Raw genomic sequence first — 288,358 nt, 5'->3', positions numbered from 1 at the left:
TAATATAAAAGGTGTCACAAATCCTTGTGAAGGATTAAATTCGAATTCAAAGGCCCTTGACAAGCTGGAGAAATAGTTTAAAATCTGAAGGCAACTCATGGTGGATTCTGGATTTAATGTGAGACAGCAATGAGAGGCTACTGCAAACTGAAAAAAGTCATTCAACATATGGGACATGATTATTGTAGTGTCTTCTCTGCTGGTCAGACCTGAGCTGCTGCTTTTGGCACTCCAGTCAAAGGAGGTGGAAATAGCTTTCCCTCTTGGGTGGTTTGTAGGGGAACTTACCCCAATCTGGGGTAAGGACCCCTATGAGAACAGCAATATAGGGAGGGTTTAATGTACATGTAAATGAGATGGAAAAGCTGAAGGCTCCCTACCATGTCTCTTCTAAAAGAGGAAACTGAAAGGTTGTAAACTGACAACTTTCTAGTGAGGAGTACAACATGCTCAGCTGTTTCTCCTGACCACAGTGAGGGGAAAAAAATCTTAATTTAATCAGAATCCATTCAAATTAACTATTAGAAAAAGCTTGTCTGTCTGCAAAAAATACTGAAGAGCATGAGAGGACACAGATTTTTCCATTTAAAAATGTTTTCAATAGATACTAAACTATCACTGACAGATCTCTGCACTTGAAAGTTTGAATTTATCCTTCTGCAGCAGTATAGACAAGATGACCTCTAGAGATCCCTTCCAGTTCTTCACCTCTGTGAAGCTACGGGGAGCTCTGAGCTAGCAGGCTAGGAAACTGCAAAAGCTACTGAGTAACAGCTCTTGGTTGAGATTTTTTTTTCGTTCCTGTCACTGGCACACATCCATATTTTGAATTTATTTGATGCTGAATTGCATCCAAAGAAGTGTCTACACATAGCTACAAATATGTCCTGCAAGCCAAAATAATTGTTTCTTTAATATGAATCATCTTGAAGAGCATTTTATTATTATAAATGAGAAAGTTTCTAAAAATATATTATGCCCTATTTGGCATGGTATTATAAAAATACCATTGTATTAGATTTGAAAATGTCCCCTCCTTGCCAAGTCTTACCCCAGTTGACTGGTGTATCTGAGGGTAGAATTTGACCTACTGTAATTAAATCCAAATGTTGCATCAGAGTTTAGCAAGTACAAGACTTGGCTTTTTGGTGTAAAGACAGTTGTAATTTTTTTTGTCTTTTTTTTTTTCCAGTGTCTTTGGACTGCAACAGGCCTTCCATAGGTTTTAATCAGGCGATGAACATAATTCAAAGAAATGTGTCTGCCCAGCATAAAAGAATAATCATGGTTTAGTGGGATTATAAAGGTGGACTTTATGGCTAGAAGTGAGCTTTCCCTTTCTACTTCGTGCCCTCTGTGTTTATAAGGACCAGACCCTGATGCCAGCTGATAGAGAAATACACCTGAAATGTGTTAATAATGCTTAACATGAATTATGAATTATTAGACACATCTTGTCTGTCACTCTAAGGGGAACTGCTGACCTTAAAGTAGCCCACTGTCAGTGGAACATACAAGGCTGAACTCTCCATCTCCTAAATTAATTTCGTGAATCTTACAGATTGAAATGGAATCTTCTATGGGAAGTTTATCCCTTGCTGTTGCAAACCTTACTGGTGCAAAACTGGCAGAAAGCTGGCATGGCATATCATTCCATCTTAGCCAGAAAGAGATTTTTTTATTCAGCATTACAAGAAAGGAAAGAGGTGAAGTAAGAAAATGAGGGCAAGGAAGAGATAAAGATATGCAAAGGTAATGATAGGTAGGTATCATAGGCAAGAAAAAGAAAATTTGAGAGTGAAGCTCTACTGTGTTACACTTCCCACTTTCAACTAGTTTGAAATGCCTCAAATCTTTGCCATTTTAAGTTAAAGCATAGCACAGTAATTTAGAATAAGGGATGTCTTTTCCCTTGAGTGTCTTTTGCCTGAAAAAGAGCTTCTTCTTAGGGATTTAATAGGGCGAACTTGCACTGAGTACAAAGAAAAGGGCAGACCCCTTCCATTGTACTGTATTTGCTTTTTCCATCAGTAGGGTTGAATCTGATGACTGAATGAGGAAATGATCCCTGGGGACCATTAAGGCTTCTCATCAGAAATGATATGTGCACATCTGCTTGGCACAGTTTGCCCATGGGGCTTTGTTATTGCCCTTATTGGGGAGTTTTCCACAACCCTGTGGAGAACAAGAATAGGCTTGGTGCTGGTTGTCTAAAAAGTATACGCCCAGCAACGCCATGGTTTGGGCTTGCCTCAAAAGAATAAGTTTTAATGGGGCTGACTTTTGAGAGCTGCATATTTATGGCTGGAAAAGTATCTGGAGGCATTACTTTTTTCATGGGGTACAGCTGTTGGAAACCATTTGGCCCAGGACAGAGATCTCTTTTGTTTGCTTTAAAAAAACACTTTTCTCATTACCTAGGATGGGTGGCACATTAGGTACAAGACTGTGGGATAAAAGCTGTTACATTTATACCACCTTGTCCACTGTGAGATAGAATTTTATGAAGGAATACTACAGGAATTGTTCTTTAGGGCAAAAAATAGATTCTGCTTTCAAAATAGGTATCAATTTATCATTCAAGTGAGAAGCAAAATCACTGTGAATATACTGTAACTGTGCAAACAATTGAACTCACATGCTAAGTGATAGAGATTATCTACAACATTTGCTATACTACATGCCACTTTTCAAAACTGAACTAAAACTTTACCATAATTTGATTTCATAACTTGGGAAAAAAAGCTTCACAAGTTAATTAGAATGGAGTGGAATAGAATAGAATAGAATAGAATAGAATAGAATAGAATAGAATAGAATAGAATAGAATAGAATAGAATAGAATAGAATAGTTCAGCTGGAAGGAACTTCAAATGATCACCTCTGAAAAATATTTTAAAAAATTAAAAAATATTAAAAAATATAAAAAAATCCAGATGACAAACATTCAAAATCCAGAATAAAACATTCAAAATGTTTGCCTTTTCATGGATCACTTCTGTGTTTCAGAAACAGCCCAGATAATAAAATTTAATTAATTTTTTCCTGTTTTGATCACTCCCCTATTAAAAATATTTAAATAAACATAGCAAAACTAAGATAGCTGGCCTGAGATATTTTTAGATGCACCTATTAATAAGAGAGTGAAGTAAAAAATTTAAACTACATTTATGTATTTATGAAAAGATCAAGTCCTCAGTCAAAAGAATTCTTCCAAAAGAACTAATGGGCAAAATTTGACAGGTAAAAAACCAGTTGTGTGGGAAAGAAATGAGCCACTCACACTAACAGGCTATTAAATCCTAAAGATAAACAGAGACTGATATCAGAAACTGATAAGAGACTCTGACAAATATAGCAGCACACAAGCAATTCAAAAGAATTCCTGAGTTCCCTGGATGTATGTAAAAGGATATGCTAGGCTATGTAGGGTGTCTATATCCCATACATTGAAACAGGAGTGCTGCAATATTGAAGGGGAGGGGAACTAGAGGAGGATGAGAAGGTTCAGCAGTAGATTATATTAAGACTTGGAAGACTTGGAAAGATGCCTCTTCTGACCCATATTAAATACAGAAAAGGTCAACATTTTTGGCATTCAGGCCAAATCTAAATGAGAAGGGTTCAGCACTGCACAACCCCTGTAATATGCTGTCGGCTCTTTAGCAGCTAGAAAAGATGTTATCTGTAGAGGCAAGAATGCAGAGGAATGTTCTTGGAGGCTTAAGGCAGATAAAAGAAAGGAATAAGATACCACTTTATATTTTTCTTTTCTGAGGTCAAAAAGGTCTATAAATACACAAATTTTATATAATAGGTGCCTGAACAGAAAATTTTGTTCTGAAGGGAATGAAAAACAAAAGATAGCCCTTGAAACAGCTCACCAGTCCATCAAAGCTATTTCTCTCTTGACCTTTTAGTCAGGATGCCAGCAATGTGCAGCATTAGTTGGTATAAATACAAGACTGGCCACATGATATTCAGATATGATAATCTAGTTCTAGTAAATGGAGAAGTGAAAAGAACACACAGAAGAGTAGGACAGAATTAACCAAGCTGCCCAGAGTTACCCTTCTGTGTATCCTTAAATGAAAATCTTATCTTTCAATGGCTCCTTTTTGCAAATCTGGAGATATAAGGCAAAGGTGATGTTGTCAGCCTGTACCCTTTAGCAGGACACATGGAAATGTCTTGATTCAAAATAACCGGCTAAGGCTCACTGAAAGAAGCAGCAATCATTAGATGTGCTTTACTAAGATAATAATCATCCTAATTAGAAGGGGAGAAAAAGGTGTTTTTATATTTTCTAGTTAACACAAAAGTGGCCCAGAGTCTGGAATTCTATTTCAGCCACTGCCCTTAATGGACTGCATAGTAGGTTACAACAGCTAAACCTTTGCTTCTATTTTATTGCCTCAGTCACAAGGTTTTAAGCTCTATTTATACAAGTGGTTTGAGTTATAAAACACACATTATTACTTAAAAGTAATTGAAAATAGCCTCCCAGACAAACAGAGATCTGGCCACCTGAACTGTACGTTTGCCTAGGAAAACTATAATTTGATAGGTGTGCGACAAATGTTAGATATCCGGCACTAATTCTTCTGCTTGTCATTCGATACAAAGATGTAAGGAAAACAGTAGCAGAAGTATACACAGTTATTTCGAGTTTAAGTCACTAGGAAAATTATTGGGAAATTGCAAATGTCTCCCATTAACTTTTTAACTTTATTAGTATGTTTTCAATTTAGCTGACAAGCTCCTCCTTTGCAGGTCCCTCCAGGAATGTGTAGAAAAATAAGGTACTTGATAAAATGTTTCCATGCAGAATTTGGTTTCAGCTATGCAGTACAATGTACAGACTTAGGCTTTTACCTCCTTAGGCTGGTGGAAACTGGAAATGTTAATGCTTTGCTCGTGACAAGATAGGCATTTTTAGTCATGCACCTTACATGTCTAAAGAGAAGCAAGTATGGAAACTAAAAGTTGCAAAAAGAAAGAAAAATAATTATATTAAAAGAGGTAAAGAATTTTCTGAGTCTTCTACTGACAAAAGACTCAGGACGTAATCCTGCTGCGGTTGAAGTCAAAGTAAATTATTTAAATCTAATTGGACCTCCTTCTAACACAGGAGTAGGGCAAGTACATCTGGAGTTACTCGAATAAAACCTATTCCAAAAGGAATTTTCTGCGGCTACAGGGGATCATGGCCAATTTTAAGTTGTTTCTGGTAAGCCTGGGTAAAACTTTCAAAATCAACTGAGTGTCCTTGAAGTCTCACTCCTTGAAGAGACTTAGGCACTTCAGAAACTTGTACTCCATGCCTCTTTCCAAACCACTTTTGCGTGTTTGCCTCCAACATATGCCCTTTAAATTGATGCCATGAGTGCACTTTGTACTGGAATGCAGCTGACAGTATAAATAGCTGCTCTGCTTAATTACAAAAGGAACATTGTTTTCTTCTAGAGTCCTTGCATCATCAGTATAAAAATCTTGTTTCATTAAATTTCAAATTCTGAACTTTAACTGTTCATTTAAATACTTCCAGATATCTATTCTAGCAGAAGTAGTATGAATTTAAGATAAGCATCAAAAGAACAGTATTTGTGTTTTCTTTGCTTCAGGAAGTGGTTTTCAGTAAAAACTGAGATAATAGATCTAAATCCCCATAGCCAGCACAGTTGCATGTTGTGCTAGCAATTGTTTGAAGTGGAACTTCCCTTCAACTCCAAAGGAAAAGCCTGCTTTCAGATTTTAGTCACTGTATTGCCCTCTGCCAGTTAGTATTGCAGGCTGTAGGTACTGCAAGCTGTGCTGTAGAAGGCAACCAGCAGCTCAGAGCAGCTTGGAAGGGAAAGGCAGTTGTTGCTCCTGTGCAGAGAGCTGAAGAGAGTCAGAGAATGAGCTATATCCTTTTATGCTCTCCATCAGATCATACTGAACACCACAGAGTTGACTTTTCTTATTTCCTTAACTCATTCTCTGCGTAATAGACTTTTGTGTGTGTGTGTGCACAGCCCACAAGCCCTTAAAACCTAATTAAGATGCTTTCACTGATAAAAATAAACATTTTAAGTTTTGACCATTCTAAGCATTTTTCATTCTACAAGATGAGTGAAACTTGAGCAGGGTTTGGCTAAGCAACTACACTTGGCACTGACATCAACTTTATTCTGCCCTGTGGAAGCAGATTAACACACTATGCTCATCCCAGTAATATCAAGTAGACCTGGCAGCTGACAGCCTGTTGCACAGAGCTTTCCCTGGGTTGAAGCATCTGTCCTGTTTGGAAGTGCTCAGGCACGGCTCCAGCTGGCTGAAGTGACAGCATTGCCTGAATCAGGGCTGCCAGAGTGTCCTTGTTCATGGGACTGCAGCCACCAGCCCTGGCCAGCCCATGCCCACAGCAGGCAAATGCCTGTGGTCTTCAGGACCACCAAGGGGGGCTTGGCAAAAACAGCACTGCCGCAACGCGTGCCACACGCTGCTTTTAATTAGTCACAGGCAGACTTCTTCAAACAGAACGGGGTGAAAGTTTCCCTCCTGGAAAAAATGCTGAAAAGTTTAACATTTCAAAAACTCTTTGGAGCCTCACTGAACTTCAGCAGATCAGACGTTTAAAAGGTGTGGTTTTCCCCCAACATTGCAAACGTCTGAGACAAGGAGGCACTGAAGTTTGATTTCCAGACCAATTATTTCCCAATAAGGATCTGAATGTGCTATTTGAACAAACTCTTTAAGGTTTTTAAAGTTTTCCCAGCCATCCCTCAGCAGCTCTACTCTTCAAAGCTCCGTGGTTATTTAATCCAGTGGCATTCTGAAATCATGCTGGCAAAGCAGGGCAGTTATGGATTAGTCACCACATGGTGATCAAAACCTTACTGAGCACGAAAGAACACACACCAGAACCACATTTTCTGTTTGGAGTATTCAGTTTCTGGAATCTGACTGCGTCATGGTACTCAGTCTCCTATCAGCAGTACCTAATCTTTAAGAAGACTGAAATGGTCTGGACAGCTCTGAGCAGCACAGTTGCGTTCACACCACGCCATGCAGCTGGCACCTGGGGCAGGGGCAGCCAGGGTGAGTGCAACTGCACCTCTGGGGCTGAAGTTCTTCCACAAGTTCTAGGTCTTTGCTGCTGAAAAGAGACCACAATTTGGATCCTCTGGAAATTAGGACTCTTCAGATATTGTAGTTGAAATATCATTATGTATTCATTTTAGAATGAATGTATTCATATAGAGAAAAAGATTTATTTTACACTACTACTTCATGGGGGTATTAACCATGCCCTCTGAGTGCCTTTTCTTCTGTATTGTCTATGCAGTTCATGATTAGTTCACGTGCTGGCAAGAAAAGGATTTTCTTTCAAAATTAGTGTTTTTCTAAATGATTTTTTTTTCTTTTAGAAGAGACTAGAAAAAGAAACAGGAAGCAGTAATGTGGAGCTATGAGTGAGGAATATTCCCTTTCTGAGTGATCCATTGAAAATGCCTCATTGAGGAGGCTGGGATGGTCCGCTCAGATGTTGACACCTATAGTGAAGATGTTATATTTAGCTAAATTACCTTGCCCTATTTTGGCCACATTCTCCACTTTTCCTCATCAACCACCATCCTCACAGCTCCTCCTTCCAGCTTTTATTCCCCAGCTCAAAACTCTTCCTCCTGCTTAGGAAGCACAGATTATATATGCATGTTATACACCTGCTATTATTGTCAAAACCTCTTCCCTTCCTCCTCTGTTAGATTTATATCTCTGGTGAGCTCTGAATTTCACAAAAGCTCTCCAAGACTTCATCTCTTGTGAGTCTCTTCCCCATGGAGTGCCATTTCATATGACACTTTGAACCAGTTTGGACTGTCATTACTGAGAATTTTCAGCTATTCAAAATCTTACTCACACAGTCACTGAGACAATTCAATTCTGTCTATACTTTTTTTGTTATCACCTCTCAAAGTATTGAACCACAGTTTTACCTGAACAGATGCTTTTGCAAGGCTGCTGCCAAGAATTGTGCCATTTAAGTTCGGGTGCCTATGGAAGGTTATTCAGATAGGAAAAAGTCTAATTTCTAGGCTTATGACTAGAAGCATTTTTGTTGCTACCTGTGGTGCATGGAGCTAGAAGAGATGTATTTGAGCCTTTGAGTCCTCCTAAATTGAATGTTCTGTGCATAAATGTACAATAGGACAGGAAAAAATGAGCTCTGACAGAAAAAATGCAAGTAATATAAGAGAAGTCTCCTTCTTGGAAATAAGAGCTTGAGACACCTTCAATTACAATATCAAGCCAAAGTATTTGAGACATTTTAGAAAGCCCAGATAAAACAATTACACTTACTAATTTGCCTTATTTACATTTTTAAATTCTGGAGTGTGCAAGAAGTAACAAAATACCACAAAAGAGCTTACGTCTTAATTCTTCTGGATGACTGTGACTGGGGAAATACCAGAATTTTTTCTTACATCTGCAAGTAAAAAAAGTAAAAGGTAAAAAAACCCCAAACAAAACCACAGCTCAACTTCTGCAATTAGTGCTGAGTTAATATCCATGATCTGAGGTTTCCTAGAGTTGAGTAGACAATTTCCTGATATTATTAATGAACCAAATCAGGATGAGAAATGGAAGAGAACTGTAAAACAGAAAGTCTGGACTACTCTTCTTTTCCATCTTTGTATCTCTCTCTGACTTTGTGAAAGGATGCATTCCCTCCTCAACTGGCATTCCCCTTGTGAAATGGGGGAAAATAACATTCTCCCATTCCACAGAGGGAGAATGATTGTGTGTAATGTGCATTCTTTTCATTAAATATGAGAGTATGTGCAAATATTTTGATGAGTAAAAAATACTTCTTCTTCTTGACCCAACCCTTGGGTCATCTTATTTGATTTTATGGCATTTTTTGTGTAAGAAATGCTACTTTTCAAGTTAAACAGTTTTAGCTATGCTTTATGTTTATTGCTTCTGTAGCTGCTTATCCCTGAATTTAATTATTGATGTTGTCTAAAATACAAAATTTCAACAACGGATGATAAAAAAAAATAAAAGAACAACTGATTTAAATCTAAATTATGTAAATCTATGTATTTTTTAATACAATAATCTCTTAGCTAGAGCTCCTCAATGTATGAAATGTGTGTTCAGCGAACCTGGAGTCCCTGACCCGAAATACTCATGATGCGAGATGTGGCAGCCTAAACTCATCTCTCAGACGAACCACAAGGTGGAGATGTTACAAGCTCTAACGGGCAATTACGAAGCTTTGTGCCTAATAGTGATTTTTCTAGTTTTTGTCTGGGTAAATAGGATCGTATTTTAAATTAAAATTGTCTCCAGTTAACAATTACAGTGCAATAAAAGTAAAGGAAGTCTGTAATAGCAAGATAATTAAAAGGAAGGCCATTTGTATCTTGACCTTGAAATTAGTTCCTTATATTTTATAAAATTTAATGACACTAACTTGATTATTTCTCTCTATAAAGGACCATGATTTATGTTCATGAAATAAATTGTGTATTTGGTAATTATTTATCTAGACTGCAAGTCAGCTTTGCACAGTCATCCACATATCCCTTAAAGCCTTTGCACAGGCATGCAGAAACTCTTTAACTGTAGAAGGGAGAGTAGCAGAGAGAGAGAGCTCAAGCTGGGGTGAGTTGTATTTTAGTTCTGATGTACATATCTGTATGAGGGAATGCCACCAGCTCTTGCCATATCCTCACCAGAGGAACTGTATTTCAAAAGAAGTAAAAGACAAGTTTCACAACTGGTGACATTTGGTATGATAAGGAAGAGAAATAAATAATCCTGGCTTTTTAATATTCTGTACCCAGTAGTCAGAATACTGTGCTGGCAAGGAAAATGTGCATTCAGTTCCTTTCTTGAAATCTTAAAAATAGAAATTTGACTACAACATCCTGATCATCCAACACTTGGGAAACATCCTTTTAAAATGGAATCTACAGATTCCAAATTCTGCTTTAAATAAAAGAGCAAGATGGTCTAATTATTCTATATCCCAACTTTTATATGATTCAGAGGCTCATTTTCAAAAACTCTAATCTTTCATTGCCCACATTTTTGGTAGCATATACGAGCAAATACCAGAAAAAGTTTTTAAGATTGCTCTAATGCACTAGAGCTTATAGAAATTACCAATTTCTTTCCCCTTTTAGTCCATTTTCTATATCTCTGCTTTTTGCATAGGCTATGGAGATATGCCCTGCCAGACTTGCCAAAATGCAACATACTACTGTTGCCAACAATCCTCAAGGTCTGTGAAAGCAATAAATGCTTTCTGTAGAAGTGGAACTTAATTGTGTTGGAAAAAGTATAGACCATCATCCTGAAAAGTTTTTACATCACTATCTTGAGATAATTAAGTCATTCAAGGTATTTTGAGACATGAAAAACATCTTTGGGGAGTAGTACTGGTGTTATCTACATCTGTTAAATTTATAACTTCAGAATCATTTAAACTTAGGCATAAGTAATATGTGCTTTTCCTGGAGATACAACCTAATACAGAAGGCACTAAAAAGTTCAAGAACCATAACAGCTTTATGTCTCCATAAAACACGTTACAATGCTATATAACTGTTGGCTAAAAGCTGTGTACATGTTACATATTCATTTGAATTTATGTATAGCTGTAACTTCTGGAACCAACTTCTATCAAGGGCATCCTTCAAACCAGCAAAAATTACTGTGGAATTCTCATATTACAGAAATATTATAGCTCTGTTATGGGAAGTAAAAAATAGAGATTAAAAGAAATTTGCTCCTGTGTTTCACATATACTACTTGTGTAGCTCTGTGTCCTTCCTCAGTAGTAATTATGTTATCCAGAATTAGGAAAATATGGATGTGTGGTTTATATTTTATGTATATCATTATCTATATAAAAAGTTACTTCCCTGATTCATCTTTTAAAACATCATTATCATTCCTAGGATGTAAGAATCTTTATGCTGCAAGTATGTTGTACAGCTTGCTGTTACCCTGGCAGCAGTAGAATGTTACCATTGCTAGTACTAAAGCTTAGAAATCCCCCACACTCACTAATGTCCAGTGTAAAGTGCTGGAGTTCTGCTGGCCTTTATCATATTACTGTGCACATTGGTTTGACATTAAAAACTGAATAATGAAGATAGAAGAACTACATAATACCAAAACCAAACTCTGAAATATTAACTTCAGATGAAACACGCTCCCTTGCAAAACCCAGAAGATGACTGCTTCAGCTGGCACTCCACACAAATTCTCCATCAAGCCTCAGAATGAAGTACTTTAGGCTGATCCAGACAAGTAAGGGATGGAAATAAGAAAAGCCTTACTGTGGGAGGAAGAAGCCTATTTGCTTTATTTTCTTTATTGTTTTTTCAGTTGGTCTCCATATCCAGAGCATTTGCAAACACAAAGGCCCTAGTGGTGTCAATTTTTTCTTATTATCAGTACATAAACCCACAATTACACATTCATTATGAGTCACTATGCACTTCTTCATGAACAAATGTAGTTAGACATTGTTCTCTGAAAAGAGAAAAATGAACCCACAGCTATTTCTAGCCAGTTAAGGAGGCCCACTGAATGAATGTCTATGTGTATTTAGATCAGCAAAGACCCTTACAAGGCAGCAAATCCTTAAAGTCAACAAAAGTGTGAGTTGGTAGCTACTGTAATTGCAAGCAGTGAGTCATGTTAACTGAGAAATAGTGAAATATGGTCTGTTTTATTATTATTATGAGGGGCTATAGCTAGATTCAACTGAATAATATAGTACTCATGGGAAGCCTCATAAACACTGACATAATCAAGTATTGGTTTTAATACAAATTCATAAATTTTTATAGGTGTCGAGTTGTCAGGCAGATAATATATGACCAAAATTTGAATAAAGTATATAGAAAGAAAGCATTCCAGAAGGACAGCAAATATAACATGATATAGTGTAATGCCACTGAGGACTGCAGCTTTGTTGGGACCAGAGCTGGGTGAGCAAAGGGGCACACAAAGAATTCCAGGCACTGCCTTTGAGGGGCTGGCCTGCCCCCTGAAAGCCTTCTGTCTTTAGAAAAAGTTTCCTTGAAATGGTTAACTAAAGCTAGCAGAGGAACGTGAGCCATGAACATACCGAGTGTATTTTCCACAAGATTTCTTCTTCTCCCTATGATGAAATAAAGATAACTAGGTTGGAAGATTTGCTGAAGGAAGAGGTTGCTCCAGTAAGTTGGAAGGTTGGGCTTTGTCCAGAGAAGTAGTTTTTTGTGCAGCTATTAGCTCTGTGTTTCCCCAGTCACCAGCAAAGCATCACATATTGTATGGAACACCCCTTGTAAAAGATGGCAGCAGAAGGAGCACAGATCATCTCACTCTCAGCTTTAGGAGTGGCTCTCTAGCTCTATAGTCAACACATGCAATGAGTGGGCTGGAGGAAAATTCAAACAGTGGCAGCCCTTGTTGGATAATGACTGGGGGAAAAAAAAGCCTGAATGACCCCTGCAGCAGCCATTTTTACATTGCAGATTACATAAAGGAAGCATCGAGGAGTACAGATGGCTGCAGCTTCTTCCTGGCTCTCACAGAGAAGAATGCAAGGCAGGGGCCCCTTTCCTTCTCTGCTCCATGGCTGCTCTGCTTCCCTTGAAACCCCTCCTCGATACTGCAGTGTGCTGGCCCTGAGCCACTCACTGCTTCACCACAGGCAGCTACAACTGCAGTTGCAGGATGGAGGTTGTCTTGCCGATTGTGAAATATTATATTCTGACTTTATCCAACCTCTCCATGTAAAATAAAAATGCATGCAATCAGCAAGCAGAATGGCTAATAAAGTGAGAAGAAATGGAGGAAGTCTAAAAGGAGAGAAATTCTAGTCTTGTTGAGATCAATGGCAGATTTCCCACTCTTTTCAGTGAGCCAAAATTTCACCCTAGGTATTCATAACCCATTCAAGCTACATTTTAGACAGTTTGGCAAATTCTATAGCACTTCATACCATGTGTATAACTTCAGGATTTTTATTCAACTAATTATGTTTGAGCCACTTTTACTTTGGTTACATATAAATTCCAGTCCAAAAATTATCAGTGCATGGCACAAATTACAGTTTTTTTCTTGGAAGTACTGTTTTCTTGGTGCTTGGAAGATGGAACATAGGTTTCAGGATGCTTCTAAAGGATCTAAGATGTTGGTACCCCAGACTCATCATTACACAACCAAGGGCTTCTGTCTAGTCCCATGGAGTCTGTTGCCCTTTGCCTGTCCCAGAGTAACTGCTGTTGTCCCTGACAAACTGAGATCCTATTTGCCACATGGCAGCTTCACTCCAGTCTTCAGCCTTTGCTGCCTCCTTCTGAAGGCACTGTAAAGACTCAGAAGTGATGCTGCAACTTCCCTTCAACAGAAACTTTTTTCTATTTTAATCAATTTCAAAGATAGATCTGGCACAGTGACCTGTCCACACACAAACCTTGTCATACACTGTGACTGTTTGGTGCATCCATTGTATGCTCTGCTGATGCTCAAGGACATTAAGAGATAAGTTTCAGGACAGAAGAGAGAGATTTCTGGAAGTTATCTATACCTATACTAATCCCACAGCATATTAAATCAAAAGGAACTCAACTTTTATAGAAAATGATGCTTCCCAGCCTCAGAAAGCTTGGCTGGAAACAGCATCAAGGAGAAAAACTGAGTCAAGTTACCTGATCCATTCTACAATCCATCATGTGTCATGGTGCTTGTCTTCAGGACAAAATTACCCTTCATCTCAGACTGGGAATGGCTAGCAGCCTTTGTTCAAACTGAGCAGGAGCAAATAATTCATACACAAGTTTGTGTTCTTTTAATAACTGGGTTGGTTTGATGAATTTATCTATTTTGGACAGTACTTTGATCATTTTTTCATTTCAGATTCTCTCTGAAACAACCTTATATGTTATACTTTAAAGGAGAGACAACCTTATAATTTATACCAGTTAAATATATATTACAGTACCTTATAGCTAACATAAGCCTTTTGTTTTCCCTCAGAACACTAGAGCAAGCCATATTATGAGTCAATAAAATCTGGTGCCTTTTCCCCTTTCAACTGCATACACTTGGGGCCTGGGGCAGTGCCAAAAAAAATCAACACATACCAGTGGAGGTCATAAAGAAAAAAAAATCTTGACATCTTCTCCTGCCACTCATTTTAACATAGTTAGTCTGGCTGGACACATAATTTACTTTTTCAGATAATGTGCTAGTTGATTACTGTTGCTCACCTCTTAGCAAATATTTTGGTCAAATTTCTGAATTTTCTGAGCCAATAATTCTATTGTATGAATACTTGCTGGGCTACAAAATATCTGTAATAAAAAAGGGAACTTTTTCCTTTCTTTAATTTGGCTGGAAGTGAGAATTAGGCACTCTGAAGCTCATTCTTCAGGAAAAATGGAGGGGGAAAAAGATAGCAAACAGTAGAAAGTTTTAATCCTGCAGGGATTTCTTATTGAAAGTCCACAAGAAATAGCATCATTTAGTTTAGAACTAAAGGAAAATCTTTCACACAAAACATATGTTCCTTGCCTAAACCGCAGCATTTATTAAATGTTGCCAACCACAGTTCATAGTGTATGTGCTTACTTTTATGGAACACCACTGCTTCACACAAGGTTGTGTTGTTGTAAGCAGACTGTCAACACAAAAAGAATATTCACTTCTGAATTTAATTTTCCAGACTGTTCATACTACAACTACTCAGAAATTAGCCAACTCTGTCCATGTTGGTGATGGTAGCAAACCTTGTATGTTCAACAGAAGCTGTTCAAAGGCTTAGCCAAGGATGAAAAACAGTCAGGAGAACTGGATCTGATCTGGGACTGATTCCTTCATTTCAACACTTCACAAGAAAACACCGACATTTCAGCGTTTGGCCAAATCAACTCATTTAACATCCCCTGAAGTCAAAGTCTTGCGCTTGAACTCAAAAGCATTGGACAGAGCCCATACGCCCTAATTTGTAGCTGCATCTTTAATTAGCAAAAAAACTCATTGAAAACTAAGTCTAAATAACACTCTGGAAAGGCAAGGCACAAAAGTACATCTTCCAAATGCTCCTTCATGTCATGGCTACGATAAGAAACCATGAGAAGAACTACAGGAAATATGATAATACCTCTACATAAATATGATAATAACTCTAAAATAATATAATTCACAATTTTACAGTTTGGGGAAATAATGCACAACCATTTTAAGGGTTATAAATTATCAAATCCAGAAAGTTCAAAACCCTCTTCTCCCAGCAGTGGCCTAACAGCACACTATATTTATAATGTCTGGTTTATAGATCTGATTCTGCAACAGAGCTACTGCACAGCTGCCCACATCATGGAGTGGTTACAAATGACCTTATTAAGCACAGCTCCCCTGTCAGCTTGCCAGCATTTGCTGGATTTTCCTGTGGGTCCAGACCCGTCCTGTCACTGTGATACTCCTCCCACTTACTTTAACTGTGTTGGAACACATCCATACTCACAGAAAAAGTTTAAGCAGAAGCAGGCCTTATGTTTGCAATACATTTCATTAATATTTCCTTTAAAAAACAAACCCTCATGAAAACACAGGAAAAGTTCTTTTGATATGGTTTGAATGTCAATAGAATAACTCCATTGCTTCCTTTTGAAAATGTGGCTCGGTGAGGTTTTTTAGGCCGTGCTTACACAAACAGCCTAGGTAGAAGGAAGTGAGCAGTTTGTTACAGTATTTTCCTGGGTTTCCTTTCCTTCTCACTTTCCTTTTGTTAATACTCCCAGTTGTATCCATTACTCTGAAGCAGTTAGAAGTGGGTGAAACCCTCCTCTGCTTCTTTAGGAAGTGGACTCAAGCCCTTGAAGAACAAACCAACAAAGACACCAAAAGCCCCAAACACACAAATTAACTGTTTCCTGATTGAGGGATAGTTGCTCAATTTGACAACTCTAGAGGTCATTTTGGAAACTTTGTGTTTTGTACCACTTGTACACAAGAACATACAAGAAGCCACAGATGTGGTGCAGTCCTTTTCCAGCCAAGCAGCAGGGACCACACAAAGGGATGTTTTCACCACACCAGACATAGGGAGTGACAACTCCAAGGTGATGAATGCAGTGCGCTTGTCATGTTGCAGCCTCTGTGAGGTTGAAAATCTGTTCCAAGAAGGCTCTTCCATAATTAAAGTCTGCAAAACCAATACCATTGAGAGAGGGGGTAAATTACTTCTTTTTTGTCCAGAAGAGCTGAGTGTAAAACAAAACACAAGTTTTTAGCAGCTAGAGCAACTGCTGCTGGTGTGTATAACCACGTGAAGGACACCACACTGATTTGCAAGACCATCTTGAATTAATTTGTACCTCAGGACATTCATTGCTCATAGCACTGTGATTACTTTGAAGGTGGCAGCACACTATTCAATTCACACACACTTATCTTAGAGTGTCCATTGACTGGTCCTCAGACCATGAAACTCCCTTGAGGATATTGCTGGTTCCACAGAAGACATCTGCTAAGAGGGCAGTGGGAGGTATGAACCCGGCCAGTGTCCTTCTGTGCCAAGAACACCTGCAGGTGCCAAAACCATCTTGAGTTGTCTGAATAAACCAGAACCTAAATGATTGCACGGGATAATTTTCTCTAAATAAATTATGATTTTCCCATTAACTAGTCAATGTAGGCTTTTGAATAGCAAGTCTCTACACGCATTTGCAGTTCTAAATTTGCTGCACTTAATTAAAAATGTTGAGGAAGCATCATCCTTTTCTTCCTCTCCCAGTTTTCTCTTCGGTTGCTGTCAATCCTTACAGATTCTTGGCAGCTGGCTCCTACCAGTACAAGTACCAAGTACAGTTAGGCTAACTGAAACATTGCCTTCAAATGAGAGAACATAGGATGTTGTAGAAAAACCTATTTTGACTTTTCTGTGTTTCAAAGAGCTTCGGCTTAATTTGAAAGAGATGTAAATTCTCGGTTTATTTTAAAAGTAACAATGTTTTAATCTGTTTTTCTCCCAAGCATGTGGCCAAACAATTACCATTTGTCCCACCAGGATCCCTGTGGCTGTTCCATGAACTGAGGAATATTTGGTACACTCCTTGAGGAATGGGATCTCATGGCTTTTTTATCACAAGATTTTCCTACAGCTTTACTGCTATAGGTAGCAATGAGAAAAGTTAACCTTATCCAAGGATGGGTTTTGTGCAGTGTCCTGCTGAGAGCTGCCATTGCTGAAGGAAGCCGAGGACAGTCCTGGGAAGAGATCACTCTGGGCTCGAGTCAGCATGTCCAGACCTCCCACTGCCCACCATTCCCTCATTTCCTCTCTGCCTCCAAGTGCCCAGGAGTGCTGCTGCTTCCCATCCTTGCTCTTAGCCTGGTGTGCTGCTACTTGCTGTATTTCTGCAACTGCAGCATTTTGGAGCTGCTACAAAAGTCCAAGGGGCTTAATGCCTGATATTGGTAAAACTTCTTCAAAACATTTCCATCTGTCAGATATCCAAATATTATTGGTTCTAGGAAAGTGTTGGTATGTCTGTCCTCAGGCAGGCAAGTGAAAAGTACCTAATCAACATTAGCCCACTTCCATTCTGGTCTAGTAGCAGCTGGAGAAGTCTGCAGAAATCTCTCTCCATGTGATCCTGTGCAACTTGAAGAAAATTTGGGTATTGCCTTTTGCTATACGGAAAAACTGGAACATTCAACCTTATTAATCATTCAATAAAGTTTTAGTGCCAGTTGTCTTATGGTGGAAAGCAAGAATTCATATTCAATAAAATTGACGTTTCTAAGAAGAATGAAAACAGTTTCAAACAGGACAAGAAATGTTTGGACAGGATGAGACCACCTTGATTTTTACTCACCCTAACAAATAATTCTATAAAAACCACTGAGAAAACTCTTTAGATGTATGTGCAACTTTTATACCACTGTAACTAATTGCTACATCAGGAAACAGAGTTTCTGGGTGCAGGATACCACTGTGATAGAAAATAAACTCTGTTTTTCACTACTAATCAGTATAGGATTTTTTGGGCCGTGTTTCAGTTATTCATTCTCCCTGAACAGTATCATTATGGTTAATTTTTTTTACCCAGTTTGTCTTTTTTCCTGTGTTCCTGAAATCTCCTGTGTTTTAGAATAAGAGTTATCCACCAGATTTGGATACTGGTTGTTTATAGGATTAGATTAATTGTGGAAGAAAAAACTCTTTACTCAAAATGTCAACATTTGAAGAAGGCCCTGGAAAAACATGAACTGCTGCTATTCTTCTGGATCAATATGGACCTTTCCTTTCCCAGTAATTTTCTTGCCATTTTCAGTAAGGGTGCAACTTAGTACACCTTATCACAGGAGACCTTCTGAGGAAGAGGACTGCTATGTCCTATGAAGCATGTGGCTGCAAGGATGACCTTGCCGGATCTTGGTAGACATTAGTCAGACATCTGAAGGCTGGAAACTGCCTTGGCCTTCAGCAGCTGCTCTGGGTTACCTGGAACTGCAAAAGGAGAGATCCTTCCTTGCTCTCTTCTGTCAGAGCAAGTTCATATATAGAGATGAGAATTTGACTGTAACATTTCAGAAATCCTTGACAGTGCTTGATCCTTCATTTTCTCATCTAGTGCCACAATTATTCTTGAACAAATGGGCCAGTCCTACTGTAAATGTTAACTCTTAAAAATTGACCATTTTACTTCAGCAAATTCTTTGTATAGACAGCTTATTTTAATAATACTGGTGCTATTCTTATAACTTGACCATGGCCACACACCCTGAACAAAACATTGTGATGCTGTTTTCATAAGCTCTCCTTTTCACAGCCAAAAACATCAGCCCTGGTTTGCACTCATAGTTACGTAGGGCAGAGTGAAGAAAAACCCTGCCAGGAATCTGCCTGTATCAGCTCCAAATTTATTTTTATGCCTTGTAAAGCTAAGGATCATTTGAAGACTATCTCCAAACTCTCAGGAGAGACGAAAGTGCCTGGTGGCCTGTAAATATAGCCTCACTAAAATGCTAGGATTTTTTTTTGAATACTTCCTAAACACATGCACATTGTGCTCAGTTTTCAAACATGCAGCTGCATACTGTGTTTTTTTGAACTGTGATGTTGGTTTAGAATACCAATGGAATAAATCTAAGCAAAATTTTCTATGTGGGCTAAAGGTTCTCACAGAATCTGCCTTAAACCACACAATACAATTCCAGTGTGTCTGGCAGAATGATAGGGGCCTTGTTGGCTGCAACACTGTGGGAATAGGAAAAAATTAATTCAGCAACATCCTGATGATAGCAAGGATAAAACTTTATAACAATAACCAGAAGAGCCACTGCATAAAGTGTAACTGTCTGGAACCTCAGCCCATGTCATATTACTACCACCAGAAAATAAAGATCATTTTTTTCCCAGTTCTTCTGTGTGTCATAACATTATTAAAAACACATTGCTTACTTTGAAAGCACAGGATCCCTAAAAACTGAGCAAAAGTCAAGTCTTTCACAGTAGGATATTTACCACTCACATCAGCATTGTTTCTGCCTTCCAGTGGAAAGCTCTGGGGCAGAGTTGTCCTTGCCAGGCAATCACAAAACGATTGCTTCAGGGACTAAATACTTTCATTAAAAACATTTCTTGTCCTACAGCAATCTTGTTGCTCATAAACACCATGTACTGCCAACATAATTGGAACTAACATAAAAGCCACCTCTGTCTCAGGAGAACTTTTTGGACAAAGTGCTGCACATGTCCTGTGCCCAGTTTGGTTGATGAAGAATGGAAAATCTTCACCCCTTGAAAAACTCAGTGCTGAAGACTATTTGTGTTCAAACTCTGCTTTTTCTATTAGATCTTCACCACCCTGCCCTTCTACTGTCACAGCAGCTCTTAGGTTAGGGACAGTAATGTCACCAGGAACAAGATCTCCTGGATTACATGTGGAGGGCTTTATTTCCTTCCCACTCTCTACAGGGTTATATCACATTAACTGTGTCAGAAAACTAAGTTTCTTTAAAAACCTGCACCAACTGCATGCACAATGACCTTCCTAAGCTGCTTTATGTTCCTCCTGTAGGAATATTACTATATTGCTATAGATTAGAGTCTCCAAACTCTGCATGTGACATTTTGCTATAAATAGGACACACTGATATCCCCAGTTAAGACAATTTCGTCTAATCTTAATGCAACAAATAGCCCAGATTTGAATGCTAACATTCCTACTTCATTCATGCCTTCTTATCAGTTCATGTCATTATGTTTTGCTTGGGACTTGAGAAGCTTTAAAGAGCAGAATCAGAGTTGACTCTTTTAACCTTATACACTTTCTACCTCTCCCTGAACTGCCAAAATGGAGGTCTGGAAAGCGAATTTTTATTTCTATGCATTTAAAAACAAAGCACACAAAGGAAACAATTTCTGGGGAATTGGTAATAGGCAAAAAGTATTTGAAAGAATGCTCTGGAACCTTTCTTGTTTTAAATTTTTCCACTCACCAAGTGTCCTTACCCATACATCACTGAGTGGAATAAAGCTCGATCCTGCATATTAGATAACAAATCACTTGCAGATATCCTTTATTTCATGCAGTGCTTCAACATCCACCTGGACATTCCTCTCAGGAATATATCTGAGCATTGCTCACATCAAGTCCACACCAGGTTCTCACCCTTTTGTCTTTCATCACTTTGTCTTCTCTTTAAAAAATACTTCATGAATATTGTGAAGGAATTTCCAAATGTGTGTTTTCATTTCTGTCTCTCCCCTCCTCCAGAAGTTATGCCTTTTGTCCTCAGAGAAGATTCAAATTGAAAAACGGGAGGAAAAAATACTGCCAACACCTTCAAAAGGGGAATTGGCCTCACTGGCATTGGAAATGGCATAAGGATAAAGCAGAGCAGAGCAATGCTGCACAGAAGTCAAGGCTTCCTTGCACTTCTTCTGCCTTTTGCCATCATTTTCAGCACCTACACTGGGAGCACTGCAGCTCCAGGAAGAAAAATGGGGCATTTGCAGGAAGGGTTTCAACACTTTGCAGTGGTCTCTGCTTTTAGAGTTTGTTTCCTTATTTGTTCAAATCTCTCCAATAGCAGATGATTGTGAACAGGCATCAAACCAACTTCACCAGAGCTCACCCATAAGCACCAGGTCACTGCTTATCTTTGCCCCTTGTCTTGAATTTGGCAGCTTGCTGCAGCCACTGTTCCACCTGGTTGAGTCTGAGTGCTGCTGAAACCTCCCTAATATCTGTTTGATTTTGTATCTCCACACTCACAAAAACTGTTGCCTTGCTATTTTTATCTCCAGATTTGAATTAGCTGGTTCACCATTTGCTGTTCTGCAAATGAAGGACATTCTGCAAGTGTCCTACAGCAGAATGCATGTCGCTGAAACAGAATTGAAGGACAAAAGGATCAAAAACCTGTCATGACTGCAATTTCACCTTTTGCCAAAACTTGGATGGTGAGCTGTGAAAAGGGGCTTTTCTGCCTAAGAAGAGAGTACAGCTGGAGACAGCGTGGAAAGGAACTGCCTTCAATGAAGTAAGGTTAATTGAGGGAAAGTGGAACATAATTGCTGATGAACAGCTAAGGGCAAAACCAGAGATGGATTGATTTAAAGAGCATTTTTTTAATGACTTGATTGTAAGGACGAAATGCCACAAAAACTCTGGAATTAGCTGTTTTTCACAGATAGGCCACGTACCTATGAAATACATGAATTTCTGTTTTAGTCATTATTATGAAACTCTCAGACTTTTCAGATGGGTTCTTTCACCTTAGGTCATTATAGGGTAAGGTGTGGGTGCTCTACAATGTGTTATAAGAAATACATGACAATTGTTTGGCTTCATTTGCAAGACAAAAAAAAAAGGTGCAAAAATATTTGCTCACTGAAGTTAAAATCCAGAAAGCTACTGATTTCTTCAGGCACAAAGAACCATTGTGTGCTTTTACTCAAACAACTTATTTCAGATAAAATGGAAGCATGTGAGGAAGAGCAAACCTCAGAGGCCCCAAGAGGGAATTTGTTTCACACATTTCTTTTGGAACAGGCTGTCTCAGCTCTTTGCACAGCACACCAAACTAGCAGACCCCCTGTTTCATTAAAATGCTCAATGTAGACAAAGCAAAAGATGAACAATGATGAACAAAGCCCCACTGTGAAAGGTATATGTTCTATACTGAAGGAGATGAGACATTGCCCCAAAGAGGTCACAGTCATAAAAGATATATAGCTACAGAAGTCTTCTTGCAACATTAGGCATCAGATGTTTTTTCCAACAAAAATAAGCATTTTTTTTCAAAAAAAATCCTGTCTATGCAGATGTGATTTAAAAAAAAAAAAAAAAAAAAAAAAAAAAAAAAAAAAAAGAGAGAGAGAAAAGTAAAAATGAATGCAATCCACATCTTATGGAAGAAAATTTTGCAGTGTTCATCAGGCAAAAAAAAAATCCATTACAGATTACAGCAGAGTTCTGGTATCTGTACAACATCTCTGGCATGTGCTCCTCCTCATTTTTATGTTGATTCTGCAGTAATGCCCTTATTCTATCATTTTGTGAGATATGTGATCCTTTTAACAGCTTTGAAGAATATGTTCTCATGTGAAAGGTTCTTACGGCTGTACTGAATAAGCCATGAAATATTTAGGTATTCTCTTATCAGATCAAGGGTTTGCATACTTGATTTACCAATTATGATAGGTAGGTATAGATAGATCGATAGATGTAAACACTAGATAGATATCACTAAAAAGCAATTCTAAAACACTAACTTTGAAGTGGAGAAATGAAAAGCTAAGGCTTGGAGAGCAACATACTTTAATCCATGTTTTCATTATTATTTATTCTCTTATGCTCTGGGACATATTTCAAGGGGCTTCTCAATAAGGAAGCAGTAATTCAAAATGTCACCATAGGAGAACACTGTAAAAGTAACGGACGTTTTGTTCTCTGGGTTAGAATTCAAAGGAAATATCCAATATCTGTAGATTGCAGAGGAATTGGCTAAGGCTTAAGCTCTTTCAGGTAAAAAAGCTTGCTTAAAAAAAAAGTAGTTTGCATGAATCTAGACTTTATAAAAATATCCATCCAGTATTTAAGGCAAGAATTCCATGTGAATTCACTTTCAGATAATGGAAAAATTTCTAAAAAGTCCAAGGTACCTGAAAATCAGTCCTATGTACACCATGCCCTAAAAATGTCCAAAGTGGCCTATATTTCCTTGGAGTTTTATGTCTTGGAAGAGTCCAGAATAATTTTAGAAATTTTGAGACATTCTTGACTCCATGTCCTGAGAACCACCCTGCCAATGTTTTTGTGGTTTTTATTTAGTCTGTCTAAAGGAACCCCAGGTGAAGCCTGCCAATTTCTGTGGTGACACACATAGGAGAACTCCTCAAGACAACACAAAAATATCTCATCTTGTTGAATAACTAGGAAGAATACAATGCTCAGAATACAACAGCCCATTTGAAAATTTGGATATTACAATAAAGAAAGCAATGCTGCAGTGGAATTTCTTCATTAAATTAATTTAAAATTAATTGATCCAAGTGGATAAAACCTGGAGGTGTTGGTACTTCCTTTGCTGAGTGTACAGGCTGGAAGCCTGATGTGATACTGTTGAGGTGGCTTTTAGGTCCCTGTCCAACATTTCAGAGCCTTGGTAGAGTAGCATATTCGAGTCAGCTAAAAACCAACACCCAAAGAAGCTGCCAATCAGTACAAACAGTTGAAGCTGTGATACAGCCAGCTGCAAATGCTGGATGCAAAGATTCCATGTGGGACTATTAACTAAGAACTTGACCGTATTTTCATTAAGTCAGAAAAAAAATATTAACTTTGATTTTCTGAAAATGTTTCTTGGAGAAGCTGTCATTTTGAGCATAGTTTAGAGATAATTAGACCACGGAAATTATTTTGAATGACAGCAGTATTACATCCACCAATATTCAAAAGTAGTCAATAATTGCATTGGTCATGAGACAGTTCACTCTGAAAATAACCCAAATCACAACCTGAACCTGATTAAATTTGAGAATGTAGAACATCAATTTGAAATTTTGCACAGCAGCAGATGTGATTGCCCTTAGATGACAACTGACAATAGAACCTGATGTAAACCTCGTTCTTCTGTGCTCTCAAACAGGAATAGTTGAAAAAAAAAAAAGTCAAACTCAGCTGGAGATTTGGTTTTCCATTTTGAGAAGTTTCCAGAGTAGTATTCCCAAGGCTAGCGCCGGCCATTCTGAATCACAGCCTCAAGCCTAAGGCTGCATTAGGCTCTGGCTACAAAATGCCTTGGAAACTGCTTCTCTTCAAGATCAAGTAGACACAGTGCTATGAAGGCCAGGCCTCCTTCCCCCTCATAAGCCCCTTTTCTGTCTCTTTCTAACTCTGTTCATTAGAGATTTCATGTGTTTAACCATCTGATGAATCATAGCTTTATTCCACTATCAGATTCAGAGGTTACTGGGATCCTGCCTGCAACTAATGACTAAAAGGGTATTTTGTAAAACTGAAGAGGGCCTCATGTGGAGAGTCTGGAGCCTTAGCAGGTACTGAGCACAAGGGGTATCTTTTTCTCTAGAGAAGGTCCTGGCTCATGCATATGCACACCAGTACAACAGATATTATTTTGTTTCTTCTCATTTTTATTTTTTGGAAACTCCTTCCACTTTACAGCCATGCAAGCTGCAACAAAGCTCTGCTCACATAATAATCCAGCTGCATCCTACTATGACAGTAATCCAAAAATCTAAGATCTCAAAACTTCAAGAGCCCTTGCCAGATTTTCCCTCACCCTTCCTGGGTTAGCACTGCAGCCAGTTAAAACCACACTGAAATTACCTTTTAAAACATGCCCTTAGGCAAAGAGCTAAAGCAAAGGTTTGGCAAAGCTCATCCTGTTCTTAATGCTCTAATGCCATACTATTACTACTCACTGAAAAGCTTAATGCATTTAAACTCAGCCCTCATGCCAAAATACACTGACGCTATTTAAGAGTTTGCTATATAATTTGAACTGATTGCATATTTATTGTTGGAGCAATCTCAGACCATAAAGCCTCCTGGTTTCCTCAGAAGCACTTACCCCTCTCATGCTCTGATAGTCTCTTCCTACACAATTGTTATTCACAGCAGACTTCAGGGAATTATTTATTTAATAGAGAATATTTATATTCCTTCTACCTTCCATTAATAAAGTTTTAAATCTGCCGTTCGGAGATTTTTCTGCTAAAAAAGAAACAACAATCTGCTGCAGCAAAAGATCTCAGATTCTCCTGTATCAACACACTTCATCCTGGCATCCCCTGAGGAGTAAAAGTGCCTGAAGAACTGCAGTTTAGATGTGTCTGTACATGCACCGGGAAAAGATGATCCCCTTTCCTTGTGGAAGCTATTAAAACCAGTGTGAGCTGCAACACATATGTTCTAGGGATATTTCTTTAATTCCTGATGTCATTTAAATTTGAAAGGTAGATACTGAGAAACTGGGAAACTATCAATGACCAGCCATTCTTTAAAAAAGAAATCCACAACCCAGACAGGAAGATGCATATGCAAGATAAGAACATACAATAGAAGTCTTGGTATCTGTGTGAATAATTTTTTTTACCGTATCACATAAATTCCTCTGCGTCCTCGTTTAGATACATGCTTTTTACTTCTGAGGGAAATTCACAGTTGGCAGCAGGGTGCATTCACAGAAAGATCCACTTCTTGCAGCAATTGTAATACATTAAATCCCAAAAAATACCAGCTATACCCTCAAATTACACTTGAGTAATTCATCCAGTGACAGTAGCTTCTGCCAAACCATTTAGCAGCATCTTCCCAGTTGACCCAGTCTCTCACAAAAGTGCTCCTCTCTTGTCCCTCAGTTTTTACTTTTACTTTCTGATATCCCTGCATATACCCCACAACATCCAAGAATTGTTAACTACTGGATGGCTTTCCCCATCTGCTTTCAGGAAATGCTTCCTTTTACTAAATTACGAGCTATCTACTTTAAATACCCAAAAGTAACCTGACCTGTGATAGCATCAAAACCCACCAGTGCCTTTTATCATGGAGATGAAGATAACTCTGCTATGGCACAGACAGACCTGTTCAATACCAGATCTTGTGCCTGCGTGGAAAAGCCCACTTTGGCTGGGCTGCAGTCAGTGAGAGCAGAGCAGGTCCCAAGTGCCCCCAGGGAGTTCCTGCAGAGGTAAATGGCAGCAGGCAGAGGAGTGCTTTGTTACACCACAGCTCTCCAGCTGGCCTCCATGCAGGAAGGCCAAAACAAGCATTTGACCCTCTGTGTATTTAACAGGATCTGTGCCAGGAAAAGAAGAAAAGAGCCCACACACAGTCAGCAAATTTATCAAGTAAGTGTCTTTCCAGAAGTTAGAAACAGTGAGTCTTTCTTGGGTGACAACTGTGTCTATATTGCAAATTATCCCTTCCACAGCTAAAGATTGTAGAGTTTCCATTTCTTTTTATTTTTCCTTTCAGGCTTGCAGTTCTGTACCCTGCAAATGGCCAGTTCACAAGCAGCTGCAGAGTCACCAAAACAGGCCTTGCTAACTGAGATTATTTTTCTGTAATATTATCCATCAAGCATCATGTCCCCTGTGCAAAAGTAAGATTATGTAAGAGTTAAACACTGAGGCCTTGAATTTCTCTGGATATCCCACAGATGGCAAAGTAAAATACATCTGCAGGCTAAATGGGAGGTAGTTCTATATTTGAAGAGGATAGTGCTACTGAGGATATGGGAGGCAGGAAAAGAAACAAGACAGAAAACAAAATACACTGAATCATGCTAGTCAATTAAAGATTACAGCACTGTCACCCAAACAGAGGGCAGTAGGAATCCATGAAATTCTCAGCTTTCACCACATCCAGACAGGGGTATTTCACAATGAAGGCTTCTGTAGGGGTCTGCAGTGAATCTGGAGCCACCCACAGATCAAGTATTTTGTTTGTTTGAAACTGACATGCTCTTTTCCTGGACTGATAAATGAACGGGAGATGGAAGTGAAAAGGAATAAATAAATCTCACTTGTAGAAATAAATACAGTTTCATCTTCATAACATAAAGAAAAGAATTCTTGGCAAACTGAAAAGTAGGATGGCAACTGTGTGTCATTTTATCATCTGAAGCTCATGGAGATGACTTTCATTGGTAAAATAAATCAGCTTTGTCACAAAGTCTCTTTCAGCTTGATTTCTTGGCACTATACCAGCCAATGCAAATTCTCTTATGGTATCAGTGCTCAAAAGTCAGAGGCCAAGAGCTATAAGAACAGCCAAAAGATAGTATTTCTTTAACATCTGGAAGTAAGAAACTACACATTCTCTTAAATTACTTTTATCAAACAGAGCTGTGAAGAGGGATTTGTGCCCCTCTTTGAACCCAGACACCCCACTCTGCTGAATGTCTCTAGTATTTTATGGCTTTTTAATCTGCTTCTTCACATGCTGTGAATCTCAGCATTTCCATTGCCTGGAAGAGATTTTTACTAACTCCTTAGTAAGGCAGCTTTGAGAGTAGTGGAAGGATGTCATCCAAACAACAACAACACTCTGTGAATGAATCCTTACACATCTCTCTGGATCTTAAGCAGAAGCTGCTGCTGCCTGGCGTGGCTAACTCAGCCTGGTAAATGTTTTGCTGTGACCTCAAAAAATCCACTATGTTCCCTAAAAGAGAGAGAAAATTACATTGAACAAGTATGTTAATAGATCTGATTTTAAATGGTCAAAGTCTGAAGAAAAGACCTAGTCCGTTTTCATGAGATTGTGATGATGACCTTATTTTCACATGGTTTACTAGTCCATTTTCTGCATTCATTGTGACTAATAAATTCCTCCCTTAGTGATTACCAATTCAGATCCTATTTTTTAAGTTTCTTTCTCCTTTGACAGATTTGACATCATGAAAAGCAAGTCATACCAACCTTTCCCTGAGGAGATTTTCATTCCTATTTCTTTACCTCCATACCACTCCATACAGTGTTTTGAGTTTCAGTGTATCATAAGAAAATGAGGGATGGGATCTGCCATCTGGAAATGATTATAAAACCTATTGTACTGCATAAATATGCTTCTTTTTTTTTCCTTGCTAATTCTAACACAAATCAGTGATGCTGAAACAAATGCCAGACCAAACAGCGGAGAAAACAATGCAAACATGAACTTTGCCACCAGCGACTTAAGTATTCAGCTTGGTCATAAAGAAAAGCACAAGCTGGAGTGCATGAATATTCTGAAATGGGTGAAATGGTCTGCTAAGGAAAGTAAAGAGAAGTTTAGGTAGGGTTTTGGGGTTTTTTTAATGTTAACATTAGCAAAATTTGATCTCATTGAGAACTAGCTGGATTTAAGAGGCTGAAGTGTGAAATCACAGCAGAAAGGTTTCATTTCATAAAAAGATCTAGGAAAATATGCATCTCTAGCACAGAGGAAGCCAGGAGGAAATCAGCTACAAAGAATGTCTGCTGTATTTCCTCTGAGACAAAGGTATTTCTATCTCCAGAAAAGGCAAAACAATCGCAGCTTGCCTTGGGCCCCAGCTCCCTCAGCCAGCTCTTTTTTGGGTTTTGGAATATACTTCTTCTTGTTGTTGTTGGGATTTGAGTGGTCTGGCACTAGTATCAGTCTCCTTTTAAAAGGATTTAATTTTTGTTCCAAAAAATCACTGATTTGACACTTAGCTGGGAATATGGCATTGGATTGCTTGACCTTATTGAAGAATTCATTTATGTCCTACAAATTCAAATAACATTTTGCATTATTTGTCTGGCTCATTTATTCTTGATTCAATCAAAACCAAGTCACCAAAATTATCAACAGCCTTCTAAAGCTGATGACACAGCAGCCCGAAGCACAGACCAGGGCTCACAGTGTTCAGTACAAAGAGGTCCCCCCACCTGTAAGACTTTATAGCCATTGCATGCAAACGGGGGTGCATGGAGAGGGTGGTGAGAGAAAAGATAGAGATCTGCTCTAGGCACAATCAGTTCACCAAATAGGCAGGTGAAAGCACAAGGCTCTTAAGCACTCCTTCCCTTTGACACCTGATTTTTGTTCATGCTGAGTAAACCTTCACCTTGCTCTGTGGATCTTAGTGGTACAGAGGTGTAGGCACAGCCAGCAGGCAGAAGGCTGCATCTCCACTTCTAATTTTTCCTTCATCTCTTTTCCTCTGCCTCCCTCTCCATCTCCAGACTCCTGCCACTGTTCTTACCCTTCTCAGCCCTGTAACCGCATGGGACCTGATGATGCCCTAAAACCGTGGTGTGCCTTTGTAAAATATGTTTACCATTATTTATTAACTGGGTCTGCACTTCTAGCTGTGACACACCTCACCTGTTATGCTGGCAATACTTCCATCACAACACCTTTGTCTCCTTAGTGACAGAGCAGGGAAAAAGGAAGACCAAGCAACAGGCTCCTGTCCTGTTCCATATCTGGTCCCCAGTGGGAGGATGCACTGTAAGCAGCAAACACAAGTCCCTCTCCTACCCATCTCTGCATGGCTGCTGCACAGCAACCCTCTAGAATGTCTTCTGCCTGTGCCTCATGAAAGACCCCATATACACAAGATCTTTAGGTTTTCTCCATGCTTTTCACATAATCAGAAGCTGGACTTGCAATTCTATTCATTACATTTACTTTTATAGAGAGACTGATGAGACATTAATGACTGGTAGGGTACTGCAAGTCAGACATAACAGCAATCTACAGATCATATATATTAGGGTATAGGCTATCTAGATATTTAAATATTGATGCTAATCACATGCACATTGCAAGTATCAGGGGGCTGCAGACCCTGTAAATCACAAAAACTGTGCCTCAGTTTATTAAACACTCGAAATCACTAGGATGTGATGGTATTCAATTTGATCTTCTATGTTTCACTGAAATGTCAAAACGAGACAATTCTCTGAAAGGGTATAAAAAAGTAGTAGTTATGAAAGCACAAAAAGGCTATGAAAGTACAACTTTTCTGTATTGCTCCACTGCCTTTTATCAGTGCAGAAGGAAGCATTTAAAGTTTGGAAATTCTTATGGAAAGAGATAACTCTGGTAAGTAGACGAGAAACAGCTCAGGAAATTGGTTAGCAGGGAGTGGCCACACACTGGAGCTGCACAAGCTGTATCCCGGAGTGTCTTTGTTAGCCATGGTCAAACGTGGCCTCAAGTCACCAGCCCCAACTGCCTGGAGGTCTGAGCACTTGGCAGGGTACAGTTCAGGGTCAGGCTTGTCCCCATGTGGGGTTTGATTTTTCCTGCCTGAGAAAACACAGTCAATTTGCCTGCGGCCAAGCTGAAACATGAGTCAATAACAGGAAGTGAGGACGGTGGGAAGCCTGGACTCAAGCCATGAGCCAAGGTACAATTAGGCACAAATAGCATCGTGTCAGAAAGCACTGCTGAAACCAACCAAGTCAGCTCTGGCTGGAACCACCAGCAATTTTGTGTTATCAGGCAGTTATCTGGGCAGGTATTTAACTGGAATCACTTTATCATCTGATTTCTGTGCTGCAGAAGGAAGGGGGTTGATTGCCCTTTTTTTGCAAATTGTCAGAAATGACTGAATAAGACTCAGAGATGAGCAGATTCTCAAACATTTCAACCTTAAAATACAGACCCAAACCACCAGGAACAGCTTGGAGACCAGTCACTCAGTCTGGTCTGTCAAATACCCCCATGTGCTGCTTCCATTGATTTGACCACAGAGAGGACATCAAATGGGAATTTTCAACAGTAGAGTGCTTGAAAAATATGTTTTGAAATTGCTACTCAGCCTCTTAAGATTTTCAGGAAAGTCCTGCAACAGGTCAACTGCCCAAACTTTTGCATACGTGCCTTTCTATTCCTGATGGCTTGTGGCTATCAATTCTGCTATTGGCATCCTGGTGCCTGAACCTCTGTCTGGTTAAAGTCTTGGAGCTAGGGAATATCTGGAAGTTTTGCCTCAAAGGAATGAGCAAAATTTCAAACAAGAGAAAGCTAAGTATACAACTTTGAATAAGAAGGCTTGGACAGAAATCTCAAGTTCAGCCAAGTAAGTGGCACAGGTAAATGGGAAACAGTGAGGAGAAAGAACAACATACACTGAACAATGTGTGAAACAAGAGGAAGACACATGGATGAGTAAAGAGAGCAAAACAGAAAGAACAACATACATAAGGAAATGGAATCTGGACAAGAAGTGGCCAATATGTTCCCAGAACACCATTGACAAGACAAAACCTAACCCCAGAAAGGGCAGGGGAAATCTGCAGGAAAAGTGTGTTCAGCAGGAGTGGAGTAAAACAAGCAAATTAAAACTTTAAAGCTTATACAGCAAATTATGGTCTTGTACTCCTATGAACTGTAAGACAAACCTTGTACCTGAACACTGCTGACACTTGAATGCTATCCCACAAAACCAAACAGAGCAGCTCTGCTAGATCAGACAGCAATGGAAATCTCCTCCTGACTCTGAGACCACAGTTGGTTGGTTCTGTTTAGTCCTAAAAAGTTGTTGCTGAGCATGTCAAACATCTGCACCGAGCTATTTCAGGCACTGAAGCATAATCCAAAGTCTCTGCTCCCTTACAACTCCCTGAACAACTCTTCATCTGCAATCCTCTCCATCAGACACCTGCAGGGCTCTCTGACATAGCAGTCCAAGCCTAGGCAGGAAGCTTTTATCCTACACAGAGGCTTTTAAACGTGCAAAGTTTATAATTCAAGGCCAAAAAACTACTACCAACCTAGTTGTAGCCAATTCTACTACAAAGTGCAGCATCTGATAAGCAAATTCCAGCTTCTTAATGGTATTTGATAATTCCAGTGGCACCACACATTCCTCTCTGTATACTCACTGCTCAGCAGAGTAATTTCAAAAGTAGGTTGATGAATTTGAGAGGCTGCAAATGTGATTTGAGTGCTGGAGAAAGCACAACATGGTGAGAGCTGGCAAGTTCAATCTGTACATGTTATCAAAAAGGTGAAAGATGAGCTGATTTTCACAAAAACTTTCAGAAAAGGCAAAAAAGGGATTCAAGGGCTCTTCACTTTAAGGACAGAATGATTGAGACCTGTGCAGCCACAGGAGCCAGATAAAAAAATCAAATTATATTGCAGGAGCACATTTTAATTGTGACAGTGATAAACTACTGTGGCAAAACTTCAAAGGATGTGATGAGTTCTCCAACCCCTGATGCTTGTCATATCAAAGGTAGATGCTTTTCTGGGAAAGATGATTTCGGTAAGCAAATTAGAAGCTCAGTGCAGATCTGAGCCAAACTCTGCAGCCTTCGCTATGCAAAAAATGAGGCAAGATTGTCTGATGGGCCCTTTTGGCCTCAAAAATCTGTCTGCGGATTTATGAACCCCGTTGCTCGGACAGGAGGAGGATTCCGGCGCTGCTGCCGAGAGCTCCAGCTCCCAAACCCCAGTTTGTCCCTGTCGCTGCACCAGGGCAGTGTCCTGCCCGCAGCCCTGCCCGCGCACACGGCTCCCTGAGGACACACGGCTCCCTGAGGACACACGGCTCCCTGAGGACACACGGCTGCCCAGCCGCTCTCCGGCCGCTAATCCTCGGCCCCGAGGGTGAAACATCTGGCGCACACACACGTAAAGGCCCCTAACCTGAGCCCAAGACGCGGCGCACGGCGGGGCGGTGGCCGTGGGCGCTGGTCCCCGGCTCTGTCCCGCTTCTCCAGACGCGGCTTCGCCCCTCGGCTCCCTCAGGGCGGCCGCCAGGGGGCGGGCTCGCGCCGCCTGAGGCGCCGGGCAGCGGGAGCGCCGGAAGCCGCGGCTTTTCACCCAAAACAGCAGCGGCCCGGCGGAGAGCCGCGGCGAGGCGAGGTGGCTCCGGTCACACCCCAGCCCTGGCATTTGGAAGGGATGTCACGAAGCTCAGGGAGCGCTCGCCGTGGCCTTGTGTCAGCCCGCAGAGCCGAGGAAAGTCTCCCACGAGCGGAGCAGCTGTGACGCACGCGCGGGTTTATGTTCGCAGGGAATATCCGTGGGGAAACACAAGTTGTAAATGTCTAATTCTTCGGCTTAGTAACTGGTATGTTTTAGGAATTTATTGTCCTTGTAAAGTGGGAGGATTCTGAGCTTTCGTAAAACAGCTGTGCGGTGAGCCAGACCTGCTGTCTGTGTCACGGCGGATTTATGTGCGGAGCGTCATTTCTGGTCCCATAAATGCCAGCTCCAAGGGGTTTGCTACACGACAGCGGATTTGCTCCGCTCGCTCTGAACCCAGAAAACGTGCAACTTTACCATAACATCAAATTTGGCCTTTATGTTTAGTGCATGCTGATAATTGTGGCAGAAACACAGTGGCAATGGAAGCTTGCAGCAGAAATATCCATCATCTTCCAAAGCGCTCAGCGGATTTCCAGAATTTGTACTTGATACATGGCAACACACAGTGGCGTGACACGGTAGGAGTGGAAACATCCTAGTTGCTCAGAACACGAAGTTTGGCCTCTCTTTCCTCCCATGCTGTGACCTTTGTATTTATTAAGAACAAACTACCAGGAAATTAATTTTAAATTTAAAATTACTATGCACTCAATGCTTGTTACAGAAAAGCTCAATCATTAGGACTTCTCACTGTTCCCAGTGAGCCAAAGTGAGCTGTCTTTGCCATTGCCACTTTTCCTGAGTAGTCCATATCCACACCTTCCTCCCTAAATCCTGCCTGCCTCTTTTTCCTTCACTGATAAAAAGCAGCAGGAAAATTGACTAAATTCTTTTATCTCAGGCTTGGTTGTTTTTTTTTTTTTTTTAAATATATCTTTTTTCACAAAATTTGGACCCAGATCCTGAGGGGATGAGGAACAAGAAGAGATTTTGCTTCTTACTTCATTTTCTTGTATTATGTCATTAAAGTTTAGTATCTTTTCTTGCAAGTTTATTATCACCAAAATAGTTCCCTTTAATACATAGTTTCTGATAGATGGTGAGTTACATTCCCTGTGCTTGAAAGGGAAATGACAAAAAATAATTACTTTTAGAAGGTAAATCAATGGGAAAGAGTTATACTTCAATATCACGTGCAATTTAATAACCAACAAACAAAAAAAAAATCCAGTTTATCGGGAATGAAGGGCTACATGCAACCTTTTCTAAATGAGAGTCTTTATTAGTTTTTCTGGTATTGTTTGTAGATCTAATGTCACAAACAAATGACAAGTCGAAAATCTCACTCATTTCAAACAATTTGAAGGTTCCTTCAGACACCGGCTATTGCTGCCGCCTACTCACTGCCCCTTTGATACTGAAACAGTTAAAAATGTCTGCAATTTTTTGACTGGGCCAAATTGCTCCCTGGTGCAATTCCACAGAGTATATCAGGGATGAATTTAGCAGCATTTCGTCAGCATTATAAAAGCTGTATTCGGTCATTAGCCGGCTGATAAATTATTCAGGAGATTTTCTTCCATGTGGCTCATTAGGGATAAAGAAATTCCTTTTCCAATCAGTCATTGTCTCGTCTTTATTTTTGGTACTAGTTTATGCACACGCACCACATTAACAAGTGATTAATGACATTGGCAGGCAGTGGCCGATGGACCATCTCTCTCTGTGTCCATGAGGAGGGGCAGCTGGAGCCCATCCCACATCCCATTCCTAACACAGGCGGCTTGGGGCTGGCAGTGGCAGCCTGGTGTGGGCTCCTGCTCCCAGGAAAGTTCCATCTCACATCAGCTATGGGACAGCCCCACGGTGCCCAGCTGCAAGTGCCTCTGGCTGTTCACTCTACACTGGCGTCCTCTGCGGAGCTGCCAAAGCGCTGATTAATGCTGCTGCTGATGGGGAGCTCTGGTGAGCACACAGGTCCGCAGCAGCAAATCCTCACGTGCCAAAAGGAATAACTTTCTGTTACTACTGACAGATGCCAAGGCTAAAGCTGTGCAGTGAAAATAAAAGCGAAGCTTTTGTTTCTAGTATGGGGACTATTTTGTTTCTAGGATGTGGACACTGAGCACGGCACACGCAGTTTTGTTAATGGTGAGGAGTGTGTGTGTCATTGGCACAGACAGGTGGCTTTGAGCTCAGGTGCCAAGGCCCCACAGTGCTGATTCTCCTGCTTCCCAAACCCTACAAAGATCCATATTGTCTCAGCATCAGCTTCTGCCTGCAGTGTCCAACACAAGCACACAAGACCTGAGCCCATAGCTCAATTGAAACATCCAAATGCTTTGCAGCTTTCACAGCTGGATGATTATGTCCATTTCCTTGCTATTCATGTTCTAATAACAGTCAGTGATCACAGGGAGAAGTAGAGGATGTTTTGCCCATTCCTCCCTCTCCAACTATCAGTTCTCAAATGACAACAACAACCAGCTAAATAGTGGGGAATTTCAGCTGAAATCTCTCTCCCACCAGCTCTTAAGGACAGGATATCAATCTTGCCTCTCCTTCTTATCATCAAGTCTGTGGTGACCCGGTGCTGGATTCTTTGCTGATTGTTTTTCGTTTGTTTCTTTTGTTTGTTTGTAGAAGTTTTAAAGATACAAACCGGAAAATGGGGAGGGATTGAGGTCTCCCAGTTGAATGTCCTGGATTTGGGGCTATGTGCTCATTGCCCTTCAATGTCAGTAGTTAATTGTACTGAGGATCTACCATCAGGCACTACCATGAATATCTGAGATAAGCAAGCAGCCAAGAGGGAGTGAATTTTTCATAATAGCCCAAGAACAATGCAATTAAGGTGATTAAAGGCATTTTTCAATTTAATATTAAAATAAACCCAGACATGCAGAGCTACACATAACTGTAAACACAGAGTTTTATTTGGATCATTTAAAGCAAGTTTGCCACGTAAATTCATGTTGAATTTGTAAAATAGAATAATACAATTTATCTTTTTCTGAGTTCTATTGCTTCATGATGTCTAAAAAGGAATGGAAAGTTTTCCATCTGTCCAGCAGGGATGTCGAGAAACTGATCTGCAGAAAATGAAAAAAAAAAAAAAAAAACCAACCCAAACTATTTCTGAGTTCAGAAGTTCAGCAGCTTGTAGGTGAAACATTCATATCCACCTGGTATTTCAGAATTGTTTAAAATGTGGGGACGAATTACAGAAGTTTCTAGCAGGCACAGAGGGAATTATGAATAGTACTAAAATTGTCTCCACAGGATGTCACTAGTTTTATCCCCACCTAAGTTGTGTAATTCTTTTCATATATTCACATCACGTCATAAATGGCTGGCCCATTCTCTCTTCTAGGGAAAGAACAAGCAAACCCAGCAGTCAGGATATGTCTGTCACACCAGTTTAGGCTCATTGCACCAGGGCCCAAAAGATAATGCCCAGCTCTGCAGCACAATACTCTCTGCTCTGTCACGAGGGTGAAATTAATTCACATTAGGAGATAGAGTTGCACATTCATAAAGCCAATAACCCTGCCAAAGCTTTGATGCATTATATAAAAACTCTGTATCAGTTTTCACTCTCCTTCACTTTTGCCTCACTTAAAAAATTCCCCACTCAGATCTGCTATTTCCAATCCAATCCAACACAAATTCTTTGCAATATAAGCACAGAGCTCCGTCCTCTCGAAAACCAGATGATATTTAAATTAGCTTCATCTATTTGCTTATTTAAAGCAGCATGACAGCAGGGATAGCTGAGCTCCACCTTGATGGTATAATAAACTTGAACTCAGTGTTATGTGCAGGGGATTGATTTATACTGTTGACAGATTCTAGGCTTCAACAATGAATGTGTTAGAGGGGATGTAAATGCAAATGGCCACATGGTTTCCTGAAGACTTGAGGGCTCCTCATGGTTTTATACTAATCACTTCCACATTTAGCTCTTATTTTTCTCTCTATAAGCTCCCTGGTTTTCCCAGAAAGGTTTTGACCATCCACACTGAATGCATTTATTCAACAAATCAAAGGTTTTGGAATTACAGGCATTGATTCTAAAAAAACCAAACACACAAACCACCACCACCACCCCCTCAAAAAAAAAAAGAAAAAAGGAAAAAGAAAGGAAAAAAATTCACTTTCAGAAGTATCCCTTGAAGGTACCTTCTAACTACCTTGTAATATGTGTTAGACCACAACCCTGACTAAATGAAAATTGACATAGGGTAAAAATCAGTATAAGAAATGTCAACCTGCATTTCCTACGTTGATACAGATAAATTTATACCCTTCTTTTCACCATCTCCAAGAACTTCAATCAGAAATACACATCTGTGATGACAATCTCAATTTTTGCCAAAAGGTAAGTGTTGGTTTCCCTAGTTTTAGCAGCTTTTGTTCTGCTCCCATTCTTGAGAATGATGGAACAGACTTCAGTGCCTCCGCTCAGACTGACTTTCAGCGTGTTTATATTTTACTGGTGGCTTGCAACAAGACAAAAGGTCTCTGAGGAGTTGTTACCTTTCCCCAGAATTTTTACCTTGCTCAAATCAAGACATAAATTTTGAGCTACAGAAAACCTGCTAAAAGAAGTAGGAAAAGGAGAAATCCTGACATCTTAGCACTATATGTGCCCACTGAAAAATGACTCAGTTCTTATCAAGATAATGCAGCTTTGGCCATGCTGCCAGCTTGGTAGGAAACACTCTGCACCACGATCTCCTGAGCAGAGCCTCTGCAGCCCTGTCCCAGAGCACTGCCCAGCACAGCACCCAGCTCCTTCCCAAAGCCCATGTGCTGTGCAGGCGTTGGCGTGCTCGGCCTTTGGGGGAAGGAAATGACCTTGCCTCAGAGGGGGCACAGTCGCAGCCAAAACCGCAGCTGTGCTTCTGCAGAGGAACCACCAAGACCTCAGCTGGTGTTACCTTTTCTCTTCCTGATTCTTGCACTGAAGGAAACAGAAGCCACACAAATTTAGAGGAATATCTTGACTGGCAGTGAAGTAATTCTTGGAGTTCAAGCCTCTGACACAGCTCCCAATGACCTAAAGAAAATGATAAACACAAAGGCCTTGACCTTGTATGAAACTGATATATTGCTTTGTGAGGGAAAAGAAGTAATGGAAGGACAGACAGAGCTGACAGACAGAGACAGAGCTGTCCATTCAATTCCAGCCTGGCTGGCAGCAAGTACACACACCTGGTAGCTGATACTAGCCAGCAAGAAGTGCCCACAATTTCCAGCATAAACTTATTTTCTTGGTTATTTGTATAATGGCAACCTAACAGTTCAACCCATCCTCTTCCCTTGTACTCTGAAGGAAGAAAATACAAGTGAAAGACTTCTCTCAGTTTCTCTGTGGAATCAAAAGTCAAATCAGTATTACAAACTCATGGTTTGTCTAGGCTCTGCTCAGTAGCATTTTGTCAAAGTAAAAACGTCCTGGGCTCTGTTTGCCCTTGATCTTGAAATTATTTGGTTTATTTTCATTTTTAAAGAGATTTACTGCCAGAATTCCAGAAAATGGAGCCTTAAGCTAAAACCAAAAAGGTCACAACATTCACAATACCCTTGATTACGCTGAGAGCACTGCATATCTTGCAATAGCCTTGCAATCTCTGCTGAGTTATCGTGTAAAAGCTCACAGAAGAAAAGATTTGGTTTAGCAACACCCAGATTACAAAAAGCCAACCTTTCAAAAAACAGGAAGCCAGATCTCTGTGCCAGCTACCTGACTCATGGCTATGGAACCATTGGTAAAATGCTGTTCAGCACCAAGTCAGTGAAGGCCTTCTCACCAAACAAACAAACAAACAAACAAACAAAAACAAAAACAAAAACAAAAAACAACCAACAAAAAAAAAAAAAAACCACCACAAAAAAACCAACAACAACAAAAAAACCCAACCAAAAAAAAAAAACAAACCAAAAAACAATGACCCATAAGGTCACTAAAAAACTCATTCGTTTTTTATTCTTTTTCATTATATCTTGTTTTTTTTATTATTTGGCACAGATTTACTTTCAAAGACTTTTATATACTATGAGGAAGTCTATTAAATCATGTACACTGCACTTCCTTGTTCTTACGTTTAACCTTTTGTAAACTTGAAATCTCATGGTGTTCTAAAAGCAGGCTTTATCCTTCTGTTTTAGAGAAAGGGAAAGAAAGCAGGTCACTGCAATCAAGGCTAGGAGTTGATGTTTGAGTCATGATTAGAACCCGGGACCTCAGCCTGTCATTCAGCCGTAGTCAGGGATGGTGTTTTGTGGACAGGGGTCCATCATGGCAGGGCAGCATTTTGAGCTTCAGCCTGAGGTTGCAGGGAAGGTGCAATTCTCTACACAATTTGCAGAAGGGTTTTAGAAAACCAACAGTTAAAGTAAAGTCCAAGTTATATCCAAAATAGAGAGTAAAACTGCAGTGTCATTATTCTCAGCTGTTTCTAAAAAGAAACATCAACCTGGTGCTGGTGTGTAACACAAGTTTAATCACCTTAATAACGTCCAAAGAATTAATAACTTGGCCAAGTTTAGAATTTAAGGGACTGTTGCTCGTGTAAACTCTTCTCAGAAATGTTTTGCTGTCAAAAGTTGGAAATCATCCCACAGACAGAAACCTCAGAAAGTGTGTTCATTTACCCAGAGCACAGACTTGGATACTCTTTGTGTGACCCACCTTTTTGAAGCAGCATATGCATCATTCTGCCTGGAAAGCAAGGCAGAGTCACAGAGGGCTCAGAGCTGGACAGTATCAAAAGGGCAAGAGGTCAGTATCTGAACAATTGAGTCACATTCACTGTACTGGGGTAATTAGGTTGAAATAGCCAGTGGTGCTGCTGTCCTGCTGGGAGTTCTTCATAACAGATGAAAGATGAAAAAAATACTTTACTCTAAGTTTCTTTTAGCTCTAGTATTGCCTATTGCCACAACCTGATTAACACTCAAAATTGTGCCTTCAGCTACTGTCAGTACTGCAGAGTATCTCAAGGTAGTGAATGCTTTGTATTGAGACATTTTGCATAGTCTAATAACACTTTGGCTAGAAAAAAATATGAACTTCCATTTCTAGCATAGTGCATTCAGTTTAAATCACAATCCTCTGAACTCTCTGAATTTTAGCATAATGATGGAAAAGGCTGTAAAGCACCTCTCACTAAATCAACTTCCCACCATCCTTGCTGTAAATTTTAACGTAGACAGCCTGGATGCCAGCACACTGACATTTTAAAAAAAGTGTTTTAAAAAATATCATATAGGCTCATGGAAGAATTTGCATATGCCCTTGAAGAAAGAAATGAGTTGAATGCCCATGCCTACAGGACAATCACTTTCTAAAGTTTTTAGTTTTGTTTATAGCAGTATCACCCAGCTTCAGCAGCTAATTACCTTGCTTGGTATTGCTGTGATTTATTAAATGTTCTTTTGTGTTTTGATCACAGTGTAGAAACCCAAAACAGGTAACCTGGGAGAGACCAAGATTCCTGTCCTTAACTGTAGGTGGCATTCTTCATCTGCTCATCTGAGTTATTGCTGAAGGAATTTCAATATTGCTGAGACAAATTAGTTATTTTCATGTTCCCTTGATTAATGTTATCAGTCTTCTCCTATGTTTAATTAAATAGTACTTTTAATAAGAATGAATACAGGTTCATAAAATCTAAAGTTGCGTAACTATGTTACTTGAAAAGATTAAGACAACTTTCTGCTGTTCTTGCCCTAGAAACTGAGGAAATGACACGTCTTGGAGTGATCTGGACAGTTTCCAGATTAATTCTTCCACTGTGTGCTATGAAGAAGAAAAAGCTGTAAGGCCTAAAGGCCTAGGGACCATTTTCAATTACCTTGCAGTAATAGTAAGTAAATCCAACCACATTTTGAATTTTCAGTGTTATCTCTAGAGAAATCTCAAATAATTTCCTCTAGTAGGTGGATTTTGGCTTATCCAAAATTTCTCATGTGCACTTGGTTATCTGAGACAACATGCACTCTTCTAAGAGCTTTAGAAAAGTTACAAGTGAAAAAAAGAAAGACATTATTTTTTTCTTAAAATTACGAAAAAAATGTAGTGAGCTTAAAAAAGAGAACTAATCATACTTGGCTAGAACCAGACTGAACTACAAGGAAGCAAGTTATCTATGAGTATCCCATACAGCTCTGAGTACATTTTGCTCTCTAAGCTTTTCCAGCTCTGATCCTTCTTCTGATGTAATTGCATCAGTGGTATCAGATTATGTACATTCTTCATGATGCAGGAAAACATCCACAGAGGAGTATACTTAAGGACACAGGGTTCATACGCTCTTGTGACCTGGGAGAGGAGACAGCTTCTAATCCTGGGAATAAATCTTCCAAATAGAAATGAAATTCAATTTAATTATTCATTTCCCTTCTCAGCTTAATCAAAGATTAAGCTACGAGAAAGTCGTACTTGTGCCAGATAACTGAAAACAGATGGCTGAAATTTGTTTAGTTCACCAGAGAAATTGGCAGGTCAAAGACATCAAGTCCCTTATATAGTGGGCTTTCTTTTATAAAAAAGAACTTAGTTTGAGGATGACTCTTTTGGTGTTTACATTTTTATTTCTGCTGTGACAGCGAGATGCAGTCAAAATTGTTAAATTATCTGTTGTCCACATGGATGAGGGGATTGCAGGAAACATTTCACAGGGGTGTATTAATTTTTTCCACTTTTTTCTGTGTGAATAGTGTTATCAAAATATTAATTTCAGCCTTCTTTATGAATGAGTCAAACCCAGGTATTTCAATCTTATTGGAGGGGAAACATACACATAAACCTAAGTAAAATATTCTGGAAAGCTTAATTTTTTTGATGGCTGTTTTAGGCCAAATTCAAACAAATAAAACACTGAATTCAGCTACAAAACTAATATTAGTTTTGATCAATTCTAAATATTATCACTATTTCTACAGCAGTTATCAGCAACAAACTTGAAGGAATATGAATTCTTTGGCTCTTATGAAAGTTCAACTGGATGATAGTGCTGCTGAATTTCTTTTGTAGAAAAATTAGTGATTGAAAGATAAAAATGATTTAGCAAAGCCCTCTCCAGGACCTGTGCCTAGATTTCACTTTGCCTTGTATGGATTTTCTTAAGACAGTGAAGGGAGACTAAGTAAACTGTAATTAACCTCTTTCCTCTGTCTCCCATTTTCAGAGCTTTGGTCAATGTGCCTTCACTGGTAAGAGACAGTGAAGAAACTGGGATGGGTCTTGTCTCTCCCATTCACAGTGTTGCTGGGTTCAGCCTTTAGCTTGTAGGAGCAGAAACACAGATCAGTCACCACAAGAAAAGCAGGAAAATCCTGTATTATTCCTGAATATAACAATTAGATACACATTTTTCTTCATAACTGAAAAGGTAACACTGTTCTTGTTTATGGTCTATTATTATTATTAGACATGCACAGAATGCTGTATGATAATTGAGGGAAAAGGCATTAATTAATTGTTTTTTGTGTTGGTTCATCTGCTAAGTAACTGTATGAAAACTTCAGACATCTGCCCATCGGGGTCCAGCCTCAGTGGATGTCACACAAAGAACTGCATCCCCAGGCACCAGCTGAAGGCTGGACTGCAGCCTGTGGGAAATACTGTGGGAGTGTGGTGTATGTGTAATGACTAATGAAGGCAGGCTTATATATGCTGCTGATTATCCCAAAATGGCAAAATATTTCACAGAGTTCACTAACATCAAGAGGATCTTAGAATATTTAGCTCTGATTTGTGGATAGAAAATGCATTACTAAAGCTGGTTCTGTACACTGGTGAATCCATTACAGCGCAAAATCTTGACCTTGTTCAAAGCTCCAAATTGCAACATGGTCCCTAAAGAAGTCAAATAAAAAATAGAATTGTGCAGCCCAATCTGTCTAAGCTCATGGATGATTAAAATCTCAGTCTTTCTTATCTGGGTTTTGTAAAGGGACATCAAAACAAGTTCTTGAGTGAGGGGCTTTTCTTTTTCAAATTGGACCAATGTAAATGAGGTCTTTAGAAACATGGCTGATAAAGATGAACAGCCATATTCTGTGAGGAAACGGACCACAGTTATATAAAGTCATCCTCTTGTATGTTTTACAGTTCCCTGTATGCTCTCAGATCTGGAAAATGTGCTTCACAGTGACAGTTTAACTAGAGTACTGTAAGCTGAAGCATGCAACAAGTTTCTAGGTTACATTTCAGGCAGAGAAAAAAAAATCCCAGGTTTATTTTTTGTAAACACGAGCCATTTTGGTATTAGCTCAATCTTACAACTCAAGTCTGTTTCAGATAGCTGTGGCTTTGCACAGGTCTTTAGAGTAAAGCAGCATGTCAGTGAGTCCCTCAGCAGCACACCACCATGCAGAGACAGCATATTTAGAATGTGCATTCATAAAGTCACATTCTATAGTGCAATGTTTTTCTCACTTCAGTGACGATACACTGATCTGGTGGTCCAGATGATGTTATCTACACTACAATTCCACAGCAAATCTGAGGTTAGTGGCACTGCAGCCATGTTGGCTGCTTGGGATCATAAACATAAGCATCTTTAATTAATAGGCAACTTTGCAGCTATTTGGAGTCTACTTTGGTTTATTTAAAACTGTACCAGTGTCTTTCCTGTGAACTGTTACAAGGAAACATGAACAAGACCAAGGCAAAATCCATCCTTACTAGGCATAGTTAAATCCCACCTCAGTCACATCCTTTCACTGTGGTGATAGGTTATTCATGTAAAATCTCTCCATTTTGCACTCAGTAAAATGGAGAAGGGATGGTCATGGATCCTCTACAACAGCCTGGGGACTGAGCCAACACATCAGGGCAGCACAGAACCTCATGGTCGGTGCCATGACATGTGATCCTTACAGGTGACTGTAGGAATTAGTTCACAAATCCCTTTTCTCAAGTTTAGTAAAGAGATTTGGCTAAAGTAAAGATCACCATTTAATCTGGAGACAAACATTCAAAGGAGTATTAGTCATGACATTGTGGATTGAATAATGTGAAGTTTTAGGTGACCCACCTGGACCATATCTGTGCAAATCTTGCTGTGATTTTTCCACATCAAATCCATTCAGTGTTTTGAAAGAGTGCCTTGGAAAAGGAAGTTCATGATTCTTCTTGTATCATGTGAACTCTATGCAGGCATATTTTCTAATACCATAAGAACAGATAGTGCACTTTCCCACTCCCCTAGAAACTGAGTTAATGCAGAATGACTAATATATCTGTCTGGACTGTCAAAATACTCATTGTAAGCTTGATGCATAATTTAGCCTAAGTACATCACGGCAAAGGATACAGTCCAAGGAACACAGTTTCTTTTCCCTTGATTAATAAAGGCTTGGAAATCAGACTTAAGAGCATTCTGTGCTCCCTCAAGGTCAAGAAAAAGATGCAATACTTAGAAGGATTTCATTCTGAGGCATTAATCAGCACTTTAACTCACCCCACATTGCTCAATAATTTATTTTAAAAACTTCCATGTGGCTTCACCTACCCTTCCCCTCTCTCTCTCCAATGTTTTGTTCCCCTATCAGGGTGGACAGTGCAGACCCAAGGGGTACCCAGGCAGTTTTCGTGCCATGGCCAGTGGTAGTTTGACAGAGCTGTTGGAAAAAATCCTGCATTTCAGTCTTCTATAACGTGTCTGCTTCATGGGAAATATTGTACAGACCACTGACAGAGACTAGAGCAAACCCCCAAATTTATTTTGCTTTTTATGTATGATTTCTTGAGTTTGGAATTTGCCACCAGATAATGCAAGATGACTTTATAAGGGTGATATAAAACATAGGGAAAGGTCAGGTTTTGCAGGAACTACAGGGTCAGGTTCTTTAGGAGCTATGTGCAGCATCAGCAAACATTTTCCTTACAGCTTTCTTCCCAGCAATTTATTTCCAAAATAAACTGCAGTGATTATGCCAGTACTAAAACAATCATTCCCCTGACTCACCAATGCTAATAAACTTTGTGACACACAAAGAACAGGGGATGTTCAAACAACACCGGCTCTTTTTCTGTCATAACACTGGTGAATAGCAATAAAGAGAAAGAAAATATTTCTGAAGAAAAATTACCAGACCAATGAGCATCACTTTGAGACCAACCCAGCTGATGTGGGAGAAAAAAGCTGGATCAAGGAACAGTATGAACAGTGTGGCTCATGGGGACACAGTGCTGTACCCAACAGCCCTGGCTGGATGGCAAAAGCTCGGTTGGCACCCTTGAAAACTTACCCCTGTGACACAGCTCAATGGTGAACAGGACACCTGCAAAATTCAGAATTTTATACCTTCCTAATGCTGTTTTGGGCTTTTAGCCATTTCACAGAAAAACAGTGATACCACCGTTCAACAAGGTCGCCTGTATGTTTGTTTTCCATAGCATCTTATATAAAATTTATTAGTAAGTCAGAAGAATTTGGCTATAAATAATTTAAAATTGTATCTTCAAATGACAGCACACTGAAACTATATTTTCTCTCCTATGGGAAGAAAAAAAGAAAAGTCTTTGAGTGGCTTCTATAATAGGCAGCACTGAATGTCTTGATTAATGAAACCTCAAGGGATATAGAAGAGACCCCATATCACAGGAAAAATAGGAACGCCCAGAAGCCTATTATTTTGTGATAATTATTGTGGAATTACAAGCATTCATTGCAGCATGTTCATTAGGAGCATTTCTATTTTATCACCATTGAAATGAATATATGCTGGTCAGCTCAGAGATGTGAGCTTGATACAGGAGGGAAACTGTACTTTTAGAGGCTGGAAGGTGCTCATTGATCTATCTTAGGAACCAGTCTGAGCACATCAGGGTAATACTGCTGTTTAGAAAGAAAGAAGCTTGGACCCCAATGAAAAACATGAATGTCAGCATCAGGTTTGTCAACATGGTATCATAAAATCAAGTATTTTAAGTACTCTCAATGACCTGTGTATTTCAGGTGCCTTCTGTTCATCAATAAAAAGATAAAAGAGCCAAAAATGGAGGAATTGTTTTCACTGCATTTATGAATTTGAAATTCCAAATGACAACAGCTTCAGTATCTTTTTTACTGTTCCTTCAGAATTTATCAGTCAGCATAAAAAGAAATTAGAGCCACAGATTTGTGGTTACAGTAACAAATGGCTGTAAATAAGAAATAGTAAGAAAAAGAAATGTGCATAAAACCCCATTAATTTCACATTGTAATGCTTCACTCTTATTTCCAATATCCCTCTATTCAATTCCATAGTTATCTAATTATGTACAATTAGCTAAAAAAATGAACTAGAGGCAGATAGTCATGTGAACAAAAGATATAATTTATTTGATGCAAAAATTATAAGGATTGACAACAGCAAAATACTATGACCAAGGTAAGAAGAGAAAATGAAAATGCTCAAAAGTAAATGAAACTTTAGTGAAAGTATGCACTGGAAAAGAATATGGGAAAGAAAAATTCAGGAAAAATGCAGTAAAGGGATATGGATAAAACAAATGGGAAAGAAAAAAATAAACAAGGAAAATGCTGTTTAAAAAAACAGAGCTTGAAATATCATATTCCCCCTTCATTGAAAACAAATCTAGTGTCTATGTCTTTTATGTGCAGAAGGGTAAACACTGGCTGAAACACGCTGGCTTCCAAAAGCGTTGCCAACATAAATACTGCCAGGAAACACAAGCTGTCCCTTGCATTTGCCCTGCAGTTAATTCTGTTGTTCTGACTTCCACAGGCACAAAACTCTGCACAGGTTGTTGGTTAATGCTACACCTGAACAACGGGCATTAACCCAAATTCTGCTGGGGCAGGCTTAGGCTGTGTGCAGGGCTGCTCACCAAAGAGAGGGGTATGGGAGCTCTGAGGTCTCCCTGGTGCCCTGTGGGGCAGTGGCCACAAAGCCACAGGCTCCTTCTTGTCTGCTCATTAAGCTGTTCAAACAGGGTATCTTTCAAACTTGGCATTTCACCTCAGAAATGCAGAAAACCTACAACTGCAACGTATTTTACATCAGTGTCTCCACAGCTAAGGAAAGTCTCATAGCTGCACATTCGAGAGCTGGAAACTTCTCTCAAATCTTCAAGGCTGCCTGCCTTGTTTCCCCAAAATCTACCCATGGCTAAAATAAATTGTCTATGATCAAGCTTCCCTATTGATAAGTGTGTGATAAAATTCTAGAGTATGAGAATCCCAGAAAAATCTCAGGACTTAAAGCAGGTTTTTCTCAGGTCAGTTAGAAGTGACAGGGTTGCCAGATGTGATATACTTGGAGAACCTGCCCACTGAGGCACAGCTGCCAGCATCTGCCAAGGGTGGACATAGAATCATAGAACTGATAAGGTTGGACAAGATCTTTAAGACCATCGAGTCAAACCCTTAACCCAGCACTGCCAAGTCCATAACTAGACCATGTCCCTAGATGCCACATCTACATGTCATTTAAATAACTCCAGGGATGGTTACTCATCTTCTCCCTTGGGTAGCCTTTTCCAAAGCCTCACTACTCTTTTGGTGAAGAATTATTTTCCCAATATCCAATCTGAACCTACCCCAGTGCAACTTGAGCATGTTTCCTCTTGTCTTGTCACTTGGGAATAGGAACCATGTCAGCCTTTCTGAAGGCTTTTCTGATTCTGTCAATATCTTTTTGCTTGGTGACTTCAGTTCCTTGCTAAAGGAGGAGGCAGAGTGGTGACCAAGCAGTTCTTACAGTTCAGAGGTTCTGCATAGGCTCCACAGCATATGCCTGGCATTCCACATACCTGTTCTTCCTGGGGCTGGAATTATTTGTTGTTCAAATCAGTTTATTTCCCCTCACCTTGATGTATGAATGAGATCATGCCTTTGTAGCAAAAGAAGATCCCTCCTGAGGCTGGGATGTGCTCAGTGCCAACAGTCTGTCCAGCAGCACCCATGAGCCAGTCCATGCTTATTAGTACTATTGGGACAAAATTAGGCAAATACAAGGTTGTTTTAAGTTTAGACTATTTCTGAGACTGGATAAAAGCCACATTTCTTTTCCTTTTCTGCAAACTTGCTATGGGTTCTTTATACCCTTGAGACAATCAGTAAGAATTCTAGTTATTTGGGGAGGAAAATATGAAATGCTTTTATATCATATTTCCATTTATTTAATGAAAACTTTACATGTCTTTGCCTTGAATATTCTTTCTTTGATGTAGGAAAAAAAGTTAACATCATACTTGAAATCTTTTCAAGAATGAATGTAATATATACTGAATCTGTGTCAGGAGCAAACACTCCTATCCTTCTTTCTTGCCTCACCAATTAATTTTGCATGAAATGACAACATTTGCCTTATTAAAATTTCTGTGCTTGTGGCACAACTAAAAGTGTGAGTAACTTTTACAACTGAAAGTGTGAGCTAAAAATAAACAAATCTTGACTTGATTGCTGTCTCTCATATATTTGAAAAGGTAATGCAGGAGGTAGTCACTGAACCAAAAATATGCAATGATCCATGGATCACTCAAACCTATTTCTCCCATAGTCTAGAATCTGGAAATTAGTCCAAACTAGAAAACACTTAGATACAGCACGTACATGGGTACCAAGCAGAGCTCTGTAACTACTTGTTAAGGTTCACGTACTGCTCAGTATTTTCTCGAGAAGCAATGTTCAGCCATCTCAGCTCTTGAAGCGAGGTAGGAAATTTCTGTTGACAACTGTGAATGCACTTGAAACTCAGATTTCTCTGAAGTCCAGGTCTTGACTCCACAAGACTGATTTCCTATGTCATGAGAAAATTAAGTCATTATTTGATATTAAAATTATAAAGGCAAAATGCAAAAAAAAAAAAAAAAAAAAAAAACAAAGCAATTAAGTACCATAAATGTATCAATAAAACCCAGAAAACCTGTCTTAAGAGAGGACTGGCCAGGCTGTTACTAAGCAAAAATATTGACAGTGTTTCCCAGAGTGGTAGAATCACTTTATTGTTTTTCCCATATCCTAGCTTGAGAATGAACAACAGACAAAAAGGATGGCATTTTTAAAACTATCCAGTGCTAATGTTTTGAACATACTGGACTTCTGAATATTGGAATTAAAATGCATTATGCACACATTATAGGTTTTAAGTAAAAAATTAGAGTGCAAAATTGATGTATGACACACTGTATGCCACTTCTGAGCAATTTTAAAAGTGAGAAAACTGATTTTTTTCCATTTACTCTAAAATACACAAACAAGATTTCATGAAATGTATTCTGTTTACTTGTTTATTATTGTTTTCTCTTATTACTTTTTCCTTTTACTACATTTTAATTTAATTTGTTAATAGGTAAGCATTCTACATTTATTTTTTTTTTTTTAAAGCTAGGCAAGATCATCATAAAAATAAGATTAATGGAAAAGAAATATAGGCTGTTTTAAATCAGAAACTCAAGAAAGTTAGAGTAATGGTCCCAAGGTAGCAAACTCCAATTCTTTCTCCCCCCTGTGAAAAGGGGCTGCTTCTTTCTCCTTTCCAAGTAGTCTGACAACAGGAATTTACAACAGTGAAAATGAAGAGTAAATACAACTGTGAGTGCTTGACAAAAAAAAATCTCCAAGCTGTGTCTCAAATGGAAAGCTTAAAAAGATATTTTTAATGGCAAAGATTTTGCAAAAAAAAGTTTGCTCTTATAAGCCAATGATTCAGTAGCATTTTTGAGATCAGGAAATCCTTTCTCTACAATGGATACTTTGTCATGCCAAAAGACAGATCTAAATTTGCATTGTGACTCATTCATAAGGCATTGAAACATTTTTATTTTCCTCAAATGTCTGGAGTTTGAATCATCCAAATCTCCATAAGAAAAAAAAAATGCAGTAAGCAAGCACTCTCTCCTTTCAGATGGGATGTTTTGAGGAGAGGCTATGCCTTTCTCCAGCCAGTGTGGCCATGTGTGACACCCAAAGTTTCGTAGCAGGACTCAGTGGTGTTTGCAGTATCCTGGGGGCTCAGGGGTTGCTCACCAACTTGTCTCTACAGATTTTTACCTCTAATAGAGCTTTTCAAAGAACAAAAGTACTTTGGCTGGAGTAAGGTATGTATACATCATTATGACTTTGCACAAGCTATGTACCATTGAAATTAATCTGTTTAGACAAGTTCCTCATCTGATTCACAGCTTAAGTAACATACCCTGAAAATATTTTCATGGGGTTTTATTAATTTCCTGTTTTGCTTCTATTCAAGTATTGCTGATGTAAAATTTTTTAGATTAACACAGGAACAGCAAAGATCTTAATCACTGACATTCATGAAACTCCACAAATTGCTCTCAAAAGAGATTTTATCATGAAAGTGCTAATAATGACTTCAAAGGGGGCTGAAAAGAATAAGTGCACAAATATTTTAAGTCAATCAATGTTTACTTGTGAAATCTTAGTAGTAATCTGTGAGAATTTTTTGTTTTAATTCCTGAAAAAACCTATCCTGGTTGTTTTGTTCCTCCTTTTGGTCACCTGCTGCTCTGTTCATTGCTGAATATTTGTCACTTGTCTGAAACAGAAAAGGAGTCATACATGGAGAAAGTTTGTTTTGGTATATTCTACTTTTTTCTTCTATGTGAGAGTGATCAGGTTTTGATAATAAATTTAATAATTACTAGATACAATTAATTTAAACTCTATATAACAAGTACTACAGTGTAAAGGATCAAAACCCTTGCTTTTTCCATCAAGTGCAAACCACACCATGCCATTTGTTGATCAAGAACAAGTGCATCACATCACATGGAACAACTAGTCAGCTCACACAATTTAAACCAAATCAGTATTAAAATGGTTGGTAGAGTTACTAATGGCCCAAGGTTAACCTGTGATCACAGATCCAGGATCAATATACTGTTAATACAACAGATACATCCCAGTATCAGAAATTTAGGAAATGTTAATAAACACCTAAATATTTCTAAACACATTTCTAGCAAGGTTGTGGCTACTGCTGTTTCCATCCCAAGGTCTCACCACCAGATGCAAATCTTCTTAGAACATCCACCTCTCACAAAACTTATAGCAACTATTAGTAATAAAGAACTGTGAAATATCTAGGTTCTTGCTTACCAGCCAAGCAAAATAATTAAGTTCTTACAATTTATCCACTTAGGTGTCACTGAAACGAAACAAAACATCTCACATTTAAGACAGTGATCTTACAGACTCCTAGAAGCCCCTGTAGGACTGCCTAACTTTACCACAAGGAGTAGTTCTATTACAGCATGAACACATAGAGAATAATGAGAATAAAGCATACTTATGCAACTTTTAAACCATGGAGTGCTAGATTGGGACTCTATGGCTTAAAGGTTGGTATATTGAAAGGTATTCAGCAGTTTAATTCTTGATTACCTTGACTTTATTTTAAAGACAATTCAATTTTTAATCTGTTCATTGCAACAGCAATTCAGCAGCTGCTTGCTACAAGCCTTAAAAAGTATGTTAAAGCATCTAGAATTATACCTTGAGGTTTTATTTTTATTTTTTTCTTTTAAAAAGCATGAATATTTGATTAGTCAGTTCACAAATTTTAATCAGTACTTGCATGAAGTTTGATTCATAATAAGGGAATCTAAGAAAAATCCAGCTGCTTGCACAGCTTGGGAGCTCATATTTTCAAACTCTTCAGACGCAGAAAAAGGCATACCTGAGATTCCAAGCTTTGGCTTTACAAGATTTCCAAGCACTCAACATTAGAAAGCCTTATGAATAGAAAGTACAGGCACTCCACGTCCTCAATACCTACCTCTGGCTCTCGAAAAGCAGACACTCAAATGCTGTGAAGATTGGCAGGCACAATTGTTGGCTAATTGAAGAGATATGCCATGGCCCCTATACCATGCACCTGGCCTGCATTTCCACAGATGTATCTGTCTGCAGCACAGTTTTGGAGGTGTTAAAGATGTAATTCCATACTTTGCAATCTAAAATTAGAAAGAGGTTTTTTTCCCCAATTTCTGTAAATTATAATGAGGCTTAAAAATTAATTTCTATAGAGCAGTTCTACTGCATTCATTGTCACCTAGAACATTACAGGAAAACATTGTATCTTTTTCTACATCAGGCTATTCATCCAGGAGGATTGCCTTTTCAGGTTTAGAGATATATGTGCAATAGACTCTTTCCAGTCTTAGCTCACCTCTGTTCAGAGCTGGAACAATTCTATATAAGAACTGCCAACTGGAAAAGTACTGGTGGGGCAACAGATCTGCTGAGGGCTGAATTACTCCATGCAACCATAAAAACCCCAGGAGCATGTTTCAGCCACTCTTTCCAGAATAATTTGTCCTTGTCTACTGTAGCAAGTCCTATTAAATATAGAGCTAGTTCAGTGGCAGCCTTTATTGACACACACCAGCAGCAGCAAGTGACATTTTAAGGTAGATCATTGTAGGTAGATCTTTTAAGGTAGATGACTGTGGGCAAAATCCTGATCTTAGTCTGTCTCTCTGGAATGCTATTGACTCCAGTGGACAGGGGCTGAAAGATAGTTAGAACTGAGCTGCCTTTTTTTGGGAAAATAATTACATTTCAGAATATTCAATGGCAAATTAGATTGACACTTTTGACAAGACAGCATTTTAACTTTCAAAGAAAAGTTACAGCCACTGAAAATAACAACTGCCTGACACTAATTTGCAGAGAAACCAGCCATTTCCACGGTATTACATATTCAGCTGTCATTAGATTAGGTGGATGTTTTCATTGTGAGGCTTTTGCAGTCCATACTGTTTGTGAAAACTCATGCAGTAGTGGATTGAACCATTGAATTGAACTGTAAAACACAAACTTCCCTGGAACAGAATATCCATGACTATACCAATCCATCTTAGACAGCTTATAAATGATTGTCATGGCACAATAAAATTCCTTTGAATGAAAACCAATTAACTTCCAAATACTCCTGCCAAAACTAACCATGGAGGGAACATAATAGTAGAGCAAACAAATAGAACCAACTGGGAAGGAGCTTAGGCTTTCACAGCAAGCCATGCTGCATATTTTCCTCTCTACAAATCTCATGGATCTATGAAAAAGAAATAAAACGTGATTAATTGCCCTCTGCAGTCCACTAGTCTCTAGGTACAGGATTGTCCGTTTGTGCCTGTTGGTTGCTAGAACAGGCTGGATCAGAAGTCTGAATTACCTCAGCTGCAACAAAAGAAAAAAACCCAATCCCACTTGACGAAGGAAAGCTACAGTCTCTGATATCTCTGCTCATCCTCCCCTGGCCCTGCCAGCTTAGTCAAGAAAAGTTCAGTACTAACAGATTATAAAAGGCAGAAGAATAATTTTTCATTCAAAGCAAAAATATGTGATGAATATACCCACAAATAACTCAAGAGCCCAAAATTATTACTGCCAAAATGCTCCTCCAAAGAGTGGGACGTGGTATTCTGCTGTTCTGAAATAAATTGTATGTAGTATGAAGACCCTCATGGTATTGATCAGGAAGCTAAGTAAAAAACTCACCCTTCCAGCTCTTTGTGCTGTAGGAAATATTTAGTGCAGCACATTTACATTTACTATTCTGCAGCTAACAAAAGTGATCTCTCTCCTGGAATAAGGCACGGTCAGTTTCTTAGGGGAAAAGACACATGCTAGGAATTTCCTTCAAGTACTGCAGATGGCACAGTTACCCCCATGGACCTACCAATTCTCCCTGTTATAGTGTTACCCAAAACAGGCTTCTCTAGGGATGAAGAGTCTTTCCAGATCCAGTACAAAGCATGCCTTCTGAGCTCTGATACCAGCATAGGAAACTGGCAAGAAGAGTCCTGGTCGAGAGGAAGTAAGACAACCAGAGAACAATGAAAAATTACAAGCAATTACTCATAAAGCTGTATTTAGTCATTTATGGAATGAGATGATGACATAAAAGTTACCTTTGTGGTCTGGCCATGCTTTTTGACCAGACTCTTACTTTAGAAGTCCTATCAGACCATTTCAGAAGTAGACATGGCATGAAGAGCAGCTCTGGCTCTTACCATCCCCCAAGAATTCTGCCTATGTAATTCAGTGGTGTTAGAAAGATCCGAAGGCTGCTGACATCTTTATACCCGCCCTGCCCCACACACAGACACAACAGCCAGGAGTGATTTCTTTTAAGGAAAGCAAAAAATACTCAGGAGAACATGCTCGAGCCAGAAGAGAGAAAGAGAAACATCTCAGTTACTTTCCAGGTGACCATTGCTTGTTCCTGGGGACTTGGGGTCATCACAAGCCACCAGAGTTTCAAATGAGTCATGTCATTTTCATATTCAGGGCAAAGGCTAACATGAAGGTTAGCTATGACAATTCTTCAGAAACAGCCTTATTTAAAACAAAACAAAACAAAACAAAAGGAAAAAAAATTTTTTCCCTTGTTATTTCTTTGCACTTTATTTTGTGTGCGAAACCTCTCTGTACTGAGGGCATCAGTGACTGCAAAGCAAACATATCATGCAATCTTATTCTACAACTCTGTTTCCTCCATGAATCTCTAAGCACTGTAGAAAGGAAGGGAAGTATTGCTATTCCTATTTAAAGTGGATGGATCCTATTTCACAGATGTAGTTACCACACCACAGGCTCCCCTCAGACAGCAGAAATGCTTCCTCAGTGCAGCTCTGAGCATAAAGAGAATTATCCCAGTGATGCATTTGGACCAAGAGGCACAAGTGGGTTTAATATACGGCCTGAGGCATTTTATTTCAAAATCTGTATCTCTAGAGGACACGTGAAGATTAGAGAAGATCTTTCTCACAGGCTCACAAGTGCAAACACCTGTATGTTCGTTGGGCTTTGTTGTATATAATGACTTTTTTTCTATTCTGTTTAACCAGCACATCTTCCTTACAACTGGAAATTATTAGAAAGCAGCAGGAAAGTGGGGTTGGGAGGGAAGCAGGGAAAAAAAGAATATTTACACGGTGCTTTAAATATTTTCCAGATTTGAGGCTTCAAGTTGGGTAGAGAAAGAGGAGGGGCCTGTTTTTCTAAAAAACATGTGAATTCAAAAGTCAAGATCTTTAAATTTTTAAATGCCAAAATTCAGTGTCATTAAGTCAAAACAGATGTTTTATTTTAGTTTTGCATTTTTAAAATGGACATAAGTTTGAATATTGTCATGTCATAATGAGAATTTCTGTTTAAAAGTGCTATAAATAACTTAATTTTCCTTTTTCTGGAAGTTTTTTGAAGGGGGTGTCCAAAGGGAGGTCTTAGCAGGAAAAAAAAAGGGGCATTCTGATCTCCTCTGCTTCCCAGCCTGACTTTAATCTGTAATGAAAACAGCTCATCTCATAATTTTTATTATGCTCTGCTCAGAAAAAGATGACTCAAGAAGGTGTTAGAATATTCCCTGTTGGAAAATAGATGATGATGTTATGGGCAATGCAGACAGTACCTTTTATCACTTACAATTTATAGAGAAACTATATGATATAGTAGGATCAAGCAAGACATAAAACTGAAGAAGGGAAGAACACATTTTTCATTTTGCAAAGTAGAAATGTGTATTTCTTACAGATTTATAGGTCTGAGTTGCCTTTATTTTTATTATTTTTGCTGATACAGTTGTCATAATGTTTGATAACTTTTTTATGTTCAATACTTGACATTTTACATCTTAGTTGCAATTTTTTGAAAGACGGTATTATACTCAGCTGAAAGAATATTAGAGCAGACCATGCAAACATACATATGCAAATGTACATGCCTCTGTATTTTCATTTTTAATCAATATAATACAGCATGCTGTTCTACAAAGAGTGGAAAAGAATTCTAAAGGCTGATTTTCTCAACTGTGTACTATATTGAAAATGACTCTGTGGATGATATAGTTGCCATATTTGCATGGAAATGCAAAATCTTTTTGAAATTTTGAAACTAAGCACCTGCCTTCTGCAATCCAATTCCTTTGAAAGGATTCCTGCACCACCACAGTGATATTTATGCAAATATGCCCTCTGAGATGAGCCTGAAAGGCTGGGGAGTAGTTAAAGGGATTTTTTTTTTTTTTTTTTGTACAATGGATAAGAATAATCTGAGAGGAGGAAAAATGCAGTTTCAAGCCACAGAGTTAATGATATGGATCCTGTGCAGAGAGAGGGAGCAGGGAGGGAGAGAAGAGAATATGTGTCTCAGGATTCAAGCTAAGAAATACTAGAATTGCTTTGTGAAAGGCAGAAATAGCTTGTGTCTATTTTTGTCTTCTGTTAAGTAAGTCAAAATAAGAAAGTAGAGCCAGGGTCTGATTTTTTAAAACACAAAGGATGTAGATAAGACAATTTGGGTGCAGAGACAAGTGTGTTATCTGTCATCCAACTCTCTTTGAGAGTCATGAGGTGAGCAAGCCATTTTAACTTTACTATTCAACCCTCACCTCCTTGTGCAGAATAATATGGGGGAGTAGTAGCATTTCCTCATTAACATGTTCTTCCATAACCTTTTAAGAGTGATCATGTCCCAGAGCCATTTGCAGAGAACAGAGTGCAGTAGGGGCACCACAGTACAGCAGGACATCACTATTAAATCTGCACCCTCAGATGTCCTTTTATTGTACAGTGCAAGAAAATGCCTCCATTATGTTGGGTTCCTGCATAGCTGGGCTGAGCCTGTGATTTCATGGCAAGAAGAAAGCCTGCAGTTTTCTGAAAGAGTGATTTTTGTTCCCTTTGTCCTCTCTCAGTCCCACACTGTCTGCAGGGCTAGGACAACCTCACATTCACCCATGAATTACCAAGAATCAAAATTCAGCTTCTGGTGGGGCTCCTTTACCCATGACAGCATTTCTTGAGGGTGATGAGGTGGCTCTGGAAGTGGCTGAGCTATAAAACCCAACTGCTCCAAGAAGCCAGCACTCACTCTTTGGTCCCAGATAAGCAGAGATGTGTCACCCATGGTGGGGAGGGAGACACAGGGTGTGTGGCAGCTCCCTGTGCTCCAAGTCAGGCTGTCAGTGTGGAGACCCACTACAGAACAATGTTACATTTACAATTAAATGTTTTAACATCACTGTCCCTGTGGTGACCCTTGGTTCAGCTTGCTGCCTGTGGGGGAAATAAATCCCATTTTACAGTGGCAGCATGCATTAATGTGGGCAAGGGGGCTTTTGGTCTGAGACAAAGCAAAGCTCATCTGTGCTTGGAGAAAGGTCAAAGCACAACAGCAGCTCTGGCTCAAAAAGCTCTCTCCTGTTTCTATTTGGATATATTCTGTTCTCATGCAATTTTCAGAGTAATCAAAACCAAATGATTGCAAGCAGCAGCTAAATGAAGTTAAGGAAGAGGTTAATATAAACTACATGGAAAGATAACACTCTTGAAAGAGTTTTCAGTGTAAGCACACCAGAAGGGTGAGACAGTGAGATGAAGGAGAGCACATACCTTGTTCAGCAGGAAGCTGAGGGGAGTGGTACAGCTTTCTGAAGCAAAACTGGAATGTCACTCATTTCTCTAAACCGATGTGTCACAGTCCCCCGTGCCACTCTTCTGTGGCTCAGGAGTGAGTCTTCAATTCACATTCCAGTTTACAATTTTTCAACTTAGTTTTTATTGTTGGGGTCAAACTTCCTCCTCCTTAAGTCTGTGTCAAGATAGGTATTTCTGATTCATTAAACACAATATGTTCATATGTGCACTGTGTGCTTCAGGACTGAGGCCTTATTTCAGTGTTTACTAATATTTACAGATCACTATTTACACATCTCTTGACAATCACAAAATTGTTGTTACTCAGAATGTTCCTTTTTCCCTCAGAGTAATCATTCTGAGTTCTTTTGTTTCTTTCTCCCTGGCTTGTTTGCATTCCCTTAACTTTCCAAACCCATCCTATTTCCTCTCAGGTGATTTACAAAGAAAGTCGGTGACCTTCTACTGTTCAACTCTTGTATAAACTGTCTTGACAGAACTGTGGCCTTTAAGGAAGGGGGTAGGTGGAGGAGTCTGGCTCCTTGGCTGAGGGTGCAGCTTCCCCAGAACTTTGGTTTGGCCCGTACATGGTTTGCAGAGCTAAATGACATCCTTACGCACCATTAGCTGCCCAAAAATTAAGCTGGCTGTATCACCACATTCTTGTCAATCCCTTTGGTTCGATATTAACCTCTCTTTTACTGTAGCTGGGTGATTGAAATATTTCTTGTATCATTTCATCATTACTCAGAGCTGAACAAGTGCGGCCAATGACTAATGGCACATTAGTTGTGAGTCATGGATACCTGGTGATCTGCATGGGTGCACTGGTTTCCCAACATTCACATCTCCAACTGCATTCAGAAAACATTGTGCAGAATGGAACCTTTGTAATACAGATTAAAAAAAAACCTTCTCTGAGGTTTTTAAAGTGTGTTTGCTTACAGTGTTTTCAGTAACTATGTCTATTATTCCTGTGCTAGTCTGGTGCTGTGTCTTGGCATCTGCATGCAGACATTGCATATATAGATACATGTATATAGATCACATTTAGAGCTGCTCAGGACTGGACTAACTGTTGCTTCCTGGCATTATCTTAGCAAGGAAATTTATTGGCACAAATAGTCATTAATTGAAACAAGACAGAAGAGGCTCTAAATAGAAGTCTGTATTAAATTGGTGTAATGCAGAATCTCAGTAGAAGCCCAGTTTCCTGAGGTACAGACATCTGATCAAGGAATGTGCTGGAACACTTGCATCCAAACTCAAAGCTTCACATGTTTGTATGACATTGAATAATTGCAGAGAATTGATGTTTCATAGTGCCACTCCCCATCCTAAAATCCCTTGTGCTCCTGCTACAACACTTTCCCTGGCGGACTTTCCATCAGCCAACAGAAGAAAATCTCTCCCCAAAACATCCCACAATGATAGGGAATGCTGTTGTCTCTGTTGTTGGGGTTGTCGAGAAAGGAACCGATGAATTGTAGCCCCAAAAAAGAAGCTTCTCCCGATCCCTGCCGGGTGAGCAGACCCAGCGACAGCCTGCTCCACATCTGGTTGTCTGCTCCAGCTTTTGGCACTGATTATGAATGGATATTTGCAGTCTGTTGAGGGTGTGATGAACATGTCAGTATGATGGTCAAGCATGTCAGTTTTCATTTAATGTAGCATTGCCAAAGTATGTTTTTATTTAAAGTACGGCTATTTTGAAACTCCCTTTAATTCTTCCATGATGTCTCACAGATTGTTGAAACTCATTTCGGGAAGACTGAAGTGGCCTTGAGAGCTTAACCTCCATTTTTAATGGGCTTCTCAGGGAATTTGTCACTCTTCCCCATGCTGAATGCAACAACAGGCAGATAGAATGGCTTTCAATGTTAAGATTTGCACATGTTAAAAAAAAAAATTCCAGCAATGTTCACATTTTGCAATGTTTACATGTAACTGCAGAACAGGCTTTCTCCCGGTTGAAAGGGTTGGATCTGAACAGCATAAGTGCTGTCCCACAACAGGGACGTTTGCTTCAAGTGAAGACAGTAAACAACAGGGAAGGAAAAATGTACAAATGAGGACACCCAGGGAAGTTAATTCTTATTTTTCTTTAAAGTGGATTGGTTAAACTAAATTAAAATCTCACATAGATGTTTTTTCTCTTCCAAAGGGATTAAGTAGTGGTAGCCACAGAAGTGTGTTTAATGATATTCACAGAACAGTTTAATTCAATTTAATTAACCAATTTCATAATTCACTCTTTAATTAAATTCAAGCTCACTTTTTAAATATATGATCTCTTGACAAGCCCTAAATAAAAAGCTCTCCTAAAAAGGTGAGTTTTTTTGCCAACTTGAGAATGGAAAAAATAATTCTAGAACACCAGTGTTGCTTAAGGGGAAGGAGTATTACAAGGAGCTAGTACAAGAGTGTGCTTGGCTTTCCTTTAAGTTACAAGCCTTTCTATGACTTTTCCTTTAATTTTTCAATTCCTGCCCCAGGTTTCTAAAGAAGAATTCAAGATGCAAGCAATTTAATTTTAAGAACCTGTTGGTTTGGTGAGGAATCATTCAGTTTCAGTAGATCTGTAATGACTTGAAACTTATCAAAAACAAGACCAAGCACATTCCCTTAGAGAAATGTGTTTAAACTGGAGCCTTCTCTTCCCGTTCCATCCCAGTTACCAAGAATGGGCAGAAAGTATTACATTCATTTTTACACAAAGAAACGCCAGTAATTTTTGGTTCAGTGAGCTGAAAACTCAGTGAGATCCAAGGTCTGTTGGACAACTGGATGACTACAGCTTCTGGGAAGAAGAAAAATAAACTGGTAAGACAGAGTGACTAATGACTAGTTCATTTAGGGTACAGTAGGTATTTATGCTTATGGCTTGAACCCCCAAACTGTGGTATTTGCAGGACGCATAAACGCATTTGTGCACAGCAACCTTTCAAACTTGTTAAAAGGCAGATGTTGAATGGAAATCTTCACATTCTTGAATTGCTGTTTATTATCTGAGGAACTTCAGGCAGCTAAAATATGATTACCCAAGGGGTTATTAGGCATTATCTTGACCCAGTGCAGCACTTTAACACCAAGCTTAAGAGCTCTGCTGCACCTTTAAGCTAGAGGGCTCTCCAGCATCTTGGTTATGATATCCCATGTGAAAGCTGCAGGAAAGTAAAGAGATTCCAGTCCTCTAAGAGTTAAAAGCACAGCTGCAGCATTCCACTAACAACATCCTGGAAACATCAGCTCCCATTAGAACACATTGACCACAGAGGTCTGTCAAACTTAAACACAGCAGATTGATTACTGCTACTTTTTAAAAAACCCCTGTCTAGTGACAACAAATTTATGAAGCAGATTTGTAGCTGCAGTTATGGCAAGCATCAAGTGGATTTCCTCTCTGCAAGGAGAGAAGGATGGCAATAGACACTGTCCTCCAAAGGCCTTGTCCAGACTTTTCTTTCGAGTCAGGAAGAGGGAAGGTGGGCATCAGCAGCCATCACCTTCCACAGTTATCCCAGCTTTGGTTCACAATCACCCCAAACACCATCCAGCCATTTTTCCATCTGGTTTACCAACCAAGCAGCACTGTAACTGTGTCACATTCAACACCCAAGCATGAGCTAAGACACCAAATGAGGTGAATTGGTCCCTTCAGCCAAACTTTACATGACACCTGATCCAGGCTAATAACAAAACATAAACGGGTAGATCAGAGCCCAACTTACTTTTAAACATCAGACCACCAAACCTCACCATCTCAGACAATGCTGTAGTACTTTTAGTCTAATGAGAAATTCCTTTTTATCCTCCAGAACTATTAATTGGGTTGGTTGTCCTCAGCAGGAAGTGACTTGTGTGCCAGTGCAGCGATGTGCAAGAGAGAACTTGATCTGCCTCAGTAGGTATCTGTGAGATGGGAAACTGTCTCTTTCTGGGTGGTATTGATTTCAGCATCTCGCCTTACTGATTCTTCCATGGCGCCTTGACAAAAACCAGGTTTATCCATATTCTGTCTGGCATTAAGTACTACAACAACACATACATATGCCAAGACCAGCCTGAGAAAAGCTGTTTGTGATCTGAAGAATACCTGTATTTTTTCTGCTTTTGAGATAGATTATCTCAAGGCTTATCTCTTATTTTTAATTATTACAGCATCAAAAGGCCATGATGTTAACAGAGCACAGAATGTAGCATTTAGGGAGCAGAATTATGCAGCAGTTGAGACAAAGTCTGTAAGCAGAAGAAATAAATTTTATTAGTCTTGCTGCTGCTACAGAAAGAATCAAATAAACTCTGGCCTTGTCTTCACTAAACATCTTCTAAACATCTTTTGTTTACCTTTCCTTCTCTCCAAACCATGTCCTTCTTACATTATACGTAATAGAGGTAGGTTAAATAAACAATGGGCAAAAATGAGAGGAAGAAGCTCGTTCCATCAAAAATAAAACACATCTATATATCTATATATCTTTATATATATATATATATATAGATATAGATATATGCACCATTTTTAAAATGTTAAAATGTTAAGTAAGAACCTGGACTCAAGTATGGTCTGTTAACTCCACCTTGGGTCTTAACATCTGAAATATGGCCCAAGCAAAATTTTTGACTTATCACTTTGATTTTTGTGAAAACCAAGTAGCCCAAAACCTGCTCGCCAGCCTTTCTATTTGTACCAGGCATGGAGAAAGCACATTCTTTTCTGCTAGTTCTATTTTTCCCCAACACATCTTATGCTACTGTTTAAATCTTGGTAAAGATCTATTTTCCAAGCATTATAACTGTAGAAAATCAGAATTACAATCACAAATGTGAAATATTTAAGCTCTTTATTTGGAACAATCTTTAAGCCAGAATGATTTCTCAAATTCTGTTTCTGCCATACATGCAAGCGGAGATGTAAAAGTAAAGAAACAATTTCAAGATAACAAAACTCTCTGGTGATGGAATCTCACATTATTTCTTTCAACTTTAGCCAAAACCTTTGCTTCTGCTAATACTAAGGAAACTTGAAGGATGCAACAAAATAATAGAAGGAAATTCTTGCCTTGCAACTGTTTTTTTAAAATCCACTTCAGCCATAACCTCTGGTAGGTGAAGTAGGCACAACCTTACCCTTGGCAGGCAGCTGAAGGCACAGCATACAAATACAGTGATCACTGAACTGTAATTTTCAGCTTTATCTGAAACTTTCCACAAGCAAAACCACAGCAGTTGAATCAGAGTTTCCACAGGGGCACCAGCATTGCCACCCCTGTTCAGGCAGGGAAATGTCTAAACCTGGCAGAGGGCCAGAGTCTCTCCCCTCGCTGGCACTGGGGACGCTGACATGGAAAAGGCACCCACCAGCATGGCTGGTGACCCAGAGCCTGGTCCCTCTGCTCACAGGTGGTCAGGCTTTGGGACACTACTGGATGAAAGATGGGGCCATCAGAAATGCCTCCAGACCTTCTGGAGATAAGACTGAGGGCTGACTCAAGGGGAAACATGCACCTACTTATTCTTGCAGCACCTGGGATTTTCCCTGAAAACTCCAATTCAGAATTTCGTGTGGAGCTCCACCAATTTACGGGTAAGGAATCAAGAAAGACAAGAGTCATCACACAGAACGAGAAACTAGATCTGCTTACTGGACTTTCTGTCTTTGATTTACACTTCAGTTTTTACTCAGTAAAGCTACTGTAGATGTCAAAAAAAATTTTGCCTGTGAATCATCTGGTGCAGCTCTGAAGTACTTTGCTAAACAAACTGCAATTATTCACTGAAATAATCTTAGTTTGAGGTTTATGGGGTCGTCCTGCTAATGGCCATTGCCACAAATAGAGCCTCTGTGATATGTATCCATTGGCCTCAGTAAACTTCTTCCCCAGATTTGTAATTGTCTACAGTCAGCTTCCTTCCATATGTACTATAGAAGCTTTACATCATAAATAGCCGTTAGTGATGAATACTGAAAGGGTTCTAAAAGCTTTTATGTTAGTAGTGCTGTTCTTCTGCATCTCTGTGTGCAGAGGCAAATTACTAGATCTCTTTTCTGGTGCCTAATTCTGCTCTTGTTTACATTAGTGTTAATTTTTAACAGCTCTATTTACTTTGTTTATCTGTATTAGTACTTTACTGCTCACAGCAGAAATTGGAAGCCTATTTTTGACAGCTTGTCCGCTGGTGAGCCAAATTGTACTTTCTTACATGACTATGCACCAAAAACAAACCCTTGCATTTAGCAGGTTCTCTTTCAGAATTCTCTTTCACAATTTTCATTACTGATTCCAAAGTCTTATTTCCCTTTGCATGACATAACAAATGTCATTTTGATCAACTTGAAGGAGCTTTTCCTTGAGAAGATGAAGTGTCAGAGCCCTTGTACATGTTTGCAAGCTAATAAAACTGCACTGTGGCACTATGCTTGATGTTTCTGAACCTGAGCAAAAGATCTGAGTGTGGCCCCAAATATTTTCCAGATGCTTTTGAGGCTCTTTCATTACAATTTCAAATTTTGCATTGTGGAGGATTGACACAAATAGATATCTGGGTAAAAGGTTTTGCATGTGCTGCCCGGGCTGCCTTTTTGACAAGGTACCAAGTATTTTTTCCACAAACAGACAGAAATACTCAGAGTAGAACTCTGTGCAAGCCCCGCTGTGAAGAAGGTGAGTGCTCTGGATTTAGATTTAATCACATTCTGGTGCATGCTCACTCATGTAGCAATTTGTCTTCTTGCATTAGGAATAAAATATACAGCTTGTCAGTTTAAAACATGCTTTTTCCCTTCTGCTTCTGTTACTCTTTCACTGGAAGGCTGAGAAGTCTATATTCTGAAATGAGTTCTAAGAGTTGGGGTATGTTTTCTTTTGGCAGGTCAGATTTCAAGGCTTTTCTCCTAAACATATGAGATCTAAGATTAGCTAAGCCTTGTTCTCTTAAAACTTGGGCTATAAAGGGGGGCATAAGAAAAACAGAAGTAGTCTTCCAGAAGAAAGGGGTCAAGTACCCAAAGAGGGCATGGTATCTATTGAAAAGGGTTTTCATGCTATCACATATTGAGAATCTATTTTTAGTTTGCAAAAATGATGGGCAATGAGATAGGGTTTTATTGTCAGAAGCAAAATATCTTTCACCTTCCTTTTGCTTTGAGTTATTTCTGACTGTCTTCTGCAAACCCAAGAGAAGTCAAGTGGTCAGAAAGATCACTTGCTGCTGATTTAGGGTTTGGCAGCACCAAGATCCTTGGTATTCACAGCAAGTTTCCTGGCTATCCCTCTTCTGGAAGGGATGAAAGGACCAAACAACAGGGTAGCATGGGGGAAATGTTCCAGCTTGTCTTTCTTCAGTTTCTGAGGGGATGTGCCCCCTCAGCCTACTCACTAACCATTGGGCATGAAAAGACTGAGTTTGTGAAGCTGAATTTGGAGAAACATCACAGACACAGAAGAAATGAACAGGAGGAGAAGACCACCCTCTGAGTAATTAATTGACTCAGGCTCCTGATAACAGCCAGCCTCTCCATTACGCAATGCAATCTCTCACCCTGTAATTCTTCACTCCTGTTCTTTTGTGGTGTGTCCCATCAGTGCTATATGCTCCCACTCCAGCAATTTGGAGTTGCCTTCCCCCACAGCCTATTCAACAGCTCCAGCCTGTTGAACAACTTAGAAAAATTCACGTCACTTCTGCTGCGCTGAAAGCTGCTAAATTAATTCTTCAACCATCTGCCAGAGCATGGGGTTACTTCCCATTTTTGTCAGTAGTCAGCCTTCTGGTCATATTCTCAGCTGCTCAGTCTCCATCCTTCTTCCCTCAAGCCTGCTTTTCATTTCCTGCCACTCAAATCCAGTCTCTCCAGTCCCCTTTCTGAGGAGGAAGAGAAAATAAAACTATCAGAATATCCTTTCACAAATTTACAAAGAATAAACTTACCTACCAAGTATCAGGCACCAAAATTACAAACCTCTAAGACATGCTTTTACTTGCACACTGAGCAGCAATGTATAATATCTCAGAAAAATTCAGAAAGAAAGGAGCTTTTTGCAACCTCTGCATTTCCAGCAGTATACTTATTCTTTCCTATTTGATCCCTGCATGGAAATTAGTATATAAAATAATTTTATATTTTTTATTAAAATAATTTATAAAGATACATGTTTGCCTATATAAAATAATGTTATTTTTTTTTGATCTACAACCATATTCATACTTAAGCAGACAAAAAAATGAGAAAATTTCCTATCAGCCACAGGGAAATGAAAAAACGAATTGCCTATTAAACAGCACCAGCGTTGATGAAAACAGATTCCAGTGATCTGATGCTCCTCTGGCTGCACCACTTGACCAAACATATTTGCTTGGGGCTGAAATGCAGCCTGCTGGGCATGGGGCAGCTTTTACAAAGAAAATGGCAGCTGAAAAGGTAGCAAGACATTAGTCATTGTTGAGTTTCCCTCACAGACCCATGAGCCCATACAAACTACTACTAAAAGCAAGAGAGAAGTCTCCTGTGGCAACAAGGTGCTCTTAGTAACAGACACCCAAATAAAGCCACAATACTCATTGCAGGAGTTTCTCTCAATAGCAGATGGGTATCGCTGTGGCTATGAGGAAGGCAAGGCTTCTAAGGGAAGAGAAATCATTTTACTACACTACTTGATATACTTGGAAGAAGTGAACAAACTTTGAGGAACACAAACTCTTCAGGGCACAGACTGAAATCATTTTCAGTCTTCTTTCCCCATCCACTCCTCAGTCCTCAGGACAGGCTCCCAGCTGGGCTATTGCCACACCCGTGTCCCCAGCCTTGGGCTGCTGGAACTGCAGCCTTGCTGTAACAGTGAGCAACCAGGAGGAGAGAACCCATGGAGACAGGAGATGGGCAATGCTGGAATGACAAGGGGGTTCCCTGGCTCAGGAGCCCACAAGAAAGCCACGTCCTGTGGGTCTCCCCTGCTATTACCTTCAGGACTTTCTCTAGGGCTCTGGGGACAGCTGGGTGCTGTGGTCCAGCCCAGTGGGGACTTTCCTGTGTGCCTCCCACTCGCAGCCCTTCAGAGCAGAGGCAGAGAGAGCACCACCCTCCTCCTGGCTCCCAGGGAAACTCACCCCTGACTGTCCTAGCCCCAAGGGACTGTCCCCTCCTCAGCACGCCGTAACTCTCACCAGGTTCAACTTCTTTAGGGCTCTTCAGGCAGCACTTCAAGTCCCCGTCACACATCTGAAGTGGGGAATTTTTCTGTACAGCTGCTGGGGAATCCCACATGGCAGGCAAGACAGGTGGACTGTGCTGGCTGGAGCCATGCCAGAGCCCTGAGGTGAGGAACATGCTTCCTTAAGGATAGAACCTCCTTCCCTTAGAGCAGTGGAGGAGCTCCTGTCACGGCAGCAATGCACACACCTTGTTTCTCAGGAGAGGAGAGGAGCGGAGGACGTGTTTGAGGCTGTGGGTGACAGACAGCCCAGGGCAGCTCCCAGCCTGGCTCCCAGGGAACAAAGTTGCTGCTTTCCCATCATGCTGGGGAAGAGGCCACTCTGGTGACCTCTCACACCACTTCTGTGGGAGATTTCCTCACTGGGGAGCTGGCAGCTACTTCCAGCAGCCCATGCACTGCTCTGCCTATGCCTTTGACCATCCTCACCTTCTCGTAAATATCTCCTTGGCTGAAATGCCAGGCTCGTGTTGCAACTCCCTCCCAAAGCCTTTCAGGTACTCTTTTCCCGCCTGCTGCATCTATGAAGTGAAGCCTGTCCCAGCTTGCACACATCTCTGTGCTTCCCATCCTGAAGTCTGACCTTACAGATAAGTTACATAATGCATTATGTTATCAGAAACTCATGCAGCTTGTAATTTTCCCAAGATCCCAGGTCTTGGCATATAACAAGGTTTTGGCTTTCTGTTTTATTAAGTATAGTTCCAGCCCTTGTGGAAGGAGAATAACTGAAAAAGAAGTGCTGTCAGTCTGGAAAATAAAGGGCAACCAAAACCAGAATCCATAGTTATTATTACAAAAAAAGACATGGTATGGTCTCAAGATTCATAAAGGCTTGGGATTGGCAATAAAAAAACAACAACCTGCCTCTCATTCCTTGAGTCTGGAGAGAGATGTATCTGCACTGCCAAAGCACAGCAATAGAGATTTCATTCTCATCCTGTTATCATCCATCATCACTCTGCCAGGCACAGACACACACAATTTCAAGCAGTCTGGGCCACATCCTTATTTAGAAAATAATCTCAGCTTCCTTGCACTTTTGCATGGTGCCTGCTCATGCCATGCAGCACATTAACATAACAGCTGACAGAATTAATCAGCAGTAATAAAAGCACTTGCATGACTTGACCTGTATAATCTATTTGAGGACATCTCTCGTTTGCCTGTTCTTTCACTCACCCTCTATATTTATGTCTAGTTCACTTATTCATACCCATCATCTGCAGATCAATTTAAATGTGCTGCAGCACTTGGGTGATTACTGAGCTGCACAGCAGAAGTTACTTTTGGCAGCGGCTACACAAAGCAGGTCAAAGATAGCTGCAAAGCTGGTTTTAGGCAGCCTTTTCTTTGTTTTTCTTTCTCTTAATGAAGATCTGTGTTGGAAAAATGTCACCAAAAATGTCCTAAATGTCCTCCCCCTAAAAATCCAATTAAGTAAAAAAAAAAAAGAAATTAAGAGGCAAACCCCCCCCAAACCCTCCAAAAATGAAAAAATCACGCCCCCCAAAAGAAACAACAACTCTACACAAACTTAAAAACACCCCAAAACAAACAAACAAAAAACCCCTAAAAACTCTAAAGAAAGGAAGAAAAAACTATTTCTTGGAAATGAGCACAAGATTTATTGTGCATGATGGGACATATTCTTGTGTCTCATTGTTGTTAATGAAGTATATTTAATACAATCAAAGGACACAAAAGGGAAATATTCAGACTAGGGCAATGAAATTTTTTTACAGATCTATGAGCCTTCCTTACAAGAAGGAATGAAAATGCCTAATTTTATTACATTTACAATGAAGTAAGTGATGAGGACAGGAGTAACTCTGTAAAGGAGCATTCAGGAAGAAGTAAAGCAGCAATTACTGTTTCAGCTGTAATGCAGGTAGAAGGAAGGCTTTCTGCCTGGGCTAGTGGTAGAGACAAGGCAAGTCAAGCAACAGGAAATTCCTTCTCATGCAGCTACACATATGCATGTTTTACATGGGAATACTGGTTCATGTTACTTCCTGAGGGCTTACCCCAGGAGACTTGTATTGGTGGGATCATCTCAGGGGAGGTACTGCATGGCATCTCAGCTGACAAGCTGTGAGAGCAGATCTCCAGAACTGGTCTGGCTCTTCCTGCTCCCCTGGGTGCAGGTGACATTCAGGATGTGCCAGGAGAATTTGATATTGTGACTAATGTGAAAAAGGATTCCTTTTGCCCCTACATTCTCATGCACATGGCGTGACTATCTAACCTTTCTCAAGAAAGTTAAAGTGCAGGCAGATGCAATTCCCTGTGCTACTTTTAAATTTGGTAGCATGAAAACACACGTGCAAGCAAGGCATGGCCCAGGAGAGCTCGGCTGCTGCCAGGGTAATGCTGCACATTTGAGGGGGTTCCTTAATTAGGTAGTTACATTACTGCTCCTCTGAAACAGCCTAATGATTCTAAAATAAATTCTCCACCTGAGTCAGAAATGTATTTCCCTTCCTTCTCTCCATGTTGTGTTGATAGAGCACACTTGCCTATAAATTTTTGCCTAAAAAAGATGAAGCTGGATAAATCAAACTCTACCTTATTGAATACACTTCCTATTTGTTTTGCCTATATACTATCTATTTCCAGATGGCAGTTTTTCCAGCTCTATTGATCAATTTTCTCAGTACCTCTCTTATTTCATACTTGGTGGATGTTTCATGCCTGTGGAGCTGCCCAGACAGAGTTGTGTGGGGCAGCAGAGTTGCTGTTTGCTGGCTCTAGGAGATGATTAAGCTTCTAAAGAAGATGAGCATTATTAGATCAGGTTCTAGAAACAAGCTTAGTCCTTTGAGAAGTGCACATCTTAACACTGATAAGTCTTCACTGTTGCAAAGAGCAAATCTGAAACCATAGTTTCTTGTGTTTATTCTTTTCTGAGTGCAAATAGAAGGAAAGTATTTTTGGTACAGATAAACAAACTTGGAATAGTCAGGAAATGGTTGGGTTCACTTTTGATTTTTCTTGTGTTCCATCTCCTGGCTATCCTTAATGACAGCTCTCCTGTGAGACCAAAGCTATTGATCCTAATTAGATTTGTTAGAAATATTAGCTTTTTGGATAGGCATTCTTGTGTCTCATTAATGGTTGAATCAAACCATTCCCCAATTGAAGAGTTTATGCAGGTATTTTAAATCACTTTAAACTTCCCAAGTGGCTTCTACAGGCAGTCACACAGTGGCCAGTAACAGTGCTTTTGGCCTGTCATATATTCTTTCTTGCAGCCAGTTCTGTTGGTTCTGCTGAGTCTGCTGAGCCTGGATCCAGCTATCTGGACTAACAGAGAAACTGACGGGGCCTTGAACAAACATATTCAGAGAGCACCACTTGCTTCAGTTCAAAGGAAAAGCACTGGGAGCCTCAACCATTTACATCTAGTACATAGAAGAGGATAAGCCAGTTTTTCATAGGGAGGAAGGCCAGCAAAAAAGAAGAAAACAGCCTGCAAGCCATGATCATGAAAGGGAAAAGAACTTAGTAAAATTCTGCATAGCTGGAAGCTTCCAGTAGCATCAGTAGCACAGAGTATGTAGGAAGGAGCCTTGGCATTTTAAAAACAAATGCAAGAAAAAAGAAAGTTTATTATAAAACTATGCATCAGAAATTCATCTTACAACACATTGTAAAACCTTGAAAAGAGGAACAAAAATTAGGGCCAACAGAGATAAGAACAGTGAGATCTTTAACAGACAAAGAGTGAAAGGACTAAGCTTCATATGTTGGAACAAATGGTCATATCAGTGCATATGTTGAAACAAATGGGTCAGGTCTCATATTAGTGTGAAAGTTTGGACAATTTCTGTTCAAGAATTTTACAAGACCTGGCTGAGAACTTTTCTAAACTCCCTCCTTGAGTCACTTTTGGTTCTGGGTTTTTGTTTTTCTTCAGCAGCTGTTGGAATGTAGGGGAAAACCTGAGAGGAAAGAAAGATGAAAATCTTTTAGGATGGTGCCAATATTTAAAACAGGTAGGTAAGGTAAAAGTTATTACATGAGTGCTTCTCTCTGAATCTTAAAGAACATATCCATATATCTTTCACCAGGCTTAAGAGAGTGTATCTGTATTGCACAGCGCAGCTCTTGGCTGAGATAATATCTTGGTTTCAGGAACAATACAGCTGTATCAGTGCAGCCTCTGCCCTATTTTAATTAGCCTGGGCATACCACTGTGCTGATGCAGCTGAACTGTTCCCATTTCTGGAGCTGGTTCAGTTGGAGTTATGTCAGGTATTGTAGCATATTTTGGTATTGCACCATAAAGACAGAAAGGATAGAATCCATATGTCTGGCCATGCAGTATAGTGCTCAGGGAAGGAGTCATACTTGCACCAGAGAAGAAAACTTCCAGTTAGAACAACAGGCAACAACACAATATAAGTCTCACTGTTCTTCCAGCAGGGTAATTTTTAATTGTCTTCAGCAATCATGCACTTGCAGTGTTACAAACTATGTGAGCACTCATGTGAAATATGGTTCAGATGTTGCCACTATATCATGTATTACTTTGTACAAGATTTCTTAGTGCAGATGAAGCCAACAAGGCTTCATCTGCACTAAGAAATCTTGTACAAAGATTGCCAGCCTTAATGATTTATGCACACAGAACAAAAAGAAAAAAAAAAAAAAAAAAAAAAAAAAAAACTGAGAGAAAACTCTTGATTAGAAAGGCAAAGAAAAATATGGGAGACATAAAAAATCACCACACACTCTGGTATGTGGTCTGTTGAAGAATAGAGGATGGGATCTCTCATCGGCGTATCTTTTTTTTTTTTTTTTTTTTTTTCTGCAGCTGGGTCTCTGCTGGGTCTCTTGGAGTCTTATGGTATTTCTTTCACAGTAAGTGCTATTATCATAATTGCACAGATAATTTGTTCAACCCACAGGCTAGTACTTGGACTTGGCTTTCCTCACTGCCAACTTTTCATTTTCCCCCAACAGATTTTCTTCCTGGTATAGTGCCACACACCTCATCTTTCTCTTTTCCTCCCTGCTGTGAAAGTATGTTTCTTTTCTGTTCTCTCTAAAGCTCCTCTTGCCTTAGAAGAGGATCTGGGGTCCTGCAGAACCATCCACAGGCTGCTCATAAAAGGGAAGACAGCACCTGCAGATTCTGCTGGCTGCCTGGGGCAGTACCCTCCCAAGTTACCCCAGCAAGGCCCTGCTGGCTGAGAGTATTGCTGGTTATTCCCACAGCAGTGGATATATGGCTTCTGCTCCTCAAAGCCAGCACTTCCTGCTCCAGTGTATCCTTGTGATGCCCAGTAGATCAACCCACCATGTCGTGGCTCAGGCTTTGGCATCTCTGGGACAGCTCTGTCTGAGTTGTTCTCAGGTGCCAGCTGGCACAGAGATCTGCATGTGCATGGTGCCTTCATTTCAAAGGACATCAGTGCCTCCACTTGAATTTATTTAATTGCTTTTGTCACTAAAATGACAAGCAGATAAAATTCGTGGGAGCACAGACTAGAGGTAAGCCCACCTGGGCACAACAACTGATCCTCCCTCCAAAACAGAACAGAGGTTACAGATTCCCATCATTTCCTCAATATTCAAGAACTTTCACCCCTAGTTGCAAAATATACCTTCAACATCCCACAATGTGCACATAAAATCTTAAGAACAAACCAGCTGGAAGAAAGAATGAGAAAGAAAAAATACTGTGTCTATGGCTCCTGTAATGAAAGAGGAAGAGGGAGGTGAAATAGTAAAGGAAGCCGAGACTATTTCATGGTGGCAGCAAGGTTTTCTTTCCCAAGCTAACACCCAATCCGCTTTACCACGAGATTAAGGAAGAAAGAAATACAATCTGCCTGATTAGTTCCAGAATTTGCAGAGAGATGCTTAGGTCTGCTCTCACAGAAATGCTTTTGTGTCTTTGCGTGTGCTTTTTAAAGTCTTTGGCAACCTCCCATCCCTCCAATATATTGACTGCACACATACGTGTCGTATTAGAAACTTAAATTGTCCTTTACCTTCCCTCATCCCGTCAGCAGTATCAGCTTCTGGAATTAATTTGATGTCCTCTTTCTCCATTTTTATTGTAATAAGCCAAGCCTTCCCAGCTATTTTTGTAATCTTTTGGGCGTAATATTTCTAACTCTTACCATTTGAAAGTTTTGTGTTTTGCTGGTTTGTGGGTTTTGGTGGGGGTTTTTTTTGTTGTTTTTATTTTGTCTTGGTTTTGTTTGTTTCGTTGGTTGGTTCTTATTTTTTTGTTTTGCTTTGTTTTGGTTTTTTAATTCTGGTTTCTAGAGTCCTGTAGGTTTCATTTGAAAATGAGTTTGCCCCCAAGATTATGGACAAAAGTGGAAGCAAAATCAAAAACTTTCAACAATCCAAAGCAAATGGAAAGAATTGCATAGCTGGTATTTTTCTATCTTCTGCTTTTTAGACCTGCCTAATGATTTTTGGACTTTTGAATGCATAGGGCTGGTGCCTGAGTTTCAGTCCCTGTTGAACTAAGGGAACATGCCCTTCACATGCTGAAATCCTGGCACTTCCTAGGGAAGAAACCTTTTCTCCAGAGGTAGCTCTGCCTCTAGTTCAGGATGGTGCCCATGTAAAGAAAGGAATAAATGCTGGGCAACAGAAGATCCAGCTGAAGGAATATAGGTGTTCTCTTTTCCCCTGGTAATTGTAGTTGGACTTTTGTTTATCAATGTTATGCCTGTGATTTTTTGCTCCCTCAACCATTACCTCCCTGCCTTTGCACTGCTAAAAAACTTACACAGAGCAGACATGAGTTTTCATTTATTACACAGGGACAGTCCATTTCTGCAATTTAGATTTTAACCTCACTGGATCAAAAAGGAACTTCCTCCTGATCTAAATCTTTACAAAGTAGGAACGAATTGGGTTTCTGACAGCCTATGTTTCTCCTGAGTTTGGTTTTTTTTGACGTGTAAGGTCTCATTACAGCTCTGTAGGCAGAGCCCGGGGTCTCTCGGCACAAACGGCTGGTTTATCTGTCCTGTGGACACCTCTGCACTGCCAAGTCTCAGCTCTAAGCCAGTTCCCAGTACACACACTGTACTATGTAGCCCAGTACATATGCACAGTTGAAGTAAAATAAGTCTTTTCGTGCATTCTCTGCACGTATTGTGTATCTCTGTTTCATACAGCTCTGGTAGAAGTTATTCCAAAAATGAAGGTGCTGAAAATATCACAACTTCAGAACTGAAATAGCAACCACATACTGCAGCTTTTTTTTTCCCACGAGGTATATCTCCTTCTTATCAAGAAATGTTAATAAAACTCTGTACACACCCACATTACAAACAAAACAGCATTCCACTTCTTTTTTATAATATATTTTTTAACAGCATGTACACAGACATTGATAATAATCATTGGAAGACATGGCACAACACTACCCCAGTTCTTGCTTTTATAACCAAAAGGAGTCTTTCTTTCTTCTTTACTTTCATAAATTAAATACACAATATGCCCCTTTTGGAAAGTGCACACCACATTTCCAACATTTAGTCATAATGAAAACCAGAAGGCCATAGTCTGGCTGCTCTGGAGCTTGTGTGCACTGCAGAGAGGAGGAATAAGGTCCATTTCCTCTGTTTGTGTGTCTCTTGTGAATAAAATGATGTCTGCAAAATGGTGGGGTCGAGAGGCTGCAGGGTCCATCTCCTGAGATTCAGCCCTGCAAGCCTGGGACTATGGAGAGTCTCTGCTCATGATTCAATTCTGGGATATCAGGAGTGGGGGGAAGAAAAAACAGGGGAAAAAATGTTGTAGGAGCAAAAGCAGAGTCTAAAAGCTCTGGATTGGAGAAGTAGGAAGTGTCTTTCTCATTTCACATGTATGTGTGAGTCAGGATCCTCAGGAGCACATTTTGGCCCCAGAGCCAAGTGCTCCAGAGCCAATGGGCATGGTGGAGACAGTGCTGGCAGAGATCTGGGACAGCCTCAGCAGTGAGTGGGCTGCCAGGGAAGTTCAGGAGAGCTCTGGCACTGCAGTGACTCAGGCAGAGGGGAATCATGGCACTGTGGGCTCCTCACCAACCTCCCAACTCCCCAGATGCCCGAGGACCCCTGGTGCCAACAGCACTTCCATAGGCAGCTATGGGAATATGCATCTGCCTGCAGCACAACTCACCCATGAAACAGCAAGGAAGTGGCCGCTATGGTCCACAGAAAATTGGACAGGAATACAGCCCACTCTTAGCTAATATAGCTAAAAGTCTGCTGAAGGCACTGGAGGCAGCCAAATACTTTTCTCCCTCTGTAAATACATATGATTACCTTGTATCTGTGCACGACACTGCTGGGTAAGAACAGCCACACACTGTACCAAGATGTACTTTTCAAACGGTAATCAAAATTGCCTAGTTTATATTTGCATGCTTTTTGGATCTTCTTTCTGAAAAAAATCATCTGAAAAGCTTCTTCTCAAAACTGCTTATCTTGAAAGAAAAATGTTATAGAAATTCATAAAGGGACAATGTGAAGGCTTGTAACTGAAGAACTGCAGAGAATAAGGGGTAGCCTGAGGCAAAAGTGGCTCAGGCAGGGACTGCTGGGGCAGGAGCCAGGTGTCAGGCCGGCATTACTAAAAAAGATTCCAGGAGCTGGTGCTTGGGTGTCTGTCTTTCATTTGAGGTCTGCCTGTGCAGAAATCAACCTCTTGCACCTGCAGTGAACTGACAGCATGACTGTGTGGAAGAGTGACTAAGCCAGAAATAAACTCTGCTGCCTCTCAGGAAGACCAACAGCCCTTTCAGGCTGCAAGTAACACCCTTAAAGAACATGACTGACACGGGGAGAATCTCATGGTGAGAGAAGAATTTGTTGCCTCCTCTGTGTAACAAATGGAAAACTATACGGAGGAGAGGAGTAAATTATGTCTGCAGTCTGCTTGGAGACATGGAAAGTCAAAGAGAATGAGCAGTTGACAAGCAGAGCACAGGAAAAAGAAAACACTCTTGTGCTAAACACATTACACAGCTCTCCACGGGCTCACAGGAGAGAACACTGAAAACTCCAAAGGATGCCAGCATGAAGTGAGCAGGACTGAAGTTTATTTTTTAGGAAGTTTCTCAAATTCAAATATTAGACTTTACAAAATAATGAAGGGACAATTAAAAGACCACTGAAAGAAAGAAATAATGCCAAGAATTTTATCCATTTAATCACAAAACATAAATTAATGGTGTAATTGGTTCATCCAGACCTAAACTCCAGATCACATTGTTTAAATAATAACTGTGGTTACTCTGCTAGCATAGAAATAGTTCTTGCAAAATATTTTCTTCATGGGTAAATAGAACAATCCATACATTCACAGTCTATGAGGGAATTGAGAATTACATTGGAAGTACAAATAAACACATAGCTTTGGTTTAGCACTACGTGCTGCTGAAATACACTCAGGTTTATGTGCACCAGAGGTGGATCCAAATTCCGGTAATTTTTAATGCTACTTGAAGCTAACTGGCAAGGCAGATCTGATGGTGTTGTTCCCATCTATTTGCCCATTTGGAGTACGCACAAGGGATCTATTGTTCAGCCATACTTCCTGCAGTGGTTTAGGGATAAAGCTCAGGTTGCTGTCAGGGTGGCTGTTGCAGGGAATCCATTGACATGATTAAGGCATTACAATGGCAAAATAGGAAAAGAGATTTTTATCTATCCATTATCTCCCCAGCTTTTTCTGCCAGATAACATTCTTTTCTGCCAGGTAACATTTTGTCTATTCCAGGTAACATTATCTGTTTCTCTCTTTATAACTCTATAGCACCATTTTAATCACAGCTAAACCTACCTTAATGTGAGAATAAGGATAACATCTATATTTTGGAGGATTTGGAAGTCATATTTAAAGAAAAATGCTTTAGGAATGGGAGCTTCAGGAAAATGTTAAATAGTTAAGATATGGCCAAATGAATGGTTGTTATTACATCTAAACAGGAGACTGAAAAATGTTTATGGAGATTTCAGACTTGCAGCCCGGCTACAAAGGGAGGATATGGACAGTAATGGAGAATGTGAATTTATAGAGCACCAATTATCCAGCACTAGCTCTCTGCCCAGACACTCCTAATGCATAATGGATATGGCATACCTTATTCCACTTTTTAAAGCAAAAGTGGTAGCTTTCCTATAAATACATAAATCCAAGACTTTGCCCTCCATGACAGAGTAATGGGGAGAAGAGAGAAGAAGCAGTTTGCAGAGAAATGCCTGTTTCTAACCTGTTATCACACCCTGTGTCCTAGATGAGAGCAAGGGGTCACAGCAGGTCCTGAGGAGGGTTTAATATGATGCAATGAAGAGAAAGGACTGGATAATGTGAACTGGTGGAAACACAGAGCTCTAGGATATGGAAGGCAGTATTTTTTCCAGAGAGGTGTAAAACTTCAAAACTCCTTAATTCTATGCAGAATTCACCTAGCAATAGTTCTCAGCAATCATATGTGCCTTCTTCATGGAAATCCTGTTCTAATTCAACCCTATTCAAAATAAAAAATTATCCCACTAAAACCAAACTCTATGTGGTTTAAAAATACATCTTATATTTCCTGGTGAGGAATAAATTCCTCTTTTGAAGGAAGATAGAAAAACATGACTTGACAGCCAGCACAGAAAGAAGAGCATTCTTCCTCTCAAAATAATAACACCCAAAGGACTGCAGGGATTTCTGTGAATATTAATATACACAAACAGGTACTGAAAATTTATACCTGCGATTTATTTGTGAGTTCAGTCATTGCAGGAAGGTAAGAAGGAAGGAAGGAAGGAAGGAAGGAAGGAAAAGAAACTTTAAAGTTCCATGGTATCATTTTAATCCTATACTGCTTATCCTACCAACTACAGGTAGAACTGTAAATAGAAGCTTGGAAATTTCAAGAGAGTGAATAAATATGTTCATTTATTCAAACAAAGAGAGGGCATAGGCTGAGTCACACTGGTTTTTCAGTAGAGGTAAACACTTAGAGAAATAAAATAAACTAACACAGATTAGGAGGTAGATGTTAAAATCTTACTCTGATATTTTTTCCCACGTTCACAGCGCTCAGTGCCTGAAATGTGAAACTCCAACTGTATTTACTAAGACTCAGATTCAGATAATTTTGACAACTGATGGCCATCCCAGCATTGTCTTGGCAGACTGAGAAAAAGGAAAAAAATCTCTTTTGGAAAATAATAGGGAAATATTAGTAATTTCTTACAAAAGGATATATTAATATAAATTTAATTAAATTCCATTTCTTTGCAGTCATTGGCATTAATACTTACATAAATTGAAGTTTTATTATTAACTTAAAAAAAAAGATTTCATCCTTAATTATATTTTTCAAAGGCAATTTTAGGGCCTAATTCAGAACCTTTTGAAGGTAACAACAAAAGACTGTGGTTGATGTCATTGGATTTAGTGAGAGTAGGTGGTAATTTAACAGTGCATAAAGGATCTACTCAAATACTCAAGGCTATTTGCCAGATCTTCTAGAATATCTGTGTCAAATTATGTATACTGGTTATTGAGACATAAATCAGTAAGTGTGAGTAAAAGGAGTGTTTTAAAGTTTTAGCCTTCTGCTTCTGGAGCAAGTGAAATTTTGCCTCCCATTTTTATTGGAAGCTGTTCTAGACCTTTATAAAGCAGCAGAGCAGAGAAAATAATGAAGCATTTGTTAAACTGTAATACTGAGGCAAGTTTTTTCATGAAAATTATTCATGTGTGGTAGACACAGTCCTTGCTTATTTTTTATTTAGTTTATTGCAAAATATGCTTTTCTCAAACAACTACTGATCAACAATACTAAGACACATTCCATTAAATGCTCACCTGATAGTTTTAATTGGTTCAAGAGAGGCTGGAAAAACACATTCAAGAGTGGAGGGTGTGATTATCAGATTTGGTGTCTTTGCATTTCTTCCTTTTACTATGCAAATCTGTCCTTCTCAAGGAGGTGATGAAGAGCCACATGCATTTATTCCAAATAGGATCCAGACTCAAGGGCTACACTCCTGCAGCCAGCCTGTAGTGCTTTCTCACACCAGATGTCCCTGACTTCCCTGGAGTCCCTCAGGCAAGGCCATGGATGGTGTCCATATCAATCATAGCCAATTCTTCCTCATAAGGCAATGTTGGTAGGGTGCAACTGATAAATAACAGGTGGTCAGTGCAAAGGAATGTAGGCACATAACAAAGGCTGTATAGGGTTAAAACATTGGGATTTTGCCGGCAGCTGTCCACAATAAATATGCATAAGTTCATTTTTTGCTTAGTTATGGATTCATCCACCTGTTTTCCTAAGAGTGCCAGACATTTTGAACTCTAATTATTACCAGGTCCTATCCAAAGTCCATTTCAGTCAACACAAAAGAAGTTGTCAGTGATCTTGGGGAGCAGGGATCAAGCCATATGGAACAGTTTCACTACCATATTTATATTACAGATCCTAATTTTTGACTTTACATTTAGTCTTTCTGCAAAAGACTTAAAAAATTCTGTGCTGTTCTTATTGCCAGGCAGGTTTTGAAAATAAACCTGTGCTCCTGTTAAATTATTCCAACAGCTATTTTTGCAGGACCACAAAGTCAGTGGAGAGTTCGGAGCTGCGGCACCAGTGAGCAGAGATGGATGTTGCTCTGCTGATGGCTCCCAGCTCAATTCAGCCCCCAGACCTTCCCAAGACAACTTTAAGGGTCTCTCCAGAGCTGATTCAGCTGCAGCACAACATTGCCCATAAAGCAGATGAAGTGTTGCTGCCAAGAAATGAGCACGCTTCCTTCTCCAGACCACCTTTCTACTCCCCAGTAACACTCCTGATGCTTCTTGTTTCCTACCTGTTCTCTTTGACTATGATCTTACAAGTGTATGTCTGACAATCTTGCCTCTATTGCCTTGGTTCCCAGGTAAGGCCACAGGGTATCCTGCAGGTATAGTTAATCAGTAAATCCACAGGTGGAATCACAGCCCTCAGAATTATAACCTTATCAGGAAAATACCTGTAATCTGTGAATACTCCAGAAAAGGTCACATCACGATTTAACAAACATAAAACCCCCAAACCACAAAACAGCAATGGCAAAGGTGTACCTAGAGAATTCTCATGGGCAGAACTGAACAGCTCTGTGGGTAATCAGATGTACAAGCTATCAAGCACTACCAGTTTACAGTTAGCTTTGGGATCAATTTTATAAATCTAGAATTGCATCACACAATATACTGTTATTTAATAATATATTTAATTATGTAAGCCATTATATTGTGCAACCTGGCCTTCTCTGTTCTCCATTTTCCTTTTTAGTGAAACAATCAGTGAAGCAATTTCTTTAGCATGGCTATTCTGAATCATTGTGCCTTACTTAATAGCAAAACCTCTAGTTAATCAACATCTAATCTTTTTTTATGACTGTTTATTACATTGAAGATGTTGGCTAGTCCTGAAACTGGGGCAGTAAAAGTGTGGTTTGCATATTCACTGACACCTCTCGGCACAATTAGGTTCTGGTGTGAGTCACTTGGGATGGAGATGTTTGTCAGCCAGGTTTTGGGAGGTTCATGGACATGATTAAGTGACGCTGTCCCAAGAGGTTAGTGCACATACAACAAAAAGAAATCAGTCTTCTAGTCTTGGCAAGTAAATAGAAGAAGAGCTGGGTTAGGCTTTTTTCTTTAATACATCTTTTGTTGTTATTTAAATTTCTTCGTTACCACTTCATACTTACATTAGCAGACTAAGTTAAAATATCATGAGTATATTTCCTTTCTTCAGTATTCTAATTTACATTAGCTGTTTGTTAGACCTACTTATGTAACCTGTCAGTAACAGTCAATGGCTTGGAAATGGAAAAAGAACCCTCTAAACCAATCAGGAAGATTATTTCCACTAATTAATTTGCTTTTTAAAGGCTGGAACACAAGGTTTGAAATATCTGCTCTTAAAAATACACTGGTGAGCCAAGATGTATTTCCTTGCTGCTGACCACTTTTCATGCAGCACAGTCATGATTGTTTGAAGAAGAGATGGAATCCCACCAGTGGATGTGGATGTGGAGTAGGGCTGCTTGCTGGGGGTGCCCCAGGAGAGGCTGAGGAGAGATCAGCTCTTGGTGGTCCAGGCTGGTCTTCACTTAACTGATCACTGCTCTCTCTTTCAAATGCTCTGAAACCAAATCTTATATCAGATCTAATGTCTTGACAGATGCATTTTTTAAATTAGAAAGTGTGCTAATTTCAGCATTAAAACACTGTGCAGCAGTTTTATCTTCTGAAAGTTGCTGCAGTTCTGTGGATGTCTAATTATTTACTCACTTTTTTCCGAGACATCAGCATTTTAGAAAAGACCATATACCCTAGTTAGAGATTTTCATTGGAATATATTTTTTAAAAAACTTGATACATATCACAGAATATTAAATATTAAAACACAAAGCTCAATGGATTGTATATGTATCATAGAAATATTCTTGCTATAAACTATTAATACTGTAAAATTGATTACTGAATTTTAAGTATTTTCCATAGTCCTGAAAGTAAGACATATAATTACAAGAGAATTTCATGTAACAGTTAAAACAATTCCCATATCCCCAGGTGTAAAGAAAGCCGAAAAACCTAAGTTGAATGCAAACTGAACAGACCAAAAGAGAATAAATCTACACATATTTGTGAAAGATTTCTGCAAGCTGATTTCTTTCTGTGAGTACAAACCTGGTAATAGTTGATGAGACACCTGATTTAAAAAAATAAGAACTGCTAGCAAGCAAAAACTGAAATAAATCTTTGCACAAGTATGGAAGTTTTTATTGAACCCTGGGCCCAAATGCCTTTTAGCTTTTTCTGGTATGGCTGAGGAATTGTAAGAGACATATTAAAGCATTACTCACATTAAACTAATCCACAAAATTAAAAATACAATAGGACTTCAGAATAGAATCGCGTGGGAGTTGAATAATGATTTTCATTGGAGTTTGCTGCAGCAAGTCAGACTGTACTTGCTACTGCTGAGAATTAAAAAAAGGTAATTAGCAAAAACCAGGCAGAGATGCCTAACTGGATGAACTGGATTGCATCTGTGCAGCTCATATGCAATCCAAAAAGACTGCCAAGACAAGATGAAGACAGACTTAAGACTTTACCTTGTATTTTCCTTGGATATACAAATACAGGCACAAGATTAAAGCTACATTTTTAATAAAGTCCTATAGCTATAATACCTGATGCAAAATTGCACTCGACTTTAGGAGCCTGGCGCACACCATAAACTTTATGGATGAGAAGTCAGCAATTGGTTTGGCTCTGTATTGAAGACAAACCCTAATTTCTCAGAAGCATCAGCATAAGCTGTAAAGGGACTAGCTGTTCATGGGAAAAACATTCATTGTAGAAGCATACTGATTTTACCATAAATAATCTGCTCCAGGAAGAAAGTTCTGCAAAGAAATATCCCCTCAACTCAATAAAAGTACATAGCATTTCTTCCTAGTAAGCCTGAACTTTTTAGTTGGGATTATCCCATGCAATAAATATGGAAAGAATCACCCTTAAAAAATAACTGGTCTTACTAAGCATCACTAATAATTTATTCTAAAATCTAACACATATATGCAAAGAGAGCTTAACTTAGCAAATGAATCCTGAATTTTGCAGCAAATTATTTTCCTTGCAGATGAGCATCCAGAATAATTTCAGTGTAAGTGGGTATCAATAAAAAAGACTTCAAGGGTACTAAGCAAGAATTTATCCTTGTTTTTCATAATATTTCAAAAGTAATGATCTTAGGAACCAGGAATAGAATAAACTACATAGTACTAACAGTAGAAGAACTAGTTCTGTTTTTTCTAGTTAATGGTATTAACTTTTCTGCAAATGTGTATGCCAGTATTTTAATAATACATATCTTTGATATGTATCAGTAAATTATATTCACATTATAAATTTTATAATTCAAGAATTCTTTTAATGATATCTTCAAATAGCTCTAAATAATTTGAATAAAATGGAGTAAATCTAGTTCAACTGAAAATCTTGACTGTTTTAGTACTGTTCTGTGTTTGATATTTCTGTGTGTCCTGAGATATTATGAAAAGATTTTAATATTCAGAATATGAAGAAGTAAATCATTAAGTACAATTTTTCTAGCAGATGAATTCACTATTCACTGGTGTTGATACTTCATTGTTTTGCATCTGGTGTAGTCATTTAGAGATGTGCAGAGTCAGTGCAAAACATTACTAAATTAGAATCAGGTTTTTCCAAATCCCTTTATGAAGGTGCTCAAAATGTAAGGCAGGAAACTGTAAAGTCACTTCCAGTGTCTTGTGGATCTCCTTTGGATACTGGGCTAGATTCTAATTTTATTCAACTAAATTCTTTAGAACTGATCTTTTTTATTGTTAATTCACAGTTAAGGGTGAGCTATACGGACCTGAACTCAAGAGTTCAGCCCTGTACAGCATGGTTTCTCTGCACAAAATGTAACCAGCGGTAAACAGGGGCAGACTCAGTTATTCTCCATGGGGGGTTTTCTTAGGCATTTGCTGGAATTCTCACAAGAAGAGTCTGCTCTGTGTGCTTTGCTGGACAGAATACGCACAAAAATATTTTCAAACTAAATGCAGCTGGTTCTAATCCTCTGATAATTCAATCTACATGCATCCCTAGCTTAAACATGAACCAAGCCATCTGTAAAATGTTAGTTACATTAGAAGACACAAATCTAGTTTTTAACCAGATCCGAGCCAATCAATAAGCCTTTCCTTCTTTGATCTTTGTATTTTCTGGAATAATGGCAAGAAACCAAACCAAAGTCACCACAAAATCAATCCAAGCCTTAATACACTCTTAAAACTAACTACTAGAAACATTTTTTTGATGAGGGGCTTCACTGCTGGTACAGTTTCTCTCCTTGAGACATGCATTCCAGTGGTGATTCAAATTTTTCTGCTGAAATGAGAGGATAAACTGTACTTGCAATCATATAGCAAGCAGTAGGAATCCTAAAAAGGTAATTTTATTTAAAAAAAAGAATATGGCTCTCCTTGACTTATTTCAGATGAAATCCAGACCAAATTTGTTTAAATAAGCAGTAAAGACATTACAGGAAAGAAATGCAGGAAGAATGCCGAGGAAAAAAACATGGCCAGTTCCAAGTACACTGAAAGAATTTTATTCATATTGTATATTCATGTTACATTCAATAAGCACATTCATGTGCTTATTCCATACTCTCACACTCCAGCTATAAAGTGGTTCCAGTGACATTTACAGATAACAGTTGTATTTAAAAAGCCAGGGTTGTTTTATTAAAAGGCAACGAATCTCCATGAGAAATGCCATTCTTTTTGTGGAAGTCCCTTTATGCATCAGGCAGTTTTCCTCCACTTGTGAGACACGTGTTATTGAGCAGGATTTTCACTAGCCTGCATTTATTTATATAAGTGAGAGATAGTGGAGTAGGAATGAGCATAAAACACTGCTGCTGGAGTAGGGCGGTATTTTGATTTTTTATTGGTGCAATTGTCCAGACAAGGGAGGGATGAGCAGAGTATGAAACTGGTGTCTGTCCTCCAACTCCTCTCTGGACCTTGAGGAAAGACAGTAACACTCAAAATGCTCTCAAGTCATTTTTTTGGCTACATATAAAGATGATTCAAATGCAGCTCTTTATTTTCTGCTGAAAACAGCATATTTTCAGCAGAACTCCTCCTATGTATATAAACCCATAAGGCACAGAAATCATGAAAATGATTACTAACTTGACTCCATGTCTGTTAAAGAGAAGTTGGTCTATTCCTCTAGTTGTCAGGCATAATTAATAGGTTTTCCTCCACATTTTTTCCTCCCCATTCCTGCAGTCCTGTATTTTTCTTGCCATTTTATTAATGCTTATTAGCTTTACAATATAGCTTTTGCAATCCTCAAAATTCAATCACCTTTTTTACTGATGTGGAAGCAGCTAGAATAATTTAATAGCTCTTCCAAACACCTGCCATTACAATCAAACTTCTATTGCTTCATTTACCTGAAACCCTTATAGTCTATGTAGTGGTATTTTCATTTGAACTATTAACAAAGGTCTACCACTGCCCAATGCTTTTTGCCTTTTAGACTTATCTGATATCTTTAGAGTCTCCTCTCAAACCAAATGACTGGATGTTCATCCCCTTCTTCCATGTTGGCAAAAGATTTGGGCAGACTCCATTGCTTCATCCGCTCTGCAGGTGTGGTATGCCATGGAAATGGTTTTTCACAGTGTTATGGTCAGTGCAGGTAAAACTGGTACTCCCTGCTCTGAAGGATGCTGGAAGGCTGACATAGGTAGGGAGAGATGTGACAAAAAGAACATTCACTTCTGATCTCCTGGGCTTCAGAACATAACCTGAAGCACAAAATACAGAAAAAATCATACTGAAATTAGAAAAATATGAGAGATTAGTCAATTCCACCTTTCCTATGCTGCCACCTGTCCTCCCTCTTCCAGCAAGATTCTGGTTTGACAGTCTTTTGTAGAAAGAACTCTTAAAGTAGATTTTGGTCTTCATGAATCGTTACAGCTGGAACTGCTCACAATGGTTCTCCACATGAAAAAAATGCTGATGACATCTCTAAATCCTTAGATTTGGCAGAGGAAAATAGTACATATAGCAAATATAATCTGTCTGGTGCATCTTTTATTCAAAACCAAAATGTCATTCCATGTCATGCATACATACTTCAACCAAAGCATGCAGAGATACAAAATGAGAGAGGAAACCTTTAAAAGGCTTACACAGAAATGGAAAGCACTGGAACTTTGAGGTTCCATTAGAATGAATTTCTAAGGAAGCCATTAGAAATGTTACTGTTTTAATCTGAACCAAAGAACCTTCAGAATATCAGAGATGTGAAGTGGGACTGGAACAGGTAGTCAACCTGGCAGGGCAGTGTCTGAGCCAAACAACCTCTTATATCTCACAGTAGAAGAGAAGATTTTGAAAGGATTGGCAAAGTAGAGAGGAAAAACCCTTTAGAAACATTTATAAATTTGCCCTGAAGAGGACTGAGTTGCATGTTCTTAAATGTGGTAAAGGAGTGTACTGAGCATGAAACACCACTCATAATGTTACAGGAATGGTTAACTTGAGACATTTTTGCCAAATTTGACTCGGTACTGTCTTTGTTTTCCTCAACTATGAATTCCTAAAGGAAACTTGCCCTTCATAGTTCGAAGTTTATTTCCCTAAAAAATGTTATACCTCTGAAAATATGGAGCTGCAGAACTCAATACCAATGCTCCAACTTCCTGTGGAAATCCTACATCCACGAGTTGCTGTTCAAAGGATGAATTCATGAGCACCTGGATACTAAATGAAACTTTTGTCTTCGATGCCTGTCTCACAACATCAACAATATTAGTTTTTGAATGGCATTTTTCTTCCTCTTTTCAGAAGCACTGCCTTTGCCTGTGACACCATTTATGAATCACATGAATCTCAGGAAGAAGGTTCCTCATATCTTGTCTCCAGCCTAAAACATTCTCTGTATGCAGAGTAAACGTTTTTGAAGGACAAATGTCCTAATTTACCAATACTATATTTAAAACAAACCAAAAAGACCAAGTTGTTCTGGGCGCTTACCTTTGCCTCCAGCACCATTTCCCAGGCATTACAAATCACACAAAAGGACAAAGAATACATCAGTGCCAGTCCAGAGACACTTGAGCCAAGAAATACCTCTCCAAGAGGAAGATCACAGACATTGAGATCACACGCCTGAAAGAAGGTAGAATTTTCTCAACTTAAGGGATATGTGCCAAGAAATGATTCAAAGCCTACCCACCCAAGTGAAGACGGCAAACCCCAGATTTGGATGCACAGTCAGTGCTGCTGCCATCTGCTGTTTCCATTTGGAATGGAAAATGTCAAATTACTTTTTCCTCCCTACCACATTTTTTCAATTTTTACATGCAGTTGAATAAGGAAGATTGGAGGGAGAGCTTTCTTTTTCACAATTTTTGATTTAAAAATGCTAATTTACTAACTTGACATGAGAAATTTTCCTTTGATTTAGTTTTGCTGCCTATTTCAGGGCTGGGTTTGGGGATTTTTGTTCTGGTTGGTTTTTGTTGTTGTTGTTGTTTTTAGTTTTGAGGGGTTTTTTTGTGGGATTTTTTTCTGTTTGTCTGTTTGTTGGTGGGTTTTTGTTTTTGTTTTGTTGTTGTTGTTTATATATTAACTGTCATTTAGGATAAATGAAAAGGTTGCCCACTCCTACACAAAAGCAGGGAAAGCAGATTAATCAGGGAAATAATGAATTCATTTGGGTGTATTATATACTTCCTATGAGTAAATTTTAATTGGATGAGTTGCATAAATGGAATGTAAATTTGTCTACAGCACAGTATGGGTTTAGTCCTTTAAAAGCTGAAGATCAACTGCTGATGTCATTAATTAGGAACTATAATTAGTAAATGTCGGGTAGGTAAAGGAAATGAAAACAAATGTGCTTCATTAACTGTTCTTCAGGCATAGGTAAATATGAGTTCATTCACTGCAACTGTGCACTGCATGCCTGAGACAGCCTTATTAGGAATAAAGTAATAATCTGCTGCCTTTGACTACAGAATAACTAACTCCCCTGGTTACATTTGTTAGGGATCCATGACTAGGAATGACAGTGCAAGGCAGGTTTGAAGTTTCCTCTTTGAGCCTTTACAATTTTGACCCACAGAAAGATCAATTATCACTGCCCCTATTCCACCATGAGCCTGAATGACCTTGGAAGTCTTCTCAAAGCAGGAAATACTAAGATGAATGGTTTTGATGACCATTAGGAAGCCAAGATTGGATTTTATTTTCTTGGTTAATTGTGATGATACTAACATTATTAATTCACAAAGACACAACAAGTTGCCTCATCAGACTTTGCAAATGATACATCATTTCTGTATGACCCATCTGAACGCTGTGTGCCCCTGCCTGGAAGAAGTTCTTTGCTAGAGCTACATCTTCTCCTGGGGTAGTAAAGTAAATGTCTGATACTGCAGATAGGAAAATACCAACAACTAAAAGCCCAGCTGTCATTGTTGGTATCCAGAGAGCAGCCTTGCCCTTAATCCAAGTTATCTATAGACAGCTATTATTGCAAAAATAATATTTTTTGAATGGCAAGAGAGTTTTTTTCCACTTTATTTCAGTTTAACCCATGCTGACCTGGTTTTGGTCTTCACTCTCCAGCCTCTCTTACACTAACATCTTTATTGGTGCTCTCAGCCTGTAGAACCAAGGATCATCACAGTGCTGCTCACTGAATTAGGGTGCTAATATCACCCTTTCTAAAGGCAAGCATCACACCTGCCCTGCTGGCCAATAACCAGGCAATAGGATAGCTGTCACAGCTTAAAGAGGTAGAAATGGAAACAGGAAAGAATCCTGAGCTCCCAAAGAGGACAAAGCCAAACATAAATCTACTGCTGAGTATGGCATAGCTGAAAGACAATAAAACATTCCTTAAACTGGGCAGAACAACAGGGCAAAAGAAAAACAAAACCTTCTAAACCACGTCTGTTCATTTTTTTATTATGGGGTGGGCTGCAGCCTGCCAGCCTGTTTTAAAATCAACACTTCACAGCAAGAAACTACACAGCAATGTATCACTTCTCTGCAGGCACTTCCTTCCCCTGACAAATGGTTCAGGCACAGTAATAGCTTAACCAGAACCACACCGAGGGGCGACCAGCATGGAGGGAGGAGGATCTATAGGAAATAAATCTGTATTTATTTACAGACACATACACAGGCACACAGCTTATTGTGCAGAGCAGCTTCTTCTTGGGGAAAATGAGCTGTATAAAATGCAAAGCTACGGGAGATGTTTTAACACTCAGGGGAAAAAAAACCCCAAATCCACATGTTACGCTAATTTATTCGGTCCCCAAGGGGGACCTCCATAAACTTCTCAGTCGAAAAATCAGCTCCTCTTCCAGCAGTTTTACTAGTTACCACTCCTTGTTAACATCACTAACCTGCTAGCCTTACATTTTCTTAATTTTTCTAAGAAAGGAGAACAGAAAAGGGATTGTTTGAGAGCTCATCATAGTGCTCCTGAGTACAAGCTGAAGCACATTTTTTCCTCAGGCAGAGAATAAACTGCGCCCTAATGTAAATGGCTGATACAAAGCCAATACACCAATTTATGCCTCAGCTAAATCCTTAACTTAGCACTTATGTAAGACATTAGACTTTTATAGCACTTGGACCAAGGTAGGAATTCATGAGGAGCTCCCTAATTTGAGAAAACAATTTGAGTGTGCTTTTCAGTACGACAAACCAGACCACTTATCCAATTAGGGAGAGATGAAGGAAGATAAATTCTATTTTTCCAGCTTTCTGAAATGGTTCTCAGATTTTCTCATTTAATACAAGCTCGATACAAAGCTGCAGAATAAAATATTTAAGCTACTCTCTAGTTAAAATGTTAAGCCTTTTCCCCTCACGAGTAAAGAAAGGTATTGTGCATGCAGGGTTTTAACTATCTCTGTTCAAATTCTGCCAATTTTTAAATGGTTAGGAATCACACTGAATCGGCTCATTCCCCACCAGGGCTGGTAAATGAATTAGCACTAGAGCTCTGCTATTTTTCTCTTACTCAGTAGTCACATTTATGCGAGACTATTATTTTTTTAAACACATTAATGTAATGATGGGAAATTTAGCATAAGCTAACAGAGATTTGTAGGTTCTACATCTGAACCAAAATGCACATTTAATGAGGACCCCAGGAACAGATGCAGTCCTTGCCAAACTGTCACTAATGACTTGGAACTGAAATTTTGGAATAATCAACACGAAGAAGCAACCTGTAAGCTGGATTTTTCAGGATATGGATGCTTAGCACATCCTCAAAATAAAACTATCTGTATTGAGTCTCCATCATGGACACTCTCACAAATCATTACTATCTTTTAAAAATTTGGGGCTTTTTTTGACTGACAGTAAATTGTATTTATGATATAAAATGAAGACATCTCTGAACATTTGGAAACAACTTTGCACACTGGGATGAAAATCTATTTGCAATAAAATGAAAAACTAAATGTGAAGTAGTGAAACAAAGATCAGCTCTATACAGCTGCAAGAGTCAACCTCTGAGATTTTATGTTAATCATCAAAGAAGTAGCACTATAGAAATAAGACTATGATCCATCCTTCTACTACTACTACCAAAAAAAAAATCTATCTATCTATCTATCTATCTATCTATCTATCTATCTATCTATCTACCTAAACAGTACTTAGCCACTGGAAAGCTTTTGGGAAACTCTAATATTTTTAATATTTTTGTTTTGGAGGACAATTTTTGTTCTTACTTTTTAAGACAATGGGGGACGACCAGGAGATTCTATGGCATGTGTTAACATCAGACCTCCAGGAATACTTTATAAAAACTGCAGGAAGCACGTACACAGCAACATCAAAAGGACTTGACTTCTGAAATGCATTCTACAGGAGCAGATTGGTGTCTCTAACAAAATGAATGAGAATAGACAGAGCAGTTTTAAAAATCCTAGGTCATATTTTCACTAAACAAATAATTAGAAGCCTTAATGGAAGTTCTCTGAATTCTGCCCAAGTTCCTGACAAGACTCTTAGTGCCTTCCAGCCCATTCAGTGTTACAGGTGATGATTCATGCCCCTGGGTAATTTAGAGGGACTGAACCTTAGGCTGCTTCTTGGGGGAGGCAAAATCCCAGCCCAGAAAGAAAACCTCCAGAGACTCTGTGATGAAGGTAAGAGAAGCAACCTCTATAAATCAGGAAGAAGTAATTTAATTTTTCTCTAGGTTAGGCATAAAATCTTTTCACTTACATCAGCGACCACTGGACACTTGAGACTCACTTGCGAGAACTAACAATATTCTATGCCTTATGGCAAGCCAACAAAGTTGTTCTCAAAGCTGATCTTCAAAACAAAGCATCATAAAGAATCCACCTCTCTGCAGAGGACAATTTCTCAAAAGAGCATGCGGAGAAATCCTACACTGATTACACCACCAGCTATGGGGCACAACTGGGTGCAAATACCATCACCTCTTCTTTTCCTGGGTCTGCAGGTAGAACAGCAGAGAGGCAGGATCAGACTTTAGGCTTTCTGACTGCTCATTGCCATCTGGGCTTCTGCTACTCACCCTGAAGAGGTGCACCAGAAAAACTGCAGGAGGGAGAAGATGAGTCCTGTGGGAACTGCATTTCTCCTTCCAAACATTAAGATGAAATGGCTCAGGCTCAGACTCCCCACTTCATGTACAAGAATCTCAGCAATTTCATTCTCAGTTGTTAATAATTTTTATGTTTCCTCAGTGGAAAAATGCTTAAATGTAATTTACATTCAAGCCACCAAAAGGTTACAAACAATTCCCAGGCTGAAGGCTGCCAAATATGTCAATTCAAAAAACCACCAAGAGAAACACAGATATTCTTGCAAAAAGTACTGTTCACAAACCTGCAGTCCAAGGAAAACGTACCAGAGAAATGAAACAATGGGGGAAAAACAGCCTATTTCCTTCAAAGGCTGTGTAAATATCTGTGGAATATGTGTAGCCTTCACTGTGTATTTCAGGGTGACCTCCTTCTGGGGTTTGCATTTTCCACAACTTCCCTCTGGTTAAGGGTGAGACTCAATGTGTACATCCAGGTCCCCAGCCAGGCTCTGTCAGCCTTGCCTGCTGCAGTCAGCAGCACCAAACTGATTTCGTGCAGCTGAGGCACTGGCTCATTGCTCACCAGCCATTCTGAGACACAGAGCTCAGGCTTTGCCTGTCCCAGCATTGGTCCAGCTGCCTCCTGAACCAGTGGGAGTCACAAGGGTCGGGCTGCAATGCAGAGGGAGTGAGAGCGACAGAAAAGGCTTTAGATCTCCCAAACTGTGAATCTGTCAGACTGATGTATGAGTCCTGCCCTGTGTATCACATTTATCTTTCTCTATTTGCTATCTATATGTGCAATAGTGCACTGGATGTTTAGCTGACTTGAAAGTTGAGGTGGGATAGTCCAAGTTTACTCCAATCTTGAATAGCATTATCTTTTCTTAGCATCAAAACATAAACTAGAGGGAGACAATAACTGAGCTTGTTAAAATTTTGTAACAACTCTCTGGACCATGTTTTTGAATCACTATCAACACAGTAACAGAAGTTAAACCCCTTAAAGCACTATACAATTCCTCCTTCCTGCAAGTCAAACATTAGTACTATACTGGAGGTAAGAAATCACCTTTTCCTTAGGGTTTGCACTTGGAACAGTCACACTGTTAATCAGTTTACAGCTATGCTAAAGAATTTGCCAGTATCTGTCTGAAACCGACACAAATAAGAGTATTTTTTTCTACAATTGTAAGTTGTTCCACTCATCAGCCAACTAAAATTGTTCAAGATTACATACACATGGCCATATATGCATTTACTATGGATTTTTTTATTGCTGAAGTTCTGCTTGTGTATTATCGATCCTGCAATTACATCTGTTGTATACACCACAAAGACAATCAAGAACTAAATTAATGCTTCAGTCAAAACTGCACGTAAATTTACATGGCACACAGAACTTGTCTTAGACTGAAGAATTTAAGATAAGAATTTAAAAGTTGGAGTTTGCCATATTTTGTTAAGTTCTGCATAATGTTTGCTCTTCACAAATTCCTCTATCAAATCCCATAGAAGTAAACTTCCTTTCCAAATGTCTCAGTTTTGCTCAGTTCCTAAACTCTGCAGCTTTACTTTTAAAACACTGGAACCAAATCTTGGGCTTGCAACAGTACTCCAGCACCATACTCATGTTCAACATAAGGTTATGGAGAACTGGGGTTTTCTTTGCAACTCTTTAACTTTTTGTATACTTCCATGCAAGCTCGGCACAACCCAGCTGATCAAAGGTATTCATTCATGCTCCTAACCAATTTCAGCAGGTATTAAGCATCTAGAAAAGGATCTATGATGCCATTTTCCCTTCTGAACTTGTTTCCAGTCTACAAAACAGAGGCAACACTTACAAACGTAAGGATGTTTGCAATACCTCACTCATGGATGTATCCGAAGGCTGGTTTTGAAGTGCTGAAGAAGGCAGCTGGGCTTGTTTTTTGTTTGATCGGGGTTTTTTGTTTAACAAAACAGCACACCTGATGAACACAAGTCCCATCTGAAGAATTTGCATAAGGCTCTGTCTGGGGAAAAGGGACTTTTTTTTTTTTTTTTTCTGAAGAAAATTGTGCACAGGTTCTGAATTCCCAGGGCACTTTTCCTTTCCTAGCTTGAGGAGATTTCTCTCTGTGTATTCCCAATGCTCTGAGCATCTTGGAAACCTGCCCTGAGGCAAGCAATAAATGGGGGGGTGGGGGGGGAGATAGGACTGGAGCTGTAGTGCCTGGCTCTTCTTGCTTTTGTTTGTAAAATGAATAAAATGAAGCATTTTAAAGAGAATTTTGACTGGGCCATAGTAACTGCAGGGCCCGTTTCTCATACCTAAAAGACCATGAAAGTAGCCTATATAGAGCTGTCCTTCAGCATCTTCCAAGAGCAGGTAGGAACTTTAATGCCTGGTAGTAACTCAGACCAGACCTTAGAGGTTAATGGTGGCTCATTTATAGCAGATCGGTTACAGGGCATCTTTTTTGACAAGACTACAGGATGCACGATGGTGCATTATTAATGTAGTTGGCAGGCAGCTGCACTCAAATTCATTGCTGTGGCAGCTGTTCAGTAAAATCTGCTGGAAAATCCAGTGGAGATTAGGTTTTGATGAAAAATTTCAAGGCGCTTTTCTCTGATGTGAGCCAGCAGAAGCCTCCTGGGTTTATGGAATATTGCAGATCAGCAAGATAACGATGCTTTTGCCTAAGCGGATGGAAGGCGCTGGGCAATGTGGGCTCTCCCAGCAGGTCTGTGCTGCTCTCCAGCTCCGCGTTCTCCCCAGTCCTGTTCAACAACATCCACAGCCTGTCATTAGAGGGCCCAGCTGCAAATGCCGGGGCCGTGCTCGTGAGTCAATTACCCACGCCTCTGTGTAACTGAGGCACTCGCCGAGAGCGCATTACAGGGAAACACTTAGAGCAAAACAGGATGTTGCGATGGGTACGGAGCTTTTCCTGACCAAGGAGAAAGTGCGTCATGAAACTTGATGATGTTGCTTAACATACGAAATCGCCTTGGCCGGGCGATTAGATGGTAGGCAGCATGGCTGTCTTGAATTCCTGCTCCTACTTTCTCTTTTCCCTCGACATCAAGCACACGGCTGGAAGGTGCAGGAGACGCTCAGGAGCCCGGCTGGCTGGGAGCGGCGGGCGTCACTGCTTATGCCCAGCTCTAAGAAATGCGAGGGTACAGAGCTGACAGCTCCTCTGCCTTAACATCAGTGAGGACACACTTCCCCGAACTACTATGAACGACCATTCACCCAAGATGTGTTTTGATTGCTGGGGTGATTACATTAAGTCTCCCAATTAACCCACCCAGACCCGCCCGACAGCACAAGCTGTTGAAGGTAAACCGAGGCGCTGCTCCTGGCCGACCCACGCCTGTGAAGGCGCGCTGGTCCCAGCGCTGCTGCTGCCCGGCCGAGCCCCGCAGCCCTTCCCGTCCCGTCCCGTCCCGTCCCCGCTCGGGGCAGCCCCGCCGGAGCCCCTGCCCCAGGCGCTGGGCGCTGCCCGGCGGGAGCTGCGGGGCCGGGCCGCCCGCAGGGGAAGCGGCGGCTGCCAGGGCGGGCGGAGTCGGAAGCACGACAGCACGGGGCGCTGGGGCGGCGCTGGTGGCGGGGGCGGGAGCAGCTCGGCACTCGGCGCCGTGCTGGGGTCGCGGCGCAGGGACGGAGCCGGGCAGCGCCGGCCCCGCAGCAGCGCGAGAAGCAGCAGCGGCAGCAGGAGGAGCCGGAGCCGCCTCCCGCCGCCGAGCGCGGGGAGCCGCCGGAGCCGCTGCCCCGGGAGCCGCCGCAGCCGCTGCCCCGAGCGGCTTGCGAGCGCCGGGCTGCGGCGCCGCCGCTGCCTGCCGCCGCTCCGCGGGTGAATGAACCTGTCCCGGCCGACCGCCACGGCGGCTTCGCCTCGGGCTGCGGCACCAGCCTCCCCCCGCACAAGATGGACGGTTTCGCCGGGAGTTTGGGTGAGTGGCGGCGGGACGGGACGGGACGGGGCGCGGGCAGCCCGCCGTGCGGCGGGGCCCGGGGCGCGCACCTGCGGCCGGCGGGGATGCCGGAGCCGCGGGCTGGGGCTGCCCGGGGCCGGCCCGGCCGGTGCGTGCGAACACCGCCCGCGGCGGGAGGGGAGGGGATGCCAGCGCGAAATCTGGTCAGCTTCAAACCATCTGTTGCGAGAGCTCCGGCTGCACTTGCCTTCTTTGTTCTTTTCCCTCGCCGTGGGTTTGCGCTTCCCCAGAGCTAGTAGTTTGGCTTTGGGCTGGTGGTTCGGCTTAGGTTGTTTGAGGGGTTTTTTTTAATGTTCTTTTGGTTTTTTGTCTCTCCCTTTTGCTCCGGGGCGGGAGGGACGGTGTCGCACCGAGAGCCGCGGGCAGCTCTGCCCGGTCCCGGCTCAGAGCGGCTCCAAGGGGAGCGCAGCACCCCTGGAAACTTGGGGGCGCTGGTGGCATCCGCGGGAACGCTAACGGGACAGTCGGCGCCTTCCCGCTGCCCCAGCATCCGTCCGTGCGCCCGAGCAGCCCTCCTGGCTGCCTGGGCGGCAGGTTCCTCTGCCGCAGCCGTGGCGTGATCGAAAATATTTACTGCTTGTTTTTGTCGCCAGAAAACTGATAAAACTACGCTGCCTTCCTTCGGTTTTATGAAGGCTGCGGGAAATTCTCACCAGTTTCTTGGCGCAGAAATACTCCACCAGCACGGTGTTTGACTTGTTTGGGGGACAGATTGCCTGGTTGTGGTGCTGCCGGGTTGTGCTGATTACAAGTGTGAAATGAACGTGTATCCAAATGTAAGAGTTGTAAACCGTGTAAGTTTCCATTTCTGTAAATTACAAGACCACTGGCTTTGCAGTGCTGCCTACCTGCTGCTTTCACCATATTCAGTGGTGGTGTGTCTATTGCAGACATTTCGTGCTCAAACTCACTCCATCTTTTGTAGAATAATAAATCTGTGCCTCTTAAAAAATAAGATTAATTTATTTTTACATCACTCCCGTAAAATCTGTAGTAACAGTGAATAGTTCTCAATTTTCTGGAAAAATTGACTCATTTAAATACTTCTGAGTGTGATCCTAACCTTTCAGGTTTTTGAAATGTCAACTCCAGCATTTTGGGCACCTCTCCAAACCAAACTGGTGCACCATAATTAACAGTACGCTTTGGTAGCTTGGCCCTTTGCCAGGTATACTGTCCTTGCTCAAGTAACTGCCATGGCCATTTTCGATCTGGCCATCAGAAAGCGACACATGGAGGAATTGTACGGGTCCTGTTCCCGCTTTTCTGAGGGAAGACTGCGCCTGTGGGTGACATATGCAAATGTGCCATGGTTAATATTTATGAACCTCTTAACCCAGCAGAAGAGCTGATCACCATATCAAAGCACACCGATATTGCTTTTAACTGGTGCGGTATTGGTCCCGTGAGGTCGATATTTAGAAATAGCTCGTTTTTGTTGGAAGTAGAAAAAACTCAATTATGATGAAATAATAAAGCTTTGCTTTCTTGCGTGGAGGTTCTCAGTGGGCAGTGGCATGGGACCTCGGGTGGCCCAGCGCCTTGTGCTGGAGCCGTGATGGGCTCATTGGGGCGTCCCGTGTGTCTTATTAGGGGGAGCTCCATCTGGACCTTTAATTTGTTTCACTGTTTATTCAGGCAAGCGTTGTGATTCCATGTGAATTTAATGAAGATTAAGCTCAGCTCAGCCTTTTAAAATGTGTATTATGATATTCACTGCTGGTTGGCCTTTGATTTTGCTTTTGTGGCAAGCTGTGATGTGCAGAGGTTTTCTGGATTTGGGCTGAGAGGAGGGCATTCCCAGAATCTTTTGCTTTGAAGTATGAAACTTAAAGTGACTTTTTTGTTTCCAGGTTTGAATCATGCTGCTTAGACTTCTTCTGTATTTATAATCACTTGTTGGCTGTTCTAGCTGCTAATGAGCACATAGTGTTCGCAAAGATGTGTGAATTGTTCTGAGACCCCCCTTTTTTTTTTTAAACGTCTCTAATTAAAATCTAATGGCTTGAATTTAATTAGCTGTCTGCTAAATGTCTTTTAGGAAGGCCATAAATTAATGTAATTTAGAATGAAATGTAAAAATTAATTAAAATTATTGTTGGCAAAACTGTGCTGTCTATGTATGTGCATGCTCAACCAGTCAAGCAAGCTTATTAGAGAGCAAGTTGTCCTTTTAATGCCTCTTGTCATTATCTGGAAGGCAAAATGTTATTACAGATTGTGCCCTCTAGCACAGGCAGAAATACCTTCTTGCATGTCTCTTGCAGTTGAAAATACTTTACGCAGCTGTTTTCTTTTGGCCTCCACGTTGAAATTTTTATGAGAATAAACAGATGAAAGAAATCATTTTATATGTAATTTAGAAAATTGTTTTGGTTATTGGCTTAGTAAGTGCTTATGTAGCACTCTACTTACGAATATACAATTTCTGTATACAGTAAAAAAAATCTATATGCTATGAGTTAACTTGCACAGCTGAAATAGGTATCGATTATTTTGATAAAGCACCGAGTTATTTCCCAGTACCTTTGGAGTATCATAGTGATAATCGAATCCCATTTATTGTCTCAAGTAGGACAGTTGTATCTCACATTTGGCATTGCCAACATGACGGTTGTCAGAGGGCTCAATGGATTCTGGCCATCTGCTTTTTCACATGCGTCCCTCGAAGTCAAAGAATGTGCTTCTGAATGGGAACAAGAAGTCTGTGAACTTGGACTGGGCGCCTGGGCTCTTGCCGTGTGCCCTGGCTGAGACAGGAGCACAGCATGGGCGTCTGGCTCTGATGCTGCCAAGTTCCTCTGCCTCTCAGGGTCCTCATCAAAACAGATACGCATCAGGGCAGAGAAAGCGCTGCTGATTCTGCCAAAGGAGTCAAGCAGGGAGCTCTAGCAAAAGGGGAAAAAAACAAAAAAGGCAAAAATAAAAAAGCCCATGTGGGAAATAGTGCAGCTAAGGCTGTCAATAAGCGTCGTCCTGCTTCATCCCTTGCTCCTGTTTGTTCTGCGCTGCTGCCCTGTGTCTCTTCCACTGTCTCGCTGGTGCCTGTGAGCCCTGGGTAAACTGGCTCAGACATGCCCATCAGAGGGCTGCAGGGCTGCCGAACACTGACAGTTTTGCCAATAACGATTTTGATTTTTAGGTATCAGCAGGGATTGTATTACTTTACTGCCTTGCCCCTGCTGTGTTCGGTGGGTTTCTGCCTAGCTTGGCTTGTTAGGGAGTGGGAGAAGCATGTGGGGCGGTGGGAAGGAAGCAGTGGGAGCCTTCAGCTGGGGATAGTGGGACCAGGTGGCGCTGTCAGCCCTGAGAGTGACTTTGCTGGGTCGTGTCTAAGGTGTGAGATCTAGATTTAGTCTTCGGAAGAGCCAGCTGTGACATACTGCCAGGGGCTGGTGAGGAGTGAGTGCGCTTTGCTGGACAGTTTTCCACTGCTTTTAGCAGCTGTATTGTTTTCCTTTCTGAGGAAGCTTCTGCTAATTGAACTCTGTAACAATAACTCCTGGTAAACAAAGATATGGAAACATTCATCAGATTATATTAAAAAAAATCACTACAGCCTTTTCCAAGTTTTCACCAGTGTGCGATAACAACGTGGAATAAAACATTTCAAAAGGACTATCTCCATTATTGGAGTCTGTGGGAGAATAGTACCTCATAAAAAAATGGAGAAGTCTAAAATTCTGATTTCAAATCATGGTTTCTGTGCAGGGTGCCCTGAAGGTTTGAAGGAGTCTTTTGGAAGGATTCTCTATGGTAGAAAATATTTTCACAGAGAAATTAAAATCGCTCTTGTCTTGAAGTCTCAGGCAATCAGAACAATTTAGGATTTTTAAAAAAGATCCTTTGAGCCTGTGCATTTTGTTTTCAGAGAAATAGAAAATAAAGGAGAGCTGAAATTACTAAGTGGAGATCAGTGCTTTGCTCTGCTGTTGTTACTGGAGGAAGAACTGGAGACGTAACATAAAAGATTATTTTTTATCATTTTGTATAGTATCTACATTTTGTTCTGTCACTGTGTGTGTATTGCTGCTAACTGCAGTTTATGTGCTAACCACTTACTGAAGGGCTGGCATGGAGGTAAGTTCATATCCTTTTGCCCCATTTCTGTTCCTGGGCATTGTGCAGAAGCTGTCTGTGTCGGGTTGGTTCTGAGGCAGTGTTATGAGTGTGTGCTGCTCCTCAGCCCTGGAGGAACCAGCAGTGTCTGTCAAACCTGTGCCTTTGCTAAAGCCCAGTAAGGCTTCTCCAAAGCCCCCAGTCTGGGGGGGCAGAGCTGCTACAGGGCTCAAGCAGAGAGGATCTTGTGGTCGCTGGTGCAGTGAGCCTGGAAAGCCTGTGTGCATGATGATTCATCTCTGGCTGGGCTCACTACCGAGAAAAATGAGTGTGTGGGGTATTTGTCATTTATTTGGGCTAGAATATTAAGTTTTATCGTTGCCCGTCTAGACTGCAGAAGTGGCCGTGGTGCTGCAATGCAATTGCTCATAGCAACAGCGAGCTCAGCCTAATTCACAGGGCTCTGCTAGTGTGCTATTGTCACTGTGCTGGTCGTCTTAAAAATAAAGACTTTGGCAGGACATCATTCTCCCCTGCCGGAGAGGGATGGCCTTGACTGGTGCCAGGGGAGATTAAACTCCAGCAGCAAGGGAGGAACAGGCTGTTTGCTTTAGAAACTCGGTGGCGGCGGCTCACCTTTTGCTAAAGAGGTCTTTAGTTCATGTGCAGTGAGGAGGAACTCTTTGCTCTCTAGCCAGCTGAAAAGCAGAGGATTGTGTGTTTAAAAAACAATCCTGGTTTCGCTCAGAGTAACTGGCAATATTTGCTCTCGTTGTGAGTAGTATCTCAAACACGGGAGCCTGCTAGAACTCCTCTTAGAATTTCTCTCTCCTTCAGAAAGGTTTTCGTGCTTGGGATGCTTAGAATCATTTCTAGCCTTACAGTGTGTTTTCCATACTCTTTAACTGAGTTATTTTGATACGGCAGTAGAGTTATCTGACAGGATTGTCTCTTGTCTGAAAAACCTGCTCTGAAAGGATTTTTTCCCTTCTATGCTTTATATCATGAAATACGTAAGAGGGGAAAAATTAGTCAAGAACAGTGTTCTTAGAAGTTCTTTGAAGCAACATTTTGTTTTGTAAGCAGCATTATTATTATTAATTGTGTTATTAGTACAGGGTGAGCTTCATGTCACTCCTTGCTCTTCAGAGCTGCTTCCCTTCTTGGTATGGTTTGTATCAATTACTGAGGTTTATTTTTCCCTTCTCTCTTTAGGTCTTTGCTAAACCTAATCCTTAATGAATGCAATCGTAAGGCCAAGAATGTTGTTCCTGTTTTACCCACACGTAATGGGAAGGTTGTTAGAGGATAATTAATTTTATAGCTCATGGCATGTATGATGACAGTGCAAGTCTTTCTGCTCTTGCTTGTGTTGAGCATTTCTACCAGGGACGTTCTTCTGTTTAGGAGGCGAAAATCACCTTCTAAAGAACTTTTTGTAAGCTTCACTAACTTCCTCTTCAAGAAATCTTTCTGCAGTTACTTATGAGCTCAGGTGGAACCACTACTCACCTCAATTTTCCTCTCTGTAAACAAGTGTAAACCTGGGGTTTAAAGAGGAATTACTTTTTTTTTAATCTGCTTGTTTAAATTGATGCAGAATTCTAGTTTTCTGGACTTTTCTTTAATTGAATGCTGAAGGATGGACAACTGGACACCACATGATGATGTGTAATTTTTTTCTGAGAGTTTGAGTGCTCTTTAGGAAGCGCATGTGGGCATTCAGATTGAAAAAACTTGTGTCCATGGAGCAGCTTGGACTCTGAACTGATCACTCAGTTAATGAAAGTGGATGGGTGGTGTTGGTGGAAGGGTGGGGTGTGGAGAGCAGCACCATCATCATTAAAAATCTCAGTTTGTTGCTAAATCTTGGAACATATAAGAAGTTTTTTCTCTTCTCATTTTGCCTCCTTCCTGCGCCCTTTCTTATTTTTGTTTAGCTTTTTTTTGCTCCGTCATGCAAATATTCATGCTACAGTATTCTTAAGCTTTCTGCCCTAAGTCTTCTTACTGGGTTGAATGAGCTAAGTTTTTTTAAATTAAGTTTTTTGATTGTTTTGGCTCTCAGTGGGTTGCCTCTTGTGCTTATCCTCAATAGTTTCAGCCTAACTTGTTTACTAAATATAGCTGTGTCTTGTTGTTCTTTAACTGCTGGTTTCTTGGTCCCTTTCCTGACTCTTTAGTGGCTGTGCTGCTCTGCTTTGCGTGACAGTGCTGTCGGTAGGGAAGGACAGCTACCTTTTACCAGGTGTTTGGAGAATCCAGTTTCTTCCTTTGGTTGGTGGTGTTCACTGCCTTTCTGCCCCTTCTAGTGATGTGGATTGCATGCTCTTGTGGCTTCTTAAGCAAGATATTTTTGAGTGCAAATCTGTCTTATTGTAGAAGTAGGTTTACTTTTTGTATCTAATATCTCTTCTTTCTGGGGCTGCTTGTACGTGAGTGACTCTTATGCATAACAGACATGCAGTTTGAGGGACAGGAGCAGGAACAACAGCTATGCACTGTAAATGGATAAGATCTATTTTGGATGTGATCTCTTTTGTACAGTTACATGGAATTTCCAATGTGTGAAATTGAAGAAAAATGCTCACTATTATCTGTCACCTGGTTCTCTTGTTTTGTTGAAGCTCCACTCATAGCTGTAAATGCAGTGTTCCAGCCTGGAGCTGGTTCCCATTTCTCTGGCCAGTTTTGAGCTTAAAAAATACGACAGGGAGAGGCTGAAACCAGACTGGGTTATGTTTGATTGTATTTTGGATTTGTGTAAACAGTCTTAATGCATCAAGTTAAATTGGCAGGCTTTCATATTCCTCTGGGAAAATTGGGAGTTTGAAACCCAGCGGATAAATGAAAAAAGAATGGTTCTAAGCCCCAGATTTGGCTCCCTAAAGAGATGCTGTAAATTAGTTAGATCGAGAAATGTGATTTAGTTAAAATAAATGAAAATGTGTTTTCATGAGAACCTTATAATTTTAAAGACAAAAGAGTTGGATTTCTTCATTCTGAGTTGAGACACAAAAGCGAGAAAATGGCTGTTGACATGAAATTTATATTTGCTGTCCAAACAAAGAGGTAATGATTTCACCACTTTTATGGTTTTTAATGAAATTATGACATAAGAGCACTAGAAATGTTTGAATTTGTCCTGTGGCTGAGGTAAGCAAGCCTGCACATGCATAACTAATTTAACAATCCCAAATATACATAAGATGAATAGTAGAATTATTCGTTTCCCTACAGTTTACTATGTGTTACTTTTTTCTCTACTGAGAACAAAAGAAAAATGTTGCTTTTACATCAGGGTTCTGACAAGCTTTGTGCCCATCACTGTAGAAAAGAACAGCAGCAGGGTGGGCTCAAATTTGTTTCTGTCCCCCTTATTCTTGGTCACAAGCAGACCATGCCATGTCCTTATGATGTTTCCTGTTGTGTGTGCATTATATGGATCTTTCCTTCATTAGAACTCAAGATTTGCACTGGCAAAATGGCAGAGTAAACATGGCAGAGTAGAGCGCAGTCTCACAGGTTCAGTTTTTGAGGAAGGATGTCACCTCCCCAGAGTAATTTTTTTTTTAAAGTCTTTATTATGTATCTTCCAATACTTCTGGCTTCTACAACTAATAGGCAAACTTTGGAGTGGCTTTGAATTGTAGATACTGTTGACATTGTACTTCAAGTAGGGCACAACTGACCAAATCCCTTTCTAGGAGCATAGGTGTTGGAGACCTGGCCACATGGAATGGAAGGAAAAGCACTGCTGTTAAATATTGTCTTGCACATCTCTGGTTTGGTGAAATCACTCTTTGAGTAGGAGCAATTCCGAGGTGACTGCTACAACCTCCATCTGGGGTTCTCTGGGAGCAGAGTCCACTCCAGATATGTGAACATGCATTCAGCTGGTACGCTTTGGGAGTTGTTTGGGTGCACTTTGATTGAATGGAACTTCAGAAGAACATTTCTAAAAATGCTTTTTGGTATTTCCAAAGAGAGGTGTGTGGAAAGGAGGAACCTCCAGAGGTAGGAACTATAAATTAAAATGTTTCAGCTGCAAGATTGAGGGAAATGGCAATGCTCGTGTCTGCGTAGTATCACTTAGCTTCTTTAGACAAGAGCTCTAAGAGGAAGGTAATTACAACTTTGTTTAACTATGAAATTCTTCATTGAACTGCTATCCCCTCTTCTCCCAGCGTGTGCTGTGCAAATGCCATCAGAGAGAGACCTGGCAGGAAATCAGTGGTTTGTGTGGCTGTGGAAGCAAGCAAGCTTTCTGAATTCTAAATATGCCCATTAAAACCATGAGGCAAGAGGAACAATAACAGGCAGTACAAACTTTGTTCTGGTTCTTTTTTTTTATAATTTTAATTTATTTTTTATATTCTTTCACAGGATAAGCCTGAAGCAGCATTGAGTCCATCTGAACATCTATTTTCTAAGCTTTTAATGATGGCGTACTTCCATGAAAATTATATGCCATATTTAAGAAAGAGGACATGTTGGCAGCACATTTCTCCAGATTTGGATTTTTTTTCTGTATTTTCTATAATCTGTAACTGTAGTATTTTCTGAAAGATGCTTGGAGGGATGAAGTGTTGGTTATAAACAAAGAGTTGAGTGATTTGAGATATTTTCAAAGGAGCTTTTAAAATAGAAATTGCTTCTCTGCCTCTTAAACATAGGGAAAAGTGGGTCTTAGGCATAGTTGTAGAAAACAGTAAAAAATTCAGATTCTTTTTCTTGTAAAACACTTTTTTTTGTACCCTGAACACTTCATTGGGATAATTAGTGGTTCATTAGAAGTGATATTTCAGTGTGACACTATTCCTGTGCGGTTTGCTAGAGTAACTAATCTGAATTGTTGGCATAAACTCTGAATAGGAAGACACAACTGCTGGCCTCCAAGTGCTACGGAGCTTTGGGTGGTGCATTTCCAAAGTCTATCCAGCATATTAGGCAGCAATATTATTATGTGCTGATACTCATTTTTGTGATTCAGTTGGAAAATTGTCAAAGTGTAGAGATGATTTCTGTGTGAGATTAACATCACGCCTCCAGCTTCTGTGTGCTAGCTGGTGTAGGTGCAAAGAAAACAGGTAGAAGCTGGCAGTCTTCAAATTTGTCAACTCTGAAGTTTAGAACCACCCCAGCAAGAACTGAAAAACAGTCCCACTTTATTCATGATGTGGACTTCCATTTTTTATTTTTAGATGCCAAACCTTTAGATGTTAGTAGCTGTTTGTTATTTAAGCTTTGGGAGGATTCAAGCTGTGGGCATCAGGTTGTTGGATGTTACCAATCTTTGATCATAGTATACTGCAGAAGGGTTTATTATGGATTAAATGTCATGGTGGACATTAGCAAATGGAGGAAATATTTGTTTGGGGGAATATTATGTTGTTTTTCATGGGGATAATTTGTTAGTGAGTTGGTGTGGTATTGTGTGGGACTCTAATCTGGCATCCTGCTTACTGAACTGGAGATAGGTGACCAGTTTTTCTTTATTTCAAGTCATCTGAGTTTTGAATGGATTTTTGATCATTCATTTTGTGTGTGTGTGCCAGGCTTGTGGCTCTGCTACAGGAATGTTTGTATGTGTGTATAGCACTCTACTTGTAGAAAAATACGAAGTTGGGAGAGCATTTAATTTGACTTTCAGTAGTCAAATGTTGAAGTCATCATCCACCTCAAACAAAGAGTGTAAGTTGTTTACTACTGGATTAAGATATTTGGGGCATTATTGGAGTGGAGATTTTACCTCATTTCACTCTCTGCCTATCAGTTTGGTTACTGCCTAGCTAAATAATACAGGTTTGTGTGTAGAGATTCTTGCTAACATGATTTTAATTATCTGCATTTACTTAATTATTATTTGCAGTAGAAATTTCAATTTCTTGCTCCTATAGCTGCAGCAGCTTTACCAGCAAAAGGGCTCTAACTTGGCTGCTTGTTTTTCTGAATGAATGGCAACATTTGCTGTTTGTTTTCTATAGATCACAAAGGGATGTTTTTTTCCAAAGCTATAGATAAGATGTCAGGGAATTGCAGGAAAGTGAAAGAGAATTGACAAGAAAACTTGCATAGAGTATTTTGCAGTCCAAATTGTATTTGTCAGTTTGTGCAGGCTTGTTTTTGATAAGAACACTTATATCTGCCTTTCAGCCTTTAATTGAAGTGATTTAAACAGATGAAATTTTAATAGTCCTTATTTTAGTTTCCAGAACTAACTGGGAAATTTCCAGAGTTTGGTGTCTGCTTATGTACATATATTTAGTAACACACCCACTGACATCCCCCTACCCTCTCGCCCAGTTTTATTTAAAGGATTCAAAGTTTGGCCACCCTTTCATTGAAGGAACTTTTTCCAGTATCAAATCCAAACCTGTCCTGATGCAATTTCCTGTGTTGTATCCTTTGTCTCCTGGGAGACTGACCCCCACCTTATATATAACATATCTCTTATGTAGTACAGCCCTATGTGGACTTGTTTTTTCTAAATGTGATTAATGCACCATTTGGTTTCCTGTCAGTATAACTTGATTATCTTAGGCATTGCAGTATGTATTTTGGTTTTAAAAACTTCAGGCTAACTTTGAAATAGCTTTTTTTTTTTGGTCTTTGTCATGTTGCTATTTACGGAGTTCTTTTGCATACAGCGAATGGGTTAAAACTCAAAATAGCTTCAAAGTTAAACTAGTTAACAGGCAGAGGAAGATAGAAATCTTTACTAGAAAGAAGTGACTTGCCTAAAATGAACAAGAGGCTGCACTTTGGCAAACAGCTCTTCTGTACTATCATATAACCTTTGGATATGCATTTTTAGGAGAAAAAACGGGTAGGGTTGATGTCATCTAAGAATTGCCTGTTGACTCTTAACTCCAGTTTTCTTCATCAGCTTAATTACTCCAGGATGTTACCAACCCTTGAGTTGAAGTATGGCCTTAACAGCCTGGGGTACTGACTCCTGCCTTTGATCTGCATCTTTCTTTATTGAGAAACAGGGGTGCAGAAACAGCCATTTCATAGTGATTTTCATTTGCCTCAGCAGCTGTCACGTGTATGTGCTGCCATCCCCCCTTCTCTGTCGTGCACAGTTTGTGTTGTACCCTACGTTCTCCTCCAAGCTCCATGAAGAGCAGCTGCTTGGTGGCCTTGAGCCATGTGCTGCTCGTGGACACTGTCACAGTGGGGAGCAGAGCCAGGTCCCCACTAGGATCTGGGATAACCCCTCCGGAGATGGAAACCATCTCTGCTTCTCTTGGCCGCTTCCCCTGTAGATGCCGCTAAGTGGTGTATAGGGAAGGGAAGCTGGGTGGTGTGACAGCAGAGACTTTCATGTGGTTGGATAAAATAGGAGTAATGCTAATAATTACATATCACATACAGTTTTGACTTTCTGTGAACAAGCAGTGTTATAGCAGGGAAGGGGAAGGAAAATGTCTGCCCCTGGAAGGAAGGCCTCTAGTTGGAGGCTGCAGGAGCCGCCCTGGTGAACTCTCGGGGGGTTTCTTGGTGATGCTGACACTCCTGCTGACAAGCAAGCTCTGCAGCTGCTGGAGGGATGCCCTGCAGAGCAACTTGGGTTGTGTTAGGCTGCTGTGACATGTGCTCCTCACTATGAATACCTAGGTTGTCCAGTGCTATGTAGCTTTGTAGAGCCACCCATTCCCTCTTCAGTACCTCTGTGAGTGCCTTGTTGTGATTGTTTGGGGTTTTTTTAAACTTTTTATTCCATGTGGAATATTACTTTCTGGTTTTCCCTGAATGCCGTTTAACTTCAAGCTTTTGCTGGAAAGCTCTTGAAGTGGTGTGTGACATGCTTGTCATGTTCCCCATGCTTGTCATGGGCTACTTTATTTCATGTCACCCTCTTTCTAATCTCTCCTTAGATGCTGACTTCTAGTGGTTTCAGCATTACAGAAACAATTTTCAGTCTCATGGAAACAGGTGTTAGAATAGGTTTTAATCATTTACCTCTTGTGCTGCATGAACCATTTGTACTCTCAAAATGGAAGACACAATCACATTGATGCTCTGATAACTTGATGTGTTTCTGGGCCACTTCCAGGGATCTTGGAGCAGGAGCGTGCTGCTGCTGTGGCTCTATACTGACTGCTTAATCCAACAAGGTTCTGCCCCTCAGTTCTCTTCTAACAAGAACCATCCTTCTTATTAAATAAGATAATGGCTGCCATATGGTTTTCTTCATTACCCTCTTCTCTTCTTCTAATCTTTCATGCGTGCTTATGTACTAAAAGCTTCGGGGGACCATCTTCCATGCTAGTAAAACACTGTAAGTAGGTAGGTTTCTGCTTGTTCAGAAATTTGTCAGATACACTTTTTTAACATACAGCAAATGGTCATAAAGGCATTTATAGTAGTTTTTTATACTCTGAGGTATATTCCACTTATTTGTTAATCATTATTGGTTTGATTGTTTTGTTTGACGTATTTCATTTTTCCAAAGACTTTTATTGCGGCAATTACACATGCCCAACATGAAACTTAGAAGGAAGTGCAACATCAGATCACTGGAGATTCTCTGCTGCTTTTATGGCTAATATTTATGTTTTGTGGTGCTCAAGTTAATGATTTCTCGCTGTTTCATGTGTGTAGTATATTGTATCTGCTTTATTACTGAGGGTGTTTTTTTGAACTCACATGCGTCAGTGTAATTAGTAGGAAACTTTGGTTTTGTAATTGAACACACAGTTGTACCAGGTGCTTTCTAGTACTGCCTCTTTTATTGATGCAGCACAAGTGACTTGTAGTAGACATATAGATTAGTTACAGTTACCAAGAGGTACTGCAGCTCTTCTGTTACCTAGTGTGATCTTTTCATTGTGTGGCATTCTGCTCTCATTTTACATTTCACTTTTCTTCTGCCCTTTGAGTAAGCTGCATATTGAGCAGTTCATCTACTTTCTACCTACTATAAAACCCCCTCAGTTTTAGTTTTGAGGCAGAAATTCGTAGTCCTTTAGTAGGTCACTGTTCCTGTTTGTACAAAAAACACTTCTGAAAGTGCCAGCAAGGGCAAGCCAGATGGAATCAAGCTCTGGTGGTGTTTTTGCTGCATTCCCTGCTTGGAGGATGGGCCTGCACTGCTGCCTTGGGGAGCGTGCTTTGCTCTCTGTGTGTGTAAGCTCATCAGCATGGTACCTTGCTGTGCTGGGGGAAGAGCTGGACACATCCCATGGCTCAAACCATGTGGCGCATGAAGCTGTGTTGGAGGACTGCAGGGAGCTGGTGAGAGACAGCTCTGGTAATAAATGTGCCTCCTGAGTGTGACTCTTTCCCTCTTAGGAAGCAAAGAATTTTTTACTTATTTTGTTTTAGCCTGCTTTTATTACCCCTCTTCAGGTGAATACTGAGTACTGGCTGTATTTGAGGGCAGTAGGGTGAGGAAAACGAAAGGTGAGTACTTGAAGCCCAAATGATTGCTGGTATGAAATGTTTAGGATTGGCTGTGTGCCCTCAATGTCATAATGAGTGTGTTTCTGCTAATTCCTAATCCGAGTTGCCAGGCTAGGTGGTTTATCACATGGTAGCTGCTTTCTCACGTGGCCAGGGGGACAGCAGTACCTTTTCTTTTAGTCATGTTGGAGAAACCCTTGAGTCTTTTCTGAGGAGTTTTGAGATGCTGAGTGTTGTAGGCTCAGCTGTGCTCTCCCCAAGGAGCCCAGGGGGCTGCACCAGTGCCACCTCTGCCTTTGACTTTGGTGGGTCACTGTTAGTGGCTGTGTGGGAGGTTCCTGGGAGGGCCAGTTTGTCTCCGTATCTCTGGAGAACGGAAGATGTGCGGAAGTGAGCGCACAGATAGCGGTCTCAAAACTTGGTTTGGAAACTGTAAAGATAACACAGTGTAAAGAAATGAAAGGAGGTGCCTGGCTGGTGTGTGCTGCCCAGCACGGCCAGCCTGTGCTCTGGTTCCCCTTTGCAAAGAGGAATTTGTGGAGCTCCTCTCTGCCAGCGCGCTGGGTGCGGGTGGTTCACTGCACACCCCAGAGGTGAAATATCTCCTTGAGGTGTGGCTGCAGGACAGATGCTGTCAGGGAGGGAAAACAACGTGGTGTGGCAGTGGAGCAGCTGGGAGACAGCTGGATGCTGTTGAACATCCCAGTACTCTGCAAATCCCAGCAACTTTCTTCTCCCTCTGCTGCTTTTCCTCTGCTTCTTCCTGTCCTTCTCCTGCCATTCTCAGAAAGGGGGTGTGAAAAGACGGAACGGATTTTCCTTTTCAAGGCCTTCTGAGCAAGCCTAATGTTACATGTCCACTTATGTCATTGTGTTGTCTCAAAAATCAAATATCAACAAACATTTTTTGTGAACAAACAAACTGTTTTCTTAACCAAACCAACCTCAAACTTGAAATCAGCTGATGATATAATTATCCCATTTAATTATCATTGTTTGTCTTGCTGGCCTTATTAATGCAGTTATGCATATGTTCCAGATGAGAAAATGTGTTTAAATTTCATTCTACTGGTGCTGTGTGCGAAATGAAAACATAAGCCAACTTAATTCCCTTAGAATATATATTTTATGAAAAATGTATATTCCCTTAGAATATAGATTTTATAGAAATATCTGAAATTAAGGCATCAATATTTTTAGCTTAATACTTCATTTGTAAGGCTTGATTTTGAGCTTCCTATTCTAAAGCTAGTGTGTTGTGGAGCAGCTAATCATAGAAAAGGCAAATAAGTGTCAGATTACAAAACTTTTCTACATTAAAAATATGACCATATGTGCCTCTGAATAATTCCAGATGGAAGGCTGCTGGTTTATAATTTGTTTTATATTACATTTCTTCAGAATGCTTTGCCTTTTTTTTTTTTTTTTTTTTTTTTCTATAGTTGTGAACATAGGTTGTGAATCTAGAGATACATGACAAGCAGAAAAAAAATAAAGAGTGCAAAATAATAGTTTATGCCAGCAGTTTTAGGTTAGACATTCTGAAAAATTTCTTCACAGAAAAGGTTGTAAAGCATTGGAACAGGCTGCCCAGCGGAGTGGTGGAGTCACCATCCCTGGAAGTGTTCAAAAAACAGTATGGCACTTGAGGACATGGTTAAGTCATGAGCATGGTGGTGGGTTGGTGGTCAGTCTTGATGATCTTAAAGGTCATTTCCAACCCTAATGATTCTATTTTGCTTGCTAGGAGTGTAAATCCCATTCCCCAGCATTCTGCTTGGGTACTTGAGCTAACGGGGGTGTCAGGTTTGGATTGGCCACACAGACTTTTTCATACATTATTATATATTCCCTAAGTGATCCTATTTATAGTACAATTCTTTTCGAATATCTATTTAAAGAAGCATATTCAGATGCTTATTGAGGGAGTTTCCAGAGTGAATGTGAAACCTTTGGAAAAAAAAAGGGAAAAACTTGAGAAAGCTACAAACCTCTGAAAACGTGCAAAAAATATTATTATAGAAGTGATTTTGCAACCTTGGATCTGTTTGCTGACAGCAGTGAAGCATGGAACTCCTTTTGGAAGAAACATACTCTTGAGAGCTTGTCAGCTTATTTTCTTTCATGAGTCCTCTTTTAAAATAGCAGAACCTTAGAAATAGGCATTAGCTTGGTTCATCTTGTCACAGGCAGTGGTTAAGTATTTTGTCTCAGTAATTGCAGCTGCATTTTCATGGTGAGGTGAGAAAAATGTAATTTTAGGTTACAGTTAATGAAGTTGAAATTGTTCCTGTATGGGAGGTCACTTGGGACTCCGTCATTTCAGGAGTGGGTCGTAGTAATCCTCTTACCCTCCTGCCCTGGGCAACTTGAGCATTCTTGATCCCCACATGGAATGCCTGAATTGCATTTCTGGTCCTTATTAGTCCTTGGTTGCTTATTCTTTATGATAGAGCTCAAGTTCATTCAGGATGATCATTTCAATTCTTAGTATTTGTGTTTATAGCATTTTCCTTGCATCTTTTCATTTACTTATTTCTCACACAGTTTCAACAGTATTTTATAAGTCACTATTGTAGGAAATAATAACTACCTTTGTTAATAGATTCTTTATGTTTAATTTCATTCAAAACATCACATAGGAACCATGGGCAATTTATCAATAACAGAGATTATGAGCTTGGCATAAAAAGTGCCTATTCCAAGTTGCTTTTTCATCTGTATCCTCCTTGTTTTTATTTGTTTATTTCCCACAATCAAATTTCAGGGCTTTAAGAAAGGCTATATACGGCATTTATTTAATGGCAGAGGAAAGTACAGGGTTTAGTTTTGGCCATGAAAGTCAGAATATCTGGAAAACTTATTTCCGTGTCTGGAAACTTTATCCTTCTTTTATTACTTCTTGGGTCTAAATATTGATTAAATTACTGATTATTCAGGAGTCATGTGAAATACAAAATGCTTCAGAGCCTCATGGTTTTAAGCCTTTAGAAGCTTTCCCCAGTGCCTTTCAGTGGGCCATATAATTGAAGAGGTGTTCTTCATGTGCTTTGCTGAGGAATTAACTGCTTGTGTCTGCAAAATGGGGGTTTTCTTTCCGTAATGGAGGCAAAGTGAGTTCTGTGGTATGTGCTTTTTACAGTAAGCGTAAATGTGTGTATTTAAAAAAAAATCAGATCAGTTTCAATGATATTACAACCATTTGCAGCTCAAGAGAAATCATCTTGATTTCTCAAAAAGCATCGCCTTTGTTGAAAAGTGCAGTTCAAGTGAAATAGTTCCTGGAGTACAGAACCTCCTGTACAGTGCTATTTCTGAAATGCTGCTAGGAAAGAGGCCAGGATTAGAAGGGGAGCAAAATTTAGCAGTATGGAGGACTGGGATTGCTAATGGTAAGCTTTTTCTCATGCTCGTGACTGTACCATTTTCATGCAGGAGTGTTTTAAAGAGGGATATTGTGATATTTCTCCTAGGCTCAAGTACTTCTGTGGTCATCTTTATCTGTGGTTTAGACTTTCTTTGGTTCAAATTCTATACTTTAAAAGATTTTATCTCTTTTCTATGAAACCTTTGCCCTGGTCCTTCAGCATTTTAGATGAAAACTGCCCTTTATGGCTAGAAATTCCCATTAACTGGCTTGTTTTTCACACAGAGTAAGTTTAAACGTATTCACAAGCCCTTGTGTATAAAGAGGAGGGTGTTTCCTTGCAATTGTTTTGAGAAAACAAGGGAATGAAGGAGCTTTTGCAATATCAGGCTTGTTTGCTCAGTTGCTGTTATAACAACCCCCTCAGGACTGCTGCTTTGTAAATGACACCCAACCTACTGTTAATTATTTTTAATTCTAAAATGAATTCTGTTTGGTGAGCATTTAACCTGGAAAACTTGCCTTGACATGTAAGGCCGATTAACTTGCATGGTGTGGCGTTCTTTGCATGCATTTTTTTTATTTTTTCAAGAGCTGATGTAGCATCAGTGAGGCACCACCTGACATTTCTTAAGGTTTGTGATGATTCCTCTGCATTAGGGTTTCAGGAAGACACAGTCACCACACCCACCAGCAGTCCCTCTTCTCTAGGGACTCATTTTCCTGGTGTTTCCTATGGTGCCTGTGAGATTCAGCTATTCAAGATTGGACTGTTTTACCAGGTGACCAGATTTTGCTCGGCAGTCAGAAGCCCATGAGAAAAACCCAAAGGAAGCTGGAAAAACCTGCCCACCTGTGCCCTTGCAAGGGGTGGAAGGCTGAGTTGAGGGGGGTGTGTGTGTGATACCTTGGAGTTAATGATGGCAGAAACCGTATTTTGGAGCAGGAATGTGAAGATCACAGAGTTACATCAGCACCAATTGTCTGTGTGGAGCACGTTGAAGATGGTGTGGGGTGGGTGCATAAAATCAGCTTAAAGCGTGGCTGAATTGGTTATTCAGTCTTCCAGCAGGAATTGCCTTGGAGTAGAAATCAGGCCTGGAGAGCACAGGCCCACATGGAAGTGATCTGCTGCAAGGAGGAAGATGTAAGATCTGGAAAAAGGAGAGGGATGCTCTAAATGGGAGGTGTGCTTGCCTCCCCCAGCGTATCCTTTCACACAGGCTAATGGCATTTCCTCGGGTGAAATGTGGGCTGGCACAAGACAGGAGACAGCTTTATATCTTGAAATAAACGCTTAAATCTTTAATTAAAAGCAGATGTGGGAGGAGAGGATGCCTGAGGAGCACAGGCAATCGCAATAACCAAAATGTCTTGAAAGATAACGTGATACATTGCATAAAATCTAGAGGATTGTTGAGTGTTAAAGCTCAGTGATACAGTTAATTTCTTCACAGAGAAGAAGTTCCTCTGCATCACTAAAAAAAAAAATGCTATAGCTTTTGGCATGGATATCTTTATAAATGGATACTTTTTGGTCTGGAAGTCACCTTTTGATCACTTTGCTCTTTCTGTGTGGGTATGTTTGAGGTTTTTAGTGTGAGTGAAAAAGAAAATGGTAGGTATGTTCTTGGTTCTGCAAAACATTGATGCTCCCTTCTAAAACGACTAACTAGAGGTTGTAACTGTTCAAAAATTCCCTCTGCAGGTGTTTTCTGGTTAAAATGCTTACATATAAATGTTTCAGGTTTATGTTTCTGTGACTGGATAGATCATGGTATCTCCAGCTCTTTTTGGTAGTCTAATCTGCTCACTTTAATTGTCTAAATAAGCAAATCTAAAGTGACATGGAGACGACTGTGGGTCGAGAAAACTTAACTGTACAGTTGCACTTTCCTGTTATTTTTAGTAGACAAAAAATAACATAAAAGTGTCTAAACTTCTTATTTGTATAACCTTCCTGATTTAATGAACTGTAGTACTGATATTAGATGCAAATGGATACTTTGTTCAAATGTCTGAGTGGTTGTTCAGTTTTCTCTGTTTTATAAATGAATTACCCAGATGTATCTGTTTAAATCCTGTATTTCTGATTCACGCTATCTTGAGCCATGGAGTCTCATTCACTAGGGCTGCGTTTTTGTAAATGACACTTGACAAGCCAGCAGACAGGAATTTAGGAACTGATAAGTGTTGGCATCTTTAGTTACTGATCACATTCTGCCACACATGGCCTCACAAAAGGGTTTTTAGGTATGGGATTTTTGTTTCCTCCCCTTGCATCTGTTCATGCAGGGCTAATTCTTTGCTTGCTGGCTGGTTTGCAGGCACATGCTGAGTAATTTCTGTGTTGTATTTCTTTGCAATCAGGGCCCTAACAAAAGCTGTTGCTGTGAATGTGTATTTGCTCATAGCTGAAGTTACGGGTGTAGGTGGCTTTGCTTTGCAACAATGTAATGCATACTCAAAATGTTTATTTGCAGCCTGGCAAGAACGGTGAGGAGTTCAGCATTGAGCTTATTTGCTGGGCTTTCAGAACATTCAAGTATATCTGAATGTACTCCTTCCTTCAGAAGTCTGCAGAATAATGTTTGGGCCAGGAAAACAGGGAACCTTCTAATGAAATAAGTTCCCCCTTCTTTTCCATTCTCTTTAAGCCTTCCCCCCCACCTTCTTTTCGCGTGTATTATTGTATAAATTTCACTCAGTTCAATGACTACTCGTACAGCTCATGCAGAAATGCTTACAATAGAGGCTATGTTTTCCAAATGTCAGAAATGCATTCTTAGTAATGGCTGAGTGTCTGCAATGTCTCAGCCTTTATTTTTTAATTATATATTAGTGCATAAATTCTCCAGTATTCTAACTTCTGAAGTTATTTTCGCCCTAGTCCATTTATGTCAGTCTTCATCATTTGTTTGTGGGCTTGTTTGTAAATGCCCACAACTTTAACCAACATGGAGTGAGTGGATTTTTTTTGGAGGTGTAGTGCTGGATAGGCCTGTTTTCTTTTGTCTCCCTTCATTTTTCCCCACAGGCCATCAGTGAAAATTAAATTCTTCACAATATTAGTTTTTCAAATGAAAAAAAGACAATTCAGTGAATAGATGAGAAATGTTTTTATAACTAGAAGAAGAAGAAGGAAGATCAGTGTGTTTGTAAGAGACAGCTTATTACTGGCCTTTATCTTGTTGGTTTCTACTGGCACCTATGCTTTTCACCAGTGTAGGTTCCCCTTGTTCCACCTAAACTATGGCCAGGTTCAGCCTTCAGAGTAAATTTCAGTTAGACTTCTGAAGCTGACTTGAACTTTAGACACACAGTATCTTTATTATATTTATTAGGGAAAAGTAATTTTTTTCTTCAGTGTTCTGTGTGTAGAGTAGACTGGTTTCACATTCTTCAGAGGGGGGGCAAATTTTGTCGACTTCTGGATTAAAGGATCAGATATTGAAACAAGTAATCCTTTGCCCTGTTCTTGACACACTCCATTGGGAGGACTGTCCATCAGCATAAATCAAAGTTATCACATCAGACTCTGCTGAAGTTTTCTCAACATGTGCCACCAAAGCACAGCAGGCCAGTTCCCCTCTGCTTGATGGGGTTCTGTTGATGAACATCAGCTGAATTTCTGGCCCAGCCTGTCCAGTGCTCTCAATTCCCAAACACAGCCCTACTGGCTCTGCAAGGCGCCAGTGCCACATTTAGATTGGAGGAAAGTTTGTTGTATCAGCTGTGTTACAGAAACTCTGTTTTCCCCAGGCTGTTTGTTACAGACTGTTCATTGTGACTTTGGCTGGTTATCAGATGCTTCTATTTAAACAAACAAATTTCTTCTCCTAGTTTTCCTCAAGATGTCTTGCAGTGAAGTACCTCTGACTGAGACAAAATGAGTGATACATGTGTATTCAGTAAATGACATAGGATTTGTTCAAACACATCAATAAAGCAGTCACTGGGTTATGACTTCAGAGTAGGTTCAAGTGGCAGTAAAACAGCAACCAGAATCTCTAAAAATGTCTATTTTCAAGACACTCACCTTTTGTTCCAGATGTCTTTTCCCCTTCGCACCAGACCAGTGCCACCAGCATCTGTACTACCTGTGTGATTGCTTAAAGGTGAGCCACAGGAAGGTATGATCTGCCATATTTAAGGTAGAAATTCATATTTGCAGATACATCAAAGCAACTGTGTGTGCATTTCTGGATTGTCTTTTTCCTTTTTTTTTTCCCCCCTTACCTTTTCCCATGAATTTGGCACAGCATTTTGAAGCATCTGTTGACAAGAGTATGTCAAAAGAGTGTAGAGTGGTGTCTTCTATTCTTGCATTTTGGCTGGCAGTGTGTTTTGGCTTGCTAGTATATTACATTTGTAATTCTATACCATGCATGCTGTCCTAGAATAGATCACAGAATCACTGAAAATGTAGGTTGGAACTGCTGGAGGTCATCTGGTCCAACACGCTCCAGCTCCAGCGGTGATGGCTTCAAAAACAGATAGTGTTACTCAGGGCCTGGCTCCAGTTGAGTTCTGAATATCTAGGGGAAAAAAAAAAAAAAAAAAAAAAGTTACAACTTAACAACAAAAGAAGGTATGAAGAAAAAAAATGGGTTGAGGGTATTTAAAAGCTAAAACAGGTGGCTGAGTTAGTTTCTTTGTTGCCCCTTCCTTTTGCACCTCTGAAGAGAGTTTGATTCACTTTTTTCGTGTAGTCTTCACTCCCCAAGGTGGTGAAGAATTGAATTGGCTTCTGCCTTGACTTTTCCTACATCCTCTGGTCCTGCATGATGTGCTGCAGCCTCCTTACCACTGACTCTTTCCAGCTGCCAATCTGCTCTGTGCTGGAAGAGACCAAACTGGGCGTGTCTAGCTGCCACCCAGATGGGGATCATAGTTTCTGCCAAAGTGTTGGCTGCAATTCTGCTCAGCCAGCCCAGTGTGTGGGCAGCCTTGGCTGCTGCAAGGGTCCCTTGCTGACTCCTCCCAGTTCCTTCCTCTGGACCTTCAGCTTCTTCGTGCTGGTCATCCCAGCCTGAAGGGCCATGTGGGGTTTTCCTTCACTGCTGCAAGACTGTGTTTGTCTTTGCTGAACATTGTGAGACTTCTGTCAAACCAGTTTTCTAGTTTGCCCTGATGCTGGGGAGCAGCAGCCCTACACCCCACCATTTCAGCCCTCCCTAAGGCTGATGTCATGTATTCACAGAATTGCTCAGGTGGGGAAAGATCTCAGAGATCAAGTCCAATCTTGCACTTGATCCAGCACTGCCAGGTCCACCACTGGACCATGTCCCTTAGTGCCAGATCTGCATGGCATTTAAGTATCTCCATGGGTGGTGACTCAACCCAGGAATTATTTATGTGACCTGAATTTTTCTCTTAAACTGTGTTAGGAGTGGGGTATTGATTACTGTTAAATAGGATGAGGGTGTGTCCATCCCATTGGCCAGATGAAGCAATATTGACCTGGGTACTGAGGCATGAGGGGGCACCATTCAGATCACCAGTAGCACCATTAGACCACAAGCCCTGCATTTGAAGCCTGATAACCCAGCCAGTTCTTCATCCTGTGCCTAAAAATAATCACATTTCTTCTTCTCTCACCCAGTCCTTACACTTGAGCAATGCAGATTTAATAAACAGGTTAGGGAAATTAAGCTAATACACTAGACTTCCAAAAATGCATCATTGCATTTAAAAAGGAATTTTGAATTGTTTGTGGGAAGCTGACGGTCCAGCAGAGGAATCTGTTTGTTTTTTTCAACCAGTGTAGATTTGTGAAAGGTGATTCAAAGTGATTTGAACTGAAAAGAAACTAAAGGGAGAATTGCAATTGGATTGAGTTAATTTTTTTGGTACTAATTTACATTGTTTAAACTTTATTGCACTGGCTGTGTGTGGAGGCCGTTTATAAGAAAAGCAGCTGAGTTAGAGGGGCTTTAAGGAGCATGCATGGCAGTAAAACCACAAAGTATCAGGAGGCTTCAGCGTATTGGAACTATTTTTAGATCATTTTTGCTTTAAAGCATTGACAGACATGTTCAAACAGGTATATTGTATTTAAAATATATACCCAAAGCTCTGCATTAGTCAGGTTAACCTTACATCATGCCTTAGTGCAATAATTTTGCAAATCTCACTCCATTATTACTTACTTGTTCTTTCCATTTCTTGTTTGTTTTGAACTCGAGAAGTTTTGCACAACCAAAGGTGCATTTGCCTGCCTTTCAATTAAGCCAAGCAACTTTGATTGTCAAAAAAATACATAAATATGTTGACTTTGCTAGTGGACGAGTGTTTGGTAGGTGACTTAAATTCCACTAAATCGATGGAAAAAGTATCTTCTGTGAGGCACCTTGATGACTGAACATACATTTTCAGTTTGCTGCGACTTGTATTAGCAAATGCAGTCAGAACGTCACCTGCAAAAGGTAATGTGATGGTGGCAGAGATCAGAATTAGTGTGCCGGAAATGAGCAAAAAATTGTTCTTGAAAATTTGCTTCTGCTTGTTTTTGTCCTAAGTGTTTATACAATGTTTTTGATGGTTATATAAAAAATTGCCTTTTTTTTTTTCTTAAATTTTTATTTTTATTGTATAAGCAAAGTAAAAACCTAAGAATTGTTGGAATTAATGTGGAAAAAATTCCGGGTGTGAATTTATACAGCTGTGCATGGTACTAGAGACATTGGCCTGTCAAGTGTAAAAGAATATAAATACAGATGGAGGTCCATTGCCCTTTTATTCTCAAACACTCGAGTTTGCTAGAAGCAGAGAAAATGATCAGTTGCTCAAAGTGCTGATGTATAGATGGTACCAGCAGGAGTGCTTACAATTAAGAGAATACCTTCAGTTTTGAGTAGAGTTCATTCCTCCGTGCACCATACTTTGAGGAGTAATCACTCTTCTGAAAATCATCTGCTGTCAAATACAGGGAAAAACTTACAATCTAGTTTAACCTAGAGGAAGATGTTTATCTTCTTTTAAATTTTTTTCATTGTTGACAGTGGCAAGTGGGTGGGGTTTTTTTGTTTTATTTTATTTTATTTTATTTTATTTTATTTTATTTTATTATTTTTTTGCTTATTTTTGCTTTTTGATGCATTTTGGGGGGGCTTTTTTTTCCGCCTTCTCTCCACATGTTGCCTGAAACTTACCTTGCAGTAGTTGAATATGGAACTGAGCAGCAAGGTGTATCTGCTGGAAGGGGCTACAAGTCCACCTTAAACTGCTGTTCCAGTGATGGGGAAAATTGGGGCAGGGTTTTGAGAAGGAAAAGCTCATGTGCAGTTTGGAATTTCCCTTACAGTGCTGCAGGGAAGAATCATGTGTTATTTTTCACTGTATGCAATCACAGGAGGTCTTGGTCTTTGTGGTGACCTAATCAAGATCATGTGCAATCTTTGAGTTTCTTTAGTTCAGAGAAAACCACTAACATTTAGGCAGTTCTGATGATCATCTCTGCCCCTGGGCGCAACCTTACATTTTCAGTTATAAAGATGTTTCTTGGTCTGTCAGTCTGATTGAAATTCAACAATCAAATCAATTTTGGAGAATATAATTTCTAATAATAACTAGTATATGTAGTCATTATTGTGCAGCTGCACCAGTTTGAGGAGCACTCATATTGAGCTTTTCATTTATTTGCCTTTTGTGCTGTTAGAAATAAGCACAAAAAGCTTATGATAAAAATCTGATCCTGGTCTGTGAGTTTGTTGGATGGAGTTAGTGGAGTTGAGTAGAGACAAAGCAATTCAGCTTCAGTCCCCGAGATCCATCCAACTGACATTGCAGTCGCTTCTACCACAAAGCAAAAGAGAAATACAGAAGTTCCCACTCCTTCCTTCAGTGTTTTTTCCCCTTGCAGATTTAAAGGGCTCACTGAAGTTTGAGCAGCTCTATGTGTGACTACCTATAAATAAAGTTCAGACTACAAGTAATATTTTGTAGCATCAGAAATGAAGAGCTGGAAATCTCCTTCTGTGATGCACTGGCATTTTCTCCACCATCATCTCTTGCTCTGCTCCATCCCTCTGTTCCTCTGGCTTGGCTGCTGCATTTTTTTTATTTCCCCAGGTGCAGCCAGGTACTTGAAACATGCTCCTGGCAGGGACTAGTAGCTTTTTCCTCTTTGTTGGCTGGATTTGGTGAGGTCATGTGGGCACTTGCTTCAGGAGCTGGGAAATTGTGTTGCAGTCTGTTCCAGTAAGGTTTTTGTGAGTAATCGCAGGCTTCCCTTATCTGTTTTGTCTTAAGGGTTTCTATTGTTAATTGATTTGGTTGCATGAAGCTGTGACAGCTGTGATAAGCCTTTACCATTTTTACTTCCAGTTAAATATTTATAAAACGTGAATTTCACTGTATGAGGCTCAAAAGTCAGATGGAGAGCCTCCGAGTGTATTTGTTTAATTGTCTGTAGCCGAGTACAATTAGCATGTACTGTACAGGCAGTGTAATTATCCTGTCTACTAAGCATGCAGAATTCTTCCTTACTAGAAGATTATTTTATTATTCCCTTGGTACAGCATGGGGCAGCAGTTGGATCCCTATGCTAAAAATAAGAAAGGAAGATGTGCATTTTGTGTATTGCATCAGCTTTCAGCAAGCTTAAAATAATGTATTGTGCAAGAGCATGTCCTTCAGCTGATTCCCTAAAGGCTATGGACAAGTTTAACTTCTTTGAGCCAAACACGCACCCCCCTGCAAATGTATGGACACAGAAATGATATCATTCACCTTACCAAAGAACCCATCCAGCTTATAAAATAACTCATCAATTTCTATGTGTTGGTCTAAATTCAAGAGGAATTTGGATTGTTTGCATGGAAGAGAAGCAGCAGCATTGGCTTTAACTAAAATATAGTACTCTGAATGTGATTACTTTGCCATGAGTGCTGGCGCTAATTAAGCGCTTTCTGGAAAAGTTGTTTATGTGTTCATCTACTTTCTTGGGTTTCTTTGTTTCCTAGGGAAGGGAATTGGAGAACAAATGTGTCATGTGAAACATTTTTACCTGAATGGGTGTGCATTGATGCCTTTTTTTTTGTTTACTTGGATTTTTTTACAAGTGAAATCATATATAGATCTTTTGGAAAGTCAAAGCTTAGTTTATTGGCTACTTTGGAAGTTATGCAGTCTTACTACCTGTACACTGGGCAGGACAAAAAAAATGTAATTTGGTACAGAGTGGGGAGGAGATCACTGTGACACTGATATTTGCTCTTTAGGGAGAAGAAACCTTGTAAAAAAGCTGTTATTATAATGTTCCCAAATTGCACAGGTGGTTGCACTTGTTGATGTTTGAATCAATGCTGAGATACAGCTTCTAATATTTTTTTATATTGGCAGTGGAGCAGAATGAGCCCATTTCATGGAAAAACTAATTTTAACTTGGCTGTAACAGGACTAATCTGAAAAAATAAGTCTCTTTAATTCTGTGTACTAGAGACAATTGCAACTCTTGGAGAATCAGCAATAAATGCATCCGTAATATCAATTATGCATTACTGCTTGTACTTGCTCATAAGTTGACTAAATGACTGTAGTAATGTATGTAATACCTTGTACAACAGAGGTTTATTTCTAGCACAGAGAGGCTCAGAAAAAACTTTGCATTTCTCTCTTCCCTTTCACTTTGGCTGTAGAATAATACTTTTGCTATCTGCTTTGGTGTGTTTTGTGTGTTGCCTCAATATAGCTCATACTTAAAGAGGTGATATGTTCCAGTAGGCCAGGTAGCTGTTGACCTAAATGTTTAAAGATTAATTTGGAGATGTGAGATGAAAGTATAACTTCCGTAAAGGAACTGTAAGCTTCAGTGTTTGAGACTTCTATTTATTTTCTCACTGTGTTGTGTTTTTTTTTTTTTTTTGGGTTTGTGTGTGTGTGTAAATTAAAGGTAATGGCATCATTAAGAAGTGAAAAAATGAAAATGTCATTCATATCTGTTGAGATAGTCATAAGTTTGCTTGGGCTGTTCCTATGCATGTATTTTCTTTGAGGCATTCATCCCCAAGGTTGGTGTGGAACATCACTGCTTATTCCAGTGCTTCTCTTATTTCTTCTAAAACAGGTGGCAACTGGCTCTAAACCATGTCTGTGAAGTCCCAATGTCCTTTTGTCTGTCCAGTACTTACTGCTATGATCTCCATCTGGCATTTCTTGGGATGACAGAAGCGGATTTAGAAATGTGTACAAATATCTGAACTCTGACTTGAGTGACCCAGCTGTTGGAAATACACTGCAGACACGAGTTGCAGAGTAGGATTACTTCTAAAAGCATCAGTTGATAGCAGTGGTAGGTTGTACTGCATGTTACTTTGGGAAGGTACTGAACTGTGGAATAAACAGGATTACATTTAACTTGGAAGAAAAAAAGAAGCAGCTGAATGAAATGTTTCAGAGCATGATTCTAATACTACAGAAGAAGCACAGTTACAGCTTTACCCTTGTGGTTTATTCTGCCTTGGAATCAGGGAATAGGCAGCCATGAAACAGATAGTCTTCATCCTCTAAAATGTCTTCATTAGAGTCTTCATCCTCTAAAAAAGAAACTACTTCTGAATACAGCTGATTTTTTTTTTTTTCCCTCCCCGGTTGTTTTGTTTTGGGGGTTTTTGTTTGTTAGTTTTAAAGAAAATGTGTGTATGCTTTCAAAGCTTGCATAGAGAGCTGACATTTCTGTCTGAGCATTTGTAAAAGTCTGGCACGTGTACCAAAGTGCCAATTGGCACATCTACCAAAGTGAATTGAGACAATGAATTAAGGGTATTTGATGGTAGGTATTTTCCTTACTTGAATCAGAATTTCAACTTCTGTGCAGTCCAAAGAATAGATTCAAAATTACAAAACAGGTTTTTGCCTCTAAATAATTAAAGGTGTCCAGATACTACCATGTACAGGAGCCTGAAATTACCATTAGTACTCTGTTAAAGTGTATTAGAACCAAATTAATAAATAAATGTGCAGAATAGAAATGATACTGCATCTAATTGGCTTTTGTTATTCTCATGAACTTTACTAGTCTACAGTTAATGAAATGTTGATTCATATTTATTAAAATTTTTGTGTTTCAATTTTGCATCAAATATATTATGAGGGACTTAACTACAAGCCCATTGCCCTTTACCTCAGTTTTTTAGTATGTAGCGCAGGCTCTTTTAAAAATAAAAAAATAGCCTCAGTCTACAAAATGTAGATGTAGAATGTTCCCAGCCTTAAGTAATTACTGAAACATTAGACTATCAGAGGTATAATTAGAGATGTATATCTTAGAGTTTGGGGTTCTTTCTGTTTTTGTTGGGGTTTGTTTATTTTTTTGTTTTTCTTCATGGATATGCCATTTTCTTATACGTAATTCTGGTTAGCCATAGAATTTTGGAACTCCTAATTTTGCATGAAACTTTCCCTTTTTTGTGTTCTGCTACTCTGTGTTTCTTACCACGCTGAGTATGAAGGAGGAGTATTTTTTTGCCAGTATAAGAACTGGCAAATCCTATGTCAAAATACAGTCCTACATTAAAAGGTGTTTAGGGAATTTCAGCAGTATGTACTTATCTGGAAAGATGAGCTAAACTGCACAACCTGCTTTAACAGGTTCCTGCAGTTTTGAATGCTTGCCTTCCCTGTGCAGTAATACAGAGGCAGCTGATTTGGGTGGGCCAAGTTCTGCTACATCAATTTTAATTACCTAAACTTAGACGTGCCAGCTGTGATGAGAAAAAAAATTAAGTAGGTCTTCCTCTCTCTTCTGTCCCTTATTTAAAGTAAAAGCAGATTACCTCTGAGTCAAAAGTGTTTTTAAAATCTTTGTGATAGGGGAAATTAAGCTGTGATGTTTGTGTTTTTTACATGGGAGAAGTTTTTCTAGATATTTTCCCAAATATAAGCTAAAAGAGTACTGCTGAAGTGATCACCCAGTGCTGATAACTGTGCCCTGCCCTGCCCAAACAAGCCCAGTGAATTTGTGGAGGAAGGAACTTAATTCCTGTCTGCCTTCCCTTTCAGACAGCAGTGTGCCATCAACAGTTTGACTTGGGAAGCAAAGAACCTTGAATAATTTAATTTAGGTCATAAAAGTTTAAGTAACATCCGGTCTCAAAAAGGATACATATGTCTGGAGGGGGTAAAAAAAAAGGACAAAGGGGAAGCAGGAAGAGAGAAAAGTACATCAAGGTCGAGTCAACAGAAGCTCTTCGGAAAAGGGGAATTCAACCCTAAGGAAACCAATATAGAAAGCCATAAAATACATCAGGCAAATGTATGGGAAGGAAATCAGAAGGGTGAGAGGTCTGTGAAGCAGATGGTCTATTTTGTGTCACTTTACAAAAGTAGGAAGTGAAATAGTTCCTTCTTCAATAGATAGTTTTTTCCTTTAACTATGTGGGGCTGTGAAGGTAAGTACTCTAATTCTGTGGAGGTGTCTCGTTTTGTTTGTTTGGTGGAGTGGTGGTTTTTTTGTCACACTTCAGGATGTTGAATAAAGTGATACTCAAGCTGGTGTATTGAAACACAGCGATCTGTTGTGACCAGTTGGATATGCCAAAGGGTTCTGGGAGAAGTCAGGGATGATGAGATTGTTCTGTTCCAGACGTGCATTTTGCTGTCAGCGGGAGCATGGTGAAAGGACAAAAAGAATGAGAAAAGTGAAGTAATTTGGCTAAAGCTAGACAAGTTTATGAGACAATGCAGAGTAACCTGATGAAGCAGCATGAGTGAACAATGAGGAGACAAGGACAGCATGTTGGACTGAGAGGATTTACAGAGACTTAATTACTGTCTTAGCTTATGAAGCAAGGGGGCAGAACAAACATGAGTTTACAGATAAAAGACGACCTTGATGTAGATTCTAAATCAGGGTTGGGCAGCCAAATTTTAAGTGCATGGAAGAAGTTAGAATGCTTTTATCTTAGTGCTTGTCTCCAACGTCTCAAAAAAAAAAAAAAAAAAAAAAAGGGAGGGGGGTGGGGGAAACATATGAGACAATGGAAAGGTAGAACATCTCCTGTGAACAATGAACACTCAGCGAAACTAAATCCAAGGAAAAGGAAATACTCCCACCCACTCTTTTTTTCCTTATCCTTGTTCTCACAGGATCAGTGTTTACATTGAATAAGACATCTCTTTTAGAGGCCACTGAAGCTGAGAACTCTTCTGAGAATTCAAATGGTTTAAACATTTGTATGAGGGGCAAAGTAGGAGGTGTGACTATAAACAACATTTTGTTTTTAGCAAAGTGTAGAATTATCATGGCTTTGGTCATCGACCAATTTCAGAGGTGTGGTTTTTAGTTTTTGTGGTTCTTTCCCTGCACCCCCCCCTCCATTAAGCATGGAATGATAAATTATAATAAAGTATATCTGAATGTGCTATCCACATAAATGGAAAAGCAAATGCTTTCCCCTTTTCTGATACGTGCTGTAGGATAGATAGTAGTACTGTAGTCACCTACTCTCACTAGATTGAATGTTTTTCTGAAGTACAGCCCTACCACATGGGCAACTTCTGACTTCAGTGTCTGTCAGGGGTGATGGAATGAACATTCGTTTACTTCTTTTTAAAGAAAGAAACAATAAAAGCAACCAGTCTTCCTCCCTGCAACAAACAGGCAAACGAGCCCCCCAAATCAAATGCTTTGGTTTTTATCTTGTTTGACTTGTACTTGGGAAAGTCATTAGGAACTGTCTTACGAGCATATGAGTATTTTTCTCCAGTGTTTAAGAAGCTGCTATGAGGCTGTAGCATCAATGGAAATGATGTGGCCTGTTATCTCCGTGAATATAAACAGAATTAAAAAGGAATTGCTCTGGCTGGAAACTGAACTCCCTTAGCAGTTCAAGGGCTTCCATGCACTGGTGGCTGTTGGAGCCAAAGTGCCTTCCTCTGCCCAATTCTGCCTGCTTTGCAGCCAGTGCTGTCACGAGGGAAAGACTTGTGAGGAGGAGCTGAGATCTGCCCCGTAGCACGAGAAGTTCCATCTCAAATATGCAAATATAAATCTGAGGGCTGAGCACAATCTCGTGTAAGAGAGTCAGTCCTGAAGCTGTCAAATACAACAGTTGACTTCTTTCTCCTTTTATTAAAGAGAAATGCAAGTCAGTTGAAATCAGGTTGGGCATGTTGGATCTCCTTGTCATGCTCTTTGGAGATTTCCATCTGATCTGGTGCAGATGGTGGCTGGTAGTCATGTCTCCTCCCTCCTGTGGCACAGCGAGCTCCATAATTCATGCTTATGAAGGAAACCCTTTTTTTATATTTTTTTGATGGTCAGGTTGAATCCTATTAGTAAGCATCAAATGCAATGAAATACTTCTTCAGAGGGGCTTTTAACTTTATAATGCACTTAACAAGTATTCTTCTTTCATCCACTGTGTGTTACCAAGCACATCTGCAAATGCCTATTGCATTTATGGTGGATTAGTTATGTTTTTTTACCTAGAGGGGTATGTGTAAATCCATGATGTGTGAATTGCTTCTGCAGATGTGTTGAAGTAGAAGCCCCCCACTTCAAAGTCTGTATGTTATGGAAGTAAAGTACTTGGGGCAAGATGAGGCCCCGTGTCCAAGTGTTATCTCAATACCTGTTTCTGAGGCTTGCGAAAGGAAGGTGCTTTAACTTGGACTTTCCTGCTTGGGGGAAGAAACCTGTCTTTTATTACTGTTTGTGCTGAGTTACGGGAGTTAATCATTGTTCACGTGTGTGTGCACATTGAGAGAATGTGTTCACTGAAGGCAGTAAATCTAACAGTTCAAGGTGTTTTCTTCTGTTCAGTGCACTCAGTGCCATATTCATTAATGATTTTCCCGTGTTAGGTGCTTTGAAAGCATGTTTAAATACAGTAATCACGGGTGAACTCTGTCTTACAAAAGATGCTCTTGCAACGTTTGGGTGATTGGTGTATAGTCTGAAGCACAGTAAAGCTGATGCATGGTTGTACATTCTGAAATACAATTACATCTATCAGAGCATTAGACATGACAACTCATACGTTGGTCAAAGGCAAAATACCCCCAGGAATCACATAATTTTCTTTGTTTTCACTTAGTCTTCTGTTGACAGTATTCAGTTGGTTGCAACTGAAGGATGCAGAGGCAGGTGAGTTAAAAGAAGGTGCTGTTTTTAACCATTGTGTGGTAAAGCCCATAGTAATAGTTTCCACACACCTGATGACCTTCAGTATGAGAACATGCTGTTGTCTCTCTAGTCCAGTGTCTTTTATCTAACTTCAGGCATCAGCAGCCTGTTTCAAAAAGGATGTAAAAGCTCTCTTCCAGACACATCTGGGATAATCTTCCTCCTCATTCTCAATGAAGTTGTTTTATCATCCTAAAGAATGCTGCCTTGTATTTCTTCTAAAGTTTGTGTTTATTTTCTTCGTACTTTTTATGTACTATGTTTTTAAAACTGGCTTTTTTCTTTATGCCTATTTTTGTCAATGGTAATCTGAATGCATTTATTGCCCTCCTGAAAAGCATAAGTGACACTTTTAGGAATGCTTGAAACTTTTGACATTACATTTTTTTAAATTAAATTAAGTTTTTAATAACTGAAGTACAATACTTGTAATTAAAGTGCTGTTGTGTTTTTATGACTATTGATATAGCTTATATAGTCTTACCTTAACAAATACAAAAGTGTTGCTTCTGCAAGAGAGTTCTGAAGAAAACTAAGTACCAGTTAAATATTTTTCTCTCCTTTGAAGTGGTTTTGAAGGCAACATTTTCTTCTACTGAAGTCATTTAAGCATGGCATTTAATTTTGTTTTATTTTGCCAAAGTAAGAAAAACTAATTTTGGTTGTAATGAAGGTTAAAAATAAGGTATAATAGAGAAGAATATGAACCTATGAAATATTAATTGCTTTTTTTTTAAGGATATTTTTGTTCATGTTTATTTGTGGTCAGTTGGAAGGAAGTAAGCACTTTTGTCTCCTGCTGAGTGTAGAAGGCTTTAAATATGTATTGCTTGGTGCTAACTTTTTTTAAGCATTACTTATGACTGACACATCCTGGTGTAGTTTACTCTTCCTGCTAGCGACCTTGAAAGCATGTCTGTGCAATAATTGCTTATTGCTGGAACAAAAGATAGTTCTGTCTATGATTTGTTTGAATTCAGGAAGCTGTGTTTGCCAAAGTAAAATCTTGATGACGCAACTATGTCAGGTTTCAGCAGCCACACCTCTGCTAAGCAGTTTCAAGTTTTCGGTTTTAACCTTTGTTCGTAACCGTATTCCTTTTCCAGCAAAACGTCTGAGGTGGTTTGCTTTCTTCCTTTTGCACTGAAGCTGTGCTAAAGAAATGCCAGGTTAGAAGGAAAAGCAGCAGCAAGTACTGCTGAGGTTTCCAGCCCTTCTGTGCTAAGGCAACTGGATGGTAGCAGAATAAATGGATTCCCTTCCTGACCATTGTGGTAAGGTTGACGCACAATATTCTCAAGTGCTGGATGGTCCAGATTGTGTGGGTTTTGGAGAATAGGATTTTACAATGAGCTAGCTATGCTTGATATCTGAAAAACAATGCGGAATGCCATCACTGAGCTCCAGTTGCCTTCCATTGTGAAGGGATACTGGATCCAATTAAATAGGTACTTCTTCACTGCTGTAATGCAGTTTTCAGTGTGGCTCTGAGGTATTGCATTAACATTTGTCTTTGATATTGGTGTTTAATGCAAGGATACATTTCTAATGAGCCAAGCTGCTGGAAGTGCTCCCTCTAGGACTGAGTGAATATAGTTTTCATTGCTTTATGATGAGGATTTGCCTTTCTGTAATTATGGATTTGTAAGAATCCCTTCAAAATTAATGGGTTTTGGACAGCAATTACAGTGTTGGAGCGTGTGTTGCTGTTAATGTGCTGAGTTGGTCCCTGTGCTGTACTGGCTGCGTAAACTGACCTCTACTCAGGACCGAGTCTCTGGTGAGTGCAATTTCTCACCATTATCAAACTGCAAGCAGGCATTTAATTACAAATTAGCTGTTTTAACTGCTTTGGGGAAAAAAAAAAACCCAAGAGTGTTTTGAAATTAAATCCCAAAGGATCCGGATTTCAAAAGCAGATCCATCCATTTCTGCCTGGAGCCATCCATATTTATGTATATGCATCCACATGCGGCTTTTAATTATCAAATACCAAAGTTTCGCACTGAGATTTCGGAAATTTGACCCTTGGATGCAAATTCTATTTTTTGTCAAGCTCCAAAGTGCTTTAAGCATCCTGTTTTAATGTTTTCTGAGCGTAGAGGGCTGAAATCAAGACTCATGGTCTTGGAGAGCATTCAGAGCTTTGTTAATGCTGCTCCCCAGTCAGATGCGATGCCAGGGGTCAAATCTTTGTTTACAGCAGAAGTAAATGAAGCATTTTACAAATGACTTGTGGAGAAATGACAGTAGTGGCGTGTGGAGCCTCTCTAGTCCGTTTGTTGCTGCATTCAGCCGTGCCTCATCTTCGTCCTGCCTGAATTACTGCCAAATTATGGGACAACTCCCAAAGACCCTCACTGAAAGCCATCTGTAACCTTCTACCATGTTGAGTACAATACCCAATTCATCATCACAGCCCACTGTTCATGAGTTAAAATGGGCATGCAAAACTCTTGATTTACAAAAATAGACCTTTTTTCCCGCCTCCCTTTTAACTTGCTTAGACTGTTGTGTTTCTTGCTCTTCTGTGCCTGCTTTCTGACAGGACTTGCAGAGCTAATCAGCACCACTCCTTTCCTAAGTCCCTTGGAGGTGCTGGTGAAGGATTCAGGCGTATTCTGTGTCTTGAGAGACTAAACTGTACTTTCCACTAGGCACAGGCTAGGAATATTAACTTGCAAGCCCAGTTGTTTTTTTTTTTTGTTTTGTGGGCAGCACTTTCCAACCAATGCAGTGGTCATCAAATACTGAAGCACTTTTTTTTAAACTAAAGATTCTAATATGGCTAATAAAGTATTCAGTGTGGTTTTTCATTAGGGGGAAGAAATAAATTTCCTCATTGACTGCATTTTCAGCCATTGATATATGCAGACTTGCCTGCTGCAATACAAATAAACATCATCTGTGTTCAGATGCTCTGACTAGGAGACTGGGTATCTGCAGAGAGAATATCTTCAGCTTTACTTAAAGTAAAGTTATGATAGGCACAAGATACCTGAGATATCCAGATGCTCAAGAGCAGTTTCTCCTTAATGATAAACAAAAGAAAACTCGAGGATGTCAGAATCAAGAATTGGGATAGTTGTTCAAGTGTTTGACATTTATTGATAGCTTCCTAGAACAATTGTGGGGGTTTTTGCCTCTGTAATATGCAGGCTTCAAATAGAAATGATTTTTAAAAAGCTTGCTGGAAAAGGCAAGAGGTGTACAACAGCTGTTATAGATGAAAAAGGTCTTTCAATTTCCAGAGTTGACTAACTGTTGCCTTCCCCATGGGCCACAAAGTAAGTGGTGAATGCTAAAGTAATGTGAAAATGGGATGGTAAAAGATTTGGAAAAAAACCCCATGAAAGAATCTAATTTAAGAATGTTTTAATTGAGGCTTGGTTTTCTGGCTGCGTTTAGATATAACTGATACCCATTGATTTGGTATCAACGAATGTGATAACCTCTGAGAAAGGGTTGGGATGTGCATTGGGATTTTTGTGTTTCATTAGGAAATACGTGAAATTAAGAGTGTTGATAATTGAGTACTTAAAGTTATTCTATGCAGAGATGAACCTTTTACTTGAAGACAGATTTACGTGATACTCACAGCTCATAAATCATTCTTGCATTGCCTCCCTGCTAGACTATTGGCAGTAGAATGCATTTCTCAAAATATGCCTGTTTTCAATTAGCTCAAGGAAAATTCTCTAGTTACAGAGAGAACATCCATCTCCATTACCTGCCCCAGGAATTAACACCCAAATACATTTGCATGAAGATTACCAAAGCTTACTGTCTGTAAGTGGTGATTAGGGCTGATTTTTAAATAGGAGAGGATAGGAAGACTGAACCCAACTGCCTTTGAAATGTTTCTAATCCTGAGATGCGTAGCCGTGATGGGTTGTGGAACAGCTCCTCAGAAATGGAAAGTGCAGCCCAAAGCATTTTGGGCTTGGAAGGCAGGAGGATTTGGGAGAGCGAGTGTGCTGTGAGCTGGAGCTGGTTGGGCTCTGGTCCGGGGGGTAAGGAAAGGCAGGATGCTGCCTCGCTCGCCCGAGTTGCTCTGCCCACCTGGGCAATTGTGCCATTTGTTTTTTTTTTTTTCCTGGTTAGCAGCAGCTTACTGTACACTCTGCATACAGCCTTTCCTCATTTTATCTCTGGGCTCAGGCAACTGAGAGCTTCTTCGTTCTGTTTTATTGAACAGCCTTCAGACGCCCTTTGTTTTTGTTTGCAATTTGCCCGCTTCATTGTGCTTTGGTTAAAAAAGCTGCTTGTGTCCATGCAATTACAGAACCCTGCAAAACACAGTTTGTTCTGTGCTCTCACGGTGTTTCTTGCACGGTGAGTTCCACCTCTCCTACATCGACTTTGTTCTCTTAACTGAAAAGAAGGCAAGGGACACTGCCAACTTTCACAAAAAGCTTATTTTCTTCCAAGGAGAATTGAAATACTTTTAGTCTGTGACTTTTTCTGTTGAAAACCAGATTTGTGTGAACTGGTGTACTTGGAATGAAGAGTGTCCCATTAATGTGGTCGATCCAAAATCCCTTTTTGAAGGCAAAGTGGGTGATCTTGATTTGTGTGAGGTTGCCAAAGTAAATGTCACTTGAAGTCATTGGCTTGCACTTAGCTGGAACAATATACCTGGCTTTTAAATAAAGCTTTTTTTTTTTTCACTGCCTGATCGTGGGTGAAGGGCTAATTTTATTCTGTTTTGCTGCTGGTGAGCGGATTTCTAAGGTGCTGACTTAATTAGAATAACTATTCTCTATTTTTTCCAGGGAAAGAAGCGTTTACTTTAGCACATACATTTCAATGTGGAAAATGACGAAGGGGCAATGTTTCTAAGCACGTCTTGTCAGCTCCTCTGGTGGGGAGGGCAGGTTGCTTGAGAGCATATGTGTGTGTATACATTTGGAGAATCTGTGTGAACATATGTCTGCTTCTTCTGCAAAGTGAATATTTCCATAAGTTATTTTGTTACAAGTGTCTGGATTAAAATGATGCTGGTGTGTATTTGGGTGGATAGGGCAATGCTAGAGATCTAATAATTCAAGTAGTCACCTTTTCTTCGTGGCCAGAAGAAGTCATTTTACAGTGTGTGTACAAGGAGAAGAATGCACTCTGTGCCATTGAGACTGTGACACGTTATTCTGCTGCCTGTTGTGATGCATTGGTGCTCCGGCACACAAAAGACAATGCTAAGGAAATGCTTTATATATACTCTATATTGGAAATTCTCGACATTTTTGTTAAAAGCATGAAAGTCTGTGTTTCTAAGACTCAGAAAACACTTTAGAGATCTTCACAGTTTGTAGCCATGTCAGTACGAAACTGGGCTTTTATTAAAGACTTAGTGGACAGTTCTGAGGTGGCGGTAGTTCATCATGTCCAGAAGCACTCAACACAAAGATCTGTTCTGATCAATCTGTTCAGGGACCTTTGTCTGCTGGCATTCCATGTGTCAAGATGCAAAATGTTCTTTAGTAAAACTGAGAAGAAACTGGCTGTGGGTTGAATTCGTTATTTGGAGGAACAACATCTTTTTATCGTATTTTTCAGCTGAAAGGTGAGAGTGGGAGAGAGGGAGGAAAGCCTTGGCCATGCTAAACTGACCTGTGTAGGTCATGAGTCAAGGGGTAGCAAGTACCATTTTGTCCCCACTTTTTAATTTTTTTATTTACTATGTCTGTGGTCTGAGGCTTTTAAAGGCTTAAGGAAGCTAATGCCCAGTTTTGTATGAAATGATGTAGTAGATGCCTATCTCTTTACTGTAGGGCTTCTGGAAAATGTCATTTCTCCTGTACTTGCATAATAAATGTTTAAAATTTTTTGGGAAGAGATAATTTATAACTTAGCTATAGGTCCTGTGCTTTAATAAGAACAATATGCTTCCCTTTTACAAATGCTTTTATGCTCTTGACTGTTGCATCCCTTGATGTAACCTTTCACTTGAAAATCTTCAGCTTCCAAAAACACACAAGGTGATGCAAGAATAGGGAGTATTTTAAAGCGAGACCTTACTTTGTTCTTTATAATAATACTTACTATATATATGTAATACATATATATATACAATGTATATATATATACGTGTAAGTGTATTTTATTTTTATAATATGTGTTTTTTTATAATATGTAATATGTATTTTTTTAAAAAAAATATAAATAGCTATATATGTGACTTTTTTGCCAGCTTACTTCAGTAACAATTAAGAATGCTTTTTGTTGGTGGTAAGCTATTTTTGTAAAATTTGAAGAGAAGAAGCATTAGGGTTGCCTCCAGCTTAAAGAAAGCCATGTTAGGGAGCAGAGGTGCTGTGTCTGAGCAGTGCACAGGGAAGAAGGAAACACCACCATCAAACACCACCACCAGGGTGCCATTTTGAAAGTTGCTTAGAATGAGTGTGGTCATGAAAGATAGGCAAAGCTAGCATAATGCTTTGGGTTACTTTTCAGACACATATGATGCTCTTGAAAAAGCTCCTTTTTCTGTGCCTTCCAGGGAGTGATTTTTGAATTTAAACATCCTGTCTCTTCAGGTTGTTTGGATAGCGCTTGCACAAGCTTGAGGAGGAGAGAATTGATGCTTTGTGCATGAGGAAGCACTCTGTTTAACGTAGTCAGAGAATAGAGTGTGCCAAATGCAGAAAAGCCAGAAAACTGCTCTCACTTATTGAGGGCTTATGTATTTAAGAAGGGGGAAGGTGAATAAAAGGAAAGAGAAAAAGATACTGATTTTTTTCCAGTCTTGATTGAATCTCTATTGCATACATAATTTGTGAAAAGGAAATAATCCTAATGGACTGTTGGGTCATTGGTTTATGGGCCTGGCTCCAAGAAACCTTGGAGAGAATAATTTAGTTAAAATGATGACACTAATCAGGCTGAGAGGGAGATGCTCAGCAGCTTCACTAATAGGATGTTGACTCTTGTCAGTGCTGTCTCCCCAAGCCCACTAAGTGGGGGCTTCCTGGTGTTACTTGGCTTTCCTGGGTGACACTTGAGAGCTCTGTCTGGGCTTTCTTGTTGTCTGGGCTGGCTGTGTTTGCCAGGAGCCAGGACCTGTGCATCTCCCAGGGTTTTGGCTGGAGGGCAGAGGGTCCTCACTGAGATGTCTGGATTTGAGGTGGTGCTTTATCAAACTCGATTTCCTTGCCCCTGTCTGCCAAATCCGTCAGATGAAGGGTGCTTCATTATGTTGGTGGAAGAAATGGTGGGCATGTTGGCTTAGGTTGAGTTTTAGATCTCAGTATACTTGAACCGTGATGGTAATAAACCCCATTATTTAGCCCCTTGTATCTAAAGGAAACAATTTATATATTGGTTTTCCGTGGAGCTTTCAGAGTATGAAGTGAATTTTTCTTCTCTTCCTTACTGCTATGTGAAACTAACAGCTTTGTTCAGGATGAGTCTTTTTTGAGTGCAGGGGGTCTGAGGTTTGTATCTCACATTTGCTTTTGCCTACATACAAAATTAACTTACTGTAGTATAATTTCAAAGCTAGTTTATAGCAGACAAGAACATGTTGACATGCTGCCCAAAATAACCACATGTTCCTTTGAAGAAAGAAAAGAAAGTAAAGGATGAAGTTCTTGTTAGCAGGTCTAACTGCTTTCTTGCAAGGCAGAGAAAGCTGCTTAGATAAAAAAATTACTCTGAAGAGTTTTGATTAGGTTGTATATTGTTTATTTATGCCTTTCCTAATAAAAAGCCATCAAAGTAACACCACTGCTTTTCAAGTAAAATTCTGTGAAACCTTTCTAGTGCTTCTACTAAAAGGCAAGGAAAAAAGAAAAACTAATTCCTGCAGCCAGAAAGTCTTGATGAATTTTTTTTTTTAAGCTGTGTGTCCTACACAGCTACTTTTCTTTGTGTGATTGCTTACTTTATCAGGTTTTGAACAGTAGAAATGTGGCATAGAGACAGATGACCTGGAAACAGCAGCACTTGAACATAAACTGAAATACAGGAGGATATTAACTCTAGGACTGTGGTTTCAGGTTCTTACATGCACATGTTATCTTTTCTTATATACCAGTCTTGCCAGAGCTTTTCAGTGAGGTTGAGACTACATCATTCATATACAGGTAATAAGAAGAAAATTAAAAAAAAAAAAAAAAAAAAATGAAGTAGGCTTAATATAACTTTAGTCCTTTCAGTTAGCGTCTTTTTTTTTCTTCAGTTGACTGTGGATCTGTCATGTAGCAGGGATAAAAGTCATAATCAGGTGTTTAAATCAAGAGCCCTTTCCTCCTTTCATAGCTCATCTTGCTGCTATAGATTTGGGAGTAGGCTGCCGCTTTTTAAATGCGGCATGTTTGCCAGTTGGAGAAAGTGACTTTTTTCAAAGGTAATTACTCCAAAATGTTATAGGATATGGCAAGCTGAACTTGTGTTTTTAAAGAAAAGAAGAGCTGAGAGAGGATGCAGAAGGAGGGTGAGGGAAGGATGGCTGGTTTGCCAGGATAGTGTCATACTTTCAAGCAAAGGGAGAGACTCGAGGTATGACACATGCAAAGTAATATGTAAATCTGCTGAAAGCAAATTATTTTGGGCATGCATATTATTGCTGTTGAAGTATCATACAGATACTCTGTTTAGGTTATAATGCCTGTTTTACCCAGAATATTAAAGCAAGTAACAGCATATATTCACATCCTAACAATTTAATGATTAAAAATGAATTTTAGATGGCACTGTGTTCCGTATTACACCCAGTGCAGGTAGTCCTGTTTGCTGGATGCCTTGCAAAATTGGAAAGAGAACAAAAGGCCTCATGAGGCATTTCTAATCAAAGAACTACAAAAAATGTATACATTTTGTTAGTATTCCGGAACAGTTAAACAAACCAAAGGATGTTGCCTGTAAAATGGGATTAAAGTTCACTTTCCAACATTCGAGTTTGTGTCTGTGAGCTCTTAGATTGTGTGAGCCTGTTTTGCAGTGGGGTAAGCTGGAGGGAATTTCAGTTTAATTTTGAAAATTTATTTAGTTGAAACCAAAACCTAAATAAATGTTTCTGTTTTTTCTTTTAGCACTGAGATTTTTAGCAGTGGGGAACTTCTTGTCAAAATGCTTTGTGCATACCTTTTAATGGAAATTGTGGGAGAATGTGAATAGAACAGAAATAGACCCAGCGTTTATCTGATAGTTCAACAGAAAGTAAATATTGAGATTTGTTTCTTCTCTTGTAATGGACTATTAAAGTACAGCTGATTTGGGAATGGAGGGCTGAAGGGGACAATTTCCCCAAACAGTCGTGTAAAAAAGAAAAATTTAAATCTAAATGGGCCTGTTGTTCCCATTCTCCATGTGTTTTACCACGTTTAAAGCCTTTATAAAATGACAAAGCGTGAATAAAGCATAGCGTGCCCTAGGGAATCAGCAGAAAAATTCAGAGACTTTTTTTTTTTTTCCCTACATGTCTGTTATTGCAGGGAATGTACTAAGTGTAAATGCCTGGCTGAGTGGGGGGACACAGCATACCTGAGCTACAAAAGTCCCACCCAGGAGAAATTCATTCCGACAGTAGTGAACATGTAAATAAGGTGCTGTGCAGACCCTGCTGTAGCTTGTTTTCAGGTTTGTTGAAGTACACCTTGCCGGTCCAGATGGAGTAATACCCGAAGCTTTGGGGCAGTGGGAGCCCTTCCACCAGCCTGTGCTTCCCCCTCACCCCCTTCCTTTTCCTGAGATCCCTCCTGCCTTACATAAACATACCTACAGAGCTCTGTTGCCTTCAGCTCTTAATTGCTAAGCTAGAGGATCTCAAGTGCTTTAGCTTCCCTTATAAAACAGATTTTTTTTTTCTGTGCTCTGAGTTGTCTTCTCTGCCTGCACCTGTTTCTCTAAACTGGTTTTGGGAAAGGCAGATGGTTTGGTTTTGTTTTGCTTTTGACTTGGTGGCCGCAACTATATGTATAACGCTACAAGTAGTGGTTTGCCAACACCTTACATAATTGATCATTCTGGTTTTCTGTTGAAAATACCCGTTTATTGTATGTGTGTGTAGAAGTACTACAAAGCATCAGTCTCAAACAGCAGTTGATGCTCTGATGGTTCCCTTCTCCCCCTCGTCTCCTGTTACTGCATCATAGCAGAAGTCATTATTCAGAGTTGCCTTTTACTTTATATGTTTAATTTTTATTACACTAGTGTTGTTTCAACAAGCCCAAAGGACTGTCCAGCTTCTGGGAGATGCCTTTGGGAAGCTAATTCTCCAAACTTTGGTCTCCCAGAAGTCATTATTGTATACCTGCTTTTTTGGTATGGTTACTGTGTAACTTACATACCGCCCTGATGTCACAAAAACTAAGGAACACCCATCTTCTCTTTGAATATCTTCTCTCTCATTACCTGTCTTTAAACCAGTGCTTCATTCATCTTTAAAATGTTATGTGTCTATACCTTAAATACTGCTGTTTATCACATCAGTTCTTGCTTAAATTCTGGATTAAGTTCTCTGGTGTAAGCTCTTTGGTTCCTTTTTTGAGAAATAAAATTTGCCTTGTCTTTGTTTCACTGCACAATTACATTTCTCTAATTTCTTTTGTTCAGATCTTTTCTTATCAAGGTCATGCTTTTGCACTTGTAGCTCCAAGGTTGCTCTTCCTTCTCTCCCAAAAGACTTCCTTTCCCCCTCCCTCTTGTGGTGATTTTTGGCATGTCTGTCGCTGTTGTGAATGCCAATTATTTCAGGGTTACGGAATGGAGATTATCGAGATCCCTGTATTTCTTTATTTGTAAATGGTCCCATTTTGTCTCCACGCTGTATGTGACACTCACCATTACCCTATCCTCATTTTCAGTGTGTCATTTTGTTATCATTATTGAAATGGAGGGCAAAATATTTCCTTTGGTGTTTGTTCCTGCTTGTTTTTTTTCCTAAACGATCTCTTACACCTCAGTGTGTAGTAGCTGTCTTTCTCCCCCTCCTTTGAAGCTGCATAGCAACAGTGATGCCCCAGGATTTCTTCTGCATGGTTCAGCACAAGCAGGCTCCCAGTTGGTTTTACTCTTCTGTTGCTGCCCTGTAACCTCTGAAACCTGCTTTTCTTTCTTAAGCTTTTTTTTCACTTCTGGGGAAAAAAAAAAGGTTTCCTGCTTATTTTTAACACCACAGGTCAGGTTTTTATTCATCCAGGTAGTCTGGGTTTCCTGAACAAATTTGTTCCTTAGCTAGGAAAAGCAACTGAATACCCTCTGCCAGACTGTTTGACTGTGTCTCTAGGAAGTGATCAGGAATGGTCAGGATTGGGCTGTGATTGCTTGAGCTGCTGGTCATCTTTGCTGTCCAACAGCATGAGCTGACTGGGACAGCATCTCTGCTGACCTGTGGCTGATCATGACCCAAGGAATCCTTCAGCTCTTATGTCCGTGCCACTGCTATCATTGGTGTTTGTTTGGGTTTGTCAAAAAATAAAATATGTCAGTTTCTCAGGAGTTCACCCTTCCCTTTGACATTTATGAGCGAGAACCTGTGGACTACAGGTGTGCATCTCTGTAGGATCTCAACTGCTCTGCAAAGTAATAATTGTCAGAAGTCTGTTTCTTCTTTCTTTCTTCTTCTCCCTTATCCACTACCCTACCTGGCAATTTTGGCTTGTGTGTGTAAGTATCGGCCACTTCTCAAAGGTTGTTTGTCCTAGCCTACTTCTTGTGTTCCATAATGTGGCAAAGACTTGTTTTCTTGTGAGGCTAATGCTTTTCTTGTGAGTTTCTGAATTGTCAGCTGTGGTAGGACACTCTGGTGCTAGCATGTGGAAAACAATGCATCATGCAAGAGAAATGTGTGGCCAATTTATCTGTGTGTGTGTTTATGAAAAACAACCTTTTCTGCAGGAGACTGTTACTTTGGGACTGAAGACTGTGTGGGAGAGCTGAAGTCGCTGGAAACATGTTTATAGGGGAAATTCTGGCAGGTTTTTAACTGCCATATGAGGAATGTGGCTGTCTAAAAACAAGAAGTTGCATGATTCTTTTTCCAGATGTGATCCTTTTACCTTTAATTTTAATTTTAGGATATGAGAAGGTTTAGGAATGGAAAGACTGATATAAAATGTCTGATGACACTAATTATTGACTCAGGTTGTTTTCTAATTCCTTGTGCACGGTTATGCATCTGCTTGAAGGTGCTTGTGCTGTAAATGCAAGTGTTTGTAGTTCCTCCCTGTAAAAATGGGATGGCAGACATTAATGGTGATGTGAAACTGTAAGCTGTGGATGGTTCCTCCCTCTAAAAGAGGGATGATAGATGTTAATGGTGATGTGAAACCATGTAAGCTTTGAATGGCTAAATTTGAATTGTATGTTGTATGTTGTTGTAATGTTGAGATTGCTCCTTCCGTTAAATTGCCCAGACTGTCTTCATGCTTGCTGGGGTTTTGTGGCTTTGTTCTCTGTGTTTGCTTTCTTTTTTCCCTTTCCCCTTGCTTTTCTCCCTACTTTTTTCCCTTTTTTTTCCCCTCTAAATTTTGTTGGATTGATTTTTTTTCTTTTTGGTGGTGGTGGTGGTGTTTGTTTTTTTGTTGGCTTAGCTTTACGTAAGCTGCAGGAGGGGAAGACATCATCAGGACTGCTGGTTATGGGTCTGTAGGCAAGGGTGTGCAGAGGGTAGGGGACTTTTTTGCTTGATTTTTTTTTGTTGTTGCTGGTTTTTTTTAAATTCTAATGAGTTAATAGTGAGGAGAGATGGGCAGAGAGAAAGCATTATCAAGTAGTGATGCCTGGCAGGGCTTGATTACATTTGAAACAACTGGTTGTGATTTATTATGTTTAGTTTTCAATGAGAAGGAAGAGGAAGTGGGACACATCCTGTCTAACAACTTCTTTTAATGCTCCACGATTTATCTTTGCAGCATGTGCTGTAAGAGTATTCAGATTATTTTCTGTGTGAAAAATGTTGGGTACTGTTGAGACTTCTGCCTAATATTGTCTGTAGACTTTAGTATTCAGGTAGCTCCAGGCATATTGTTGCTGCTGCTTCCTTAACAGGTTTTAATGTTTTTAATGTTAATGTAATCTCCCCATAAAGAGAAAGGATCTCAAAAGTCTTGAACCCCAAACCAATTCATTAATAAATATCATTTTGTCGTCTCACTTGGCACAGTAATTCCTTTCCTTTATGGTCACTGAGCAGGTGTGCCCCATGCTGTAACTCAGTTGAGTTTTGCAGTAATCACCTGCTGTAATCTTGGTGCTGCTTTGTCCTTTATGAACCTCAGGGAGCTGCTCTGAGGGGCCAGCTCAGTGCCTGCCTCTGTGGGTGCAGGTTTGCATACAGACAAAGCAATCTTCAAGGCCACTTTTTGGTCCCCTGTGCAGGTGGGATCATGTTTGCTCCTATCACTAAGGAACCTGCTTAACCCCACAAGCAGGTTGTTTTTAAGATGAATTCATGTTGAGACCTAGGGAGTATTGTAATCAGGTCCTGTTTTGTCAAGAAAGAGAGCCTTTAGCCTTTATTTGGAGAAGTGCAAATCTGGCTGAGTTTTATTATTTGCCACTTGACAAAAGAAGGATTAGTTGCCAGATCTTTCAACTCTGTTTTTAGACTAAGGAAGAGAGAGAACAACAAGAAATAAGGATTTGAAATAAATGGTTTTAATCTTTGCTGTTCCAGGGGTAGGTTTCATTTTTTGTAATGGTCTGTTTGGAGAGTGAAATTGAGTGTAAGTTTTAAATCTGTTTTTTCTGCAGTCTTTTTGATGTGCGGATGGGACTTGAATTGTATATGTTGTGAAAAATCCTGGACTAAGATATTTGTTTGTTATTATATACTGTAAGAAATTTACTAGATTAAAAAGAACAAAGAATATTCTTTCACGTTAGCGCCTCTTTTAGTTAATAAGAGCCTCAAAACAGTTCCTGTCATCAACAATTCATGCTTTTAATAGGCAAGAAAAGCAAAAATAGGATAAAAAAATATTTAAAGGAAATAAAGGTATTTTGTTGGCCATCTGTTCTCCCCTTTGCTAACGTCCCTTAAATTTTATTTACTGCTTGGCCCTTAGTGTCAAACATGCCAATATGACACCTTCTGTATTCCCAAACCTGTGGAATTAACACCTTTGTGAGTGTTGCCAAAGAGGAGTAAACAATTTAATGCCATTTTTAAAGGTAATCCCTGGAGGAATTTGGCAATAGACGATCTGTACAAGGAATTTGTGGCTTTTCCTTCCAGGTTCCCCCAGGAAGTTGTCCTTGCTTTGGAGACACCATGGGGCTGGTGTGTGTCATTCGTGTCTGGCACAGAGCTGGAAGCAGCTCTTGTCTTTTTCTGGCAGGAAAATCAATGCAGCCAAGGGTTCCTTAGGAAGGCCTTGGTCGGTGCAAGCTTTGGGAAATAAAATGCTGGCTGGAGTAAGGAAATCCATCACTAGGACGGTTTGCAGGGTGCTCTGTGTTCGTATGGCTTGTGTTTTGGTTTTCACTTTGTGTGTCTGGAATCCTGTTGTGGACCTCTGATTCATTCAGCATGGCTAATAAATTGCTACCTTGCTGGATTTTGCAGTGGATTGGAAATTTGACTCTTACCATGGAAAAAACCCATGAGTTTGTTTTCACTGATATGCTTTACTTCTTTGTTTTCGTAATCTACAAAGGAGTTATAAAACTGTGATGGGCACAAAACTTCAGCTTACATCTAGAAGAATGAATAGAAGCAGAAAATACACAGTCTTGCCTGGCTTAAACTGGAACTTTAGGAATCTTGCATTGATAATTCAGACGTGTGGATTCGCTGTCGTTGTGCAGCCCCTCCTAAATGTGCTGGGAACAATCCAGCAATGTCAGCAATGCCTAGAGCAAGGTATGTGGTTATTTTTTTATGGACCTAAAATTGTGTTAATCTTTGTGAAGGTTAGAAAGGCAAGCTCATAACTCTTTTTTATCACTTATGTGTTTTGAAATTACTTTGGTACTGCACCTGCCCATATATATCACTGCAGATTATTTTCCAGAATAGCACATGCTTCAGTTCTTTCTGATACAGCCACTTGCAATTTAGACAAGTTAAACAGAAAAGAGTTTTGAAGTTTTTATGCTTAATGCTCCAGTGCAATTAAATCCTGGCTCTGTTTGTAGAAGATAGGATCAGCATGCATTGGAACAATCGATATGGCCCGTAAAAATAAGAGGCTTTTGTTTGTTTTTGTCATGAATGCTCAAGTAAGCCAAAGTGAAGTGAACATTAGCAAGAGATGCATATCCAGGGATTGAACTTCCTGGTAGAGGAGGTTTTGTACAGCTCCAGATGTGTTGGTGGGTTTTTTTGGTCTGGGGTATTATTTTTTTTATTTTTTTTTTTAACATCATCAGCTCTACTGCTAGTGGATATGATTTCATCGGGAGTGTTATAAGAGTTTAGTTTTCTTTAGGACCATGCTTGATGAAGCTGTGAAGTATAAGGAAGAGAATTTGTGGACTTTTTTTAGGAAAAACTTGAAATTTAGCAGCCGTCAAAGTTGCAAAAGGAAAAAGCATGAAAATCAGACATGTGTGGAGGAAGTGATCCTGAATTAACTGACAAAGGGTCAAAAAAATTGCTCTTTTCCCAGTAAGCTGGGTTCTGAGGTTGGCTTCAGAACACAGTTTAAACAAAGATAGTTAATTTAACCTGACACTGTGTCTGGCTGTCCTGTTCAAACTGCATCTCTGTGAACAGCTCCTGCTACCTAGTGGCTCTGCCCAGCAGATAACCTCACTCAGCTGTGGGAGGCTTCACTCTCCTCCAGCTACACCAAATATTGAAATATACTTTTGCAGTTGTAGAATAAACTCCCACTCCTCTCAAGAGGAGGCTAAGAATTCTCACCTACCCCTTCTCTTTTAACAGATCATTTCAAAAGCATCAAAATCCAAAATCTAAAGCAGATTTTTTTGTCTGTTATTAAGCCAGCATACTATTGGTTTTGTCACCTTTATGAATTTATTAAACTTTTTTTCTCAGCAAAACAGTGAGAAATTAAAGTACTTAAATAATTTGCAAAAGCAATTTTTTAACTGATGGAGTAACAATATTAATAGCCATTCTTTTTACAAAAGTAGCACTGATACTCAGTTACTGGGAACATGATGCTTTATATGAAGCAGTGAAGGCATCATTTAATATTTAATGTAGCCCAAGTTGTCCAGATGCTGTTAAGGTGTGGTTTTGATAAAATGTTGTTTTCCTGAAGACTTTTGTATCTATTAGGATACCTACTGTAATAACTTGTTTAAATTTGCCATGCTACCTTAAATTGTGTCTGAGCACAGGGTATAATAGTGGGGAGGTGAATCCTGATTCCCTTTCCAGTCAGCTGGAGCTTCTTCCAGGTTTCAGCGTGTTCCTCACCTTGCTTAAGAGGTGGTCTGTGTTCAGAGCTGTGCCCCCCTTCCTCCCAGTGCACAGCCACCAGCCAGGCTCCTCCCTGCTAAATTGTGCAGCAGGATCTAGAACTTTCCTACCAAATCAAATCTCCCACCAGCGAATCCAGTTTAAACTGATATTTTGCTAATGATCTAAACCAAACTCCTGACTCAGAGGCTGTGCCAAGTACGTGCTATTTCCACTCCTAATCCTTTTAGTGGAGAGAGGTACCTTGCACACAGTTATCTGCAAGTGTTTTCTGGCCTGTTTTCAGGAATGGTTGGCCCATTCCCACTGCCTGACTCCATGCTGTCTGCAGGAGAGTGGACCTGTGCTGGAAAGTCACTCTGCTGTCCCCACCTGCATCAAGGTGCTCCACACCACATCTGTGTGTGTGCATGGGGTACAGACAGCCCAAGGTATTGCTGTGAGTTGTGTTCTTGTAGGCTGGAGGTCTTCATGGAAATAAACTGCTATTAAACATTTCAACATTATTGTGACTATAGATTAATGCAATCTTTATTTAAAAAAATAAAATTTAAAGTAGATTAGATGCATATGTTGATGTTTACTTGTGATGCCCTTGCTCTATGGTTTCAGATGTAGCATAATTGCAGACCATTTTGTATGGCTCTTCAGGTGGGTGATTAAGATTGGTTTACAAACTACATTACTGTTTGCTAGTACATGCCTTCCAATGTTCCTCCTATTCTGCCTAAGAATAACAATTGGTTTATAAATGAGAAAAGGAAGGAGACAATGCAAATAAGCCATGTTCTCTCATGTCCTTTTTAATGCCACAGATCTGATTTCATCAGTGAAAACAGTAAGATGCTTCCTCCAAATTAGTGTTTAATTTAATTCTCCTCTTTCCACTTCTCCCTACGTTCCTCCAATGCACATATCCTCTATGGGCTTTGAGGATGCTGCAAGAGCAAACTTGATTTCATCTGAATTCAGGTATGCTTGAAAGCCTGTAATTTGCCTTAATGGAAGGTAGTGCTGACCTCTTGATAGCGATGAAGCAGATAAAATCAGTTGCCTGATTACCCATCAAATGAGTTACTCATTAAATCACACAATTTTCCTGTGGTGAGGCAAAATGAGTGATTTGAATTCTGTCAAGAGCATAGCGAAGAAAAATACTGAGGTATAGATCTGAGGTTAAGAAAATCTTGAAAGATATGAAGTATAGTCATTTGGGCTCCTCAACTGTTCTCTCTACATTTTAAAGGAGCTGGGAGGAGCTGCCTCCTTGAGAGTCATCTTGCAGGGTGGCAGACCTTCAACAAGGTGGTTTTGAGGGTTAGGTTTGCAATACAAATGTGTCTATGTAAATTTGTTAATATCTGAGCCATGTAAGTGTGGGGAAGCTGCTCGAGTGACTTGCAACAATTCATTGATTGCTGTAGTAAAATTTTACACTTTATTTTCGTATGGGGTGGCAGAATATTGAGGAATTTGACAGAACAGTGAAAAACTGTGTATTTCATGGGGAAGAATGTTCTTCAAATCTGTTACACTACCAGTGGGATGCATCCTCAAATGATGCCTAAAGAAACATGCAACATGTAGGGGAAGCTTCAGAAACAGGGACTGGAATTTTCTCGGTATTTAAGCCAATCTTCTCATTACTATCTAATACCATTCCATTTGTTCTGGTGTCCTTCAGTACAGTTTGGTAGTGCATGCTTTCCTGTAGAAGTCTTCATTTATGTTGAACATAAAAAAACCATCAAAAACAAACAACCCAGCAAACCAACACATATTCATGCTCTAAATACAGGCCATGGAGTAATAGATAAAAATGTCCAGCATTTCAGGTTTGTTCCTTTCAAGCAGATTTTCCTGTGGGCTGTGTTAAGATAGTAAGCCACCAGCAGTTGGTTGAAGGAAATAGCTGAGTCTTCCTGTTTATAGAGGCAGCAGGCAAAAACATTGCTATTAAATAAAACTTACAGTGAAAGTGTAACATTGTCTCAGTGTCCTATAAGCTTCTGTGGTGATTGCAGACTTGCAGATAAATAAATCGTTACTGTTTGTCTTCTTGCTTTGACTAAAATTTCTTTATGCTATAAATTCTTTTAGCCTGAAGACAGAAAAAGGAAGAATGTGGGGGGTTTTGGGAGCTTGTATATTGGACTGAATAATTCAGTGGTCAGATGTGACCTCTGGTGTGTATGATTTTTAAAAAAAAAAAAAAATTCTGTTAACTAATTTAGATCACTTTACTAAGGTTTAGACATCTTTTATATCTCAAGACTGTCTTGAGGTCAAGAGTCACTTAAAAAATTTAGACTAGAGAGCATCATAGACTGGAAATGTAATGATGCCTTATTACCTCCATAATTTAAAATCTGTGTAACCATGTGCATTTAAGAGTTCTGTAATTCTCCATTTGGTTTTGTGGAGTGCTTTGGTGCAAGCTGACATGAGAGAAAGTATTTGCAGTCCATTTCATAGCTTATATGTATTTCAGATGGAAGTTGTATGTTCAGAACTTAGTGTTAAAAAAGAAATACACATGGAGTTCTCAAAACTTGGATTAAAAGAAGTTATGTGAAAAGGTGTTTGTCAAGTTTCTGCCTAAATATCTTGCCGTAGAATTGTGCTCATTATTTCCGTATGAGGAAAGGCTCAGTAATTTGGGATTGTTGAGCATGGAAATGAGAAATTTGTGGGGTGATACAATTGTGGCCTTCCAGTAGGAGCCTACAAGAGCCTACAAGGAAAATGGAGAGAGGTTTTTTACAAGAGCCAGTAGCGACAGGACAAGGGGGAATGGATTCAAATTGAGAGTAGGTGTAGATTCAGTATTAGGAAGAAATTTTTCACTGTGGGAGTAGTGAGGTCCTTGCACAGGTTGCCCAGAAAAGTTGTGTCAAGGCCAGGTTGTATGGAGCTCTGAGCAGCCTGGTCTACTGGAAGGTGTCCCTGCCCTTGGCTGGGGGTTGGAGCTAAATGAATTTTAAAGTCCCTTCCAACCCAGACCATTCTGTGATTCATTGTGTAAACCTGCATGTTAGCGGCCAGTGAGATGAAACATGTGAACTTCATACTCTTGCATGTTAAAAAAATACAAATGTTTCTGTAGTCTGTATTTAAAAAAAACCTAAAAAACAAAAAACAAAACAAAACAAAAATAACAAAAACAAAAAACAAGGCATGAAAATAGTTTTTATTGTTTCAGTGTACTTTGTATGCAAATATATAGAGTTTGTTTCTTCTCCTTAAATGCTGAGAGCTTGGAGCAGTCGGTACTGTTGTGTCTTTTGCTAGCAAAGAAGTTGCTTTTGGTTGTAGCCTATCACCCCTAGTATTCTATTTGCTTAGGTCATGAACTTTATCCTTCACAAGGAACAGATGGGTAAACTCTTAATTTGAGGCTTGATTAAATGCCTTTAAAACTTATGCTCTCAATGTGTTCTAGACTGTTCTCTTGTTTTTCAGCTCTTATTACTTGATGATAACTAGGCAGATCTGGAGTTACAGGAGTTTCTTGTGGTGAAGTAAAGTCATAATGAGCTTGATCATATATTGCCATAACCATTCTCACCTCTTAGGGCTGGTGGTTCCACAGTGTGTGGAAATGCCTCTTAGGTAATATGATACCATCAAACTCCTGCTACTTCTGACCATTAGTCAGTCTCTGAATCTTTGGTGAGCTGGGTTCTTGAGAAATACAACTGCATTTCTTAAAGCCGTCAAGGACCTTCTACATTTTTCCTTGTGTGGTGTTTTTCCTCTGTAGAATGGTGTGTCCTTGTTATGACACAGCTGTTCAGTCTGTCAGTTCCTCTAGACCTCTACTGTACATCACAGTTCCCTCTCTCTTTTTCTCACTCTTTGAAATTAGCCTGTTTGTTGTGTGCTGTCATAGCCAATCCTTTAGCTGTCATAACAGGATTGGTCACCCAGAGGAAGAAATTATTTTTTCTGACCTATTGAATGTTTATTTTCTGGCAATACCAACACACTTCTTTAGTCAAAAGTTGACCTTGATCTCGACTCCTGTGAAAGAGCTACCAGTTAAAATAGTGGGGGACTTGTCTCTTACTGTCCTTTGGTTACTCTCCAGAGAGAGAGGCAAAGGTGTTGTGCTGGGTTTTTTGTAATATTACTGTTCATACAGGAAGAAAAAAATGTTCATGTCCATATGCTAGTGTCCAGAAGTATTACCCAGACTCTCAAGTGAGCATGACTCCTAGTCTGGCAGATTTTATTTTTAACTTAGTTGAAAGATCTCTTTTGACTTGTGTGTGTGTATCAATGTGGTTCCTTTTAAAGACATTTTTTAATGAAGTAATTTGTGGAGATAGTATGGCTTGTTCTTCCCATTTTATATTCACCAAGTTTTAGGATACTGAGAACACTACTGAAAAACAAGAGAAGTAAACAGGAATTTCCATACTTGCCTTTTGAAAGAACATAAATGTGTATCTTGTGTGTTTTTCCAATAGTGTAGATCATAAACTCTGCCTGGGGATTTTACAATAGTTCAATCCTATATTTGTAAATAAAACATGATGCTTATTATTGGTGACCCATTTTCCTTAAGAGTACAAAAATCTGTTGTCAACTAAATTTAAAGGAATGACATGGATATAAAACTGTTTCTACAGATTCCATTTAAACCACTTTGTTTGGTAGTCTGTGCCATCAGAAGGGTAATTAATTTATGGACTGTACAGCTGTTATATATAATATATCAAAACTGTGTGGCTGTAAATGATCTTTTGATAAGGTCAGACTCTGAAGTGGAGTAATAGCTTAAGGTCTGACACCTACATCATATTTGCATGTACTAGGTAATATTTAAATAAGAGATGCTGTGTTTCTGCTGTGTGATCACAAATGGAGATGATCACCCCACCCCTCGGTGGAAGATTTAGGTTATGCTGGCATATGCAGAAGTCTGGAAGCCAAAAGGTGTTCCTGTCAGTCTAGATGAAGCCAGACTGGCACCTGTGAGGTTTGTCCCTCACTTACATGGCTTGCCATATATCCGAGCCACCCTTTGGGATGGGGTGGGGACTGCAGTCAAACATCACCCCGCTGCACAGCTGAGCTGAGCACCACTGTGCAAGCCCTCTGCATCCACAAGTCTTGTGCTGGACATCCTTAATCAAAACTAACTGTGCAAGGATTGTGCTTTTTGGTGGAGGTTTGTTCATAAAGGCTTTTCTAACTCCTCAGCACTTCAGAGTGGATGGTAAAAGAAAAGCTTGGTCTCTGTCATAAGTAGTGTGCTCTTTCCAATTCTCTTGGGCTTTTGACTCTTAGTTTATTTTTTACTACTTTTAAAAGCAGTAAAAATAGTCACGATTGAAGCAATGTGTTAATGGAAACAGCCAGCATCTGGAGATATTTTGACATGCAAGAATATAATTTAATCATTTTCTGAAAGGATACACAACTCTTAAGCAGTGTCGTATTTCTAGAAGTAGGTATGTTCTTTTGAAAGTGCTTTGGTAGAAAACAGACTGTAAATTGCCTTTGCACTGCTGTTTCCCCAATTCTGCATGGCAGAAGCAATATTTATCTTTCTGTTGGCATAAGCTAAATAATTAGACAGCAGTCATTTTACCATGGCTAGTCCATAACCATAGCTTTGATATGATTAACACCACCGGTTAGTTGTCATTATTAATCAAGCTTTTCCTGATCACTTTCAGGGAATGCAAATGAGTCATATTCAACAACTTTTTACAATTTACCTGTACTTTTAAAAATACCACTTATGCAAATCTTGTGTGTTTGAAGCTCAGTTCTTGACCAGAGATGAAACTGATTATCTCCATAAAGATACAGACTGTATCTAACAAGGATGCTCTTCTGACTCTTTGTTTCGTCATGGACAGGGTTGCATGTTTTCATGGGCCACCACCTAACTTAGGTGGTCTGGAACATATGCCTAACACGAAATTTGCAGGAGAAAAACCTTTTCGTGTCTGTGTTTTAGATTTAACACTTTTTGTCTTGTCTGCTGGATAGGCAGGAAGGCAGCTGCAAGCAGTCTGCATACAAGTGCTCCAGGCAGGCAGCGGAAGGCATGCTACAGCTGTGGTTTGATGTTATGCTCAGTGAAATACCAGCCTCACACATTGCCACCCTTCCTACACTCCACATCAGCCTGCTGCCACCTCCGTCGTGTTGGCACAGCTGCTGCAGCTGACAAAAATAGGCATTCCTGTGGTTATTCTTAAAATATGTATTTGCGTTTAGAGGGCTCAGTATTGTTTGCAGGTTTTCTTTTTCAGATTAGGTAGTGTGGTTTTGGACAACAAATATAAAATTAATTTTCCCATTCTGATCACTTTCCTAGGCTGGTTGACATAGGTTTAGTATGGGTTTAGAGCTGGGTATGGTGTAGTTGTGGAGGAAGCCTCAGGACAATTTTTAAGGTCCAACATACACCTCTTGTTTCTTGTGTTTTCTGCATGTTATGTCCATTTGAGAGAAATGCCATAGGATGAAGGGGCTCAGTTCAGAGTCTAGGAGGGAGTGATAAGGGAATTCACTCAGGCAGTGCTGTGTGCTGTCTGCCACATTCTGCTCTAGCACTGCTTGCCTGGGGACTTCACTCTCTTCTCTGTCAGTTCTGTATTTTCTGTTTTCCGACAATGAGATGTGATTTACAAGTGTATCTATTTCACAGCCTCCTTAAGTCGTCCATGGGCAGAGCTGCTGTTGACAGACACGATTCCCACCACACTCTCCAGAGGGTGCTGCCATCTCCCTGCTGCTGCAGCATGGCTCATGGTGCCGCACACCATATGAGTGGCCTGGTGACTTTCCCTGTTTTGATGTTGATGAGTTAAGTTTCATGCTGTTCAGTCTCCTGGTGTGCTTCCTTGTGGCAGCCCCATGAGCTGTGTTGGCAGGAGCAGGATGAGAATGGGAAGGATGCAGGAGAAGGGCAGGGACACTTATTTTGGTAGTAGTGCTGCCATATGCTAACTCTAAGTGACCTTAATCCTAGTCAAAGGTCCTGCTTTTCATCACTCTTGGAATTAATGCTTCAGAGAATGGAACTTTATTAGGGTTTATTACAGTGCCCAGCACTTGGAGTGAAGAGGAGTGAGCAGAGGCTGCCACATCCCACGGGTGTTAGAGGGAGCACTGAGTCCTGCTGGATTGTCCTTGTCCTTTCTAGCTCACTAATCAACCTCTGAACACCTCACCAGTACTGCTGGAAACAGGCTTGATGCAATGAGCATCCTTAACCAAAGTGCATCTTGTAAAACTGTTTAATTACTTTGTCTCATCTGATGAGATGGCTTTGGTCTGTTGTGCTTGCTAGGTGATTGCAGATATAACATAGGTTTAAAAACAAACTGGAAGAAATTTCCCCCCCTAAAGATAAAGCAATAAAAGGCTTTAGGAATTGGGTGGTTATTAAAGAAATTACATTTATTCTCTCTTTTCTATGGGGTAAAGCTAATGAATGCAGCTGCTGAAGGGTGATGCTGTTTGGCAGTGAGGTCAATTGCCAACTGAAACATTGCTTCAGTTTTTTCAGAAAGAAGGAAGCTAAATAATTGAAGGATCGTTTGCTAGTGGAAGCATGATTAATTTCATATATATGAGGAAACAAAATTAACTAGTGCTGCCCTCTTGCAGCTCAACAGCAAGACAGGCATTAAACTAGTGTCACTACAGTTACCACTTTGTGATGTTTAGGTACAGTATGGGTTTTATTCATAAAAGGAATAAAAGATAGGGAGAGTTTCCCAATATCTTCTGGATGGAATATATAACACTGTGATTGCCTCATGCAGCAGCTCCTGGATCTGAAATCTCCTAAATCTGAAGGAAATTAAGAAACCCTAGTTCTGTGAAAACTGATTTCCAAATTTCATAGGGCAAGTACTTTCATAGGGCAGTATCACTTGCTAAGGAAGCTCAATAGATAATCTTCCTCTCTTTTTTCTTTAAGGACTAAACTTGTCCTGGGGACAAGTGTCTGTTCTGCAGCTGGGGACATGGTGACTTTCATGGGCGACATCACCTCTGGTTTTCCTCACTTAGCTCTGGGAAACTGGAAGGTAATTTTTTGGGTATGGACCCATGGGGACCTATTTTGTCCTCCTCTTCACATGGAAGTGATGACTCCAAAGAGTTCATGTCTTCCTATGGCTATCTTCAAAAGCTGGTGGAGCCATTTGCCTCCCTCCTCTGAAGAAAAGGCACATTTGAGTGTTTTTTTGACTCATGAAATTCTGATGTCAAAAATCATTCCTTTTCTACAGTCATAAGTTGGTGCCGCAGTCTTTGAGACATTAACTGTTCTGAACAGCACCAGATGTGTGGTGTTCTTAAATATCTGGATGTTGTGGATAAGCAAGCAGTGAACTAATCTGTACTTGTACAGTGTACAGAGCTCTGTTCCTGGTCTTTAACAGGATTTATTTTGTTAGCTTGAAGAATGTTTTTTAGTTTTTTTCATGGTATAGAAATACATGTTATACTGCTAGTAATCTGAGAGTTTTTTGCTAAGCAAAGACTTACATCATGTATGTTGTCTTGGTGTGTGCCATATTTTAAGTATTTTTTTCATTATTTGTGACTGTCTGAAATACTTAAAAAGAGCACTTCTTCATCACCCACCATTCATGTTAAGTAACAGCAGGGAAGAGGGACCTGAGAAGGTGTTTAGGCTTGAAAAGTGGAGAGAGAGATGGCTTAGAAGGACGTGTATGATAGAAGGGCCAGAGAGAGAGGACTGAAAAAATCCTAACGAGGAGGTAAGGTTATCATGAGAGATTTAAAGGCAACTGGAGGAATTTCGATCAAGTCTTCAGCTGAGCAGGGAACAGGAGATGATGGGTGGGTTGAGAGTGCTTCTGCTGTTTTCAGGGGGAACTGCTGTATACATTGTATACAGCTGTACACACTGGGCCTTCTGAAGTCTTGTTTCAACAGTTAGAGTTCCAAGGATCATTCCAGTGGTGCTCTTAACGTTTGCTTTGGTTCCTTCTGCCTCATGCTTTATGCCTTTGGTGGAGCAGATACTAAGCTCTGTTTACGATATCTAGAAATAGCAGTGTTTCATACTCATTTTATGGTAAGAGAGCCTAAGTTTTTTATACAAGATGTTCTTTACTTCAAAATTGATCTAATCTATAGGAAATTTATTGGTGTGAACTGCGTTGGAGGCTTTTTGCCAGTTGTGTGTGATGTGTCATTGTTCAGAGCACTAATGGCCACTTAAGATTGCAAATCAAGCCTCTTTCTGCTCCTGGTGCTGATCTGACCAGTACATACAATGTCTGTTTGGCCTCACGGGGCATTTTGCCTGTCATTGCTTCCAAGGCTTCATAGCTGTGTTGGGAAGCATGTTGAGTTTGAAAGGATACCAAAGTGTGTGTGTCAAATTATTCTGTCTGCCCAACCCATCCAAGATAAGACTCGATGTTTCGTCTTGCAATTCGCATTGTTTAATGACTTGATGCAGCATAGGGGTTGGGACAAGTTGGGAACGTGGGCTCTTGGTCAATCCCAGTGCCACAGTTGTGTGTTGAGGCCCACGGCTTCATTAGGGTCCTTAATTGTGTTTTTATGCTTTTTATGCTTTTTCATCTTCCACCAGGCAGTTTCCTAGTCCTTTTCCCTTTTATTAATCACAGTAGTTGTCTGGCTGACTTCATACTGCAGAGCTGTGTTCAGCTGACTGCCATCTCTTTTTTTAGATCACTGCAGAGGTCGATTCCTCCAGTGGGTCAGGAGCTGCTGGAAAAGAAATATACTACTGTAGTTATGTAGATTGTTAATCCTGGGGAAAACACACAAAGCCAACTGTGTGCTGTCCTAATTATATGTGTTCTTATGAACCTATTAACCTTCTCATCAACCGTTTCTGATGGTGGAAAAGAAGTGCTGCCCCTCATTTTTTGAATGGAGAGCCGGACTTCCCCTCCCCCTCCCTCCTTTTTTTTTTTCAAACTATCCCACTGTTGTCTGGAAATCCAAACTTTAATCCAGAGTTATTTAATATGCTTGCAGATCTCGAAAATAATAAACTATTTCAAGTATGATAGAAGAGTCAAAATACATGCAGCACATATTCACAAATAGTTTTGTTTTGACATTTATCTTGCTGTAGTCATTCTGCCAATTGGCTTCAGGCACGGCTACCAAAAGAATGAACACATGTTGCATTCATTAGTTCTCATCTGGCTGTGCTTCGTCTTGCAAGACAGACAAAATCATGATCACATTAAATAGATTGTAATGCATTTGTAATACGAGTTCCCTTCTGCTGAACAGAATGATAGCTTTGCAAAGCTGCTGCTTTTTAAGCCGTGATATTTTGCTTAGTTTTCATATAATGGATATGAGTATATTGCCAGTGATGTCATTGCTTTTTCGTCTCGAAACGATGTCATGTGAAAAATATTCCAATATAATACTGAGCAAACTGCTGCCCCCTTCTTCCCCCCCGTGTGAACTCGCGTGTCACTGCTCCTGTCACTGCTCCTGTCGCGCTGGGGCTGACGATAGATGAGCGCGGTTCTGACAGACAGACACGCTTTGAGACAATAATGGTTAATCTGCATTTCCCGAGGGTGTTGTCGTTAGTCAGTGCCGGCGGTCCTTTATGCCCGAGCGCGGACAGACGGATGGATGGCCGTGGGCTGTTCGCGGTCCGCGCCCCGCTCTGCCCGCGGCCGTGAGCGCCGTGCGGCGGGGTGGCACCGGGGCGGGGGTGTCGGTTCCCGATCGCTGCGGTTCCCTGTGAGGGGGGAGGCTGCAGGACCCTGCCCGTGTGCGAGCAGCTGCCGCTTTCCCGCCGAGCAGGCCCCGGGCCGCGGCCCCCGGCCGGTGCCGCAGCGAGCGCGTGTCCGCCGCCTTTGGGCGGCCCCTCCCCGGGCCCGGCCCGCCCCCGGCCTGCCGCGCTCGCCCCGGGCCGGGGGGACGGGCGGCGGGACCGGCCGCCGCCAGCGGCGCTCCGTGCTGTGGGGCCGTGTGCTGGGCGCCCTCGGGCCGCGGGAGCTGTCGCTGAGGCGCGGCGGGGCCGGCTGGGCGGCCGGAGGGATGGAGGAAGGCTTGTCCTGCCTGGCCGCAGCCTGCGACCCCGCGGCGCTCGCCGCCTTCTGCACGGGTAAAGTACCGCGCCGCCCGCGCCGGGAGGGCTCGCTCAGGGCGGTCCCCGCTCCGCAGTCCCCATCCCCGGACGGGGGAGAGGGGAAGCCTTGGCAGCGCCCGGGTAGGCTCTGCCCTGCGAGGTGTGAGGCTGGCTCCGCGTTGCCGTCAGCAGCCCGCAAGGTGCGCCCGCCCAGGGGCCGAGCGTGCGGCATCCGCGCCGCCAGAAAATTGACAGAAAGTAGGAGAGGTACATAAAATGGGGACGTGTGTGGATAGCGGAGGAGGCGACAGGGCGATAAAGTCACAGTGCCCGCTGGACAGGAGGCGCGGAGCCGCGTGGGTCCGGCCCGGGGCTGGGACGGGGAAGTTTGTGCGGGGCTCCTTTGGCAGCCCTCGTGGAAGGGTCCAGCCCTTCCCTTGCACCTCTCGGTCTGACGCTCTCCGGAGGAACAGCCGCAGCGAGCCCCGGTGGGACTCGCGGGGCCTCAGGCAGGCGGCAGTCAAGGCTCGCTCGGCGTGCGGAGAGCACGACTGCGCCTGCTGCAGCTCTCCCCGTCTGGGGAACCTGCGTTTGCCCTTCACAACTAAGGGGTTTTCCTCTTCTCCCTTTACTTTTACCAGTGTCATAGTCAAAATGAGATATTTCAGGACATGTTTCATTACACAGCTGCTATCAAAACAATCTCGCTTGAGTGCAAATTAGGCAATGAATTGTAGCGTTCTGACTGTAGCTACCAAAACTATATGGTCTTAAAAAGACCAACCAACCGAATAACCCTGACCAAGAAATCCTGTCAGAGATAAAGGGTGTTCCTCTTGTTCACGGGGTGGAAGTGTTTTACTGCGAATGAAACAGACGTCTTTGTTTGCTGATTCATGCCGTGCAGTTTGGATACAAATGCAGCATCTCGCATGCAAAGCCTTACACTTACGGCCAAACATACGGTGGTCCACAGAAAAGTTTCCTTAAAAAAAATAATAATAAAAAAAAAAAGAGAGCAAGTGCTTAATGCATAGATTTCTATAGGCATTTAGTGGAAGAAAGGAACGACCTTGCTATAGTGTACTTTGTTAAAGTGAGCAACGTGCGCTGTACTTTATCTGCTTCAGAATTCAAAGCATTTGGTTTAGAATTCAAGATGTTGCAACCCTCAAGAAAGAGGGGAGGGTAAATTGGAAATGTTAACATTGTAAGTGCTTTGTATGCTTTTTTTGCAGCCTTGCAAGGATTTTTACTGTAGAAAAGAAAAGCTAATGTTTAGCTGTTCGTCTTCAGAATAAAATTAAAAAGGAACAGCATTTTTATGGCTATACCTTGGAGCTTTTTTACCAGTATGTGGAGGTTTATGTGACCAACATTTCTACTGACTTTAATGGCTTGTAACGAGAGTTTGTGATTGTCTGTAAAAATGTGTCAGTGTCTCAAACTTCAGCTTGAGGCATATTTTGAAGTTCCAAAGTGAGTGTGACATGACGGACTTACCTTTGAGGTTTGTATAAAAATCCAAAAAAATAAGATGCAAGAAATACATTCTTTTCTGAGTGCACATGTTCTATTTTAATTTTTTTCTGTGTCTTAGGAAATTATTTTTGTTAAAATCTTGATAAAAGACTGAACATTTTGCTGGATAATTTTGTAATTAAAAGAAAATGTGGCTTTGCATATTATTAGCATGGTAGTGTATCTTGTTGATTTAAAGCTGGATTCCTACTTGTATGGTTAAGCCTAATAGACTTTTATATCAAGTTTTCCAAGGGCTGTGTGTTGGCTTGCATGTAAAGTTTGAATGATAAGAAACTGGTATGATGGAGAATCAACAAGTGCTTTGTTCCTGTGAAATTTCTAACTTCAGCCTTGAGGGCTTTTAGCAACTTTGCACTGGTAACAAGTACAGAAAAGCCTGAGATTAAGTTATAGAAAGTATTTTTTCTTGTTCTTTTAGTTGGGCTATACATGCTCATTCTTGCTTTATTTAAAGGACCTTAAGGCGTTGTACTAACAGTAGGGTATTTCTGGTGAGGGTTTTGGGTAGAACTTATTTTTTTTTTAAATAAGTATACTGTAGTGATATACTTTTCTATAGGAACTTTTTTACCTTTAATTGTGATTTGTTTTGTGCACAGGTGTCATTGTATATACCTCTAATTGCCCACTTCTTGCAAAACTAAAAAATCCTAATTCCGCGGTACAGAAATAGCGTTTCCTTTTAAAATGTGGAGTACAAATGCTGATAGGCAGCCTAATCAAATTTTTAAAAAAGCTTGTCTGGTGTCAGTAGGAAAGACTTATTTTTTTCTCCTTTTTCTAATTAGCCTTTTATAATTAAAGCTAAGGCAAAGGCCCGTCCCTTAGGAAGAGCATAACTGTAAAATTGGATATGGGCTGGAATTGGAATCAGACAATACAGATTAGGATAGAAATTTTCACTTTGACCAAGGGAAATATTTACCTTCAAACAAATCTTCAGTTGGCATGGCTCTAGATTAAATATTTACCTCCAGTGACACTTGGCATCGAAATTGGCGTTTATAAATGAGTGAAGCAAACAAACAAACTCCAACATCCCAGTGTTTTTAAGCTTGATTGCTTTCAGACTCTTGATTTGTATGCATTTGTCTTTAATGTTAAGACTGGTTGAGAGTTTGCTTAGGATTTTTGCACAGTTGGGGCTGGCCAGTTGCTGGAGGCGCTGGTGGCAGAGGTGGGGCTGTGTCAGTGGCTCTGCAGGGGAGACTGACCAGGGCTGACACCGACCCTGCCTTGGGCTTGGTGCCTCTGGCAAGGGGCTGTCACTGTGCCGTGGAGGGCACCTCGGCTGGCACTGGCTCTGCCACCTGCCTCGCTGGCAGGCAGTGACAGTGGCTGGCACATACTGCTGTTCCTGCTGCCTTGCTTCCCTGCACAGGTGCTGGTGCACAAGTATTTAATTTTAATTAGTGTCTGACATAAGGGACTGTGCTGTAAGTATTCGGGTGTTACAAGAGCCGCCTTCTTTCTAGTGCATGCAGTGCTACGTGTGCACAACATAAAATTGCAAATACTATTAAAGTTAGGAGAGATTTTCATCTCACACTATTTAGAGCGCCAATACCTTGCCTCAGTAGAAGTCTAATTTCTGTAGCTTCATAGTTAACTTTTAGAGCTGTAGTATCATTTTTGGGTAACATTTTTTTCTGTTTTGACAGTTCAGATCTCTAGCTGGCTCCTAACAGTTCTAGGAACATGTATGAGTCATCAGAAGGGGGTTGAGGAGATAATAGTGACTTGTGCAGGGTATTGGTTAGCATTTTTTAGCAGTTGCAGAAAGTAATTGCAAGTTGAAGTAACTGCAAGCCACACTTGGAAGTTGCTGGAGTATCGAAATTGTTGAAATGTCAGAGGTGAGTTGACGCAGCAGACTCGTCATTAAAGGTCAGCTGGAAAGGTTCAGACTGCACACAGTTTCTCAGCACCAAGTCTTTGCTCTCAAATTTTGAGTAATGCCCCGATTAAAAAAGTATCTTTGTGAACCCTGCATCACACTCTTCATACAGAAGTAAGTTCAGCAGGAAAGAGGGCATTGGAAACTTCCTCTTGCAGCAGGCTTCTTCAGCATGCTCTTTCTGCATGGACCCAGAGCAACTTTAAGAGCAGAACTTGCAAAGAAATACAGGAAAAGTGCTGGACGTGCAGCTCCTGCCCTGTGAGCAGGGAAGAAGGAATAACCAGACATGACAGCCGTTAGTCACCGTTCTTTATTGCGTGATGAGAAGATGCGCTTATGAATCATAGAAACAGGATTTAGGTGACGTCTTTTTGCTTTGCTCTTCTCTTCCAGCACATTTTTGTTCTATGTATGTTGTAAAAACGCGTGAATTTTTTGGGGTTTGCCCTTATTTGCCTGTGAAGCACTTCAGAAGCATTTAAAACTATGGTAATACCCGTGGTCTAATTTCTGATACCGATGAAATGCATCAAAGGGAACATTCACTTCCATGAGAACCTGGTTTGAGTTGACCCTTCAGATTTTCGCATGATTTGACTTATTTGGTAAACAAATGGCACAATGTCTTGAGCATTAAGGTATTTTTTTGAGATTGCTTTTCATAGATGATAGAGGTGAAAAAACCAGAGCTGCAGGTGTCACCCTGAGTGGTTTGCACTGCTGATGTGCAGTTGCTGTGCTGGGCTTACGCTGTGTGAGTGGTGGCAGAGTGGCCCTGAGGACTCTTGGGCAGGGGTTTGGCAGGAGCTGGCCCGTGAGCTGATCCGACTGAAAACTAACTGAGGGCGGAAAGAGTTTTCTATCAAGCAGGTAGCCACCAAAAATGATGTCCTGCAGCAGGTTCTGGGACAGAAAAAGCAGCATGAGCCTTCAAGGAAAATCACCCCTTTTAGCAACACCCTGCAGTTCGACTGGCTTAAGAACAAATGAAACCATGCCCAAGACAGTAGTACTGCAGAGTGAATCAATACTAAAAGTAGAACCATTTGTTGTTTAGACTTCTGATTTGATCTTAATGTAAAGAAACAAACTTGGTGTCTCCCAGTGTTTCTGCTTGCTTTCAGCTTCATAGTCTTGAACGATTATTTATGATCAACATTGAATGAAAGAAAACATTTAACATCTTTCACTGAAGAAATCTTCTAATTGCTCATCTTTACAATATTCTATGCATTTTTTCAATCAGGGAAACCATTAGGCATGTAATGAAATTGAAAACTGCTGAGAAGAAAAACATCTTGACAGACAAACTTTTTTTTTTCTTTAAAGGATGCAGTTCAAACTTTTAAAAATATCCCTCTGTGTGTACTATAAATAATTCCAACTGGACATTTTGTTCAGTGGGGGCAGAGCTGTGCTCCTGGCCCTGCTGTGGTAGCATCCCTTGTCCTCTCCACCTTTCTGGGAGGTCTTCCCCAGCTGCCCCAGGTGTACATGTTGCTTGTCACAGGGCACTCTGCCATGAGAACTTTGTCCTGTGCAGCTTGCAGACTGCAAGAAGAGTCACACCTAGTTGGAGCGTGGGCTTGCAAGGAGTTGCAGAGGGCTAAGTGAAGGCGGAAACTTGGAGCGTGTTGACACAGTAGGTTAGTAAATGTGGATTAGTAGGTTAAACAAGCTGGCATTTAGTCTTGAGTAAAAGCAGTGTGCTTGAGTAGTTACTGCGTGGAAGCTGTGATGCTGTTAACTCTATCTTGGGCTCGCTCCCTGCTGGTTTATGTGGCTGTATCCCAGGTTGCAGCCCAAAAAATATGTTTTGTTAAAAATAAAATAAAAGTTGTTAAATAAGATTATTGAAAAGGTTAGAAGGTGCTGAAAAGTGAGAAAATAATTTTGTTCCTGTTGATGTTACTCTGTTGTGGTGGGAGGAATATTTTTCATGCATGAAGGACCCTGTTATTTTGGTTGGCAGTATTAAGCAGAAATAGTATCCTCCTGGATGGTTCTTTTATATGTATAAATAGCTGAATTAGCATAGCTAATGCTTAGTAAGTGTATGTGGAATTAATCAGTCCTGAAACATAAGCATTAGTGGAATAAACTAGATAATTGAGTGGTTTAAGTTAATAGCTGCTTTCAGAGTAGCTATTATCTTTTTTGCATTAGATTGTTCCCCTCACAGTTATCAAACAAATACAAATCTCCAGGGTTTAAAAAAGAGAATAAAACTGAATTGCAAACACTGGAGACCTACAATATGTAGCTTTTTTGTAGAGTGCTTTTCACTTTGAGTTGAAGTGTATTAGTAAAAAATCCGTAAACTTTATTTTTCTGGGTTCAGGCAGGCGTAACGTGGTATTGCTGTTCCTGATCTATTATGAAAAGCTGGAAGTGTTACCCTGTGATAACCAAAGAGTTTTGACATAGGTCTGCAAGTGACCAGCAGCTGATGTGGCAGTGGTGGGTTGAATGGTGATTCAGAGGCTCGCTGGTTGCACTGGTGCTCGTGCACTTTTGCAGAAAAACGTTCCTGCTTTTTTTTTTAAATTGTGTCCTTTAGCAAGTAAAATTTTCTCTTTCAGAGGTGGCTTTGGTTGTTATAAATTCTTGATTAATTAATGGCTTAATTTTAAGGAAGAAGGAAGTAAATGGAAAAAAATACAACTTCCTTGTAATTTGTGACACTGCTGTTACTTAGTTCCAACCATATTCAAGTCTTGTTTTCCTTGTCAAGTATTTGTAGCACCTGTAGTATTTGTGATACCGGGCATATCCGTGATCAGTCACTATTGCTATTGGCAGGGCTGCATTTTTACCTAAAAACTGTGGCTTTGTAGCGAATAGTGGGAAGAGAAACTTGAAGATTTTTTTATGCTTCAGAGACCACATCTGTAGGAAGATCAGATAGGTAATCTGTTTATGATACAAAACATGACGATTTAAGCAATTTTGATAGATATATCCCTTTTGAGTGTACAAAATTTGCCAAACATTCCACACAGAAGTGTGTTTCCCTACAGGATCCTTTGAGAAGAAAAGAAAAAGTATCCCTACAGAAAGACATTTTTCCCACGTAAGCAAATTCCTTGCACACATGCATGTGATTTATCAACAGTGATTATGATTGTTCAATTTTGTGTAGGATTTCTACGTAAAATACCTTCAAGGTGAAATTTTAGAAGGTGTTAGCCTACCTATGTCAATCAAGGTGTTCTGTTCAGTGATTGATTTTTCTCTGGGAAGTTGTAGCATCATGTAGCACTGTTTCCAGGTGTTTGTGTTTGCTTTGCTTTGCCTCAGTTCTGAAATCTGCTTTGTGGTTTGGCCTAAATAAAGTGAGACTTAATTCCTCCCTTTTCTGGGGAGTTTCCCATATTAGGTGTAATAGTTCCAGGATTAGCAAATTTTGATTGAAACTGGCTTCATTTTTATTTATTCGTTTCTGCAGAAGTACCCTAACTGCAGTTTTATGAAATAGATGTGCAGTCACATGTAGAGATGTCTGCCATGCTGTTCAAGAGTTCTTCCTTCTCATGAATTAAATCTGTTTCAGTTCACAGTTACCTCATTTGTTTGTAGAGCCTTTGTGGGAACTTGTTGATAGTGTCCTTGCTAAGGAGAGTGCAGCAACACTTAGTGACAGGTCTACAGTCTGGATTGTTTAAAAGACTATCTTTGAAAAATAGCAAATGTTAATATTAACGTTTCTACAACTCTTGAGAAGCAGCATGTTGCAGGACAGTCAGTCTCCTGTCAGGCAGCAGCAGCCACAGCAGCAGGAAAGGTGTGAGCAATGCTTTCCACCCACACCTTGTTTACTTCACCAGGGCTGTTGAACTGCTAACATAACAAAATGAAAAGAGCTTAACTAAAGAACCAGTCAGTTTAATTGTATTTTTACTCAGCACCCCTTTTTGAGGGTGGCTGTTGACATAGATACTCCTTATTGCTGTCTGCCCTGTGTTTTCTCTGACACACAATGTGCAGGTATTCCATTTATTTCTCAGTAGTTCTTCCTGTGTAGTAACTGAATAGGAGATTGTGACTAACGTGTGATGAGTAGTTGCAGGTACCACCTTCCAGGTTGGCTGTGTGGGAAGCATGTGCTTTATCCTTGAAATCAAGCAGATAGCTTAGCTGCATCTATACTGTGACTGGTCTTTGTGCAGATGGGTTAGTTCTTTTCTATGCAAAAAACCACCCAAACAAACCAAACCACTGTGGATTTGGTTTAACCTGGAGTAAATACAAGCTGTGTTGTAGATATTCCTCTAATACCAAAGCTGCAAGCAGTTGCAAAAGCTCTGGAAGCTTCTTGGTGAAAGTAAACAAAAGCAGGATTTTGACTGCTGCTTTGCAAGCGTTGAGTTGGATCAAGCTTGTGATTAGAGAGGTTTAGTTTCTCATTCCTAAGAAACAATGGACTTTTAAAAATATCAAACCAAACCTTGTGGGTTTTTTTGCGTACAAGACACAGGAGAGGTTGAATGGCTGTGAGATGGTGTCCCCTGCAGCAGTGAGGGTAATGTTTGTATGGCAGAGCTGGGCTAAGGGATGCCTTCTGCAGGACATGCTGCCCAGTGGGATGGGCAAAGCCTTGCAAGCACAACCATCTCTGCTGCTGCAGAGCTGTGGGTGGATGGTCATGAGAGAAAAACTAACACTGGAATAAATACTCCCACCAGAAGGCTTGTCTCTTAGAGGCTACTTTTTTCAAGGGAGGGAGCAGATTGTCATCCTTAGGTTTTGGATAAGAAGACACAAAGAAGGACAGTAACTCTTCAAGGTCTCTTTAGCTGGTTGGATTGGAAGTTTAGTTGGTGTTTTACTGAATGGGCTCTGGTATGCAGAAGTAATAAAGCAGTGGCCACATAGCACTGTGAGTAAGTGGGAGGAAATCCTATACCTGAAATACCAGAAAACTGAGATAAGGCAGGGAGTTGGTGAGTCTGTTTCCAAACAGGTTTTCCCTTTGTCTGAAGTTGCCGTGTCCTGTGGCTTGGCAGGGTAAGAGCCCTGAAATAGCACTGTGCACACCAGTGCTGGTGCCTCCCCCTGCTCTGGTGTAAGCACATGTCTGCTGAGCACGGAAGCGCTCAGATTCTGCTTCAGAAGGAGGTCCGTATTTCTTTGGGAAAGGAAATTAATACAGGCCAGGATTCTGTTTTTCTTGATGGAGTTTTGCATACTGGCACTTATGGTAGATTGGCTTAGAATAGCACAGAATGAGATCAAAGAAACGGTTTGTACAGTGGTATTTTTGATGTTACAAATTAGATATTTATGAGTCCTGGGGGAAGGAAATGCGCAGCACAGTGAAGCACTCAGTACAAAAACTTTCAGAAATGTTCCAACACCTTTATTTACAGGGATGATGTCTAACTTGATTTCTAGATAATAGAAGCTAGAGATCATTCATTTGTGTGTGAGGATTTGAGACGAGTAGAATTTTGTAAGTAAACATTGCATGGCACAAAATAAAATGTATCCATAAAAGAAGAGGTTATTTTGCTTTGCCTGCTGTTATTTCAGTTAATGATTTCAATGCTTTTGTGTTTTGCTGCTGAAATGGTACTCTAGAATTGATGAGAATATAGCGATCTTAGAGCAACTTCTTTCCTCTAGGGCAAAAACCTACTTTTTCAAAGCATACCGCAAACAAAAATCCGGTTAAGTTAGTTGCCCAAATAAGCAATAAATATTAAGGATATTGAAAGATTTCCATAAGTGTCAGATTGAAAGTATGTTGGTACTACTGAATTCAAACGCTTCGCAGCAGAGGACATGCACTGCCAGTAATGGGGAATGTTGGGCTTTGCCTGCATTGTTGCAATCTAAAGATTGAATGTTAGGCAAACTTGGATTTTATTCATGTGTTACTAAAAAATAATATATTTTGGAAATACATTTTGGAAATAGAGCTTGGATAGTCAGAGGTAAGTTGCATGAATTTGGGCTTAAATTCTGAAAAATTTTTTTCTAAATTTATGGACACTTCTTTGAGCATGAATTAGCACCATCACTCTGGCAAGAGCAGTTAAAAAATAAATGTTCCTGGGTGGAGAGAGGGGTGCAGAGAGAGATGGAGAATGTGAGATTACTGTCAATGTTTTTTTTTTATTTCACTTCTTCCCTCCTTCCTCTCTCCCCCTTTCCTCTTTGCCCTTTTACAAGCCTCCACACCAGCTTCCTTGCCTGCCACATAACTGCTGGTACCTGTCTGTGCAAATGAGTTTGATAACAATGCTGTCATCTTTTTGTAGATTTGTACATTAAAAACATAAGGTTAAAGAAGAGTGTTTTAAGTGGGGAGTCAGACTAAACTTAAAAGTCAGAATTAGGGCTGTCCTTCGAGACTATATTGAAATCATATTGGTAGTAAGATGCAGCTTTTTATTACTTGGTCTCCTCCAAGTAAGAACTCTGAAAAGGTGATTCTTCCCCTAAAAGCAGTTGGTTGGTATTTTGAGTTACCTTTATGTTCTTTGCATGTCTCTCATTTATATGGAAGGCTCTTAATCTTGCCTCTTGAAAAATTGCATGCATTTTAACATTGACCTTACTGCAGCACTTAGGGTAATTCTGTGTCAGCCCACAAGTGTTAATTAACCTTTAAGCTGTGTGGGATGATGAATTTCATGTCATTTAACAGATGAAGAATGAAGTTAAAAAGAGATTAAGGTCAAAACCATTGGCTAATTACCTAATTTTCTAATTAAGTAGTCACCTAATTTGAAACCAGAAAGGCTTGATTGTCAAAGTGCACAGGAAGAGCTGCCCTGTACATGTCAAAAGCCCAATTACTGGTGGTGGGTTTACCTGTGAGAGCTGAGCACTTTTCCACACTGATGTCTGGTGTTTTGGGTGAGGCACAGCATGCAGGCCCCTTTGCAGTGATGCTTTGGGAGTGCAGGAGAAATGCTTTCCTATTCTTGGTGTCCTGCCGTGGTCACCCTTGAGCCCCAGGCAGTGGCTGCCTTTGTCTCTGTCTTGCAGAGCTAAAGCCTGTTGAGTTTCTCCATAGGGTGGCTTGGGTGCCATCTGCTTTTGGTGCAGAGAGGAGAGTGGCTGAGCCCTTGGTGAAGAGGAAGACTTCAGGGATGTGATCCCTCTTCAGCATATGAAAAGTTGTTTTCTGAGAAAACTTTAGCTAGATCAATTTGGGCATTAGGGAGGATGGGGATCAACCTACATCATTTCATGTTCACTCAATTTGTTACTTTAAAATCAGCATTTTAGCATGGAAATGTTCTAACACTTCTAGCACAGTATGAAATATTTCCAGTGAAGGCATACTAATCTATGTGTGCTGAAGTGTTAATGCATGTGTAACTTACAGTTGAGCAGTTTATTGCAGCTGTCTCAGTTTGTGTGAATTTCTAAGCCTCTGTATTAGAAAAAAATGCCCCCTGCCCCTCTCTTTACTGTGCCATGAAAATGGAGTGGCACCAAATATTGTTAAGAGCTTGGGGTGGCTGGGATAGCTGCTGGGATCCCAAGTAGGTGCCTGTAGCCACCATGAATTCTGTGTATGGGGTGTAGAAGTCACTGATTTGTAGCAGAAAAAGTATTTTGGAAGAGGAAGGGCTTGTCTTGTGGGTTGTGTGCCAAGTGTTGAAGAGCAATATCAGGAACAATAGCAGGAGCTAAGCAATGTTAGGAGAAGAAAAGTATTTAAAAGCTGCAAGGCTTTTTAAGCAGTGGTTGGGGAAAAAATTGTGGTGGATGGTTTTACTCTTGAGATGCATCTCAGTGGAGGTGGAGCTGATAGGAAGTATGCTGCTGGGGAAGGATATGAGGCAGTGCCTGCATAATTATATGCCTCTTAAGGTAATCAGATGGGTACCAGTGTCAAATATGAGAAGTGTCTGTGAGTGTTTGCTCTACTTTTGCAGTCTGCCCATCAAAGCTAGTATCAGCAAGTATGAAACATAAAATTTCTGTGCCCAATAAGTTACGCAGTTACTGGAAACTTAGGCAAGCAGAACACTCGTGTTGGTCAAATATGGTATGGGTGGGGCTTTGCCCTGTGAATCTCATGCTGATGTTTTTCTAGATTATCTGTATTAAAACTGAGTGTTTACAGCAGCAGATACACAAGCCTATTACAAAAATATTTTTATTTAATGTAATTTGTGGTTATTATTGGGTTAATTTTGTCAGGATGTTTTTGTGTCATCTTTTAATCTTTCTCTTTCTTTTGCTTTTTCATGTCAGGAAACTAAAAATATATTTAAACCTATGTGCACAAATCTGTCTAGCATAGACAGATAGAGCTACTAATTGTTAGGCATGAATTGGTAAATCATCTTCCATGTCAGAACATCCTTTTCAAATAAAGTTGCTTGAAAACATGGGTCATGTTCTTTATCATGTAATGATGCAGGCTCACAGCCCTGAACATCCTTCAAGTTCAGCGTAAAGCAGTCCACAGTATCAAAAGCCAGTAGCAACTGTTGCACTGCGGAGTGGACTTCAGCAAAATCATCTCATGGATCATCTACAGAGAAATAAAATACTGCTTGCTGTAGACCTGTGATCAAAAGGGTTTGTGAAATGGCTAGTGTAGAGTATTGCACCCTTTTTTATTATTCTTAACTACTTGTAGGGGGTTAAGTTAGTTGTATGAAACATTAAAAAAATCTCATGAGCTCTGCAAGACAGTCTGGTTGATGTGATGGTCCTCATGCAGCATCAATCCTGAGCAAATGAGTGGTGTGTGACAACGTGTGTTCTTCCTGAAAACCTGAAGAAATGTCTCTGAAGGAGACAAGTTTAAGGTTTAGCTAGTGTTGAAGATGTTAGTATGTTTACAGTCAGTGACTTACCTGTACCTGTCTCAGAACAGCTGCATTATTATTCCAGAAAGAAAATAAAGAAAGAATTTGACTTTTGTCACAGTAACAGGTGTGGGATCAAGCAGTGCATTGGTTTTAATTTGGTGTAGAAAAACTGGAAGATTAGGGAAAAGAACGAAAAACCAGCAAAGGAGAAGCCAAAGATGTGTGGAGTCATTTAGGGAGTGAAAGGCCAGAGTCTTGTGCTTGCAGGAAGGGAGAGCTTGGGGAGAACTTCCCGCTCCACTTCCATGCCATAAGCTCTAGGTTTTAGGATAATACGGTATCATTTTGGTTGTGCAGGAGCTCTTTTAATCCTCTGTGTTCATGTTGTGTGCTTTAATCCCATCCTTGTATTCTGTCCATGACTCACGTCCTTTACTAAACTGAGGTAATTTGTGCATGTGCTGGCATTCAGAGGAGATACTGTGAGCAAAAGTCTTAATTCTGCTTGTTGTTGTTGAAAATTATGAATTACAAATATAGAACATAATTCTTGATTTTGGCACCTTTTGTAAGCTACTCTTAAGACAGGTGATCTGCAGAAAACTGCAGAGAGTTTTCTTTCTCATAATGTGTAGGAAAAATAAATTCATTGGGTATCTCTCTGGAAAGAGAAGCCTCATCCAGAGTCAAATTTTTCAGTGCTCTTTAGAACAAAAATGGGAAGTTATACAAATACATATTTTCCTTTGCACAGGAGCAGATCGTGGTCCTCATGAGAAAAGTTTCTTTGGGGACAGTTAACTCCTGAAATTGTTAGCCAGATCTTTATGCTAGTCCAAGTAATTTCTGTTCCTTTTCCCTAATAAAAGAATCTTGCCACTCTGGGCAAAATATAGAAAATGCTGTGTGTGCCTTAACAGCCAGGGGTTTAAAATTACCTGTGGTTTATGTGGCTTTATTTGATGAAACATAGGATTTTCCACCCCATGGTTTAAATTTCCATGTGCTGCAGTTTGTAGAATTTGTTTTTCTGAAATGCTGCTTACGTCTAAAATCCATTCCTTACTTAGATGTAGTCAAAGCTGGGAGGAATTGACTCAGAGGGGTGATAATGGATGCTCTCGATTTGTTGAGGGAGCCCAGAATAGATGGTTTAGTAGTAAAATTTTATTTTTTTTTTTTCAAATGTAGCCAGTTGAACATTTTCTGGGCAGCAAATGATGAAGAGTGATGCTTTTCAAATGCTGGTACCTTCACATGCCTGCTAGATGCCATGTGGGGAGTGATACGTGGCTTAGAAGGTTTGTTAAGAACCACAAGTTTCTGGAGTTCCTGGCCCAGGTCTAAGGGGCAGTTTGAATTTGCTGCCTTGTTTGATCTGCTAGCAGTGGTTTGATGCCTGTGGCTGTGCGGAGTCCCATGCAGAGTAACCTCTCTGTTCAGTGCTGTTCACTGACTGTGAGAAATGAACCCTCATTTTCAGGGTTATCCAGGTGTCTCATGGGTACTGAATGTAAGCATCCCACGTATATCTCCTCTTAATCCAAAAGCAAGGGAAGAATTGGTGTTTTCCTGACTAAAATTAAAAATCAAGCTGCTGAACTATGAAAAACATCTATGTGGATGTCTTCTCACTGCTACCAGTGAGGACTGTAGATAGTGCTTTCTTTCCACACTGGATCTTGTTCCCAGGGTGTCTCTTAAACGCATAGGTCATCAACAGCTTAGAAAACACGACCAACACATCAGAAATGGTGATGTTGGGTGGCAGTAAGAGTAACCAGATAACTATAAAGGTGTTTTAAAAATGAATCAAATGAATGAATCAATAGTTGACTGCAATTACAAATTACTTGCTCTCTTCGCTTAACTGGTTTCCCTCTTTAAATAAATTTCCCTCTGGTTTAAGAAAAGGAAAGGAGCTTTGGGAAGGCCTGGATAGATGCGTGTCTGTGTCAGCACAGGGGAAAGAACAGATGTTTAGGAGTGGGAGAAGAGGAAGGGAGGAGATGGAATTTTGCTTCCCATTGACTGACTTTGTTCTTGCATAAGAGCTGTTTCCTCTCTGAAGGGGGAGGGCATGTCCTTGAAGGAAGGAGTTTCTTTTTTTTTGTTTGAACTTCTTTTGAAGTAGTTCTTTAGATTATAAAATATGTTTTAAATAAAAGAAGAAATCTGGAAGAGATTTTGAAAACTTCTGTGAAGAAAACATGTAATTGTGCAGATTTGTCAGAATGATCTCATGGATTCCAGTTTTGTTTACTTTTAGGGCATCTTCTTTTAAGATAATCCCTGTTGAGTTACTTTTCAAGACACTGCCAGGAAGGGCATGTTGGAATTCAGTTGAATATTTGCTGTAATGGGTGAGATATTTGGTTTGGGAATTATTAATTTTAATTCTCTAATAGTTGTCAGGGTAATATATGGTTGTCATCACTTGAAACAGATGCTGCTTCTGTAGAATGAAAAAGAACAGTGAAATGTCTTCCAAGTGTGCTACTGTATTCTTTGATCAAGCAAATCAGTCTTGATTTCCTGGGGATATCCTTGCCCTCCAGCTTCTTTCAGTCGCTGTGTCTCCTCTACCCCCTCTGCAAGGCAAAGCAGCCACTGGGGGTTTGGAACCTCCTGTTGTACAACAGGGCGCATTGCTTTGCCTGGTTTGGAGTCAGCTGAGTGGCTCAGCCTCCTTGGCCTTCTCCTCATGGCCCATTTCTGTAGCTGTGCCCTCTGACAAGCTGTTGGGTTGAGAGGGTCCTTCTGCCTCTCTGTGCTGTGCCAGGGCCAGCACAGCTCACAGAGGAGAGCACTGGCCAAGCCCTCTGCTGTCTCAACCAGTGTGTTGAGGAGGTCGAAGCGCTGCAGCCTACCCTTACAGGGCAGGGTAGATTTGCTGTCCTGTTGTTCTCTGAAGTTCTAAAATGAGTGTCATAACTGTGCCTTCAAGAGCTGCAGCTGCCAGCTAATGCGCTCCCATTTTGGGGTGTGGATTTGAGCAGCAAGAGTCTGGTCAATGTTGTAGATCACAGGAAGTAAGGATGTGCAGAGCATCTGCTTCTGTGCTCATCAGAGAGACTAATGAGCAGTGGAGCCTTTCCTGGTTTAGGAATTACTCTTGTTTGGACTCTACACAGGGAGCACAGTAATATTTGGCTTCTAAAATGATGATTTGACATAGCTACTTATTCCTTTTACAAGTGTTTTATGGTGAACTGCTATATATGCAGCCTCAGAATGTATTCATAATTTACACATTGTGATGATAACGTGTATTAATTGAAGGCTTTGGCCAACAGAAAAAAAAAAAAAAGGAAAAAAAAATAAGTTGGGGTGTTCCTCCCTTTTTTGTTTCTTCCTTTTTTAAGGAAATGTATAACTACTTTCTTGTGTTTGGACTGCTGCTCAGTGTAAGAGAAGTTACAAAGCTTATAATATTTTGAAAGTAATTGTTTTCTGGATAGTTCATTCTGACTGGTCTACTGCATCTATTTAAAGCCTTATACTTGCAGGTTAGTAGAAATACGAATTATAGGGTATTTTAAGTCCATTTACTTTCCTGAAGTAAAAGCTTTCCTTCATGGATTAACATACATTTGCCTTGGTTCCTTTTTGTGTGCCACAAAGGTACCTATGCATGTAGGAACTTTTCCCAGCTCCTTAAAACAGATGAGAGCTTATGTTTTGAACATGAGAGTTTTAATAGAAGAATTTTTACACAGTCCTTCCCAACCTGGGGTAGGTGTCTCAGGTCTGGGTTTGTAAAGGCCTGCCGAGAGAGTGTTGGATGTGCTGGGCTGTGGAGTCATTAAAATCAGTTTTCTGCATATAGGGAGGTACAGCTGGGGATGGTGGTCTTAAAGGTATTTTTGTTGAGTCCTAATTTGTTGTCTCTGGATCTCAATTTAATTATGTAATTCCCCTGCAGTTCTTTTCATCAGCCAGAATGAAAATAATGCTAATCATGAAGTGTACAGTTCTGTTTTTGCTTTAACCAAATAGTGCATTAAAACAATATGCGAAACTGTCACGTAGGGGCTGTTTTATTATTGTAACCATATTGTAACTAGTATCTCTAACTATTATTGTGACTATTCCTTTCAGTGCAGTAATAATTGTGGATACATTTCGTTACTAAAGAATTTTTAGTTTGGTTTTTTTTGTTTGTTTGTTTTTGTTTTTTGTTTGGGTTTTTTTGGGGGGGGGGTTTGTGTTTTTTTATTTTTTTGTGTGTGTGTTTTTTTACCAATTCATTGCAGGAATTTTGTTTGTGTTGCAAAAGTAATAATTATGATGCCTTTATTTTGGTTGGTTCAATTCTTGGTCCTTCGGTAGTGAGTATTTTGTTTTAATTGAGTAGAAGTTGGCATTTAACTCTCTAATCTCTTTCATAGTGAATTCATTGGAGGAATTTGGCTCAGTATTTCTTTTGTTTACATAATTTGAAAGTGCCCCTACACAAGTATTTCGAAGATTAAGGCTTTTTTTAGCAATAATCAAAGTACTGTGGCTTCTATTAACCTTTTTCTCTTTGATAGGTCCTCCTAAGATTAGTGAAAACTAAAGTTTAGATTTAATAGAATCACAGTAATAATACCAGCTACCTTTATATTTAAATTTGCTGTATTTATTTTGTACAATATGAACTTAAGTGAACTGTATAATAGAGGTGAATTTTTTTTAAAGCTATATTCGAAGTTAGAAAACATACTGAGTTTTTAGGAAGCCTTAAAAAGGATGGGCAAGGAATTCAATACCTTGGATTGAGTAACATATTCTTTTACGGATTTTTTTTTTTAAGTGATTGGCTTATGATTTATTAGAACAGCTAAATACAAAAATCTGTTATGTGTTATTTTGGCTTGGCAGAAATAATGCAAAGAGCTGTCAAAGGCAAAGAGTGAGCAGAAGCTGTAATTTCCTTTTTACCACTGAAGAATAGATTTGGCTGGGTTAGGCCTTCAATGCTAATCTATCTCTGTGTGGCCAAACAGATTTTTGGAACCTTTTTGTAGTGCATTTATTTTCTTTACGCTTCAGGCCAAATGTTATAAGGTTGTATGTTTTTTGGCACATCCAGGGTGGTGATGTGAAAAAAGTTAAAGAGAAGGAATTGAAATTAAGAACTCTGATATAAGCCATTTAAATTGAGATTGCCACTTGATGCAGTTAGGTCATGGTTAACAGTACTTGTATGTTTAACTGTGGACTTTTTTTTAACTGTGAAACTTGCTTTAGTATTAAGGGTCATAGTTAAAATTTCCTCAACAGTTCCACAAGAATATATTTCAGATTTTTTCTGCAGTTTTATGTCTTTTCAGGTAATTCAGTTGGGTGTTTAAATATAGTTAATTTCAGTCTTCCTTCTACTGGTAAGCGTATTTTTCACAGGAAGCGCCTTCCCTCTTGTGATTTTAATAGGACTGTGCTCCTTAAGCCTTGTCTTAGCTAGTGGTTAGTAATGATTTCTGTCTTGAAGCATTAATTTGATAATTTGTGCTAATATCCATTCTTTATTTGCCTGAACACGTTTGTTAGAATGTCTTCAGTATTTTAAAATGATGGGACAGACATACTCATGCTGTACATGAGTATGTACAGCCTCTTTGTGTGGCTTTTAATTCAGAACAAAGCATTTCAATGCCTCTTTCTGTTCTGCTTTGCCTCTGTACAGATGACAGCATCTCGGCTGCAAGCACCTCCGATGTGCAGGACCGTCTTTCAGCCCTGGAGCTGAGGGTGCAGCAACAAGAAGATGAAATCACTGTGCTAAAAGCAGCCTTGGCTGATGTGCTGAGACGTCTCGCTATCTCGGAAGACCATGTAGCTTCTGTGAGAAAATCAACACCCAGTAAAGGTAAGCCCAAATTTGGTAAACTCTTTCTGGAGTCAGATTGTGTTATCATGTGTGAATGTTCTCCATTGGTCACTTGTTATTTCCCTTTTCTGTCTGATTTGGGAAGGCTGATCTATTTTGAGCTAGAGAGGTTAGGTTTATAATAGTGGCTTAAATATATACGGCCAACAGATATCTGAAATATGCTTCTTAATTCTGCTGTTTGCTAACGTTTTTATGTTCTTGATACTCCTGAAAATTTTCCTTACTTCTTGCTAAAAGGTTCCTGTTTTAATTTCAGTGGTGAAATGTTAACTTGCCACTGGAGGTTCTGGGGCTTATGGACAATTTTGAGTCTCAGCTTTGACTTTGCCTGGAAATTACTCAGTTGAAAGAGCATGTTAGAGATTATGTTTTCCCTTGTTCCTAAATCATAACCGAAACAAAAACCAAAATACATTGCCACCAAATAAGAAGGCTTTCTGAATGTAGTTAATTCTTGTTCCAGTACAGAGATAACTCACCACCAGTAGGTCTCATCACCAAGAAATTGCCATGTAGCAGCAATCTTTTGGTTAGTCTCTAGTAACTTTCATATTGCAGCACTGAAATATGTAGAATTGTTTAAAAGTAAAGAAACTAAGTGATTTTTGCACTAATTTTTATATGCTTCCCTCCTCTCCCCCATGAACATTTCATTTTGCATTCTGGAGAAGTATTTGAATTGAGTTTTGAACTTACTCCAACTTAAAGATGTGTATTTGAAGAGAATTATGGCTGTGTATGTTTCTGGCATATATCAGGTCCCTGATTATATAAAAGATTAGATCATGTTTCAAATAAATTACAGTTTTAATTCACCATAATTGGATGTAACTACATCAAACCACGCAGCACAGAGATCTCTGGAATCAATCCCTGTCTGAGTCTTGCAGTGCACCTATTACACCAGTATAACACTGAACTGATTCAATGTAGCCCATGCTTCTTTGGGTGACTGCTTTATACAGGCTAAAAATGCCAAAAGTTTGAATTATTTTAGATGTGACAGAGGGATCAAATTCCTTAATTAAGTGCCTTTGCAGTCTCTCTGCCAGATGGAAGGAAGTCATGATGCTTAATTGGCTTGGGCTCTGAATCCTGTCATTCTCTCTTGCTTGCTAAATGGCAGACTGTTGTCATCTCTGCTTATAAATGCAGCTTTTATCTAATTTACATGTCTTGCCTCATCAAGATCGAAGCTTCTTTTTCAAACTCTTTAAATATAGCTTTAGCAGCTATTTTGACTAAATCACTCTGCTGTCTGCTGTCCATTATGAGAAAAAGAAAATGTCCAAGTGAACAGCTGTGGGCAAAAGGTGTGCACTATAGTGCATTATCCTTCCTATTTAAATGCAGAGGAGCTGGGATGTGCTAAAAAACCCTTTGGCTTGGAGCTGTCTAACACCCAGCCAAATATGTGTACAGGCAGGGCAAACTTGCTGTGTTTTGCAAAATACTGTGAGGCTATCTCCTTTCTGAGGGTCTTGGGAACATTCTGAATTCTCTAGATCCATTTGTTTGGTTAAAAATAAACTTATGATTTGGGGGAGGCAGAGCAGAGGGAGGGTGGAAGGTCTAAATATCTTCAGTTTGGTCATATTGTATCTCTGCAAATGAATGGCAATAGCATGGAACTGAAGAAGGAACAGGGGCAGATATGTACATGTATGATCTAATTCACTGAACTTAAATGAATTATGACTAACTGGCACAGTAATTGGTGATGGATGTGTTCCCATTGTGTTCAGTTGCCCAATACCACCAGACAACACATTAACTTCACTGTTAATCACAAAATCAACTGCATATAGAATTCACAGAAGAAAATATTTACATATAGAGACTGGAATTTTAAGAGACTAAAATTAGACTTGAAGAATAAACTTGAGATTAAAACAAGTTCATATATGGCTTTTTGCAATACCCTAGGTTCTACTTTCGATTTCTGTATTTTAATTCTTTTCAATAGCCAAAAAACTGTTGAAATGTCTTAACAGAGATAAATCTGTTCTTTTTTTTTTTTAAATAAGTAGGATTAGAAGATAATCTGAATTGCTATACAAAAATAATTCTCAAAGAAGTAATTGTTAGGTTTTCTTTGTAGCATTATGTGTGCATATAACAGACTCTTACTTGTCAAGTCACGATCACTGCAAAGGTAGGTGTATTCCTCCAAAACTCATTTTGGTGTTTGGGATCCTGTCAAGACTTTGGATCTCTGCATTACAATAATTGCACTTTTGTGTAAAATATTATAGGTAAATTTTTTTTTAAAAAATGCTGAGGCTTTCAGTCACAGAAGTATTTTTCTCTGCAGCAGTCCTTAAATACATACTGACATAAATACATACTGACATAAATAATGACTAAAGAGAATAGATGTGTATATGCACTTCTGAATACATGGGGAGAGATGTGTTTAAACTGATGTATGGCAACACAGAAAGATAAATACTTTTAAAACAAACTGGACTTAACAAGAATAATAGTACCAGAAAAAGCCATCCTGAATCTTTCCATCAAACAAAGGCATTTTAATACAAGGTGATAGCTAACCTAGTTTGAAAGGTGGCTTTTCTAATTTTTGCTGAAATGAGTTTTCTAAAACCTCTCCATTTTTTTTCTTGTTGCCATCTCAGCAGTATATTTAAAGAGAGATTTTTCATAGGCTAAAAATAAGTGTTGTGAGCAGACAGTGAATCACACTGAAAGGGACAAATCCATCTTGATTGCTTTTTCACTGATTTTTCTTATTCTGAAGTTGATGGCTTGACTTAGTGAAAAAAGTGATATTTTTATCCTTTGTCTAGTTTGTCTGCATGGCACATCTGGTGATGTAATTCTGTTCTTAATTTCCTTTATTTTAGATTGACAGATTGAAACAGTAGCTGAAGATAAAGGTTTTGCATTATCCTTTGAATCTTTGTTTTTCTTTTCCCCCCCTACATTTCTGTCACATGCTTATTTTGAGCTTAGTCCAGTGAAAACATTCACATGGTCAGGGTAGATTTATACTTCTAACTCGTGGGCTCTCTCAGTCAGGAGGTTGCTACCTATGATCATGTGTGTAAAGCTCTGTCTCAGAAGCCAATGGCTCTTCATGCAGGGATTTGTGAACTGTAGAAGATAAGATAAAGGGGAAGATTTTTTAGGCACCTTAGTGTCTCCTAGTAAAGCATGAAGTGGAAATACTGTATAAGGAAAATACCTCTAGTAGGGATTGCAGCAGGATTAGCACTTGTCTGTATTTCACAATGAAAAGCAGGCTGCAAATATTTGCATGTAACTTCCCAATGCAAAATTATTCTAGATAGAGCAAATATTTTCAACATAAAAAGACTGTGATAGTGCTTCTTCATCTCCGCACACAGCTAAGAATAACTGCACAAAGGAGAAATTTCCAGGTACAAAGGTAATGTTGAGGATTAGAGATGTGAAAGGGCTTGGTAAGGGATCCTGTCTCCAGCAGCCACGGGGCTTGTAGGGATCAGAGTGTAGGAGTGACTTTACGGGTTTCATTTCTTTTCTTTTCTTTTTAAATAGATGGCTTGGTAAGAATTTCTTTGGTGGGAAATTATGTGTATTTGGGAGCTCTGCACTCTTGTTGCCACATGCCTCTGCTGTTGGTGCATGATTGATGCTGTTAGCATTCACAAAAAGTTCCAAGAACAAAGATTACCTGGACACTGAAGAAAAGGAAAGCATAAAGCAGTCTGGTACTTGCAGCTGCCAGTAATATAGATTGGCTCCCAGCTGGTGCCTGGTAAACCTATTAAAATCTTCCAGGGTGTCAAAGTGTGTGTATCAGGAGAATTCATCCCTCAGGCTCGGGGTGTGCAGGCAAGTTTGTGGCACACATTATGGCACCAGTGAAATATCTCAGAGTAATCATTTCACTGGAATATGAGCTTGTGCCTGAAAAAGTACATCTTATGTCTGCCTGTAGAGGAAACAAAGAATTCATGTTTTTTTCTGGACTCAGAAATAATGAGGAGACTTAACAAAGGTTAAACCTTTGGAGGAACGTTTCCTATTGCTTGGACAGGAATTAATATTAAATAACTCATATGCAAATTCGACTCACAAAGTGAAATTGGAGTAGTGGATGGCGGTTTGCAGAGAGGGTTTCCCGTGACAATGAAGAGTGGCAAACTGAGAGGCATTTAATTTTACTTAAAGCTGTGATCTTGGGGACCTGCAAAAGCAAGTATGTACTGGAAATGCAGTACATAGGGGTTTTTAAACTTTTTTTTTCTTTCCTTTTGCAGTGGACTATTATAAGAGGAGCCCATTGAGTTTTCCTTCTCTTGTATGAAATAGTGTGTCTCATCAAATTCTGTCTCATTGCATTCATGTAAGCAAAGGACTTCAGATGTAATTTTTACCTTATCTCAACAATGGTTTCAGTTCACTAACATTGTCATTTTGTTTAATGTTAAGAAAAATTGACTTCAGGTGTTCAGGAAACTTCATTAATGAAAGCACAAGACAGACTTGGGGTTTGTTTTTTTCTAGTCTTTACACTATTCAAAAAGCGGAGCTTTTCTAATAACTGAGTACAAATTTATGTTGTCTAATTAGTACATGTTAAATAGGAAAATGTTTTTGGTAGTGGTAGGATATAGCTTCTTATCCACAATATTAAAACTAACCTGGCAAGCTTGTATGTGGGTCATTTTACTCATGGGAAAAGTCCTATTGAAGTCTGCAGGCTGCATGCTCACATAACAAATAATGATACTCTTGAGGTCTTAATGCATTTCCCAGGTACTGGTTTTAGTGCCATCTGTTCTTTTCTGCATTTCTTCCCATTTTTTTCCTATCTTCTTCTCTGACTTACTGAATATTTTCTTTTTCTTCTGTTACATTTACTGCTCTTAATGCTCTTCGTATATTTTCCTTTAAATAAAGAATTTGAATCTAGAGGGCATTAATGAAATAAGGGGCACTAGCCAGCTAAACCAAGTTTAGGAAGGACAAAGTTCAGAGGTTTTTTTTAAGTTCTAAGCAGTCTTGTTCATTGTAGAAGAATATTTTTGGTTGTGGTGATAAGTATACTTATTCTCTTTCTATATGCTTCTAGCGGTTCTGGGTATGATTTGTGCATCTATGTACTTCTTTTAGAACAGTGTGAGCAAATTTTCTTGAGTGGTACTCTGCTGTTCTCCATGATGCTTCTTAAACCAAGAATTGTAATGTTGGAAGAGTTCGGTATCGTCACTAACTTTTTCAAATGAAAACCTATTTATAACACTTCTGTAGCTTTTCCAACTCTTGTTTGCCTGAGTATATCAAATTGTTTCAAATTATCACAATTAAAATTTTATTTCCTCTGCTTAGAATTAGCCCATTTGGCCACTGGTTGAGCATGTAGATGGTGCCTCTGGGAAAGTATAGCAAAGTAAGATAGAATGAAACAGGCTGTGTGATTTGAGTAAGCAATTGGCCAAACAAGTCTTCAAGTTTCCTGTAGCATGTTTTAAAATGCCTGCCCAGGGAACAGAGACATGGCTCCCCTAACACCTGAAAAATTAATTTTATTATTATTTAGTTTTATGTTCCTATAAGGATCATTTAAAGTTAGAAATATATGGGTTAAGTCACTATTTATAAATATCTTGTTATGTTAGGGAAATCTAAAAATATTTATTACACTAATAAATACACTAATTATATCTAATTACACTTAGTTTGTCTACCTAGTAGGAAAGATGCCCTTCGAGCTCAAGTTGTTTATGTATTAGCTATACAGTCTCAAACTGTTGCTTATTAACATGCCTTTATTTGGATAGTTCTTTTCCTTTTAATAAGAAATGACAAATAATGTATGTTTAATAGCTGTTGAAATTTGGGAAATCTGGCTTTCATTAAAAAAATACTAAAATAATGTGTATTTTTTCAGCTAGTTGTAATTAGTATAACAATAATAGAGTTTGTTGACACTTGGTTGTCTTAAAATTTGATTATTAAACAAGAAGAAGCATAACCCATAGGTAGATAGAACTATGTATCCTGATTTGTTTTGTTTATTATTTGAGACCTGGTGTCTCACCCTGACCTGTCTTCATGTGATAGAAGAAGAGGACACTTCCTTAACTCAAGAAGATTTATTCAAAATTTGACTCCTAGTACATAAGTGAAGTAGTTGAATAAAACAGAATGCTGAAGAAAGTATTTCCCTACCCCTCAGAAAACAGTGCTCTCTTTGAAAAGAGTATTGGTGCTCCCAGGCTATTTCTTTGCCAGCATCTGCTGTGGATTGAGGGACTTGACATCCTTGGAAAGTCTGGAAGTAGAGCCATGACTAGAGTTAGCTGCTTTTATGCAATTAATGAATTATAACACCTTGAACTCAGTCTGAAATTTGTCATAATTTCTATTGATTTTGATGTTGTTCTATTAGGAAGGAAGTGCAGATAAAATCTTATGTTCCGCTATACTTACAACTATTTTTGTCTGTTTTTCCACGGCTCACTTTGTGGGCTCTCTGGCAAGTTACACACACTGTACACTTATTTAGTAAGAGTACTAAATTGGTCTTCTGTCCTTCCAAGCAAAAAACCCCATGGCATGTAATATATTTATAATCTAGAAGTCTTTGTCACGTTTTGCTTGATGTCAAGTAGTTTAAAGTTGTTGAACGATTTGGATATTGCATGCCTTCATGGGGAAGAAAAAAAGAAAAATCTACCTTTAAAAAATCAATGTTTTTATTTTGGTAAGGTGTCATTTCTTGAGGTTTTTCTTTTAAATCCACTTGAATTAAGTGCCCAGAGAAGTGACTTTAAAGTAGCTGCAGTTACTTACTTTAAATTGAATTTACCTGAAGAGAGACAAGTGTTTTGTTTTTCCTTGTAAGAAAGGTAGTTGATCTGTCAGATTATTGGCAAATACGAAGATATTAAGAAAATAATTTCAGTAAATGTATTTGATAACAGAATAAACTACATTTTAATGTAAAATATTTTAAGTTTTGGGCTTGGGAATAAAAGTGAATTATGAATCAATTCTCAGCTCTAGCACCTTATAAGTATGTTTGGAGGGATAAGCTATCATGTTATCACAGGACACACATTTTCAAACTTACCACTCTCTGTAACAGCTTGGCTTCATTTTTTCCCCAGCTAGCTAATCAAGACTGATAAAGAATATGAAATAGATTTTTGGTTTATTGTGGTCTACTTTTTCTAATCCTACTTATCTTTCATTCACACATTTGTATACATGACAGATGTTAATAAAATGTTTCTTTTGAACTCTACAGATACTATGCTATGACAATTATCAGAACAGAGATGGATCTGTTCCATAAAATACATTTTTACCACTTTGATCTCTGACAATTTGGCTTTAGTCCTGGTCACCGTACTCTGCCTTTCATTCTACATTCCGTTTGTCTGGCTTTTGTTCCAAACTAGCAGATAAAGATAAGTGCTATTCAGTCTGAAAAATTTCAGACTGTTTATGCTAGCAGGTGGCCTATGACATGGTATTGGCAGAGATGTGCAGCCCAGTGCTGGGAGAACTCAATTATTTTAATGTATTGATCTAGAATTTGTGTTCTCCTGTGCAGCCTCATTATTTCCAGGTCTCTGAAGCAAAAGCACTTGACCACTGTGAAGGACTATCTCTGCAGTGAAGAAGGTTATCGTGTTGTTTTTTGGCATCTTTTGACTGCAGAGATGCTCTGGTTAAAAGTCTTTAAGAGACATGTGTGGTTTGGACTGATGGGTCAGCTTCCTTGGTTTTCTGACCCAGCTGGGAGGATCCCGCTGGTGTGTGTCTGTCAATAGCCGGCTTCTCTGCCTGGGATGTGCATGGCACCTAAACTCGCCTTTTCTTTTCATGGTTTAAAATATAAATGCATTTTCTTTACATATTTATTTGAATTTTTTTCTTCCCTTTAAAAGTAGATATTCTAAAGTAACTTTTGACTATCTAATTAACAGGCAGTATATAGAGAATTTGGAAGGAGTCTTGTTTATTAGAGGTATTGAGTGTGGGGCTTGGGGATTTTTGTTTGTTGGTTTTGTTTTGGGTTTTTTTTTTTTTTGGCTGCTTTTTCTTGCTATTTTACATTTTATTGCACATAGATTGAGGCACACTGACCAAGATTTCATTCTGGAATGTAAGAAAAGTTGTTATATTTTTGATACTTGAAAAAAATTTGTCACTGCACTTTTTAGCCTGGGTTATGCTTATTTGTTAGTTGCAATAATAGTTTTTACTTCAATTCAAAAATCTTAATCTCAAATGTGATTTTATATGTCACTTGTTGACATTAGGAAGTACTTTGCCGATCAATATTCACCATGCTGGAAAACAATCCCAAAACTGGTGTCTGGTTCCCCTTTTTATTGTTACGTATTCATCATTGCACGGAGCAGTGCATATTCCTGTCATGAGTTTATGCTGATGTAGAGTTTTATCTGTAATCAGTTTTGTCCCTGGACATAAGCAGGAACTAACACTTTCCATACCTATTAGGGGCAATTATTCTAGATGTAGTCAGTAAACAAAACAGCAGTGTGCTCCTTGCACGGTGACAGTGTGTTCCCCATCTCAATAAGTTCCTGTGGTGTGTCTGTAGCACTGTTGTCCTTTACACATCCCACTGAATGCCTTACCCACCATGCTGGGAATTGCTGCTGTTCATCTCCCCATTCTGGAAAGCTGTGCTAGATATGGCTGGGGAGACATTAATCTAGTGCAATGAGCAGACAGACATGTTAAGGTCATATACAGTTCAAGAGTGAATCACAGGCCTTGATATTATGCATCTCCACAAAGAAGATGGCTTACTTTGTCACTGAAAATAAAAAAAGCTAATTTATAGGCTTCTATAGTAAATGTGCTTTCTAAGCTCATGCACTTCTGTTCTTGCATCTGAGTTACATGGAGTAAAAAAATTTCTTGAGCTTCAGAGGTTTTGTGTGGTATGTTAAAACAAATTCTAAAATAAATTCTGTGTTCCAAATGTTTAGGTTGCAAATAAAACAGTCTCTAAAAAGAACTGGTTGGAAAGAATCATACCAAATTGATTTATGCTGAATTTAGGAAGAACAATGGTCTTTGAAGTGTTTTTATATTTTAAGTGTGTCTTTACTTTCTTCAGATTTCCTTTAATTCTCATTACTGCCTGGGATACTCCACATGCTCCTTTTGGCTTTCCTGATCTGAATTTCAGATGTGATCACAAGCTTCTTGGTGCGTTTGAAGCAGAGTTTGGTTTGTGTAGGCCAGCCCATTTCTGCATTCATCCAAAGAGTTCTGACATCTAATATTCCCTTGATGGGTATCTCTTGTATATAATGTGGCAGTTTAAAATAAGAATCAATTTGCCTCTCAACCTGCTTGAGAGAGCTGTGCTATGACACATGGCTGGAAGTGTTCACATGAGGCATCTGTGTGAATTTATCCTCTGTGCACAGAGCTGTTGATTCTCCCCAGCTGCTGTTTTACTCCTCACTTTTATCTTCAATGTGTGGCCTCATGCCTTATCTATCTCACACTATTCAAAGCCTGCCACAAACACAGACCTGTTATTTTTCTATCAGTAGTGTCCTCTGTGTTTGTTGCTGAAGTCAGGGTGGCTGGCCATCACAGCCCTATGAGATGCAGTAGAAATCTGCTGTCTTTGAAATGGACATGTCACACAGAGGGGCTCAAAAGTGACCGCTGAGTTTTGGATGCTTAATGTGAGATTAGCCCAGGGATCTTTCTGGGGACATGTTACACTTCAGAAGGGAAAAGTACAAGTATAGCACTTTAAAGGAGGAAGGGTAAAAATTCTCCTCTGAGAATTGAGGAGACCTTGGAAATAAAACGGGCACATGAAAAGAGAGACACAGTTAGTGGGAAAGGATTAAACATCATGTTCCAGTAAAATGCCTTGTATTTCACTGGCATGCTGTGGAAGAGGCAGGTCTGGGAGTTAATTGCCAGGCTAGTGTTCAGCTCTGAAAATAGAAGAGCCTTTGCTCCCCCTTGTCTTCCTTGCAATCCCCTCCCACATTCACTGCATAGTTTCAAACTTCTGCAATGAGTGAAGTGGGCATCTGACAGACAACAGCCTTCTTCACATATACCCTCTTGTTTTATCCCTGGAGAGAGTCTGTAATGTTCACTGGATGTGGCAGATGTTCTACAGAGTGAGCAGTATCAGAAACTTAATCGCTATAGCATAGGGCATTTACTGAAAGGTATTTTAAGATGGAAGAGGCAGCTGAAATAAAACTGAAAATCTTGATTTTTTTTTTTTTTTTAATTCTTATAACCACAACCCTTAAATAACTTAATAATTCTTTCATGACATCATAGCAGTAGAGAAACTGACCTCTATCACAGCATATTCTTGCCTGCCTTAGTGTCCCAGGTTTTCCAGGTTAAGGTTTCGTGAATGTATGTCACTGGATGTTTGTCCTGAATGCTCAGGCTGCTACTGTGTGATACCAGGTCCACAAGTGAGAGCTTTTATGTGGACCGTTGGATATAGCTATAAAACCTTACATTCTTCCATGTTGCTTTTTTCTAGGTCAGCCAAGCCTCCGAGAAGCTATCTCGATGTCATGTATAACTAACGGGAGTACAGGAAGCAGGAAAACAAGCCACAGTTCAGCCGTTTCTGTTGCCAGGAAAGAAACACTTTCATCTGCTGCAAAAAGGTACCAAATTGTTATTAAAATTAAATTTTTTATATCTTAAAAGACCCCAAAACCAAACAGAGCAAGAGTTTGATTTTTGTCTCTGCAGAGCACTCAGTGGAGCTGCCTGAAGTCCAGTAAGGCACAAATAAACTTTGGAGATTTATCGTGTTATTGGGCTGTGTACGGAAGAGTTCTAAAAAGAATTCAAAAATGGAGAGTATTTCTATGGTGTGCAGTGTCCAAAATGAATTCTCACTAAGGGAATAGGAAAATGTATTTCCAGTACAAATGGAAAAGTTTTCCTTCTGGTATTTGTATGCTTTTTTTTTGGTTGAGTTCTTTTTTTTTTTGTTGTGTTGTTTTTTGGTTTTGGGTTTTTTTTGTCCTCACTTCTTCCTTCCGTCGGGGAAATTAAAGGGCAAAACTGACTTCATTGTCTGGAGTGTAAGTAGTAGGCAATAGCAAAATAACTATGAAACAATAGTAAATTGTGTAAGATACAGATTTACATTTTTGGGTAGAAAGTCTAACCCAAAAAACGACTACTTAGTCCTTATGAAAAAAATCTCTATCAGATCTCAAATGTGAAGAAATAACATTGCTTGAGTAATTTGGAAGTTACATGAGCTAGGAACCAAACAGTAGTGGTTTTCCTCCATGTAATGCTTTCAGCTTCATGCAGTAAACAAAGTGTTTGCTTAACTGCTTTTTTCTGTGAGTCTGTTAGACAGTGATTGCGTGGTTTCTTCAGCAGTAGGTTTTGTACCTATTCTTGTTTGTTGTGAAGAACAAGCTGCCAGATATAGCCACGGGGCAGAGAATACTCTAATGTGTAACTGTGGTAAGTTATGTGAACAAATTCTTGGCCTCCATAGAGTACTCTGGTAGCTCTAGTGGCTGGTTTATCTTCTAGTGTGGATGTAAATACTGTGCTGTACAGCAAGGCAGGGAAATTATATACTTCAGAGAATAAAAATGCTGCAAGCAAATATAAACTGTATGAGAGCAAACCAGAAGCTTTAGTGCCCTTTGGAATTTGGAAAGTGAGGGTAGTGCCCCACTGTTCACTCTTCTCCACTGTGTAGCATTGCATATCTTTCTTTTTATTGAATTCTTACATTTAGTTTTCGACAGTAAATCAGACAGTGTTCAGTGTTTGTGTCTATCTGCTAGTGCGACAGGACAGGGACAAAAGACATTCCTGCAGGAAGGTATTCCTTAGTTAGCACTTTTCCATTAATCTTACCCCTGTGGCTCTTGGCACTTTGATGAGAGCCAGTCCAGTTCCTGTGGTGCTCAGCTTGCATTTGTGCTGACTCACCTGCTTGATTCATTGGCTGCTCAACACTTTACTACAGAAGAAGAGCAGAGTGGAGTGGCTGGCATCCCTTTCATCTGAGTTAAGGTCTTTAAAAGGAGACCTGGGTAGGCCAAAAGAGAGAACCTTCATATGCAGAGGGCAGCTCTCCCTGGGCCCCTGAATAACTGTCCATTGGCGGTTCCAGTGCAGCTGAAGACACATGACTCCTTTCATCAAGACATGTTTTAGAAAGGCTTAGGAAGGTTCTGTTCCCATGAGTTCCTTTCACCATCATGTCTTCGTTACTTAAATTTGTTTGTTATTTGGAAGTAACAAACTTGCCCTTTTGTAAAATTACCAGCTCAAGAAAGGGGAAAGGAAAGGCAACTAAATGTCAGTAGCAACCTCATCTCCTTTAGGAAGGTAGAGTAACCTGGTTAATTTCTAACACTTGTTGTGTTGAAAAGGAGGGAAGCCAAAAGAAACTGGAAGGTTTCACCCCAGCTAATCCAGGCCTTTCTTTAGGTTGAAGCTTGAACTGATGCAGCAGGTGGACAGGGTCATCTGTTGATAGAGAATTAACCTTTAGGTTCTAAACAGACTCCATAGCCTGCCTAGGGCTTTTCCCTGTTCTGACTGCATGCAGCCATACATCTAGCCAAAATAACAAATACTTGTGTCCAAACTGTTGCTGGTATTGAAGTTTAGTGTGTGAATTTCTTCTGTGAATGAGCTTGAATTCATTTCCTGGACTGTTTAATCTTGTTCTACGAACCTGAACATAGAGATCATGGATATAATCAGCTGCCTCAGTAGCTCCACAGCAGCAGGATCTCTCATTTCAACAATGGCATGCTCAAATACCAGCAGTCACTAAAATCAGAGCCCAGGAATGTTCCCTGAACAGCAGGTAGATGATGTCCCATTAACAGAGATGAAGTAATGGATCTGTTGAGAAAATTTCAACCCTATAGTTTGGACTGGAAACAGGCTTATACTTTGTACAAACAAGCGAAAACCAATCTAACAAAAACTGGCAGAGACCTGTTTGATCATTTTTCCTAAGACTAAGCATTCTTCTGAAAACAGCATCTGATAACAATAGCCTTGATGTTTCAGAGTGACCACCAGCCACAGTAGATGCCAGTGTGTTGTGGTCCAGAGGATGAAACATTGTACTAAGTGAAATTAGAGAAGCTGCAGAAGTAGTAATAGCTCTCATCTACTCACTTGTAGACTAAAGAAACGCCTCATCAGATTGGGTTTTGGAAAGAATTTTTGGATGCATTAAATGACTACTTCCCAGAACAACTGGTCTTTAGAAACCCACAGGAAAGGACACTGGTTTTAATTTGGTTTCAGCAGTTACACAAGATCTACTAGAAGAGGTATTAGTGGGAGAGCCACTCTGTACTAGCCAGTCATAATACAATTAAGCTGAAGATTTTAGCAGAAATGAGCAAACCAAATAAATTCAGAACAAAGATACTCAGTACTCAGACTGCCACATATCTACATTATTTCCTTCCAAATTAAAATGACAGTCAAAAAAGAAGCCTACCTGCAACCTGGTGGTAGATAAAAGCACTTTGTTGGACTCCAAGTGTACGTTGTGCTACAATCCAGAGTGAAACCAGAATGGTCCAGTAATTCTCATGGACCCATCAAAAAAGTTAAGGAGCAAACCTTAGGGCAAAGAAGTGAAATGGATAATACACAGTTACAAGCTCAGTGAAGAGATTCCCTCACCAAACCTGTGGTTTCTAGGAGACAGATCAGACAAGATGAGTTTGGGTAGGAGAACAGAAAATATGAGACTGAAAAGGTAAATTGGATGGTGTGCTGCTCTCAGCAGTTGGCATTCCCCTGAGCCTGCTGGCGGAGTGCAGAGGTGAATTGCAGAATTGCTGATGCGTCATCGTTAAACAGAATGGCACAAAAAGTGGTGAGTGTACCTGTCATAGTAAGAACAGAGAGGACTTCTGTTTTCTTCAGTGGAAAGAGATTCCAAGAATTTATTTCACTATACTGCATTACTTGCCACAGACTGCAGAAAGATTAAGTGTAGTGTGCTTTCCATCCAGCAATGCAAGATAAGTCTTCTGATTAAAAAATAATTATAAATTTCTATGCTACCAGTCAATTAAGGACTTTTGGCTATAAATTATTAATCAAAACCCCACAGTTCTCCAAGCTTTGTTCTTTATGATCACATATATCACATATATGCCCTCAAGAAATGTGAAAGCTCGTTGTTTTGTTTTAATTTTTTTTTTTTTAAGAAAATGTCACTCTGATGGATTATATTGACATTTTAAACTAGTTAGTATGTTTTACAGTAGAAATCTTGAGTAATCTTTACAGATGTGTCTGGATTTCATATTCATGTTTTGACCTGTTTTTCAATGCTTCTCTTCTCTGAAAGCAGTTGGAAAAGTTGAACTCCTTTAAATCTTGGGGGCTTTGTCTTTGGGTAAATGATACGCATCAAAAGATGATACGCAACAGAAGAAACAAAAAGAGGTTCTTAAGAATGATATGTCTAAATTGGGTTCCCATTTTTTATTACTTTATTTTGAACATTGCTTTACTATTTTCTTCATATTTTGAGAATAGGTAAATGGAAATACAAATAATTATGGTAATGCAAGATTTCAAGGTGGGGGGAAATTGTTGAGATTCTCATGTTCAGAAAGATACTTTTTCTTTTTTACTTTGCCGGTTACTTTGACCCTAAGAAAAAAATCTTTCTATTACATTTTTAGTTGGTTTTTTCATTTTGCTCTGTTTCTTCACTGAGAAATCTGTCTTGGAAGATTTTTCGTTGTTTTATCTTAAAAGATAAATAGGCCATGTACTCGAGAGTACTCTTTCTCTTCCAGGTCCTGGTATTGTTTGTGTGATTCAGTATAATACAAAGTATGTAACTTCATAGAAGAGCCTTTTCATTAATCTTTCTGTTTACATACAGAAATTATTTGGTTCTTAATAGATTTAAGGTTGGTAATGACATGTATTTAAAATCTGTTGCAAATATTAACCTAATAAGTACAGCACTATGAAAACAAAGATGTGTTCTTATCTGTCGTGGGTGAAGGCATTGAAGAAGTGATGAGACAATCTGATATTAGTCAACTACAGATCAAAACATGAGATTTCAGAGATGATTTCCTTAAAACTCTGGTGCAGCCAGGGAGAGCCCAGGGACAGCATCAGCATTCCAGGGCTTTGGTGGTAGCTCAAAGATAGTAGCATGTATGTCCACAAATGCAGTTTCGTGGTGGGCTTACACTACTGGGAGACAACATAAGTCACAGTCCTGCCTTGACTTGCATTGAGCTTTGGCTGGCAGCACGATAAGGTGCTCAGTGAGCTCTGAACCAGAGGATGGTTTCTTCCTGAGGGACAGCAGAGTGTGGAGCATCAATTTGTGTCAGCTTTTCAATGCTGTAGGGGAACCCATGAATGAAGGATGGACTCAAATCAGAATGGTATTCATTTTAAAATCATAGTTAATGTAGTACAACTGAAATATGTAAATAATCTTCCATGTCTCCACGACCGTTTTTTATTGTTGGAGCTAGAGGATAAACCTTATTTCAGCAAAATGCTAACATGAAGAGATTGAGTAAATAATCAAAGTGTTCTTTTGGTGGTTGTTTATAGTAAGTTGTTAAATATCTCTCCCATCTTTTCACAGAGGGCGTTTTCTCCCACCTTGCTAATTTATTTGCTTGTTCTCTTTTTTCCCTCCCTATGTTACACTTTCTTTTACAGCGGTACAGAAAAAAAGAAGGAAAAACCTCCGGGACAAAAAGAAAAAAAAGAGGACTCTCATTCTAATGATCAAAGTGCACAAACTCAAGCATCACCTTCTCCCCAGCCCTCCTCACAGACTCTCCAAACACACAGGCAAACTTCAGAAAGCAAGAGTTCTGCTCCAGCTAAAAGGTTTTCACAGTACCACAGTACAGAACTAGAAAATTACTGTAATGATACTGAGTTCATATTTGACAACAAGTCATGTGAAATAGTTCTAATCTCATGATCAAGTTAAGGTTTTTTACTTTTTCTGCTCGAGAAGATGCATTCAACATGCATTGCTGCAGAGCAAATACATAAAAATTGATGTTTTCCTTTGAATACATTTTTAAGATTAGAGTTTTTTTGTTCTCAGATTAAAATCCTCATACAGTAGATTACCTCTAATCAGCCATGACTGTAAAATATTTCATGTTCTCTAACTTGATTCTTCTCAAATACACTTCATAGATTTTGTCTGACAACTGAATTATGGAGTGTATTTTCCACATGGCCATTTATTATGTCTCATAACAGTATTTTTTAAATTCTAGTATCATTTAACCCTTGGGTTCAGAAATTTTTACTCTCAAATTATTCTATAAAGTGACTGCAGTTTTGTTTTTGTTGGTGTTTTTTTTTCATGGCCCATCCTTCTAAAATTCCCACAAGAGGATGGTTTGCTTTGATTCTTCACATGAGTGAAGTTCTGGTTTTATACCCAGATCATAAAACTACTTGACTTGAGTAAATGCAGAAATTTATTTAGGATTGCCTCTTAAGTTCCCACTTATTTTTGTGGGAATTAGGTGCAAGGGGGAAGAAAAGGTATATTTTAGAGTTACTAGATTACTTTTTGAAGTCAAGAAAGTGGATTTTCAGATTTGGATGGTAGCTTCTGAGTTTCAAAACTATGCAAATCACTTGGCATGAGGTTTTTTGGTTTTGGTTTTTTTTTTTTTTATTTTTGGTTTTTGGGGTTTTTTTGTTTGTTTGTGTTGGATTGTTTTTTTCTTTTATTCTTTGTCACCTTACTTTTTTTGGAAGGTGTAAATATTTTTTACTCTCTGGCACTTAGAGACTGAAACAAAATGATTACTCTGAAATTTACCGGTGTTCACAAGATTGTTGTCTTGCATTGCTTGAATTCACAGCTCTTATAAATATTTAAACTTCCACTTGACTGGTGCATGTTATAACACTCCATAAAGGCTCTGTCTCCATGTCTTGCACAAACCTGTAAGTTGTCTGAAGCTGAACTGGCGGCCTGTTGTTCTCTTGCCTGGTATCTCCCTGTAAAGATGTCTCAAGTCTTGCTTACTAATCTTTTGCAGTGTGGGGAAAAAAATAAATGCCTTTTTTAGTCTCCTAGGGGTTTGACTTGATTTGATTAACTTGTTTGTCACAGGACCTTTGAGCCTCTTGAGGTGCTGTGGAAGGAGCTTGCCATTTCTAAGGTTGCATTTCAGGACTTAACTCCTGCAAAAAGCATTTCTGACAGGATGAAGTGTGATACCATTAGCAGGACATGTGCAAACCCTAAATCAGCTGGTTGAAGGATAATTTGGGCCAGGTTATTTTCTGAACATGTATTCCGTGATTAAGGCATATGTGAAATTATTGAACTAGTGACTGCAAAATTTGCAAGTTCTCGTTAGTGTGAATTGTCTGCAATAAGATTGCTGAAAAATTACATCAGGATTCATGGATTTAATTGTCTGTATTATCAGGCCAAACCTTGCTTATCTTACTCATGCAAGAGGTTTGCAGACATTTGTTTCAAAAAAGATTAAAGCCATTAATGTGTTTTAGTATGTGCTAAATGCAAAGCTTCCATGTGAAACTCTAATCTGATAGAACTGTTCTGCCTTAGAAATTGATGTGCTAAAGCTGCTGAACAGTTAATCCAAAAAAAAATTACATTGTTGTCTACTTAATTGATTTTTTTAAAATATAGTTTATTCTTTAAGGCTCAAGTACTTAGCCTCATTTTTTCCACTACTGTAATTTGTTAGTGAAGTAGTAATGAAGTATAGTTATTTTGTTCAAGTCTTTATGCAAAAGCATTTGGAAATAGAAAACAATAGATAAAACATGTGGCAATTGTCTTGCTCAATTGTTTTCATTCATCCAGTTAGAACTTTTTGACTAATCTTTTTTCCCTGTTTTGTGCTACAGCTTGAAGGAAGATCTAGCTCTGCTTTTGTCTCCTGCTGCTTGATCTGTCCATTTGCATACGAGTTCCAGTTATTGTTACATTATTATCTTGTAATTGTAAAATATTTTTTGTTTCTTCTAGCATAAAGAAATCCTTGACTGTTGAAAAAGCTCACGGTGCTTGGGAGAGTTCAGATGACAGTCGTAACAAGCTGATGAGAGTAGCATCAACATCTAAGTTAATATCAAAAGTGGCAAAGAATGCAGACAAGTATGTATTGGTTTGGTACATCAAAGCAAGAGAACTTGAGAGTCAAAATATTACGAAATCACACAATTCTAGTGAACTTAATGGTGTATATGCTAGGAACTTTTGCATCTTTGTTTTTACTGAGTACTTACAAAACCTGGAGCCAGTTTGGTGCTCCAGGTGCCCATGGAATTTTAAGATTATTACAGAGTAATTCTTGTGTAAATATGTTTTAATATTGCCTGTTTGGATCAGCAGGATTATGACATTTCATGGCTTAATGCCAGTGATGTGAAACTTCCAACTGGTTCTTTGTTGTGGGGTTTTTTTTACCCTAATTAAAGCTGATTTGAAAATGCAAGTGTATTTCCTTGGAGTCAATTTATGGATTTCTTGTAGTATATTTCCAAAGTAGACTCTAACAGTAGATGTATACTTTTATTATTTGAGATAGGTCTCTCAATTTAACTGTTCAGCATGTTTCTGGGTGCCAGTTCTAGACTATAGGCAGGGCTCTTCTTTCCAGTGCAACCTTCAGCAGGTGATGTGCTGTAGCCAACCATTCCTCTCATGCCCATCCTCAGCAGCAGGTTTCTCTTGGTTTGTGGTCTCCAGTCAAGGCCTCTGGGGGCGAATAGCACAGAGTAGTTCCTGTCAGCACAGGGGCAAGACTTTGCTTTTTGTTGTAACCCCACCTTGCTGACCCCTGTTGTGACCCACTCTTGTCCTCACTATTCTCCGTTGGGTGGGTTTCCCACTTTGTATTCACATACTTAGTTTCTCTTTTTGACTTTCATTGAAATTTTGCTGAAATTGTTGTGTTGATTTTTTGACTGACCCCGCTCCTATTTGACAATATCCCCCCCAGTGTGCTGGCAGCTTCTTCCAGCCTGGTGTTGTCTGCAGAGTCCTAGATCTGCTCATTGATCTTCATTCAAATAGCCCTTAACTGGTCCAAGGTAGAACTACAAGGAAACCCTTCCCATTCTGACTAATAAAGCACTTCAGACCTTTCAGAGTAATTGCCAGTTTTTTATGATTATGTCTGTAGTGCTCTCCTTAGCTTTGCATATAAGACTGTCAAATACACAGTCAAGAGTGGTGCAAGTGCATTCCTTCTTCCCTAGGAGTGGGAAGAACAAAAGCAAGCTAATCTTGGGTGTGGATATCGGCACATTTAGTGAAAGCTTTATGCTTAGCCTGAAGAGTTCTGCAGAGCAGTGGAGTGCTGTGTGTGAGGGGATTATGCATTGCATATTTTGCAAGTATTTCCTTTCCTTTCCTTTTATAATTGGTTTTCACTGTTGGAATTTAAAAGCCCTTCAGCAATTTAGATTATAGCATAGTACTGCAGGATAATATTTTGGAATGACAAAACCCTCTGCCTTGATTTTTTTGCTATGCTGCTAAAATACCCTTCACAGTGTTCTACATATTTCAAATTCACTGAAAGTAAAAATAAATTTTACTTTTATTGACACTTTATATATTTGTTTAAACATGGTCAAAATGGTATTTTATTTAATTTTTCCACGATTATTCTTATTTCTGCAACACCTTAAATGTTGCCCTTTTACATTCTCTAATGCAAAAAAAAGGTCAGGTGTCTTAACAGGAGTGTGGGCAAGAAAAGAGTAGTTTTGATTATTGTAAGAGAAAGTTGTCTGTTCATAACTTGAAGCTGTTGTATCTTAACTGTATTTGGCAAAAGCAGAGCTTCAAACATGGACTATAGACCATCACCTGCTTGAAGAGTGGGTGTTGCATTGTTGTGTCCCTTGTTTTTATGCTCAGAATTGTATCAGAGGCACTGTTTTACATACAAGGACACACATTAATAGTAATTTCTTATTCACATTCTGTGTGGCACATTTCCATAAGAACTGGTTGGAATTGTGCAAAGACATATTGTTATATTTAGTTTATTGTTCCCAATTAGAAACGTTGGCCTCATCTTCTTGAAGGTATGGGAGTCATGTGCAAGGGAATAGAATTCAGCCCCTCACGTGGGCCCCAGGACAGAAATGTTTTACATATGCTTTGCACTATCAGCCCAGGATATGAACTTTGTTTACACTGCTCAGTCTTTAAGTCAGCACTGAGCTGTAAATCAGTCTGATAAAGCTGTAAGGAGGAAAAGGGTTCCCACGGCAGCCCATCATTCCATGGTTTTCAGGCAAGACTGGGAATCCACTTTAAATTTTTCATTTGGCAGTGTGGTAAAGGGTGATTTTACACCAGCCAGAAATTACTTTCCTCATGCATATGCTTGACCCTTTGTCACTGTTACAAAATTTGACCTCCATCCAGCTAAAAATACTGGATGCCACTCATACCTTTCTGCTGAATTTCAAATGAATTCAAGAGGGTGTTTTGTGCAATACATTCTCCTATCAAGGAGTGTTATTCTATTAAGAAGTAAGTCTAATACTAAAAATTAGTATTTCTTCCTTCTTCACAAAAAAACCAAACCAAAACAAAAACCAAACAAACAAAACACACACACACACACACGAAAACCCCACCACACCAAACCCTGAGGTTTTTTTATGAGTCATGTGTTTCTGGCTCTGGTGAGGAGAGATGTCTCAACTACACCCTCTTGAAGACTTTGTGTTGCACATCCAGTAATGCTGCAGGGAATCTGGCTTAAGTGAAACTGCAAGTTGCTTACATTTAATCCATGTGTCCAATAGAGTTAATTCCTAGAAAAATTTTTGCTGTTGCATGTTGACAGCTTATTTTGACAGGTGTTAAATGCTTTGCATGTGGACTGAGGATGTTTGGCAGCTTAAAACATTTGGTTATTACAAGTTCTTACTCTCAAAATGGAATTTTCTGTGCACAAGGAGCATGCCTTCCGTAATTTATTTTTAAAAGCTTTTTGTATTTTGTAATTATCAGAGTAATTCTCAGAAGCCTCTACCATAGGGCCAAAACTTGAAAGATACAGAGAATATTTTAATGTGAATAAAATTATTTTCATATGAATAAAAATGCACAGTGATCAAGATTAGCTGTTAAACATTGTATAGTACACTTACACTGTACAGAGAATTTGATGAAATTGATAAATGCAGTAATGGGTAAAAATTGATGGTATTACCTTGATTTGCATTTTACGTATTATTAATGATAATATTTTGAATTTTTCTGCAGGCACAAAGATGTCATTGTCAGCCAAGGTAAATAAAAACTTTTTTTTTTTTTTTTTTTTTTTTTTTTAATACTGGATGAAGCTGAAAATATTTGCTTTTGACCGAGTAGTATTTCCTGTAAATGAATACATTGGGACATATGCTTAGGAAACGGGGGTTTAGAGGTAAAATGGCATTAATCAATCCCCAAGAATTCATTTGGAAAAAAGTTACTCCAGACATGTATATGAATCTTTGAAATTATGGAGAAATACCTCATCAGATTGGATCTTTAGTAGGTACAGAAATTTTTGGTGGGTGGGTGGTGGGAGGATTTGATTTACTTTTGTGAAACAAGCCCCTTTTAAAAAATAATTTTCTCTATGTATATGTGTATAAAGAGAGGTTATGAAAACAAAAAACTGAAGTTTTGACCCAAGTGCTAGTCTTCATCCAGGCAGGTGTGAGTGAGACTTTAGAAATAGTTTTAAGATATTTTATTTCTGTCCCATAACTAGCAAAAATGTCAACTCGTGAAAAAAACAGCCAAGGTAAGAATTAAGCTATGCGCTTTGGTTGCTTTCTTCTAATTCAGCACTCTCACAAATTTTTTATTTGGCCTTTCACCATCTAAGAGCATCAGTGCATATTCTCTTAATATTTCAGCTCTCTTCTTATGGAAATTTATATGCATGTGCACATGGCAGTCTATATGGGGACTATTTGGCGAATAGTTAAAATAAATTACGGCACACATTATTTCATCGGAGAGAAATATGTGTTCCCATAGAAGTCTTGCATTGTTGCTTAAGATATCAGAGTATAAAGAACTGCCAAATAAAAGATTTGCTTTATCTCAACTTTCTGTCTTGCCAATATTGCAACATATAAATGCTCATTAGACAAGAACAGAGACTGAAGGTTTTAATAGTCTCCAGAAATGAAAAATTATTATCTTCTGAAGTGAAGTGGTCTTTGCACCAATGAATCTTGCATTCTGTGGCTACCTGCTGCTGCTGGCTTCTTCAGTCAGGAAAAGGAGCCATCTATCTGAACATGGTGGGATGTGACAACAAAAGAAGTCCCCTTCTGCTGCTGCAAAGCTATTCTGCTTTGATGTCCTGCAAACTGTACTGAAGCATGCAGTTTAAAACTAAAGCATGTAACCCAAGTGCACGCTGTACACAACAGATCTCTATACAGGGGTTTTGTCCTGTGCTTTTTTGCTGCTAATTAACAAATCCTTAGTCTTCAGATTCTGTGCTGTCAGCAAGTTTACATTATTCACTGTTTGATTGCTTTTGGTCTCCTTCAAAAAAGAAAATAAACCGTCAGATTATTTGAAAGTTAATATATGAATTGTTGGAATGAAAACTAAAATCAACTTGGGTCCAATTGCTTTATCTTTTTCTAGTTCACAGAGAAATTACAGGTATAAAGATATTCTGAATTGATGCTTACCAAAAACATCTTCAGAAACAAGATGTGTGAAAGAGAATGAATAAGTGCCAAGAACAAAGAAGAAATGTTTCATTACGCTATGGTGCTTAACACCAGCTGTGGAACAGTACATATGTGCAGCATTGGCTAGTGTAAAAGGAAAGCTAATCAGTAGAGGCCAGACCAGCTGCAGTTCAGCTTTGCAAGTTTTTGGATAAAACTATTATATTAAAAATACCTTTCCTAGTAAAAACAGTTTTTCACAAAACCAAGTTGTATATAGCTAAAATACCTTCAGTACTAATTATTTCCTTACAATGTGCCTCTACAACTGCATGTTCTGCCCAAAATGCCCAAACCGTCCTGAAGTTCTCTCATTCTGGTAGCTGTAACTTCAGTGGCCTCAGTGTGTTCCCTGTATTTTCTGTGTAACTGGGCAGAGGTTGTGATGCATGGGCATCTTCCATGGTGTGTCATGCCATAGTCTGTCCTGAGCATAACTGGAATCTGACAGAAATGTGATGCAGATAACAGGGCCCCACACACATGGGGGAGGTGGAGGGGAAATCTTGTCTTGGAAAATGCATTTGCTCCATTTTATACACATGGAGTGGCAAAATGTAATTCTGTCTCTAACATGGACGCACATACAATTAGAGGATTCAACGTTTTGTTATTTTGGTTTTTTTTTAATATGGACCATTGAATGTATTTTTGACAGGTTTTAGAGTGTGTCTGTGTGTGTGAGACTGTTAGCTTTTATGTTGCGTTTACTGCCACAGAAAAAAGCCTGTGTAGGTTACTGTTGCAGCAGGTTTACCCATCCTTTGCAGTATAAGATTAGCAATACTTTGTCACTTTTTCGTCAGGGCAGGTGACTTTAGCCTGTTTTGTACTTGCCAGTTGCCACATAAGTAAACCAATTTCCAGTTGGCACCTTGACCCAGCTGGTCAGGAAGCTGAAGGTTTGCACAGGTAGTTAGCATAATGTTTCTGAGGTAAATCCTGTGGGCTGGGGCAGAGTTGTCTTGGATAGGGTGGGATGAAGAGTTGCCCTTGCTCATGGTGTTCGTACAGATCCTTCCTGTTGTGGAACGCAAAGGCACAAAAGTTACAGCTGCTTCAAGGCTCCTTTGTGACTTGCCAGCCTTTGCCTCTAGGGGTGAGCAGTCTCTAGCACGGTGTTAATTATGTTACAGCATCTCCCCTGAGCTGCTCATTTCACTGAGCTTGTGTGTAAAACACTGTGTATGCTCCCAGCACTCATCTCCCATAAGGATTGCATCCATGTACTTCCTAGACCTAGAAATTCTGTGAGGAAGGCGCTTGGGAAGACTACTGGTGTGCAAACTGTCAAGCTTCAAAGCATATCTATGGTAAAAATACATCACTGTCTTTATACGCACATAAAATAAGTTTAGAATCAGTGTGAAATTGCGGCTTTTCATAGCAGAAGGTGTTTGCATAGGATAGTGGGATGGAAGATGACAATTTTGTGTTGCTTTGAATGTCCTGGAATCACTTTGTTTCCTTTTTTTGATTCAGCTTACAAAAAAAAGCTTTGAAAATATTGGTGTTGTATAGTCTCACAGAATATTGATGAATACGTTTTTACATGCTTAGTTCTTGGAATCTAATTTTGCTAGCAGCAGAAGTTACTGCAATTATATCTGTCTTCTAATATTCTGTGGAGATTCATTGTGGTTTCTGTTGGTGTTAGCTGTTAAAGTGAAAGACTTGGGGAAGTGAGAGTCTTAGATGAGCTTCAGCAGTGAAAAGGCATTGGCTGTGGTGTCGGAATTGGCTTTGGTTTGGTGTGGAGTCCCACAAAGTGTATTGCATGTACATGTCAGCAAGACCTAGGCAATCCTCTCCTCCTGCCAGCAGCAGCAGCAGCATGGGGAGCCACAGCCTGCAGCTGCCTTGTGGGCTGCCGCTTGATTTTCTTCTGTTTATCTCCGTGCCTAAGCCACAAGTGTTGCAGCATCACCTTGTACCTTCTCAGCACCCAGCTTTGTCCCCTCAGTGCCTTTGTCTCTTGCACTGGGGTTCAATTGCATGTGCTTCACGTAAGGTTAGTCCTGGGCTTTGGGTATGTGCTGCAGCAGACGTCATGGGCTCAGTTTGTTTGTTTGTCCTTCTAAAACACCTGCCTTTTTACAGTAAAATCCAGCTCTAAAATTCTGTGAAAATCCAATAAAGCTATGGGTGAAATGAACAGATGCTTACTACAGCCTTAAAAAGACTCTAACTAAAGCTATTATTTTAAATTCTTTATCAGCAGGTGTTTATAATTGCCTATAAAAGCCATCTTCTCACTTCAGCAGAAACATTTTTAACGTATTAATCATAAGACATTCATATTTTTATAGCCAGAAGTTAAAGACCTGGCTTATTTTAAGATAAAATGTAATTTATTTCACTGAGATTGTGTGCTTGAGTTTGATTTTCAGTGATAGCAGCTCCGTATATGAATCACTTGTTCACTTATTATAAAGTAATAAGGGACACTTAAACTTTTTGGGTGGCAATATAAACCATATGTTAAAGAATTAATGAAAAACATGCAGTGCATTCCTAAGTCTTTTGGGTTTTGTTTTGTTTTTTAAATTGTACTTTTTTAGTTTCCAGTACTTTTTCTTCTGTTAGTTTAACTGTGTTATAGTTTTAGCTTCACAGACAGAGCAATTGTGGAGCACACAATGGAAAAATTGTACCCTGCAGACAATGTGTGCTCTCTGCAGAGAGTGCAAAATTCAGTGGCTATCTCAGATTGCTTTTTCATCAGACAGTGATTTTGTATCAGATGGTTGTTGGAGGTGCTCCTATACCTGAGAGCAAATGGAGACCCCGTCTATCATTATTTGGCTTCTTCCTATTGTTCAGGCACAGTGCATATTATTAAAGACCACCAATACTGTCACAGAACCAAATTGTGTACTTGGGAATTTTTATTGTTGATTCTTGGTGAAATTAGGATTTTATTATTTAAGCAGGAAGCATTTAGGTAGTGTTATTGAGCTTGTTTGTGTCCAGTATTCCTTTTTCAGTCTTTTTCTTTTTTTTTTTTTAATAAAAAACTAGAGTTTAATATTTATTTATAACTTCAGTTATTTTGGTGCTCATGGTCACTGTTGTTAAGACCTGCGTTCATAATGTCACCCAATAAATGAAAAAGCAAAGTTTACTTATTAGATTATTTAAAATTAATAACCAAAGATCTGTTAAGAAATGTCAAGGCAAAGCTGTAAAATCATTCCAAATCAGGGCAAGTCTCTTGTCTCATCTATTGTATTTGACTGTTAGGCTGGCATTGCCCCAGGGCTCAGTAACAACAGTGCATGTCTGTCTGTCAGGTTCAGCAGGCACTGGCACATAATAGCTTGGCGTGAGAGATGGCAGACCTGCAGTCACATTTTAATTCCACTGTAAGGCTGAATGTAACACTCTGGGCTTGGTGGCTGAATTTGGTTATTCTTCTCTGTGCTCTTAGCACTGGTTTAAATTAGAAACAGGCTTCTAAGCTCTTGTCCCTCACGTTAGTGGTCCTGCAGAGATCTTGGACACAGGCCTGAAAGCAGAAGGTTTGTGGGAAAGAAGCTATTTGTAGTTTTGAAAAGCATAACTTCACTGGTCAAGCAACTAGAAGGTGAAGACAGATTAATAAATGAACCCTGGATGTGGTAGTTTATTAGATATTATTAGAGTGTTCTGCATGGCCAAGCTAGTTGGAGTCTTTGGGGGTTTTTCATTTGCTTGTAAATCACTTTAGGGTGCTGCTACACACAAATGGAACTGAGCTGGGGTTTTAATGCATCGGCCCATGTTGAACTTGCAAACTAGATGGGGTAGGACCTACTGAAAAATAGTCAGTGAAAATTTGCAAAACTACTGTAATAATTCCTTTAGAACTAAACTTATGTATGTATGTACACACTTACTAGCTAAAGAGTAGTTAATAACAGCACAGATTGCTGTAAATCAATTGCAGGGCTGCCTCAGTGTCTTGCCTAATGAGGAACAGTGTAATACAAAATACATTCTTCTAATGTTATGTCCAGTTTTGTTGAAGAAATCATTTAATAAGGGTGAAGGTTTCTCACGTGCTTCTACAAAACTGCTTGATTTCCATTTGCTGCATGTGTTTTGGAAAACAGGAGGATTTTGTAGCATCGCTGTCTTCAGATTTCTGAAGTATCTGAATGTAGCTTTCAGGCCTTCTAAATTGCTTTTCACTCTATATACTTCTGAGTTAATCTACGAAGACTTCTTTCATCTTTTTTTCTCCTCCTTTCTTACTATTTTTATTATTTTCCTTTGCAAGCCTTTCATATTCCCCTAAGAATACAATTCAGGGAAAGTAATAAATTGCTTAAGTGCCATTACATGAGTCTTTCTGTGCTGGCTTCATAGGAGCACTAAATTCAGCCTTTAGATGGTTTGTATTGCAATATCTTTGCTCTCTGTTATCACCTGCAGGGTTTTTCATTGGCTTTGCCTTTCAGCTTGCTTTCCCTGATTTGCTGGGTTTTAAACCTTCTTCCAAAGGTGATTTAATGGAAATTGTTGGGGGTTGAATTTTAATGTTGCTGAGCTGCTTTTTCTTATTTTGTCAACCTTTTTTTTTAATAAGGCCTGATTAAAAGCTTATTCATACTAATGGGAATCTGCTCGTGGTACAAGGAGGCTTTGCAGAAAACTTTCAGTCACTACGCTATTTGTCTACAAATTTTATTTGCCGTAACATCGGCCTCCAGCCTGCAGGGATCTATTTGGCTTAGTGTTTACACTAATGAACTTAACACAGGAAAGTAGAAGCACTGAAATTTCACTGATGAAATTTCAGAGCTGGGATACCAAACTGATAGAATTGGAAGCTGAGATTTTAATACGGTAAGACCTAGATGTTCCTGAGGCTGGAGTAGTATAAAGAAATTAAAATTATTTTTGCAGGAGTTGCCAGCAGTGTTGTAGCTGTAAAGAGGTGCTTGCCAGAATTAAATGGTAGGGGAAAGGGCTATAACATGCCACTTAATTGTATGAAGACTGAACCATTCCCTTATTTTGAAAACACAAATGCAGTTCCAGAATGTATCAGAAGTAATTCTAGGGGAGATAGAGGCCTTTTGGAAACTGGTAATGCACTAAAACCCTGGTAGGTTCTCCTCTCTAACACTGCATGCACTCGTAAACATAAAGGCTAAATTTTGATGTGCTGTAGAGACAGATTAAACCTTTATTATATAAAAAGGGAGTTAAATACTGCATGTTTTTATTTTTTCAGAATACGAAGGCTGGGAGGGTTGCTGTTTTCATGCTCACCTCGTTCACTTTCTGACAGCAGATAGCAGCCCTGTGCCAAAATGAGCAGCAATGCTGTCACACACACAGAAAAAAATCAACCTGGCCTTGTCACCTGGAAGTTGAGAAGTTCCCAGCTAGTAATTAGGAGGAGGTTTTTGGATGCCATTCTGAAATCAGTAGAGTGTGTTTGTGTCTCTCTCAGTGACAGCCAAGGCTCTGCTCTGCAAATGCAGTACTCTGCAGATTGAAAGACATCAGTGCAAGCGGAGAGAAGGCACTGGGGGGGCATGCTGGATGCCTGTCAGGCTGGCTAGGCTGAGCTGAGCCAAGCCATGATGCTCCTCCAGCTCATTACATGGATTTGCAAAGCCATATGCCTGAACAGTGTTCAAGACTACCTTTATGTGTGCCCTCACCATGTCCTGGCTTCTCTCTTTGTGTCTCTCCCTCTGAAAAGTGTTTTGTGTCACTTCAGCTGACTGGGGCCACATTTTAGTCAAATTAAGTGCTTCTGTGTCTTTGAGGCTGAGTTAATAATTTTCCCAAACCTCTGGGGGGCCCATGGTGGGCCAAGACCTGCATGGAGTCTGCTAAGTCCAGCACACCCAGAGGGCTGTGATGTGAGGCTAATAAGCGTGAACCAGACCTGGGAGCATAAATTGGGAGTGCTGATCCTGTGTTCCCTGGCACTTGTGTAAAGAGATTGTTGAGGCTCCACAGGTGAAATATCATGGAGCCAAGCAGAGTTTGGTAAGGGCTGTGAGTTTGAGCTCAAAGCTGCACAAAAAGCAGCTACAGCTGTTCCTGGTGATGAGCTGGCCCCTGGAGCCAGGGCACTGCAGCCACTTGATGCTGCCTTTTGTAGCAACTCTGGGCCTGAGCTGTTACTTTTTGTGTGGTATGGATAATCCATGGCACCTGGGTGTGCTGCCTGCAGAGCTTCAATTGTGCTTTTCGGTTGTTTTGATCCATATTTGAAAGAATTTATAGGATGTCTGCAGTTGCAGATTAATTAACTTAGCAAGTGCCAAGGGTTCTTCATGATATGCCCTCCTGGACCTTTCCACACACATCCCCCGGCCCCACCTTACCCAGATGCTTCTGCTCAGTCGACAGTGGGATCTGAACACCTGGATATATCAACATGGAATATGATACATTGAATACGGAACAAAATATTTTTATTTTCATACCTAGTGTTTTCAGGCTGGTAGACGTGGAATTGTCAAGGATTTTCTGTTGGTTGGGGTTTGGTGAGTTTTTTATCCTCTCTTTAGAAGAAGTTTTGACTTTCTCTCCCTTGCATAGGTATGTATCTGTGATAACTTGACCAAGGCTCTTTTTTCCCAAAAAAGGGAAATAAAAATCTAGACATGCTGCTTTGTATTGGAAAATAGTGAGACTACAGGAAAGGAAAGTAGTCTAGTGCTCTTGTTCATTCAGCTGAGCAAGTACAGCATCAAAGAGTTAAATCACTGATTTTCTTAAGTTGCAGATGCAAGAATTTGGCCTCAAGCAATTAATTGCTGTTGAGAATGATGTTGGTACACTGTCATTCTCTCTAGTATTTCAAACGATTTTTACATTAATATAGCTGCCCTACGGGTTATTCTAACAAAAGGAAATTTACAGTCTTAGGAAAAAAAATCTTTCAGTGGGTTGTCTCTTTTTCTAATCCTTCTTCTTCTTTAGGGAGAGGCTTAATCAAGTTTTACCTAGCTTGTGTCTTTTAACAAGTGTTTTAAGTATTTGTCTTCAAAGCTAATCTTGAGTAAATACAGCTAGTTAATAAAGATAAAAGAATGTTCTTGCTTTAATGGGAAACTTCAGAGAGCTAATTTGTATCTGAATGACCTGTAGATATTATTTTCCCTGAGCTCCAGGAGAGCCTCTTCTGCCAGAGACTTGACTGAATTCCTCTTGGACTCTTCGTGTCTCTCATCTGCAGAGTCCAACAGGTGCAACCGCCTCCATCGATAAGGATTTCAGTTGCAGGTTGTCTCCACTGTTCTAAGCAACAGTGAGAAATTTGGTCCTAAATTTGTGGTGTCGTTTTGCACTGATCTTGTGGAACCAAGTGTCAAGCTCAGTGTTAAATCAGGAATTTATAGTTTAACAATGAGTGGTCTTTGGTAAATGCCCTCAGGCTTTAATTTATAAGACTGTGCGTGCCAGATTTTAATAGAAAGGTTATTGTTAATACATTACTCTTGGGTTTGGCCAGTGTTATTTTATCTCTGAATATACATACTATAAAAAGTATATTGGTGGATAAATGAGACATGGTACTAGTTTGGAGTAATTATGTAAACATTTATGTCAAACTAGCGACAGCTCCAATCTTAATTTTTCTTAGTAATGCAATTAAGCAATGCACATGTGTGAAAATATCTGTTGTGTCTAATTTAGCTACCAGGGAGTGATTTTCTTTGTTCTTTTTTTTTTAATCTGAGAAAGGTTTTCTGCTGTTCTCAGTGGAGGAACTCATAGGGTTCTTGTTCAAAGCACCCATGTCTGTTCTTGGAAAGAAGCAAGACAATTTTTTTTAATCTTTTCAATATTTGTTCCTTTCATACTGGATTTATATGGCTCAACTTTGCTCATATTAAAACGCTAAATTAGAAAATATGCTAGTTTGATTAATATTTATACTAAATTGGATATGAATTACTAATAAAGTTTACAAGAGCGATAAAAAGTTACTACTTCATTGAGGCAAAGTTACTGGAATATTTGGCTCTTGGTCATCAGTGTTTTTTGAAATGGAACTGTAGTTTTCCCTGAATAGGTAAGCTTACTTTCCTTGAAAAGGAACTCCTAAAGGCTTGTGGAGTGCTCAGATTCCCAGAGATGATACACGTGTGTTTTGTCAGAGCTGCAGGCAGTATTAGCTAGAGTCATTCTGTTGCTTTTTTCCATTCTTCAGGATACAGTGCTTAATAACTCAAGTTGCTGTATTAGTTTGTGATGCTATATAAATTCTATTATATTCATCAGCAAAGCTCTTGATGCTTTTTCCTGCAGTGTCCTCGTGTCTTAGCTTGGCCATTAGGATTTGGAAAGGTAGGCAGCTGGGTGGGGGAAAAAACCAGTTGGATAGTTGGCCTTGGAGGGTTGTGGTCAATGGGTCATACTGAACCTGGTGGCCAGTAGATGACACATGCAGTCTGCAGGATTCTGGCCTGGCTCTGCCCTGCTCCTTGTCTCTAGCAGTGGCCTGAGGTAGGTGACTCTCAGGTGCACTCTCAGGTTTGCAGTGACCGCAGACCAGGGGCCCAGTGGCTCTGCTGGAAAGATGGGCTTGCAGGAACCTCACAGAATTAAGCAGAGATAAATACCAAGTCCTGCACCTATGGGAAAAAGGAGTCTGTGGCAGGAACACAGTCTGGGGACAGAGGGGCTGCAGGAAGCAAGCTCTGTGGGAAAGGCCCCCAAGGTGCTGTCAGGCACCAGGAGAGGCTGTGCCATCTCCATCCTGGGAGTTTTTCAAATCTGGATTAGGCAAAAGCCTGAGGAACCTAGTCTGGCCTCATGGCCAGGTAGAGGTTGGACTTAGATACATCCTCAGGTCCTTTTCAACCTGAAATACCTTATCCTGTAATTCTGTGACTAATTCTTTATTCGGTTTCAGATTTGAGTTTGAATTTTACCTTTATAGCTTAACTTGCATGTCTGAAATGTTACATGCTCAGTCTGTTCTATCACAAATCCAACTAACTCTTGGTCTTTGTGTGTTTAATGTTCCATGAAAAAAAAAAAAAAAATCTGGGCCTTTACCAAGCTCACATTTCAAAAATAATTGTTATATAACCAGTGTGATTTGCATCTCTGTGCTTATTACTGGTTTCTTTTGTTCTTACTTCTTGTGTAAACTTGCCACATGATTAATATGCCTTTTTTTTTCAACAGAGGGAGAATATATCAAGATGTTCATGCGAGGCCGACCAATCACAATGTTCATTCCTTCTGATGTAGAGAACTATGATGATATTAGGACAGAGCTGCCTCCTGAAAAGTTAAAACTGGAGTGGGTGTATCCTTAATATCAATAACTATTCACTGCTCCCTTTTTGTCTTGTCTTGCATTTTTCCCTTTTAGAATCCAGTCTTGTCTCTTCTCTGTTAAAAGGTGAAAACTAAAAGATCAGGGGAAATGTTCAAATTAATATAATAATGGAGATGTTTTGTATAATACTCCTGTTTGTATAATAACTCCTGTATAATATAACTTTAAATGGCAGACAACATAGGTATGGAAATACTGTACTTTTTATTTATTTATTTTGCTGTTGACCCTAATTCTAATTTATTAACTGATTTATATTTAGTGCTGCAAAACAAAGCGTCTTTGTAGAGTTACTGATTTTGAAAAATGTCTGCCTCTGCTTCCCACTATATTAATGTAGGCTTTGTTTCAGGAACCATTAGTTTTCAATCTCTGATCCTTTTTAGGAAGTTTTAGAGCTATGGAAGATGTCGAATTTGTTGTCCTTTGCTACAGAGTGAGGATTAGAGAAGTAGCCATCCTTTGCACTGCTTCTGTAAAGTGAAGCGGTTAATTTCTTGGAAACTGTTTTGTATTAAATGCACTAAATTTATCATTTGGAGAACTGAGTAGGTGTGTGGCTGATGACAATTCTGCACGTTTACTAGATCAGACATTAAGTTCATTTTTAGAGATGTGCTTTTGCACATGTTTGGGGCTTCCTGTCACTCCCCCATCTCTGCAGATTTTTCCAGTAAGCTGTGATTGTGTAAGTAAGTTTCTTAGTACTTCAGTAAAATAACATGTCTAGGCAGCACTTGAGTTGTTGTAATAACCTGAAGTTTTTGATGCTCTGATGCTGCTGAAAGCAGTAAGATTTTTTTAGGAATGTTGACGATACACTGTCTTATGTCAGGAAGAAAGTTTCAGATTAAAGTCTGACTGGAAGGAAAGCAGAGCTCTTACTCATGCTTTGTAAAACTGTGGTACCTAGTTTTCCAACCATCACAGCTCTTGGTTGCTGTTGCTGACACTCATGACTGTGGAGTGAATTGGGTCAGTCAGTGATCTGGCTTTGTAATCTATTTTTGTGAAGTTAATTTTCAAGCAGGACCGATACATTAATTTGATTTGCCTCACAAACATGCAAGGACTGGAACTGGCATACTGGAGGAACATCAGCTTGACTTTTCCAGCATCAGTGAGCAGTTTGGACTGATGAAAACTGATCATGAAATCACACCCTCAGTTAAGTAGGTGCAAATCCCAGTGTGGACACATTTAATGTCCAAGAATCTTAAGTTCAGGTTAAACCAATTGGCTGCTGAGGTCTAATTAAAGTGAAATAAATCCAGTCGTAAGAGACTGTCCGTATGTTTTGGAATGTGCTTAAGGAAATGTCATCCCAAATCTGACCAGTATATTTATGAGTGCAGGATATCTTTTGGAAGAAAAGGTGAAGAAAATGAGGAAAAGGCAGTAAAATTTATGAGGACTAAATATTGGTCTTTATGAATTTCAACAAAATTGCTCTTTAGTTTTGAAAATGCAGCAGCAGCAGACCTTCTTTATGCTTAGGCTTAGCAAAGGGAACATATCTGCAAGGCAGCTCTATTTTGCAAATATGATGGCAAACTGAACCCTGTACACCTTATTAAAAAGGCGTACACCTTATTAAAAAGGACAGTGATTCACTTAGTATTTTACTAATGTCAGTGTTTTGCACTTGGAAGCTCAACTGAGTGTTGAATAGTTTTGTTTATAGGATTTATTTGAATTCTTTTAATTCTCATGCCTTCTGGATGATTTTTTTATAATTCAGTTTTCCTTTGTTGTTGCTCATTTGGAAAATGCTGGTCTACTATGACCTGTTGCAAGGAAGCAACAGGGAGATTATTGGGGTAGTTTTTTGGTTTGGGACATGGAGGGTCCCCTTTTTAGGTGTTTCCTTGTAGGTTTATTCATCTCCTGATACTCTATACTGTAGACTCAACTAGGGAAACGTAGCTTTTGTCTGCCTTGCAGATTTTTGTCATTTGAAGAAATGCCTAAGCCGCTTGGCAAGATAAAGCAGCTCATGATGGAGTCTGAGCTCTTGACTCTGTCTGGTTCCTGAGTGATGTCATTTAAATCGAATAATTTAGTTTGAGTATCCCTGCTTTGTAGTGCAAATTTTGCTACTGTACTTCAATGACTGGTTAAAGCATATCTGACATTCCTAGTAATAGCAAAATTGGCTTATTTAGTAGCTTCAGAGGTCACAGTCAGTGCAGCTTTTGACAGTGACTTTCTAGAGTCTTTCTCCCAGTGTATAGTAGCTCAGTTTCAAGAGGGTATTTCAGACTCCATTTTATGAGATTATTTTTAGCAGTAGTGCTCTTCTTTCTAAGAATACTTGAAGACAGTGGTAAATATACTGCTGAATTCTGGTGTGCAGTAGATCACTTTTCATGAGGGCAGCAGCTATTTTTAGTCAGTTCAAACAAACAAACAAAACCCCCCAAAACTTAAAGTTTTTAAACATATTGAATGTTGTGACAAAACAGTTCTTGTAGTTGGTGAGAAATAATCACAATATCAAGGCAACTATCTCGCTGTTTCCCTGATTTAATCATCAGCTTCACTGAAAGATTAACATTCGGTGGAAATCAAACATCAAAGTTGTGTCACCCCTTTTTCTGAAGAGACACAGTCAATTATTGCATTAATTTTATTGCTTAATGGTATGGGTATACATTAATTGTATGCATTAATTGCACTGTATGTGCTGCTTTGTTCTGCATGTGTGGAGCAGGAAAGAAATGCTGTGGAGCAACAATCCTTCTTTTTTTCACTCAAGATAGTCTGGGATGGAGAATGAAGAAAGCAAAAAAAAATTGTCCCACAAAACAGGTAGTTCCTTTATGTGTTTGTAAAAAATGTGCTTCTAGAAAATGCAGCCACTCTTTGGTACTTTATTTTGTAGGAGGATATTATTTGTTTTATTTTAGCTTGGCTAAGCATGGAAGGCTTCTGCTGTGGAAAGGCATGTTTATGTAAATCTTTAATACTTTTCTAGGATGAATGTTCAAAGATGTCAATCTTACTAAATCCTTATCAATACATTCCCTATTGTGTACAGCAGATGAGCAAAATCTGCCTCTCTCTTCTGAGAAAGTATTTAAAATAGCATTCTTAATGCTTCAGGATAGAAAAAATATTTTCATTGGTTTGTAGCCCATTGCTTTTGAAAGTTCAGCTGTTTGGTTTGTTGTTTGTTATTTTTTATAAAAGGCCATTCTGGGGTTTCTTTTAGTTCCATCAGTGTTTAAAAGAAAAAAAGAGGAAAATTGAGGGGGGAAGTAAATATTAATGGAGGAGAGACAGAGGCATCCTTTTTTTCTGCCCTCAGCACTGTGTTGTATCAGCATTTCTCTCAGTATCGTTTACTTAGCGAGCCAGTGAATAATCTCTGCTTCAGAGGAGCCATTGTGTTCTTCCCTGCTGAACGGAAGACAGCAAGATATAAATCTGTTTTGTTTTCCACACTCCAAAGGGGTTTAATTGACAACTGAATGCAATGTCCCTCTTTGAACTATTGTTTAATTACAGCATGTGTTTAATTTTGCAAGTGTTCCTCTGGTCTGGTGGCACTGCAGAAGAGGAAGGGTGGTGGGTAGTGTAGTGGGGCATTTTTGGGGATGCAGTGCTGCGTTTGATAGAAAGGTGTTTTTCAAGGAGAGTAGAGGTCAGGCTCTCAGATTAGGAGATGCTAGTTTAGATGCTACCAAACTTGATGCACCTGCCTTCATTTATGAGAAAGGGCCATCTTCATCCATCAAGCTTTCTCCACATGGGCCTTTCAGTTCCTTTTATTTACCTTGATTAGCCAGCAGCTGAAGCTGGAATCCTTCAGCCAAAGCTGCTTAATGTGTTCCCCATCTTTTTCTTGCTATTGCAGGTGTATTAGTTGGCAGTGAAGTGGAAAGCTCTCTAAAGTGCACGACATAACAGGAAAATAATATTTTTGGGGCTACAGAGCTAGATCATAAAGTCTGAATTATGATGTTAATTGTTCCTGGTGACCCAGGAAACTGAAATATAGTCAGGCAGCCACGTTAATAGTCTAGAGGAAGAAAACCGCACCTGTTCCAAAGAAATAATGAGTTGTAATAACGTTTGATCAGTGCCAACCAAAGCTCGTTCACAGTATGTAAAACTTCTGAATGTCATTAGGAGCTGTGCATATTCCTACAGAAACATGCCTTTTATATATTTTGGGTAGATTTGGATATAGTATTTTTCACTGTGTAAAATCCTTTTAAGTTTGGTTTGTTTAAAAAATACTCTTAAAACGATCTAAAGGAATCTTTCCTGAATTTGGCAGCTGCAGAAGCTTGCCTTTTCCTGTAGGGCATTAGGAATTGTTTTAAAAGGCCAAATGAAAGCAAGACTCTGCTCCCCAGCCTGCTGATACAGAGCTCTGCTGCTGTAAAAAATGGTAAATTAGAATAATGAGTCCTGCTGTTACCTAATGAAATAGCCCATGAAATTTTTTACAAAACTTCAGTACTACATTTGCTTTACTTCTACCATATCTTATTTTTACATCAATGATCATCATTTCTTCAGGGATTTGGGTTCCTGAAGTCCAGTTCTCTGGGGTTTTTGTTTTGTTTTGTTTTTAAACTGTGTTAATGAAATCATGCTGTAGTTCCAGAGGGAAAAACTTGAAGAGCATTTGCTGACATGAGAGCTCCCTGGGAATCCTTTAAGGGGGAAAAAAAAAAAAAAAAAAAAAAAAAAAAGTTGGTTGTTTTTTTTTCATATGTTCAGTGATTGTGAAAACCTTGACTGAAAAAAAATACAGATATGGGTATCGTGGAAGAGACTGTCGAGCCAATGTTTACCTCCTTCCTACCGGAGAAATTGTGTATTTCATAGCCTCAGTGGTGGTACTATTTAACTATGAGGAGAGAACCCAGCGGCACTACTTGGGTCACACCGACTGTGTTAAATGGTTAGTATACAACATTTGCATGTAAGTGTGTGAGTAATAATGCAGAAATATTTCTTTTCCTCTCCTGCTGTACGTACAAACTAATTAATGTCATCGTAGTTATAGTTATTTCCTGTTTAATCAGTCCCAGTAGACTTCTATGTAGTAAATACAGCACAGACAAATGGTGTTAGAGCAGTCCATGCTAGCTTAGAATGTCTGGCTTAAATGTAAAGCAAGGGGATATGTATACTATCTAAGAGTGCCAGGTTGAGGAAAGGATTGTGCGTAAATTCTTCCAAATACTTGTCCGGGAAAGTAAAAATTGTTTTTAGCCTGACTCTGAATCAGTTGTTTACAGGCAGTGCGGCCAATGTGCAATCTTAAAGGAGAACTAGAAAACCATGTCAAAAACTATGCAGTCATACTCTCATTTTGTAAAAGATGCCCCATCCAAGTATAAAGACAGGGAAATCAGGAAGATGTCTGGAAAAAAACCAAACAAACAAAAAAAACCGCACAAAAACCTAGAGAAGGAAGATTGAAGCCAATGTCATTGTGGGTGCAAAGGCAGTTACAGAATTTGCTATGTTAGTCTGAAGAGTAGTGCACAAAATGTAATGGTAAACATAAACTTTACTGTGCAGTACCTGACTGGAGAAAATTTGAGATCTAAACATCTTTTCTCTTATCTGTGTAATTGCTTCCTGTGAGAGGAATGATGCTAGTTTGTGTTTTTCACTTTCATTCAGAAAATTGAACTGAATTGTAAATTTTTTGGTGTCCATCATTTTGACCTCTTCAGGTTTGCCCTGGCCCCCTTTATTTTTTTCAATGGCTTTCTTCACCATTGCAATTTTACAGCGAAAGTAATTAAGAATAAAGATCAAAAAATCCCAAGGACTGAGAGGATGTATTCTCTAAAATCTGGTTTTTTTCACATCCGCTTCAATGAAAAATGTGATAAGGGCGGATTTTTACTTCCACTAGTAGTGCACCACACTTCAGTAGTACAATTACATCAGTAACTCATTTCAATTGGCAGTAATCCCCGACTCCTGGGTGCACAGGCAAGCCCTCAGCCAACTTTTCTGGCTTTTTCCCCCCAGGTTCATGACATCTCTAGATTTAGGCATAAATTACACTATAGTGTTTATAAATATGGCACATAACTATGTGTACGAGGTTCATTATGAGACAATGTAGATTTTGTTACAGTGGACTCCCAGTGTAGTGCAAACCTGAGATGTGTCAGAGCACATGTGGAGGGTGGCTCTTCTGGCACTCCTGGTTGTGCGTCAGCAAACAGTGTGGAATGAAATATCTGATGAGAAATATTCAAGCTGACTCCTTAAAAGTGGGATTTAGGGTCATATGTGTCTTCGTGGGCTTTTGTTGAGAAACAAAAAAAAAAATATACAAAACACCTCTCCGTTTTGAAGACCTATGACAGCAAAAGCAAGTCATATTTCTGTCTGTCTTAGTCTTGCAGTTCATCCAGACAAAATTAGAATTGCAACAGGACAGTTAGCTGGAGTGGATAAAGATGGAAGGGTAAGTAATAGAGCTGTTGAGCAGTAGTATCTTGTTTTAAAAATCAGGAAAAAGTGGTTTGGGGTTTTTTAATCACCTTCTGTCTGCAGTTTATATTATGTGCTGCATTTACTGAGATATTTTAAGTTTCTCAGGTAATAGCCTCTATTTCTAGCAAAAGACAGTAACACAGAAACACTCAACCATACATTAAAAAGAGCAGAAGCTCATCAAGTCCTTTATCTGTAAGCAAACATGAAACTTGAAATTGATTTATAAAGCCACATCATTTCTGTCATACTACTTTCAATATGTCTTCTCCCAAGGGAGAGCATATCCCCAGTTCTATGGGTCAGTATAGTCTTAAGGCTTCATAGAAGAGAAAACCAACTTCGAGAATTCATGGAAGGTATGCCAAGATTTACTATAAACTTGCTCATTGGAGAGCAAGTGGACTTAAATGCTGCTCTCCACCCCTTGGCATAATTCTGTCAGAATTTGAATAATTGGATCATTTTCATGAAGTTATGAACAGAGGGGGGACAAAAGACAGATGCTATAAAGTGTAGAAGCGTGTTAAATATAACTTCTTTTTCAGAAGTTCAGCTTAATTTTTTATATTTTGTAAGAAATTTATGTGGGGGCTTTTGTATACAGGATTTCCACAGAGCATTTTCTGACTACTGTTAGAGCTGGTGGTTTTGTTTTTTTCACCAGTACAAAGATTTTCACATTCAATGGTGAATGCTGTCCTTAAGCCAAGTTAATTTGCGATTGCTTCTAAGCTAGTTTGGGATAGTAGTTGTATGAAGCATAACCACGGACATTTTCGTTGAGTGGTTGGTGATGTAAGAGGCTCAGTGCACAAGGGTTTGTTTCTTTTCCTTTTTTCCTAATTGATATATATAAGCCCAGATTTGATCATTATTTTCAGTTGTTGCATAATATCACTAGTCTGGGGTGTGAAATGCAGGATGTCTCTTCCACTATTTACTCAATTCCTTGAATTGCTTCAAGTATTTTCACAACTACCCAGTGCCTTTAGTGCTGCCACATTGGTAGCCCAGACATAAGGACCAGCATTGCCCTGAGTTTCCCCTTTTGGCTTTGAGGACAGTACCCAGCAGCATGAGCAGCACAGGTCACTCTGCAGTTTGTAATCCAGGCAGCAGCTGCATTACAAACTGCAGAGCGAAGCTTCCCAAAGCGCGGCCCCGGCCCGCGGCGCTTTCCCTGCCGCTGACCCGCCTGTGCCGTTGCTTTTCCACGCAGCCCCTGCAGCCCCATGTGAGAGTGTGGGACTCGGTGAGCCTGGCCACGCTGCAGGTCATCGGCCTCGGCACCTTCGAGCGCGGAGTGGGCTGCTTGGATTTCTCCAAAGCGGTAAGATGGGCGCAGTTCCTGGGGGTGCTCCGTAGGACGGTCCCCTGTGGAAACGGGAGGGAAATCTCTGGAGGTTTTGTGTGTAGTTGTCTAGCTGGTCTCTTTTGGTATTAAAAGTGTGTCACTAAAGTTTCTGTGTACTTTATAAAGCAGCTGACAGCAAACTGGCAGGAAAAACAGGAAATGGCACATGTAAAATTGCGGTAGCAAACCAGCACGGTAAATAAACAGCAGACAAGAAAAACCTTAACTAGAAATTGAAGTCCACACTGGGTTTGGTGGTTTGGTTTTGTTTGTGAGGAGCTTAGTTGTTTTTTTTCTTATTTTGATGTTAAAAACAAATTTGTTGGTGAGGTTTGTGAAGACAAAATTTAGTGGGTTCTGATAGGCGGGTTAACTTCTTTGCTTTCACAGCTGGAGTAGGTTTTTGTCCACCAACAGGAAATTAAAAGAAAAAAACAACCCTCACATTATCTTGTACTATTTTTTCCCAAGGAATAACTTGTTCACTTTCTGCCTCTTCTTTTGCATAGAAAAAATAATAGAGGTCTTTGTTACTGGACCCATAGAGTTTATCAGAAAAATTGGTAGCACATGGAGATGCACTACTTGGTACTGAGAAAATTCTCATTTCAAATTTGGAAAAGAGTTGGAGAATTTTGTAAAATATGACCATATTTTATTCTTCAAGCTACCACTGCTTTTTTGCCAAAAGACTGGGGCATGTCAGACCTTGTGAAAACCCAGGTTGGATTCTTGCATTGCATCAAGAATTAGTATATGTAAAAGCCAGAAAATGCAGAAAAACAATCTCTGAAGTATTTTACTAACAGAGGAAGAGATTTGCAGGACAGCTGAGGTGGGAAGGGATGTCTGCAGATCGGTCACCTCATCCACTGTCCTGCGTACAGCAAGTTCTGTCAGAGAAGGCTGCTTAGGCTGTGGTACAGCTGGCTTCTGGGAATCTCCAGGAATGGAAACACAACAATGTCTCTGGGTGACCTGTTGAAAAGAAATTCTTGTACTCTCTTGCTGCAGTTTCACTTAGCAATTGAAAGAATTTTTGTAGCACTGAAATGTTGCTGTTTAGATATAGTACGTTCTGTGTTTTGTAAATAATTTGAAAGAAGTACTGGCATTCCTGTCACTCCAACAAACCAAGGAAACTTGCACCCTTTAGGATAGAGATCTTTTTCAATGTGAATAAGAATGCATTCCGTTATTTTAAAAACAAAAAATGCATGGAATTTTTGAGGACTAGATTTTAGTTTTCATTAGTTCTGTTTTGCAGCTGAAACTGAATTTAGTACCTTATTACAGTCTCACATGATTGCTCACTAGACTGAAACAGTTTGTGTGCAGTATCCAGAACTCTGTTTTTACAACAGAATTGATTAACCTCCACAAGAGCTGTGTACATCGCCAATGCTGTCTTCAGCATTTCTTCCCATCTAATAATTCACACATGTATTTGCATATTACCGCTCAGAATAGTGCTTGGGAATAATAACTTTAGCCACCTCTATTTTCATAATTTGTTAGAGAATAAAGTTAACTTTAATGAAGAAGCAACTATAATATAGTTAAAGTCTCCTTCAAATCTTTCTACAAATGTCCTTGAAACAATTGGTTTGTGCAAGTATGCATTGCTGGGAATAAATATGTGTTTAGGATTTTTTTTCTCTGTTCCTTGTAGCCATATATTTGCCATTTTGTTGTAAAGTTGTTCAAAATAAGTGGTTTCAGTTATTTAATACTGTAGGGGCTGCTCTGCCTCCACTGTAAACATTATTCTATTCAGAAAGTGGTACCTTTGCTGCAGTTTTACCAAGTACATGATGAAACTGCTGGTACTTCATGACGCATAAGGAAAAAAATGAAACATGCTTACAGAATTTGATAATGTAGTTGTGTGGATGTGATGGTGGCATTTAGGAAAAAAACACAAGTGGAGCTGTATGTCTGTCCTCTGAGACCTGAGGAAAAACAAAATATTTATAGAATAGAAAACTAAATAATTTTGCTGCTATCCTGAAATTGCAAACACAGAAAAAAAACCCCAAAACAAACCAAACCAAAAAAAAAAAACAAAACCCAATGAAAACCAATGAACAAAAACAGAGTAAAGGCTTGGTATGATACTTTTAAAGTTTTCCTAGAATATTATTTGAAGAGTGGTCATTTTTAATGCAATTATACAAAAATCTGTGTCTATCTTAAAGAAAAAAAAAAAAAAAAGGAAATTTCCATGTGTATTGAGGTTGTAATTACTTTGAAAGGACTTGGTTAATTTATATTTGTACCTTTGTGGATTTTTTAAAATGCATCTGCCTTGCCCTGTTTCTAAATTGAATATGACAGTACTTTGTCAGTACTTTTTTTATTCTTTTTCCTTTAGGATTCTGGTACTCATTTGTGTGTAATTGATGACTCTAACGAGCATATGCTTACTGTATGGGATTGGCAGAGGAAATCAAAAATAGCAGAGATAAAGGTAATTTTTGCACATGAAATTCTGAAACGTAAGTGGCTTTATTCCCATAAATACAAGTTTGTGAGACGTGCTTTTGGTCTTACTTGGAAACTGTAACTGTGTAATATTGCTGGCTTGTTTAAGGGTTCCACAAAAACATATTCTTAACTTATTTACTGGAAGAGGTTTGAGTATTGAAGGGTTTGTAATTACATTTTACTCATCCTTAAGAGCCAATGCAAATAAAGCAATTGTCTAATGGTTTCTTAATTTAAAAAAAAAATCCTGGGAACTTTAGGAAACTAAATGAGCGATTCAGTCTGTAGTTGTTTAAAAACATAAACTGCTTTTAGACATTTCTTATTTCAATTTTGTCGGAACCAAATTCTACTTATTGGTACTCAGTATGTGTTTCTTCTCATTTGAATTCCTAACCACTTTTGTGGATTGCAGTCTTGTCTGCTTTTCTGTTTCTTTTTGAACTTTTCCAAGTTTCAGACCGATGAAATGTGTTCAGAGGTGTTGCACTCAGTGCTCATGTAAAGCTGATTTCACTGAATCCTTTCTGTTATCCAGTATCAAGCAAGCAAATATTTCATGCATGTGGAACTGAGTATTTGTCTATTTTTATAAATCATGCTCCACAAACATATATATCTATATCATTACAAACTAGCCATTTCAGGTAACAAAATCAGGTTGGTTTGGCCTGTTCTCTCTAAATTGTGTTGACCAATACTAACTGTATTCTGCAAGTTTTAATTTACTTCTATGACAGTATTTGCATTTCCTTGTTGTTATTTTGTGTGAAACTATTTGGCATATGCCTTGTATTTCCTGCTCACTGACATTATGTTTTGACTGTTTTTGCATTCAGGGGAGTTCCTTGGTGTTTCAGAATTGGCTAAAAAAATATTTGGCAGGGACATCTTGCCCTTCAGAACTTATTCTCATCTAGGATTTGGTCTTAGAGTATCTTAAGCACCTTCTGTGGAAGATGGTGTGAGTAGAATTGCATCCCTTGAGCTGGGATGCAAAAAAACCCCTCCATTTGGGTTTTCAGTCCTTAAATTCCAAATTATTTTTTTGGCATAGTAGGTTTGCTCATGTGCAAACTGCATGAGAAGCATAATTCAGTAAATATGGTGATGGAAAAAAAAATAAAGGAACTTTAGAAGATTTTTTTTTTTAAGTAAGCCTAAAGTGGGGAGGTAGGAAAAGTTTCTCCCTAAGATGTGATTTAAGAGTACTCTTACGTATAGATCACAGAGCAGCTGGGGTTGGAAGGTACCTGTGGAGATCATCAGTCCGTCCCCCAAGCCAAAGCAGGTTCACCTAGATCAGGTTGTCCAGGTGGCTTTTCAGTATCTCCAGAGAAGGAGACCCCACAACCTCTCTGGGCAGCCTGGTTTGAAATCCTGTAGAAATAAATGCATTTACTTTCTTGTTTTGTAGTAATTTCTTGCAGGAGATTTGTCTTCAAAGGCAGTTTGGTTGAATATACATTAGAAGTTAAGTTAAATGACCAGTCAATTTGTTATGTTTGGTAAAGGATGAAATTGGTAAAGGATTAAATACTTTAAGATGTTGGTAATTCAGTAGAAGTACATGCAGCCAGTAAAAATAGAGAAGTAGGACCCTATGTTTCAAAGTTTTGAGTTATGCAGGCTTTTCTTCTTCGTGAGGAGGAAAGGAAAGCAAAGAGCCCAAAAGAATTTTTACAGAATTTCAGAAAGAGAATGATGGATATAATCCTACAATATTATCATTGTCTTACTTGCCTCTGTCTCAGCTTTGTTATCCAGAACAGCAAACTAGTCTGTGTAAAAACTAAGCAGGGTTTTAAATCCAAAAAAGTGTCCTTCATACATTACTCATTTTCCTTGGCAGAAGTCTTAGCTATTTGAGAGAGCAGAAGCTTTTGTGATTTAAAAGGGAATATTAAACCGTAACTTGTGTACTGAAGTTTAATAAAGATCTCCTATGTATGTGAAAAATCAATATATATAAAGTTATATGTGCAGTCATTCAGACAGCTGACTTAGACAGAATATTAGAAATACTTTCGAGCATACAATGAGCTATCTAGTTTTACATATCTCTGTTCTGAAGCTTGGGGGTTTTGCATGTGTTTTAAGTTGTTAATGTCCTACCTGAAAAATATTATTTCTGTTATTATTTCAGACTACAAATGAAGTTGTTCTTGCGGTAGAATTCCATCCCACTGATGCAAATACCATAATAACATGTGGCAAATCTCATATATTTTTCTGGACCTGGAGCGGCAATTCATTATCAAGGAAGCAAGGGATATTTGGGGTAATAATATCTTGATACCACAGTTTTAAATCAAAGGAAATCACATTTTCTGTACATGTGCTTTGTTCTTACCATGTACTGTCTGATCAGAGAGGTAAACATACAAAAAAAGGCTAAATTCTGCTTATGTGTACATAGGGTGTAAAAGTGCAGATGTTTTATTCTAATTATGTAACAAGTACAAGCAATTATCCCTTTCTCTTGCTTATTTTGTTTCAGAAATATGAGAAACCCAAGTTTGTTCAGTGTTTGGCTTTCTTGGGAAATGGTGATGTGCTCACTGGAGACTCAGGTGGGATAATACTTATATGGGGCAAAACTACTGTAGAAGCTACTCCAGGAAAAGGAGCTAAAGGTAGGATATGTTGGGAGTTAGTCACAGATTTTTTGTAGTCTATAGAAGACAAACAGAAAGGATGGCATTAGGGAAGGAATAGAGAAACAGGCCTGACTCAGAGCATGCACTTCCTATCATTAACAGGTGGTACCTAAGTCCTGCAAGTCCTATGAATTTGCTGAGTTAAGAGCAGTCTGGAATTTCTCTATTAAGTTAATAAGACTGTGCATGAAATGAATGAAAACTACTTTACCTAAATGTTTTGCATTTTTAAGAAATGTCGTTAATAGGCTTTCCTTTGATGTGATGATTTGAAAAAGGCTGTAGGGTCAGTTTGGGGATTCTGCAGGCTGCCTTTGCCTCTTAAGGCTTATGTTGCACCATGCTTAGTCTCAGAGGAATACCATTAAGTGCTGGAGCTGACGTTAATAGGACTTGTGAAGTACAATTACACTGCTTAGTTGTAGCCGTTCCATGAATAACAGTTTCTGGTTTAGCTGACCCTCAAGTCTTGATATACATAAAAAATAAATTTGTAATTTGAAATTGAACTAACTCTTTAGAGCAAAGCTTTTGTGAAAAAGAAAGGAAAATGATTTGTTATCCAACATATGCAGACCTGGCACAGCTTAGCCTTCATAAATTCAATGATAATTCATTTTACTTGGCAGCTATTTCAAACACTCTGTTTAAATTGGTATGCCAGGAAAACATTCATGTAAAAAGTACATTTTAACAGTAAGTCTGATTTTGTAGGTAAATCTTTTTCTCATCTTTCAAGCTAGCTGCAATGGAAAAGTAATTCAACATATTATCTGATGTTTCATTTTTAATTTCTTGTGCAAAAATGACCTTTTTTCAGTATAACCCTAAGTGTTATCAAATAGAATATTTATTTACGTTGGCTTAACTAAAGGTGGGGTTTCGAGTTGGCTTATCACATTAGATTGCTCACAGGTCTGATCTCATACTCTTTCACAGTGTGAGAGCACACTGATTTAAACTGACTTGAGCCATAGGCAGAGTCAGCAAAGTTAAGCTCATAGCTGGTTGGTATTTCACTTTTTCTGAGAATGCTATTTGAAAATATGCAACACCAGAACATTGTTTGTTTGGGTATTTTAAATTACTTTCCAACGACAGTTCTTTTGATGTGAAGACCCAAAGAGGATGCAAAAGGATTCTTTTGCAACCCTTGTTTAATTTTCTCATCTCCTTCATTCTTCCAAGTATTTTCCTTTGGGTAGACTGCTGTCTTGATAGATGCCAAATGCTGGTTGTACTATTTTTATGTATGGCAGCATCCAGCATAGATATTAGGTTCATGCATCCTGGAAATGTCGCTATAAATAATTGGCCTTTTATTCCCAAAAGACTATAGACAACAAGTCTTTTAGTTTCTTTTAATAAAGTAGCTTTGCTTCTTTTCTAATAATGACTTGCTAAGTATTTTTTGACTCTAAAAGACAGTTTCTCTTGCATCTGGAAAAACTGTGTTCCTTTGGAAGGCAGAGAAATTAAAGCATTTTGCCGATTGTTGGTTTTGCCTTCACATTTTGTAGGACAAGCAAGCTCAAAAAAGTTTTTGTTCAGAAAGGCCCTTTGTTTTATCTTTTTATCCTGTAAGAAAACACTACCACCTTGTGTTTGCAATACTAAGAGCTTGACAGTCCAAATGTAATTATTTATTATACACTTCTTTATTCTTCTGCCTAAAGGCAAAGCTTCTCGCAAACCCTAGGTGAAAAAAGGAGTGGTGCTTAAAAATGAGTTTCTTATTTTCTTTTTTGTGCATATAGGAGTATATCAGATAAGCAGACAAATCAAAGCTCATGATGGCAGTGTGTTCACACTCTGTCAAATGCGGAATGGAATGCTGCTAACTGGAGGTGGGAAAGACCGAAAGATCATCCTGTGGGATCATGATTTGAATCCTGAGAGGGAAATTGAGGTAAGAAATCTAGAGTGACAAGGAAATTGCCTTGAGCAAGGTATTAACTAGCAAGACAGAGTCTTCCCGACCCTTAGTAGGGGAAGTTAGGATGAAAGAATACCTTCTAGGTGCTGGTTTTTAAATGGATTACAATGTTTTATTATAAAAGTGTTTAAATTTTAGCCTATAAATGAGACTGTATGAGGGTTCAGTTCTCCTGTGTTTAAATTGAACAGAAATTTTAAGGGTTTTCTTTCTTCAAAACCCTTCCTTAGTTATTTGGGATTTTTTTTAATTCATCCTGTTTGAGAGGATGTTTGAGGATATTCTTTAGTATTGTCTGTGTTTTTATACATTTGCCTCTCCAGAGAAAGACAATGTCACCAGCGTTTTAGGGTTTTAGTAGAATGTTTGACATAAGGTAAACCAGTGGTAGAATGCATATTGGAATTCTGTAATAACTGATGATTAATAAGCTATGATGAGGAACTTCTTTTAAATTTATCCTAAACCAGGAGTTCAGTGTATGTGTCTGTTTTTCGTCATTTGGCAATATGGCAGCGCTAGGTCAGTGGGGAATGAGCTGGAAAAGGTCGTATATTTTGGATGTTAAATACTTGGATTTTCCCTCACCTTGAAATAATGTGTTCTCCTTAAACAGTTCTTTAAACGTTGGTTAACTCCACTTACCTACTGTCCATTTATAGCAGCACTTTTTTCTTAACACTTATGTAAGTTCAGTCTAGAATTTGTTACTGCCTTTAATCTAGTAGTGACATTTAGAAAACATGGCAGAGGGGGTAACCACTGACTATCATATATAATTCTTAGGCTTAAGTAACACACTCTATTCATATCAGTGTCTCTGTTTTCCTTTTGTTAGTAATGCTATGTTAAAGCTAATTTTTTATGCTACCAGAATCCCAGCAGATTGGTTTTTTTGTCTTATATTATCACTTAATATTAGTGGATTTTCTCAAATCAAATAATTTAGAAAACAAACAATTGCTCACTGTAAAATAAAGTAGTGTATTAGAATTTAAGCCTGCAATAAGCAAAGTCATTAAAATTCAGAATCATTGCTAACATAAAGGCATATGAACATTTACTTTAGGCTAATCAGGAAACATTAGGAGAATCAAGAAGCATTTACTGTGTGCTACAAGATTTTTCTTGGTTTTCAAAACGTGTTTTGGAAAGTAAATAGTAGCTTTGTATTATTCCTTTCCTTATAAGATGAGTTGTAAGGCTGTGGAGTGCATTTGTTTAGTGAATTTGACACTTAAAAGCTATATATTTTAATGTGCCATTTTTTTCCACTGAAGTTATTAAAATGTTGTAACTGTGATTGGTATGCCTGTACTGAACAAATAGAGGAGGGAGGTTTCAGGTCAAGCCCTGATCAAGGTTATAATAATTGGATTGTTTCATTTTACTGGGAGAACTCCAGTTCTGATACTGTCACTGTGCTCTATTTGTGGCCTCCAAAATTAAGCACCTACCAAGATGCCTGATGTGATTTTTCAGATGTTTCTTTTTCCAGGTTCCTGACCAGTATGGAACAATCAGAGCAGTAGCAGAAGGAAAAGCTGATCAATTTTTAGTGGGTACTTCACGAAACTTTGTTTTGAGGGGAACGTTTAACGATGGTTTCGTAGTAGAGGTACAGGTGAGCATAACTTCTTTTCTTAAACTATAACCCAAAAATGTAAAGGTTTTCTCTGCTGGTGTGTTATTTTAAGACTCTTAATTTTATTTGTTGTTAAATCACATGTGGTTTCTTTCTAGGGACATACAGATGAACTCTGGGGACTGGCATCTCATCCTTTCAAAGACTTATTTTTAACATGTGCCCAAGATAGGCAAGTTTGTATGTGGAACTCCGTGGACCACACACTGGAATGGACCAGGCTGCTAGATGTATGTCAACCATTCAACCCTTTCATTTAAATACAAAGCTAGAACATAGGAAAAAGCATACAATTTCTGAAACACCCTTGTCCCACCTGATTGCAAGGAAAAATTCTATAGTTGCGCTTTTAAAAACAGCCATCTGGAAGCTTTGATAAACTTAGCAAGGTTCATCAGACATTGTGTAAGATATAATCTGGTTACCATTGCTTGATGTCATTTTGACAAGCCAACTTGAATAAATCCTAGTCCTTTATTCATGTTACAGTTATTTTTTTCCCCTATTATTCAAACAATCCAAAGAGGTCATCATACAGTTGTGAAGATTTGGCTTTAGATGTCCTTTCCCTACTGTAATTCATTTAGTAGTTTGGCTAGATCTTTGCTAATATCCAGGAAAAATTATTTTTTACACAGAAACATAGGCCTTTTACTCACGAGGTCGTCTTGCCGTGCACATCACTGATACACTGAGAGAAGCTGTCTGAGGATTAGCGTGCTGCCAAGTGATTGATTGTTCCTGTGTCAGCTGAGACTCTTAGGGTAGCTTTGGTATAAGGAGAGGTGTTTGTCCCTCAGGATGTGGCTGGGACAGTGACATGTCTGTGTCTCTCCTGCAGGAACCCGGGCACTGTGCGGATTTCCATCCCAGCGGAGCCGTGGTCGCCATAGGAACACACTCGGGCAGGTAAATGCCTTGCAGCTGAGCTGTGGTGGCACAAAGTGTAAAGGAGACACCTTAATACAAGTGCACCTTACAATTGGAGTTCATTGGCTTTTTTACTCTTTTTGTTTGAGGTTATGGAGCCTAAAAAGCACAGAAGGGGATAGAGCATCTTATACAAGTTAGACAAAGATAGAATTTTCTGATTGTTGGCTGGTTTGGTTTTTTAACGACTCTTTAAATGAAAACCCAGATCTTGGGGTTTGGTTTTTTTAAGGTTTGGGTTTTTTTTTTTTTTTTCCCAAGGGGTTTTTACAAGCAACTTGTCTTTTCCAAGTATCATGTATTTCAATGTAATGTGCAGGTTATGTTTCTTTTTAAGACAGCTATGGTACAGATCTTTGTCTTTCCCAAATCAAACACACTTGCAACCTTTTAAACTGAGGTGGAGAGGCAAGTGAACAGAGTGGTATTTTGATTTCAAATAGACAGAGTTCAGTGTGGCACGTTGCTGCACTGAAGTGATACTGAAGTGTTCCTATTCTTCCTGAAGTCATCATGCCTTTGAAAGCTGTCAATGCACAAACTGAATCTTTTTCACTTGGGCTTCTTACAGTGGGGGGAAGAAAAGTTACTTTATTTCATAGTCAAATTTTGGCTTGTTATCATCTCCCAAGAAGGGAGTATCAATGTACCAATTAAAAGAAAAAACAGGTTGCTCATAGCATTAGAAAGGTGAGAGGAGCACATTTATATCTACTAGCATTTTTGTTCTGTTTTTCAGTTATATCTCGTGACTGATAATGTGATGATAAAATAATGCCTGGCGCATTTAGGAAAATTGGGAAATTTTTTTGTGTGTTTAATTTGCTAACTAGAATTTTTTATGCTTAACCTCATGCCTAAAAACCATTTGAAGTTTGATTTTTAGAAACTGCTGAGCATGTGCAACACCCTTAAAATTTACTGGAAAAGTGAAATGCTAAATATTTTTAGGGAGTTTTCTCCCAGATGAAGATGCAGTCTACACCAAATTCATTAGGTATGGTATCAGGCTACAAAACCAAGTTTACCTTCCAGTAAAAGCCTTGCTGAGCTCTAGTATATTTGATTACCACATTGAACCTTTCCATCTTACAATTATAAACATTAAATTGAACAAATGTTTCTATCTTCATTAAACAAAGCAGAATATGGAGGCCTAAGAGTACTTGAAACAGAGAAAAGAGAAAGTCAGGCCATGTTTTTTCAGAGTTTTTAGATGTTTTTGAGCTTACATTAAAGCACAGTCAAGGCACGTTTCATGGCCAAAGCGTTTAGTCTGTTGTTTGCTTTTGGTTGAATTTTTTTTTCCCCTTCTGGAGCATTTAGTGTTATGTTTTAAGTTTGGCATGTTCAGTTTAAATTCTTATTTTTAATTTATTTGAGGCAACGAGTTTATACTGCATTCAAGAAGTTTATGATGATGGCCTTGTAGGTTTTTGGGGGTTTTTTTTTACCCTCAGTAAAAAGAGTTTTTAAGCAGTTATATTGTCACCATTATATTTTAGTGTGTTCTGAAATTGTATGGTTCAATGGTGGGTTTGAGATATACAAATGAAACTGAGTTGAAATGAGACCTGGTAAGTGTATAAGTGGATGAGAAATAAATGGAGTTGAGTCAAGATAAACAGAACAGTTTTAAAATTACTGCCTACCCAGCAGCATCATGTAGTGCTTTCTGTGCCAGAAAATCTGGTCCAAGGGAGTTATTTCCCAAGGAATGAGGTCTGCATGATATATCTCGATTAACATAGGAAAAATAATCTCAAACCCATAACAAATCTTTTAATAATTTGATTCATGGCCTAAAAAATCTTAAAGCAAATATTAAACGAGTCTAATCTGTTTAGACCTCAGTTAACCCAAACCTTGCATGTGTCTGTTAGTGCTGCTGAGCTTTCATTCTACTGCTGCTCAGCTTTCAGCACAGAGGTGAGTGAGACAGGGGCAAGGAATGGAGCACTAAGAAAGTTGGGTTTGCTGGTTGAAGTTGGGGCATCAAAAGAAAACTGACTTTTCTAGATTTTCTACCTTTTTTCCCATTTTTATCTGTTGTTTTATAGTGGTGTGTCTTTTACCAGGCCAAGCATCATGCTTTTGGTGTGTTTTTCATGTATCACTGACCATGATAAATATTTCAGTATCGTTTCCCCTTTTGCACTGTCTGCAAAGAGTCTACTGCAGGTTTTGTTACTACTTCCTTAAATACCTGCTGTGGACCTGATCGTCAGTTGTTTGGGATAAGTCATTCTCTTTGTTGATTCTGCAGCTTGGTGAAAAGGCACAGCTGGAAAACGAAAAAAAGCTTTTTCAAGGCACTTTTCAGATCCTTTTGCCATGCTTCCAGTGGTACTATTTGTAGGGAAGTAAAGCCTTCTGTGATTAATCGGGTCGAGTATCTTGAGTACTAAGCATATGAGTATTCAAAGGCACTATGGAAAAGAAGTGCTAACATTGGTAAGAAAACTGAAGGCTGAAGGGCAAGGTTAGTGTAAGGGGAGAGCCACAAGGAGATAAATGAGGCAATAGAGGCAATAAATAAATCAGGAAATACACATTACCTGTTTTCCACTGGTTCTGTCTGTCTTGCACACAGGTTATTCAACAGTCCATGTCGTATGGGGTTGGAGATTTTCTATGTGTGTTTTGTTTGATTTCTTTCCTGTGGTTCTCTAACCACAAGCTGGTTTTAAGCCATTGGGGCCAGGCTGCTTTTCAGATGCCTGGTTGTTGGACACTGGATGAGCATGAGCTGGAATCTTGTCCCCACCCATAGAAAGCAATGTGTGATGTTCCTGGAGTTCATTTTACAGCTTTGCTGTGGAATAAACGGTCCCAGGTTTAGCAACGTTCCACTGAGTTCACTGTGAGACAGAAGGTCTCTTGCTCATTTCCACAGTGTTTGAACTTGCCATTTGCCATTGGGGTAGATGCCTGTGGCATAAGTACATGATAAGAGTAGAAATTTGGATCAAAGAAATTAAATTCTGGGTACAGCTCGAATGTATCCCATATTGACATTCTCTGTTTTCATGATCTGTGGGTATGAATACATATTTTTTATTAAATTGTCGTTTTCTCTGTGTTGCTAATGTTCAGTGTATTTGGGAGTTGGGTGGGCATCAGACCCATTGCAAAATGTCAGGTTCTGCTGATCTTGCACACCTTGCTGTCAGTGGCCGTTTTGGTCTATGTGCCAGTGAGCTTTTGTATGCATCTCACATGTGCCTTGTAAATAATAAACTGCAGGTTAAAAGTTATTGGTAAAGAATAAAAAATGCAATTACCTTAGTTATAAATCATACAAGCAAGAAATATAAAATAAAATGCTAGTTTATGAACCAAAGTTCAAATTCTAGTGAATTGTTGGTTATTCCTCCTTTTATAAAATTTTCCATAGAAGTGAAAAGGATTGAGAGAAAAATACCGAACGAGAATATAATTTTTGTTTGCAATGAGTATGGAAATATTTTCCACTTACGTCTGCTACTTCTATTTCTTTTTTAACTTTGCTTTATAACAAATTGAAAGATCAGTTTTTATATCAAAACGTATCTTCAAAATAGGGAGGTAGAATGAAAATCAGCTGTAGCTTTAAGGCTTAATGATGATAAGATGCAGTCATATTGTCTGTTTGGTAGCATGTTTATTGTCCAATAGACGTTTTGGTGATTATTACAGTGTTTAGGGAAGGGGAAAAAATTGAATGGTATTTAGAAGCTTTCATATATTGTTCACTGAAACTCATGTTGCTTTGTGAACCAGAAAAGTGCTCCATTAAAACCAGATGTTCTCTATGTTGCCCTTGAGGGGCTAGCGTAAGATAATGAAGGCAGGCAGTGGTTATGGCTCTTCTACTTGATTTTGGGGGTTGTTTTTTTGTTTAGTGGAAGTGATACTTACTGGAATTCTCCTCTCTCTAGGTGGTTTGTTTTGGACGCAGAAACGAGGGATCTGGTTTCAATACACACTGATGGCAACGAGCAGCTTTCAGTGATGCGCTACTCAGTAGGTAGGCAGACTTACACAGTCAGAATGATTCTGATGAACCAGATAGATGTTTTGTTAAATTATGTTAAACTAGTCCCCAGGCATTAGAAAAGGCACAGCCTTGAAAAAGTTGTTTCCAATGCTTAATGGGTAACTGAGGATTTGCTTTCAAGTTTGTTCATGTTTACTAAATCCTGGAAGTTTGTAACTACAAACATCACCATCAGCTTTCTCAGCCTTTTTTTCATGTTGAACTCTGCTGTTATAATAAATGCTAGCTTTGCTCCCCCCAAAAAAGTTCTCAAATAGTTGACAGGTTAACATAAAAGTCTGTAAAAAGCTTAATATTTCAGTTACATTTTAATATCCTTCCTAATTAGTTTTCAGGTTCATTAATGCAAGCCCATAAAACTAAGCTTGTGTGTGTCTGGAAGTCAGAGCTGTTTGTGAAGTGTTCGCTCTGGGATTACATGGAGTCCAAACCAGTGTTGAGTCTCCTCTTCAGACATGTCACGAGAAATCATCAGAGCCTGACTCCTCTCTGTTAAAACAGGATGGAAGAACACTCTTGTAAATCTTTTTCTTGTTTGCTTTTGGCTCACGTGCCATGTCAGCAAGCAAAATGTTCCTCTGCTGCTGCCACATGTGCCAAGCACAGCAATTTGTTTTAAATCACTGATGTTCATTGACACTTAGAGGGGTTTGATTGTGATTTGAGGCAGCTCTTGTCCACGTACATTTTTTAAAAGGAGACAAGGTAGAAGAGGAAAAATGGTTGTTATGTTTGAAAATTCCACATCTTTGTATGTTTGGTGTTGATTTATTTACAGTCCACACTCCCAAAGTTAAACTGTCTGTAGGCTAAATATTCTTCTGCATTTTTATGATGCATAAAACTCAAGTCTGCCTGCTGTCAACAGCTTTCAGAAATTCGGTGCAGTCTGAGGGTTTATATCCTGTCCATTGAACACTTACTCTAAAAAAAAGGAGAAGTGAAAGAACTTGTCCAAAAAACATACCCACAAAGTAAACAGATACGGCTGAAAAGCAACATAATGTAAACTGTTATGAATCCTTCAGTAGAATTCATAAGGAAGTAGTTTAACTGAGACTATTGTCTTAGCAATAAACCTGAAATCATTAAAATTCACAAAACAAACATTCTGTTGATTTATACCAAATATTCTGTGTTGTAGATGGCACCTTACTTGCAGTTGGATCCCACGACAACTTTATTTACCTCTATGTAGTAACAGAAAATGGAAGAAAGTATAGCAGATATGGAAAATGCACTGTAAGTTTTGGAGCATGATTACACATTTACATGATTATTGCATCTTGTACATGCATTTTGATATTATACATACATTTAGATGTTAAGCAGTGAAACTGTCTCCGAATTGATGTTTTTCCTTTCTGGTTTTGTGTTTTATAGGGTTTTTTCAGCATTTGATTGATTTTAAATTTCAGTCTCAGATACTGCATCTCTTAGTGTGCAGTATCAGATGCACTTTTGCATCAGATATGACTAATTTATCAGACTATTGCCTTCTTCCTCTGAAATGGGAAATTTGCACTAAGATGGAGAAATACCTTATACTTTTATGCTGAAACTTGTTCAAGGAAAAGATTACATTTGTTTGGGGATATTTTCCTCCTATTGGTGAAGTACTTCTTGACCCAACATAATATTAAGGTGGTGTAATTCCATTAGGATGTGTAGTCTTGGAGGTTGAAACAAATACACATTGTTTTCAGTTGTAATTGCTGCTACAAGATTTGAACTTGAGGGATGTGGCCCAGGGTAAATAGATCTAAATATGGAGAATGGAGTTTGTTGTTACTGTTACATTGGATGAGGTTGTCCTAGTGCTAAAAAGACAGATTATTTTTCCATAAGTGTTCAGTTATCTGGCCTTAAGTTCAGCTATCTTTTAAGGTTAGTGAAAATATTTACATTAAGAACAAGTGAAACTTGATGAGATCTGCAAATTATGTCATAAAAATAGGTTCACCTTTGACATGTGACTCACACTAGAGCACTGGGGTCAGAGCAGCCTGTGTGCAGCTGGTTTGGGGCCACAGGGCTGCCAGGGCAGGCAGCAGCACTGGGTCTGCCCCATCCCTACCTGAGCCCACACAGTGGGGAAAGGGCAGAGCCCACAGGGAGTCAGAACAGGGCCCTGGTGGGGGTGGCAGTGGATGTTTGCACCTCAGCACACACCTCAACACTTCTTTTTTAACCATAGAAGATAAAATCACTCCAAGATGGCTAATCCTAACATACATAATACTCAGTTTGCTATGTATTTCAAGGTCTCTCTGAGCTCTTTGAAGATGTGATAGGTGATTTATTTCTGTGTATTATGTATGTGGAGAGAGCATGTTGCAATTTAAACCAACATCTGGATGTCCCTCTATCCTGCTGCCTTGGCAGGAAAGAGGTTTGTAAAAATTGAGTGGAAGAATTGAGCATTGTTATACCCAGGCAGAAGTGTCAAGGCTTCAAAGCAGATTCCTGTTACCCTTTTCCTTTCAGTGTGAGTGACTGCATGTAGAATACAAAACCAGCAGCATGGTTTGTGCTGGGGCTGAGCTCCCTGACCCTCCCAGCTGGTGCAGAAGGCAGCGATGTGGAGCTCCCTAGAGCTCCTGTGAGGCTGCAGATCCAATTTCACTTGCCCTGTGCTCCCTGCCAGCTCCCTGGCAGGTCCACACCAACTTGATGCTAAGCAGGGAGACACCCAGGCATGCTGGGACCCGGAGCACTCTCCTGGCACTGCATCCTTCTGGCATTCTGTCATTCAGTAGCCTCACGGGTGACCTCCAAATAGTATGACTCAGTCCTCCTGGTAGTCAACTTCTGGTTGTTTCTTCCAGCTTGAATACATTATTTGAATTCTTTCAGAGGATTTTATCTACTGAACCAGCATTAGCTGGTGTATAAGGGCTGTATGCCCGCTGTTAAGTTTAAATCTCCTCTCGGTCACAGCCAGGCATTCTGCTGCTGCTAGGGAGGCAAGTCTGTGACCTATGGGCCTGTTTCCATAGCAGGGGATAGTGTTGGCTGTGATCAGAACTTCAGAGGAGCCAAAACAACCATTTTGACTAGTGCAGCAGTATTTTGAGGGCTCCAGCTATGCAGTCAGCAGTGTGAAGGTGTGAGCTGGGGCTGAACTTCAGTGTGTCAGCAGTTCCCGGGTAGCTGCTGCTGTCCCATTTGCCTTAGACCAGAAATTCCTTAGCACAAGAGGAGTAAGTGCTGGGCATTTACTCGGAGGCCTGTGGAGTGAAAGCCACACAGTCAGCCACTCTGAAGTATTTGGTACACTGGACTTAACCTGAAGTGATTAGTGTGCCTGTCCTAGAGGCTGTGGGCGTTTTGAACCTTACACCACTGAAGTCTGAAACAGATAAACACTGCTAATGGAGGAAGGAGTTTCCATTTAGTCAGATAGATTTCTTAGCTGGTGATAATATGAATTGTTCATTGTATATAAAGGTACAGAAAAGGAGAGAGTAAAACGTTGCCTTATTGGTGGGCAGCTACCAAAGAAAGATTTTAATAGAAAACGGGATCCTCCTATTGCAAATATGATAACAATGTTGTGTTCCAGTTCATCATTTGGTGATCACTTGCCTGAAGGGATTTTGCAGCCTGGAGCCCCCTGGGCCAATTGCTTTGTTCCTTCCCCCCACCACCCCCAGGAATTTTAACAGCTGCCGAATGTCTGGCAGGATTTAGTAAATGACTGACCAATTCTTTTCCATGTTGGAGTTCGATTGCAAATTGGAAGACTTGGAAAATAAGGAGGAGGAGAAAAAAATCCTAGCCAATTGTGCACTTTTTTTTTTTTTTTATTACCAGCTTTGCATGTCAGTATTGTATGTCTCACCCATGACTGCAAAGCAGTTATGTCAATACACTATTCCTCTGCTTAAGGCAGAAACAACTGCATAAGTAAACAAATCATAAAGGCCAGCTTTTCTCCTAAATATTTTTGTGGTCTCTCACAGAGGACCTGGTAACGGGGAGGTGGGATGTGGGACGTGGATGTATTTCTGCATGCAATTCTGGAAGCAGTCAGGATCTCTTAGAGTTTTCCGTGGAAGAAGCTGGCATGGTGGGTGGCACAGCAGCCAGCACAGAGCTTCTGCATGGCCCTGGCATGGCTGCTGCAGGCTGGGCCAGGAGACCCTGTGGGGGCTTAGGGAAACCTTGTTCATAATGCCCACTGAGGGAGAGACATGCATTGACATCTGTCAGTCAGGAATGTGGCAGTTTGTTGCCTGGCAGAATGACTATGAAAGGGAGAAAATAGGTGGTCTCACAAGGGGAAAAGGAGCAGTAAGAAGAAATGGAAGGGTGGAAGAGGAAGAGTGACATGGATGTCACTTTTATTTATTTGCTACCCATGATTCCTACCTTATATAAATTTGTGGCTTCTCTGGAGCCTTTCATAGCTTCATTGTTACTGTTATTACTCTTACTTCCCTCAAAAGAAGCCTGTGCACAGAAAAAATACTCTGTCCAGCTGCATTTGTCTTCTTCCTCAAAACCAATGACAGGTGTTTAAGCCTCAGTGTGCTCTTGATGCTGATAACTAAAGTTAGACCAAAGGGTTTTGATTATTAATAAAGATGATCTTGTGCTTCTGCATGGTGGTTGTTAACCGAAGTATCCTAAGTTTTTAGAATGACCCAGGGTTATTTGCATGAGTGCACATTTAATGGAAATTATTTTAAATAGATAGAGAAATAAAAAATTCCTAGATGTCAATTTTTTGTTAGGATCTAAAACTGATCCTGTACAAGTTACTTACTTTTCACAATTAGTAGCAATGTGTGTGTTTCTAATTCCAGTATAAATTTGGGTTCATCCATATTTTAGCATCGTGCCTTCTAGGAGTAAATAATTTCAGAGTCCAAGAGAGCCAGGCTTTACAAGGAAGAGTGGGAGAGGCATGGTGCCCAGCCTGCATTTGTTTAGCTGTTAGTGAATGTGGCAATGGGAGGGAGTAAGGAGCCTTTAAAGGAGCACAAGTGAATTGCAGCAGACCTGGGGCAGGTGGGGAGGTGATTTGTTGTTTTGCTGTTAGCTCTCCCATCTGTGGGTGCAACTTATGCTTTACTTTCAATTGAAATCAAGTTTTTCACACTGGTGTTACTGCATTCTTCTTCAGGGACATTCCAGCTATATTACACACCTTGACTGGTCCCCGGACAACAAGTATATAATGTCAAACTCAGGAGACTATGAAATACTATACTGTAAGTATGAAATTAAATACACTGGAAATAGAAATATGCATTGGCTGTCTGAGTATTTAGAAAAGTGTGTTTGATCGGGACTGTACAAAATACTTACTGACAAAGGGACTGATTTGAACTTGTGTAACCTGATATCTTGATGTTATTCAGAGCCGTGTATTACCTAATGGCAAAGCCAAATATAGCTTACTTCTTTACAAGGTCATAAATCAGTTTAACAGCGTAGAATTTACAGAACAAGTGGCTCTACGACTTGATGTTGGCCAAAAGTTCTGTAGATTGAAAATAATATATACAGTTGTCTAATTAGTGTCAACAATACCAGTTATTTTGGGGGGAATAAAATCACTGGGCCTGTGCCACAGTTCTCCCCTGAGGTTTCTTGTTTGAAACTTTTTCTTGGCCAGTGGTGGTGAAAACTTAAGAAAAGCAGTAATGCTACTTTAATGAGTTTGTGGTAATAATGTTTTTGTGTTTGTCTTTTTTTAATATGCAAAAACATGAATATAACGCTTAGTGGTTGTGTCAGAAGTTCAACATCAGTAGTGCATATCAGTCTGTTTTAAAATTGTTTTTTTTATTCTTGTCTTCCTATGACTTTTACTGGATCTGAGAGGATTGTAGTTTTTTCCCTTTACAGGCAAGAATAGCCAACAGTTTGAATGTCTGTCACCTTAACATATTTTTTTCTGCCTGCGACAACTTAGGTTTCAAATCTGGATAGTACAGTCTGTCAAAAGGAAGGGTGGTGCTTATAATTTCATGTATAGGGAGGAAAAGAACCATGACCCATTATTACTGTCTTCTTGTATTGTAAGACAATCTTTCCTTTTCTAGTTAGAAGCCGTAAGGCAGTCTAAGGCTTCTCTGGCACTAGTTGCTCACTGTTCTAAAAGCACAACTTCCTGAATGATTTATTGAATTTTAGCACATCAGTGGAGCTGATAGGAAGAAGAAATTACTATATTACAGATGTATATTATTATATATCTGTATATGATATTTAACTCTGTTAAAGCATTTTTTGGAGTTGGTAGCAGTTGCAGGGAGGTGTTTTTGAGGTTATGGGATCAGAAGAGGGAAATGAGAAGTAAATATGACTCAAAAAGACCAAGTAAAGCTTCAAGTACTGGAATTTGATTAAGGTGCTGGTCTGTCTTTGCCTCTGTGATTTAATGATGGGATCATTTAATCAGATGGGATTTAAGATGCATTTGTTTACTGCATTAGCATCTCTTCGAAGAGCACCTGCAGAAATATAATTTTGCATTGCATAACTCATCACTCACTTGTTTTTTACAGGGGACATTCCAAGTGGCTGTAAGCTAATCAGGAATCGTTCTGACTGTAAGGATATAGATTGGACAACATACACTTGTGTGCTAGGCTTCCAGGTGTTTGGTAAGCACTGTTTAACTTGCTTTTAAGCCACTAACACTGTGCTTTTGTGGTTTTGTGTGCTTCAATTTGTCATTAAAAATGCATCTTTAACGATTATTAAGGGATGGTGCTGAGATCACAGACCACAGTGACTGACCACAGTATTTGTCTGTGTTAAAGTGCACCAAGTGTTCTGTAGATAATGTACAATTGGTTTCTATTTAGTTCTTGAAGTTTGGGGGTTGACTCTCCTACTACCATTTTAGGCTACCTGTTATGGAGGCACTGAAACAAAAGGCTTATATTTTAAAGTGCTCATATGGTACATGTGCATTCTCCTTTTTTTACCTTGTTTTGGGACAGGAACAAGAGTGTTATGAGTGTAGATTATAGTTCATAATGTAAAATTATGACAGCACTTTGATATCTGTAGTCAAAGGTGAGTGATATACTCTGATTTTAAAAAATAAAAATGCTTTAAAGAGTAAACAGCTTTTTTTACCTAGTACTTATTTTTAAAAAATACAAACACAATTTTAAAAAACTGGCAGATCTGCTTTTAATAGTACCATTTTAGACTGTGGCAGTCTAAAACAGTTCAAATTGCTTTTGGTGTAGGCAGCTCTGTTGGTCATAAATGAGGAGCCCCCCTCTTAGTGCTATAAAAGTAAGGTTCAGCCTCCCAGTGAAGTTGTGTGAGCAGGGTGCTGAACATCTCTCTTCCACCACTGAGATCAGGCACCTGCATCTGTTATTCGTATTGGTGGAAATACCAAAAGCAAGTAAATCAGGTAATTCTTTAGAGGTGAGGATTAGAGCTACAAATCTTCTCTTCACAGCTACTAGGAGGTCAACTTTGAATACCAGCTTACATGCAGGATAGAAGAAAATTAGTGAAGTGTGGGTCCTTTCTGTAGCTTCTGACACCTCTCATGCATATTTAAGGACTGTCATGTGCTTAAGGAACAAGTAGCCTCAAAAGATTGAAGTTGGTGTGAGGGCATTGACCCACTTGTGTGGCACATTGCTTGGGTGGAGGGCATTTGGTGCTTAATAACCAGGCATGATTTTCTTTTTGGATACCAAAGATCTGAGGAAGAATAGGAAAAATAAAGGGATCAGAGAAGGAAGTTGATAGACAGGATAAATATTTCTGATTTTTTTGGAGCTTGGTAGGTAGCAGAAATAAACAAGAGCATGCTCTTTCTGGAGGTGAATACTGTTGCTTCTTTCTAGTTTGATGAAAATACTGGCTTCCATTAGCCTGAGAACTGTGAACCAGAGTGTGTATTTGTAGGTGTTTTTATCCAATCCGTCTAGGAGAAGTAGAAGCATCTCCTGATGCTCTGTTCACGTAAGCCTAGGCTGACACGGAATTGGACCACAGCAGTCATTTCCTCACTGGCTGTGACTGAAATAATATGGCAGCACAGAAGCCTTTTTGAAAATGGAGTATCAGAAGATTCAGGAGATGCCACAGAAAGTAAAAAGCTAAGCTCTGATGCTAATATGATGTCGTTCCCCAGGACCAAGGAAAACACTTTGTAAGGACTGTATATTCCTTCTGAAAAAGGCTTGGAGCTGAAACATTTTACATTTTTTGCGGAGTACTTAAATCTACCAGAAACAAGGAGGTAGCTCTGTTCTTACTGAACTTTTACCATTGCATTTGGTGGTAGAGCAGACAGAATAAGGACAGCAGCTCTCTGAACCCCAGGGCTTTCCCAGAAGTGTCCTTTATTCCTGCCTTAAGGAGGTGAGATGTGGGAGTGTGGAAAGAATTTGGTTTCACATCTAGACCGCTGCCTTTGTCTTTTTAACAGCTGATAGGTAGAAGCTGTTATTAGTGACTGGGCCTTAGGCTGGACATGAGCAGCTCCCATAACCACTGCTTTGAGAAACCATTTTACTTATGGTTTTTAGAAGTGGCTAAGTCTCCTGAACCTGTCTGCATTTTCTTTTGGATGAATACAGACCTCAGCTCTCAATTAAGTTTAATTAGTTTCAAGTGCTCTCAAACTCAGGGAATGAAATGGATAAAGCAGATAATGTGATGTTGTTCTGGGGCAGAACAGAATACATTTAAACTTCCTAGCCAAGATTCATCACGCCCTAATTTTATACTGTCTGCTAGTCTGACACCCTTTGCAGAATCTTAAAATCATGGTTTGACCTCAAACAAAGGCAAATATTTTCCCATTAAATCAGACAGTGCAGCTAAGCCAACCTGTCAGATATTTGCTATTCTGGCTATGACCCAAGGGTCAGCTGGCTCAGAGATCCAAGCAAGCCAGGGGCTGCTCACTGTTGTTCAGGAGAGAGGGTTAAGTTCATGGGATTGCTTTTAGGGGCATGTGTTTTACAGTTCAGCTCTGTGGGTAATGTGCCACAGGACCAGGCATGGCACTGTTGTCAGCAGAAGGAACAGGATGGAAATGTGTGCTTTGGGTGAGAATAGCATTGTTCCTTTTGGCAGTTGCAATTACTACTGGCTCAGCAGTATCACCACTCTGCACCCCAAACACTTGAAGTCACTCTCGGGCTTGTTGCATATTTCCCACAGCTGTCTAGCAGAATTTCTGAAAATTGAAGTGCTGCCATCATGCTTTATAATAAAGTCCTATTATTTGGGGGGTTTTGTAATTTTTACAGTTCCTAAGAATTTTTTGCAGTTATATTAAGAACTCGGGACTCGATCATATTAATGTCTTATTAATGTCTTGAAAGCAAATCCTGCTGTCTTATGATAAAAGGTCGCCTTACCTTTGGAGCTCCTAAAGGACTTTGTGAACATAAAAGATGTTTAATAAAAGCTTCAATCTTGAATATTAGTCCTTTTAATCTTAAATTAAAAAGAAGAGGAAATTAAAAAGGAAAGGAAATTGCATAGTTCTTTGTCAAAGTCTGCCTAAGGTGGTAGCTGAAACTCCAGGCATTTATTACTCCCACATGATGACAATATTTCATATATAGAATGAATGAGGAAAGGTAAAATTCATTCATGTTGAAGTACTTGAAAATTCTTGAACGGTATGTATTTTTCACTTTGATTTCATTAATGTGAGAACACTAAAATGTTTCTGAACCCTTTTCTTAGCACTTGGTGTCTTTATTTAGTAAGTTACCTACATTGTGGCTTATTGGCATTGTAACAATTTTAACAAGCTGCCTTTGTTATTCTTCAGAGAAAATAAAGTTCTTACTCCACCCACTGAAGAATGGGAAAAAACAGCTTTAAAGTTAAATACTCTTTGCCATTTTGCTTAAAAACAAGAAAATAAGGCAATTCTGAGTTGGCTTTTCTGCTGTATAAAACAGTAGACAGCACATGGTTTTTATTTTATTGAAGTCAATGACTGTAAGGGAGGAAGAAGATATTTTCATATCTGATAATCAACAGCCCTTTTGGTCAAGTTGACACACAATTTTTTGGGGTGGGGGTGAAATTTGTGGAGGGAAAATTCTTCCTAACTCCTCGACCCAATCAGAAACCCAAGTCTAGTCTTAAAAACATAGTACCTTTGGCATATATTAGTGTCTTATAATACTATATTCTAAGCTCTTGCTTGCCTTTTGTTCAGCTTTCTTTGCAGATGTAAATTATCTGTTTTATTATGGGAATCCCTAATGTCTTTATGTCGTGTTTCCAAAAATTGTTTAGAGTCTCTCCCATCCTAAATTTGATCAGTGTTTTTCATTTAGGAAATGTTGTTATTCTTTTGTCTAGATGTATCTGTGTCACTCTCTTGACTTAAAACCTTATTGAATTGTAGGCACTCAACAGCACTTACATCTATGAAACTTACACAGGCTGCAGTTTCTGTGCAGACAACTCAGTTGTCGTCTTGAGTTACACAAGTACTAAGATTTAAAATACAAGAAGCTAAACGAAATAAGCCAGAGAAGAAACCAGTAGGACCCCAATGTACAGTACCTGGGTTTGCCTTGTGCTCCAGCATCACTGTTGCTTTTAAAATATCTGTGCATAGATGACAGTATTAAGAGTTAACAGTTTTAGCAGCGAACTTAATCTAAAGAAAAGGTTTAAACAAGACTGAGGTTTTGAACAGGAAACAAATGTTAAACCCAAGAATATTGTCCTGGCTGAAACACAGGACTTGGGAGAACAGGGTGGGGGGAGCAGCATTAGCAAAATATTAATGTCATTTAATGTAATGTACATTCCATTTTCCAGCTGAATTTCTGGCTTACCTTTTGTTTATCTCGCCTTGTCTCAGAGCTTTATAGATTTTACTTTTGTTCATGAATTGTCTGTTGATTTGTTTCCAAAACCACCATTGCTGAATATTTTCTGCACTCTTTCCTAGGAGTTTGGCCCGAAGGATCAGATGGGACAGACATAAATGCCCTTGTCAGATCCCATAACCGAAAAGTGATAGCAGTGGCTGATGATTTTTGTAAGGTCCATCTCTTTCAGTATCCCTGTTCCAAGCCAAAGGTAAGTCTAGACCAGTGTAGTCTGTGTGCTTGTTTACATTGCCTGAAGCTTTCCTTGCTTCCAGCATAGTTGTTTTGGAGCCTGGGAGGCAAATACTCCTTTTATATCCAAGAACCCCCATTAATTTTACATATGAAATAGAAAGTATTAAACAATATAAAGCAGTATACTTAAAAGGAAAGTGTCAGTAGTTATCCTTAAGTTCTGGAGACAAGGCTTGATGCTTTGTGTTTGCTGGCATTAGCGTTAGGGCCACTACTTTTTCTGTAAAGATCTAAATCTGTTCCAAGTTGCAAAGAAGAGAGGAAGTATTGGGGTGGGAAATCTAATATAAATATAATTCTTTACTCTTTTGTGAACTAAGATCTCTCTTGAAGGGTAAGCAAAAATGTTAGTAGTTCTAAACTTCCATATCATGTGCTCTTCTAGTCAACATGTGATTTATCTTTCTGCTTGTTTTCAACAGGCCCCCAGTCACAAATACAGTGCTCACAGCAGCCACGTGACAAACGTCAGCTTCACTCATAGCGACGGTCACTTGATTTCAACTGGAGGGAAAGACATGAGTATTATTCAGTGGAAACTTGTGGAGAAGGTGACTCTGCCACCAAATGACATTGTCCTGGATCTTGGTGCCGCCAAAGTGCCCATCCCTGCCAGTGAAAACGCTGTGCAGTCTCCTGCACATCCCCCGCAGCCCTTTAACGACATGAACCAAAACGAAAGCGTCACTGGCAGTTCTCCGGCGTCCCTGGAGAGCAACTTGGAGCAGTCAGCGGAGGCCAGCGAGGAGCACAGCGAGGAGCAGAGCGAGGGGAGCAGCCTGGATCCCGCCGAGCCGAGCTACGAGGAGCCCTCCAACGAGCTGAGCGAGGAGCACAGCGCGTCCACGGTGACGGAGGAGCAGCAGGATAACTCACCGGTGTCTTAATGCTGCCGGCTTGGGCGGGTGTTATTTTCCCTTGGTGTGCGTGCTTTCATTACGAGGGTGAGGGTTCAAATAGGGAAGAGTAGCTGAGATTCATGACCACTCCAGATTTTGAGTTTCAGTGAGATTTTTCGTCTGAGTTTCAGTTCAATGTGTGGAACCATCCCAAGGGCCTGGCTTGATGGTCTGTAGTACGATCTGGTCGCAGTTAGTAGTGGACATTACCATAGATCCATTTCAGTTCTGAAATTGCTGTCAGGAAGTGGCATGAAATACATACTGGAAAAAAAGGATATAGCTCTGAGAATTAGCTGAAGTATACCACCTTAACTATGTGAAAGTGCTTTCTAGAAGATCTGAGCTGATGGGAAGCGCTGAGCTGTTCCAGCTGGGAAGCACTGTGCTGCTTTCCCCAGGTGCAAAGACAAACAGAATGAAAAAACAAACAACCAAAAAGCTCTTTGTAGGGCTGTTTTCCTTTGTTTTTTCTTGAGAAAAATAGAGGAAAAATAATGTAACAATGCCACATGTATGGCAATGCCTTCTTGATCTAACACATATGCAATTTTCTAACACACTACTAATTCCTCGTGGAGTCTGGATGTGTTCAAAGTTGGTCTGCCCTGGGTGCTGCCAGTTCTAAGGCGAATCCTGTTGAGGAACGGTGTTGGCTGTTCCATTTTCACAGACTCTTTAACTAGCAGACTGACCAAATACTGGCGTGTTTCACTTTTCATGACCTGAAAGTTGACTTAAACTATAGGACGTAGTTGTCTCTTCAAAGAACTGCTTGCCTAGAGAGTTGGAAACTTGAGAGAATCTTTTACAGTGACTTTGATGTCAACATCAGAGGAAGCATGACAAGAACACAGAAGTCAGATGGGCTCCAGAGTTAAACTTTAAACCTTCAAGCGGAACTTGCTCCATCCCTAGTATGAAAAATATAAATACAGTTAACTTAAATTATTAAATTGGTGCTTAGAATTAGTAAGTTGATAATTTTTTCTTCTGAATTTTTAGAGATAATTCATAAAAATCATTAAACTGCAATCTCTACTTTCTGTTTTTTTCCCCTGGTTCCTTTAGCAGTTGTGATATAAGCATACAGTAATTTAGATGATGATGATGTGATTTTTTTTTTTTTTTTTCCCCCTAGACTTGCTGATCTATTGTTTTTGTGATTTTTATTTCCACCCCACCCCTCCCTGGGTTGCTCTAAGCCATGCAGCTCTCATGTGGCTATACCTGGCCAGTTACAGGATATCTTGGCATTTGTTATGCATTTGGAAAGTACTTTTTTTACGAAGTTTGTCAGATAGCTACATTTTTTTTTCTTAAGTGCATACATTTCCTACTTTAAAAAAGATATAGATTTGCTGGCAGATATCCATTTCCTATGTACTTGTTTATATTTTGATTACATAGAATTTTCTTTTGTAACTTGCTGCATTGTGCTGGTATTTTAGTTCTTAGTTAGAATATCATGTTTAGAAACTTTGGATGAGTTCATAAGTCTTAATTGTGCAAACGTTTACGTGATTGTGCCATTCCAAAGTGCATCAAAACTGTCATTCCCTTACTAGTATCTTCTCAGGAGAAATGCTACAGATCAGGTATTTAGTCATCATTTGGAAAGATAAAAACAAATGGACTCCCAAAGGACATTTAGAACATTTATATATAAAATATATAAATATATATATACACACATATATATATATAGAAAAAAAGTATCCTCTTGTTTACAACAGTTCCAGAGAACCTCAAAGTAGTTCCCTTCAGATGGAGGGAGATATGGATTCCAAGCAACCCATCTGTTTAAACTGTGCTCTGTACATAGAGTTTTACTGGAGAGCTCTAGTCTGCCTGACTTGCAAATTTGCCAAATAGCAGCAGTGGAAGATAAAGTTCATCAGCTCATCAAAGTTCTTGGTTACAAATGAGAAATATGCTGTAGGTTTAGAAAACAATCTTAGTAAAGGAGAGAGGATAGTAGAGCTAAGGAGGCACAGAGAGCTCTCTGTCGGTTTTATGAACTCCACATAAGCAACACATTTCTCTTTGGAACATCTGTCACCTGGGGTTGCCATGTAAGTGAGAGTTAGAGTTGTGACATTCTTGTGTAGTTCAGAAGACTCTACTAATATGCAAAAAGCCTTACAGCTTTCAATTGCTGGCAACTACTGTTTAACAAAGAATTAAATCTGTGATAATGGATGGAAATGGGATTATGTAACTGTAGATGTTTTAGAAAAATAATTGTGAATGAATTATGATTAGGAGTGTTTCATGTGAAGATGTTTGAGCCATTTCTATCTATCATGCATTCCTGTCTTGAGGCAGAAAACTTTGAAGATTAAAAAAAATAAAATAATCATAATAAAATATTGCAGTGTCTTTCTCCATATTTGTTCTGGTTCTTTCTGTACATGAAGTGGATGCTGTTATTACAGTTGCAATATTTGGGTCTGTGATTTTGAAAGAACTTTCTTAAGATGTGCTTTTTTGATAACCTCGCAGGCTGTGTAAAAATAAGTTAACTCAGCATTATGAATATTATTGTCAGATTTAAATATTGCTCTTGTTTATGTCACAAAAGTTCTATGAGATTTTCCATTTCCATTTTTCATGAACAGCTGGCATTATCCTTCTGTAGCTAATTGATGAGTGGCAGTGTTACAAACAGGTTTTTGTCCTGCTGCAAAGTGCAGTCTGCCTTCCAGGGTTCTGCCCAAAGCTTTCTTCTGGAAGTCATGAGAGAAGAACAAGTTTATTTTGGCTGTAATGTATTAAATACCACAATGTTTCCCCATTCCTCTTTGTCTGTGTCCAGCTGCAGGTGCAGAAGGTCACAATATGCTGAATATATTCCTTGTGAGAGATTCCTTTTTGTTAAAGGCATTGAATCATTTGCATTTCTTGCATCTGGTTTCTGTCCTTCACAAAAGGGGAGGGTGAGGTACAGAAGGAAGAAACCTGCGAAATAGACAAATACCTCATGTTTATCCTCACTTAAAGGAAAAGCCAACAAAAACCATCATTGCCACCCTGAGTTGGACTCGAAGCCTCGACTCTTCTTTTCCACCCAGTGGTCAGGAGAGTGCTGACACTGGGAGAACGTTCTGCCATGAGCAACAAGCAGATGTCCCAGGGTCATGCCGTGCTGTTCCCATCACACCGGCGGCTGTGCAGTGCTGTGCTTTGTTATGCTCTGCTCCCTTTCTCTCCAGCTCGAGGCTTTTTGCTACCCCTTCTCCTGGGATTCTCAGTCAGGCAGGAGTCTTCCTGAAGAGTAGGTAAGCTGGTCTTTGGTCCTTGGTGATGCAGGTCGGACAGGGCTTCCAAGTGCCCACTCTCATCACCTGGGACATCAGCAGCCTCTGTCATTTTGGGAAGCTGCAGTGGTGGTATTTGTTCTGTGGAGGTAAGTTCAGGGTGGGAGCACCCCTGAAGGCGTAAAACTGCAACTACATCCCCTTTTACATCATGGAAAACTTGGTGTCCATATTAAAATGTTTGTATAATTTCATAGTAAAACACAGAGAAGTTATGGAGTGCCATGCTTCTGGATTCTTGCAGTCTGCGTCCATATGGGTGTATCAGATAAAAGTGATACTGGGTTTTGTGAATATGACCGCACATCCATATGGGGTTTTTTTTTCCTATGGAGGTTTCAGGCTGGGGATGTGGATGGGTAGTGATGAACAATGAGTTTCTTTGGTTTGATCTTGCTGGAACTCTCATATGAGAATTACATATATATATATATATATATATATATATATATATATGAGAATTATATATATATATGGTTTGTTACATAAATAACAAGTATTTTTGCGTATGATTACTTGTCAGGGTCTAGTTTATTTTTTTAATCATCCTTAGAAAGCAATTATTCTAATTTTGTATATGAAAACGTGCAAAAATTATATTTTGATTATTAAATTGATTAGTCTGTGCTAAATAATATGCTGTATTTTCTACTATTTGTTTCACTATATAATATATGTCATACCCCATTATGTTCCCTTCAGTTCAGTCCAGTATTTCAGTTGAATCAGGAGGAAGAAAGTAGAATATCCTTGTGAAATTAAACTTGGCCAAACCAACCAACCAAAAATTTCTCATTTCCACAGCCTTATGCTAATAAAATATGGGCTCCAGGCAGTGGAAGGGTTACTATTACACGAGGTGGATTTTACTTGAGGGAGATTTGTGCTGCATGTTTGCGTTCCTCCTGAACAAGTCCAAGCCCATTGCCTAATCTTTATTTCTGACAGATGTTTTATGTACTAATACTTTAATCAACTGAAAATGAAAAACTGCTTACAGTAGGGATTATACCCTTTAGAACCCCGGCCAGAGTACACATTTTAATGTACTTAACGTGCATAGGGTGGCTTTGTGTGCCCTTACACATATGCAAGCATCAAATGGATATGGCTGCTCTAGGCCTTTTTTTTAATTTGGTGGTTTAAAAGAGAGATGTGGCTGACTTCACAGTTAATTAAGAAGGTTTAGGAGCACGGAATAAAAAGCCTTCCCAACAGAATGGTAAGGCAAGAAGATTGGGAGAGGAGGGGCACTGGTGGAACTGGTTTTACCAGAGCTGTATGCTCTTTCCTATGCTGTTTCCCCACCACGCACCCCAAATTTCCCTCTTCTAGTCCTTGTCTGTGTGCTAAAGCCCATAAAAACTTTGACTTCTGTTGGATGTACTGGCTTGTTAAAAGGTGATTTTGAGAAAGGAAGTGTATGGAGATTTTGGCTGGGTTTTGCTTTTAACAAACGATTCTAGAAAACAGCTTTCTTCCAAAAAGTTCTTCTGAGGAACCAAAATCTACAAACAGCCTACATCTTTAAGGTATATATATGTCCTCGTGGTTTTTACAGCCCAGTATCCTTTTCAGAAGGGGACCTCTGGACACTTCCCAGCTCTCGCCAGCTAAGAGATCTCCAGCAGGGCTGTGCCTTGTCAGCAGCCTCTACTGTGTAGCTCTGTGTGGGTCACATTATTTTTACTCTCAGGTGGCCACCACATTTGTTGGTTCCTTGTAAAAAAAAACAACTTCCTCTAAGTTCTTGGAGGCTGTTGGAATCATAGTCAGTTACCTTGTCCCAGCTTTATCTTTTTGGTAAGTGCCTTTAGGTTACTATTTCTAGACCATGCTTTTGTCTGGTGAGCAAAGTGCTCCAGAGAGCACTTTTCGTGCTGTTTTAGAATCCTCTAAGCTCTCTTTAAATTCATTCATGTCAATCCACTTAGCATCTGTGTGTGTGTGTCCCCTTTTTTTCCCCCTCCACAGCTCTGTCAGTGATCAGTCCTTGCACTGGCAAGATTTTTTTTTTTTTTGTCCTTAAGTCTATTCACACCCTCCTATGCACCTATATGCATACAGGAAAATCGCGGAAGAGGAAAGTCATAAGCTATGTGCATCAGACAACGGTTACAACTTCAAATGCTATCTAGGATGCAAGTATAAAAATCCCTGGAATTTTGTATTCTGACAATGAGTGTCTGGTGTTGGGGAGACACTGACAATGGAACTGGGAACTTAATAAACTCTGTATTTCCTAAGTAAAAGTAACTTGGAGCAAACCTGGTGTTATTACTACATCAGGGAGGCCTGGGGGCTCACCTCATAGCTCAGGAAAACAAGCTAAAAAACCCCAGAAACAAACTAACCAATGCTTTTGGCTTTAGCAGAGCAGGCAAAAACTTTTCCATCTGACAGCAAAAAAAGAGGGAGCAAACAGAGCTATGAAGTGTGTGCACAGAGCAGCCCACTGTATGCCAAAGCTGCTCTTGCTACATTTCCTCTGGTCCAAAGGTGGGTATGAGCAGCACCCCTCCATGGGTGGGCATTCTCTTTTCTCTGCAGCTACAGACTCTACCCTGGGCAGAATTTCTGTGGGAAAACCTTGTTTTCAGCATTGTGTCGATGAGAATTTTTACTTGAAGAACCGAGCACAGAATTAAGAGGAGAGGGAGAGTCAACATCTTGTCCAGACATAGATGTTCTCCATTGCTAATGCTAAACAGAGATTGTCTAATGTGACATGGCTGTTGTACAGACAGGGCTTCTGAAAGGATCCCATTTGCCCAAGTTTGGCAAAGGGAAAATGAAATGTCAATTGAGTGTGTAAAGCTGCGTTTCTTATGTCAAAAGTTGTAATACATTTTTTTTTTTAGATTGATTCACAAATCAGGAGTTCTGCAGTTCCATGGGTCTTTTGCCAGCTGGGAAGGAAACAGATGTGTAGCATTTTAAACTTTCAAAATAGCATACCTATGAGGGATTTTTCAGGACAGATGTCCATTCCACCCTCTGCCAGGACCATATGGATCTGCTTACATTATATTTTGTGGGGGAGTTCATAGAAATTCTGCTTATGTTGGGAGTATTTTGTATTAGACTCAGTAATTCTCTAGGGAAAAAAACAAAAACAAGCTGCATGAATAACAATCTTCCAAATTGCTCTCTCAGTGGCATTCCTAGGGCTGTGCCTCTGAAGCATCTTTCTCTGAGTAGACCTCTTGCTCTGATAGATTTTCATTCCATTTTACATAACATTTCAGAATGTTTTTTCTCTCTTAAGAATAGGACAGCCTGCCAGGTTATTTCCAGTAATTAAATCAGAGTTGTTCTCTCTAACAGCAAAGAGGGGAGCAGCTTCAGCTTGCCTAGGGCTCATGTCTTCAGAAACTTTTGTCTAAGGCTTCCACTGTCCAGGTGATGTTTCTCTGTGCTGATGCTGCCCTTGGAGGCTCCAAGGGCTGGCTGTGACCTTGGGCTGCTGTGTATCCTTAGGGAGGCTCTGTGGGCTCCCCTTTGGGAGGGGCAGGAGGTGGCTGTGCAAACTCTTCCACCCACCACTCCGCAGAGTGCTGACAAGGTCACGGTGTTTTGGTGAGCCTTGCCAAATGGTGCATCATCATTGCCAACCCAGGTGGTGTTCCTGCAGCAGTTTCGCTTCCTTGGATGGTTTTCTCCTGGATTATTTGCAGTTTAGCCACAGCATGCGGGCTATTGCAATACATAAATTTCTCAGAAGGAGAAGGGAGAGGATTTGGTAAGCAGTCTTTTCATTTACTGCTTTGATTTTATTATTTTTCTTCATTTTTCCACAGATTTAAATCTGTTTGACTGGAAATGAGTGAAGGACACAAAGACTGACGCAGGTTTGACTGGAAAGTTTATTCTTAAGTTCCCCCATCACTTTGAAGTCTGACCAACATCAAAAGTTTTAATGCCACAGATAGCGTGATAGAAATTCTGCCTTAGCTGTGCTGTAAGAAAAGACCAAGGGGAACTATGGCCTGTGTCCCATTTTTGGGTCCTGAATTATTGCCAGTTATAATATCTCCCGCTGCAAGCACTGTCTCCCCAGAATCACCCTGTGGGAACTGATCATAACTCTGCAGCAAAGAGCAGGAAGAGGGTTTGTGCTCAGGGGGAAGGGCTGCAGATGGGGAGAGCTGCCATAAATGGCTTAGCTGACAGTCCAGCTTTTTGCTGAATTGAAAACTTGTCTTGCTGGAAATAATGGGAATCGGCTTATGAGTTTCAGGCTGGATGCATCTGCATGGAGCTGTGTGTGCAGAGGGCTTGGCCTGGGGGTGCTGTGCTCTGTGCACATGGTCGTGCTGCACATCTGATGTGCCACGTTGCTGTAAAATATGTAAAATTGAATGGAACGTGCGTGGAACAGAGGGAATGAGTACCATGTGTGCAAAGGAATAAGCAAGGTTTTGATCAGCCCAACGTGCGACCCTTTTGTCACCCTCATCCTGCTTGTTTGTTTTGCCTTCTTCCTTCACATTTTCAAAAGCTCTTCATGAGGTTTGTTTCCAGTAGTTCTCAAGGAGTTTCAGTTCAGAGGGATTTTCAGGGCAGAGCCCCATTTGAAGAGCAATAAAGCACTCCATTGTTTAGTCCTGTGATCCACAATCAGCCCAACTACAGGTGATGGTTTGATGAAACGTTGCAGGAGTGAGGCTCCACAGTTACTGGATCTGGTTGTGAGGAAAAGCCCATCAAAATAGTGGTGCCAACTAAAAACCCAGTGTGCTACAGACACACCATTTCTGCTGCAGGTATTTAGGTTCACCTTTAGTACTTGCTTTGGCTGGGCAGTGTTGATGCTTGTTTCTCTTTGATTCATGTGCACCAACCACTGCCTGTGTATATATGTACATACTTAAATTAATATAATTACAGTTTTTGCCCCCTGACCTGTAGTGCTGCATGGGAACTTGCAGCTTTATGTTGACATTCGTTTGGAAAGAGAACCTCCCCTTCTTATCGTGAATATGGAAATTTCACACCAGACAAATTCTAATCTAGCATTTAAAAATAGTCACGGGTGCAAACCTAAGTTTGAAGTGGAAAGATGACTCTGAGTGTTGATTATGGGAAGGAAATTGGACTGACAAAGAAAGAAGGGATTGCACCACTGGTTTTCTTACAGCAGGTAAGTGGTTTCCAAACACTGGCATAGGGAGTTGGGTTGGTTCAACAGTGAATATGTCACAGAAAATCATTTTATGTTTCTTGAGTAATTTGAAAACTGAAAGGAGGGTGAAAGCTGTAAAAGGAAAGGGATTTGTGTGGGTGAGTCATCTTGCTGCTCCTGGCAAAGCGTGTGCTCACCAGTACAGTGCATTTGGTTTGTGATTCTCATTCTCTAAACTACAAGAATCTGACCTTTCAAAAGGGTCTTTTCTAGTAGAGGAGAGACAATAGGAAGAATATTGGGCAATGTTTTGTCAAACCCTGTTACAAGGCAGACCATCATAAAGGATTTTCCTTATATCCATCCAGGAATATATTATATTAAAAAAAAGCTTGTGGGGTCAGTCTGGATATAAGCCTTCTGTTCCTCAGAAATTGTACCCTCACCCTTCCCTGCACCCTGAAGGAGACTTGGATTTCATTATTTTTCTCTTCTATTCAAGCAGGCTTCAAATATCTTCCCTCCCTCAGGTATTCTGTGGCTCTGCAATAGTATTTTCCTTACCATAAAGAAACTAATAATGGCTAATTTGACAACTACCCTTAAAGGAAACGCATATTTAAAGTTTTGAACTTGTTTATCCAGTGTTCGTCTGAACATCCCATCTGTGGTACAGGCTGTGCAGGTTACCTTCACCCATGAGATCTTGGACATTCTGTACTGTAGCCATCCTGGTTTTCCAGCTGTGTTACAGTGTCCCTAATCTATGTCTGACCAGCAGCTTGGTACAAATTGGAGCTGAGTTGATGACTGTCTATGTTGCTGTTTTACCAGAAGGTGAAAATCTCCCTTTGTGGAAAGATGCTCACACGTCCTAACTTAGACTTGGGAAGCACCTGTACCCACTGATGACAGGGAGATATGCAATAAGACTATTTTTTTTCCTTATGTTGAAGCTAGTGGATAGCTTGGAAAATGCGACAGCTTTGCAGAAATTTATACAAAGACATTTCAGAATTTTTTTTATTAGATTTTCCCCATTCCTGGTGAAATACTTGTAATAATTTACAGTACCTTTGTTACACATGTGATTACCTAATTTGGCTTTGTAGGCTTGTATTAACACTGAAACTAAACAGTGCTGCAGTTACATTTTAACTTGGGAAATGTTTTCCATAAATATATCGTGTTCTGCATGTATTTTTTGTATTTTTTTATTTCTCATTCCCTTGCAGAACATCTGGTATTTTAACTTGCTGCTGGTAGAAACTGATTATATAGTCTCTCTGCCAAAACTTTGACGCTGTGGTGAATGGTATCGGTTATTGGGATCTCTACTTTGGGCAGTGGCCAAAAAGGTGTTTCTTTCTCTTTTTCACCAGAGTAAACAGTGAGTGTGTGGAAATAGGATTTTTGCCTCTCAAGAACATTTGGAGATGGGGTTTTGGCAGTGCTGTTTGTGGTAGTGGCAGCTTGTGATTTTGTTGTTGGGTTTTTTTAAATTAGCAACTTGAATTTTGATGTAGCTGGTCTCTCAGGTTTAAGCTGCTCATTTTCTGGGAAGGAATGCCATGGGTGTCCTGCTAGTGCGGACAGTGTTTTGTTGCCACAATGGCTTCAGAGCAAACACTTCTCTCCAGCTCAATCTCTGCATTGCAACAAGCTTTGCCAAGAAACTGCAAAGGACAAGAGAAATTTCAAAAAATACTTTCAGCAATGTATTAAATCCTAGAACTATGGAATAATTTAGTTTGGAGAAGACCTCTAAGTCCCACCATTAACCCAGCACTGCAATATGATTAAACCATATTCCCCAAGTGCCTCATCTACACATCTTTTAAATACTTCTAGTGATGGTGACTCCACCACTTCCCTGGGCAGCCTGTTCCGATGCCTGATAATTCTTTCCATGAAGGGATTTTGCTTAATATCTGGTCTAAACCTTCCCTGGCACAACTCAAGGGTTTCTGCTCTTGTCCTGTCACTGGTTGCCTGGGAGAAGAGTCCAAACCCCAGCTCACTACGACCTCCTTCTGGGCAGTAAAGAGTGATAAGGTCCTCACTAAGCTTTCTTTTCTCCAGGTTAAACAACTCCAGTTGGCTCTTCCTTGCAATGGAAACCCATTGCACTGGTGAGCTGCGGGTGTGGGATCCTCAGGTCATACTTCTCACTTCCAAAGCTGGCTTCTGTGTGTGCAGTGTGAGCCCTTCCACAGTGAGCAGCTGCTCCCAGCCTCCACCAGGGAGGCTGGACTCTGCCTTGGAAGTTGAATTCAGCTGCTCAGACTCATCCTCCACCACATGGACGAAACGTTTGTGTCACTTTGGAATTTTCTTTATGCAATATGCTTCTACTGAACAAGTTGCCTCCAGTTCAGACTTTCCACTGAAGGAGGAAGGCTCGACCTTCTAAATTCCATGAGATGTGCACGTGTCCATGTGTGGCTGGTGCTGCTGGCTGTGCAGGGGTGTCCTGGAGAGAGGTCTGTGCTGGTGTGAGGCTGCAGGGCACAGGAGAGGGTGTGTATGGGCTCTGTTGGCTGACATCCCATTTCCTATCAAATGCAAAATCCAGACACAGACCTTCCACAAGCCTGCTTGCCAGGGCAGGCTGTAGATACCTGCTCAGCATGGATTGCTTTCATCTTAATATACTGCACCTATCAAACTTATGGCTAAGACTAAAGGAGGGAGGCTTGTATTCATTCCTTTGCTGAACTATTCTGATGGGCAGTAAAGCCATTTTAACAGACAGCTCTCACTCTGCTCCTCCTCAGCTGTGAAAGACAGACTTGTTAGTGAATTATCTGGTTTATTTTTCTGTAGGGACCATGATTATGTGAGGTAGTAAGTAATGACTGAGTACTAATAAGCTTCTTGCCCCGAAAAACTGCAGTTTTATGGAAGAAAAGGTTTATGGAGGAGTCTGTCTGCGTGGACATATGAAATCAGACCTGCCATCCTAAAAATGCTGTTAGGTGAGCAAGGACACAGACTGAGCAGGGCCAGGACCATCCTCATCCTGTTTGACAGCTGCCATCTGGCCTGGCGGGGCTTTTCCTTGTCCTGCCCTCGGAGGTGATCCTCCTGTGACAATGGATTTTAGTGAGAGCCACGTGGGCTCACCCTGAGCTCTGCCACACTGCAGTCAGTGTTGAAACATTTAGACACCAGGGATATGACTCAGATGCCTGTGCTAGATAAGCAAAAATAAAATAAGAACCAAAAGGAAACCCTCCGGAAGGAGGGGAGGGCCTGCATGCATGTTTAATTGGACAAAAGTCAGGCATTTTAAAAAACCTTTCTGAAGAAAACAAGCCTAAGCCTTAAGCTAAAATGCTCTACAGCCATTCCCTCCCCTCCAGCTGATATGGAACCAGTTTCCACCCCCATCCCTCTTTTATCTGTTTCCTTTCAGTAAAGTCTGAAGAAAGTATTTCCGCTCCCTCACCCTCCTTAAAGCAGGAGGCTGCCTGATATCCCCTTGATCCATGGGAAATGGGATGAAAACTGCAATGGGATGGTTTGTTCCTTTACAGATGTGCACAGCTCCTTCACCCCCAAGGCACGGGCTGCCAGAAGGTGACAGTTCTGTGTGTGCCTGCAGCTGCCTCGAGAAAGGGTCTGAAATACATATATGTTGTGGGAGAGAAGCACGAGGGTTTTAAGCACACATTTATGAAAATATGAGAGCTTAAGAAGAATTGGGTCACATCTGACTGCTACCATCTGGCCCACTTCACTCCAAGATTACCCAGGAATGTATTTCACATGTGCCTTTGGAACAAGATTGTGAGCTGCCAAAAAGAAAATATTTTACAGCTGAGCATTGCGTTTCGCTCGGAGCAGTTCAAATGTAATATCCCAAGAAGGAGGATTCCACTGGCGGGTATCAGGCAGGGAATTTGGGCTCAGTCCCTTTGTTTTGTCTGTGCAGTTCTGTAATATGGGACTCTTTGTTGATTGCTGGATCGGTTTTAAAGGTCCTTGGTTAAACAGAAGCTTCCTAACGGAGAGTTGTTTCTGAAGCCAGAGCCCTGAGTAGGCAGCTGAGCTTGTGTTAAACTGGAGTCACAGCTCAAACAAGATGTCTGACCTGCAAATGGTACCTTGGGAGTGCCCCTGGAGTGCTGTGCCTGGGGGAAGCCTTGGGAGGAGGCTGGAGCTGTCAGAGTGCTGCTCCTGATGGGGAGCCTCCCTCAGGGGGGATCTTCCCCCAAAGGCCTTCACCCGTGTGTCTTTCCCTGTGTGCAACATGACGGTGTCTCACTCCTGTAAAACAGCCACGCTGCCTTGCCAGGCATATACATATATATATATATAGGTAAATGTTACTTGATATGTTTTAAAACAGATAAAAACAGGTTTTGTGGGATCTTTGTATATTTGCAAAAATGCACACATTTCTCCATGGCATACCAGCCCGTGGGACAGAATCTTACATGGTGAAAGAGCACGTGGCACCTGTGGCCCTTGGGCTGGTGTGGGCTCATTCTCAGTAAAACAGGGAATGTGGGAGCAGCAGCAGTTAACTTGTCTCTGTCTGGGCACCCTGTGAGAGAAAAGGGAGGTTTTTTGCATATTGCTCTAACGAGGATGGAGTTAATCCTCTCTCTGCCTTGAGCAAGGTTGGCAGGACCTGAACCAGCTGTGGAGGTTTCATTTCTTGCTGTGTGTTGGAGATTATGGACTGCCAAGATTAGTGACAGATACAAGCTCTCTACAGGGTGCTGGGATAATCCTGAAAACCTGGAGGGATTGCCTTTAAATATGTGTGTGTGTGTGTTTGTGTATATTTAATAACTAGAATCAGCCACAGTTCATTTTTTATCTTAATTATTATTTTAGGTTTTGAGTAAGGTGACTTCTGATATTTAAGATGTAGAAGACAGGGCACTTTCATTTATCCATGGGATAGGAGCTCTGTTACACAGACTGCAGTATGAAAGAGTAGAAGTGCACAACAATTTTGCTGGCTGAAGCCACCTGTCCCAGGCTTTTTGTGGTGGGAAAGTGTGCAGTGGGACCAGCTCAAAGCTTCAAAAGTGTGCTCATGAGCAAGTCTTCCCAAGGCCAGTGGCCTCAAGGCATCCCACACCCTGCTAATGTGCTGCTGGGCTTCCACAGGTTAAAAATGGGCATTTTCTCAGCACAGTGGCACCTCTCTCATCTTTTGAGGCTTTTGGGTCAGAGCAGACCCTGGCTGCCACACAAGGAAAGTAGTTCAGTAGTTCTGTTTGTTCCTGCAGTAGTTGCATGGCCGACAAAGGGTTCAAATTGCTACACTGTTGTGTTTCTTTCCTCTCCAACGCAACTGCCTTTAAAAAAACCGCACTCCCAAAAAAAAAAAAAAAAAAAACCAAAAAAACAAAAAAAAACAAAAAAACAAAACAAAAAAAAAAAAAAAAAAAAATAACCCAACAAAAAAAAAAACAAAAAAACCAAAAAAAAACAAAAACAAACAAACAAAAAAAATAACCAAAACCAAAAAAACCAAAACAAACCAGAAAACCCTCATCAAATCATGTTCTGCACAAGTGTATTTTTCACAATTAGAAATATTTACTAAGCAGCCCTGAAGCCTTGTTTGCCCTGTGAAACAGAAGGGTTTGAAAACTTCTATGCCATGGTCTGTACTTGTAAATGATAATGGGCTCCAAAGGCTGACAGTGACAGTGGTGTTTTGAGACTCTGCTGGAGTCAGAAACACTGAACACGGTGAGACAAGAACTGGAATAGTAATTCAGAATAATTTGTTGAATTATTTCTTGCTCCATTCTGCCCATTCCTATTAGCCTAAATATAGGCTGTGGTTTTGGTAATAAATGTCAGTTAATCTCAACTTTTTTCTCAAACACACCCAAGGAAGAAGACAGAACTGAGCAGCAAATAGACTTTCCCTCAGACTGTGTTTTCCTGGGAATATCTATGCTCCACCCCAACAGCCTGTCTGAGCCAGTTGTTCATTACCACATGTAGCACTCACCAGAGAAGGGAATGAAGTTTCTGTACTCTGGGTATCGTTTTCTGGGAAATCTCATTTTACAAAACACCTGTTGTTGGGTGTGTTGTAGGTTTAGGAAATTAAAAAAAAAAAAAAAAAAAAAAAAAAAAAAAAAAAAAAAAAAAAGGAAAGAACACTTAATTTTTCCTTTGTTGCTCTCAGAGAAGAAAATCTACAGCATGGGAACATTATCCTAGACAGGGAAATGCTTTCTCTAGCTTAACAGTAGGAAATGCTTAATCTCTGTTGGAGCTATCAGGGAATTTCTTCCTGCTCCCACACTCTACCAGCCTAATAGGTCCCTTTGGAGCACCAGTTAATGCATTTAAGGACTGAAAACCTTTGTCTCCCTCATCTCTGTTCATGTCCTTCACCATTTTCAGAGCCCACAAACAGAGTGTTCACCTTGTATCTCCAGTTGTGGGACATATAAATATTTTAGTTGATGTTTGCTGGGGTCAGTAAATGCTTTTCATCTGTAATACAGAAAATATTCCTGGCATGTCTGCTGTGCTCACTTCAGCCATGGGGCTTACATTTTCTCTTGGTGGGACAAAAAGTAAATCAGTTGAGAGCACATGTAACTGGGAAAATGCACTCACCTAGAACTGCAGAGTGTTGCTAGTGGCAGAGCCTTGTCAACTTTTCAAAGAGCACAGTCAGTGCAGACTCTTTTATAATACATTATAATATAATAGAGGGCATCTTACACTGCCAGTACAACTGAAGAATGGATTTCTGGTCAATATTCTCTTATAGATAAGAGCACGCCTTTTGAAATCAAACCCGCTTAGCACTAGGTGGCACTCTGCTATAATCTAAATTAGTTTGCTTTAGTTTTGAAGTTTGGTAAACATTTTAGCAATGGCAAAAGCAAAAAGAGATTAAACTCATCAGCAAGTTGCCAGGATAGGCACCCATGTTGTGAAACAAGGGGAATTTTAACTAGATTGTAAAGCTTCTCTAATATCCTCTGAATGAGAGGACAGGGTGGAAATGAGATCCGTGCACTTCTAATAGTGCCTGTCATTGCACTTACGGTTGAGAAACCAATAAGGTGTTTTGTGGGGCCAATAATATGGTACCCTCTGAGGAAGCAATATGAAAGTGCATAATTCAAGGCTTTGTCAGTAGAGAATAGAGTGGGGATGGTGGAACACCTCCTAAAAGAACAGCTGTTCTGCCCCACTTGTTCTTGGTACATTCTGTATCGTGGAGGTCAGGAGAGGGAAAGCTGCACTCCTCATGGTTTTCATTGGTTTGCATTGGTAAGGATTTTTTTTAGTTATTTTAATGGACTGAACTCATGGAGGGTGTGAAGATTTAATAAAGAGGTGTTTTCTGGATCAAATATTGCCTGAGTGGGTGTAGGACCAGGTCTTGGTCCAAGGGGAGGATTGGGTTCTGGAGCTGGGTAATGACATGGGCATGTTTGCAGAGCAAATCCTTAGGAGAGGAAGCAGAATTGGGGATGTAGGGCTGGAGTGTAGGACTGGAATCCAGTTTCTATCAGTAAACAATAACCGGGAAACCTTGGAATAGCACTGCAGTTCATCCAAGCTGTTTACTGGATGAATATGTATATTTGTATGTGTAAGTATTGAATTTGTATATGGGATGAATTTGTATACATATGTATATTTATATGATGATTTTTTTCCTCATCCAGAAGAAATGGATAGTCTTAAAAAAAACCCTCAGATTGTCAATGCTGTTGAGAAAAATATATGACTTGGAAAATGACTGTCAACCACTGGTATGTCAGTGCTGTTTCTGAGCTGCCTCTGAGGAAGGGTGACCTGTGGCTCAGGACACAAACCCAGCCCTGGGATTGCTGCTCTGGCATTCAAAGTATGACAATCCAGACTTCCTATGTGACTGTGAATGCAAAGGATGGATTCAGTCAAAGGCTCATCTGCTACAGCCTCATCCATCCTCCAGCTGGCAGAGCCGGGGACCTGAGACCCTGCATCTGGTACACAATGAGAATTAGGCATCTCTGTTGCTGACCGGAGAAGAGAGTTGTTGGTAAAGCTGAGGGGTGTGTGGGAATTTCGTGTGCTCAGCAGAGCTTAAAAACATGTCTGAGGCTGCTGCAGGCACCTGTCCCCTTGGGAAGCCAGAGACTGAGGGCATGCCAGCAGGGAGGCAGCTGAAGGTGTTTCCTGGGAAAGCTGACCTGAACTCACTGTTTGCCTAGAAAATGAGGCTGACAGAAGAGGAGAAAGGGCACTGTTTTTTCTGAGCTAATTTAGGTATTAGACATCTTTGCCTGGTACCTTGGGGAACCTGGGCTGTTTTTCATCCTTGGCGTATGAGGGGTTGCTGTTTGCCAGGAGAGAGCTCCAGGGCACCTGCAGCACCTGGCTGGAGGAGCTGCAGGAGTTCAAGACAGCAGGAAAATCGAGTGAAAAGGGAGAGAGTCTGGCCCAGCTCTGTGCTTTGGGCATCTGCTTGGGGCAGAGGAGTGGGCTTCAGGTGCCTCTAAACGCCAGGCTTTGTCACAACATCAGATGTCTTTCATGCGAAGTGTCTGCACCTCTCTGTGTGTGCCTGTGTGTTTCTTGCTGACTTTTTAATGCTAGTCTGTGACCTTTGTAGTTTGGGTTCTGTCCCTACATTAAAGGCTCCCTCCCCAAATACCTTTCCCTGTTGTCTGTGTAGACCAGTTCTTGTCTTCCTTGGATATCTGGGCATTTCATCTGTTTAACAGTTTTCTTCCAACCGTCAGTTTACTGGATTGTTTTCTTTTCCCCTGAATTTTAGCCCAGCCCTTGTTTTGTCCTGTAAGGCAGCTCTGATATTTTAGAATGCCTTTGTTATTTGTTCCCCTTCAAATGTTTACAAATAATTAACTTACGTTTTTGTTCCACAGCGTATCTTTGGTTGTTGTAATGGCAAAAGGGAACATATTTTGTAGATTTCGACTTTTCTAAGGGATAAGAAAGATCAAGACTTCTGTGTTTCTATCTGGAGGCATGTGTGCAAAGAAAGATAAAGCCAAGTGAAGCAAATAGACTATCTATACATGCTTGTGTACAGAATGAGGATTTTTCTCTAGTCATTTTGGGAGCTATTGCTTCCCTCCCCATAAAGATTACATGATGAAATTTTCTGTATAAATTCAAATCCTTCTGTGGTGGTTCATGGTGAAATGTGCCCCGTTGAACTGTTTTTTGTGGAGGAATACAACTGCACTTGGTGGTTTCAAATCAGTCCAACATGTGGTGGAGCACTGGTAAAGCACACTAGGCAGCCTGTCTTCCAGTGTATATTTCTGCTGGCAGAGACCCTAGATCTCCTTGGCCAGGCATTCAGTACTGGGATAAAATCTAAATTCCCAGCAAATTCTCAATTAAGTGCAAGATGTTTCTTGAGCACGGAGCCAGAGATCAAACTGAAATAAGGCTCTCTCTGAGAAATATTTTGAAAACTGTTTGAATAACCTAGTGTATACAAATATTTTAGGTCAACTATCATATTCTCTCAAGACTTGTAGGCGTTTCTGTATGGGTGCCAGCAGCACTGCATCTCTAAAGAATGGAACCAATGCAGAGTTCTTACTTCCACTACTGTGTCAGTGAATCCACCCATGGCTTGATAATGTCAGTTCAATGTGATGGAAAGTTTTGATTATTGTTTGGCCTTTGTGTTGTTTTAGCGATATTTTTGCGTCAGCATTGCGAGGAAAAGGAGAGGGTAGTAACCAGGGATAGGAAAGTGTAAACTACTCAACTCTTTGAAGAAAAACTCACCTCATCTCAGTTTGCAAAGCTCTGCTGGGAGGCAGCTTTTAATTTTTTCACCTTTAAAACCTTGGCCTTGAATTACAGGATAAACAACCCTAGACTATTTCTTCTCCTTAATTTCTGAATCTGCGTTGTGCACACCCACTCAACGGCCTCCTGGAGCCACAGACGTGTTTGGACACTCTGTGGATGGCAGCAAATCTGACTGAGTTTGTCTTGTACCAAGAGATGAGCCCAGGCCCACAGACTATACCTCCAACAAGCACCACTTGGTTCCCTTCATGGTGCAGACAGAGCTTGAGCCAATGCCTTACTCCATCACAGACACGCCTGTGCAGGCTTCTGACCAGTTATATTTAAGTATTTTGGCAGAATCCTGTTTAACACTGGAAGGAATGCTTTCAATAGTCTGCATTTCTCCTGGAGGCCTGCATTAGGATGCAGTTGCCTCCCACACATGCACAAGGCTGATTGGAAAGAGTGATGTGTATGGCGTGGATGCGCATTGTGGCTGCGGGATGTCAGCAAGACAGATTTAAAGCACTGCTGGGGGAATGACAGGAGAAGTATGCAGACCTTTCAAGATCAGAGGCCAGATTCAGATTTTTCATGTATGAAAGCAGCAGCAGCTTTGCTGAAGGCAGTGGTGTTACTGTTCCCTAACGCATGTGAAGAGACCGTGCATTATTCATTATCTGAACCAAAGCACATCCATGCTTTTATGCTACTTTGATATTTGGTACATGGAGCTGTGAACCTCCTAAGGAGGCACTTGCCAGCTGCTGGTAGTTTTTACACAGGAGAATTCAACTTATCCAGAATTCATGCAGCTGCTGATGACAAATGCATTGTTGCTCTGCAGTCTGTGATGTTGGAAAGGGGAGGAGGCTTGCATACACCTTCAGTCAGGTTTTTGGGGTTGTTGAAAAGATACCTGATTGCCTTGAGAGTTATTAGCAGTTAGAAAGAGGTCTGTGGTTTGCAAGTACAAAGCCTCAAATGTTTGCAAATACTGCAATGGGGCTGTGTTGGTGTGTGGGATGGGTGAAAGGGTTGTCAGCCACAAGTATTCACAGCTTAAACATTAGTCTCTTCTCTCCCTGTCTCCCTTCTGCAGTTAAGCTACAGTGAGAAGAATTTATTTTCATATTAAATACTTTGGCTTTTTTTTTTTTTTAATCTATTTTCTGCCTCACAAAATGAAATCATGCTCTTGGATTGCACAATAATGGCTACTAGGTCTCAAAACTTACTTTAAAAGACAAGTGAAAATGTAGCCCAGAGATGAATGAGAGAATCTTTCCAAAAGCAGCTGATTCCTTAAGAGGCTTGAGGAAAATACCAACCAAGATAATGCCTATATCCAGAGGCTATTGATAGGACTTCAAGAAGAGATAAAAATAAAGGATCTCCTTATTTTTATTTTTTTAATGATTGTGTAGAAGCTAAAGGATGAGCAAAATGAGCAGAGACTCAGTTATGCCTTGAGCAGAAATAACGATTTCCTGGAAAATAGTGATAAAGCAACACCTGGAAAAGGGAATGTTTAAACTGTGATTCTGTGTATCAGAATTTTCCTGAGCAGAAGAAGGCATATTCTACCTGTTGTGTAAGTAGTGCATCACTTCATGATACCTCCTTTTTCTCTGAAGGATTAGAGAAAGAATGAGTCTTCTTGAGTTAGGTGATGTGGATCCAAGCATACTCATCAAATGTGAACTTCTATAGCAACTTAATATTTTGTGGCACTTAAACCTTTTTCCAGCATCTCCATGAAGGATTAAGGAATCATACGGCGGTCGGTGCTGTGGATGTGACTTCTCTTTTTGATATAAAATTTCTCTTCTAGTTGCCATGAGGAATGTGAGTTGTGTTGTCTCGACAAACCTGAATGTTTTCAGACTGCTGACAAGCCTTTGAGTTACCTGTATTGATTATATGCTGATTGTTTTTTTGGCAAAACAATTGTTGAGCATAAGAAGGTGTGTGAACCTGTGGGTAGGTGATTTCATCCTTAGGAACCTTGGTAGGGGATTCTGCAGCACACCCATGCCTTTGACAGCAACTTTATGAGGGCATGTGTTAGAAAGGATTTCCTGAGATGGAGTTTGTACACACACCTACAGAGACCCACATCTGCCAGCAGCACTCGTGGGACTGGCCATGACAACAGCAGATATTGACAGATGTAAAGGAGGTTTATTTTGAGAGAGGCATATTTGTAGCTGGGATGTTAACAGAAAAAGACTGTTACACAGTCAAAAGAAAGTGAATTAGGAATGAAAAGGTGTCTGTGAATAGACAACACAAGGTAGAATGCATCTTTTCATCTCTCACTTTGTTCCTTTTCAGATTGATTGGATGAGCTAATTATTCCTCTAATGCTGATGTTAACAAAACATGCTTTGTGTAGAGAGATCTATATGGTAAAACAGTGCTGGGGAGTCTGATGTCTGCAGCAAATTCTGAGGGGAGATTTATATTTGAATAGCTCTAATCTGATCCTGTTGACTGGCTGCCCACTAGCACAATGTGTGAGCTCCTGGAGCACATCACTCCATTGGATTTAATACATAAGGAATTAGTTGTGCCCTCTGGGTCAGGAGCACAATCCTGACGAAAAGCTCTTGGTTGATCCCACTCACTTTGTTTTTGGTTTGCTTTCCAGAAACATCTCAAATGAGCACAGGGTCACTCCAGATCACACAATTTATCCTCTCTCCCTCTTTTGGGAGAATTGTGCCTCCTCATGTCTGCTCATATGTCAGTCTGTCCTGCAGGAGGCTTTGGGAAGCATGGCCAAGCACCTCTGCTGTCTGCAGCTTGATTGTACAGAAGTGAAGGATTTCCCCCTCCCAGGCAATCCAAAGCAGAACCTTCTGAGTCTTGGCTGCTGAGTTTTAAGTATCAAACAAAGAGAGTCAGAAAGGAAGATCAGAACAAATATGCTTGATGTTTGCTATTTCCTGCTCAAGCCTTCCTCTCAAAGCCTGGAGGCTCACCTGCTGGCAGCATGTTAGTCCTTATGTTTTAATGCTGAAAACTCCCATGCAGGATCTTAAAAATCTGCTTTTTTCATATCATAAAAAAACTTGTATGTTCACTTCATCACAGCATGGTTCCCTGTATAAGTCAGTCCTAAAACTGCCTTCCCTATTATTTGAATTTCCATTTTGAGCTTACCTTTTTTTTTCTATTCCTGCGGGAGGCTCCCCACTTTCATTTCCATGCAATGTTGAAACTGGGAATCCCATTAGCATTGTTCATATGACCTAGGGAATGTGAGTAAATGCTTCATAGCTGTATATCTTCTTGGCTGCTCTCCAGGGCCTGTAATTAACTCCACATATATTCCTCTATCTGTCATGGGCCTTTAGATCCGACCTAATAGAAACAGTGAAAGCTTCAATAGAAAGCAAAGCTTTATGGAAAAAATGGAAGAAAGTGCTTTGCTTGCTGATAAGTCTTTAAGCATTTACTGTGCACGCTCTCCTTTTAACACGATTTCACTCCTAGGAATGCACTGCAAGTATCAAGCAACCCTTTGAAAGGATCATGTGACTTTCAGTGCGCAGGAGATGCTTGGGCATCCTCTAATTTTTAAAGCATGGTGGTGAACATGTCACTTGAGAGTGTATTGAATGAATCTTTACGTGGGTAACAAAACCTTTTTGATTTAATAAGTCATTTAACTATCCTGTTGTCCTGGCTAACTAGAACAGTTTTCAAAAGTAGCTGCTTTTTAAGTAATATACTTGTCTTTCTTCCTTTTGCTTTCTATTTATTTCTGGAAAATATTCATTGACCCTTTATTTAATTGTCTTACGAATTACATCAAGTTTTTTGACAGGACTGTAATAATTCTAGACCTGGTGAGGGAAAAAACCAGTAGCATTCACAGAAGTAAGATACAGCTAGAGCATGCATTCTTTGTTGGGATAGTTAATTCTCAGCCTATACTGAGGTTCAGGTCTTTGCTCTGTAAATCTGGAGTAATACCCTGAAACAAGTGCACCAGCAGAGCTGGAAGCTGAATTTGGCCTTTGTTTTTTTGAAGTATGATATTAGAATTTCAGATCTTTAATCCATTTAGTTTTCTGTTTGCTAAGTCTGTCTTCCATATCTAATTATGTATATTTAAACCTGATTAGCATAACTTCAGAAACAAAGGCTTTCTTATGATTCTTAGGCTCAGACTATTGAGATGCTTAAGACACTGCCTGTAGAGAAAAGTTAGTGGCTCATCCACCCTTGGTATCATATTTCAGTTGATGGCTTTTATGTATGTCACTCACCTGGAACAGATGTTTTCCCTCCTGCTTTAACTGTTCCCCAAAAATATCTGAAAGGAATATGAAAATGCAATTAATATGCCTGTCTATCCAATTAATTTAAATAAATTAACATAAAAATTGATTCTGTATTTATTTAGATGCTTTCTGCAGTGGCCAAAAATAATCTTGATGCAGGACTCAATTTTTTCAGATGCCTTAGTAAACAGCAGAGAATTTTGTTCAAAAAAATCTTCATTATGAGATGGTAATTCAGTTCTAGAGCTCTGCTTTTTGTGACCCGTGGGAACCCTTGGATTTTGGTCTGCTGCAAAAATGACAGAGGAGAGCAAAACCTTGAAACAGGGTGACAGTCAGCTGAATCTACTGAGGTTTTGGGAGAAGAGCAATGCAGATCAACTCTTGTTTTACAGTATAGACTACTTTAAAATTCTGCACTGAGCACTAGTTAGTCCAGCAATTCCTAGGCTAGAGGTATTTTTAATATGCTGGAAATATGTATTCCAGCTTGTTGGAGGCTCAGGTAAAAAGAATTGTCTGCTCAAGCTTGAAGGATTTCATATCCAAGGTATCATATTGCTGAGCAGAATGAGGAAATGGTATTAAGATATTTGAGGAGGATGTGCTTTCTTTAGAGGGCTCTTTCTCCTGGCAGGAAGTTTAGTTAGGTACAGACATTGTTTCCTGTCTTCCCAGCTTTTGCTTTCCTTCATTTCAATGAGTGAATTAATTAAACAGTAAAATCTCTCTTCTATGAGATGCCTTTCAGCAGCTGCTGCTTCCATCCCCAGCAATTTTGTCAGCTCTCTTAGAGACCATGGACCAATTGAGATGCCAGTGCAGTGGTAGGTTTGGAGAGCATCTCCTGTGAGCTATGTCAGATGCCAGCCCCAGTCCTTTTCAGCCCAAGCTACACAAATATATTTTAAGGATTGGCCATGATCCCATAATTAAATAGCTAGCTGTTTAGGACTTTCCTGAATATGGTTGTATTTGAGAAAGAACATAAGCTTTCGCTGGCTTTTAGGATTGACAGAGTTGGAAATGTCATGTCATGGTGAAAACCAAGTAAATACAGATATAAGGGCTTTTATCAGGGACGTTTCAAACAGATGTTTGAAATCAGATGACAATGGGGTCTGACCCCTGATTGTCTACTTACAATGTGGAAAAAAATTAGGAAAGGCTGAAGGAGTTGAGAATAGAATTAGTTATACTTGCTTGCATGGTCTTTGATCTTCTCCAGATTGCTTTCTGAGACTGAAGATTCACACTCCAGGCCATAGTATTCCAGTCTGAGAAGAGGGCAGGTAAAGCAAGGTTTGTGGTGTGCCTTTGGCTCTTGGAGTTAGCAGCATCCCAGGGAATCAGCTGCTCCCAGCAATGCAGCCAGGTCAGTTGGGAGCTTTGCCATCAAGGAAAAGAGTGACTCAAGGTCTCAGCTGGGAGTCCTGACTCCCTCCCTCTATTAGACTTGCTCTTGTGCAGAAAACCCTAAACCATGAAACAAGTTGGATTGGAAGTTCCCTCATTGTATGTTCTAATGAAGCCTGTAAAAATAGCAAATAATAACAAGACATTTTTAAAGAAGGTACAAAATTACGATCATTTTCCCTTTCCTCCCCCAGAATATCAGATGTTAATCTTGTTCCTCCCACAGGCTAATGATATGAGATGCTTCAAACAACAGGTGAGAGCTAGAGATGAACCAGAATATTAAAGAAAATGTGCTCTGAGATAGTCATAAACTTCTGATTATTAAAATTGAGTCAGCTGTGTTTTCTCTTTTGCTCTAAAGCCTGAGCTTAGTTAAAATGGATACAACATGACTCTTGTACCTCACTGCAACAAAGTCAACGTAAACCATATCAAACACTTGTAATTTTTTTCAATGAAATGAAGAAGTGAAAAGTTCATTTCGCTGCCTTAATAAAGGTTTTGTCAGTGAAAAATATTATTTATATTTTGGTGTGAGCATACCTTTTGTGGGTAGTTTTATACACTCCTCTAAGCAGCAAACTACTGGTAGGCTTTTGGGAGTCTGCAAAAACAAACATATAAATGAGAATGAGTCATGATGTACTTGCTGGTTTACTTTCTTTTCTGAATGATTTAATGCTTTTTTTGTTGTTGTTGCTTGGCAGTTTATTGCTTTAAGGGATAAAACCTTTTGAGCTGAGTAGGTGTGAGGGCAGGTGTGGGATGAGCACACGGGATGCCAGTGATGCTGCTTCCCCCACTCAGGGAGATGCCCTGCTCAGGGTGTGATGAGGCAGTGTGTCCTCATTCTGGCAAGGAATCAATATTAATATAATTGATTATGAACTTACTGCAGTGATCTTGCAAAAACAGACACTGCATGATGGAGATAGCCATCAACATTACCTCTTTTTAATCTGGCAAAATATTCTGAGGCTAAAATGTTGCTTGAGAAAAGCAGCCCTTTTTCATTGTTTAATAAATATTGATGAGATGACTGTATTCTGTTTGTAAATGTAAAAATAAGATTTTTTTCCCTTTGGGAAAACATTTGAAAAATAATATTTGAATAGTTCATTTGAGAACTGACATTTGTCCGGGATTATAGCTTTCATTGTGAAGGACTTTGGAGAGTTTCAGTGGAAATTGGTTTTGATTTGGCCAACTTTCTGAGCCTTTGAAAAATATAAAATGGATAATGCCCAGCATGCTTTTTCCACTAGGCTTGTATAGATGTATTCATTGTGCATTCCAGTGTGGATAACTAGCAGTGTTATGAAATAGGAAATGAAAATCCACCATAACCCACGGCTCTGGGTTTTGGTAAATCATCTGTTCCATGAGAAGTGTGCTACAGATTGCTGTGGTGAGGCACCTGGGAGCTGTTGGTGGACAGACCTTCCTGAGCTCTGGAGATGTGCAGAGTCACAGGGAAGAGAAGGTTTTGTGGTGGAGCTTTAAGGGGGCAGCACAATGTTGTTCAGAGGCTCCACTCCAGGAAATATTCCACATGCAGTACTTAAAACCTGCCAAATTGGGTGCAGTGGCCTTAACTTTGAATGTTTTTAATGCATATGTTACATTCAGCTGCTTGACTGTGTATTTTTATTGAAAAACAAGTTGTGGTAGCATGTGATTGTTACAGCCACTCTCTTTTCTGCTCTGTGCTTGGTCATGCTGTACTTCATGTCCCAGTGCAAATGCCATTTTGGTAACCTGTGCCTGTGTTTCTCCAGCTATATTATTAGAATTATTTCTTAATATTCAATTAGCTACCTCTCTGACAAGTTTTTGTTTCTACAGAGAAAAAAGCACTTTTATATCTCTTCTCATAACAGCCTTCTAAATGACAACCAGTGACAAATGTCATTATTGCCTCTGCTTTGACTTTTATCAGCTGGTCGTGCAGCTCTTCTCTTTTCTCCTGTTTTACCACAATTCTTCTTGGCACTCTGCAATCAGGTCAGGTGGTCAGGTCGGTAGGAAAAACCTGTCCAAAGAAGCTTGGCAAGTAATAGCCACGAGGGCAGTGTTCTCAGACACCAAGTATTAAGGCTGGAATGAATCCACATCCCTCTTTTTTTCCCATTTTTTCTTCAGGTTGTAGAAAATAGCCAGAGCAAAGCAGGTAGAAGACATCCTCTGTCTCCCTCTCAAGCAACAGCAGTGGCTGGTGAAGAATTCAGGGGTGTAACAGTAAGCTTGAAGCTGACTCAGCAGCCCGGTGGCTTTTGCTTAGGAGCAGTAAACCATGGATTCCCATCCATGTAACAACGTGTCCACGCCTCCTTATGGGAAACAGAGACGAGTTTCAGGAGTGGAAGTCAAAGCTGGACACCTTGCCATGTGTAACCTCAGCAGCTGGCAAGCAGGTGCTTTTCTGCAAGCAGGGCTATAGCCTCCAGAAGTTTATTGAAATAATCTGCTGGCACATCCAGCTGCCACAAATCCTGGGGCTGCAGGGAGGAGCTGCAGACCAAGTAAAGGAGAAGGGAATTGCTTACCAGTTTTACATCTAGTGGGGTGTTTCTTGAGGGGTTGCAGGGCCAAAAGTTGATGGGAAGCACGAGGAAATCTCTTTTCCCCTCCTCAGATGGGAGGAGAATGTTTAGAAGAACTCAATGGGTTCTTCTTTATTGGGAACAGCATTAATATCCCCTGGGAGTCAACATGCCTTTTCAATAAGTGCCTGTCCCCTCTTTATGAGGAGATAGAACTTCACAAAATCTATTTTTATTTAAGACTTTCCAGTAAATTATGAATATAAAAGTTTTTATTCATATTTTTAAGTGTATCAAGAGAAGAATGTTCTCTAAAATATTTGGCAGATTTTCCATACTTCTTTCCACAAAGAAATTCTATTGTTCTCCATGAAACATCCCCAAAGACTTCAGTTGCTCTCACATAACAGTATAGTGCTTTTCACATGTCAGGGGATAATTTATTTTTTGAATTAATGAATGTAATTTCATTGAGTTTAATATTTTAGCCAGGATTTATTATAGTGAAGTCTCTAATTTACGTTCAGCTCAGGTGAATAGTGCCTTGCATTTGTCATCATAGTAATGATGGATTGGAGGTCTCATTACAAAGCAGTGGTGTGATGGCTCCCATTTTATTCTGAAAAGGAGCAACGACAAAGAACACTACTGTGTGACACTTTCTTGTCACTTTTTTCTGCACTCTCAGCTGAGGCAAACTGAATTACAAGGAGTCATTTTCTTTGTTTCTGAGGTTGTCTTCTAAGCCCAGTTTAAGGGAAGTGCATCAAATCTGGGACACCCCCCAACCAAAACTTGCATTTCTGATCTTTGCTAGGTACCTGTACCTTTTAAACTTTTGATTCTCTTAAGCCTAGGTAGAGGCTCAGGTTAGGTAGAGCACTGACCTTAGCAAATATTGTAAATTTTGTGAATTTGACTAAGTCATTAGTCCCCTCTGCTGTAACAATTATCCAAAAATAAAATATATCCTAATTGCATCACTGTCTTTATATCTGTAACATGACAGCAATTATCCTTATCTAACAAATTTTTCAAAAGAAGCACTGAGTATATTCTGCAGTTATATTTTCTGTCTTTCTCTAGAGATACGGTTTTTGAATTTTTAAGTATTATTTATGTCAACTGTAGGAGTTGGGGTACCTACAACTGGGATATTTGGTGTTTGCAGTATGAATAATTAACATTAATTAATTTTGACTGACAAAAGTTGCTTTGTTTGGCTGTGTCAACAAAGCAGAAGGACTGTTCTGAAGAGAGACAGCAGACACCAGAGACACAGAAGAGGATTAAAAATTGTCCCACTGATGAACAAAAAGATAATGAATGGTGCTCAAGTGCTTACAGCGCTCATGCATGCACACCAAAGACCGATTAAACTTTTTAACTGTGCAGAGCATAAAAGTTAAAACCCAGTATCTCTTCTGGACCTGAAACAATCCCAAAACAACCATGGCTTCTACTGGGATCCAAAGCTTTCTGCTGAGGTATTCTAAGAGCTATTCATAAGGTGCCTTTAGGACAAACTGAATCTGAAAATCAAAACTCTTGAGGTCCTTGTTGCTCTTTTGCAATTTATCTTAGATTAAAGCACTGTTATATAATCAAGGATTAAAGGAATTAAATCACCCTAAAGAAACATTAAGGATGTTATTTTATCTGAGTTATCAGACGATAGAACTGAAAACAGTTTTTGATTCTTTAGTTAGAAAATATCCTTTCTTTGGTTTGGACTGACTAACCAAGTAATTTAAAAAGAAATTATTAAAATCTGAGGGATTCTCTTTCTCTTGTGGAGATTTGGCCTTTGAGAATATGTCACAGGCTGACCATCCTTCTGATCTACTTAAGCTTCAATCAGGTTTAAGTGTAGGCAGCTCACTGAACTGCAGTGACATGCCTCACTTGATCACATGAGAATTGTAGCTGGGGCTTAGCCTAGCCAGTTATAATCCTAGGGACTAAATTTAAACAGCAAGCTTAGGTAGTTACTTCTTCTATATCAGTAAGCTGTCAGTAATTTGCATCATTCTAAACTCAGAGTTAAAAATAACACTATGAAATGTTTAAATTCAATATTTAGTGTGTACCTTTAAAATTAGACTATTTTAAAAATACATGAAAGTTGTATTTAACAATTATTAGTGTTAGTATTAAAAGAAAACAAAAAACCTACTCCATACATTCACAAAACAGACCTAATTTCTTTTTATTATTATTTTTTAATAGCCTACATAATATACCCTAAGTGTTAGATTGAAACACAGAATTCACTTGGCTGGAGAGATTTTGTGGCATCAGCTAAGGTTATCTAAAGTACAGATTTGGCAGAAAGTGTCTCAATAAGAGCTGAAACAGCTAATCATGGTTTGAGAGAGAGGTACACAGGACATGCTGAGTCAGAGAAGACCTTCTCTTGCTTTCCCCAGTGGGAACGAAATCATTCCAGATCATGAACCAAGCTGTCAGAAACAGTGTGTGCTGTAAGGAGGTGCGTGGCACTGACAAGGAACACAAATCTCTGGTGGCACTCAGGAAAATGTGAAAAAGGACATTCAGATATTAAATCCAGGGTCAAGAGCTGCACTGAGCCTCCCACAGGTATATACTGGAAAAGACAGCCCATGTGTTTTATATCCTAATTTCTAGTCATGTTCAAAGCTGGAAGAGTTCCTAGACCAGTTTAGGCAGCTCTCGGAGTTCTAAATGTTAGAACCTCCCCAGGTTTGTCATTGGCCTTCATTTTCATCTTTGGTCTCCCTTCTACTTTTTCCTTTGTGCTTTGTAAGAGCAGGGTGCAGCCAGCACCCCTGGGGTCACCACCTTGGACAAGGACCACCAGGGCACCCTGAAGCCTTTGGCTGAGCTGACCACTGTTGTTTTCAAGTGGCATTCAAAAATGTAATAAAAATTAGACCATTTCTGAAGTGTGACATAAGTGATTGCAGGCAGGCAGTTTCTCCCTTGTTCTCCCAGTAATTGCATGTTATTATTTTGGGGCTTTATTTTCCAGGCTTCTAAATAAGAGGGAATATTTACTTATCTTAGGACTCTCAAAGCCAATTTGGATGGCAACTACCTTGCTTGTTGATTGCTACAGCCACAGAGAGAGAAGGTGCTGTCCCTGATGCTTGAAGCCAAGGCTCCAAAGTGTCAACAGAAAATTTGCTTTTCTCACTAAACACTGTGATGGGCTCTTGTGTAAATAAAATTGCAAGGTCTTTATTTCCACATGGTTTGCAATCTTTGCCCCAGGAATGCACTTAAACTAACACCTGACTCCCAGAGACATGGGGCTTGTTTCACCAGGAGCTCTGAAAGAATGTAATTATTTTTCTGTAGATGCTTTACAAACATTGGTGAAGTCACAGGTTGAAAAGATTTATAAAGAATTAACTGCTTATACCCAACTTCTCAGCATATGACTCGAAGTACTGTGACTGAGCAAATCAAATTTTCTAGGGAACTGCAAATAAATCAGCTGAGTATTGGACTGGTAGCAAATAGAAATTAATTTTGCTGGTGCCTGTTCACAAAGTCACATGAGACTTGCAAAGACAGCTGTTGGCAAACTATGAGAAAGATGTTTAAATTTTTATTATTGTGGATTTTCTGAAAGACATTTTTTGGGAGGGGGAGGGGAAAACCACCAAAAAACACTCCTACTGTGCTATTCCACTTGAGTGCATTACATTGCTAACAGGAGTTTGTGTTCTGCTGGTAAAACCAATTTACAACCCTGCAGCTTCATCCTACCAGTATTCTGTTCCTCTTCTCCTGCCTCCATAAAGATCCACGTTTTCCTAACTTCCTTCCTGTTCTTCACCAGTATTTCTTTTAGCCATCATGCACTGGTGCTTCTTGATCTACTCTTCTCTTGGCCAACCTCATTTTTTTTCATGTCTTCTCTGATGTGTGACTTTGGGTCATTTTGTTCCTTATTCACAACTGTTCTTAGTGAACCATCCTCTCCCTTTACTTTCCCAGCTGTAGAATAATTATTTTTTTTCAAAAGTTATGTATTATATAAATGCTTATGCATATTTTTTGATGTTGAATAATCCTGGTATTTCATATTTTTCTCTAGTTTGCCATCTGGTCCTTGAAGTCATGCTGCTGTAGGCTTTGCTGATTATGCCTTACAAAGTTGACCCTGCAAGCTGAATTCCTCTTGTCTAATCTAAGCAGAAAACACTATCTTCAGGAGTGAGTATTCTGATTTGGAATTCTGGGGTAAATATTCAGTGTAGGAGTGTTTTCTAACTAATTTGTCAGCAGCCCTGGCAATAATCCCATAGGATAAGAGGTTACTCTGCCATCAGCCCAGCTGTCATCCTTTCCTCTCAAGCTCACTGGTAAAATGCTGTTTTCATGATGAAACATGCTAAACAAATATTTAAATTAACTTATCTTACATAGTCAAATGACTTCAAATTCATTGTGATCTATTGAGAGACAGTTATGGTTATTAAAAAACCAGAAAAACAGCTTGTATTTGTTAAGTGTTTAATTCTGTGACTATCAAGTGCAAGAGAGTGGGCTGCTTTAGTCCCATGCTCCAACAAAGAAAGGGAGAGGAAAACACAGGGACTGATATCATTGTTCAACCTGTACTTTAAGTAATGTCATATTTCTGGTCAAGAGATAGGAAGTGACTCCTCTGAGGAACTCTCAGGGAGCTGATAAGTAAACTCCTGGAACAAATGGAAGGAGGATTATGAGACTGGGAGGGAGTAAAATTAAGACTGATAACATATGGAGTCTTGCAGCTATTTCTTCTGTTTCCTAAAGATTAATTTTCACTGATGATATTTTTTGGGGTGATTTAATAATGAACAGAAGGTTGTGGCTTAAAATGCTGGCAAAGGGCAGATTTTAGCAAATGACTGCAACACGAGAGCTGAGGATTGTAATGGCAATTTTTTACTAAAGAAACTTTCCTGAAAACTGATGAGTGGTAAATATATTTTTGGCTCAATATGTGAACAATCAGTGAAGAAGAGGAGATGCACACCATGATACATTGGATTACAGTCAAGCACTTTTGTTTATTTTAAAACTGTGGAAATGGGTCCTTTTTCTTCTCTCCATGAGATACTTCCAAAAGGTTTGTGAAGTGTGTGATTTCCGTGTAGCAGGAGGTGCTGAACAAAGGAGTCCCTGAAACAATGAACAATGATGCAGATGAAGACAGAAACTTTATAATATAGCCATACGATATTGAACTGAACTGAGCTCAAACAGGCTTCAGAGTTACTCATAAGAACCACTTGAGTCAATTTCATTTATCTACACGCTATTCATATGACTTCTGTTATTCTTAAGGGTCAAAATATATTGTGTTTATTATGTTTTGTCTTCTTTGTGCATGTGGGAGCAATGGAGGGTAGGCGATTTTTGCTTCCAATGACAGACACTCCTGGCATCCCTGGTAGGTTGTGGCAGCCTTTGAACTGATGGGAGTGACCAAGTCAGTCAGAAGAGTGAAGTGCCAGGGATGGAAAGAGGTGTTGGAAGATCTAGTTAATGGCTTGCTTGAACATTTTCATGTACAGTATGGCCTGAAACCCCACCTCCCATAATTTAAACTCCCACACTCTGCAGAGTGGAGCTTCTGTGCCAGTATCAGCTGAATGAAGGGGCAGAACAATGAAAGGCTGATGTACTCGATTTCATGCTTTTGCTGGATTGACTACGCCAGAGAATCTGCCACTTTAAGAAATTTGTCATAATCCTATTCCTCTGTTTTGTAAAGCATGCTTATAATAAAACCCCACTCACAGCAGTTAATCAAATGCCTTTGTGGACAGATAAATAAAGAACCTGCAACAGGAATATGTTAAAAGCAGTCATTAGCATGTACCTCACATCAAATAAAAAAGTACTGCAATTAATCATAAGGACATAATTTTCCTTAACCCCATTTCAGATTGCTGTTTTAAGTGCAATTTATGCCACACACCCACCTATGTCTATTTTAATCAAACATTTTGTGCTGATGGGTGAATTAAAGTAACATAAGAACAGTGAGCTGAGATATGTGATAGAACAAATGAAAGGCTGTTAATGCTCCTTGTTCCAGAACCTCAACATGCCAGGTAAAATAGAAAAAAGAAAAGGCAACTTTTTAATCAAATAAGAAGACTTATGGATGTTCCAAATCATTCTGACAAAAGGTCAAAGTAACATAATGTCTTTTCCATTAACTGTTAGGTGTCACCAGAACATCTACTAAACAGTGGAGAATTTTCATGATTCTCTATCAGACAGAGTGTTCTGATCACTGCTCAACCCTTGTAAATATTGCAGATAAGGAAGAAGTAATTAAAATTAAATATAAATAGATTTTTTTAACTGAGCTACTCTTCTTGTGTAAACAAGACAGGGTCATTTGTGTCACTTATAAGTAGAATGGATCTGTTGATGCTCAAATCTACTGAGTGTTACCTGGCTTTGGCTGCCTCTCTTTGCTTTAACTGATTTTGATTGCAAAGAGGAAATTATCCATACGAGCCATAGTAAAGCTGCACAGAGGGTGTCTTGGCATCAAAAACTCAGAAAGATTTTCTACAGACTGTCTCATTATATCACCATCCCTCTGACTGTTCCTTGTGCTTGAATTCCCTCTCAGTGACATTGAGGTACACCTGTGTGTACCTGCTGAAACTCCAAACAGTGCATCCACTGAACTTCTGTTAATGACCAAATATTAGTATGAATTATTCTTGCTTTGGCCTACAGTCTAACAAACCTGTCTGTCTAAATCAACCATTTGTAAGTTAGTTCAGCCTATGACATTCCCCCCACAATGGAACATACAGGAAAATTGTTGCCAACATCAGTATCGTTGACCCTGCAGTGTGTCATGCAGCTCAGACCCCCCACTCCTCTTTCTTTTCTTTTGGAAAATATTTGTTGCACTCCTGTGTGATGTTTTTTTCTGGTCCACTTCATTCCATCTCAGATATATGCCTACTAAGGTTGCTGCTATTAATGTACTGATAAATACATTCAAACTTAAAGTAAGTAGTCTCAAGTCAAAGTTTTATGAGAATCAATACAGAAATGTTAAAAATACTTCTTCTAGTGAAAGCATCAAGGTAAGTAATCTTCTGAATGAAAGACAAGGGGAAAAAAATGTGAGCTTTCCACTTGAACAGAATTTACGTTTAGAACTCTGTGCTTCTGAATGAATAATGAATCTGTTTCAGGTTCTCTTCAATTACTCAAACCCTCGAGTAGATGTGTCGTGCCAAGGTCCATCTAAGCCCATAGTATTTGATGCAAATGGCAACTTAGGCTTAAGGAAAGGTATAAGAACAAGGGAGGCAGTGAGAGAGAAAGCATACCAAGCCTTCAGCCTTGAAAATCTGGCCAGTAACTTCCTGAAATTATACCAAACAAGGATTTCATGTTCATGTTAGTGCCCAGCAGAAGCACCAAAACTGGAATTTTGCAGAATTTGGCTTAGTCTTTTTTATGAGAAACAGCATTTTCCGTATTACCAAAAGAAGACAGCAAAGGGTTGGCATATCTATTCCAAACAATTCTGATGTTCAGATGCAGATAGGATTTGCCTTTATAAAGGTAGGAAAAGACACTGGAGCCCCTTTAAGATTATTGTCAATTATTATTAATATGTACTGAATCTACTTTGAAACCAAATTCTATGTAAATCAGAAACCTGAGACTGTGATCCAAATTTACTAAAAGTGGAACGTCTTTTATCGGTTTGTCTGATTTACAGTGTGAAAAATGTTTTTTGATTAATCTCTTGCTGCCTCTGCTTCCATTTTTTCCCTTGTGTCATTTTAGTTATTTAGAAGCATTCTGAAGAGGCAGGAATTACAACAGTGCAGCTGTTATTTGCCCAGTCTGGAGAGAAATGGTCACAGTGAACAATTCTACTTTTTAAGCTCTGGGATGGAGTGTGGATACTGTCATGTCCACTCGTAAAATATCCAGTTTAACAGGACTCAAAGCTTCCAGTGGCATTTGGACTGCTGCCTTCCTTGAGCTGTATGTGATGGGGTGCTGCCCTTATCAATCAGTGGCTGGGTGTGGAGAGAGATCTGATGAGCTGATCTGGTTTGAGCTGCCTGTGCTCTGTCGTTTGCTGCAGGCACTGGCTTTGAGAATCACTGGGCTCTAGTGATTCAGCTAATTCAATTTTGCCTGGAGGTTGACTACACCCAGGCTTGGTTAGGGAGCAGGTGGCTGCCACTTTTAATCCTGGCAGGTTATATCAGGCTACTGGGTTGCAGAAAATACTATGAAATTACCAGAGAAATGATTTATCCTTTAACTGGGTTTAGAGAAATCCACACTCCCTTGAAACTTGTGTACACAGAAGTGGGCACATCTATATTGTTTTGTTAAAATCCCTCTGGCAAATTTTCTGCCTGTGAGCCCTGCTAATAAAGTCTTGCCTACTTCAAAAGATGTGTTCCAGTTCCTCAATCTTCTCCATTGGTGAGCTATTTCCATGATGCCTGATCCTGCCATGAGGTGTGAGAGCACAGCTGACCAGGAAGAGCAGGGCTGTGGAGGGAAGCTCTCTTCTCCTCACTGTGCCACAGGAAGCCGCAAGAAAAACCTGGAAAAAGAAAATTGGTAAGAGAAACTGGATGGCCACCAGAAAATTTTACTTGGAAACTATAACTTGTAGGGAAAACAAGATAAATGGAGGGATCTAAAAACAGTGCTGCTGGAAGCTCTGCTATCTCCTCTTTTTCAAACTTTTTAAAAAATGTCAGAACTCCTTTCTGTGCTGCAGGAGATTTTTGCTCCCTCCCCAAACATGTCCTAGAAGACTTGACCCCAGATGTGTGCACACACAGAGAGAGAGGCACATTCCCACTCTCTAAAATGAGAATTCAGACAAAACTCTTATTTTCTTTACATCTCTGACAGCCACCCTATCTTTGTGGTTTTTTTAACTGAATTTTCTCTCCTTTGATGTTTTGGTTTAAGCTGCAGCAAGTTGGAGTTGCAGAGGTTTTTAGTTATGTTTTTGCAAAATTCTATTGGCTCATTTGTATTACAGAGGTTAGGAAGAACAGAAATGAAAACTTGTATGAAATATACCGAGACATCTTGATTAGCCGAACATTTTTCCATAAACAGGCTTATATTTTGCAACATTTGAAACCCTTCTAATTACCCCAGAACAGCAGAATGAGTTCAGGATGTTGGGAGGTCGTGGAAGGCTGTTGTTTTACGGTAAATGACTTCAATCATCCTGATAACAGAACTGTTCTTTATGCATAGAAAGTCCTGCTTCCCTTTTTTTCCCCTGCATCAACGTGTTCCATATCATCTTTCTCTCTGAGCTCATGCCACAGAGGATATGGACAGTCATGTTATATCCCATTTGCTCTGTCTGCTGATTAAACAGGAAAGATTAGGTTAATGTCATGTTACCCTTTAAAAAATCATTGCTCTTACATGTTTTGTGTTTTAAAGACGGTTATCCATTTGAAAGAGAGTGATTACAAGAGCATAAAATCAATGTAAAGAGCAGTTAGAATTGTGCATAGCCCAAATTTTTTGTCTTTAAATCAAAAAAATGCCTTCATATTGTATTTTAGCTTGCTTTTTCACACAGCTGTAGCTGGATACTCTGGAACAGATCATGTTTCATTGTCTTAGATGTGGATTTGGCAAGGAGCTTCTGTGCTGATCTGAATTCTGGAAAGTCTGAACTCTGCCTGGTCCACTTCTGTCAGAAGGAAGAAGTTCACAGATAACCTTAATTGTGATAAACAATTTTCCATAGCTATTGAAAGTCAGTTGGACAGACACTGAATACTTTTTGCTTACTTAATAGTAGTGACTCACAAAAGTCACTCACATAAATGATGTGAATTTCATAACCTTTCATTTCATTGGAATCTTGTCACCAGCCCGCATTTATGCCAAACCCAAAATACTTTCTCAACAAAGTTATGCCTTACAGTGGAAAAGCACATCTGCCCTGGGCTTTGAACCCCTTCATGCTGATAATCTCATGCACCCCAGTCTGTGAGGGGCTGGGGACCCCAGGGTCTCTGCAGGGAGCTGACCATCTGCTTTGGCTCAGGTGCTGCTGCTCAGCATGTGCTGAGCTCAAGGGAGACTGAGAGTAATGTGAGAGGAAGAATTCTTGCACAAAATGCTCACATGCTAGGTGCTGGATAAACTATGACTACAATGTTGTGCTTCCTTCGTAAGGAATGCTCCTGTGGCACCATTTTCTCTTGTTGCTTACTCGCTATTTTCATTGTCAAAGCTGCAACGTTTTGAAACACACACAGGTAAGTCTGAGGGCAAACCCCAACAGACAGTCAGAAAGCACAGCCTGACAGATTGCTTTGCCTTCATAATCCACTACTGTAAATAAATGTGTGAGCTGGAATTGACTAATTGCTTCCTTTTCAGTGCAAGCACAATTAGCAATCGATCCTTTTTTTTTTTTTTTTTTTTTTTTTATCAGGCATTTTCCAGGTCGTTTTACATCTCACGGCTTTTCCTAATGGCAAAGGGAGGTTTACCACTCATGAATGACTTCACTTGGTGTTTAAGAGCAAACAGGCTGTGGGAGATGCAGAAGCAACCACACTGCAGCTGGGGACACCTTCCTGGTGCAGAGCCCCAAGGACTTGCTGCTGGGCAGGCAGGCAGAGAAAGGAGTGCTTCCTCTGCCTTTGAGCTTTCCAGAGCTATTTAACAGAGAAGTAGAGAAAAGGTCCTAACAGTGAATGTCTGGTTAACATTTCAATTTTCAGGTGGCTTTTTTTCCTCAGTAAATCAAGGTTGGAATGGATAAGCAGACCTGTCTGGAGAGTACCCAGCTGTTCCCCAGGACTGCAGTAGGTTTTTTCCCAGTTGCCTCCATAGAAGAAAAACAGGCAAGAAATTCAATGTGATAGAAATGCAGCCAGTTGGCCAGCCATAACTGATACCAAATAACCTCCATGTTTTGTTTTCTAATGATGTGTATATGACAAAAAGCTGCTCTTTGCAGGTGCCTCGTTTGGTGGAGTGTTTCTGTCATTGTTACAAGTGGTTTGATAGTTACATCTTTGGATGTTCCAGAGGGAATTTTCCATTTAGCCATCGAGTGTGTACCTATGGCCTAAGATCTCTCTTGAGGAAGGATGATTTTAGTGTGCTTGTAAAAGTTGTCCAAAAAATGCAGCTGTTTGCTTCCAGCAACAAAGCTACAATGACCAGGAAACTCTGCCCGGTGTGAACAAGTGCTAAATAATCACGGTGGTAATTCACTATTGTGTGAAGCTCAGTAGAACTGGATAGGACTCAATAAGGTGCCATGAGAGATGTCTTGAAATTGATTCTAGCTTAGGTTATGAGTTACTTGCTTTATAAAGAGGTGCAGGATGCTACACGAATTTTATCACAGGGGTCTCGCAGAGGGTGTGTAGGACATCCTCCAAAGTTTTGGTACTGGCCACGTGTAGTTTTTAAAAATGAGCAATACAGAGGTCTAGTACTAAACTAGTTTACTCTTTTACAGTTTGTGACTCTTGTTATTTTAATTTTTCCCAAGTATTTAAGAGGGTCTCAGGGCCCCAAAGCTCAAGGACATGGGGACAAGGAAACTGCTATTGGTTGTGCCTCACAATACAGCCTGAGCAAGGGAGCTGGGGCTGTCTCTGAGCCTCTCAGGTAGGGACATGCTGGATACCTCTGGGATTTTGAGCACTAGATTTTGCTTCAACTACTGCACCTTTCATGCATCCTATATACATTTATGGAAAAATAGTGGAATGAAAAAAAAAAAAGGAGAGAATTTCCTCTTGAGATAAATGTCTCTGCACAGTCTCCCACCCACATTGCAGCCACAGGCAGCTACAGCCAGCCCTGTCTATAGCAGCCTTAAAATATGTGTCCAAACACAGCTGTGAATAATGTTTTAAGATATGCACAGGAAGACCAACTATTCTGTGTTGTGTGGCTGGAAGGCTATGAAAGGTTCTGGGATGCCTCAGTAAATCCAGAAGGAATGGTTTCAGCACTGTGGAACATTAAAAGTTCCCAGTATTTTAATATTTTTATAATGCAGTGACAAAAAATATCACTCAGACTAGGCAATCCTAATGGAAATATTTAGTCTTCTATCATGTGGGAAACAGACTTCAGCTCTTCAAGTCTCTTCTGCAAATTCAGAGTCAAAGGGTAATGATTCTCCACATGGGATAAAATTGATATATTATACACAGTTGCTGAGGGCAATGATTAGGAATTAGAAGATCTTGCAAGGCTCCTGAACTCTAACATTTTACTATGTCAGTGATATTGCTTTAACAGAGATAATTCAATAAGTAAAACAATACTGTCCCTAAAATGGACATTCTTTCCACTTCTGTGACTTTCTCTTGCATCAGCCTAAATTCATCCTTGCCATAAATTCAGGGGTGTGACTGGAGCAGTGTGAAAGATGTGCGAGTTTGCAGCCACAGCATGTTGTGAAACCCTTGGTGGTGAGCAGAACCGTCTGGACTGAGCAATCTCTGGTGGTTCTCTGTAATCTCACCCCGTTTAAACGGAATGCAGACAGTGATGGGCAAGAAACCTCCTGTGTGGATGATTGTGCTTTTTGGATGTTCATTGCAAAAAAAGGTCACCCCACAGCTATTAGGTTGAGTGAGAAATTCTTAAATGATTCGTTAAGTAATTTTACTTCAGAGTAACAACAGGTATATGATAACTTCCATATTAAATATAAAGTCGGGAAGAGATCATTCAAGACTTTAAGAAACTGGAAAAGGTGTTCTGACATGTAAATCTTATCTCTCTCCTACTGCCTAGAACCTGTCTTTGCTCTTCTGTAGTTTAGGTGGGTTGTTTTCTGCACTTGGGAGCACAGCAGCCCAATTTTTGTCATAAATCCTTTCTGCATCTGGCAGGAATGCTTCTCTTCAAAACATGTGTACCACTGGCCTTGGGGAGAAGGGATGACTGAATGACAGAAAATCTGCACTTCACCTGAGGTGGCAGGGAAACAGGTGCTCCATGGCTGCTAGAAGGGGCCATGGGAGAGGATTGTGTGCAAATGAGTTTGGGGATGTCAAATCTCAAGGTGGTGACTTTGACAGGTGAGAGGAGATAATTCAGCAGCCCTGCCTCACACTGAGGCCTGGCTTTTCTCACAGAGTAATTTATTACCCAGCACTGCTCAGGAACTGTCATAAACAAGCCATGGGCTGGAATTTTTTTCATCCTTCTCTCCACCTTGGAGAAGGTCTCTTGAGTACAATGAAAGTTTTGCATTACACCTTTTTCCTTGCAGCAACAGGTCAAGAGATAGGATTTTAATATGAATTTGTCTGTTCATATAGCACCTAGAGCATTGAAACATCAATATCACTTGGGAGAAAATCCATATGTCACTACACAGAAGAATTTTTCACCTCAGGTTTGATTTGGTCACTGAAAATATTTTTAAGCCAAGTTTTACTTTTCTGTTGCTTCCCTTAGTTGTCTTTCCAGAACAAGGATGTGTCAAGTCAATGCAGGAGATGATTTTTTCTCCCATTAGAAATAAGAGACGAAAAAATACTTGTAAGAAACTCCCTAAAAACTGCCTTTTATTGATGGTTAATATCATGGGTGAGCATGTGGCTATGATGATTATTACCCAAACAGAAAAAAGAGCGTGTACCCTTGTCCACTGACATTTCAAGACATGTAGTGCATTTTGCTGCCATGATAGAGACGTCTGGGTCACATAAATTTTAGTGACTGAATTGTGGGTTTTAGTCCCTTACACCTGGAGGAGCCGTTTTTCCCAGATAAAGCAGGGAGATACAATTCAGTGATACCCTGGCTCTGTGATGAACAGCAGTGAGAACTGTCCTGTTGTAGTGCACTGGGGATATTTCCAAATCTCTGAACTAGGAACACCTGGGGAAATAGTTTAACTATATATTGACATTTCATGCATCAGAGGCTCTGGATTTTTTACCTCTTTCACCCTCCCCTGAATTTCTGAGAGATGAGTATTGGAAAGTATGGAAAACTAAGATGAGAATACTTGGATTTAACTGTGTGTTGAATTCTCATTCCAAAATGCTTCAATGATTCCTGGGAGATAGACAGAAACTATCCCACCTGCTCATGTGGAGAACAGCGCTACAGAACTTTGTACTGTGCCAAGGGCAAATTATGGTGTTTCCAAGGGACCAAGCTACAGTCCTGAGTGTTGTTCACTAGAAAGGGGAAATTTTTCCCTCCCCAATAACTGCAGAATTCTCAGCCTCAAAATTTACTTCAATCACACTGAAAATGAAAATCTGAAGCTTTTTCTCCCAGAATTTAATCCTAATTTTTGGGTGTGAGAAGAGTTAAGTTCTTGATTTTTCAAAGGGACCTCAGTTTGGCTCTCAAAATTTATTCTTGCTCTTTCATCTGCAGACAATTATGTCTAGAAATGCATATAATTTCTTTCACTGGTTGAAGGCTAAGTATGCATTTGTTGGCACAACCAAATAATTATCTATCCAAGTAATATAAAACAATTGTAAAGGTATTTGCAGCTCCCTTCACTTTATTCACAATTACCATAAAACTGAGGGAATGTGAGGAATGAGGTCTGGATTCGTCTTTGAACAAAACAGAGACTTCTAGAAAACAGACTTTAATTACATTCCTCCTCTTGTTGGAAAGGTTATACATCAGGAAAAGTCTTCCGAGTCTTTTTTGTGGCAGAAATGTAGCCACCATATAAAACCTGTAGTAAGAATTGTCAAATACAACGATTTTATGATGTCTGTTCAGCATCTGGGCAGTGAAGCTTTTCTTAATGATGCATTAATCTGACAGACGAGGGCCAAGGAAGAAGCAGCACAAAAGGAGTACCACAGCTTCAAGGAAAAACAGAGAGGTGAATATTTGGAAGTCAGAGGCACAAAGTTTTCTATTGCTTTGCCATTGCTGGTGGTGAGAGGGTGAAGGTGGATGATAGGTGTGAATTCAGCCAGGGGCATGGGGCAGAGCTGAGGCCTCAGCTCCTATTGCCCAGAGAGACCAAGGAGAGGAGTCTGAAGCACAGATTATCAGATATCTTGGAGGGTGTGTAAATCAAGACACATGCTGTTCAAGTTTGGGTCCAAGGATTTGTTTTAAAAACACTGTGATTACCACAGACTCCTGTAAATGATCTATTTATATCATGATGAATAAAATGGCAAGGATTTTGGAAAAGCACTCTCTCTCTCTCTCCAAGCTGAAATATAACTTTAGCCTCTGTGTGAGTGGCTAAGAGAATCTCACAGTGTGAGATGATAAATGATAGACAGCTTGCTTTCTTTTTTTTTTTTTTTTTTTCCCTAAAGCAAATTTTCCAGGGGTCTAGAGACACTTATGAAAAGAGGCAGGACCTGACTGCTCCATGCTCCTACTGACATCAGTGCAAACCTGCCAAAGTTATGCTCCAGCAGGATCAGATTCTTCGGGCTGTGTCCCCAGTTGTTCACACAGGTATAAATTGAGTGTGAATCTGTTGTGGCCAGCACAGACATTAATCATCGTGTCAGCCCAGGAGAGCTCCTTCAGCCTTGCATTGAACCCTCTGAGGTCCCTCTCTCCCTCCCTTACCCTGTGATAAATGTGGTGTGGTCATGCCCATCTCACACCACAGTGCCCCTTCCCAGGCACTGTCTGGGAGCTGCTTCCTCCGGCCCCGGTGGTGCTTGAGGAAACTGCTCCATGGTTTGTGCTTTGGGACTGTCAGGTGCAGCACACTGGTTGTCATTCGTGTGCTTGGGCTCAAAATCTGTCTGCTTTGCTAATAATTGATATCTTTCTCTCTCCCACAGAATTCTTGTTTCAGATTTGGTAAGACATGCCCTCGAGGATCTGTGGTTCAGCTCAGAGCACGAAGCAGCATCTCCTGGGGACAGGTTAATTCAGCAACAGCTCTGGGGCAGTACTGACACTGGGAGGAAACAATGCATCAGCTGCCTGGAAAGAAGCCTTAATTCTTTTTGTGAGTCAAGATTTACATGGTAAAATGGACTACTAGCTACTGCAGTAAAGTATATGTCGGAAAATGTTATGGGTCCACAGGAAGATGGTCAGGGTTTTAAGAAGATCTTATTACTGTGGAGTCTGATCCTTTTCTATTTCACTGAATTACAAAACTGAGTTTTGTGTTGAGATAGATTCAGTTAGTTGAGCTTGTTCTTAGCTATTTGTTATTGACATTAGCAATACAGATTACAAAATATGAGTGCAAGGTTTTGTTGATCTTTTAGTTTACAACAGACAGAACTGGAAGTTCATACTGAAAAGTTACCCTCAATGCTTGTAAACACAGACATACATAAAGGGAATTTATTTGCTCTTAACTAGGTCCTCAGAGAAAAGCTGCATTCTGTGAGTATTTTCTTTTTATGCTGGATTCCTCAAGGCTGCCTAAAACAAAGTAAAAGGAACACCTTCATTTTAAAAAAAAAAGAGATTTCATTCTTCATGACTGATGACTCCATGGCTTTGGAATGTTCAGGATAAATGGTGTTTTATTATTATGTTTGGTGTTTTTTTATTATGTGTGCTGTTTGTAGGGAAGTAAACAAGGGCAAGGACACAAGCCCTAGGCTTCACCTGGAGCAAACCGTGAGTTTTTCTCTGTGAGCTGGAGCAGTTTGCAGCTGTGCTGTGGGGAGGAGGAATGTCTGTGCCCTGTAAGCAGAACATGGAGCCCCTTCAGGACGCTGTCAATTAGCCTGAGGCACTGACACTGTGGTCATTCTGCCCAGGTTGGTCTGGAACCTCTCAGCCCACGGGAATGGGCCGTGTCCATTCCTGTTTCCCATTTTCATATAAATATTGAAGAAGTTACACTGAATAAACAAAGGTATGTATTTTGACCTGTGTTCTCCATAAATATGATGTTTCATACTTTTAATCATAGAATACACTGTTTTGGAGAGATTTTCATACTAACAGAACTTTCTCAACTCAGAAGTTCTGGATTGAAGGAAGCATTTGGGAACAGAAAATGAATCACGCCAGTGGCACTATGAATAAATTTTTTACATTCATAATTTAGGGCTCTTCACACATTTTCTTTGGAAAGCTCAAGTTTCTATTTTGAGGGCTGAATTTGTATTTTAATGAATCAGAAAGTGTGAAAGCAATATGAAAATAAGTTGGTAAGTCTTGGGGGGAACTTTAATTCAGAACAGTCTGGCAATAGAAAATTGCTTTCAACAGGGTACATTTTTGCAAAATTTGAAGGGAAAAAGGACAGCTGGATTATAATCTACATAAACACAGATGTTCTAAGACTGTAGAGTGCCTACCTTTGTCCTCAGAAAAGTGACATTAGTGTTTTCTGTATCTATTTCACAATTAGCATAGAAATAGAGACTGTACCGTTACATAGAAAGTAATATAAATTTCTTATTAAAAATTAGTAAAAAAGTAATTTGAGTGACCAAAAGCCTGCTAAAGGAAGCTGAAATGAAAACCTGACCTTTATTTCTAACTGCCCAGGCAGGGGCCCTTTGGCTGCCCTTGAGATGCCTGACGTGCATCCATTCTGAAACTTGGGATGCTACAGAGTGTACAGGCAATGCAGCACTATAAACAACTTTGATTTAGGAAGTTGTGGTGGGCTTTGCCCTTGAACTTGGATTACAGGAAGGATCTCTTCTTTGTTTTTCTTCTTCCACCACGGATGGGTTAAAGGAGGGTTACCCAAATGGTTTTGCCCAAAATATTATGAGACTAAGAGAGGAACTTTGGCATTACTGTCTTCAAGCATTCACTTAGTCCAGAAGTTACAAAGACTTAAGTGCATCCACAAGAGTAAAACCAATGTTTAAACAGGCTGTGAAAGAATCTGTGGTGTGGTTTATCCAAGGGAGCCACACAGAAGAAAACACAAATACAATTGACAGATGAAACTACTGTGAGAAATGGTGGCAGCACTGCAGCATTAATGTTTCAATTTTTAATGCAAATGATACTAGAGATATTTTCATCTGATTCTTACAATAACATTCTTTCAGGCCTTGGAATTGTGTTAAATACAAGACTTGGTCATTTGGTTACTCAGTGACATCTGAACAATGCTGAGTTTATGAGACGCCTGTGGTTTTAAATTAGGTTTGCCAAGTGTTACATAAAACAATCAGATATGCACAAGTAAGAGCTGTTGAAAGCCTGGATTATAGAGATAGAACTCAATGGACATTACTGCCAACAAATAATCTGACCTGTTTCTGCCATCAGTATGGAGTTCCTGAGATATCTGGTGGCACATTTTAGGTAACAATGTCAACTTAAAATAAAAAAATAACCTTGAATTTCCTGTAACGTGCAATCAGGAAAGACCACAGTATCACCAGCAATTTTTCAAAGGTAGACAGAGACTGTTTCATGCTAACAATTTTATATAGGTTCATAACTCTGAGGTATAACCACTTTACCTGTTACCAGACTCTGAACAAAATAGAAGTGTCCATTTTTAAAACTTTTTGCTTAACTTAAAAGTTTTACCAGTTACTAGCCTCTTATGATGGAAAAATAATTATTAATATGTCTTGCTGGAAATCCTGGTGCACTTTTTAAATGTTTGCTTTGAATTGCCAACATGCTTTTCTTTTGAGTCCTGCTTTTTGAGGTAGCAAAATACAATATGAGTTCAATCAGCTCAAATGCAGAGCAGACCAATGTTGCTGAGCTTCCCAGCACAGTTAATATCAAGCAGCACTCTTGTGGTTTTAAACCTGAATTAAATTTGCAGAAACCAGGGGAAAATTTGGGCCTCATTTATGGTTACATATTATGCCTTGAGGTGGTAGTTCTTTGTTTTCCTCAACCTGTTTTAGACCAACCTGTGTGTTGGTTTAGACCAACTCAAAACAGATGAATTCAACTGGACAACTAAGGGGAGTTTGGCAAAATAATGCCAGAGAGATCCTGGCTCCCTCTGGAAGACAGCAGGAATTTTGCCATTAACATCATCTGGGACAGATTTTTTCCTTTTGCTTCTCATCCCTGGTGGAGTCTGCTTGATCCCCTTTTGGGCCAGTGAGATGGAGCCACAGTGAAGAAGGTGTGGTGATGTAAAGCATCAGGAATAGATTATAAGAAGTTGTGTCCAAAAAGCTAGATAAATATTACTTTATCCTACATCCAACCACAGAAGGAAGAAGGACTGATACACGTAGCTCGTCTTTCCAGCACAGACAGAAATACTTACTAGATTCTTATAATCTCGGAGCAATTTCTCAAAAATCCTCCTTCTGTTGTGGAAAGACTTAAAAGTAAAGTAGAGTTTATTTCTTTAAAAAAGATTTTTAAAAGGGGAAAAAAAATAAAGCACAACTGCTTAACATAAGAAATCAGCTGCTCATCATATAAATAAAACGAAAAATCTTCTATTTGTTAATTTGCATGAACCAAGATTTACATATGGCAGAATAAAGTAAATTCAGAATACAGAAAATATTCCAGAATTGAATGTACTATAAACCGCTGTGTCTGACTAAATTGTCCTTTCTGGATTTAGGTTGTAAAGGAGAGTTTCAGCAAACACAAATTTTTCATAACTAATCCTTAACAAAGGTGACATTTCATTGAGGACACTTGGCAAACCTGTTTCATTTGCCATTGTCATTTCCTGGTTCATGTTCAGTCTGTATTTCCTACAACTCTGCTCTGTCCCTCCTTATTTAGGACTGATTTTCAATTTCCCTCTTTTTTCAACTGAATTGAGCTCTATCTGCCAGGGAAGCAAATCTTAAAACTAAATCCAGAATTATTAGTAATAGGATATTTATAGAAAAAGGTCATTTCCTGTCCCTTACAGGTCTGTAAATAATAGCTAATATCAAGATGGGTGCTTTGCTGTAATAAAAGAGCAGCAAATCAGGAGGAGAATATGGTGTGGGGTAGGACAATGCATTTTGTATTGACTGCAAAGATCTGTCTTCATCCCTAAACACCCAACAGTTTCGCTGAATTGCCAAAGTCAATGTTATATGCCATCAACCTGTAACATTTTTTAAATATTTTTTACATGAGCATCTAAGTGTAGAGGTTGCATTTTCGTTCCCTTGGTGTGTTTAAATATTTGCAGACTGCACTGGGCTTTGCCCACATGTGCCCTCCCGGCATCCAGTGTGTCAGCTGGCATCCAGACATTGGCATTGATGGCTGCAGTTGTTGAGTCTCACCTCATGCCAGGGATGTTGTCTTCCATGCTGCTGTATTAGGTGAACATAGTGCTGATAACTTTTTCCACATCATGACATTTGGGATGCGATCAGGGAAAATATATGCCCCCAAGCACATGATGAACAATAAAGCCAATGTTCCTGTATATCTAGAGTCCTTATACAATCTAAAATTTCTTTGCATAAAAGAGCATCTCTGTCTTCCTCTGCTCAGATTTATTGATATCAAAGGGTCATAATGTAATTCAGTGGAGGCTGAATTAATCGCAAAGTGTTTCTCAACTTCACAGTACAGAAATTGGTCACTAGTGACTTTCTAACTGGAATGATGCCTGAGTAGATTCATATCCCCAGTCCAGACTGAAATAACTACTAGATTGTATTTCTGAGATGATGCTTGCTAAGCTCCACTTACATGGTGCCTGTTGCATGGACTGACTTCCTGGCAGCTTAGGAGTCATTACAGACTGGTAACTGGTGGCCTGTGGAGGAAGGACTGGAGTTCAGTTCCTTTTCCAAGGAACGCTTAACAAAGAACCTAAACAAGTGCTGGAGTGGTGACAGGGAGACAGGTTCCTACTGAAGGAAAATTTTTTAATGGTGTTCAAGATCATGCTGTGTCAAAAGACGTATTTAAATAGTCTGCTGAAGTTGAACTGTTTCCAAAGAAACTAATAAATGTAGTAAAGCAGTTACAGGTGTGGCTCAGCGCAGGCATGCTGGGGCTGATATTTGAGGTGATAAATCAAGAGGGAGAAAAAGAAGGTGGCAAGGATGAAGGGACAGAAATGGAGAGGCAAGCAGATGTAGAAGTTGGCAGTGAAGCCAGTCTATAAAAACAGACTACTCTGCTCCTCTTCTTTGCAGGACCCAAGCCAGCAGATGTGCTTTGAGAATTCCCAGCAGATCAGGCTTCACAGGAGAGCCAGAGCAGTAACAAGTTCACAGTTCCCAGCAGGGTTTAAGATCAAGCTGGAAGCTGTGCTGCTCTGGCTTGTCAGCTCGTGGATGCCCAGAAGCAAATCCTTTCCTTTTCCTTTCTCTCCAGAGCTTTGCTCTTCAAGTGCCACAGGAAGAGGAATATGGGACTTGAGGAATGAAATTTCACTCTTTGATTCTTGACTTAGCAGTTTGCCTAATAATTATTGTAAATGTGGCAGGCAAGTTGCCTTTATAATATGTTTCTTCTCTTTTGAACTATCCATATAGATTATGAAAAAAAAAATTCTATGTTGCTCTAAGATGCCAAAGTTCAGTTTTAAAATTAAAAATCCCAGAATCCAGAAAGACCTTGCTGTGCTGTCAAGGATAACCTCACCTCCTAAGCATTCAAAAGCCTGAAGGGCTTGGAGAGAAAATTAAGAAGGGTATCTAACTTTCCTGGAAACATGTATTTTTTTCCCCTGATCTCTTTATTTATTTTGGTAAGAAGTATACAGAACAAAGGACAACTACGTTGAAATTGATAATGTGGAACTGATTTCTGCAGGAGAGGCCATGAGATAGCTGGGGAAACTCAAGAAAAGTGCAGGTCCTGCCGACATGATGTGCTGCATAGAGGAAGCTGCATGACAAGAAATGACACGGGCTGTGAAATGTACAGGACTGAGTTGCTGTCAAGACCATAATCTCCTTACATTGGGCAGACTAAACACCAGCTGGAAGACAAAATCAAGGCCTCATGCACTGAAAAACACAAGAGGTGAGGTGCAGCTGTAAGGTGGTGCTCCAGCACCAGCAAGAAATGTGAGTAGTACACACCGACTTCAGTCCTTTAGGGGAAAGCACATGGCAGCTTCTGGGTGAGGAGGCTGCTAATATTTAAACATTTATATTGTATTTTTTGTGCTGTGGCCATGACCAGAGAGTGAAATTCCAAGACAATTAGTATTTGGTAGCTATAGGATATATAGGCATATATAGTGGGTACAGGAAAAACATGAGGATTGTGTTTTGAGCAAGCCAAGCACTGAATCTTTGGGAAGATTTGCTCCCAGACTTGAGGTGCTGTTGTGAAAAACACACAATATAATCCATTACAGATGAGACTGAATTTTGAGAGTGAGATCTTCCAAAATAAATCGTTACCAGCAAGGTCTGTGCAATCCTGGAACATTTAGCTGTTAAGTACTATCTTTTTATTTCTCCATAGGGGTATAATTTGCATTTTGATTGAACTAGCCAAATATTTTGTGGAATAGAAGAATTTCTTAGTAAACATAGTTATGCTATTAGTCTAGATGACCTTTCTCTTGATTAAAAAAAAAACCCTGATTACCTTTTCTATTAATAAAAAGTTGATTTATGTAGTTGGATGAATTATTAAAGAAGAGAGAACTGAATTAATCATGCTTAATATAATAGTAGATTACAGGGAGCTTATAGATTAGTATCAGAATTTCCCTTCTTGTTATAGGCTAATATAAATAGATTTAATTCAAAGAGACCATGTCCATTTTTTTTTCTGGCATTACTCATGAATTAACACTGTTCTTGTAAAAACTCCTGGCATATAACAGACGCAGGGTAACACTTTAATCGAACAAAGTGTTTTTCAGCTGTTCTGTGTTTTTCAATTCTTGCTTTTAACAGAACCTGGAAATCTGTTCTGTTCGCAAATATAGATTTTAATTGTTGCACACTAACAAGAAGTCTTGTATTTATTCAAGGCTGATTTGGAGATACTGTGGCTGATGGATCAGTTTTGAGCTGCTCTTCATCTACCCAGTTGCTTTGTTGATAGCTGTCCTGTTGGTGTGTTTCCTGAGACCTGAGATAGATCATACAGCAGCTGGCTGATGCACATTCTCATGTTTGTTCTTGGAGAGAAAAGAAAGTCAATGCTTTTCTCCCTTTTCTTTTCTTTTCTAGACCTTCCTATCACACAACCTGCACCATATCCCTAGCTGGGACATTTGCAGAGGATGAGCAGGAGCCAGGTGACAATGTTTTTCCACTCTCTGGGAGTATCTGATTCTTCCTGAGGAAGAGACTGTCTGAATCCACTGGACTCCTGCACAGCTCAGCCTATGACAGACACAAAGTGCAGTCACAGCCCTTGAAATGTAGTGAGCCCCTCATGTACAGTGAAATAATTCCAGACATATACATGTGACGTGAGAAGAACTGGTACCAAAAACTTCTCTTTTGCCATAAAGGGTAAAAATATTCATTCTAGAAGGTAAAATACAAAGACCTTTACATATATATGTTTTTATATGCTTTCATTCTGTCATACTTCTGTTCAGAATCTTTTAAGCACCTTCAGAAAAAGTGCCGGTTTGGGGTTTTGTTTGTTTGTTTGTTTGTTTAGAACCTCCTCCTCTATCTAAAAGGCTGCTAAAAAAATGATTGTAATTTTAATGCATGTGAATGTAGGAGCATATATGTAAATCCAGAGTTGTAATGGACCTTTAATATGACCCAGCTCAGCAGATGGTGACCAGCAGAAAGCTCTATCCAGCTTCTCTGGGACACAGTGGTGGCTTCCATGTTCCTCATGAGCTTGTTGATGAGATGAGAGGGAAGATAAGGCACCACTCACCAAGACTGAGTGATGATGATACTGTACAGAGAGGACAGGAGCACCAAAAAGTGTGTGATGTTCAAAAAAAGTCTTGCAATGAGCAGTCCAGGAGGTTAAAACTCAATTTTAACTGTTGGTTTGGTTGAACAGGGTGATATCCCATCCAAGAGACTCGATGGGACCCTCTTTCTGTCTTCTTTTATCTTCTTGTCCCCTGAGAACACCAAAGATAATCAAATATCTCCCACTTGAGTGATGAAATGGTTGGGCTGTTGGAGGCAAGGAGATAGTTTGCAGGGAGAAACCTGTAAGAGGGATGGCCAGAGTGGCCCAGGCCAGGAATTTGTCTGGTTTAACATCTCACATGTCATCAGAGCTAGC

At 39.7% G+C, this 288,358-nt stretch overlaps 1 protein-coding gene across 3 annotated transcripts; it reads left to right on the top strand.

The window, feature by feature from the left end:
• The first annotated feature begins 94,298 nt into the window (after window positions 1-94,298).
• On the top strand, window positions 94,299-240,162 carry EML4 (EMAP like 4). 3 transcript variants are annotated; one of them, XM_066316110.1, is made up of 25 exons: window positions 94,299-94,628; window positions 171,953-172,135; window positions 182,691-182,820; window positions 187,880-188,053; window positions 190,203-190,331; window positions 193,470-193,495; window positions 193,966-193,998; window positions 194,862-194,879; window positions 204,101-204,224; window positions 209,026-209,175; window positions 210,639-210,708; window positions 211,960-212,070; window positions 214,469-214,564; window positions 216,728-216,862; window positions 217,082-217,217; window positions 218,999-219,150; window positions 220,676-220,801; window positions 220,921-221,052; window positions 221,664-221,731; window positions 225,673-225,761; window positions 226,936-227,033; window positions 230,923-231,010; window positions 232,313-232,411; window positions 236,719-236,849; window positions 237,316-240,162. In XM_066316110.1, exons 1-25 carry the CDS (start codon window positions 94,604-94,606, stop codon window positions 237,778-237,780), a joined length of 2,988 nt encoding a protein of 995 aa, XP_066172207.1. In that variant the 5' UTR covers window positions 94,299-94,603; the 3' UTR covers window positions 237,781-240,162. The 3 variants fall into 3 exon arrangements, with proteins under 3 accessions (XP_066172207.1, XP_066172208.1, XP_066172209.1); XM_066316111.1 differs by lacking the exon at window positions 187,880-188,053; XM_066316112.1 differs by lacking the exons at window positions 187,880-188,053; window positions 194,862-194,879.
• Window positions 240,163-288,358: the final 48,196 nt, after the last annotated feature.

This window comes from Sylvia atricapilla, chromosome 3 (genome assembly GCF_009819655.1).
Source record: "Sylvia atricapilla isolate bSylAtr1 chromosome 3, bSylAtr1.pri, whole genome shotgun sequence".
Classification (NCBI taxonomy): domain Eukaryota; kingdom Metazoa; phylum Chordata; class Aves; order Passeriformes; family Sylviidae; genus Sylvia; species Sylvia atricapilla.
This window is presented reverse-complemented; position numbering and strand designations above follow the sequence as displayed.

Coding starts and splice junctions, on each gene's coding strand:
- EML4 (XM_066316110.1), top strand. CDS start 94,604: ATGGACGGTTTCGCCGGGAGTTTGG. Junction 182,821..187,879: donor CTTTCATCTGCTGCAAAAAG/GTACCAAATTGT, acceptor TTTCTTTTACAG/CGGTACAGAAAAAAAGAAGG. Junction 219,151..220,675: donor ATCCTGAGAGGGAAATTGAG/GTAAGAAATCTA, acceptor TTCTTTTTCCAG/GTTCCTGACCAGTATGGAAC.